We start from the raw sequence: 272,170 nt of genomic DNA, 5'->3' as shown, positions 1-272,170 counted from the left end.
AGAACTCATTCTCCTTCAGCTGAGGAAAACCTCTGTACTTCCACACCTCTATTCTCTTTGTACTCCTATAGATAATTACAAGGAGCTGGAGTTTAAATAGCATTTCAGAAGGTGTTTAATGACTTCCTACTTCAATATAATGTGTTTTGAAACAAGAAGCAATTAGTTATTGAAGTAGAAAATAGCATTGTCCCTAACATCTTTCTCTTGTTGCTATGCTGTTGACCTTTTGACTAAACATCCCAAACCTTTTCTTGGCTCCTGTACTGCTCTGGACTTAAAGGTCATAAAGCCACATACTCAACACAAGTCAAAGAAAACAGGTTTGTAAGTAAGTTTGCTTTCCTTTGTTGAATTAAATTGGATGGAAAGATGCCTATTAAATTTTCAGTGTTTCACATGAGAACTGGAGCTGACCTGAAAGAGCAGCTTACTCTTGAAGATGTCAGATGTTTTCATTCAACAACAAAAAAAATTAACCTGCCAAGCAGCTCCTTTAAAATGTCCTGGCTTTCTTGCAAGGTCATTTTCATTTCAAGTTGTTTTCCCTTCAATTTTAATTGTTTCGTTAAGCTTAAGTTGGCTGGTTTTATATTTTTCTCTTACTGCCATAATCACAGATTGTTTAAGAAGTATTCAGCAATGAGAATGCAGCTTTCCACTTCTTAATATGTTGCAGGAAAGCATGCAGTAAATATTCTCCAAAGTGGTAGACTCACTGTAATAGTCAAGGAATCCAACTGCATACTGCCTTTTGAATCTTGAGAATGAAGAAAGAGAGGGAGGCCATCAGATGCCATTTGAAATCATCAACTCTGTAAAGAAAACCCTGAATTGATCTTGATTGAGCAAAAGTAATGAACAAGAGTCATGAAGGCTAAGCTATACCTTGGAAGCTGAGTTTAAATATTCTGGTCTTATATTTGTATGTCCTAGAAGAAATAAAATTTGATAAGAGCTTGAAATTTCAGGTTTCAGTGAGCACTGAAACAATCCCTGGTGTCTGTTCCAGTTCCTGACTGCCTGAGCCAAGCCTGCATACTTGCCTTGCTAAGTGTTCTAGCAGAAGCTATTTTAAATTTGTTTTCCTATTGGTAGCAACTCCCCTGTGTAAGCTTCAGACCAGGCACTGGTCTGCCACAGTCGCTAACAAGTTGTGCACGTGGCTGCATGTTGGGAACGAGGCAGTGATGCTGTTACTAAAGACATATATTCTCTCCCTCTGATCTTCCTGGAAGCTGCTCATTTATTCAGACTTGGAACCAGTTTGATTTTACCTTTCTAGGCCCTGAGTATGTTTCACATAAATAAAAACTACTCTATGTTCCAGACAAAAAGAAATCACAAAGTCCTAACAGTCCTTTGTATGCTCTCATAAGTCAGTCCAAACAGTCCTTTTTGTGTTCTTATAAGTCTAAATATTTTATTTATTCTTTTTATTAAAATATCATTTCTGATTGAATATGCATTTGAAAAGAGGACGCTTTTCTTCCCTCACAGTGCCTGCTGGAAATGCCATCATGAAAAGTATTGAATCAGGATGGTGGAAAGATGGAAGGTGTCCGGACTTTACAGATTTGAATATGTTGGCTGTGCTTCTCTTCAGAATTCCCTCATAATCTCAGAATAGATTAATTTTTCCATTTATTTATTGGTAATTGACATAATCGTTTTAATGTAAATGCAGCATTTTGCAGTATCGTTTTATGAGGAGAATAAGAATCTCCCTTTGAATGTTTCAGACTCAAACCTTTATTTAGGGTGTCTTGTGAAATGAAAGCAATGGCTTCTATCACTGTCACCAGCTGGCCATGCAGGAGGGACAGGAGAAAGAGAATTAAAATTGTCTGAAATGAAATTACTGCTCTTTTCAAACATGAATCTACATGAGACTATTTCTACATTCAGCCTTCCTGCTCTGGTCCAAAAACACGCATTGTGGAACTCTGCAGTGCACGATGGCATCAAATAGCATGATCAATTTTTAGACAGTCATGAAGGTCCCGTGATTCTGTTGTAAGGATTATGAATATTCCTGCTTTCCCATAGGGTCAGGCTCATTTCTAGAAAAGTCCTTTCTCCTCTCTTAGACCAGAAAGCACTTTGCTAATTATAGAGAACCTTTCGTATAGAATGTGGTGGATGTCCTGTTGAGAGCAACTTTAATAACCTAAAATAACTAGGGTTATTTTTAACTGGTTGGCTGGATCCAATTCAACTTCTTATTTAACAGATATGTATTAGCACTTAAAAGTAAGCTGAGCAGCCACAACTGTAGGAGGACTACTCTGGGCCAACTCGAGCACCTGGTCAATGGAAAATTTTTGCCTCTGCTTAGCACCAAGTACTTGCTTAAATTCCATCAAATTCAATGAGATTGAAGTGGGTTTTCTTGGTTTTTTTTTTGCCAGCTCAAAACAGAATGCTTTTCTTTCCTGTGATCTCAGTAAATTCCATATGCAGTTTGCAAGTGGATAATGAACTTCTGCAGTCTAAATAAGACGTTTGGTAATCATTTGGTATACAAGAATATTTCTTCCCAAGCTGATATGCTTCACTGTGTTGTAATGTGACCCACTGAAGCTGAAAACCAGTGCTCTTCATTGCACTGGGGTAGGTAGACTGTTAGCTTTTGATGGTGGTGTTAGGAGTGGCTCTTTGCTCTACATGATGACAGCACTCTGATTCCAGTAGCAGGAGAGCTAATAATGATAAGTGTCCTTGCAAGCTCCTTGCCACAAACTTAGCTTCTTATAATTCCTTTCTCATCACCTGTAATAAGCAGCTACAAATACACTTACAACTTCTGCCATGGTTGCTTTGATGACTTACACGTTATTTCCCACAAATAGGGAAATCTGTCTTTATCGAAATTTTCTTTGGAAAAATATATATATATATATATGTGCTAATCAGAAATGCCTTTCCCATAACACAAAATGACCCTTTTTTGTCACCTCTATAGATAGATTCTCTGATCAACATCTTCCATACACACACACAAACTCAAGTGGGGCACAAATTACATCTGAATTTCAACTGAACTCTCTGCACAGGGATAGATGGCATTAATAGGAATAGCAATAGAATTAACACTCACCTACTACTACCTCACCGGCATAAGCAGGGAAACCAAGACAGCATCTTAACTGGGAGGTTTCAGATAAATACTGAGGTTGGATAGAGGTGAAATTAGGACATCTATCATTTATAGATGGTTCCTAGCATTCCAGTTGTTACTGTAGCTGAGTTCCTCAGAAAACAGCAAGGGACCCAGCTATTTCTCAAGTACTGAGTGATGCTCTCTAAAGAAACTGCAGGTGAACCTAACTCTGCCAGCTGCTGTTGATGTTTGTTAGCAGCCTGAGTTTTGTTTGCATTTTCTGTCCTGCCAGACTCTAATGGCTTAGACATCTGAGTGTGTCACAAAGGTGATACATTCATGGTGTCAGCTACTTCGAGGTGGAGATCTTTGTGAGTTCAAAGGCTTTGTGAGAAGAGGCTGTCTTTGGTGAAACACTTACTTAAAATGAGGTCTAAGCTTCAGTCTGTGTTGGTGGCACAGTGGTTGCAGACAGCACAGATGCATCAGCACACAGAGGTCTGTGCTGCACACAGATGGGGCTCATTGCCAGAGCAGAAGTGATGCAATCACCAAGACACTCTTGCTGAGCATGGAAGAAATCTCTCTTCTTTGCCAGATCCTGCACTGAGGTTGTTCTGCTCATATTTCTATGTTCATGTTACCACAGGAGAAACTACACTGGGTTTTTGGGTTTTTTTCTTTTTTTTCCCCTATCATACCAGAAACACTGTGCTGGTTTGATAGAAAGCAGGTGTGGTAAAGAGGGGGGAGTACTTCTTCCGGTACTTTATCACTTTGCAATAACTCCAAACTGGAAGCTTAGTGCTTCTCTTACACCGCCACCATCAAAGTTCACATTTCTGGACACTTCTGCCATACAAAGAACCAAAAATGAGTGTGGTGGATGAAAAGGATTGGAAAAAAACCTGCCTGCCATCTTGTCACCTGCACTGTGACATCACTATGAAGCTCAGTGTTCTGACCACGCTCCCCCAGGGTGAGTGGGGTGGCACTCTGGGCAGGCTGGGTGAGCGGCCTTTGAGTGACATCTCTTTGCTCAGTGCCTAGGCTGAGTCTGTGGCACTGTCTGCCTGAGGAGCATGTGAGCGATGTTGTAGCTGTCACCCAGCTCACACCTCCTTCTGCCACATCCTGCTCCTGTCCCCAAGGGCATCCTTCTGACTGCAAATGTCATTCACGTAACCAAGCATTATAGGATTGGCCGACGCAATTATTTTCCCTTCCCTCACCTCATTCTGCCCCTCTCATATTACCTGGACTCCTGTCAGCCCCAGCGCGTGGCTCTCCTCACACTCTGGGCTCGCTGCAGGCAGCAGGACCTCTCCCTTCAGCTGCAAGGTCAGTCCCACTAACAGCATTGCTTCTCTTGCAGTTGTTTCTGACACTGGGGCTGTTCCATTAGTTGGAGTCACTGTGGGATGCAGCATAGCATGACTGTAATTTATCAGTCCACAGAGCTCTTTGTTGCAGGAGGAAACGTGTCGGCCCAGTGTGAAGCTGCTTCAGAGGCTAAACCTTCAGTGACAGTTTTAAATCAGGGCAAGATCAGTTCCTCTGCTGTGTAACATCAGCACAAGGGACACGATAGCTCTAGGAGTGCTCTGTAGGCAGGATACAGCTCTGTGCGGTGGGGTTATGTTGTGCAGCAGCGTCTGACTGCTCAAAGGGCCCCAGCACATCGCTGGGCCCTGCTGGGGGTTTGCATCCAGTCCCACCAGGAGGGGCCCAAGGAGAGGCCTCCTGCAAACTGCAGTGTGTGCTGGGGCCAGCGAGCTGCCCGCTGAGTAGGGGACAAAGCTTTTCCCTACCTCATAGCTCATAGCAATTGATTTAAGCATGCTTTTTGTTTAATTTCACTCAGATGGTTAGATTTTTATACTCAGTCACTAAGGCCTGTGGACTTAGTGACTGAGTATAGGCTGAGCTGTAAGTTATTTTCTGTAGAGGTGCTGTGTGCTGTGATGAGGTGTTGTCAGAAAGATGCCTGCACTGCCGCTGTTTCTGCACTCTAGACATCCTAACTTAAGCCCTTCTTGGTCAGAAAGGCCAGGGGCAATGGGAAACTGGGGGAAAACACCTCTGATAACTGCTGATAAAGATTTAACGTTTGAATTTGTATCTCACACTCTGAGCATGTAGAGTGAGGCACAAAATGAAAAGCAACGTCAGCTGTTTTCTGGGCATCTAAAAATGGTGTCTTCCACATTTAGTCACTTGTGATATTAATTGCAGTAGTTTCTAAGGTGCCCACAACTTCCATAGAAGGGCAGAGCAAACTTTCCCCTGGCGTCTGCAGGCTTCAGCTGGGGGTGACTCAAAGGCATAACCTGTCAGAAATAAAAGACCACCTCCACCGATACCCATCTCCTCCACCATGTGAACTTTCTGCTCACCGCCGTGTCAGCGTGACCCAACAGCTTAGCAGTCTGATTGGCGCATACACGTTACCTGTGTGAACTTTGGCTCTGACTCTGCCATTCCTCTGAAATGTCGCTCGGGGTCACATGGTGTGGCAAGTAATACCACCCACGGCCCGTTCAAACATTTAATCTTGTTCTATTTCTGGAAATGTCACTGTGGCTGTAACCCTTGCACCTTCTTCTCTTCCTAGCTGCATGCGCACGTGCTACCTGCTGTGAAATAAGGGATAGCCAGTGCAGGAGTAAATGGAGCAGATGCTTCCCCTTTACAAGTTCAAGAAAGTGAAGGGTTAACAGCAAAAGCATTCCTTTGTCTATATTTAAAGGCCATAAGTTCCTTTAAGGTTAACGAGGTGGTTTGTGCATCTTCTGTAATTCTGAAGGGGATACCACAGCTTCACCTGTGCACAAGTCACAAGGCAGCCACGTGCAAGGAGACCTGCTGGGAGCTGGGCATAGTGAGGCTGTCCATCATCACAACATGAGGGATGCTCTGCAGCCTCTGGCCACAGCAACAACAGGAGCTGTAGCATGGCCAGCTTACACTCAAATGCCAGATATGATTAATATGTTTTAACTCTGGCTAGGGACCTGGACTGTGAAAGCCATATTTCTTTTAGGAAAGGACCTTCACCTTCAGCAGAGGCACTAGTCTAAGTGCATTATGACAAAGAATGGAAACTGGTTCAAGGACCTGAAGTAGGCATTCTCCAAATTTCCACACTCCAGCATTCACTCTTTTTGTCATCAATGCTCCCGGCTTCTGAAATGACACTTGCACTCCTCTGGGCTTCTTCCCCTTCAGCACCAGCACTGCAGCAGTGACTTCTGCTACATCTCACAGCCAACTCCTGTTCTGATTCTACATTGTGTGTGAATTCATTTACCCTCTGCGGTGCTGATGTGCCAGAAATGGGAACAGCACTGCTCAGCTGTGAAGAAAACTTGGGTTTGGAGACACAGAGTTGTATGTACTGCATGGTTCCTGCCTGTTACTCTGTGCCAACATTGCATTGTCACAATCACCACTTATGTTCTCAAGAAGGCTTGTAATAGATTAAAACTGTTTACCATAGGGATTAATGTGCTACATGGAAAATATGGAGAAAGAACATTTGAGCCAATTGCTCTGTGTTTCTTCTCTTCTGTAGAACAGTGTTTCTGCATTCTCCATGCAAGTCACAATGACCTTGGAAACAAAGCTTCAAAGGATCTGTGCAGATCTGTGCTGGGCCTCATCCTGTGTCAGCATCCATATCAGAATTTGTTCCTGTGCTCCTCTGAACCTGATCCACAACAGGGAGCACCAATCCCCAAGTGATTAATAAATACAAAAATAAGATAAAGCAGTGATGAGAGACATAAAAAGGGAGCTAGTCACCGTGTAGCTACACATAAAACTAATAATTAGGAGAAATCTCTACAAGAAACAAGTTAAGGGCTGTGTTTATTTGTGCATCAGGCTGATGAGCCCCCTCTGTTTTCTCCTCCTGTCTGGTGGACCTTCTCCTGACGCTGGTGCCTCCTTCTTGCACCACAGCAGCTTGGGACAGTGCTCAGTTCTACTAGGGCTCTACCAGACCTGCCAACTAAATTATTTAGAAATCATGCTATTTCTAAAGGAGAAACAAAAATGTGAGGAGTCTTTCTCACTGAGTACCCTAATTGTTTAAAAGCTTTGTGAGTTGGCTGCTGAAACTGCCCACCAGGTTCTTGAGTCAGTCAAGTTATTATTATTATTGCTATTATTGCTACAACAGTTACCTGTGGACTGCCCACGTTACACACAGCCTGGGTTTGGTTGGTGCTGCAGCATTATGTGCATTTATAACCAGAAAAACAGCTCTCCCTTATGGCAAATCCTATTAACTGAATTAGGAGTTTTGATACAAAAGACTGTAGACCTCTTTCCAGAGCACTCCAAATGGTATTGTTCTTCTCTCCCTCATAAAGTTCAGCTCTCTTGCTTTGCCAGTCCCTTCACATCCACCAGCCACCAACAGTGGTCTCTTCAACAGCAATGCCACACTGCAGCCTCCCAAGGGCTGAAATGGCCATGGCCCTTTCAGACAGAAAACAAACTGCTCACATCTCTTTACAGTCTAAGGAAGAAAACGTTATGAGGTGACACACTGAACTTAAGTTGTACCAGCAGGTTTGCAGACTGGCACTGTTCAAAATAAAAAAATCCTGCCTCACTCTGATCTCTTTTTTTTTTTTTTTTTTTTTTTTTTAGGTAGTTCTCCTACGCAGTCTGTGGCATCTCCAGTGTTGGAGGCTTTAGGAGCTCTTAGAGAAACATCTATAAGGTAAATCAGAGTCTGCCTTGGGAGGTGGGGGGAGTGTTTTCCATGATCCACCAAGGAAAGAGATTACACAAACATGTACATTGATAAAGCTGTGGCAAAACAACAGCAGCATGTCTTCTTGGATCTCTTCCATGTCCAAACTAGACTTGTCAGGGTTCCTTTTTAAGAAAATATTTCCTTCAGCAACACAAATTAGAATTTGTGTTATTGATTTAAACAGGACATACACCTTCTCAGCAACCCAGTCACTTGCAGAACTAGTATTGAACTAGAATATATATATAGATAGTACTAGAACTTGTATTCTGATAAAGAAAAAACCCTGCATTCTCTTCATCAGACTTCCAGAACATGCCAGTTTCTCTGCTAGTTTGAGATATCACTTGTACAGCAAACTTAATCCCAAACTCATGGCTGAGCTCTGAACACATTGCTGGGAATTAATTAATTGGGTACATGGATTCCTAAGAGGTTTTTAAACCTGCATAGTCTTACCGGTACTGTGGTCTGCCTTTGGATCATTGCAGATTCAAGTAACCATTCTTATTCTAGATCTTTGTGCAGGACACGTGGTATAAAGCTAAAAGAGGATCTCTCTTTGTCTTGTGTCTTGTCACATCCCATTACACATGGCCATACCTTACTGCACTTTACCGTACTCACTTGCTGGTCACTGAAAATGTCTCCAGATAATGTGTTGTTGCTGCGGAGCAAAGTAAAGGATTTAATTATAGCCCTAAGTCATGACAAATGAATTAAATAAATAAATACACTGGTTTGGAATTGTGTGCTCAATACAGAACTAAAAACCAACCAATTTCCAACTCTACTAAATGTACCTTTCCAACCTAGATAACTACAGAATTCAATAATGCTACATAGCTAGAGAAGCGCAGTAAACACTAACCATTTATCTGAACACATTTCAGTGCAAACCTACAATAAAAGCAGATTGCTTCTTTTACAGGGACACTGTTAAAATCGATGGTTTATTTGTCCTGCACACTGTGAGAGGGCTTTGAGATGATGCTGGGCTGCTTTCTCTTCCAGAGATCGTGTCCTCCAAGAGGGATGGCTGGCACCTTTGCTCGTCTCCTGGCTGGCCGTGCAACTGCTGCACTTTTTGCAGCAGCGGGCACAGGGGTGCTCACCACTGGGTACCTCCTCAGCCAGCAAAATGTGAAAGCTACTACGCATGAGAAGCGGAGGCTCTTCCCTCCCAGGTGGGCGCTATAGGCTAGGCATCACGTTGGGCTCCGTGGAGGAGGAAGATCCTCATCAGAGCAGCAGAGTCCTCATGCAGCAACCCCGTCTGTGCCTGAGGACTGACAACCTGACAAACAACACCCTTTGCTGGTCACCTCAGTTTTATACCAACAGTGACTCTCAAGACAAGAAAGCAGGGGTGTGTGATAGTACCGACACTCCAAAAAAAAAAACATTGCCAAACAGTGACAAGCCTACAAAATACTTCAAATTTCTGGCAAAACACTAAGTTAGCATTATTTTATCTCATCAGCTATGTAGCACTGATGGGACTGGCTGACTGTACAGATTCTACAATTAGGAACTGTGAACATACTTTCATCATTCAAGTAGCAAAAAATGTTTGCGTGTAACTACAGTACTTGAAATATTCCTAATTCTGCTGCAAACTGGTTGGTTGATGATTAGAAACTAACTACAGACAATGTACAGGTTGACTTTGCTGGCAATGGTAGTGAAAGACAACAGGGATTAGGCTCTGCCAGTCTCTTTTTCTCAAGTAGTTTCTCAAGTATTTCTCAATTAGTTCAAATAAATTCCAATGGAAATAATAGGGTAATGCATCAGACAAAATGCTACAAGGTAGGTGGGGTATGATTTGATCGCAAAAATGCCTTGATAAGCATAATATCTCTGTTTTGTGGAGAACACCAAGCTGAATGATACGGTCAATATGCTGGAAGATACCTTCCAGAAAGACACTGACAAGCTCGAGAGGTGAGCCTGTGCAAAGATGTGGTTGAACATGACCAAGTTAAAGGTGTTGCACCTGTGCTGGGGCAATCCCAAACATGAATATTCTGGGTGAAGAATGGATTGAGGGCAGCCCAGAGGAGAAGATCCTGTGGCTGCTGGAGGATGAAAAGCTCAATACAAACCAGCACTGTGTGCTTGCAACCCACAAAGAAAACCATATCCTGGGCTGCATCAAAAGAGGTGTGAACAGTGATTCTCTCCTTCTGCTCTACCCTTGTGAGATCCCACGTGGAGTATTGTATTCAGCTCTGGGGCACACAGTCTAAGAAGAATATGGACTTATTGGAATGAGTCTAGAGGAGAGCTGTGAGGATTATCAGAGGGCTGGAGCACTTCTCCTGTGAAGAGAGTCTGGGGAAGTTGAGGTTGTGCAGCTTGGAGAAGAAAAAGTTTTTGGGAGACCTCATTGTGGCCTACCAGTCTCCAAAAGGGGCCAAAGCTGGAAAGGAACTCTGTGTCAGGGAGTAACAGGACAAAGGGTAATGGCTTTAAACTGAAAGAGGAGAGGTCTGGGTTAGATGCTAGAAGGAAATTCTCCATAGTGAGAGTGATGAGGCCCTGGCAGAGCTGCCCAAAGAAGATGTGGGTGCCTCATCCCTGAAGGAGTTCAAGGCCAGGTTGGATGGAGCCCTAGACAGCCTTAGCTGATGACAAGTAACCAGCCCATGGCAGGGGTTGGGAGTGGGTGGACTTTAAGGTCCCTTCTAACCCAAACCATTCAAAGATTCTGTTATTCTATGATTTTTCCTGGCTAGGAATATGGTTCAGCTTTAAATAAACAGTAATAACACAGTACAAAAACAGCAGATATTGCAGATGAGTTAGCTTTCCCACTGACAGAGATGAGACAGATCCACTGATATCGACACAGCTGTGAGAGTTCCTTGTCTTAGAATTACAAACCCTTCCTACCTAGCAAAACAACGTTAGAACTCATTTATTTCTGACTAGGTGTGTCTCAGTAGAGACTTGATGGGGTTTAGTACATCAAGATCTATTTCATGGTTGCAGAAAACTGCAATTGTGTGTGGGATTACTCATCTGTGCAAAGTTTAGGGCATTCTGAGTGACCTGAGTGTTCCTCCCCTCCTAAAATTTGGTGCAATGTATAAACAAAGAACTAATTTTACTTTCAAATCATGCAGTATCCTTCATATGTCACGATCCCTTTAATAATTCTGTGAACTAGCAAAACTGTTCAAAGCTACAGTGTTAATTGCTTGGGATGTTTTTTCTCTTCAGTGCTGACTATCCAGATCTTCGCAAGCACAACAACTGCATGGCTGAGTGTCTGACCCCAGGCATTTATGCTAAGCTGAGGGACAAGCTGACTCCCAACGGCTACAGCCTGGACCAGTGCATTCAGACTGGGGTGGACAATCCTGGCCATCCTTTCATTAAAACTGTTGGCATGGTTGCAGGTGATGAAGAATCCTATGAGGTAAAATGCTTTCATAAAATTATTGTGTTTGTTGCTGTTTTTATGGTCATTAGTTGAACAGTGCTTTTTGGCAGGGTGTGTGCTCCTAAGATGAATAATATTCCAAAGAGTACATAAGAGGCAGGCTATGTTTATAAGGACAGTGTAATCCCTACCCTTCCACATTAGAAAATGCACAAACATGAGGCATTGCTACAGGTACCCTCTCTGCTGCAGTCAAAGCTAATAAAGTACGGCTGCTTTAGAGCAATATTCTACCTGCCTCCAGCAGCTGCCCTTCTTCCTACTACTAAACTTAGTTTATGGCAAAACTATGCAAACCTGAGATACACAAGATGGAGGTAATGTGGAAATTGCATTGTGGAACACCTAGGGCAGAAATGAAATGAAAATGTCTTCTGGGAACTGCTAGACACCTTTAAGCTACAGCTATTGGATCATGACAAAAGAAGGAAACAGACAGCATTAAGATGGACAGGTTTATTTAACACTGAAGTAGTAAGAAGAGTAGGAAAAAAGAAGAAAATTATTATTTTTCTTGACCTCTGCAGTCTGCTTCCATCAGCCCACTGCACAAAGGTATCCATTATTATACAGCCTCTTAACAGCATCCCAAATGCTGGGTCACGGAAGATGGATATGGACGTCTGACATTCTGGGTTATCAGCTCCTGAGGTTCAGTTTTCCCCTTTAGATGTGGTGGCTACCCTGAAAAACTGCTGTGGCTACTGACCCATGTCTGAATGAAGGGGTAGTTGTGGCCACAGCTGACACATGTGACTCCAACAAGTACCGTGGTATCGGTCCTGCATGACCTAAAAGCAGGAGGCAAGCTGCCAGGATACTCTGTGTATTCTGGTTGGTAATACATTCTGAAATCTACTCTGGTTGTCACCACATTCCATGCCTGTCTGTGATAGCCAAAGCAGTCTTGTAATCTGCAATTACACATTCATTTTGCTGTGAAGACCAGCAACTGCTACAGAGTGCTGTCTAGGTCAAAATGACCTACTTACCCCTGTCAGCGTATGCCAAGCTCCCTGTTTGTCTCTGCTGAGGTGTTTCTGCTGTGGCTGAGGCTCGTGCTTTTGATTGATTCTGTGGTGTAATAGACTCTATAGATTTTTCTGACTTCCGCAGGTGTTTGCTGAGATTTTTGACCCTGTCATTAAAGCAAGACATAATGGCTACGATCCGCGCACAATGAAGCATCACACTGACCTGGATGCATCCAAGGTAAGACTGAAATAAAATAAAAAGGGAGTAAAAGATCAGGGCTGATTCCTATAATTATGGTATTGCTGCTGTAGTCTTCTCTCCGTGGTGGGGCTTCCAACTGAAGGACCAGCTGGTTACTCTGCCACATCCTAGATCAAGATTCCCAAGCAGAAGGATGTCCCTCTTTTTGTGGGTTGGAATTTTTCTTTTAACAGTGGAGCATAACGCCATGCATGAACTATAAAATCCCACATTCTTCCTTCAGATCACCCACGGCCAGTTTGATGAGCGCTATGTCCTCTCATCACGTGTGCGCACTGGACGCAGCATCCGTGGCCTGAGCCTTCCTCCTGCCTGCACCAGGGCTGAGAGGAGGGAGGTGGAAAACGTCGTGGTCACTGCCCTCTCTGGGCTGAGAGGAGAACTTTCTGGAAAGTACTACAGCTTGACCAACATGTCTGAGAGGGATCAGCAGCAGCTTATTGATGTAAGTATAGCTCCAGAGCTGACACTGTCTACACTTACTCTTGCCTATTTTTATCTTCACCTTCCTGTAGGGTACATGCCTTCCTGTGTAGTTAAGGATGATTATCACAGTGTTAATCCAGTGGTTATTGGCACAGCAATATTTTTAACATAATGGCAAATTATCCAGGGTCTGTTGTTTTGGCTATACACAGATACTCCATGTGTAGGCACATGGAGTTACATTCTGGATATCAAGCTCTGTGTCAAATATGTGTGGCTGCTGCAGCCACCTCTTTGGACAAATAAGCAGTAAATTCAGGAGTTTTCCTTGATTATTTTCTTCATCTAAGATTGACATTTCCTATATTAATAACCATTCTAACTACTAATGTTATATATTAAAACATTACATACTATTTGTATTCCAGACTTTCAGGGTTGGGGCTTTTTTCTCTAATTTCTTTATATCAAAACTACATGAATTATAGTTTCCCCAGAATGGTAGTAGCCAACTGCACCCTGATGGCCTTTTCCCGGTCCTATAAACGTGCTTCTGAACTCGAAGGGTCAAAAGCAATTTTAATTGTCACATGCATGGAAACACAAAGATTTGTACCATGGATTTTGTCAGAGTATATCATTGTTCAGTTCTGAAGAGAAGTTTTGAGGTGGTCAGTTTCCAAGTGCTATAGCAATCATCTTGAAGACCCACAACATGGATTCACATTGAGATTTTTAAAATCATAGAAATCTGTGAGATTGCTTTAAAAAATGAAAACAAAATAACAACAAAGAAACACAAATGTTGTACTCGTACTTTAAACTTCCAAGGGAATGTCTGTACCCTGTTAGCTATATTTATGACACAGTCATTCATTACATCAACACAGAGGCAGCTGATGAAGTAGCATAACTATTTATAATACTACAATCAGGTGTCATGGTCTGGATTAACCAGGAGTTTTTATGTATTTATGTAACGTCAGAAATGTTTTTTATTTAATGTTCTTGGTGATATGTTTATTGATAAGAAGTTGGTTGCCTGTGCGGACTTTACTCCATTGCCCTTTTCAGCTGGAGAGAGCTCTTCAGAGAGCAGAGATCAAAACAGGGCCATGGGAAATCAAATTCCTTTGCAGTTTAAGTTAGCAGGGAGGTGGAATAGGTTCACCGATTCAGCATTTTGCCTTATTTTGCTAGCTTTTACAGTAGTGCAAATTTATAAAAATCAGGGCATTGAACACTGTAGCCCTAGGTTCTATCTTTTACTCATAACACTGCCTTCTTCCTTCAGTACCTTATGACCTCAAAACCCCGGTGCGTATCTTAGAGCTTGCTATCACTGTTTAGTAGGCACTATTTGATCTCTGTAAGACAAAATCAGTGCACTCAGCAAAGAAGACACTGAAAATTTGGGCCATATGCTTGTATGGGAAAGCAATAGCACTCAGCTGTTTACTTGCAAAAGGATGGCTTTTTCTTTCCAACAGAAGTGCAGAATATAGCAGGAAAGAAATGTCTTGTCCCTGTGGAACTCCATTTTCCCCTGCATGATTGGAATACAGTCTGCACTGTGCCTATCACAGAGCATTCAGAGATGAAAGCTGAAAATTCTCCACTAAGGGGGAAAAGAAAGTAAATTTTATTAGCTTGTCTACCATGTCATATTTATTCTGGATATCCTCAGTATTAATCTTAATTAAACTCCAGGGAGAAAAAAAGCCCAACCATATACAATATTTGACAAGGCAGTGTTTGAGGAATTGAGAGCTAATAATTTTTCAGCACACACAGTAAAATCTTGCCTGCTTTGGAACAAAAAGAGATCTCAGTTAAAAAATAATTGAAATATGACAAGTCTGTGGCACACTTGAGTGCTGAGTTTATTAGCGATGGAAACAGCATCACTGCTGAGGAGCTGCACAAGGCTGTGATGCCAGAGGTTGAGCCCAGCATAGTGCTAACTCTTTTGAAAACTAGCACTGGCTATTCTGCAGTGTGTGAGGGCTAATTGCCTTCCCCTGCAAGAAGTGTTTTGGGAAAACACTCTAACATTACTAATACCATCAAGAGCCTGAAAGATTCAGGAAAATTCACCTCAGTATTGTGCTTTAAGCTTCCAGAAGAAGGAACCAGATTCACAGGGTACACTATGTCATTTACCTGTACACTGATTGCCTTCATGTAAAATATATATTGAGACAACATTATACTGCTTCCCTGAATAAACATGAATTTTGTTTTCTTTTCTCTCTCCCTTTCTTTCTCTCTGGCCCCGTTTCCATGGTCAGGATCACTTTCTCTTTGACAAGCCAGTGTCTCCATTGCTGACATGTGCTGGGATGGCTCGTGACTGGCCAGATGCCAGAGGAATCTGGTATGTTTTGTGGCATCTGCTGTGTTTTAAAGATTGTATTACTATTCTCCTTGCTTGTCTTAGCCATGCAGCCATGCTGTCCTGATACTCACAGCACATTCAGTTGCTTTTAAAATATAATTTCTTGCTTAATTAATATGTATATGCATGCACTGTGAAACCTGACCACTTGTGAAAAGTAATGACCTGTTTGAAATCCATGAGGACTTTTGTTTCAGTGAGCTCCAGCCTGGTTCCCTGGTACCCATTTATATCTGAGAAAGAGGTTTGCTCCAACAAGATGCAGGATGTTTGCACCTGCACAGTTCTGTGTCAGCAAAGGGCTTCACAGTGGCAGACAAGCTGAAAATCATACATAGAGAACTAAACTTCCTTATTTCATATGTTTCAAACTTGGTCATATTCCAGTATTTGTACAAATGAACCTGATTCTGCCAGACATATTCTACATGCCACAAGAAAGACTGTGGATAAGACAGAGAAAGTGGAGGAAAGCCACTAAAAGTTGCCTTGGGTTTAACCTGGCACTTTACATTCTTATCTACAATGAACTGTTTAAAGTAGGAGTGGGTAATTTCAGGATTCACAGCTTAACTGATGATCCAGCAGCTCCACTATAGTGCCCACATATAGATGCTGTCCTCCATGTAACTTGATGGATGTGGCCATACAGTGCAACCAAGTGGTACAGCGAGCTCAGGGATTTAAGCAGAGAACACAGCTAAGTAAAGGCACAGAGCCTGGCTACCAGCAGTGTGTAAACATCAGTTTTCTTTCCTAGCACACAGCACACAGAGATTAATAAAAAAAACAAAACATACACACTGTCAGTGGATGCAGGTCTGGTATTCTGCCCTTGATGTCTGCCAGTTGTGCTTGTGCTGGAAGACAACATGTGCCTCTTGTCCTATTCCTCACCTGGCAGCGCAGTGTTACTTTGCTGCATTTATCTTCCACACAGTCCTGAAAGGCTGTGATAAAGGTGAGAGTTGCATTTGTTTCATGCATTTAAGTAACACTTCTCCTCTCAACCAGGCATAACCATGACAAGACATTTCTCATCTGGATTAATGAAGAGGACCATACCAGAGTGATCTCCATGGAGAAGGGTGGAAATATGAAACGGGTGTTTGAAAGATTTTGCCGTGGCTTAAAAGAGGTAGGAACTTGAGTTTGTTTTTCCTCCCTGGTTGCTATTGGGCTGTTGTCAGCACTGGTTACGTGGCTCATACTGAACTGGCATTTCCAGGGGCAACAAATTGAAGTAACATCAGTCCCAAAAGCAAAACACAATAGTGCTATTAAAGAAGGGAACAAAGGGAAATTGATAGCTGAGCTGCAGAGAAAATAAATGGTTAGCTACTCCTAAAGACAAAAACAGCCTTCATGTGTTGGTACACAGGCTAGAACAGCACTGTCCAGCCTATTTGGGAATGGCTACAAGCTGGCCATGTTAGTTAGCCCCATGTACTGCTCAGACAGAGAAAAATTTCTTCAACTGAGAAAAAGGATTATACTTAGTCCCACAGGCAATGTAGCAAAGAAGGTGCAGTGGGGCAGGTGGGGCATTAGACTCTTCTCTGTTACTCCTTTCCATCCTTCCTGCATGGTTTGCTAGAGTACAATCTAAAGGACATCATTGTCTCAAAAACTGTCACACCATTACATAGAACAACCATTTCTCCCAGTTGATGTCCCTGGCACACTTACATCATCTGAACTGCGAAGGAACATAATTAAATTGAGGTATAAGTAAGTGAAGTACCCTTCCCTGAAAGTCAGGAGTCACTCTGGAACTGATACAAAACTCATTTGTAGCTCCATTTTGTTTGTTTGTTTGTTTTGCCCCCCCATAGTGTTTGAGGCCTTGAGGCTTGTGAACTGCAATCTTTCCAAGGTTAGAAAGGCATTGCAAAAGCCATTAAGTCTGGGGTGAATATATGATGGTCATACAAAACTATCACGTCAGGAAGCTTTACAACAAAGTGACCAATAATCTGCAAGTTAATGGTAGTGAGAAAATAATGAAGAAATTCTTGTACTATTCAGTGGATACCTTGGCATCTGGTGTATGCAAAAGTTCCCATCAGGCATGGACCAGACTGAATTCAGGTGTGTATTTGTGCCTTAGTGTTAGTGGAGTTCACCATCAGCACATGCACATGATGAGAAGAATCTCAGGCATAAGGAAATATCTGAGAACATGGCATATACTCAACCCTTTCTTTTCAGCTTCTGTCTTTTTTTCTTCTCAGGTTGAAAGATTAATTAAAGAACGAGGCTGGGAATTCATGTGGAATGAACGCCTTGGCTACGTTCTGACCTGCCCATCCAACCTGGGAACTGGTTTACGTGCTGGTGTCCATGTCAAGTTGCCCAAGCTTAGCAAGGTACGTAAGCCACTTAAGAGGCTAGTGACATAGGTCTCTGACTTACTGAGGAACAAATGATTTAAAGAGAAACAAATGCAACGTGACAGCTTACAGAGACTCCATGTTAGTATGATATATAACAAGGTCCCAAGGATAATGCATCACTAATTAAGCAAACTTTTATTCTGCAAATTATTGTATTTGTTACGGAAATTAATGTACTCAGAAGACAGTGACAAGACAAGCTGTAATCCATGGGTGTCAAACCTTTTGGCTTGCCTGGGTTGCACTGAGTGAAAAATTGTCTTGGGCAGCATATATATGGGTTGCTCTGAAAGCAATGCCTCCTATTTATTTCCATGGAAACTACAACAGATAGAAAGAGCACAAGAGCACCTGTGCTCTTTGTTTGATAGAACCAATTCTCAGCTACAAAACACTCTTTTTCAACATAGTCTTTACCATTAGCTCTGCAATTTCACCAGCGATTAATGAGAACTTCAATGTCACTTCTATACAAATCTGCACCAGTGGAGTTGATGCACGGTTGCTGTTGCCACTGCTGAGAAGCACCTTCCACTGCCTCACTGTAGTCCCATCCATTGGTCTTCAGAAATGTTCAGCAAGCATCAATGAATGTTAGAGGGTGCCACTTTTCCTGCATGAAGGAATGCAATTACACACATTTGTTACATACGCACTCCCATGCTATACACCCATTTTACCAGGCTGCCTCTCTGCTGCCATCTGTCTCAAGGCAACAAAATGTAACAGAATACGCGTGGGAACGTTCAGGTCCTTCTGCCCCAACACCAACATTTGCTTCTGATGTTGTGGGCCAACATCGTAAAAGAGGAAGCATTTTCAGAGCGGCCCTTGCAAAATACAGTTAATATGTACGTAACAAAATATTTTGATCTTTTTTAATTATTGGAAAATTTGAAATAAAAGAAAGCAACAAAACCATAAAACTAGTGGGATACGTCACCCTGTTTTTGAGAACCTAATACATCACCCTGGTTTGATGGCAGTGGTGGCCATTCTTAGCGAGGTCTCAAGGTGTTCATCAGAGATTTCTGACAGAATTTTATTTTTCCTGTGCTTCACCCTTGAAAGCAGTTGTTCACAAACGTACATACTGCCCAAAAGCAATGACTTAATGTCATGGTTTAAACAAGGTACGTCTGTGAAGCAAGGGGTATTCTGATGAGGAGTGCTTACAGAAGTCCAGCAGTCATAATCAGACTGCTGAGTTTAATATTTGAATCCAACTCTATACATTACATTTGAGAATTTGCAGGTCATGCATTTATATCGACTGAAAATGGAGTCACAAACATAAACTGATGACTTTTTTTAGCAGACTTGAAGTCTGTTCTCAAATTCCTTTATCATAACAGAAAGCAGTGCTGCATATTTCTCACTGATCAGAGAACTGTGTTCAGCCAGTGTATCAGAATGCAAACATTTATGTGCTGTCACTGAGCCAGCACTGCACTGCACCCCATGCCCTGGTTTCAGCCCACATAGTGCTGATCACACACCACTGTGTGGCTGTTGTGAGTGATGGATGCACACCCCAGGGCCAGGCTAAGATGCTTGATGGGGCTGAGCTGCTGCCACGATGGGGTGGGACAAAGCTGCAGCAGGGGCATGGCTGGGCCATGTGCAACTGGCAGGCTACGGGTTGAATGTACCAGCTGTAATTCAAGGACTGAGAAAACTCTGCCTGTGTGTGTGAAGATGCTACACTTAAAGTCATGTGTAAGAGCATTGCAAGGATTCAGCATGATGAACAGGATAAAAGGCTGTAAACACAAATCTGTTTCTTCTGCTAGGATCCCAGATTTCCAAAAATCCTGGAGAATCTGCGGCTGCAAAAGCGTGGCACTGGCGGTGTGGATACTGCAGCTGTAGCAGATGTGTATGATATCTCCAACCTGGACCGCATGGGTCGATCAGAGGTAACCTGATATCTTTTCCTCTTTCCCCTCTTGCTCCTCACACAGACCTAAAATGATACAAGTCAGTTTCCTTTCAACTGGGTTCACTCTGGTTTTAGAGTCACCTCAGTGGAACTGTGGTGGTTTGCATTCCTAGATCCAATGAAGATGCTTACAGAACAAAAAATTATACGTACTCATCAAGTGTTTGCCAAATATTCTTGCTATGGTAATGAGAAAACAAAACAAAACAAACAAACAAACCAAACAAAAACCAACCAACTAAACAAAAAGCCATGAGAAGGCACCATAAATGTGACCTACTGCAAAACCTCAAGGAGAGAATTAAGGATTGTGCCCTAAGCTCCCCCAAGGGAATTTGGTACAGAAAGCTATACAGGATTAATGAGTTGTTTTCCTTTTAGTATTCACAGTCTTGCACTTTCTCCACACTGTGAGAACAGGACAAGGTCAGTCCTTTCACTCCAAAACAACAAAGAAGGAGAAATTGTTGGTATCTTCTCATGTCCTGTGTCAAATTGAGCAGAAGACACAAAAGAACTGGGCTTCAATCAGGGAAAATATGGGCTTGTCAGCTCTGATTTGTCCTCCTACTGTGCTGTAGACTATGATGAGTTCATCTCATGCATTTCTGAAGCTATTTCAGTTTGAATGTGTATCTGTGGAGCCAGGGAGTGAAAACAACCCTGCATCTTGGCAGGGAGGCTGATTTCCTGGAAAACTCGGGTTCCAAACCCTATTCCAGTTTCATATTTATAAAGCAGAACAGCTCCTATGAGCAAGGACAGCCAAGAAATGGCAGTGTCAGTGTTATAGCCTCCTTCCAGAAGCACGCCCAAAACTGTTACTCCAGGTCATAGGCTGTATGTTCTGTGACACAGCTACAGCTTCTCAGTTACGTTCACCCTTGGCCACATCTAGAACAACTGATAGAAAAATCAACCTGTCATGGCCCTGTAAGTCCAGCAATTTGACGGCTCCTCCAGCAGATAGGAAACACAGGCTCAAATCTTCTGTCAAATATATTTCATCTTCTGGATGAGTGTGGTCAAGGTGTGTTTTCCCAGAATACCACACCACTTGTCTTTGGCAGTCTTTAGCGGCTTAGATATAGACGCAATCTGTTGAAACCCAACACCTGAATTCAACCTGATGCTCAGTAGTTTCGTAACACAAATACAGCTGTGGGATAATGAACTTGGATTGCGCTTGGATCAGATTAGCTCACATTCAGTCAGCTGGTTTCCTTCCTTTCTTGCTTGACTTGCACTTTCTGCATCAGGGACAAAGCCAAGTCAAGTCTTCCTTACTTTCTTATTTATGTATGTCCTTAAACATCCTCACAAACAAGGGGTGTTTGGACAGAACACTGAAAATTATGTGGGTGTTTTTTTTTTTCAGTTTAATGTAAGCAGTTAAGTTCTTGTAGATCCAGACTGAAACATGCAAAAGTAAAAAGCTACTGAGCATTACTATATGTAGAAACAGTATGCAGCAGAGATATGAATTAATAACTGAAACATCACTGTGTGTGCTTTATAATAAATTAACACTAAAAAATATGGATTACACTACATAATTCATTAAGGGATTCTATTGCATATGCACTGTAAAATTTTTCCTATATATAAGGACATCCACTGAAGTCAGTGATGCCTCACAAATCAAGCATTCAGAGAACCAGAGATACGATACAATCCCTGCCTTGAAGACTCTGAAATCTAAATAAGACCAGACAAACTCAAGAAGATAAAAATGTCTTATTGTAAGATATATTTTTTTCCAGTTTTCAGTGAATAAATTCCATTATGTGGTAAATTTGCTTTCAGAACTGAATTATGTTCCCAAAGGTACAGGATAAAATTGTTTGTATTTTTGTTTTGTTTCAGTTACTGGTCAATGCAAACTTAATATGAAATTCCTGTTCTCCCGGAGGCTGCAAATTCACACCTCTGATTTCCCAACACAGCTGGTCTCTAACAGACAATAAAATAAACTGCTAAGCCACAGACATGCTTCATAGCAAAAACAAATCCCTCGAAAATCAGTGACTGTTGCAATCAAGAGACAGTGGGATTTAGTCTTTGCATTCAGTTTGAACAAACCAGTCATTAAAGGTTGTTAATGGACCATCTTGTGAAAATTAAGAAAAACTGGTACTATAGTTCGCTGGCTACAGTGACAGTAACAACGCCCCAGGGCCTGGAGAAAGTCTAATGGGGGCGAGGCTCTTTGTGTTCTGCAATTTGAAAAGATTACAAAGACATCGCTACAGTGCTATATAGAATTCCCAGTTTTGGTGCTGCTCTGGGCCTGAAGCTAATCCGTCTCTGCCAGCGTAAATCAAGAGCACCTCAGCAGAAAACAAAGGAGTGGTAGATGGTGTAGAGCCAGCATGAATTTAGGATGATGGCCTCTCCTTCAGAAATGTGGGCTCTGGGCTTGATGAACCATCTCTGCAAAGCCAGCATGCCTGCCAAGGTGGGTGGGTTTCCCTAAACGCAGGCAGCTGACAAGTTATTGTGACAGGACATGAGTTTACAGTGATCTGTAAGGGAATGCAGGGTCCTGATCCATGTCTGTGAAGATGTACGAGTCTCTGGTGTCACACAAGTTATGTGATCTCCTTGGGTCCAGCTATAACTGATGTTGCAGAACAAGACAGTTTTTTCCTTTCTGTATTAACAGCATTATCTAAAGCTCTCACTACCCTTTTTTTCCCTTTTTTTTCTATAGGTGGAACTAGTCCAGATTGTGATTGATGGGGTCAATTACCTAGTTGATTGTGAGAAGAGACTAGAAAGAGGTCAAGATATCAAGGTGCCATCACCACTGCCACAGTTTGGCAGGAAATGATCTTGCTGCTGCCGACTGGTAATCGGCTGCTCTTCTGACAGAAAGGCACCTCTGTATATCTCTGTACAAATAGCTTGTGTAATAAAGCACCGCCTGATACTTAATGTCTCTTTAAGTGTCTGGTTACACAGTCATTGTAGGATACACCCAATACAAGCATCTTGGTGGTACACTCCTCTGTGAGGCCTGCTTCCCTTTCTTTTCAGACTAGTGATAAGGAAATTTCTATCTGACTAATGCAAAAAGTACCAATCCTTAATTCCAGTCTGCATTTGCACTTACAAACATACTTCTGAAGTCTTGAATAAGCACCCAGTTTTCATTCACAGATGCACTTCTCTCCAGCTTCCTGCAAAGGGCTAGCAGTTCTTTCTTCTGACACAACAATTAGCTCAATAGTTAACCCAGTGGCTTAAGACTCAGAAGTCCATCACCAGGAGCTCACTGGTGTCTCTCAGTGAGAGCTGACACTTCTCCGTCTGGGACTGATCTGCAGATAAACTTCTTCACCATGTCATCCTAAACCCTCAACAAAGCAATCTGCTAACATTATGCATCCAGCACAACCGTGCCAGGGGACCAGGCTCCTGCTATTCATTATGTAAGATGGATAAGGATGTACTTAGGATATGCCTTAAAATGTACTATTTGTGTGGTGAGCGGCTGGGTGGAAAGAACAAACAGCAGACTGCAACTGCCCCATTGCTTCTTTGCACGTCAAAACATACTCAGTGTTTCACAGTAACCACATTAAAAACACCCTTTCTCAGAAAAGCAAACTACAAGCAAAACAAGCCCAGAACATGCAGTGATGACTGCAGTCTGTGTTGCTGTTGAGCTGACAGTACTACCAGCCAAAAAATGTTTCAGTTCTACATGATCAGGCAAAGGAGTATCCTGCAGGCAGGGTCAGCTCCTGAGAAGGCAGAGGGCCCATCTCTAAGGGGCAGCTTGTCAACACCTCTCAAGTATTTGGGGAACATTGCTCACATGCTCTGACTGCTTGGGCCAAATCCCTGGGTTTTAGAGTCACCCAGGTGAGGCTGCTGGTTAACTCATGCTGTGTACAATCTGAGAAAGTACTGTTGAGAAAATGTGTTAGTTGAGGCAAGCCAGTAGGACAGTCTGGGTTACATCTCTTTCCCTAGCACCTGTGAGAGTGGGCAGGGAGATCAGATATTGAGCACCGACTGGGGAATTAGCAGCTCTTGAAAATCAATAGCATGGGGCACTCCTGCTTCTTGCTCAGGACATCTGTTGCAGGAAACAAAGGCTGGAGATTCCACTTGATTGGTGTCTCTTCCTCATTTACACTACGTGGGTTACCTAATTATTTTCATCTTCCTGAACATTCATTAATAAGGTATTATTATAGATAGATAGACAGACAGACAGATAGATAGATAAAGCCTTGAAAGTTGTAAAGAAAGAGAGAGAGAGAGAGAATGATGCAGATTATGATTCAATAGGAAGATATTAAAGGCTTAAAAAGCTGTATTGCTGTTCTAGCCCTAGACATATGATGTTAGTTCTTCCTTCTCATCTTTAGTTCTCCCATGTCACCAATTCTGCATTGCTGAGATCCTTTTCTGCCAATAAAATTTCTTCCTGATAGATTCAGCCACTGATCCTCTATAAATCTTCAGAATTTACTTGATTAAATAGTCCAAGAAGAGCTATATGCCATGCCTCAAGTAGTTTTGCAGTCTTCTTGACAAACTCATTGGCAACTAGGGACCACCATAAACAAACTCCCAGGCCATGCCCCATGCCAGCCCAGCACTGGCTTATCAGGCCACTCATGCAAGGTGGGAGGGGGAGGCGGTGCCAAGGGGAAGAGATAAGGGGTACTTGCTTTCTGGGGACCCAAAGGGAAAGAAACGCACATAGATATATATATCTTCACCTTTAGGATATCTTCTGTACCAGAGGGTGGTGGGCATGGAACAGCTCCCTGGGGCTGTGGGCATGGCCCTGAGCCTATAGAGCTCAAGGAGTTTCTGGACATTCAGACATAACTTGAAATTTGGATGGTCTTGTGTTGAGCCAGAGTTTGGACTTGATCCTTTTGGGTTCTTTCCAACTCAGGATATTCTATGATTATTTGAAAAATGGAGTTCAAACATTCCTCTGCTCTCTACCTGGGCTCCTACAACACATGCAAATAAGTCATTTCCATATATTAACAGTCAGGTCCTGTGTGACAAGGTAAACTACTGAACGAATACTGGAGCTGTTCAGTTTTCTGGTGAATTATAAGGTTCTATCCACCACTGAAGTGCTGAATATGGGCTGTTAGTATAGAAAAACTGCACTGCAGTGATGGATATACAGCTACAGTATCTTTTTTTCTGATAAATAAAAACAAAACATGAGCATCAGAGTGGCTGAAAACTCACCTACTATGTGATCTTTGAGTTTGGGCTTTTTTCCATGCACCAGTGTTCACATAACTCACAGACTAAACCCCTAAAATTCAATCGTTGTTATGTGAGCATCCTGTACAGAAGATGCTGGTGGGTGGGTCTGCGTGTGCTGAACTGAATCATTTTCTGAACTGTGATTTAAGAGCTTAAAAGCCAGGTCTGTAGCTTTGACAGCTGTAATTGCTTTCACTCGTGATACTCTGATACTCGATACCTAAAATCACTGCCTGTACTAACAAAAGCTGACTTGACAGACCTTCAAAGTTCATGAAACTGTCACTCTTATGAGATTAATATGCACCTGAACTGACCTGATACATTTTTTCTCTGGAAACAGAAAAGGTGGCGGATGACACAGGGAATAAATTACAGTTAATATTTACATTACTTCACTAATATTATCTGTTGGAATGTAATTCAAGACCTGCCAAAATAATTAATGTTCGTCTTTCTACTCTAATGCCTTTACAGCTTATTTTCTGCTTAGGGCTTAATTAAAAGATTAAAGACTTTACACAAATATTTCTTTCCCTGCAAAGATGCTTGAAGACACAGTGTGCACTGAAGCACGTTGGGTGCGCTACAGAATCCCTGCAAAGTCAACTCTGTCCTCTGCTAGAAGGGCACAGCACTGCTGCTATTGACACTGCATTTTTAACTCACTTGGTGACATAAACTGTAGAAGACTGGGCTCCTAATGAGAAAGCAATGGCTACTCTACAATAATGAGATTACTGTAAAGAAGGGTCATGAACATATTTTGATCACCTGTTCATTTTTTTCTGGGGACTCACATGGATCCGTGAGCTTCCTCTGTAAAGGGAAAAATGTCCAGGAAAAAACTACGTGAGTTAACTTCAGTTTACTTTCTTGCATGCATTTTATTATAAAACCTAAAACACAGATAAAAGCATTGGATTAAAAGTATGTATTTTAAAATTTTATAAGATATAGATAGATAGATAGATAGATAGATAGATAGATAGATAGATATAGATATATAAATGTTTATTACATACATTAACTAATTTATACGTGGCCCAGAACAAGTCCCCTTCACTCCACAGCCCAGCCAGCCAAAAGACTGGACATCCATGCTTTAGGCTGTGCTGCCCCAGCTGTACTGTGGACAGGCAATCAAACATCTTCAGCATTTTGAATGCTGTATAGTATGAAAAAGAAGGGAAAGAAAGGAAGGAAGGTAATACATTTTTACCATGTTTGCTGTCTTGTCCATTTCTCACCTCATGCCCATGGGCAGCAGAGCTCCCAGGTGACTGAAATTAAGCTGAAATGAAAACCCAAGCCAGCAGAGGTGTGATCACTGCTAAAGACTGTGCAGGGAATGCTGCCTTCTTGGTATAAAAGGTATAAAGGTATAAAACAGCTTTTTGCAGCGCTTGTAAACCTGGCTGGACACCTTAAGGTTTATTAAGACACTTGTCTTCTACAGTCCTGATTTTATTTCCTGTTTTATTAACAGCAGCCTTTAAAAGGCATTCGTTATTTTTGAATGCAAAACGTGGAATTCTATTATTCTTAAATCCGTGCTGGCTCTTGCTGACGATGCAGCTTAACAGCGAAGACAGGCAACATCAACGCCGTCTTTGCGCACATCTACCTCCCTCTAGTGGAAGAAAAGCCTCGGAAAATCAGCAAAGCGCACCAAGCTCACAAATATTGCGATGATTAATAGAGAAGGAATGTTGTCCAGCTGTTCTATCCACTCAAGAATGGCAATGGAGATCTACTGAATGCTAAGACTGCCTTGAGGAATCAAGTTCTCACTGTATTTTGAACAGTTCTTTCATTGGTTGTGCCAGGGAAGGTCCAGGCTGGATATAAGGAAGAATTTCTTCTGCATGAGAGTGGACACTGAAACGAGCTGCCCTGGGAGGCAGTGGAGTCATTACAGTCCCTGAAGGCTCTCAATAAACGTGGTGAAGAACTTCACCATAAGGAAGAAGGCAACGCAGCCACCACAGGCCGACACGTCCATCACCACAGCAGCGCCGCCTCCCGCCGCCCCCATTAATGGCGGCACGGAGCCGAGCCGCAACCACCTTCCTGTGAGGGAGGAAATGACGCCGATGGAGTTTCGTTTCCGTTTGGAGTTGTGAGGGAGCCGAGTGGTGGGGCTGCAGCCATGACCAGGTGGGCCCGGAAAGTGTCCGCTGCGGGCGGCAGGGCGCTGAAATCCACCCCGTGGGAGGAGATGGCTGCGGGACCTGTGGAGAGCGGGGCGGGGAGGAGGAATAAAAGGAAAAAAGCCTACCAGAACGAGGACGTCAATGGGTTTGCGGCCTACCTGGAGCAAGCGGGGAAACACCGGGGGGACGAGGAGGAGGAGGCGGTGGCGCTGAAGAAGGATCGTCGGAGGGAGAGCAGGAGGCTGAGGAGGAGGGAGGCGAAGAAGAACGCCATGGTGAGCACGGGGCTGGGTGGTGAAGGTGCGAGCATCGCAGCCTTAAGCGGGGTTGAATCCCTCAGTGCTCAGTTCCTGGGACACCGGTCCTGCGTGTGCTGCTGGTAGAGGAAAAAATGCATGTAACTTATTTTTTTATTTTTAAAGGTGTGTTTCCACTGCAGGGAACCTGGCCATGGTGTTGCTGATTGTCCAGCTGTACTGGAAAGTCAAGATATGGGTACAGGAATCTGTTACCGGTGTGGATCCACAGAGCATGACATTGGCAAATGCAAGGCAAAGATAGACCCAGCTGCTGGTATGATTGAAAAAGTTGCATTTCATGGAGTGCTTTGGTCTGAGTTTTCTTACTACTGATGTATTGATTTATGTTTAGCAGTTTATCTGTTTTGAAGACAGAGATTGATATGTTTAAAGGAGAACAGTATTGTGACAGCAAACCTGATGTTGCAGCTTAGCTATCCTATAATTATCATACTGCTCTTACAGAGTTGTTGGTGATTATGCAATGTTCTTAACTTTTGCCCTAAATTATGGAATTTTGCAGGTGCATTTCCATATGCAAAATGTTTTATCTGTGGTGAGATGGGACATCTATCAAGGTCATGTCCTGACAATCCCAAAGGATTGTATGCTGAAGGTGAGTGCAGTGACCTACTGCAAATGAAACATATTTTTCCTACGTACGTGACACAGAGCTAAGTAACATTTTGAACTAAGGAAGATCTTACTGGAAGCAACTTCCAAATGTCTTTTATTCTTGCTGAAGGCAGATCACATCTGCAGAATTCATCATTAGTATTTACTGTCCGGTGATTCCTATTTCAGTTTTAAGCTTAACACTAAATAGGAGGTGAAGTGCAGAGTACGAATGTTTGCTCACACTTGCAGCTTCAAGAGGATTACAAAGAAACTGTAATCCCTACTTGTATGTGGCCATTGTGTGTTTAAATTTATATACAGCTATATAGGGCTGTGCTACTACAGATGGGTGTTATCTGTAAGATACAGAGAGCCCAAGGAAGGTGTGTTTCAACATCCATTTAACAGCAGAAGAGTGGGTTTGTATTGGTTTATTTTCCAGCTTTATCTTTTAACAGGTGGCTGCTGCAGACTTTGTGGCTCTGTGGAGCACTACAGAAAAGACTGTCCGGAAAACCAGAACTTAGGTGAGATGCAGGGGATGGCATAGAATGCAAGTAGAGAGCTTTCAAGTAACAAGACTCACTTTCCCTTTAAGGATGTGTGCTTTTATTAAGGAGTGTAGGCAGAGGAGACAGTGAGTTGCTAGGCAGAAGTTGGACTTTCAGTTAAATAAAATCTAGCTTGTATACTTCTGAAGGTTGAATGAGCAAATGTGTATTTATGTTGCTGTTCAGTGTTAGCAGCTGTAGTAGAAAAAGTGCAGAACTGGATTCTTTTTCAGGCAGTTTGCATGAAGAAGCTGAATGTCGTGTCAGTTGCAGTGTGGTGGCTCTGGCAGCAGATAAAAGCTCCATCTGCAGGCAGGCATTAAAGTCATTCGATGTCTCAAATGCTGTGAGAGGAGACTGAGTCCAGACCTGCTAGATTTGCCAGCTAATAATCTGGTTTCATTTACCTCTGCAGAAAGAAAAGTACATTATAATTCTGCTTGACTGATTGAATTTTAGTAGAATGTGTGATGTTTACCTGAGCCCTCCTTTGTGGTAAGGCCATTGATAGAAAGTATTTTGATTAAACAGCTTCCTTTGTTCACTGATAGTTCTTTTGCTTTTTTTTACCTCTTGGCAAATCAGTTTGTACTGAATTCATCAGTATGAGTTACATGTTAGAATGCATCTTTAATATATTCATTATGATAGGGGTATACAACTTGCACACCAGGATGTGATCTGAGGGAATTTGTTCTTCTTAAACCATTAGAAGAAATCTGTTTCTTTCTGTTCCATATGTATGAATGTGAGATACTTTTTGTATCTTATATTGAAAAAAACAAAACCAGAAAATGAAACAAAAATCCTAACCTAAGGGAGGCAAAAATGCCCAAGGCCTGGAGAATGACACCGTTAAACATTTGTTGGTTGTTCTACTTACCGAACGTTTGGGTTAATAATATGCCAAAAGTTTCTAAGGAGTTTATGTGGAAAACATTTATAGAGGCAGTAGAGTTTTGTAGTTCAGTGGCATTTTCTCTCTGATCATGCAGATACGATCTAATCTAGGTGTTGTTTGAGAGAGCACTTGTGCCGTTCTAGATGCATGCTGGTTTGCTAGTTTGGAACAAGTGAGATTGAGTCTTAACTGGTCTTAACTCGGAAGTTTCTGATGTGAAAACTAGCTTTTACTACTGGCCAAACTTACCAGCCGTAGCAGATTGGTTTGTGCAGTGCCTGCTCAGGTAACTGCTGCAAGTATGTGATGTCTCTGTTGGGTTTCTGCGCACTATGTTAACAGCAGACTATTTTTGGATACTTAATACCCTTTGTAAATTGAAAACCTGTACATATGCTATAGGAGAAAAGTAATATTTGTGGGAAACAGCTGAAAGTCAAGCCAGCTCTTTCCACCAGAGGCTCCCGAGCAGTGAGTAGTGCTGACCAGCAAAGATACGCTATGCAAGGAGGCTGAAAAGCAACCTGTAAGAGCTTGCTCCTTTACATGAGTGGTTGCAGTCATTAATCTGCTTGGTCCAGTCTGAGATAGTGGTGAACACGTACATATGACAGTTAATAGGTGCTGATCTGTAGAGCCACTGTAATTTAGTAGGCAGTGTTGAAATAAAAATCCCTGCAACTCTTTCTGTGAAGGATATATGAAAGAGAACTGCTCAAAACAGTATTTTAAATGGGGGAGGGTTGATCTGATGATAGTGTTTATCCTTTCCATAAACTCTTGTCTCTTCCTATGCAGATCAGGTTACAGTTGGGCGATGGGCTGCTGGAATGAGTGCTGATGATGAAGGAACTACAGAAACACCAACGCTGCAGAAACCCAAAGTGAAAGTGCTGAAAGTTATTAATTTTTGAAAGCCTCTTCTGGGTGCTGAATTGCAGTGGTTGTACACTGCTTCACTTCGGTGTAGTGACTGCAGAGAGTGGATTGCTGCTTCCTGAAAACCAAGCACACTGCTGCTGCTGGGTTGCATCCCTACTTTTATTCAGTTCGATTCAAAGACCCGTCCAGCGTGCTGAAAACCTGGGAACAACAGAAGTGCATCAAGGGGATATTTTATCTGTTTTTATGTTTTGTTTTGGGTTTTTTTTTTGTTTGTTTGTTTTTTTTTGTTGTTTTTTTTTTTTGCAGGAAAGCTTTCCATCTGCTAATTTTCTAAAGAGGGAAACTGGTTTCCTCTGCTGACATGCTACTGCAATGAAAGCAGAGAGTTATGTGCATTTTGTCACAAGGCTTTATGACCACTGGATTTTGGTGGTCAGTAGTGTTACATTAAGGTGTTGATGTACTGAAGATGAATACAGTTACGCTGATGTTAAGTCTTCCTGCATTTCTCTGAAAGGGATTGTGGGCATTTTCTAAATACTAATTGGATACTAGATTGGTTTTATTTCTTAGATTTTGTACTCTGTTGTGCACACTTGAGCTGTCTGATGGCTGAGTTATCAGGTAAGGCTGCAGCCTATGTGATTTTGTGCCTACTGTCTGAAGAGCTTGGGGGCACAATTCCTGCTATACGTGATGGATCTGTCAATGTGTATGTGCAATAATCTGGTAGGTTATGCATCTTTGATTACCTGAGTACTTCACTAATAAGCCAAATCATGATCTTCCTCTTATATGCGTTATGAAACTCACCTGGAAAATACAATATCCCAAGTTGGATGGGAGCCATCACAATCATCTGTTCAACCCCTGGCTCCAGACAGGACCTCCCAAAATCCAAGCCCCATTTCTGAGTGTGCTCTCCAAATGCTGCTTGAGCTTTGGCAGCCTGGGGCTGTGCCCCCTACTCTGGAGAGTAGCTGTAAAGTCTCTGCCAGTAGCTGGAGAGCAAGGGAGCTTGTGTAGTTTACTTTTTAAGCAGAGCACTCAAAAATCTTGATCTTCAGTATTTATGTTCCTTGGGGTATCGGAAATAAACTTTCCTTTCTGTTACTTACATGTGCCTTCTTTATGGTGGAATTTTTTAAATGGTGAAAGCAGCCTCCACTTGGAAATTCTGGTAGATGTTACAAAGTTTCCTCAAGCCAAGGAAGGACAGAGTTCCTGCAGTATGTCTCCATATATTCTCAAGTTTCCTATGCATCTGACAGTGACAGAATTTTACTTGCATCTACATTGAACAAATGAGCACAATATAAGTAGCGAAATACATTCCAAGCTGTGCTCACATGCTGCTTTCATTCTGAACTGGGGTCTGGGCACAGCATTGGCAAGTGCTCTTCTGCATCTCTGTGCTTTGCTTCCCCTGCACTGTATGGATGTGGGCTGGAGCCCCTGTACCATCAGCCTTCTCAGCGCTGTTCTGCAGGCAGTGCTCCAAAAGCCTTACATGTGCCTTCTAAAAATTGCAGCTTGCATTATTTATTAATAAGCAGCCGTCTTTGACAGAAAGCTAAACAGTAACAACAATGTTGCTTCTAAATAATTAGTTATCATTGAAGTTAGTTCATAGAGTCCTGCTGCGAACACAGAACTAACGCCAGACAACAAACCTGAGCTCAGAACTGGGTTTTTAGATACTTGAGGACAATGCACTGAGGCTGTGAAACTTCACATTTCTTACAGAATAAAAGCAAATTTGTCTTAAAACATTTGTGTAAACGTGTTCTTTTTTCCTTCATAAAATGCTGATAAAGAATACAATAGGTAGAGCTCTTATTTTTAGGTTTCCTGATTCTGCTTTAGATATTAAGGCAGGTAATATGCTATACAGATTCAGTTCATAATAATCAGAGCACACATCTAAGTGGGGAAGAGGAATGGATTTGGATGAAATCACTGAATTATTATGAAGTGCAAAACTGTCACTTCAGTACAGACAAACATTTTGTAACAGACATTTATTCCAGCTTAAAAGGTATTCCCCTAAGCTAGGTTCAGTGCGTGTCTCTAAAGGCAGGCCGCAAATTGTGCTGCACGAAAGGCAACTCAGCGCCCAGCACAGAGCTCAGGTTCTTTGGCCCTAAGTTTTGTGCGTGCACTCGCAGCTGAACGCTAGGTGTCCCTGTTCACTAAAGACCGGCACTGCAGAGACGTACACTCACTCACTATCAGTATACCGCCTTCTGGGCACAGCAAGCATAACCACGACTAAGCTTGTGTCCTGTGAAGCTCCTGCAGGCAACGATCCTACCGTCAGCAGCCAAAGCAGAGAGCAGCTGCTTGTCCTGTTTGGGCTGCAGTGGTTTCTGTGCTGTGAAAAGGGCTGTCCTGAGGCTCCTTGTATCACAGATTTAGGAGCTGGATCACCACAATAAAACCTCTGAAACCATTTTCTATTTTTCATCTGGGAGAGGTTTCAAGATTCTTCCTGTTATATGTTAATGAAAGGCCAGAAGAACAGTCTTACACAGAACCTGGTAGCTGGAGGTCACAGCACTTCTCCAAAAGACCAGCACCTCCATCAGCACTGAAATCCTTTCAGAAATACAGTCTAATAAAAACTACGATGGGTATGTAACCTGAAAAGCAATAATTTATTGAAAAACACAGGCAAACTACAAGCATTAACAGATTATCAAACACTACCTTGCTGTATGGTGTAATAGATCAAGATGTAATGCATATGCAGGGACCTGGACAAACTGAGCAGAGAACCGGACAAGCTACTTGGTAGTACCAGTCCTCTGCATATTAGACTGATCAGTATTTACTAATTTAGAACTGACTGGATGGCTCTAGGCCCAATCCAACAATGAAATACACATTTAAGAGCAGAATTTGTGTCTTAATCTTTTTTTTTTAAAAAAAAAAAATTGAAAAACTGAGTTTAGAGCATGAAGTCTAATCCTAATTTGACACAAAATCCAGCTCAAACCCAGTATCAGCTGCATGACTCAAAGTAACTTACAGAACAATTAACACATACGCAAAAACTCAAACCAATATTGCTTGTCAGTCTCTCACTCTTTTCACAGCTTTGTGTTAACTTCAGCGCTTGCTGCCCTTCAGCTCCAAGAACTTGACGCACTCCAAAGCTGCATCTTCAATGGAGTTTGATGAGCCAATAAGATTCGCAGCTAAGTAAGGCATAAGACCTGACGTCATCTGATTGAAGTAATGCACCTGTTTAAATAAAAACAACAGAAATTAAAAACCCTGGACTGCAATAGTTAGCCCTTTTATTTCAGAGCCCAGCTGAGAATCGAAGTCTCTGTGGGTGAGAACAGAAGCACAAATGCAGTAGAAGCACTGTGAAAATGAAGACAAGGCTCAGCAAAAAGACTTTTTATAGTCTTACAGTAATCAGAATGCCAAGTCCTCTAGCACATATATAAATATACATAGCAGTGCAGCAGGAAACACTGTCTAACCTGTTACATCTATCATAGAAATCACTGAATATCCCAGCTTAGAAGAGACACATGAGGATCATCCAGTTCACCTCCCACAGATGTGTTTTACAAACAATACCATTGCCAGTGAGAGATACTCAGTGTTTTCAGAAATACACTTTCTTAAATTAAAAAGTTAGAGCCTTTCCTTGGAAAACAACAGAGAGGAGAGGGACATTGTTGCTTGCCCAGGGATGAGGTTCAAATTGCATAATTTCAGACACAGAAACTAAGCATTAAATCGGCACCAGTTCCCTGGGCTTCCTCTGTACTCAGTGAAGGCAGACATGCACCAACAAACATCAGGAGAATGCACATCTTCTAGAAGCTTATTTTATGATTAATTGAACTACACAGGCTGGGCCCAGAATGGCTTGAGAGCAGCCCTGAGGAGAAGAAATGCTCAGGGAGTGTCAGTTGAAGAAAGGCTCTACATGAGCAGGCAGTGTGCACTTGCAGAAGACCAACCATATCCTGGGTTGCATCAAGAGAAGTGTGACCAGCAGGCTGGTGGAAGTGATTCTGCCCATCTACTCTGCTTTTGTGAGACCCCACCTGGAATACTGCATCCAGTTCTGGGGCCCCCAATGCAAGATGGACATGGAGCTGCTGGAGTGGGTCCAGAGGAGGGTACAAAGATTATCAGAGAGCTGGAAAACCTCCCCCACAGGGACAGGCTGAGAGAATTGAGGCTCTTCAGCCTGACGAAGAGAATACTCTGAAGGGACCTCATAGCAGCCTTCCAGTACCTGAGGGGGCCTACAGGAAAGCTGGAGAGGAACTCCTTTTAACAGCATGTAGTGACAGGACAAGGGGAAATGGTTTTAAACTGGAAGAGGTGAGATTTAGACTAGATATCAGGAAGAAATTCTTTACTGTGAAGGTGGTAAGACACTGGAACAGGCTGCCCAGTGGGGCTGTGGATGTCCCATCCCTGGAAGTATTCAAAGCCAGGCTGGATGGGACTGTTATCGACCTGGTCTGGTGAGAGATGTCCTTGTCTATAGCTGGGGGTTGGAACTACATGATCTTAAAGGTTCCCTCCAACCCAAACCATTCTATGATTCTATGATCCTCCAGAGCCACCAGTCTCTATTCAGTGCTTAGTTTGACTTCATTCCTAACTTTCATGTTGGCTGAATTTGGGCAAAAAACCAAGTTCCGCACAGTGGAATAAAGATAACCTAACAGATGTCTGGACAAACTGATGCCTTTATTGTTACTACTGTTCTAGACCATCAGCTCCAATGAGATTACATGCACATGCAGCACCACAGGAAAGGAGATACAGATGAGGCCTTCAGAGCAACTCACCCTACAGGAGCTGCTGCTGTCACTGTAGATCTGGAATCCAGCACACAGGATTTCACTTCTGCAGTGTTCAGAAGAAGGTGGCTTAGACGTCAGGGTTACTGACTTTACAGCTACTATGTAGGGTTCACTGCCATGCAAGCAGAAAAACATAATGTTTTTTTCCAGAAATATATTTTGAAAGATGCATGTAAAGGACCACAACTACAGTCTACAGATTTTTTAATGAGATGTTATTTTTATATTAAGGCAAATACACTCCTGTATGCTTAAAATATGTACAAAAGCTCATTCGTTTTGAAAATGTTTCACTACAGACTCCAATTGTGAGGACTTGTGTGAAAAATCAAAGAATGATCCCTACATACAACATTTCCTTTCTGTTTGGCTTTGTGTTTTGTTTTGGGGTTTTTTTAACCCATTTCCCCCAGCTCTCCACGATCCAAGCTTACAGCATCAGGGCCTCAGTTCTGTGGGGACATGGATATGGCCCCAGCAACAACAGACCTAATCCAGTTCCCAGATGTGGGCAAAAGAACCCATGCAAGGAACAAAATACTGTTTAGAAGTGATGTACCACTAACATTAAGAATTATACAATGTAAGAAATTATAGTGAAAATAAAGAATAACATACACAAAAGAGACTAAAAAGCCCCATTTATCCATGTTTCATTATGCAAGAACTAAAGGAAATCTAATGAAAAAGAAAAATCAATCTACATTAGATCAATCAGCAGTCTTCTTTAAACAACATTTAGCAGCAACATTTTCTGACACAATAAATGTATCACGTTGAGGAATTGGTGAAGTCCAGGCATTTCCCTAATTCCTCCAGAGTTACATTAAATATGACTATAAGATAATTTAAAAAAAACAAAAAACAAAAAACAAAAAACGCTCAATAGTGTATTTCTGCACATGGACATGCTTTGCCAAGGTGCTGTTTGGAACTCTGGCCTGTTTTCTCTCACGATACACCATTCCTGAAGAGTCACTATTAGAGAAGCAATGCCAGAATATGCTAGAAATCTGGGATGCTTTGAATTCACTGTGTGTCAACTTTGTAAAGCAGAACTGGTTGTGCAGTCCCAGGTATCAATGTATATTTTAAATCAGTCACTCATTCAATTTTTCTTAAGAAATCAGGTGTCTTTGCCATCGAACAACAGGCACTGGTGGAGGTCAGCAGTAATTCAAACTATGGGTCCAAAGCTCACAGCTCAACTTGAAGTTCTGTACTTACCTGGGCTCAAGGGGTTGCCTTCGAGACACTAGAATCACAAAGTCCCTGGGTTGAAGGCCAGTCATGGGTGGAGGGGGAGAGGTAACGTAATATATTATGTCATCTTCACTCACAGCCTGTAGGACTTCACAAGTTCTGCAAAAGCATTTAGAACATGCATGTGATACTTGTCGTATGTAATAGTATCTCTTATGAAAAGCAACTGAACAACATGTATTCCAGCCTAAAGTTCAACACATAGTTTTCCTGCTGACACAGCAAATGTGTGACAGGAATAGAGAAAACCTGAGTTTTAATGCAAAGCAACACCTGACACAACATTTCTGGTCCATGAAACAGGAAAAAGGACTGTAGAATGCTGGAGCAAGGTCTTAAAAGCCCAAATTTTGCATACTACTTATTCCTGTTTGGAATGAGATTAGCTTTTGTGCCATAATACTTGCTGACTGACCAAACACTGTCCATTTGACACATCACAGGAGTGATAATTGGGAAACATTAGCAGAATTTTATTCAAAGCTGTGTTCTGCTGTGTTAGAAAGGGCCACCCAGTAGGACATAGTCTTTCTTGGAAGTACTGATCAGTATCTGTCAGTTTCCAGTACAAAAAAAGAAACTCCAGAATTTTCCTTTCCTCTGGCAGTAACTGACTTCACTATTTTCGCTAGTAAATGAGGCTTCATGACAGCCTTAAGAAACCCAAAATTCTGTCTCTACATATGGAAAAGCAATGTCGGTTTTCTTCAGATTTCTTTTTCTTTCGTTTTTTTTTTTTTTTTTTCTCAAGCCATTAATGCGGCTGAAAACGCTAAATTTTAAATATTCTTCCACTTATTTTCACTCTGTAATAAAAGTCTTCCAAGGCAGAATAATTAACTGAAAAAGCTTCTACTTTAAGAAAACATTTACCTAATTAAATTAGTATCATATCAATTCAATTTTGTCTGGTCATATTTCAAAATAATATAAGGCAAATTAAGGAAACACCTTTTACAGATACTCTGAAACCCATTCAGACACACTGTGGAAGATGTTATTTTCCTTAAAATGGGCATTCTGAGGACAAATATGATGGAGCTTTCAGCTCTTACTTCTCACAGTGTCTACCATATACGAACATCCAGTTATATACAACCTTCTTGTTAACCTTTTTAATATACAACTATCTAGGCATGGAATTTTGTTCACTTTTGTGAAAAGTAACTTCTGTCCCAGCTTTTGTGATGGGCCAGGGCAAACTTATTTTTAAAAGAGGTTTTGGAGAAATTAAATTTTGTTTTCAAGGGAAAAAACCCAATCCATATTTTGACTAATGAATCTTTAATGACAACTTCCTACACCAATTTATTCTTAATTAGGTAGAAAAGTGTCAACATCTCAAAAAATATCTGCCTCAGAAAAGGTTAGTTGTCAGTGGATTTGAGCAGTTTTAAACAAAGGTAAGTTCTTACAAGAAATGTTTGTCCCATTGCTGGCGGTATGTGAAGTTGGACAAAAGGGAGAAAGCTACATGCGATGCTGTCTTTACTTGCATTTCTACTTTGAGTGACAAGACATCACCATCCTCATGGGTCCATATTTTTATCTGAAAAAGGTAACAACGTATTAAAAACACAACTAATTTTGACATACGATACAGCACAATGTAAAATCAAATACACTGATAGCACAGTGACATATATTCATATATTTTATACAATATATGAATTCCCTACTACCCTGAGACATCTCCCCAGCCTATGAAGTACAGCAGCTTGTCTTTAAAGGATAGGAAGATGTTGGAACAGGTGGGTAGTAGAACTCAACTACTGCAGCCCCCTTCATCCACACAAATCAGTCACACAGTGATGGTAAACTGAAACATTATTCAAAATGTGATTGTGCCTGCACTGATCTATGCACTGAACTGTTAGTATTAGATCTGTTAATTTGCTTCTCAAATCCTGGAAAGTTTTAACAGATTTTCATTCCTAAATGATACAAAATTCACAAGCTTCATCATCTCTGCTGTTCTTTTTGCCAAGTTAAAAATTAAAAGTCGATGGGTCTAGTGAGCATTCATGCAACATAGACTCTTTATGTTCATCTATTTTCATGTTTTGGAACAGGGAAAAAAAAAATCACAAGGTAAGGCAGTAAACAAGTCATGCACTCTTCAAGACTTCAGAATCACAAAATAAAGTAGGAGTAACAGCTGTTAAAACCCGTCTCTGTAAAGTGAATACTGGTATGGACAACATGTCATATGGGCCTACAAGTCTTGTGGTTGTGTGTTTAAGAGCTCACAGCACCTCCTTCTACTTTCAAAACCACTCAGCCAACTTGAAGTCACTCCAAGGAAAAATGAGAATACAGATGGACAGATAATGCCCAGTGTCTCAATCTGACTTTCTCCACCACAAGCACTGTCATCTGTGCGGTGTATGTGCTGATGACTTTTAAATACTGGAACAACATACTTACAGAACTAGCAGTTTTTGCCACCATTGAATTCCTTCCAATTTACATATACTCTAACACCAGCTGCATATTGACCAGATGTAAGAATCAGTGCTGAAGTTTCACAGACAGCGACATGCAGGATTTGAGACTAACAGACTGAAACAGTCTCTTCTTGTCCCAAAACACCTCAGAATCTGCATGATCTTTAAGTAATCTGCCACCCACTAAACATATTTCAGAAAACAAACTAGATTTTTCTCCAAAGTTTTCTTAATGTTTTTTCCAAACAGGATAATCTCAATTTACAACTGGCTTATATAAAACTTGTAAGGAATTCTGGCTTATGACACTAGTCCTAACAGTAAAAGTGATTTGCTGCACATTTTTGTACTTTTAATAGGAAAAATGTAGGAAAAAAGACACCTGAAAGGAAAAATACACAGAAAACGAGTCAAATGACCTCTCGAAAAGACAAAGATTGAAAAATATGGTAAATGTACCACTGCCACGTGCCAACTGGCAATAGCCAATTAAACCTACCTCAACATAATGTCTACTAGTTAGAAATACTTCCCAGGCTACTAAGCTGGTAAAGGCAGCATATTATAGACTGTCATGCATTCTGCTGATAATTCTCCTTCTAAGAATCCCAAAAGGTCATTAACAGCACTGCCTATACAAGGATATCCGAGCTTGGTGTTTTACTAAAATCAAAGACTGGCAAAACCATAGGAGTACTTCACCTGTGCCAAATAAAACCCTTCAGAGAGCGACGTGGTTTCAGTTGTGTTTTCACATTCTCCTCTTGCTCAACAAGCCCAACCATGACTTCTTGCAACCCTGCTCTGTAGAGATCTCAAGTTCTTTGTTCGCTAGCCACGCGTTCTATCAGACCACCATGCAACTCTCAGGCTGAACAGTGCTCTGGACAAACAGCTTTACAGCCTTTCAAGGGTAACTCTGGAAGTTTTGTTTTTCAGTCCTAGCCAAAGTAAAACCAAACACTGCCATTCCAATGTATTTGCTTACAAATGTTAATCCTTGCTTTCCTCCACCCATTTCTTACCTAGAAGGTCGTGTAGCTACATACTTATAACTACGTACTTACATTATTCAGTGTACTGGTGACTTCCCATCCTGGTTTTGCTGCCAGGTATGTCAGTGTAGCTATATTGCTGTAACTCATATATGCCTGAAATTTAAGATATATTTCTGAAAACAAATGGTAAAACCATAATAAACATTCCAGAATTTTTTTATTTTTTTTTAAATCATTGTCTACAAACTGCAAAAAGATGTACATCTTCCCATAAAGCCTCCCTTCCAGAATATACAGCCCAGCAGTTTCTGAATCGAATACCTTCAGTAACTAGATTATGTGCTCACATGGCTGATGGCAAAATAACCCTAATTGAACAACTACAAAATACCACTTTGGGTTTCTCCAATTACAGATCACTGCAGTGAAACTGTGACCACCCAAGAGTCAGTACAGGTAACCTCTGAGACTGTTAAATTAATGGTTTTGTCTATATTTCCCCTAAGTAATTAAAACCTACTAGAAAATTAACCTCCTCATTGCTATCAAGCTGTGGTCTACCATGGCAGTTGCTATACCAAGCAGGCTCAGAACAGAGAAAGAACAGACATATCTATTATTTATGCATGTCTACACTGGATAGAGCTCTCTTTTAAGCACTGTAAAAGTGCTTAAAAAGAGTCTTTAATGAAAGGTTTAAATTTAATACCAAATAAATCTAAGTATTTCGCTTTTAGCAATAAGTGCGTAGTTATATTTATTGTCTTGCAGAAAACAAATCTAGTTCAAGATTAAGACTCCATATACAGAGATTCCACTGTTAATAGCGAATCTCCTCCTGGATTATAATTCTTAATAATTTATTTACTTCGAAATGTAATAGAAAAAGATGTTGAAAATATTTCTGGAAGCCACTGAGAATTTAAATACAATGAAAATTTAACCACAGTTCCAACCTGAAACAACATTTCCAGTGCGCACAAATTCACCTGAACTCAGATTCACTGCTTTTTAGTTTATGGCACTGGCAGATTCTATGGCCTTGCATATCCAAGTCAAAAACGCATACCACCTTAGGCAGGAATTAACACATTTTCACCTTTATTTCCCACAGCAGCAAAGTTTACCTTACTTCATTGTTTACCTGTCTGTTCACATTGCCAGGCCCCTCCTCCAGCTTACTAGAAACAGTAAAACTCCATGAGTTCTGAGACCTTTTTAAAAAAGAGGCACATTGGGACATAAATCTTCAGGAGACCTGTCCTCATTACAGCTCTGCTACTTAAGGGACTATTAGGTACAAAGTTCTTTCTCAGAGACTCATTTTATATTCTGTACAAAACTTGCTCTTTCACTGATAGGTAAGGAACCTTTAAGAATACAAAAATGCTCTTTTTATCACACACTTATCCATTCTTCCATGAACAACACAATACTCCAGTACAGCAGGTACAGTGTGGAAACTGACAACTCTTTTACACACTCAAAAAGCGTACACCGTTTTACTCAGGTAGAAGGTAGGACACATTCCAAAGATCACCTCATTGCTTTTCTCCCATAGATCATAAGGTTTGTCTTCTTTAGCAGACAACATGTATTTCCTAAAACAAAGTTAAAAAAGAAAAAAAAGCAGAACGAAACAGTTATTTACACTTGTATTTTTATACATATGCCCAAATCAACCAGTTCTATAGGGTTAAGTGCCTTCCAAACACTTTACAAATATTTTACCAACTCCCCCTTGTACAACATGCTTGCAGTAACTCCTTTTTCCCCAAAGAACATGGGGGAGACAAAAATAACCTCAAGAAAAAAAATGCTTATGGGGTGAGCAGCCCCTAATAATTTTATACAACTAAAGTAAAACAGTCTGGATAGTTAAGCAGCATAACAGTTATGTTTGAGCAGATTTAGGAATTCTTAACAAATTATCACTTTTTAGTGAACATACTGAAAATAATGAGTTTTCAAAATAAAATTTTCTCTGTTGTTCAACTGTACCTGGCAAGTCGAATTCTCTTTCGGGCAATAGCTCCATGGTATCGCCTCACACCGTCCTTGACAAAGACAAGCAGATCATGACACATCTGATTACTTTAAGGGACACACAAGCACACAAAACAAATAAGCAAACAGGCTAACTAACAAATATAACAGATGGACAAATGTCATGAATTCATGATAATTATATGTACTCCATATAAAACTGTACTCCGTATAAAACTGTTTATGAGGGCGGAGCATTTTATGAGGGTGGACAGTGATAGGACGACGGGGAATGGTTGTAAACGGAAAAGGAGAAGTTTAGGTTAGATATTAGGAGGAAGTTTTTCACACAGAGGGTGGTGATGCACTGGAACAGGTTGCCCAAGGAAGCTGTGATGCCCCATCCCTGGAGGCATTCAAGGCCAGGTTGGATGTGGCTCTGGGCAGCCTGGTCTGGTGGTTGGTGGCCCTGCCCATGTCAGGGGGGTTGAAAGTGGATGATCGTTGTGGTCGTTTTCAACCCAGCAATTCTATGATTCCATGATACGTTGGACTTTCTCCAGATTAACCCAATTCAGTGGTTTACTTTGACTTGATTTATTCCTTTAAGTTACAAAATCAATCCAATAAAAAAAATCATATTGCAGCAGCATACTCCTAGAACTTTGGTCCTGATGCAGGGTCAGCCACACAGTGTACCATAATTACATTCTACTCCTTCTAAAATGTGGCACCTAGCAAAATAAACTATCATTCCAGCTCACCACTATCTAGTTTTCAAAGCATGCCAGACACATGGAAGAATTTCTATTTCAATGCATGTTCACCGAGGGCAAAAAGCAAGCACAGTGCAAACAGATATGCCTTGCCTTTCAAATCAGCAGGTCTTTCCCTTCCCTTACAACTGCTCTGCCAGGGAGCATTTATTTTCTGAAGCACAGAAGAGACCCAAGAGCAAAAACTGAACCAAACTGTGCTCAACAAGACTCGTTACTGTGAAGGATATGATACTTTGTGAAGAGCTTTTTGTTTCCTTTAAATAGCTGACATGCAGCTTTTCCTGGAATAAGCCAAATCTCCGGATTACTGCATCTCAGCCTTTCTTATATCTCCGACTAATAATTTCAGCTGCCACATTCAGTCTAATAACCACTGGAAGTTTAAATAACCTCGAGCATACTTTCCATTTTTCCTAGACTTGCTTGCTTGACTGTGTGGGAAAGGGTATAGATCCTCTTATCTTGACATTCAATTTGTGGATGCCCCTCTAAGACAAGTCTTTTAGGAAAGCACAGTTCTTCTGGCATAAGTTAAGATGCTGTAGGCTTTTTTCCCCTATTTTTTAAGAGTAGGAGTCAGTCTTTCCTCTGGAAACAGTCCAAGAGTGAAGCAGGAGTGAACCTTACGACTTCACCTAATACACTGGATACCTTGATGTTAAAGAAAAACTTCATTTCTTCCTATGCTGGTTTCTAAAAATCTCATTAATTGGGGCATTTAGCTAATGACAGGTGATAACAAAAAATTCAACAGTGCTTACACTGCTCTCATCGCCCAGTGAACTCCTTTCAAGGAAACACATGCTTCTGTTTCCATGCCAAAAGAAGTGGAAAGCCTGCCCATGTCATGAGATTTGATTCCCAAGGTTTTCTCACTAACTCTATTTCTTATCATCCTTAAGGATTTTCTAAAAATAAGAATTCATTTAGCATTTCTAGGTTTTGCCAGTTTTTTGCTGTCTGGGCATCTTCTACAGTTGCTGGAGACTAAACAAGAAAAGTGGAAAACATGCACAGAAGATTCTTCTTCTCTCTTCATTCCCTAAGTACAGAAGTTCTAATGATGACTAGTCTCCAATGCACTTGTCAGTTTTGGATGTCCAAAGCGATAACAATTAATTTTGTAATCAGAGTCAAACACTTCATTTACAGGCTTTGTATGTTGCAAGAAGAACCATGCAAGTGCCCTATTTAGCCCCTGCTTTCCCAGCAAGTCTACAGTGGCCACTCGTATGAACATGCAGTGTGCTGGGCAGGACTACATAATTCCATGCATACATTGTGGTGCTCAGGGATATGATTTAGCAGAGGGTTGTTAGAGTTAGGGTACTATGGTTAGGCTGCAGTTGGCCTTGATGATCTTCAAGGTCTTTTCCAGCCTGGGTAATTCTATGATTCAATGATTCATCCTCGTATAAGGACAATAACTGACCTTAGTAATAGGTTTGATTTTGGGGAAAGTGAGCAGCTCGCCTTTGTCATTCATAGCGTTAAAAATGAGAAATGCGCTGTTAATATGTCTTGCTTGGTTCCTGATCCATTCCTCACAGTTATAAGCCTCGACACGGACACCAACCTCCACACTGAAATAAGAGCTCAAATTAATCACTGAACTACCACCAGTGATGCAGAAGTAGCACAGATATGTACTAAGAAGGACTGCTGAGTGTTCATGAAGCCTTACACAAATACTTCTGCAGGACACAAAATAAATTATTCCGTATGGACAGATGCTTTTCAGAAATAAAAAATAAAATAAAATAAAATAAAATAAAATAAAATAAAATAAAATAAAATAAAATAAAATAAAATAAAATAAAATAAAATAAAATAAAATAAAACAAAACAAAATAAAATAAAATAAAATAAAATGTGACACTAAACAAGTAGAATGAGTAAAAAGAGAATAAACTGAACTAAATAGCAAAATATAAACACCAGTGAGAAAACAGATCTCACAGCAAAAGTGAGCAGGACAGCATTTATCTTACATTCAGCAGAAGTATAACATGAAGAGGCTACCTTCATGTGCATACAGACCAGGGGATGAGAGTAACCCTGAAAAAAGGAATCTGGGGCTCTGATGATTGCAAAGTGAATGTGGGCCAGGCACATATATAAGCACATATGTACAGACACATCTTTCAAAGTCCCAATTGCAAAATACTTTGTTCAGTAAAGCAGACTCAACTACTAACTAAAAACCTGAAGCATGCAGTTATGCAGGTGCTGGAGAATTCAAGGAATAAGTATATGAAAAGCCTTACCTATTCTGAAATGTATTGTTCACAATTGCATTGAAGACAAGGCGGTCACCCACAACCGATGGACCCCAGAACTTAAACATATTGACAGATTTCAAGATGGGATACGAACGACAAAGGCGGCTGAAAAAGAAACAAAAGAGGCAGAGAGCAAATCACCCAGTCACATTAAAGAACATTCTTTGATAAGTCTGCAGTCAGCAGTGATTAGAGCATACTCCATAGCTCACCAAAACACAGTTAAAGCGATCAGCTCCAACAGCATTTAATTCAAGCTTCAAACATAATGCTACTACTTACGATATGCTGTTTCACTTTCAATACACTTTACAAACACTAATTAATTCTCACTGTTTGTTATTACCTTCTTTTGGTGCCAGACCATGAATACCTTGTCTTCAAAGCAACCACCTACTTCACGAGTAGTTTCATTAACATCTGCATTACTGCATGGGGAGCAGGTTGATGCTCAATATGCAAAAATGCTAAATCATAAAGCCTTTAAGCAATTAAAGAAACCTGAACATAAAGCTTCAGCATGAGAAACAATGTTCAAAAAAGAAGAAATGATGACCTATTCTTGTTAGTGTTGACACATTTTTGCTTTTTTGTCAAATATTTTCTGCTCATGGTATACAAATAAAAATAAAAACTACTCATAAAACCAAATGCACATATAGTTTTAATTAGCACACACAGTGGGAGAGCAAGATGTTGAATCAATTCCTTACCAATTCAGAAACTCTGACCTGTTTAGTTAAATACTAATATTTAAAAAAGATACTCTTTTCTATGTCTAATTGTATAGAGCTCCTTTCTTGTGTCAGACTTGATACGTACTGCATTCAACTACATGCTGTCAGGTTCAGCTGTGTTGTTTTGTTCGGTCTTTTCAAGCTGCCTGTGTCATTTTGTGGTAGAATTTTTCTTGTCTAGTACTGAAGACTGTACTCTTTACATAAAGAGTGCATGAGCACAGCTGTTCCCTGGACAAGAGCACTGGAAGAACAGACACCTTATGAAAACCAAGCTACACTGCTAAAATAATAATTTTGCCACACTGTGTCATCCACACCAGGGAACTCCAACAACATAACTCTTCTCTATGCTCTATGATTCTACTGTGTTTAAGAGTTTGTGGAATTCCAGGGCAAGGGTAGGGGAAGGAGTGTCTAGTTTGCAAGCCCTCTACAGTGGGCAAAATTGTTGTTTCTTCAGCAGTTCTGAAGTGTAGTAAAGGCCCAGCACTTGGCAGACATTGTTTTATATCACATGAACACTCTATGTGAATGTCATTCATCTTCACACTCTGAAAAAATATGCTCAATTCCCATGTATGTGTGCAAAACTCCTCAATTAAGAACTGCATATGAGTATCTGAAACTAGATTTTCATTGCGCAGTTTTTATACTTGAAAATACAGTTTTGTAGAATTCTTAGCTTTTAACTCAATTCCACTCTGGAAGCTAAAACTGTGGAAGCTAATGTTCCAGTACTGTTAAATGCACACAATTATCTGTTGCTAATTAATTGACTGGTACATCTTTTTAATAGACTTAGACATTCAAATGACTTTGTAATTTCATTAAGAATAACTTGCTCTTCTGATTTAAAACATTCAGTGGTTATCTCATTTAGAAAGTTCAACATAAAGCTGCAAATACAGTATTACTGAAAATAAACAGAGTAATAGAGCAGAAATTTGGCCTAAATATTCTGTTTCTCCTGGAAAACTACGGCCTGAACACTTACGGAAGTTTAAGACATAAGAAGTGACTGATCTGGCACAAACGACTACTTACTATCATCTGTAAGAGTTTCATCTATCATACAGGCAAAAAAGAGGGAGGAGAAGGTGAGTAACCTTTCAGATGTCCCTACAAATTTACCTTTTCAAGTGTTAGCCCTCCTGCTCCATTTCTCTGTCAAAATCTGTGGCCACAGCAACTCCTAACTGGCACTTTCAAAGGTCACATCCAATTACAAGTGCCCTCAGAAAAGGTTTCTAGAAAGTTAGCTGCTTCTCAAGCAGAAATCACAGCATCGCTGTTTTCAATCACTCTTTGTCATCAGTTATTAATCTTGAAATGGTCAACATGACAAAGCATGTTTGACATTCATTATTCCAATGAAAACGTTTTCAGTACTTGCTTTGCTGATGGTTCCCTTCACTTTTTAAAAATAAAACAGAGTTCTCATTAGGTCAAAGTTACCAAATGAAAACAAGCAAACATTTTGGGTCAAATCATGGCATGAATCTGAAGCCTTTGAAGCCAATGAAATTACACAACAGTAAGGTCAGTGCATTCTCATGTTAATAAAACAAGCTGCTCTAACTAAGGAAAGCGTGTAGGTTGCTCCAAAAGTAATGCCTCCTGTTTAATTCTATGGAAGCTATAACAGATACAAACAGCACACCACCACTTCATAGAGCAAATTCTCAGCTATGAAATGCTATTTCTCAACATAGTCACCATGAATTTTCAACAGCGATGAACAAAAGCCTGCATGTAGCACCCATAACACAGGCATCTGGAACATGGTTTGCCCTTCACATTGCTGTCACCGCTGCTGAAAGGCACCACCCACTGCTCACTGTGCTCAAACCCACTGGTTGGTTTCTGTAAATGCCCAGCAAATGTCAATAAATGTCACTGGGTGCAATTTTTTCTGCACAGAATAATTCACTTACACACTTTTGCTTCATATGCACTTCCATGTCAGATGCTTCTCTGCTGCCATCTGTCGCACAGAAATAAAATCTAACAGTACTGGCAGGAAGATTCAGCCTCTACTGCCATACTACCAGCAACTGTCTTTAGTGACACGGGCCAGCATAATGAAATATGAGGCATTACTTTCAGAGTATCCTTCATAGATTCCTAATAGTACAACTACTGTCTCCAAGTCAGAAATACACGAAAAATGAATGGGAAAGTAATCTAATTATTGAAGTTAAAAAACGAAAGCAAATCTAATACCCCTGCAGTTAAATAGGTCACTTGGAATGCAAGAAGAATTCAAACTGAAATTCAAGTGTTGCTTACAAAGAAGCTTTGTATACCGTCCAAGAACAAGGAAGAAGAAAAACAACGGCTCAAATTCAGAGGAAGAAAAACTTAATAACAATATGCCCAGGCCATAATGACAAGCAATACAGTGACAATGACAAGCTATACAGTGTCACAGAAATATTTTGTATAAAATATCAGAACCCACAGGATTTGGGACATGAAGGGGCTTAAAGGCTAGGTGACTTGTGGAGGTTAAACATCCATTCAGTGTGTGCATCCGTAAAAAAGAACCTGGTTCTTCTGATTCTTCTTCCCTGATTTACTCTTTCCTCTGGTATAAGGATTTGCAGACCACCATTTAGAAGCCTCTCTATTTTTGGCTATCCACTGAAATAGGGCCAGTGTAAGTTTTACTCTGACTTAATGACTGCCTCTGTTTTTAAAACACTGCACCAACCACAAGGAGGCTGGGTTTCTATTCATTCCTATTCCTAATGCCGACTTTCTCCAGGGAGTTTCAGGCAAATAATAAAGCCTTTTTTGCCTTAGGGTCTGCATGTTTAGCAGAGTGAACAAAACATTACTCCCACAGTGGTGTGGCAAGCTGTGGTAAATGTACCACATAAACAGCTTGAAGACCTCCTACAATCTTCAGAAGAAAAGGCAAGAAGATTTGGATCTACTTTTTTCACGTAATAAATCCCACTGAAACCTTATCAAATTGGAGGAATACATCCACTTAGAAACATATACAAAGAATATGATGAAGAAAAGTACCTTGCTGAAATACTTGCCACTGTCTCCATCCAAGCCATGATCTGACCACCAAAAGTGTTTCCATGATGGTTTGCATGAGGAGGTTGGACAAGCTCAATACTCTGTACATGAGTAAGGTCAGTTGAAACTGCATTTTCCTCTTCAAAAGTATCTGAAATATAGCAGCAATGTACGATGAATTATTTCAGCTATTAACTCTGATAGCCAAAAGGAAAATACTCTCAGTTACTGAACGTGCCATTTGCCTCAAATACACTGAATAGGAAAAGTGATAAAGGGAAGACAGGGAAAGACCTCTGTTCTTTCTAAGGGCAGAAAGACAGTGATGATTTGTTCTGTTCTACCATGCTAGCTAGACGTGGTGGATGATGCAGCTTGACGTCTATGACCACGACAGCACAGAGGTCCTCCCTTCCCAGGCTATCTGCTTTGAAGATGCTTCATCAGAAGCAATAACTGCAAAGCCTGGTTAGTTGAGAACACATGCAGTCAACTGTCAGAGCCTGCACTTGTGTTATGCATTTTTGCTATGCGTGACCTCTAATAGATACTGTTAAAACTGCTGGTCATGTGTTCAACAGCCTTTCACAGACTTTGACCATTGTGTATGATAGGCATCTGCGCATATGTGTCAAATTGAGGTTGGAGTATGGCATGATTACTGCATAACCTGCTACTTACAGATTTTTCATTATTAGAAACACAACATAAGGCACAAAATAAGGAGAGAATACAGATGTGAATTAACCTTCTGCTACTCAAGCATTTCCAATTCCACTTTCAAGTGACTAGTCACTTTGCTGTTCCAGTTCTATTTTTAAAGAATGCTTTTAGGCATGAGATGATGTCAGTAATTTACAAAGCACACAACCATAATATTTGCTACTTGACCTGAATTGTACTTTTGAATTTTGCCCTAATTAACTAGCCTTATGATTATATAATTCTGTGGACACATTTGACTAACCTGAACTTTGGAACTGCTTAAGTTGTTGCATAACATCTATTCAGAAGACAAACTTCACTTTCTGAATATGCTATCTGGAAGCCTCTAATGCAGTACTTTCTTCTCTCTTCCTGCTATTTTGCTCATTCTGCCTCCTGAAGTAGGTGAATTTGTGTTTACCATGATAAGGTCCTTCCATGAAATATCTAGGCAAGGCAGTGAAATCAAAAACAGCATCTCTGATATGTCTTGCATGGGATTGAGCCACTTTCTATGAGGCAATTATCAGTGGACCAAATACTTCTTTTCTTGTAGTAGCCTCTACACAATCTTATTAAATCAAGACTATAATTCATTTTTAAAAGATGTTTCATCTTTCCTTAATAAAGATACATGCTGATCACAGCTTTTATTCAGCTACAGTTCAGAACTTCAAAATATGAGCGGATTTCTTAAAAATGTGTTAGTAATTTCCTTCATGTCACTATATATAGCAATTTTGGTGGTATACAACTGCCTTTAAGAAAAGAGATTTCTATCAGAAATAAAGATTAACTTGTTTCTCGACTAAATTTTTCTAGCTTGCTCCTGAGGAGTTCAAAAATTTTTTAACCTGTTTTAACAATTGCATAATGAAGAATACTCTACATGTTGGAAATATCTCACAGCAGGAACACAGTTCCCAGCACTTTATTGCACAGTCATATTCATGAATAGACTTCATCCTTCTTTCTACCTTATAACTAGTCTTACAGGACTTTATTACTGTATTGCAAAGTTCTGTATGATCTGTTGAACATTACACATAATCTATAAGAAGATCTGCATTTCACACCTACTCAAGATGTACTTAGCCTTCAATCCTGCTTTTAAATCTGGAATTTCTGAAAGACAAAGAAATATACTATTTTATTAGTGCAACTATCCAACACAGCATCACAGATCTGGCACACTCTTTTCAACATGACACCACCAACTCAAGAAGCTATACTCAGATGTTTGAACAGCTCTGTAAGTTATTTATTCCATGTTTTCTACTGACCATAGTGGTCACCTTCCTTATTACTCTCCTGCATTAGGTTCTGAAAGACCTCTTGATAGCCCAGTCGGATTCTTTTCCTTTCAGTAGCCAGGGCATGCTCCAGATAGTCTTCTGCAGACATAAGCTTTACAGGTTCTAATTCAATCTATACAAATAATAAAAAAAGGCTCTTAATTCCACAATCATACCATGCACTTTGAACTCAAAACAGCATCAGCATTTTCTATAATCTTTTGTTATCAACTGTCCAAGATTACACATCTGATTAATACAAACAAGCACAGAGCTAAAGTTCAAGGGATTCCATGTTATCTTTTCAGAGTCATTTGTTAAAACCCAGTGAAATTCCTTTAGCTTTTATACGTACTTATCCATAATGACACATGCAATTTAAACAAACAAACAAATAAATAAGAAAAAAAAAAGACCTTAATATATCACTTGTGTGATTTATTTACAAGATCAGGCTCCAGAAGCCTTAAAATAATGCACAGGCTCTGTAACACAGAAAAAAATCAATATTTTGTGTCATGTGGTACTGCTGCTACTATTTCTCAGTCTTAGAGTCCATACTCAAAATACTTTTTTAGTCTCCTTGTCTCATCTCTGATCTTACTCAAGAACTTTCTTCCCATTTTCCAAATGTCTCAGCTGAAAGATTAAGATGGTGAATGTACGCTGTTGCTCTCTGCACAGCTTTAGCATCAGGAAAAAAGGGCTTGAAAATAAATTGTCCTTTAGTTACCCAAACACCCTGATTTACAATGGAATTAGAACTGAAGTCTTAAATTCTCTCTTGGCAGTCCTGTCTTAAACCTAATCATAGTTAATGATCACCAATTTAATCCTGAAATAACCTCCCTGGAAATTTGGGCAAAGGGTAAATGGGTTAATGCCATGGCTATGATATCAAATGTTTAATAAACAATCCTTACCTCATAATATTTTAGTGCTCTCAGATTAACCAATTTAGCCATTAACCTTTCAGAGGTAAACAGAGCTTTATTTTTGGTTAAAGTGCTCTGAACTCTTTCTTCAGCAAGTTGTCATGTATTGTTGCAGAAAAGAAAAGAAACAGCTGGGGTTCTGGGCCATCAGGTGGGCAGAAAACATGCCAACGGCAGGGGGTTGGAACCGGGTGGGTTTTAAAGGCCCCTTCCAACCTAAGCCATCCTGTGATTCTGTGATTCTATGATTCTGTGACTACTCTGCCAATCTCCTGTCGATATTTTAAAAGGACAGATGCATTTTTGTAACACATTAAAAGAGTCAAGAAAGTCGGATATGAAATATGATTCTAGCAATTTGTATTACGAAGCAGACCACATACAAAGGCAGTTTATTAAGAAGATCTGAAGAATATAATGCCTCACTCACAGGAAAATATTAGAAGAACAGTGCCTGCTGGGCACAACAATGGGAAGGCCAAACAGTACCATGACTGATATCTGAACAACTCTGGGGGGCCAAAGAGTGAAGAGAATAAACAACAGTGGCATTAAAGCTATTTAACATGAATGCTTAAGAATTAATTTACACTGGAAGGCAGCTTAAAAATTTTCTTCTGTCTGAATAGTGGTGACTTTGAACAATCTCTTCAAAAAAGGTGAAGAATAAAAAAGAAAAAACAAATATATGAACGCCAAGACCCTTACATGTATGTAAAGGAGAGGGATGCTGCAGACTCATAGGGATATTTCTTCCAGAGCATACATCTGTCAAGACTGAGCCCTTACAATGGCACTAGTCCTACTACTAGTAAATGTGCAACACAAAGTGGAAAAAAATAAAAAAAGGTTAAGAATTTCAGAGTAGTTGTCGAAAAACCACTTTCCTTATTGTCAGCACTTTATACTGCTTTTCTACTACTGAACAGAATAGACTCTTATCTGTGTTTTCCCATGTTTCACAATATAAAATTTGCAATGTTTCAGAGAATCTTGGTCCCAACTTCAACCACAGAACAAAACAGAAAGAGTACCTTTTCAGCACCAACTGGCTTGACTACATATGTTGCATATGCCACGCTCACAATCTTCTCAACATTAGTCAAAACATCCTGCACTGTAACCTTGATGCCAACCTACAGGGAAGGAGGTAGTGAGACAAAGGGACAAAAAAAGTAATTACAGCATTGTCAGTTGAACTGAGATAAGTCAGTGCACTGCGTATCAAATTAATCGCATCCTGTCTCTTAAACCTAAAGAAAGAACAAAATCAAAAAGACTGATCTGCTATGACTGACAGAGCTCTGAACATTTAAGAATATCGATATTTAGTATATGGATGCTTCCTACCAGCTGCAGAGTAAAATAAAAAGTAAGGCAGACATTTTGTTTATGAATATCTAATCACTTGTGTATTGTTTGGAGTTCTCATCCAAATCTACCCCTGAAAAAGGCCTGATGTGCATCAAACCTTCTGATGTTTCATTTTTAAATTATGGAGTGCATCTTCTAGAATATTCATAATCCCCACTGATACTAAGAAAAGCTGGACTTGGGCAGAAGTCAGGAAAAAGTATCCTTAAGGCTCAGTTCTAATTTCAAGTTACAGGCCAATGCACTGTTACAATATGAAGAACATGCACTCCACTGAGAGAAATATTCTCATATCACAAGTTCCAAAAATCCTTAGAACTCCACATATTCAGTAGAGCCTGGCTTTGACCAGCCAAAGACTCCTTTGAGTCTTTGACCCAAAGACTCCTTTGAGGTAAATAGCTTTGTACTGGACTAACACCATCTATCCCATCCTGTCCATAATATCTACCAAATATTCTAAGTCTTCAGGGCCTAGTTTATACTTTGACATGGATTATTTAACAGGCAACATGGAATTATAACAGTCATTATGAAACTAGAGTTTCATTAGGTGGTGATGTTGTTTACAGATCAATAGAAAGTGCTTTCTGAAACCAGTAAGGCTGGGCCCTTGTTGCATTCCTCCTCCCACCTCTTCTGCATACTTCAAGCATCATTATAAATACAAGTGGTAATCTCTTACCTCCATGCTGGTTTTGAATGCTCTGTTCACCCTTGCTTTGATGGTAATAACTTGTCCAACTCTGTTAAGAAGAGTAAAATCTTCTTATGGTGTGTAATCATGCAGCTTAATAATGGTTTGCACCTCCCTCCCTCTCTAGGTATCCCTAATAATAGAGAAGGAAATCTCTGGATGAAACTGTCACTAGCTGTGATCAGTTTGTACCTTCCGTTGTGCACTGCAAATGCAGTGAAAAAGGTTAAGCGCAATTATTTGTAAGTCAGGCTTCAATCATACTCAGTATCATGCTCAATAATGATTTCAGTAAGTCAGAAAGCAGCGTAAGCTTATCATCCTTGGTACCTGTATGGCATCAGGTATGCCCAGCACCCAAGTCTTCCAGAAATTTTGGCTTAGATTCTGCTTTTGCTCAAAGGCATATCTTGCCACAAGTTACCCCAAGTTACTGAGTATATCTATCTGCAAAAGTGCACAGGATATACTCTATATACATTCCCTAGTACACACATACATAAACACTAGGAAATACTTCAAATCTGTGCTCTATTCCCAAATGCTCTTTTAAGTTTCTGAAGGATGTGGAAGGAGTTTGCTTTCTGTGATTCACTCGTGCAGCGTGTCCCCTCTGTCCCAGCAGCGTACTTCTGAACAACTACTTCTCTTTTTCACTGCATTTCATACATTCGCTGCGTGTGGGCTGGCAGTGTGAATGGGACACTGAACTGTCGGAGAGTGCCCAGGGCAAGGCTACAAACATGGAGAAGGGTCTGCTTAGGGAAAGGGTCTGAACCAGAGGGTCGTGGGCATGGCACAGCTCCCCAGGGTAGTGGGCATGGCCCACTCTTCTTCCTCTTTTTGAGAACATCACATTAACAGAGGCTGGAGAGGTAGGACTGGGTCTGTTGATGTTTGAGGAACTGCAGAACTTGAGGTAAGTATATAATAAAGTTGGATGTGATCTCACTCAACCTGAGGAGCTAGCCTTGCAACAAGACAGGTTCGGATTTCAGAGACACTGCCAGACTGACTTATATCTCCCCTGGTACTCAAGCCTGCCTACATGAACTCACATTTCATTGCAGAAATGTGTTCCCTGGGGTCCATGGCCATATCAGAAAATAAAGATGTCAGAATGGACACTGCAAGACAGTGTGATCAGGAAATGTCTTTCTATGTACTTTCGGAGCTGTTTCAAAATGGAATTTTTTACATTATATCATGTATTCTGCCTTTGGAAAAACCAATTTATCTAAGACAAGACAGCCGATTAGCTTGGACAGAAGTCATAGAACATCACGTTTTCTCTTGTAACTGGCAGGAAGAGTCTGAAATCTATCAGAATGATTCACAAGCAGAGTATTAGCGAAAGTGAACTGTCATTTACAGTCAGGTTTTTCTTACTGCCACTGAGCTGGTGCATTTTAAAAGACAAGGAAGAAGGATTTATTTGTTATCACGACATAAAGCTGAGTTTTGCAACATATAGATGTTCCATGAAAAGTTGTGTTTCCATTCCAATTGGAAAGATATAAGCACAGGAAAGTTAATCCCTACAGAACACCAGGTAATCTGAGTTAGGAAAACGAAACCTTACAGCCTGCAACTTAAAACTTAGAAAATACAAGAGCTCTCTTATTGTGCTGTATAATCTGGTGAAGTTTTGGAAACATTATGGCTGATCTGAGGCTGAAGAATAATTAATGAAATGACTTCACAGTTATTAGGCTTGTGCATAAATTAATGTTAATAATGAAAACCTGGCACTGTAAGTGGAAGCAGAACAAGAAAAACAGTTAGAAACAAATCAGCAAGGACAGTATCTTCTTTACAAGCTTGGGTCCGAAGCTACTGAAGTCTGAAATACTGTGCCAGAAAGAGAAACATTACCCTGACTTTATTTGCAGAACCCTGTGATTACAGTTTTCACGAACAGATTTTTTTTCCTAAGGAAAAGTTTAAAACCACAGAACAAATACAATGAAGACAAACATTTTAAAGCTTCTTGTACAACAGATGAAGAACACGCTGTGATTTCAGCATGACCGCATTCACCCACTGTACTACTGCTTCAGGTTCTCGCCTTTGAAGCCACTAGTCTAAAAATCTGTTGCTCAGTGTGAGTGAATGCTTATTTTACATTCATGTATTGTTTTCAGCTGCCATTGGCCGTACACTGGCAGGCAGTGTTTCTTGGCTTGCTCTCACAGTCACCCCTGCATGTACATAGGTAAGTTAGCAGTTCTCTCACAAATGTGCCATCACTTACGTACTCATAAATTTCTAGTTTTAAGGTGAAAATACACAAATAAGAAGTTAATAGGCCACTTTTCTTCTTTTGATTGTGTCTTGCTGTTGCACTAGCTCAGGTTCTGTAATGTGACAAACTTCCACACATGGTTTTGCCAATTTAATTGTTAGTAAACCATGGCTTTTACATAACTGGCTCATTACAGCATTAGCTACAAGTAATGGCTGTAAGTTCATGGCAAGATAAAGTTTGGGAAGCAAGGTGCTATTTGTTCCTACAGTATCTTTCCTTTTCCTTGGAAAACCATGAAAAATGTTTTTAAAAAACTGTTTGCCTTTTAAGCACCATACTGCTTTGTAGACTTAGTATTAAATAATTACAAATGCATAACATTTGTTTTGCTACAAGATAATTTTTTTAGTAAAAGCTGAAAGAAAGATGGTGAGAAAAAAGCATTTGTGATACAAACAATACAAAAAAATCATACAGTAACTTTAATAGGGTACTCCTTGTTTAGTGAGATTAGTAGTCGTGTAGCGTTCACATGAACTATAGCCAAAGATCACTAGGCCACTGTTTTCTCACATGGTATCAGTGTTGCCAGGTCAAATAAGTACAGGTTATTTTGGACTTCAGAAATTGATTTGTTTCTAGTAGTGTCAGACCGGAAAGAGCAATCTGGAGACTGAACCCTGTAACTCTGGAGAGTTCACTGGCCCATTTTACTGTGATTTTTACAATGCCTCAGTTTATCTCTGCCAAATAAGAAACTCTGGAGTGAAAACATTTGATGATTGCTAGCCGTTTTTGTACCTGGCAGCCTCTTCAAACTGTATGTCATCCATAGATGCTGTCACACAAGACACACCAGCATGTTTCTCAGCTTCAAAAGAGACACAGGACACAGAGTTACTACACTGCTCCAGCATCAAACCATTCACCCACACATTCCTATTTGTGCACGAGAGACAGAGATGAAATGCAGCAGATCCCAGTTTGTCTTGTGGTCACCCCAAAGAAAATATGCAGACCCTTCAGAAAAAAGGGAGATAAATAGGAGTAATACTTACCATGAAGTAAGGGTAGTATCAGGAGATGAGTTTGGATGATTATACTGATTCTCCTGAGTTTGAAAGCTCTATTTATGGTCTTCTGCTAAAAATGGACACTCCAATACAAGTTCCAGGACGAAAAGCATTAGTAGGTCTACAGCAATCCCAGCAATCACCTCAAAACTAGATGCTGTGAATCTTGGCTACGTTATATCTGCATAGAAGGTTTATGTTACATGAGAATTCCAAGACAAAGGAAAATTATTTACTGCCTTGGTAGCATGGTCACAGCCTGCACAATATTTTTAGTGAAATGTGCAAGAATAAGCTTGGAAAGGTAAGACAGAGGATGATGCACATGTTATCAGAGTACCTGAGAAATTCCCTTTTAAAATATGATGGTGAAGCACATGAAGGCACTCATGAGGAACACCACTGAGGTGAAGAGGTCCCTATCAACTAAGAGGCTGGAGTTGTAATAGAAGATGATGAGTATGATGGCGATAGCTCATAACCTCAGAAGCAGAGCAAGCAGCAAGTTGGGTTAAGCCTAAAGCAGCAGGACACAGAACACGGGAGGTGTGACGCAGGTGCTGGCAACTGCAGTAGGCACTAGCACTGGGAAAAGGTGCTAAAGCAAAAAAAATCCATGTCTGGCATGTTCAGCGCGCTGTGATACAGAACTCAAGCAGTAAAAAAAGTCTGTGTGCAATGGGATGAGTAGCACAACTGACTGCTACTGTTCTAAGACAAACCAAGGAAAAACAGGTAGAGAAGGTGGACTGAAAGCAAGTTCTGCAATCAGTCTGCAGCTGATAAAGATCACAGATTCACTTGCAGGCCAGGAAGCAAGCGCCAACCCTGCTGCAGAGCTGGGACACAGGGGCTTGCTGTGGTGAGGAACCTTTCAAAAAGAGCATTTTTAAGAGAGAAATAACCAAAAGGCCAAACACTGAGCAATTCCTTAGTGCTATATCACACCTCATAGCAATCCTGCAGTGGCCCTCAGAGGTGTGCCGGCCGCTGCTCCTGCATCCCACTGCTTTCTCCATCTGAAGGGTTATAGAATCATTGAGTCATCTGAGTGGGAATGGGCCTTTAAAGGTCACCTCATCCACCTCCCCTGCAAGGAACAGGGATACCTACAGCTACATCAGGTGCACAGAGCCTGGTCCAGCCTGTACATACAGCTGCAAGCCTCCAGCACAGCCAGCACACAGCCAGGCACAGCAATGCCACGAGAGCACGCACTCCCCACATCGCACTGCTCTCCACGAGGCTTCATGTGCTCAAGTGTACATGGCTGCCATAAGTCATCACAGAGATGTTAAATGTTCTTCAAGTGGCTGGCTTTTTTTACTCTTTAAGTTAGGGGCTCTCTTTCCCTCCCTCTAGTCCTTCTCATTGCTCCATCCCTGACTCTCCCTCCACTGCTCTCTTTTTGTTCTGCTCTCCTCACTCTCGCAGCTCCCTCTCAGACCCACCATCCCCCTCGAAGCCCAACCCCCCGGGTCTCTGGAGACTGAAAGCCGCCCACCCCATCCGAGCGCGGTGTGTGTGAGGGTCTCTAAGCGGCAAATGGCTGCGGGGACGCCTCTCCCGTTCGCCCCTTTACCTGCCAGGCAGGCGGTGGCGTCCATCCACTTGAGGAGCTGCCCGGCGCTCAGCTCCCCGCGGTGGTTGGCGTGAGCAGGCAGGACGCTCTGGCACATGGGCACCCACCCGCCCGCCGCCCCGCTCCGCTCCATGGCGCAGTGTCGGCCGAGGACGGCTCGCAGCGCCCTCCACTCCGTTCGCAGGGCTGGGCGGGCCCGTCCCGCCCCAACGCCCGTGTGTGAGGGGGAATCGCCCCCTCTTGGCGGGCCGGGCTGCGGGCAGGTGAGCGGTCCTTGTATCTGCCTCCCGCTGTGAGATGAGAGCTATAGGGCTGCTGGTTTGGTAAGGGGGAAATCGAAAACTGCAGTGTGGAGTGCGCCCTTGGGCGAGTGGTCAGCAGCCCCTGGTACTCCTTTAGCTTCTTGCACAGTCTCCATCAGAGTACCTTTTTCACAGCTGTCAGTGTATTTGGCCTCAAGAAAACACCTGTCAGATCAGTATCGTCCTTCACAGATGAAAGGATTCAGAAATGAAGTTACCAGCCCAAGCTCACAGAGATCTGTGGCAGACATTCATAGTTTCGCAGCTGAAAGTTGCTTTAAGAGGCACAGCAGCCATACCAGCACTACCTGAAGAAGCTTCAGGACTACCTACAAGGTGGAGGCAGCCTCTGGGAGGCATCTGTAAATGGGCCTATTTCTCTTGAAATCTTTATGGCTTGAGGCCTGAACTGAAACAGTAAAAACAACAGCAAAAATAAAAAAAAAAAAAAAAGGTGCAGAATTGTTTTAAATAGTTTTAAAAGGAAAAAAAAAACGCACCAATGGATATTAGATTCTTCCTTCCTAATAACATGTATTTGTAATGGAAGCAAGGCTTTGTGTGGTACAACAGCACATCTCAAGGGTGCTGTGTTGAACAGGACACAGCACAGTGCCTGTAAGGGAACTGTGCCAGGAGAGGTAAGGCATTTTATTAATAAAAGATGAGCTCAATATTAGATGTGAATAAATCTTCTGTAAAATAAAGCCATTAGAGCTAGCAGTAAGTATTACTCAATCATACAGTAGCACAGACAGTTCAACTAATGCAGCTGCTCTAGATCTGACCCTCAGCCAAGTGAGACTTTGTTCTGTGAAATGCTGTAGGACAAAGGAGGTCAAGTTTAGTACCTGAATTTCACGGAAGCCTACAATCTAGAACTGGTTTTTAGGTGCCTACCAAAATTCTGTCAATGTTTAAACAGATTTATGCAAGAACAGAGAGCTGCGGAGTTCTTTGGGAAACTACAGCCCCGTGTGGTAATGGTGACATCATCAGCACGTTCACAGATCTTTTCTTACCAATGGAATCAGGAGGGCTACAACACGCCTCCAGAATGACTGTTTTGGGCAATGTTTTAAATACAGACATCAATTACTGCAGTAAATTGACTGGAATATACAGCTGTGCATCTTTGTATGTTTTGTGCTTTCATTTTCTTGAAACAAACACTCTTCTGCCTGAAGTTATACAGGTTTTGGAGAGCCATATATTTCTCCCATTACCCTAGTTACTCCTGGAGAAAATAACTGGTGTTTCCTTGACACAGCTTTTGAAAATACAACTACTTCTTGTAAAATGAAACTTTATTCTAAAATGTATCCAAAATTGCAAGACACAAGCACCATTAAACAGATAAATAGACATATATTTATGTACAGAGAGCATCAAAACACAAAACAATTGTTAATATAATTCTTATACCATTTTAATGAGTATCCATCAATAAAACTTTACAATTTAAAGAAGACTTTTCAGTTGCAAAACAGTTGTAAAATCATATGTATAAATTATGTTTACTACAATTCCAATAACAGAGGCAAAGTAAAATACAAAAATAATAATCAATACTGCAAATTCAAATACAAAACCCAAAGTAATGCTGCACAGGTACATACGTACACTGGATGAATTCATGCAGCTAGGCAGTGCAACAAATTAACTGCTTAGTTTAACTTATCACAAAGTGGAACAACCATGTCGGCAAACAGAAGAAAATATATTTTTGTAATAAATCATAGTGCATTTTGAAGTTAGACTTTATAAAATGATTGTTGAGTGATATACTTCTAAAATCCCCCATGTGATCTGAGATTCCCCAACTCCTCTCCTGCAAAATAAAATACAAATGACAAAAGCTAAAAAACCCACTGTAGTACAGAGTCTGATGTACTGGTACCATCTTGATTTTTTTTTTATCCTTGGTATCAGACTTGTTTGCAAGAGTCCATGTCCCTCAGGACATACATTACTCCTTGCTATGTGAAAAGTAAATCTTAAAACGTTCAAATGCTATCCCCATTAAGTTGAATCTCACATGATGCGTAGACTGCGCTGGTTTAGAGAGACACAGCTGAGCCTTGAGAAAAAAAACTCTTAAATCCCTACAAATTACAGAGAGAGAATAAAACGGAGGACAGAGAGACCTCTTCATTACCGAGGTTCCTATCCCTAATTGCTTTGATTACACAAACACAGAATAACATAAAAGGCTTTTATGGCTTGGATGATATTTCTTCGAATTTGCTGGGCAAGCGTAAAGCCCATGTTTCTCCACAGAGCTTGCCTTTCACAGTGTAGAAGGCTATGGACTGTTTTGGTTGGTGAAAGGAAGCCTCAGGTAACTGGATGGAAAAATACTTCCACAGTGAAAATGCTTTAGAGATAAGGAAACAAAATCAGAACAGAACCTCGTGAAAACTCGTGATTTCTTGTGTAGCTGTGATACTAAAACATGGCTGTTCACCTTTCAGTTCTGCGTTGGTTGGTTGGTACGTCATGATCAAACATAGTTAAATGCGAGGCTCACGCCCCATCAAATGTTACTGGTTAGGTGTCTAAGTTAGATGAGATACAATTACACAGTCTGACGCTTTTTTCCTAAAGTCTTAAGTGATAAGCACGCTCAGTGTTTTCACTAGGAAGTCACTGCTAATGCTACATTTCTTTGCTGAGAAGACATTAATGCACAGCAGCCTGTAAAGTACTGAAGAGTTGCTCCCTGCATCCTTTGTGCATCCACAACTCCCTTTCAAGCCAATGATAACTTTCGTGTTAATAAGTTTCAAGCAAACAAGGGATGCAGGAAAACACCTGTATTGGGTAAACAAGGTAGCAATTTATACAGCAGCATTTCTAAATTTTCAACATGCAAGCACATGTAGAGAGAAGCTAAGAGACAGCATGCACTGCAGTGATATGTCATTGTGCTTATGTCTGGTGGAGAACACTATGGCGTTTTCACCTGGGAAAACATAAACATTAGACCCAGAAGACTCAAATAGCCAGTATTAATGAAGCCATCAGCTACTATGTAGTAAAGAATACCCCAAAGGTTTGTCCGCTCGTAGCTTATAGATACTGAAGCTGAAGAGAATTACAAAGGCACAATACAAGCCTATATTTCTTGTAAATTATATATATTCATATATTTTGCTCAAACCACCTCAAGATACTGAATGATAAAATATAACTGAAAATATAAACATTAATTGAAAGTTAAGCACTAAAAATAAATGCTTGCTGGAGAAGATAGCTCATTACTTGCTACATTTCAACACTTCCCGGGTGCTAATCTTGTCCACATCTCCTCCATGGCTGACAAAACCCATCGGGATGTTCGAGAATATGGTGTTCCACCGAGCAGAATGCAAGAATATTGGGCAACAGACAGAATGGTTGTATGCATCTGAAAAGCTGTCCACAAGTAAGTGGCTACCACAGTTACCTTTGCCACTGACACTGCTTTACTCTCGGCCCAGAATTCACTAAGGACCCAGAAGCAGGAACAGAAAAAATCATGGAGGGATGAGTCTAGGGTAATTCTCGAAGATAATATATTGATTCAATTCAGCACATAAAATATCAAACAGCAGAGCAGGGATTGTACTAGCATTAGCATTCCTCAGTTTTTCTATTCATAGCTACACAAGATGCTAATCATTTTCAACACCGAATGTCCCACAACTCTGAAAATATAGCAAACATAACAATACTGCTGCTATTAGACTCATTAAAATACAAAAAGCAAATTAAGCCTATGTTTGTGTGATGAAATTATATGGCAACTTTGGAGGCAGCGGCTCTTTGGAGGCTCAGCTGAGACAATGTGGACACTTCATGAAGGTGAAAAGGCGCAAGTTGCAACATTCATATTTTTAAACCTCAGCTGTTCCTCAGCTTGCAACAAGAAGTGGCATGGTTGTTTTGACTTGGTACCCACGGTGAATGAAGAAAGACAGATACCAAGCTGGGTGAGAATTAAGGTAGGTGTATGGTGCAAGCCTGAGGTGGAACCTAGATGGGCTTTGCTAACACAGACAGTAATGCTGTCTGCAAAAATCTGGTCTATCTGAAACTGGGTACCTTCCTTATCTCCAAACCAGCATATGAAATTATATACATTTACAGAAAGCGTACAAAAAATCCCCATATACTGCCATTACTACCTGAATTTTCACAATCCTAAATTAGGAGCTTCTAGATTCATTCCTGAAAGCTCTTAGGAAAGGAATCTAGTCATCCCTAGAAAGTATATACATTAATATCTTAGTTACAACCTCACAGCTGAATTTAAAAGCAGCATATGCTATTGCTGGTGTTGATTCATCTATGCAATGGTTTCTTCATATGTTGCTTTAAATGAATGAATCAGTGCAGACAAAGAATGAGAGAGCCCATTTAACAAATAAGGGAGGGCAGGGATAAACCTTCCAGAAATGTTTAACAAGTTAATTCAAGTTACCCCTACTTATATATACGCATATATATATATATATTAAAAAAAAAAAAAAAAGAAGTACAGAAGGAGACAATAGCAAACTACGAGGCAGAAATCACATTTGAGACTGAAGGATTCATAAACTTATCTGGAAGCCACATGGATTCAGATTCTCAGGAGCTGTGTTATTCTTTTCCATTTCAGCCCATTCCAGGGATGTGAAGCTAAGTATTAAACCCAACTGTATGCTCTGAAAAGCAATTGGGATTTATCACTGGGAGGGCGATGGATGCCATCATACAGTTATCCACAGGCACCTCTGCTTCTTCCCTTCCTGTGACATAAAAGCAGAAACTTAAGACTGGTAATTTTTAGGTGGCTAAGGTTAGGGTCAGTTGAATCAGACCAGTGTGGAACAAAACCAAGTCTGGTGTGGTGGTATGAAATTACCATCACCAAACACCAGTCTGCCAGAGCACTGTCTGAGGTTCCAACCCAGATATGCCTTTGTGATAAGGGACCATGCATTTTGCATATCCCCGATCTTGCCAGGAACTCTTTAAAAATAAAGCAATGAACCTAGACTCATGATCTCGTTTCCCATGTTTAATCCTTAGACAGGCTTCCTGGGACACCAGGGATTCCCAAAGATGTGCCAGCCTGGCTGCCAGTCACACCTCCTGTGGGGAGGCTCTCTGCGCACAGGCACAGGTTGTTGTCTCTTGGTACAACAGAACTAACTCCACCAAACCTCTCAGCAGCTTAACAGCTGTGGAAAACAGCTGGATATTTTGTTAAAAAACTACTTTTAAAGAAAGGAGGCCTTTAGGTGCATGTCTGTTTTCTGACACATTCAATAAACTTCAAATTAAGATGCATGTGTGGTATAACTGCTTCTAAAGGCTGCCACTGGACTAGTTATGATCCCCTAAAGCATGACCTTAAACCATTTGGAAAGGTACCACTGTCAAGCAGCTTGTTGGACCTCTCATTGGCGCAGCCTGCTGCCCTTTTGAAACGGTCCAAGAGACTGCCTTCAAAAATCACATGCAAGTCCTGGAGGAGTTTGCAGCTGGAGTTTTTACTTGCCCTAATGCAACATGCAGGCATCTGCATATTTATGATGCACAGGGAATTTTGTATTGCCATACTTCTGAACTCTTTTGGGATGCCAGGGATCAGCTCTTTTCTGTGACTGTCAATAATGAAAGTCAAGCAGTCACTGAGGAGAAATACAGCTGCACTGAAACATACAACATCTGTGAGACCCCAGACACAATCAGTATTAATGCTTAAGGTGAGAGGTGTGCCATCCTGTTCTGCATGCATTTTCTACATTAATATTTAGATTGACAAATTACTAATTCTGGATCACTTGGAAAATTTCTGAGGTTCTCTTTATTTCTACAGATTTGAGTTTGAGTGTTAGTTTCACTTGTGATATTAAAAGTCAATCTTTGTCAAAAACACATCTACCTAGTTGTTTATATGCGGCCAGCAAGCACTTCTCTTTAACTGGGATTATGCCCTGTTCTCTGTTTTTTGACCTTAAAATTTTTTTGAACTTAGAAATATAAGGACTTAATCTATAGATGGTCCTGGAGGTGTGAGGAACATTTTTTTTCAATACTAAGCAGTTTTATGTGAATGGGTGAAGGTGCAAATTCACAATGACTGTCTTTACTCAAAAGGTCAGCCTAGTCACTTAAACAAAAAATAAATGACTAGGAATCCCCTTCAACTTTCACAGGTTGCGTTGCCAGTGATAGCTGGTGACAAGAACACACAGCATGAATGAGAATGTACCCTGGCTGAAACTGACAGTTCTGGGTTTCTGTCCTGGCACCATCACAGATACACCAGGGGAGATCCTGGTGTGTGTTGCCCACAGGGTCTGATTCCCAGCAGCAGCTTGCACACACAGCCAGCTTGGCATTGCGAGATGCTGGTTGCCCAACCGTGCTTGGGCCCAGGCCCTCATCCAGGCTGCAAACTGGGCCAGACTCTCTTAGGTTGTGTTTGATTTAATATTCCTGCTAGCAGCTTATGTATCCTGCTGTCTGAAATAAGTCCTGAAACCACTAAGCGTGCTTAACAAAGGTTTACCTAGACGTGAACAGCAAGTTTTGATGACAGAACAGGTACTATTGTAGTACACAGTACACACGGCTGCACAATCAAAGCCACCTCTTGCTTCGGGGCAGGAATTTATAGTACTAAGCAATAGCGACAAGGTTTCTGGCACAGAACCTACAGGAGTTTACAGACCAAGGTTTGCTGAGGTAATAATGCCAGCAGTTGGCTACATACAATATGTGTGCAACGTGAACCAAGTTGACAACAGTTTACCGATGCTTTAAGTAATACCATAAATATGCAATTAAATCTTCCTCCTCTCCCCACCAGAAATAAGTGTTTTCCAGCTGCATGTATGGAAATAAGAATCTGGCATAAAAAGCTGTGTTCATGGCTTTTTGTTCGTTCATTTTAGGCAAACATGCACAAAATAGATGCACTACAACATTCTTGGAAGGGGATACTTGCCACAAAAAAAAAAAAAAAAAAAAAAAAAAAAAGGCTTCACAATTGGTCATTAAACATATAGGGCATGCTGGTACACACTTCTCAGACAGCCACTGCAGGGTGAAAAAGGTTCCTTGGATGCCTTCCCTTTGTCTCCTCGCCCTAGAAAAAGTTACTTGATTCTCAGTAGAAAGTTCCAGCCCACACTGTCCTCCTGCCTCTCCTCCCCTCCCCTGTCTTATTTCATTTAGGAACTTGTATTCTTTTCCTTAACTTTTAATGTCAATGTAAATGAAAGCTTATTGCCAGCTAATGTACTTTTCAAATTTTTCTAGAAATTACAGCTTTAGTAATCATCTCCGACTTCAATCACGTAGGCTCTGTTTGGATTTTATTTTTCCTCTATTCTGCACAGCAAATATCAACTTCTGTCTCAGGCTATTTTATGTCATTGCTGGAAGTCATCTTGTCTAATGCATAATAAGCCTGAGAGAAGCTAACTTTCCTAATGCTGAACACTTAACAACAGCTCTCGGGATCTTGCACAGCCACAGTGTCTGTAATGAAATAAATGTTCTATAGTGGGACTCTCGTTACGGATGTGAACAACTTTCTGTGTGTTTATTGGGCAAATTGTTCTTGTTTTTGTGTGAACATCTGGCAGAGTACATTTAATGGAAAAACCCAAATGAGAGGGAAGAAAGCATGACGATAAAACAACAGAAATAAAGCCTACGAATCTCCAGTTCATCTAGAGGATGAGCTGGTTCCTTGAGGTATGGAGCAAAGTTCTGTACTAACAACTGTTCACACAAAACTGTTTACTCCAAGGGGACATACATAGGTTTGGCCATGGGTGTTGTTATAACTCCCTCCAACCCTGAAGAGCTGTACGTATTTCTGAAACAAACCAGACTTCTAAACTGTATGATCTAGTTCCTAGCACACCCAAGGTACTGAGGGAATGTGCCTATCAAAAAGAAAACAAACAAAAACACCCCCCAAAAAAAACAAAACAAAACCTGCAAATAAAAAACCCAAACATGTTCTGTGCTGATCCCAAAAACTAGCACCAACATCCCATAACTTTATCTTAGAAAAAACAGGCCTCTTGCTCCAGCCCTGCAAGATCCCAAGGATCCCACAGGCCTAGCTGCCAGAAGCAGTGCAGCAGCTCCCTTGGAGAGGAGGTGAGGCTGGATATGAAGGCCATTTGCCCAGACCTCCACAGCCAGGCCCCACACAGGCCTCGTGAGCCACGTGCACCAGATGTGAGGCAATCTGCTCTCAGGGATACGGAAGGAGATTTAGGCACGAAGGCCTGTATTATTCACAGCAGCTAGGAAGTAAGTTTTGGTTTTGTCTGGCTTCCCCAAAACATGTATTTCAGTAAGTATTTACAATGCTGAATTCAAATAGAGAGAGAGAAAAAAAAAATGTCATTTGTTTTCTTGCATTCTTTTGCACATAGATATTAAATAGTGGCTAGAAAGTGACCATTTCAAATCATAACTGAAAATTGTCTCTTTATTAAATGTGAAAACATGTACCCGAGAAAACCCTTACACATTTTTATGGCAAGTTTTCCCATTACATGAGAGACTTTCTTACATATTTTAGGCTTAGATGAAGAACAGTGACCAAAGAGGAGTTCAGACTAAAACTGCAAAGCTGTTAGCTATGTTGAGGGAAACTATGGCTGCATGACTGAAAGCAAAATGAAAGGACAAGTTCACAAAAACGTGTAATATAGCAGTGGACAATGCTCTAAGAAATAAAATAAGAAACAGAAGAAAGCCGTATCTGTTCCACATATCAGTACTATTGGCACATGAACGTGTTCATGCACCAGTAAAATCGGTAATATGAGATAAAATGTTGGCTTGGGGAAGACTTCTAGACTGTCCACACTCAGCCTGGGTTTTGCATTTTAGCAGTCTCACTCTTCTGAAGGATATTATTTGTATTGTTAAATCTGCTTAAAATTAAGCCAGTGTAGGCTTTATTTCAAACAAATGTGCCTGTGTTTGCAGGATCAGAATTTCAATTGTTGAGTAGACAGTCCATTTATCTTCCCTAAATTTGTTACTGTAATTTGTTTCCAAGATGACAGTGCTGGCAAACAACTTGCATGCATGCACTCAAATCAGTAATTTAGCTAAGGATTTTTTTTTCCTCTGTTTTTCATGTTGAAACAACATTTTGGTAATTTCAGTAGACTCTTTGTATTTTTCTCCATATATAGATCTGCAAAATAATGTCACACCTCAGACAAATCCTCCATTTCACCAAGGTCAGGATGAAATCTTACAAGAAAAATGATGCTATCTGAGTGGTTTCATCAAAGTTCCAGCAGGACAACTGGCACAAACAGCAGCTTATAGGATGGAGCCAATAATGTCTGGGAAGCAGAGGGAACTGCACACACTAAAATCTAAATCTAAGTCATTTACATTTGAGTGTACTCAATTTTCATAGACGTTGTGTGTCATTACATCCTGAATTAGATCCTTAGTGTGATCAGTTTAAAGAAAAATGAGCTGTTCCCACTGAAACAGTTTTGGGGGGTTTAAATTTAACAGATGTGCTTTGCCAGGATTCCCTTCCTGAAGGCCTAACCAAACCCAAGAGCATTTGGGACAGAAGCTGTGGTTCTATCCTCACTTACTGTGAAATAAATCAGAAAAAAATTACCAGGTTTTCTTTGATTGTTTGTTTTGTTTTGTTTTCAATATCTTTCAACTCTCCTTTGTGTTCTGCAAATGCAAAAACATGTGGTCAAATTCTGGAGATTCAGTCCATTTTTGGATTTTGCCTCCACCAACAGTGGATCAGAGATGCCAAAGAACAGGAGAAAACACCTAAAAATAATTGATCTGAGAAGAAGAAATCACTGCAACATTTGTCAACTGAAAATTCACTTTAACTAGTAAAGTAAAATGTTCAACACTGAATACTGTAACAGCTGGTCTCTCATTATGCTGCCCATCTAATTCCGAATCCTCTTGAAATGAAGTTTTTCATTTGCTAGCCAGAGAACAGGGCAAAATTCAAAAGATTTTTGGCCAAGCCATGAAGCTGCCCAAACACAATGATGATTCTGAACTGCTCTCCAGAGGCAAGGCTCTACTCCCTTCTTCCTATTTTCAAATATTTAAGATAACTGATTAGCTCATGTCTCTCTCCTAGTGTTTTACAGGGAGAGCAAGGGCTGAATGCCTCCAGAGGACATGAGATGTGACATGCGGTACTGTGCTCTGCAGAATCAAGAGTGGAGTGAGCCAGTCATTCTAATGGTCAGTATTCTCCTTGAGACATGGGTAGGCTGGTTTCTGGAGACTCCTGGAGGACTTGCCTGTCATTCAGATGCCAGACATCCCAAGGCAAGCTAGAACATATTTGGGTAGCCTACAGAGTGTCAGAGACCTGTCTCACCGTTACTGCTGTCTTTTGCATGTACCAACTCCCAAAATATCAGGTGCAACTGCAGTTCTTCCTTGTGCTCAGGCAATTAAGAAAATAATGCAACCCATGCGTGCAAATACAAGGTACTTGTTTTCATCAGGCTACATGTTTTACTAGTGATTCATACAGCTTCTTCCTTCCCTTAAACCCCATTCTTGTCTAAGCAAGACTCTGATATGGAGATAAAACCTAGGCATGGATGCTCCTACTCATGGGTTTATGCAGAAGATAAAGTACCGATTTCACCATGAAATCCACAAATGAACCCTAACTACAGCTGAATTCCACAGTGGCAGAATTTTTGCCAGAGTTCTGATGGTATAAGACTCCATTTCTGCAGTTCTGATAAATTATTCCCATATTTCTATGCTTTTAAGATTTCATAACTTGCTCTTAAAAACCACACAATCACAGGATTGTAGGGGTTGGAAGGGACCTCTAGAGATCATCGAGTCCTACCCCACAAAAAGCCTTACTTTAACCTCACCTGAAAGATCCATCTGCTAAATCATTATTTGTTTTTATATGAAAGCAATAAATCTATCTAAAAACACAGCATGGAGAAACTACCTGGCATCAGTGAGAAAAGTATTTCTCCCAGAACTGGACAAGTTCTGACATAATCAACAACGCTGTTGCATAAGGACAGATAAAAACAGCAGTTACGTTACGCACTGATATTTTAGTGCATTAGAAACATAAGTGGGTGTATTCAGTCAGTGCTTGGAAATAATCTTTCTTTCCATATTAAAATTCCCTTATATTATGAAAATCATACAAGGATCATAAGCAAAAGAAAGAAAACAAATGACCAAGTAAAAATCTCCCCGCAAATTTTAAAAATAATGGGATGTTTGTAATTTATGAGTCGAGCATTTGGCATGTACTGTTGTGTTCTACAGGTTCAGTTCCAGAATGGTTGTGATCACCTGATTTTAGCAATGAGCAATGAGTTACTTACAACTTCACTCATGTATGTAAGCACAGAAGGCAAGCATTCCTTACAAAAAGCAAGATGATTAGGCTACTTTATATCTGATTAAAAATAAGATGTTCACTGATTATTCAGTCCAATGTCCCAAATCTACAATTCTGCAAGCTTACCTATCTTCTGTCCCACCAATCTGTGGGGCTGCACAGTTATGGAAAGTGCTGACATACCTAGTAACTTGAAGTATGAGGGCACAGAGTTACGCATTATGAGAAGCACAGCTCAGTTCTGTTCCTTTTGGAACCAGCAGTATACATGCTGACATTTGTGCTGCAGGATAGATGCAACAGTGTTTGATTGGAACGTCTTGGAAATGAAATGTAAAGGGGAAACAATGATTTGCTGGCACTAAGAAATCCTGCATAGAAGGGAGGTTCAAAAGAACTACAGAAGATACGTCAGAAAGGATGTTATGCTCATGTATATACATTAGGCCAACATATTTTGATAATAATATTCAATATGTGCAGGCAGTTCCATTTAAAGGGTACTGCTTTATGCATAGATTTAATTTAATGGTCAGACTTCTATCCTTAAAGGTGCCAATAAACCAGACTGTTGAAGATGATGCCAAATTCAGGAGGAGAAATTAAAAATGGAGTTTGGATTAATACAAAGCCACAGTTCTGTTTAATGATGTTAGAGCAAGAAGCTCTGGTGCCAACATTCACTGCCTTACAATCTCAGTGATGTTTTGCAGGGGCTCCCTCTGAGGCACCCAGCAGACCCCAGATGGACTCAGGTCAAAGGCTCACTCAAGAGCACACTTACCTGCTGTAAGAAAGGGCTTTGGCATGTGATGTTCAGATATATCCATCTACATTAGTCCAGCTGCAGTGATATCATGTACTTGAAACTGGGCAGAAAAGAGTCCTAGAATAGTTCTTGGAAGGCTACCAACAAGGATAATACAGACGACAAATACAAGCTGCAAGGATGCCTGCACTTTGCACTACTTCTGGGAGAAGCTGAGCTGTACTGTGGACATAACCAGGGAAACTTATTAGTGACAACCATGATGGATCTCAGAAAATTGATTTTTCTTTATGCTTTTTTTTTTTTTTTAATGCAAATTACAGGGGCTCCTGGCATCTCTTTAGACAGCAACAAAATATTTTCCAAAGAGAAGCAAGTTAATTCAACCTTCATAATCACTGGGAATAAAGTCCACAAAACTACATAATGACAATCTAATCCAAGATTATAGCTAATCAAAGTAGCTATTATCACTAAAAAATAATGCTACCAAAACTTTTGATATTTTAACATAATTTTAAGCCTCCAAGAGCTTCATCCTTAACAGCCCTAGGAAGAGAATAAAATATGTATATGTTCTTATTTTCACATATATATAACATATATAAAAATAAAAATGAGTTATGAGATTCTGTTACTCCTTATGTGCATCTACCATCACAACGAGCATACTACATACAATTCTTCAGCACAAATTTATGACAAAATATCCCCTTACAAGACTGCATGGACAGCGTCTGTCCAGAAGTGCTCCTCCTATTAAGCGGCTCTTCCATTTGCAAAGTCCGAAGTGGACTTTGTTTTTTGTCTGTGGCATAAATTTTAGTGCAGCCACTTTGTGTTCACACTGCTGATCATCAGTGTTTTGACCACTACTCAACTGAAAACTTTCACTTTCCTGGGAGATCTGGAGGCCACTAAGAACTAAATTTACTTCAGTCTTGGTTTTAGATCTCTGCCTAAAGAGACGTGGGATTGTTTCCAGAAACTCCTCCTGAAAGACCACACACCTTTTCTCCACTCTGTTCCCAGCTTTCACATCTAATATGTTGACCTTATAAAACTCCCCAGACCATTATTCCTCTCCTGTCCATGGCAACAGGTAAGACCCTCACAAGACACAGTAGTCATAAAAAGTTTACTCCCTCATTTTGTTTCACAAAAATGGCTGCTTACTGAAAGGTTTGGGGGGTGAATTCATGTACCAGAGTGACCTGATTTCTCATTGGGCTTGGGAGGTTGTGTCATCAAGACCATGGATTATTATGATTTGGTTGAGAATCACTGAAAAGGGGAAACATAAACATAAATTGTTACAACAGGTTTTGTTAATAAGGACTCTACTGTATTTCCACCAGCTACCACCCCTACAGAGGATCGTGCTAAATAGAGAATCCATTCCCAAAGGCAGAATAAGCCCTGACACTTTATTGCTAGATTCTATAGCAATTGGAGCTCACATACAGTAACCTTATAGTACTCTATATATACTGAGAAGCTTGTATCAAATTCAGGCTTCCATTTCAAAATAGATATTGCAGATATTAGGCTTCAATTAAAGAAGAAAAATAACCTTCAGTGCTTCTTTTTTTTTTTTCTTTTTTTTTTCTTTTTTTTTTTTTAAAGGCAAAGTATTAAAAAAATCACCAAACATGGTGAAAATTATTAAATTTCCTCCAAAAAATTAAGATGAGCTTTCTTCTATTTCTTGAGACAACACAGTTCGTGATTCACAGGGTATGTAACTGGTATCAAACACAAGTTAATGAAAGCTCTTATAAGCAATTTTATTCCTATCCATAATGGCAGACATTTACAAAATCAGAATTTATCAAATGAGTTCACCTTAAAAAATAACTTATAAAGCAATGATATATGCAACGTAAAACAGTTCAGGAGGGGAGAGGGCAAGCAAATTTTAATAATTAGAATGTAAACGTGGAAAAAAAAAAAAAGATGGAATATAAATCCCTACTTTTCATTCTACTTAAGATGTCATGTGATAATATTTTACAGTGTCCTGCAGGGCTATATATGTATGTGCGTATTTCTGTGCCACACACACATACATATACATTTACCCACGCACGTACATACACAGATAATTGCAGTTCCATCATGGGCAGTTCTGTTATGCCACTCAGTTGTCTCAATCATATTTGGGACCCACTTTCTTGAAAAAAACAGGGGAGATGGTAGGAAAAAAAATGGTGGGTCTGATTGTGTCTGAGATCCTTTTGTTAAGACTGTACACTGGGATGAATAATTTTCTTCTGTAGTAGCTCTCTGAAGAGGGCCAACTCACTGTGGTCTTCAGGACGAGACTTGTTAACGGATCACACACTCATTGTCATGCTAGGGGAGTACTGAAAAAAGAGGAATTCACATTTTAACAACCATTTTTTTACCCTGGTAACTTAAACCTCTTCAGGACCAATGAGTTAAAATGTCAACATGCTCTTTGAATTTTCTCCTACGTTTGTACTAAAGCCTGTGCAAAGGCTTGTAGTTCAATTTGCAGAGTCATAATTTCTATTGCCCTTCATTCATTATGTAAAAATACAGCTCTTACTGATTGAGTAAGATCAAGATCATTTCTGTGTTACCTGAGTGTTGTGATGAGCCAGTACTTCAGTGATGCTTTCCAGACCTTTTCCTGATTGATTTTGGCTACTGGGGATTTAGGTAGTCAAAGAGCTGGTCTCAAGTAGCGCAGCTCATTTGTGGTAAGCTGAACCATGTAAATATTTTGGAGAGCTTTTTATTACTTGATGGGAAGAAGGGCGTGCAGATAAGCCTGACTGGAACTCCGCTATGATTTTAGCCTTTATTATTCTAGTGCTATCGACTTCAGGAGACGAGCTTGAACCAGTGGCCACTCTCCTTTATGTGAACTGAAAGTTCAGTCACCACTTTAACTTATTATTTTAACACAAGACGAACTGCAGCCCTTACCGAAGTTACAGTTGCCCTTAAGTTAGCAGTACTTTATTACAAATAATCAATGGCACAGCACATTGCCTACAGGAACTGCACATCTATATACCTAATTTGTGATTTGCAGACTATAGAAACTCAACTGGCCTAAAATCTAACTAGAGGAAAATGTTCAAACACAAGAAATATGACTGTAATGAAAACTGATACAAGAATTGGAGAGATTTATTTGCCTTTGCAAAAACAAGGCAGGCAGTAAAATAACTGCCAGAGCTGGAGCTTCAAGTTGGCTGCTTCCAGGTGTCTATGAATACCCAGTATAGGTCTTTGTCATGTAGACTGCGCAGAATGGACTACTCAGGTAAAACATCCCTGATGTTTCTTCTACTTTGGGGCATACTCCTGCCCTGTGCTGAGTATTCTCACAGTGGGCCAGCATGCTTATGTAAGCCAACAAGGTAAAACAACTCAAATGTTTAAACTAGAGGCTTAGTTCAAATGAGTTTCTGTATTATAGTAAGTATAGTCAGTGTATCCCAGTAATCACTTTGAACAAGGGATCTAAAGACAAAATAGTGCTTATTTGTTATTTTTACTTTATTATAAGTCAGGAGCTTTTCCCCAATCCCAATAAAACCCTGGCGAATGGCAAAGAACTTCTGCCTTCAGTTCAGGCAAAGTAAGCCAAATTGAAAGTCAAAGATTATCATGACCTAAGATCACATCTAATTGAGGATTTGTGTCTAGAGCTTTTTAGCAGATTTTAAAACGTTGATTCAGGTGGTACAAACTGATTTCCTCCAGTACTCCAAACAATTTGACCCCATGCCCTCTTTCTGAAGATGCACATGAGTAACATGTAGAAACTGCTCTGTTTTGCATTTCACTTTCAAATAAGTAAATGATAACAACAACAAAACACTCCAAAATCTGATTTCCCGTTAAACTTGCCATGCAATTTTTCTGTCCTGTGCTCTGAGAGGAACTGTTTATTCACATCTACTAAGTCAAAATTCACCACTTGCACAGTTAACGAAGTTGCACTCACTTCTGGCAGCAGTGATTTCCAATAGCAATAGAAGTCACTCAGCACTTCTGAAAAATCAGGCCACTGCTATTTAGGAACCTAAATGTTGATTTAGAAATACTGCTTAAGGCACAGGAGCTGGAAAATACCTTGCAACATGTTGTACACCATGTTTTGCTGCCTTAAGCTGTCTCCATTTCAAAAAAAAAAACACCATTTGTCCAAGAATGAGCACTAGAGGGCACCTTTGCCTTTCTTGTCTGGAAGAGCACGCTACCTCCTTACAGCACGAAATCTGGTGCTCTTATTTATATACTTCAGTGTGAATTTGTCCTAGAAAGATGCTCCCGTAGTGCAAAACACATTGTTTTAGGAGTCAAAGTTTGAGCAACCACAAACTGAAACACTCAGATGTAAAGATCTGTTAACTCTGTATTCCAGCTGCTCAGATTGCACCTGATAAATGCCCACTGAACACTGAATGCCTTTTTTTGTTTTTCCTTTTAAACAAAATATCATATCAGGAACAAAAGTTCCCAAAGTAAAACAACTCCATTAAAAAATACTTACGCTCTCACTCTGAAAAGGGTTTAGGAAGTTTCCACCCATCTCACCGTCATCTCTGGGAGTGCCAGGCTGATTACTCATGCTCATATTACTGGGAGAGTTCTGTTAAACAAGATTTTAAAACACAGATTAAGTGTTGAGCACCAGTTAATTTCCAGGCTTCATGAAGTGTCACACACTCAATACTACACCACAGAGCAGCACACTATGCAATGCAATGGATTTACAAAGAGAGATAAGACTGCTGAGCTATGCAGGCTTATGTCATTAACTTCAGCCCATACAGACAGGTTTCTGGCCCTAAAGGAACAACTATTTACTTGTAATTCTTATTTTCAAGGTTATTGCCACCATCCTCTCCTACTAAAGTCAGAAAAACTATAAATGTCTTCAGCAGACCTAAGAGTAAGCTCTGGCGCCATGCTCATTCATATGGTCAAGTCCAGAGGTCTATGAGCATGTGTCTTGACATACATGACTTCTAAAGGCAGACCTAGTGGTCAACATGTGGACAGCAAACACAGACCTCATAAATCAAGGCCCATATCTGGGGTCTCTGTTCACAGTTTGCAGTTAATGGAAATAGTTTCACAAGTAGTTCAGGAATGTAGTCAGACATGGAGGTGCTAAAGCACTTCACTGTGAGCAGCTAATAAAGAGTTTATAGGCAGCTGAGTTAAAGAGAATTCAGACAAAATGCTCCAAATCCAGCCCCCAAATCAGACTTGCAAACACTTTCAGAAGCAGCTGTACTTTTGTGTGTTTGCTTCCACAGAGCCTACTGCAAGAGTGTCTTAATTTTCTTTTCCAGTGTCTAGTTGTAACTGAGATGCTAATTAATAGTAACAATACAAAGATATCTGAAACTAAATGTTTATTAAAAAAACAAAAACAAAAACAAAAGGTACTACACAATCAGATCTATGAGGTTTAGAAAATGATTTCAAGATTCAGATACTTACAGAAAGGATGAAACTAGTTAACTGTCACAGAAATTATTCAGTCAACAGCTAATACATGATTATGTCAGACACTACAATTCGTTAGGTGTTTTCACAAAGCTCATTTGTGGCAACCTGTCATGCCTGGAGTACAGATGCTTCTATTTCTATCACTGTTAAGACTCTTGTTAACACAGGTTTTGCGATGGGAAGGGAATAGTCATGGAAATATGAAACCAGTTTATAATGTCTGACATAGTTTTCCCCTCGTGTCTCTTGATCCAAAAAATTGAATGTTATTGCTGTTGAATTTTACCAGCACAGATCCAACTTTGATATGCCATTATGAACTTAACAAAAACCCAGTGCAGTCAATGTGTAAGCTGATAAATTACAATTGCAAGTACAGATTTTGTTCTGAGTGACTAAATAGCAACAGCTTGAAGAATCATGAGTGAAACCACCCTTTTTTTGTATGTTATTTCTCAATTAGAATAACAGACAGTATGCTAGCTTGCATAGTTTTATAAGGTTTCTTAAAAAGCCTTACCACATCAGCACAGCAGTAGGGACTGACCATTCTACATGCCATCTGCTTTGAAAGGCCTTTTGCAGGGCTAATGAAAAGCCACCATTCATTAAGTTTTTACCGCAATCCTGATCCCCACTTTCAGTCTGAATGGTTATGGGTTCAGCTTGGTGTATTTATTTGCAACTATACATTAATGATTAAATCCATATATAATCCACACGCAGGTATCATTGTTTTTATGAGCAACCTGAAATATTGCTGATAATAGTTTCGAGACCTTGGCCTTGTGTTTTCTTTACCATCTCATTCACTCTACTTCTAATGGTGATTCCCCAAGAATCACAGGACAGCAGCACCATCAAAAACAGCAGCAAGTTAACTGATTAATTTACACCAGACAATTACATTTGTTCTTCATTGAAGTTATTGGAGCAAATTTTTAGGGATCCATAGTTTGTAAAAGGTTGAAAACTATTGCCTCAACCACGCCTACCAGACCTGAAGCAGGAATTAATTCAGGGTAGTCCTGTTGCCTATGTTATGCAGGAGGTCATACTACACAATCATAACAGTCCCTTCTGGCCTTAAAATCTATGAATATAAAGTTTAAAACCCACTAAGGCCTTGTCACATTTATTTTATATGATGCTCCCGTACTTTTGATCATTCCTTGGGGATTTACCCCTATTTTATCTTGCTCTGTGTAGTACAAAGCTTTGAAATTCTGCAATTGCTACAGTATGCCAGCCCCAAAGGTTCAAATTCCTGACATAAATGCTTTTATAGCAACTCCCCTGGGTGGCTTTTATGGCCAGTATGGGGTTTCACATTGTAGCACTAGCTGAATTTTTCCAAAGCTACTATTTCTTTGATGACTGCACAAATTCCATGGGCACTGAAAGAAACACTGGTTATTAATGTTTATTTAATATGCATAATTTCAGTTCATTTACTTCCTCCATCTCAATCTACTTCATAAAAGCTTCATGTTTTGCCATTCAGCCAATTAAAGTAAAATCGTCTCTGTCTATGGAAAATGTAGCTCTGAATTCTGTGAGCCGTACTGACTCTACCAAGGCTGGATTAATTTCCTTTATCTCATGGGAAAAGATAATCAGCTCCCCTAATATGCATTTTAATCCACTGGAGTTCTACGGCTGTATCTGAGCATCCAGCAACACCCAAACAAACTCTGTGAGCTCCACTGAACAATTCCTGTCATATTAATTAGTAATCTGGAAATCTGCTTGTGAAAAAGCCAACCGCAGGGCTAGCTGGTGATGTGTAAAGGGAGGCTGTTGCTGTAACCAGAACAATCCTGGTAACTGTGTACAAAACTGGAAGGCAGGCATGTAACAATTCTGCATGCATCAGCTACATAAATACACAATTTCCTGCAAGCAGAACCTGCAATCAAATTTCAACAGTATTATGTAGTATTAACTGCATGAAATTGTCATTGCAATATACAAGGCTCTGCCCACACACTTCTGGTACCTGTGAAGGCTGCATGTTGGGCTGTGCTATTCAGAAAAAGGTATTTACAAGCGAGTATAGAGAATGGTGTAATGAGACAACTCTATTACTTCCTGAGTAAACACCCTTTTCATTTAGATATTTGAAGACGTGCCTCAAATCTGATTTGTGCGATGTTTCATGAAACAAATCACAGGACTTCCAGGTTAATGTCTGGATCCAGGTTTTCAGAATGCCTGATAATCGTATTAGTACATATACTGATACTTAATACCAGTGGGTTTAATATAGTCTTTTAAAAATGATCCAATGGCAAGCTAATAGATATAGCTTTTTTTGTTTTCCATTTCATTCTTAAAAATGCTGCAGTTCGCAAAACAAAACATCACTGAAGAACAGGAACATTGATTTTTAAAGTGATGTATGCTTGTTATCATTGAATCCACCTCTGCAGCTCTCAGCATAGTTCATCTAGGGCAATATGGTCATTTTAGACCTTTATTTTTCACTTTGCAGGGCCTGAACACAATGCAGACCTTAAAGGCTTACAAAAGCATAGCCCTGCTATATGTGCTACTCCATCTCAGGAGCAGCAGCCAGCTCTAAGACATACTGCTGAGGTACTTCTCTTTAGAAAAGGCCACAGAGGGATGCTGTAAGGCCATAACCACCTGTGCAATTATGAAATTATGCTGTTTGCCTGTGGTGAATTTCTTCTGATGCAAGATAATGTCATCTGCATTGGCAACGGCCTCATATCCATTATAAACAGCACAGCACACTATGATACATGCCTATGTATGCTTTACTAGCCGCACTTCTCCCACAGCCCTATCTGAGCACCACCTGGGGAACAGTTCAGGTTCCTCCTTCTCCACTTCAGATATACAAATAGGTTTAACTAACTACATGCGCCTTTTGGATAGCTGGGAGCGTATCCTCAGCCTACAAAGTCCTGTTTAAGCAGAAATTTAGGCGTCTATGTGTTTGCATTTCACAATAGCCCAGGGCCAGCCTAGGGGTGCATCAACAATGATGTCCTCCGTAGGACCACAGCATCCACAGACAAGTCCAAAGTCTGCACAGCGAGGGATCTCACTGCACTGCTGTGTTACTTAGTCCTGAGCCAGCCATGAGCAGTTCATACACTCACCACAGACTCGTGCTCCTTTCTGGGAAGAGTGTTAAAAATTTCTCAATAAAAGAATAAGCTACAGAACTGTAACTGCAACAAGCTATTCATCTTTTTTCTATATTTGTAGATCAAAAGCACAAAAGTGCAGTGGTTTACTGATACACTTATTAGTTTTAGTCAGTTACACCTGAAGACACTGAGTACAAAACAGCAGTTGGCAGGGACAGATTTATCCTGCTTTATCAATGCCAAATAAGTTCATTAATTCCTTATTTGAATAAGTTCTTAAATTAATAATGATCACATGCATAGTAGAGTTCTATTTTTATGGCAGAAGTGACACATTAAAGCATAATATTATTTTTGTAGATGCAAAACCCCTGCAGGTTAAGCTCACATTCGTTCTGGGTAAAATATTTAATGGTTATGAAATCAAAACAGTGACTCTTCTGCAAGTACTTTTAAATCTAGCTTTTAGAGACTTACAATAATGATTAAGATATTAACTGTGCCTTACAGAGGTGACAAAGACAATCATGTGCTGCACACAAGTAACATCATAAAGGCATTGCCCCCAACTTGCACCTAACAAGCTTTGATTATTAGAACTGTATTGTCATTGAATTGTTGAATGGGTTGGGTCTGAAGAGACCTCAGAGTTCACTCAGTCCCAATCCCCCTGCCATGGGCAGGTTGCCTACCCCATCTCAGGCTGCCCAGGGCCTCATCCAGCCTGGCCCCAAGCATCTCCAAAGATGGGGCAGCTGTGCCAGGGCCTCACTATCCTCATTGTGGAGAATTCCTTCCTTACATATGTATACATTTGTCTTAAAAGTATGTTAGACTGTAACATGGTAAATCAAAATATGCAATGGATATACATTAATCACATGCATTAGCACACATTACTATGCAGTATGAAGTGACTCTATTTATATTCTCTACTGATCACAGGCATTGCTTTAAAGTTTTCAGCTAATGTTTACTGTCTGCATAGACTCTGAATAGTTGATGAGCAGAAATTGTAGATACATAACAAAAAGCTTCAAAACAAAGACAAAGAAAATATGTTCACAGTGAAATGTTCAAAAAATATGTTACTAGGTACTCACTTTGGAAATACTGTCCATGTCTCCTGAGCCTTAAATTAAAATAAAATAATTATTAAATTAGTTTCGAGCTGACATTAACCAAAAACCTTTTTTCCCCATACTAAATATAAGGTATGACAGCAATATTATAAAGTTTAACAGTTCGTGATCTCCTTCCTTCCCACTATCTCGTTTTGTAAAAGTTTACAGTCAAAACAGTATTTCACGTACACAACTACTGTAAGAAGAGAGAAAAGAATGAAGGACACATTTCTCATCTGCACAGGCAATTTGAATCATGTCTGTTAGGAAGAGATGGCCTTGTACAAGTTAAACAAGAGTTTGTCCAACCTCCCTGAATTCTTAGTGAAGGCAGGGAATAGGTAATGCAATTAATTTGGGGTACATACATCTAGGGGAAATGTTGCTGCAGACCAAGGGAAAAAAAAAAAAAAGCAAAGCTATGGACAATTAGTAGAAGTTAATGTTCTTGGGGTGGGGAAAAAAAAGAAAAGACTATTGTTTTTACTGAACTTCAGTTATTCAGAGCTCCCTTTTAAGGAGTGAAGAGTCCATCTCTAGTGCGTCTAGGGGGAGCTCATCAGTGTCTTTGCTCCAAAAGCACTAACCTACACACAAACGGGCTGAGATGATACCCACTTATAATGTGTTACAAACACTGATGATGACATTATCTTTTAGAAGCAGATGATCCTGAGGGTTGGAATAACAGAAACCAATTAAACTGAAATACAGTGAATGAAAGACTACTAGCAGGATATTTTTTTGCATGCTCTCACTTCGGTAAAGTCAAGAATAAAGGAAATATTTTAGGAGGGATGTATCATAGAAAGCATTTTTAGCAGCAACAGACAGCAAACAATTCTGCTCACCTATTTAGAGGAAAGACATTCCAATTAGAAGAGTGTCAGAGAAAAACAATGAAGCAAAGGGGGCTGTGGGAGGTGACTGTAGTAGCTCACTAGACTTAGTCACAAAACATAAAGGTTGAGAAGGAGTAAGATGTTTCTCCACAAATGCATCAAATTCATGAATGTTATGAAGAGAAAGAGCTATTTTGTCACAGCCAAAAGAAAACGTGCTGGTGGAAATTAGCAAAAGCCTTCTAACCACCAGCTCTGAACAAATATCCAGTAGAACAGTTGTGGTTAAAGAAGATTGGTAAATGCAAGATGAAACTTGACCAATTAACACCTTTGATTGTGAGACACCGCTGCTTACTGCAGCACGGAAATGAAAGCAGATCTCCCCCCACCTTCCTCTGTGGAAACAACTCAATTTCATTTTCAATTCAAAGTTAACCTTATGAAGAAGTCATAGTTAATTTGACTAAGAATGTAATCATTTTCACTGCCAGAAGTACCTAAGTAAATGCTACATACATACCAAATCCTCCTACAACTGTTTCAATTTTATTCTTTAATTTATCCAACAAACATTTCTATGGCTATGGAGACTGACAGAAGAAGATGTAATTCCCTTTTATACTGTTTCTCATTTATTTGCACGTAATGCACATCATTACTAATTAAAGCAACAACACATTTTAGGATTGTAATCTGTAAAGTAAGGCTGTAAAATCACAAAGTGCCCTAATGTAAAGTAATCTAGGAATTGTAGGAACCTGTCCTCCCACCAAAACAAAAGACAATTCTCTTAGGAATTAGATGTGTACTGTTGAATTTCAGTAGTTTGGAATGTATCTCCTACATGAATTTTGATAGCACGGCTATTTCTCATCTTGTTATAAACTTTTTTTTTTTTTTTTTTAATTTTTTAAATTTTTTTTTATTTAATTTCTTCCTTTGTTTTGCCTTTTTATGCTTCTGTCTCAGCCTGCAACTCTGGTGTTAGGAATGACAGATATTTCTTTGCCATGAGTGTATATAATTAAATGTTATTAACTGCAGGATGAAGCTGAGGTTTACCCACACCCATGCTACGAAGATGACAGAGCTTTTTGCCAGGGACAAAAGCCAGAGGACAGTGGCAGCTTGGCTTCTAGCTGCTGGACATGTGTTTAGCTTGTTGGGGTTTTGCCCCACAAAAGAAAATGGCACTCAGGAAAAAGCTGCTGGTGCCTTGTGGGGGCAGCTCTCTGATGTAATAGAGAACCCTGCTGGTGAACAACAGAGATGGAAGTTGCTGCCTCTGTCACCAGAAGATAGAAGAGTAAGGCATATGAACTGTGTGCACTCTTACTGCCCTGCTGGGAGCAGAAATAAATCCCTTGTCTTTATTTCTTGCGGGTATGGAGAAGTAATGCAGTTTATTTAACTGTCCCTTGTTTCTTACATCCTTTTCATGTGTCTTCCAGCAAAGAGCAAAAGCAAGGAGCAAAGAGCTTGCTAGTCAACAGATAAAGCAATGAATGTTTTGTAGAGTTGTGCAGTGCTTCTCCCTTAGATTTGTGTCCTTCAAAAATTATAGTGTCAAAAGTCAAAACTGTATCCTGTTTTTCCTGTGTCTGTACCCTCTAACAAGATAGCATGCTCTGTCTTGCTGCATTAGAATTGGCACTTGTATGAAGCTGCTTGTGCGGATGGAGTAATAATACTAATTATTAACAGACGGATGGCTAATTATAGAACAAATGAAGATATCCAATTGCTGGGAAAAAAACAGTTTAACACATACATCAGTATATGTAATAACTTACTTCCGGGTAATTGATTAGAACCTGCACCAGCATGTCACAGTAACACCTCACATTTTTGAAAGATGAGGAGACGTAAGTAAAAATGGGTCTTAGGCCATCATTTCCACTTCACTGTCATATTACGTACACTTTTAGAGTGTTTTCGATCCATTGGGATAAAGCTACACTTTCTTTCATCAATAAAATACAGCATTTTTCTTCCAGAGCTACATTATGTATGCAAAGTCATAGGCATAAAAAGTATCCTAATACTTTTAACTGATGTATTTAGGCTATTTTTTACAATATTTTTATATACAGTCTTCCACATTACTCAATAAACACAGAAAATGGCATTGGTCATTGAAAATTCACAATGTTTGTAATATTGCTTTTATTACCTAATGATCCATTCATATGATGTGAATCCATTCCACCCAGTCCACTCATAGGTCCATCTGACCCTGGCCCCATTGGAAACTACAAAAGGATCAGACATTAAAAACTGGTATTACAGTACAGATTTTAGTATGCCATCTAATAAAAAGAAAATATTCCTCAGGAAAAAAATAGAAAAGTGCACAGTCCCAGCTTTGAATGTGAAAATCAAGTGAAAGCCATACGTAAAGACTGCAAAAGCATCACTGCTTTTGTTCACTTTTTATAACTGCTACCTTCATGATCATTTGAGAACTTTACCTCTGTAGGCTGGCATAAAATTCATCAATAATTCATTATTTACTTCAATGCCATGTGTATGATTTTCAGATCTGCACCTGGTAGTGCAGACCTACCTCTACTCCCATTGAACTTACGGGGAACTTTACTATTCTCTTCAACAAGTAATTGATTAATGAACAGCTTTCATACCCCACCCTATCTATACTGACAGTCAGACTACTCGATGCTATATTTGCAGTGTGAGAGTTTCTGTCCAATTATACTTATTAACCTTAATTCAGTTTTTCAAAAACTCAGAGGCATTAACACTACAGAATATTTCTTTACAATTCACTGAGTAATGAATTACAAATGTCTAAAAGTCTGATTTTTCAAGTTCTACTGGCCTTTCTTTTTCATTAAGTCCCATAAAATGGACTGTACTAAAGTGAAATATGATTGCAGTAAAGAAATACTACAAAACTGAAGGCATAGCGATCAGAGAAAAAAGAAGTTCTACCTAAGAATCCAGATATTCATCAGTTCTAAAACTTCTGAAGTTTGGGATAAAACAGAAGTTTGATTTTTTTCTCAGAAATACTAATCTTATCCCTTTATCAACATCCAGGCAACATAACACTGTGCCACTTTCAGTGTTTCTTTCTTGGAGGTAATATGGAAGTTTGAGCCCTTCAGAAACTAATACTTAGTGGCAGCTCTAAGGATTATGACATTTCACACAGAAGTCTATTTTACATTGCAGTCTAACAACTAAGTTATCACCAAGACCCACAATCAGAAGTTTCTAAGGTTTCATCCATGTAGAAAAAGTGCCCCAATCATTACTTAGTATGTATTGGCATGATTAATCAATCATTGAGAAACATTAAAAAGGACAGGGAAGCAACAAAAGTGTCATCCATAATAATGGGAAACTTATTACTAAAAATGTCTGATGTGAATGTAGCAGTTTGGATACAACAACCCTATATTATTCAAATAGTATGTAACTAGATTCATATTTACATTGGGTCTGTTGGGTCCAGGTGGTACTGCATTCATTAAAGTGTACATGTTGTCTCCAGAGTTGGTTGAATCTGTAATAAGAGATTATTTTAAGTGCTAATATGTATATTTCAATATATCTACTCACCCAAGACACTTCTTGTCATTTTGTTCATATTATTTCTGTGCCGGAATCACTGATAAACAGTAGCAATAAAAAGGAGAATTTTGTTCCTTTTCTATCTACTTCTACCATACAACAGAGCCATGAAAAGAAATAATTGCAGTGGTCCCTGAGTGACTATTTCTAGACTCTAGTTTTATGCATGACTGTTAAAAGGTTTACAAATCACCAAGTATCTAATTGTTTAATTCCATAAACCCTTCCTCCCGGACCTCTAAATAATTTCAGTCATCTTCAACATTCTCTGTAAAACAGGAGTCTCTTTCTTATCAATACTTTCTGTAATTTGTTTTCCATCTGTAATAAATGATAAATAGTAATAAATGATACAGACTTCAAGTTAGTATAGCAAATGGAATTTTTCATTCTTTCTCATCTGTGTCAGACCATTAGATTATGAACATATCTAGCTATTCAACAGGGCATTGCGCGAAATCCTTACTCTAAGAACAGCTTTAGCTGATCTGTCTTCACAGTGCAATGTGGTGTAATGCTTCAAAACTAATTTGTGTTCAAAACCAACAAAACCATTCTGGAGCAGCACAGTGACTCAGCTGTTAATTCGGACAAGGGTTTCACTAGGCCTGGCTGTTGACACAGATATAATGCTAGTTCTCCAATTAATGTGTGTGAACTTTCCTCTCTGGTGGAGCACTTCCAGCATGAAATGCAAGATGTAGCTAGCAAGACATACAGAAGTCTTCAGGTTGAAATGAAGAAACCAATGGCTGAGAATTACTATTACTACTCATTCTGATCTCAAACTCATCTGCTAATACATACAAAGTCTTAACACCTTTCATCAAAATATCAAAGAAAGGGAAATGAAAAAACTCAGCAGATGGTGGATAAACTAGCAAAAGTCTTTCCCAAGGAATCTGACAAGAGATAGGCCATGTGATGAAACATTTTACTGAGTGGTGAATGTTCTAAGTAAGGTTTAAACACATTTTGAAGGGGACAGTGTAACATAATAAACAAATGAACAAACAAACAAATAAATACTGGCAGGTCTGGAAAATCTGTAACCTCCACAGCATCTGTAAAAGGACCTCAAAAAGAACATTCAATCTCTTTGAACAAGAGTTATGAACTGCAGCACATGCAAAATTCAGTACTGAGCTGTAAATCCTTTTTTCCAAAACAAGGTGATGGATGTCTTCTAAGTCTGAAGTAGTGCAAGTAAGAAAGCCTAGATCTGATTGAAATGTGTTGGAACTGGGAATGTGGCCTGATCTTGTGTGAGAATATATTCATACACATGCAGTTAAAATCAAGATCTTTTCCTGTTTCCCAGTCTTTCTGATGCGGCATTTTAAGCTTCAATTAACCTTGGTAACTAAAGTATCACAATGATATCCAAATGTACTCATTGTTGAAAAGGAGAAATGCAAGCATGCAGCAAGCTATTTTAATGTTTGGTGAGGTACTCTTTTGAGACATACATCCCTGACTCTCTCCAGGCCTTAGGAAACTCAGAATGGATTTTCTCAAGTAAGTACCTTTGTAAAACTCTCAGACGGACAGTTCCTAAGCATCTGCATACTTTGGAAAACAGAGCGTTAAAAATTTTTTTAGTATCTTTAACTGAAAACAGGAAAATTTTCTCCACCGAAGCTTTATCTGACATGCACACAGACAGCCTAACATGTGCCGTAACTGCAGGGCTGTTTATTTTTAAAAGCGTAGGCTGTCTTCAAGTTTGTTTTATGATAAAATAAATTCTAACTTTTAAATGCCAGCTTGCACTATGTATCTTTTTTCCACAAGTGATATAATGAGGAAGCACTACTCAATATCTTGTGTTTTTAAAGCCTCAGAATTGCAATTAAAGAAAATATGATATTGGTGCAAGAAATCTTCATGGGAAATTAGGTAACTTCCCTGCCCTCTGACACTATAGAGGACAGCAAGAACAAGTTGGATTCAAAGACTGAGGATTCTGTTCCACCACTGAGGTGATCACGTCTGTCTTAGCTGGGTAAAGTGCATTACAAAGACACACGCTGCCCAAGAGGAGTCTGAGTAGCTACTAAATGTGTTATGTATTTAGTTTCATCTTAGACTTCTAATGTTGTCCATGGGGGGAGGATGGAATCTTCCACATGTTGCGATTTTTCCCTCCTTTGCAGAACAGTGATGTAGTATCTGTCTGACAAACTTGAAGCCTTGAAAAGATAACTAGCTGTCCTGAATCCTCTCATCCTCATCGGTCCTTCAAACCTTGGTAGTAGTATGGCCAGTCTTTCGTCACCAAGTGGTACAGACCACATTACTTGGGAAACAATGGGACACTGAAGATCTGGGAACAAATCACTGGTTTGTTTTCCTTTCTACTGCTGAAATCATGCAAGAAAGGTTGGTCTAGAAATGAACTGCTTTGAACTGTACAAATACAGTGACTTGTATGTCTGTAACATAGCAGGGATAGAAAGGGAGTTAGAAAGCAGGAAAAAAACATATATAGAGCATATAAAGCTAATAATTTCTCATTAAAATTGAATTTGATAACAATAATGTACTTCCTAAAATCCCTTATAATTTTATAGTTTCTGAGTACATTTCTGTACCTGCTGGGCTAGGCATGATGGGTGTTCCTGGTGGCCCTCCACCTCCTGGAGGACCCTAGAGACAGCAGAAAACATCAGTTAGCATCAAATGAAAAAATACCACAGAAAAAAGATACACCTTTTCCAATAAGCCAGCAGAACAGCTTCTAACAGACTACCACAACACAATTGCTCAGCAAGTTTTGGCATTAACTTAAATACAATGCATATTGACACAAGAATACCCTTTAGTCAGTAACTGTATCATGATGTGAGTCAGACAAAAGAAATACCTGAATCAGGGCCTGAAACTGTAATATTTAATTCCCACAACTGACTTTTGTTACCGCTGTTTTTTAATTGGCTTTTCCATTCTGTTGTGCTTTGTTTAAGAGTAGCCAGTGTCTGCTAATGGCAAAGTACAGGATGTCTCATGGGAAGTGAGGAAGGCAGCCACCTTAAGAAAGGCTCTCTCTGAGATAGTTGGTATCTCAATGCTCTTAATTCAGCCTGTATAATATCCTACATTTCTGAAAATAGCATCTGAATACACAGTTCCTTCTCAAATTAATGACAAATGGATATTTACGAGGCATAGAATTATAGCTTCTAGCCTGTGTTTGCAGATCCACTGATGTTTTTAAGCAACACGTAGAACTAGCAACTCAGTTTTATAAAAATGTCTAAGTCAGCAGAATGTCAACAAATATAAATTGGTCCTCTTCTGCATAATAAAAAACACTCTGGTTGATAACAACAGGTGATTATTTCCAGTGCCGTATGACTGTTATTATATGTTGTCTCTTTTATTGTATTTTAGAACAGCACACAGACTGCTCCAAACAGCAGCAGATTTTGTAAGTAACACCGACTATACAGGTTTGGCCGTTCCTATCTGCTGACAAGGACCGTTGCTGGGATTTCCTATAAATCACTGAGATATTTTGGAAAGAAGCAACGAAGTTTTGGATTTAAAACAATACGCTCTTTTTCTCAGCCATCAACTAAAATTAATCTTACAAAACACACAGCAATGATGTACTAGTGTTCAATGCTTTCATGCTATCAAAATCAGTAATGTAGCAGCTTTCTGACTGATACCATCCCTGCCTCTGCTCATTCAAGCAAAATACTTAATACATCGGAAGCGTGCTTCTCTATCTGCTAGTAAGTGATTAACTCACAGTTAATTGTAAATGAAACAGAAACCTTGAATACTAAGTGCACAAACTATGATTTTAGGTTTACATTATTTTTTTCAGCCTTGATATAAAGAGGTGTAGAAACCACTAACTGGTTATTTATTAGAAAAGTTACTCACGTTCCCTGTTAATATTTGCATCTAATGTAAGTTCGGTGTTTACCCTCAGTGTGTGTATATATGTGTCTTTTAAAAAAGCCTCCCAGAACTAATGATTTCCTCCCTCAGAATATATCTATTTTGAAATTATTTCTCAAAAAGCTACCTATACATTGAAATATGGCAATGTTTTTTTTTTTTCAGTCACTTATCCTGGCTGACCTTTGACTTAATACGCACACAACAGAGTCCTTCAGTACAATGTGTGTTTTACTTAAGTTTTACCTCTTTCAAATTAATTTCTATACCATTTCCTTTACTACTTTATCAGGACTTCAGATATTTAAAAAACTAGAATATGAAATCCATTTCCAAAACCTGCAACTGTAAGTTTGGGGCAAAAACAGCAAAAACAGCCTTCCCAACAGAGAGAACTGTCTGAAGTTGATAAAAAGAACTTGTTTGGACATCGGCAGATTTAGACTGTGTAAATCTGGCAAATGAGCCCTAGAGTTATGGATACTTATCAAAAACTTAATCTTTTCAGCAGCCAGTTGTTTAAATGAAGGACAAAATAAACTGTTTTTAACAAGCTCATCCTTGATCTCGTCTTTCAAGCATTATGTCTGAAGGATCATCTCTCTCATGAAGGAATAAAGAAAAACCTACACGTAGCAGAAACAGGTTAAAAAAACCCACTGGTATAATGTCCTGGTGGTGAAAGATTTAATATTTCCACGTTCTGAAACAGATTTATGTTTTTGTTGACTCATGCTAAAACACGGCAGTTATCTGACCTTCAGATGACAGAATATTAAAATCAAAAGAGAATCTGAACTGTCCAGAAAACTGGAATCCAACAGCTTGCCAACAAGAATGACAAATGGCAAATGGCTACGAAGAGGAGACAAAATTCGTCCCCCATTAGACAATTACTTCGATACTAAACGTGAGATAAATATATTAAACAATATGCCTTAGAAGAGTAAAAGGAAGTACAAATTACCCAAGTACAATAACAACAGCAATAAAATCTCTAAAAGAATAAACAAAGTTAATCTCTCGGGATACAAACAAATACAAGCAGCAGATATTCCAGCCAAGACCCTTGTTGATAAGTAAAATACACCGGTGAAGTTCCAGAGTGATGGTTAGCATTCTGTATTCCACATACAATGACAATGTTTTAACTATTTCATTCTGAAGTACAGACTAGGAAAAATAAAAAAAAAGCCACTGACTAATACATAATAAATGAAGACAAAGTCTGTGAAAGAAAGACATAATAGATTAGAGAAAAAAGATCTTCCAAGCCTCCAGGAGGTCATTATGAGTATAAAATTTTACATTAAAATGTTAGCTAGTATCACCCATTTATATATTTCTTTGGGGAGATAAAAGCTTGTACTCATTCTTCAAATGCTTTTTTTTCCCCCTCAAGAAGTAAAATTCATACACAATATTATGTTTCCAATATAGCCGGGGTTTTCTGCCTTATTATATTAGACTGTATTGGTTATTATAAACACATTAAAATAAAACACCATGCAGGCTCATTTTGACCAGCCTGATAATGTTTCTAATAATAAACATCATCATATGTACCATAGATGGCAGACGAAATACTGAGCGTGGATCAGATGTTCAGTACACAGCAAATACCTCAAGGTTCTTCTTAACATCTGGACTGTTATTCCTTTGCCTGAATAAAATGTAATACCTATTCCAATAAGTAAATACACAGAGTTGTACTTACTACATAATTCCCAGGAGATGCTGAAGAATAAGGTATCTGTAACATCAACAGAAACAAAACAGTAGGTTCTTCTGCAGTGACATGAAGTTCATGACAATGTTTATGAAGAGTTACAGGTTAATGCATTTCTATTTGTTTCCAACACATAGTGAAAAATGATGGAAACATACTTTTGACAACAACCATAAACACCTTTTCAACAACTTGTCATTTTATGCATGTTTAAGTCCAAACTTTCCAATACAGACATTTCATATCAAATACTTAAAAATACTTCCATTTAAGGTTACCGCATCCTTGTGGTCACCCTAATGAAAACAATACAAATAATTTATACATTTAAATGTATGCAAACTGGGATCTGGCGTCTGAAATGGACTGAATTTGTTCTTACATATACTTAAGCTTGATTAAAATCTGGACTGCAAAAGGGAAGAGACTCTTGTTTAGTTGACCCTGAGAGCTACTCATTTTGTTTCTCAGCATTATTCTTTCTTTTTTCTTTTTAAAGAACAGTGTCCTAATTTCATGTAAAATTCAACTATGGTATTCATTACAAAGGATATCTTCAGAAATCCAGTTGGCTACGAATAACCCAATTTTCTTCATAATGCAACACTCTTTTCAACGATTCACTCTTAAGGAACATGGAGCAATGCCATTATAGAAGGATGAGGTAAGAAGTAACTGAATTGACAAAAGGTACATTATTTGTAGAATAAGCATCTTACATGAGTGTAAATAACTTCTAATCCAACTCATTTTACATATATTATTACACATATTTATTACTGAACTTCTCTATTAATTTTGTAGAGTGAAAATATTTCAACCACCAGTTGAAAAATATTCTATTTTAGTTTGAGTCCATGCAAAAGAAAACTGAGGATGAGTTTCAGCTCTTTCTTTCTGCAATTGTCATCCAGTATAGTTAAAAATTCAAAACTGAGAACAGAAAGAATCAGTCCAGTCTGTTGAACAAGATTTTCCTTATCCCACTGCAAGTGCTGAAAAGGGATATATTTTATATTAATGATACACAACTGTTGAATGAAAATGAAAACTCTGCCTTTGTGTTTTCTGAGGAAATAGCAGACACTGTTGTTCACGTGGGATACCTTACTGACCTCCTCTTCCTTCAAGCTGCTATAAAACTACCTCATTTTGTAGTTTTTGCAACAAAATTCAATAGAGTGTACTCCTTGTTATAAAAAGTCTATCAAAAATGGTTGATTTCTGCTATTTCACATCCCCTAGTTAACAGCAAATGTGCTTTTGTTATGCGAAATATGTGAGCACACATTAAGCTCTATCTGCCCAAGCTGTAATTTCTACAGAGCCCGCAAGCCAGATTGTTTTGCCCAAACTCTTTCCACTTGCACTAAAGGAATTGAGGACATATTTTAAACATCCCCTGTGGTACCATTCATCTTCAGGTGGGTCTGTAACTGATATGGAGATGCAGAGCTACTGCACGATCATGAAAAGAGCTAGATATTTACAGGTCACTGAGTTCTCTGTTAAGATATACTCATCACTATACATAACCTGCAATAGAACTGGCAGAAAAAAACACAATATATGCACAGTGTTTTAAATGGTGAAAGAAGTAGATTCTGTCTTCCTGGAGTACTGATGAGAAATAATTCCCTGAATGTAAAATGATATTTAATATATTTAAATATTTACTTACGGAATTGGCATTGGTTGGATTTGGCCAAGGTCTACCACCCCCTGGGCCCCTGCAATAGAAAATGAAAGATGAGACATAGAACAATTCTCTTTCCTGGACCCATTTTGAGGAAGCTAATACTTCAAAGTAACTTATTACCAGAATAAGTTATGAGATGACTTTTTTCAAATGACATTGAAATGTGATTATCAACCATAACTGCGCCAAGTTGCATGGTTACAGCAAAGCTCGCGTTGTTGTGCAGCCTTCTTCACTTTATCAGTTTATGAGCTGATAAAAGATGGCTTATGACTACTGCCCTGTCATTTACAATTACGACAGCTTGTGTCCTGACTCATCCTGTGCACATGTGCTTTTCAGGACACTGCTGGTAACATGTCTTCTGCCTAGCACTTTTTAAAATGTTTTTATAATGTTTGTATAAAGTATCACATATACCACAATAATTTTGCAACAGTGCAGACCAAAGAAGAAAGATACTAATATATAAGTGTGATCTCATTCGTCAGAACTGTACTTTTGACAATGTAATGAAGTACCTCCCTGAAGAACCGTGGTTACAACTATGAATTGAGCACTGCTCAAGAATACTGCACGTATAACACAGTTTCATTAGCAGTAGTGCTCTCTTTAAAAAACGTTTCAGTAACAAATACATTTCACAAAAATAAGCCACAGAAAATTTTCTTCTCTAATATGTTTCTGAGAAGCATACGTAGTACTTATCTGTATTATAGTATAAAATATGTCATTTGTTAAAAAATGAAAGCATGCCATTTTAAACATACAATTTAAACACACCTAAATAAGCACCTACAAATATGTTGCTACTTTACTAAGGACAAATTACTTCCACAGAAGTATCAGAAACATAAAATTTGTCATAAACCAGGCAAAATGGAAATTTCAGACTTCTCAGACATTCTTGTGACACTTGGCTCAAGCAGAGGATTTATGATTAAGTAGCAGCTTCCTCGCAGGAGGGACAAGACTGCAACAGGCCAAAGAAGTCTTTGATAAAGCTCATTCAGACTAAACATCAGGCTGATGCTAACAACAGAGTGGAATGGAAAAAGGAAAAGGGAAAACTTTCAAGACAGAGCACCTTTCTTCTCACAGCTCTTGCTGTTCTTTTGACTTTCTTATTCTTAGCTGAGATCAGATAAATGCTTTGGTGTATAGACATCACTTTGCAGGCACTAAATGATAGTTGTGAGTATTCTTGAGGAAACTAAACCATACGGGAGGCTAAATCTCTATGCTTGTAGTCATAACATACAAAAAAAATAATAATAATAAAAAATAAAAAAATCACAATTATCCCTGGAAACATTAAGAATTACTAGTTATTTATAAATAAGACAAAATCACTATTTGAAGGCCCTGACAATTTGAAGGCAGAGCTGACGGCAAATCCTTCGTATTTTAAATGGCATTTTGGCCTCATTAGCTTTAGAAAAGGGACATTAGGCACCACAGCTTATGAGACTTGGGAGTTATTCAAATACAGAGAGAAAAGTAAATTTCATAAATGAGTTTGGGAAGTATTCTATTTTAAAGTTTTACAGAACTAAAAACTAGTAAATAGATATGTTGCCTGAGGGATTTAATATAAAATTTATTTTTTATTACATTGTTGGCAAGGCTATCAGAAAGAAATTACCTGAAACAACCAACTGAAATAAGTCAAGTGAAAATTAAAAGAATCATTCCATTTTGTGCTGTTGACATTTTCGGGTAGTTGGAAAGCAGAAATGTGTGTGAGGGTCTTCTTGCTGAAACAGACACCCCACCAAAGAGGAAGATATTTGCAGGGGTATTTTTCTGTGCCTTGGTGGTCCCTCCATGAAAGCACGTGTTTTGCTTAACTCAAGAACACCCTGTGAAAAACACCAAATGGAAGGTGGCCGTGATGATACTGCTTGGTTACTGTGAAGTACAGTGAGATGAAACAACTGTCTCAGGTACATGGTTGGGTTGGCCACAGCAACAGGGAAGTTCGTGTGGACTTTATGAAGAGACAGGCCCTCTCCATGTCACAGTACCTCTGGTGAGTGCACAAGTTTTAAGCTAAGCCCACATTAACACCTGTGCTATCCTGCAGGCTGCACTGCTGCTGCTTCCAGAGAGGAAACTCACCTTCCATCTACAAAGCTTTTGGAATTTGCAGATTTACTGGTAGTCACGGACAGCTCTGAGTATAGATTTAGAAAATGCTGCAGCAGATTCTGCTTGAAAGCCATATGGTTTATACGGAGCATAATGCTGTTAGCTTATAAACACATAAAAAGGCTACCTGGATATTTCCCCTCTCCCCCCCTCTCTTTTAAAAATGTTTACTTTGAAAGTATTAATAGTTAGGTAATTATGAATGTTCCACTCCCAAAATAAGAGTAATTTACAAAGTATCTGCTGCTATCACTAATTACAGCTGCAATCTGTTCTTAAGGTTAATCCTGTAACCTTGATCATAGCACTTGGAAAAATAAAGTCTTGTATTTCAGTTTCCCAACAGGAAAATATGTTCCATCAGGATTTAAACCTCTAGACACAAGTTTGGGAACTGCAGTTAAAAAATAAAATCAATTGGTTTTCTTCTTTTCAGGCATGCTTGAGATATTCTCAGCACTTGAACAGCACTACAGGTCACACAGGCCACTAAAAAGTGCCAGAAAAATGTAACAATTATCCCTGAAATTTACCATTTTGGTCCTAAAGAGTGCTGGTTTTCCACAAAGAAAGAAAAATATTACCAAAAATGGATCCACTGATTCTCAGCCTAAAACCTTAAAGTGAAAATAAAATTATTTTGAAAAAGACATAGGAATATGTATCAGCTGTTTCAAGTAATCTAATATGCGTTAGTTATGATGAAGCAAGGAATTATTTAGCAATGCTACATTTAAGGAGTATATGCTCATGGACTGAAATACTGTCTATGAGCTCTCAGGCTGCTTGCTGCTGCTTTTGACAATAAAGAACACTTTCTTATCCAGAAATGTAAAATTATATTTGGCAGATATTCTGCTCTTAGCCAGAGCAGCTTCCTTTGAAGCTCTCCCAGGAGAAATAGCTGGATTTTAAAATGGCATCTGCTTTTGTAGAATGCATGCTTTTATATTTTAACATTGCCAGAAATCAAAAAACATTGAATACAACAGTGCAGAATTTTAATGTACGATATGGCTATGTGAAGACACATGTAAGTTAACATAAGGCAATAGATTTATATATAGCTATCCCCTTCCCTAGAAATGCGAGTAGATGAGATGATTTACACCATTCTTCCTTAGTGCTGTGCCTTAGAGACGTGTAAGGAGTAAAACAGAATGAGCTCAACACATGTGCTGCTGCCTGCAGGTCACCTGTAGGTTCTCTGGTTCTGAACTAGACTGGACATGACAAGTCTTTACCGTGGCTGCAGGGTAATGGCAAACCTGACAGCAGCAACTTTACAGAAAGAAATGAACATGGTGTCTTGGAAATACCACTAAGGGAAGCCCAGGCCACAGCTGTGTGTCTGATCTTTATATCAGTGTATGTCAATTCAGTTGATGACCAAAAGGTGTATTTGGTTTGATGGTAAAAAAACAAACAAACATTTACGTAGTAAAACATGCATCAATGAAACTTCAGAGGTCTGTGATTCAGCACGTGATACAGTTCAATATATACTAGAGCATAACACTACTGTACGAGCACTCTGGATTCTCATGCCTTCAGCATTCAGCAAACGGACAGCAGGTTGCCTTATCCAAAACCAAAGAACTCTGTCCCACTTCCAGCTGAGATGGAGAAAAGAAGCTTGTAAGAACTGAAGAGGAATGTCATAAATGCATGACAAGACAGCAAGACAGTTATGGTTATGTACTTCATAACTTGTTCTACATTGCTCTTCTAAGAATACCAAGCAGAGTTCTCCAATTTGTAGTATCCAATTCAGTGGGACACACAAATACAAAAGTAAATGTATTTCTTGCATCTGTGCTTTAAAAGAACACGACCTATGTATGTTTACTGACTTGATGCAATAAGCTTGCCTATGAAATGCTGAGATATGTAAATGTCAGTATTTCAACCCAAAGCCGTCTTCTCCTAGAAATGGACGGACAAGGAGATCTTTCTGTCATCCAGAATCCTGTTCATTTTTTCTAGGTAGACTTTCATTTATGTGGATAAGGGTTATTAAAATGCCTTTTCTGTCCTCAATTTCACTTCTAGAACATTTAATTTTAGGAAGTTGCATTTTCTTTTCTTAAAAGTATCTCTCTCTGCAGCTTTTCCTCACACTGAATTTCATTGATTGCCTATCCTTGGGAAGGTTCCTATAAGTGCCTGGACTCTAATATATCATGTATGTGACAAAGTAATACCCAACTTCAGAATTTATTTGATTTGCCTCAAGATTTCTGGAGATGTGAAGAAATTAAGGGTGAGATGGATTAAATACTTGGTCTTAATGATACTATCTACTTCAATAACTCTTTTTCAGGTGCGGAACTTTTTACTTTTAACAAAAATTGCCACCTTTCTTTCATTTAAGTCTTCCCCCAGAGAAGTAGAAATAGGAATCTAAGATCTAACAAACATATGTATGACCTGACTGTCTTCTTAGTGTCCACCTGCTGGACATTTATTTTTGAAAGACAAAGACGTAAAAATTGTAACAAAATAAACTGCTTTCTGATTTGGCTTCTTAAGTCATTTTTGTGTCTTGATACACTGACTGCCATGCTGCCTTCTGTAACTACCATATGGACAGCAAAGCTTTGGTTATGTGAAAAGGTAGTATCTTAAGTAGCAGCAGGGCCAAGATACATGAATGATCATGAAGTTTCCTTTCTGTATTGTGCTAGTAGTAATTACAGTAGCCCCTTAAAAGTTTTGTATCTCCTAGGAAATAAAGCTAAATAAAACAAAGAGCATCTTACTTGTTTCAGGTTTACTGATCATTCAAACAACTCCATACAAGATTCATGTGAAGTGCAGAAGATCCCGCACTTTGAGTCACTTGTTCTGTTAAAAACCACAGTTTAAATCTAGTCCACTTAGGACACAGCAACTGCACATATTAAATTGTTCTACATGCTTGAGAAGGGGAGCAGTCTACAAGTATAAAACGAGTAATCCACTCCAATGACAAACTCCATGCCTACAATAATTCAGTATAGCTCAACAGAATTCAGCTGACATCAATTTTTACCAAATAGGAATCCAGCCTTAGAAGAACACAGAAATACTGGAAAACTTGCACTCATATCTGTAAATCTGTTCCATCTGTTAACAATGAAAATAAATGTAGTCATGGAAATAAAAACAGAAACATAAAACCATCCACACTTATTTCAGAAAGTTGTTTTGTTGTGCTTTAAAAAAAAATAAATAAATGTGAAGGATTTTCTGTTTGTTTGTTTGTTTTTAAATAAAATTATGCATTATTTTGCAGAAAAGAATCATACTTGTACCAATCTTCACCAAAATAAAAGTAAAAACATCAAAGATTATAATGCACACAAGGACATATTGATGGCTCTACTGACAAAATATTCTCAATATTTTCACTCATCATTTGTACAGACCTGAAGGGACAGCAAATGAGCCTGAAAAAGACACATGCAGAACAAGGAAGCTGCTGTGGGTTTACTTTTTGTAATTGCAGTTATTAGACATCAAAGCATGGTTCTTATCAAAGCATGTTCTCCCTTAACTTATGTAACCCTTATGTCACTTCTACAATGAAATAATGATTTTTCTAAACATTATAAGGTTTATCATTGTGCTTACATGTTCATTCCAGGCATCCCCGGGCCACCTAAAGCATTCAGTGGGGGTCTCATTGCACCTCCATAGTTCTGCAATGATAACCAAGGGTCAGACTACCACAAAACAAAAAAACAAAACCAAAGAGGAGGGGGAAAGAAAGGACAGCAGGTTAATGATATCCCTATGTAACTGCTGACTGGATAGGCCAATGTAATTCATTCTTTCAGGTGTTTCCATTGTTGACTTAAAAAAATAATATTGTTAACCCCAAGGAGAAAGAATTACACGCACTATTTGAATAGAAATATACTAAGAATAATTAAAATTGTTACAAAAGGAATTATTTACATATAGAGAAGTCAATTCAATGGCCAGAGGAACAACTTTTATAAATATTCAGCTTTCAAACCAAGGAAGCACATTCAAAATTAAAAACCTGTAGTTAGATCCTAAGATTTCTATGTTAGAGAATTTAAATCAAATTTCTTTAATGATATTTTGATAGGTTACCAATAAATTCTGATAAGAAATTGCATCGTATAATATCACTTCAATAACATACAGTATAACCATTGCATTTCTCTTCAAATCAGTCAATTTGAAATGTGAGTGAGAGTAAAATCATTTAATATGATAATGAATGTCACAACAATGCCAAAAAATGAACTGTCTAATGCCTATGAAATAAGAGCTATGCTGCAATAACATAACGAAAGCTTAACAACTGCACTGTTTCATATGAAAAACTGAATTGTACCTATTTTAATTCAGATGAATACAAGCAGAACAGCCTATCATCACAGTTCACATTTGTAACAGACTCTGTGATCTGTGTTTATTTTTCTTATATTTTTTAACCTTTTTTTAAATTTTTTTTTTTTTCAAAGGAATGGAAAATATATTCTCCAAAATGAGCAGTACTGACTTAAACATACTGGTTCTGCACTTCAGGAGGTAGAGAGACAAGCAAATAATTTATTTTAGAAAATCTAAGTTGTTGTCTATTTTTAATAATAAGATGAATATGCTTTAAGTGGTCTACAATATACTAAGTACAAAAATCTACATAACATAAGCTTATGGGTACTCTCCATGTCAGCCTAATTCACAAAGCATGTAAACATGATGTCACGAATACATGAGAAAAATCCAACAGTGATATTCAAAGTATTGGTCCAGTGCTGTTCACATGTTGAGTGATCTAGATACCTAGAATTGATAGAGAATTGAGAGAGGAGGTCCCATGCCCTAAACAGAAACCCTAAATGCACAATTTTCTTTACTGTTAGACACTCCTGAAGGTGTATGATACAGAGAGTTGCAAGAATATTTCCAAAGGTTGAAAACAGAGGTCATTTTCCAGATCTGTTCTATGATCCAACAGTGCCATCTGAAGATAGCATTAGCCATAGCTGCTGAACAGCAGTCACTATTCATTTCTTAAATTTGTGTGCAGCTGACAGATCAATTGGTGTGCATGCTCAGGCAAAAAGCAGCCAGATTAACTCAAACCTCTTGTTTAACTTAAGTTTCCACAGACAATTTTGCCTGAACCACTCCTCCATCAGAACTGTAGGGCAGGAACTGACGAATAGTCAAAGCAGATGGGTACAGTAACATCATCAGATGGTTCTAGCGGATGTGGAAGAGAATACAGACTAACTATAACAAAACAATGGTTCCATATCTATTTTATTTCATTTTTCTATCTTGACTGGGACGGCTGAGCCATTTGTCCTGTTTGGGCTATCTCTCTCTCTCTTTTAGTCTAGGAACCATTTGCGTAGGACAGGGTTAAAGACCATTATGGAATCCTGAGGACTGGAATACTTCTAATCAAATGTACTTCCAACTCTAATTACTGCTAATTCTAATCAAATGTACTCTTTCGTCCTAAAATAAGAGTGCTTTCATTAAGTCTACTAATACACATGTTCCTTCAGCTGCAGCTATGCTCTCTGTCCTAATTTGTTCCTTACAGGTTTTGACTTAAAGTCACCACCACCACTGTTTATCTGGTATTGGGTTGTTCAAAAAAGGGCTCCCTAACATCAGGTAGTCAAAATGAGACTTTTAAATATTTAAGATAATCTAATTATTTTTTACTTGAATGCATGAGAGATACATAGTAAGCTCACCAGCAACTCTGAGGGACTAGGAATAAGCAGTCTATCACAGCGTGCACTGTGTACATTGTCCAGCTGGCAGAACTAAGGCTTGAAAAGAACTTAACCTAATTCTTTGCAGCTTTCCACAGATTCAAGCATTCGTAACACTGCTTTTAGCTTCATGGTATTTAGATTGGAATGGTGTAGAATCATAAAACACAAAATGCTGAGATAAGCATTAATATATCAGCACATGAAGTGTTTCCCAGGTTTAACTGGCTATGCAGCAAGGTAGAACAGAGCCTTGCACTCTGGGCATACCAAGGCCAAATTTACAGCACTGTAGCAAGAGGACCATTAAAAACGGGTTTGAAAGACAAATTCAGTTTGGTTTTAGAACTGCATTCTGAGATGATACTAAAAGCAATACGCAAAGATGATCCATTTACAGAAGAAAATTATTTGCAAGTTTCAAGTTGTGTAGACAAACTACATTTTCCCCATTTTAAGGGGATGTTTAGCCAAAGAAAACAGACAGCAAAAATGGAAAAAAAAAAAAAAAAAGCCAGCCCAAAAACACACCCTTATAAAAACTGGCAAGAAATTTGCCTGCTGTGTGACTAATGGTGCTGCATAAAAGTATCAGCTCGATCTCATCTGGCAGCGCTGCAAAGCTCCTCTTTCTACCTCCAAAATACAAGTGGTAAATAAACTTCAATGCTACAGTAGAAACAACAAATTTATATAATAACAGTTTGTTGGACACACAGCAGATGTGTAGAACCACACAACTGGTTTCTTCCAATAGGACCCAAAAGTGTAAAAGCAGTTATGAACATATTTGAGGGCAAAGATATTTAATCATTTAAAATTCAGTTTCTATTCCAAGGAACAAATAAGCCACTAGAGAGATTATCTAAATTGAGAAGTAAAAATGCAAACTATGAGAACAAAATGCTGGCAACAGGGTATAAAACACAACTACCTAAACTGTCCCTCACCAAGAATGTTACAAAACACAAAGGAAACTTTAGGATTCATGTTTCAAGTATACATCATAATTGACCTATCTGCCTATCTTAGTTTATTATTAAAACCTAATGCCAACAAATATTGGTTTTGCACTTTTGAGAAAAGCATCAAAACGTAATTATGAGCAGATCAGCACCTTGGAGAAGATGAACTCTTGCAATCCAAGATTGCTTTCCTCCTTGGAATCAAAGCTGGAGAGATGTTTATGATTGATACAAGGCAGAAAAAAAGAAGCATGAACTCCTAATTTTACATTAAAATGTCTTCAAAACTAACAAAAAAATCTGTCTCAATAGTGGTTAAAGAAAATCTTATCACTTTTCTTTTTGGTACAGTTTGTCTGAATAGTAATGTGGTACTAAGTAGTACTATGAGATGAACTCTACCCTCCTTGATGACATAATATATTAGGTTGAGAGAATGAAGAAACACTTCCTTGATACTCAGACTCCTTTAGAAATCCTGTCTTTTAATTAAAGCATACAGTGGATGTAGGAAAAATGTAACTTTCCCGAAATAAGTGAGTTAAGGATTTCCTTCTGATTTCAAATCTTTAAATAGTGACTTTTGAATTTTAGATTTTACAAGGTTGTATATCAGAATTAATTCTTAGAATAGATAAAATTTATTTTTAAATGGTATTACAAGAACAACTCCTTGCACATTCTGTCTTCAAACAATGCAACACCAGAATCAAAGAAATTAAGTATAAATACAATAAAAATGGATATTTATTTGTGGAATGTACCTGTGGTCCTAAAGGAACCATTCCTCTTGGAGGAGTCATTCTCTGCATAGGTCCACCCATGTTTGGATGCCCTGGAAATAAAATTATGTAGTTTTTAAAGCTATGTGAAATACAGACACCTTCCAAATCAACTTTACTTAATCATTTTATTGGTAGATGTTCCTGCCTATAGCAGGGTGGTTGGAACTAGGTGATCTTAAAGGTCCTTTCCAACCCAATACATTCTGATTCCTTCTAAATTAACAACAACAACAACAACTAATAAACTACAGTAAGCTTTGAAACACTGAGCAAAGGATGCCAGTTTGAGAAGATATAAAGTTATAAGTTCCAAATATTTATTTCATTCACCTTGCTGCCGTGTTGGGTCCATCCCACTAGGCAATAATGGCTGACTTCCTGGGACACCTCCGAGTGCCTGCAGGCATAGAAATTATATCACAAGAACATAATACACTGAAATGTATAGTAACCATTTCCTCCAGTTCCTCTTTGCTTTAGCTCACTTATTCTTTAACCTCAAATCACTACCTATTTCTTGATAACATGGCAATTTATCATAAGTTTATGTTGTTACAGTTTTCCCTGTAGTAGTAGTTTTAGTAGTCATTTAAACATCTTCTCTTAACAGGTCCCAGTGTGTGCACCATGATATCTCCTAAGAGCGAGCTGTAACTATGCCAGTTGGTTTCAACACTCAAAGGGTAAGACAAAGCAGGGCTATAATGTGGGAGATGGGTATTCTACCTGCCGCCTCCTTGAGGAGCAATAGCTTATAACTTGTCTACAGCAGATAACAACAGCCACAACACTTGCTCCTATAGCTTGCCTTCGTGTCTGAAAAACATGGTGTTATTTCACCTCTGGTCCAAATCAAGTGTGTTTTTATTTTTATGTACATCTTATAGTAACTGATTCAAGAATTAGGCTAATTTCTACAATCTCTTAACTACAGCTTAGTCAGATAGGATATTTTCTTTTTAATGAAAGGATCTTTGCAGCTGATCTACAGTCTCATTTAAAATTCCAAAACACCAATACTTTTTCATGGAAATGTGTCTGGAATGAGGAATTCTTGTTCTAAGAAAATAATCTACTCAGGTAGCATATATAACTGCTTACTGAGGGGACGGATAAGCCTCTGCTAAACTGAAAATACCGTGGTGGTTTTGAGTACACACAAAAGGGAATTCATCTGTAAATATTTTATAGTTTATTTCCAAAAAAGGAAGGAAGTTCAAAAGCAAAATGCACATTATTACCTTAGTTTAGCACCAGGTTAAAAGGTATTCTACGGCATATTACAGAATAAACACATAATCTGTTAAATTCTGTACATCACTTAAAATTGAGTTCTGCATTTACTTCCATGGCTTGATTGTCCTAAGCACAGATGTACTGGTCATTTCTGCTCAAGATATCAGACAAATAAGGACGAGCTGCTGCAACACTCAACTGAAACTTGGCTCATGTGGTGATTACAATTTCTTGCCAATGCACCAGAGGACTCTTCAACAACACGGAGTGTGCCAGCACAGCATGGGCATTGCCAAGAGCAAATACATTTGCAGGACTGGATCTTGTAGGATATGATGGAGCCCAGGAAACATCCTGGGGGTACTCTGTGGCATGCAGTATTTACTAATGCTCCTCACCAGGTAGCCCAGATCGAGTTCATGTGCCCCAACAGTGGATTTGAAGTGATGGGAATACATGTTCCATGTCATACATGCCTGTACAAAATACAACCTCAAATGGACTGTGTTGAGGGATGGAGGTATAGGTATGGTGGAGGTTTACGATCAGAATAAATTCTAATAAACTTCACATAATCTATCTCCTTGTAACCCAAATGTTGCCTCAAGGTAGTTCATTATTTTCAGTGGTACCCCTTAAGGTTCCTTAAAAAAAGAGCAGTGCTAAGAGCAGTGATTCATGAATGCAGCATGATGTAAATTAATTGCAAGAGCTGCAATTCATGAACATTATCTTGCAATTCTACACTGAAACTGCACTGTGCAGACAAAAATGCTTCTGAAATAAAGCTGTGGTTTGGCAGCAGTTTCACAGCATTCACCACACCACTGTGCCACATTTGCACCGTTCAGAAACATAGAAATAAATGAATAATGGATATCCAACACTGCTGCACTCCTGGCTAGGAGACTACTGAAAGGTGGAAAAATCTGGAAGACATTTTGTACTGCATTAGCATATACTGTTGCTAACATTTAACAAAGTACTCTGGATGCATTTCATTGCACTTACACTGTACTTTGATGTCCACATCAGCAAAGTCAAGTCACACATTTCCCTTGTGAAAAAGCAGCTATGTTACAGATCACCAGGTGATCTTGCAAGCTAATGCCTCCAGTTCACTAAAATTTGATGTTCAATTGTGCCAATGGCCAAGACAAGTTTCTTGACATTGTAACGCAAAAATACAGAGAAGTTGAGCTCTGGTGATAACAAAATCAGTCCTGGAAGCCTAGGTTGCACAAAATGATATTCTAGATTGCCTATCAACCTTTCTAAATCTTGCAGATGACACAGTTTTTCTTAGAGCTCTGTCTCCTTCTTGCTTAACATTTCAATTGCTGACATTCACTTTCTCCTCTTCTAACTGCACTAAGAAAATAGAAATACTATCTCCTTCCAGAACCATCTTTTCACAGATCGGCCAATAAAGGCGTCTGCTGATGAACAACAGCTCATTACTTGTTCCGCTTACACTAGCACTCACATCCTCCAGTGGAGATGAGAAAAAAGTAGCAATCTGATGCTTTTATAAAGTCTTCAGAGTGCCAGTAAAAGGCATAGAACTCTTGATGAAAACTGCTTCTCACCAATCATCTCCTGTTTACTGTGAAGTAAATACATTTCATTGTTGCTGTAATACTTTTCATATCAAACAAAGAGGAAGGAGTGATGTATTGTATGTAGACTGAAGTAAAGGAACTCTAAGACCTACCTGCATATAATGTGTTTAGGAAAGCTCAGAGAACTAACGGTGATGGAGACACACGGCCTTTAACCTGGGCAGGCAGCACAGCCTGACTGAGGTTAGCAGATCTCTCTCTACAAGGCCACTGTGTTCTCCCTCTGCAGACAGACTGAGGACACGATAAATTTTTAGGTATACACAGTAATTAAGCAGAGGAAGGTGAGCCAGCAGTGGCATGATGTGTCTATTAATAGTCAGACTAAATAGATTGGAGAGGGACTGAGGCAGTTTTGTGTGCCAGAACTGCACCACGACCTGGATCACAGCTGTGCAGCGGTGATGAGTTCTTACCTGGTTGGGTATTCTTAAAGGTGGCCTTGGACCTCCAGGGTACCGAGGAGACATGAAAGGCTACAAAAAAAAAAAAGAAATACTGCTAAATACTTCAACTTTGATTGTAAATACCACATTGAGTCACTGAATGTGTGGCTTCTGCCATGCTCAGACTTCAGACATTCAGCTTAAATACTTCCACAAAGCATGCAGTAGATTATTCCACAACATTTAGCAGGGCTAAATAAATTTAGAGATTCTCACTGAATGTGTCTACCAACATACATTATTTAAAGTTTTTTTACAGCTATTGTGAATGTAGAATATAAACAATTTAATGCTTTAACTGTGAAGAATAAGCCAGTTAGCTCGTGTTATCACACATCTAATCTCTTCATTGCAGGAATGTGAGAGATAACCCTGGAACACAAAAGCAAAATGTTCTTGGAAGAGTCAAGAGCTAAGTACCAGCATAATTATTCACAAGTAATTTCCCCTCACTTTTTTCATAATAATGCAGCAAAATATCATACAAGACTTGACCTGTGAGGACACAGATGTGTTTATGCCACAGACTTCTACAACTTTACTGGTTTATATGCACCATACTAAACCAGTGTTTCAGCTCCTCTCATTCTCCCCCCACACAACTCCATACTCATTACAACTTTTCCTCTGTCAAAACCTCAAATACACTAATCCTGTGCTCTAAGCTTCTAGTGGCTTTTGGCTTCTTGCACACTACTTCACAGCCCAGAAATAAAGTCAGTCCCATAAACTAAGACCATAAATAAATGATAAACAAATGGCAGTACAAGCAAATACACTTAACATCTCCACTTATTCCATCTCAAAGTGTGACAGAATCTAGAAATCCAAAAGGCAGGGAGATTAGCAGAAAAAAGGCACAAACATCTGACTAAACAGATGATGAAGAGGATCATTTTGGCAAGCAGAAGTAACTACAACTCTAGAAGAAAACGAAGAGCTAAAAGTGTGTGCTTTGACTGTGAAGACAGGGACAAAAATGTCTGACTCCTTCAAGAGCTGGAGAAAATGTATTTACATAAGGTATCTTCTCAAATCTTCCAATAATACACTAGTTTATTCTCTCCTGTGACTAAATTGATAGGCACTTGGAAAGCATAAACACTGTGCCACTTTCTTTCACGAAACAAGAGCTTGTTTCTGTCCATGATCTTGCACAGGAGTCATCAGAGAGAAAAGAGAGAAGAAAGACAGAAGTTGCATGGCACAACCCAGTTCTTCTGACAAACAAGTTACTGAGCAAACTCAGTCCTAGGGTTCTCTTGGATGAGAAATGAATACACCTGAACAGAAATTATCTAGTCAGCTGTTGCTAAGGACCACATGCAGGTCACCCAAACCCTGTGTTCAACATCATTTCATGACTGAATGGCATGTTTGAGCTGTTGTCAGCTGTGTTGTGTTATAAAAATAACATATATAAAATGCCAGTGACCATCAGTATCAGTGATGCATGCAATAAAAGTAGCAAGCCTAACAGCATAGTTGTAGCTGTTACTAATAATTAGAAACGGTATTTTTCCTGTGACCTGTAGGAAAAAAGTCAAATGAATCTTTCACATTGAATCAGAAGAAAACTGTAATTACTTTCCACACAAATGTGCTAGAAATAGACACTAGAAAGTGATGTTAAATACAGACAGTTTACCAGCTGGAGAAGAAAGGTTAAGTTTTCACTAATAAAAGAGGCATTTGAAATGTGCTAAAGAAAAGGAAGGTTTCTTTGTGCCCTGTGTCTGTTGGTGAGATTCCACAATGGGAAAGAGAAAAAACAGCTCTGCTTGTAGTGAAAGGTCTAAACACAAGGATCCTTGAAAAACAGTAAATGTGTGATGAAATTATAATTTCAACAATTTCCTTACAGGTGAACCAACTGCATTCTATGGCATGAAGCAATTTGAGTGGCTGTGTCACATTTGGCTCACTATGTATTTTCAGAGAATAGATCACATTTATTGTTTATTAATATTTGAAAAATGGAAATCAGGAACACCTCGAGATCAATATTAGTGCATAAATACGTGTTTATTAGTCACAGAACAACAACTCTCTTCCAGATTTCTTTTAAGGCAGGAGGGACACCTGCTTGCCCCTTGTCTTACTAACAGGTTTACTTTCCTGTTCACTGTACACAAATATCTAAATATTTACTTTTTGTATAGAACCTCATTTTTATAACATGCTAAAACAGATATTAAGTCAAAACTTTACTTTGCACAATGTGACTCACACTGTCACTAATACATGACAATTAGAATCCTTATACTTTGGTTTGCTGCAGCCCTGAGGAAGCTGTTTCAGATACTGGAGTCAGTCTCATAGGTCTCAATTCTATTTAATCAAAATCACACAAATTATGCACAGGATTTTTCTCTGAAATAGTATAACAGATCACTTTTTTTTTTTTTAAAGGTGATTTTACATTGGCATAAAAGTATATTTTCACTTGAGAGCCAGTGCATTTGTTCATAAATGATTTGTTAGTCCATTGCATGAATATCCACAGGATCCTCTTTGATACAGTTGTCTTATAGGAAGTTTTATTTGCAGTAAATATTAATGTCCGTACACATTTCTCTTAAGTATGTTTGTGGAAATGTTTAAACCTTCTCCCATTCTTTAAGCATCTGAATCCCAGTAGAAGAGCAATTAAATTGCAAACCTCAGACAATTTTTATGGTCCTTGATTTTTCATGGATATGAAACACTGTATACAAAGAACATGATGTTCCTTGGGCAGGGAAATGTATAAACTGGTAAGTACAAATAGTATTCTGGTGAATGTAAGTGCCAATGAAGTGGCACTTGTGACAGTGACAAAAGAAAAAATAAACTCACTTTAGTATTAGTTGCTAATCTTTGTCCTCTCCATAATTAATGCTATGTTTGCCAACAAAGAGCTCTAACAAAACATATCAAGACATGAAAGTAATTCTGACTAATGTTTTATGAAAAATATATATATGTATAAATAGCTGTTCGCTACACTAGGAACAAGTTTTTTAAGTCTAACACACACTAGACATCACTAAAACATTCTGAAAGACAAGAAATGAAGCAGCAGGCATTTTTTGTCTTGTGTAGTGTTTTGCTACAGTTTTGGTAATTAGGAGAAACAGCTGACAAATAGTCTCTTATTTAGTTTTATTCTAGTGTTCGGACCTGCTGACCATAGTTTATGGAGAAACAACATTGGACTTCACTTCTCAAAGTTAGCAGCTCTCTTTTTCTTTGCTAGCTCCTTGATTCTCTTCTCTTAAAAATTCTGCAGCATATGTATCCACATCTACAGGTAATGAGCCCAATGTATGTGCACTAATTTGAAAACAGTGACCACAGATTTAAGTTGTTCAATGTGATGCTTCTCTTTTGAAGACAAACAGAACTTATTTGTGTGATGAAGACAGACAGGTATTTCTGCCCATTAACCCAGCCTTCTGTAAACTCAGAATTCAGCATCTTAGAAGCCTAAAACCTTCCATGTATCCCCAACAAGAAATCCACAGCAACACAGACTCCATATTCAACCAGAGTTCAGCAAAGCGGACTTGGTAGGCACCACATCAATGAATGAAATGCTTTCTTGCCTGTCCATGCTGGCAAGGAGGGATGGGGCTGTTTTCAGTGCGCAAGCTACAAGATTATTTCCTCCATATTTATGGCCAGAGAGAATTTACAGGGATAGGACTATACTGCAGTCATAGTAAAGTAGAAATAATTAAACCCAAAGAATAAGCCAAAAAGTAGGTAACATGGTTTGACTGTGTTGCACTAACTTTAGCTTCCTACCTAATGGTAGGAAGGGCCAAAAGGTATTACCTTCTAGAGCTCTCCCCTTGCAAAAGGATGCAGAAACATGAGGAATCTCACAGCAAGATCTTACGTAATAAGGAAAACCTTAAGCAGTGTATTAGAGCATATAACCTCTCAAGCTGGTCTACCCGGGGAGAAATGATACTACTAAAGCGGTTCAATTCAACAGTAATTTCCAGATTCTGGAATGGCTCTTGATTGTTTCCAGTAACTAGTGCAGCCTTCAAGTTACTTGAATCCACAACAGAGACATTACACTGAGTACAAGGAGGTACAAACAATGCCTTCACACATTACCCAAAGCTACAATTAACTTCTCAGAGTTCAGGAACTGGCACACAACTTCAGCAATGTACTAAGAAAAGCAACAGCAGCAATAACAACAACAGCCCAACCCAACCCAAAAGAATGTGAAGAAATTAAATACTAGGCAGGTATTTGTGATCTAAGCCACAACTGAGAAGACAGCCCTTGGTGGAGGTGCCACCAGCATCTGGAAACGTGTCACACAAGTTACAGCAAAACTAGAAGAGTAATGCCAATGTTTTTAGAAATCGGCTTACTGAACACATCTGCAGACACCAGTATATTGTAACTACTGCAATCACATAAAATGTATTAATTTGGCATCACAACATAATTTTGCAGGCTACTGTCAAGTAGCTGAGACCAAAGGCATGCAAATTCTACTAAATAGGGTGAAAAGAATATGTGATAGCAGAAACATGAGCAATGGTGGGGTTAAGTGCATCAGCTAACAGCAAAAATACCAAGGAGCAAAATGACAGCAAAGAAGACAAGCGCTGTTTCTTTGAGGAGAGTAAAATGGAATGAGCAGTGCTTGAACAGGAGAACTTTGTCTACATGGCATGAAAAAGAAAACCAGCACTTTTTAAGTAAGGGTAGATTAAAATAACAACACTTCTGTATATTCACATTAACATCTTCTTAGCCTGGTGTATCAAAATGTTTATTTCAGCATGAGAAGTACACAGATGTCTGGTCAAAGCAGGATAAAAGGTGTATTTTTAGCGTACATCACCCACTTGTTTTAAATAAATGCATTTAAGTGAATAAGAGAGAGAGAAGCAGCAGTTTAACCAGAGGAGGAGTAGTTAAAACAGTCTCAGCTATCCCAGTTACCTCTCTGAGGCCAACTTCATGATGGGGCTGCTTTTCCTGAGCACGATATATGACAGCCTAAGGAATGGGATGCGTTGGATGTACTCAGTGCTGAAGCCACTGAAGACATAACCTGGCCATGTTCTTCTCTCTCGTGATAGCATGATGTGGACAAGGTGAGTGATGAATTAGTATCCCTACAAAGACCTCATGAACAGGGAGGTTTCCATGATTCTTGGGTACTTCAGCACCGTGCCAGTCAAGCCTGACCAGCTCCCATGTGAGCAGTGTCTGCTTGGTTGGCTGGGCCTGCCAGAGGCTGTGGGCATCGGCCCTTCCTCTTACATCAGCCCTGGCAGGTTGCTAATGGATGGTGAGAAGGAGAGAACATGTTTCTAACCACGGCCACATTCAGATTTGGAAGAGGATGTCTGTGACCTTTCTTGCTGCACTTGATATGGCTTAGGAAAACAGAGGAATGGGTTCTGCTTGCACCAAGACCTGCAGGCAGAACTCTGCAAGGCTTGCAGAGGCCACCTTTTACATGCACACTTCCAAAAGCATACAAAAGCTTCTCATTATCATGGCATTTCTTTATTTGTGCCATCACATTTAGAAGAGTTTCCTTAGATTGTAAGTCTCAGCATCCCAAGATGCTGCTAATATTCCCAATCAGAGAGTGCCTTGTAATGAGATAAGAAGAGCACACTGCAAATTTTTTGCAAGGTGAAACAGTATTAGCACTTGGTATAAATGATTAGGAAGTAACATTTTAGAATCTTCTTAAGATTCCTATATAAAGAGTATATAGAGTAAGTTAGTTAGAGATACTTTACAACTTCCACTCATGTAATGGTTTCTATTATAAAACACATGGTTTTGTAATTAAAGAATACATTGATAAACTATGACATACATATGAATGGAATGTAACCAAGTTACTTTCCGATTTCTATCTTCTAATTTATTTAGTTTCCTCTGCACTTTTTGTGGACCTCCTCATTGGCAATCAGTCACCACAGCACATAAGACACTCATGATTAACACATTTTAATTCCAATTAGGACTATTACAAAATTAGCCCTTAAAATGACACTCTTGTGCTGGCACAGTCTGCTGATAAGCACAAACACACTAACTGATCCTCTAAGAAGCTCAGATGAGCTCCCATTCAATTCTTTGAATTCTTTGAAATTATTTTCCTATCAAAATCCATCTTGCTGTTAATTTTTTACAAACCCTCTTGTCCTTCTTTGCCCCCAAAAGAACGACACAGTGTTCGAGGTCTTTTTATTCTGCTAAAGTATTTTTGAGCTTAAATTTGGATTACACACTGCATATCTTGCATGCTACAAGTATAAATCAAAAGCTTTTTTTTTTTTTTTTCATCTACACTATCTCAGATAAAATTGTATAACCTCAGCAAAAGATGATGCTGGCATTTTCTGATGATGAAAATCATTTTCATGACCAAGTTCTTCTTTATACATCTGATAAAGATCCCCGTAAAAATTCTTCCTGTGTTTATGGTTTTTTAAGAGCAGTGTGACATATTCTGACTACCTATAAATGGCAACACTAAGACCTCTGTGTTTCCCCATTTAAGTTTATAAAAGCCATAACCAGAACAATACTTGCATTTCAAACAAAATGAATGCCTCATTCTCAGCCAAGTACAGAACTCATTCCACCATATGAAAGAATACTGCAATACTTTGAATATATAATTTGCATACTCTACATAGAAAAATGAAAAAAAGGAAAATTCCCTTTTTTCTTAGCTGAACATTTCTCTATGATCCGAGCAGCAGGACCTGCCTTCTAGCCAGGCTATTCCTCCAGAAATTATTGAGAAAATAAATAACACTAATTTTGGTGATAGATGGTCTTCAGGAAATGTACTGATAATACATCTTCCTCACTTTGTGAAGAATACCATTATTTTTTGCTCACAAAGACTGAACAAGTGAGAGAGAAAGAAGATAAATTATGCATACAATGTATAAAGGAATATTAGAAAGAAATGTATCTGTTAAGTTCATTATTAGCTATCTGCATTTTAAACCAGGTTAATAGTTTTGACTTCTTCAGTTTTTATTAAATGAAAATACTACAAAAAATAAAACATTTCGAATCTGATTTCAGCTGAAGCTGACAGGTCAAATACCACCTTTTAAAATAAATAAACTGTGCTTTTACAATTCAGACAACCACACAGCCCACTAAGCCTGAGATTTTGCTTAAGTTCAGTGAGCTTTCTATTCACCCTAACTATGAACTACAGTCTACTTTCTGGAGCAGTTTTGAAAATGACAACGAGATGGCTAGCAGTGGGTGTGAGCCTGCTTAAACTTTGCATGTGGATGGGGAGGTGGGAAAGTGTGGACCCAAAGTTCATTTAGCTACTCAAGATGAGCAATTTTAATTTGTTCTGGCAGTTACAAGCAGCAAAACCATTACCACAACTGCAGGATGGAATTATCAAAACCAGCAAAAAAAAAAAAAAGGAATACATATGTACTACCCTGAAACCCTCTAAGATGCTAATCCCCTCCCACATAGTTTAGGAGGTCAAATTAATTTTTAAAATATTTTAAGATGTAATGTGATACTGGCAAGGGCAAAAATGCACATACTCCAATTCCGCAATGAAGCAGGCATACACATAAATGTCATGCAGTGATGTGGATGGATGCATTTACAAACAACCCAGATTGCAGATATAAGAAATCTTTTCTCACTAACTTAATTTATATAGACTCATAGAAAAAAATCCCTTTAACATGTGCATTCCTATTTTCAAAGCTTTTCAGGGCCTACCAAGCCTGCTAGCCTTACTCACAAGCTATATTTGCAGTTCTGATGATGAGTCATTTGCTTGCAGTAATGTTTTGCAGTCCATGACACTTTCCATACTTCTTCACTCTTCTCAGGGACCAGTGTTTTAACTTATCACTTCTTCAACTGCAGCTGCCTCACTTGTTCCAATGGCAGTGAGGTGGGATATGATCATGCAGCAAACGAAGCTATGAAGTTCCTTTATAATGATGTTTTCATTTTCATTACAAAATGCTTCACAGCTTGAGAATCTTTTCTTAAGAATCTTTGCTTAAGAACAGCTTAAGAATCTGCAGTCTTAATAACAAATAGCTCCTTGCTTTTTTTTTTTTTTTTTTTTTAAATGAAAGGGTCTGCATGCCTCATGTATAGCTTCATTTATGCCATTTACCAGGAAGCTGAAGATCAGAATCAAGAACTATGGAAAAGCTGATTGGCTCAGTCTTTCACCAGCAGCAAATAGAGCTGCAGATTTGGCACTGAGGAGAACACAGATTCCGAACAACCATCCATAAGTTGTTTCCTAAGAACAAGCTTATAATTGCTCTCAGAAAGAGAAAGTAGAAAGGCAGTACCGCAAAAGTGGAGAAAACATGAGGACCAGCAGACCAGCAGTGAAAGAAAAGTGACTAAGCAGGATGTTAACTAAGTGAGGTTGTCTGAAGGAGAACTGTGGGGAAGGGGGGAGGATAAAAAAATATGGTCGTGCCCTGCAAAATCAGGAAACTATATGAGGACTAGGGAGAAGGCAATAACTGTGGGATTTAAAGAAAAACAGGACATTTTAAAGTCCAAGTAGATGCTCATAATGGACCTGATCAGTCCAAGAAGCGTCTGTATCTTTTAGCTCTCACCATGTAATTGAGCAGCAAGAATTTGCAGTCTTAGTTCCTTGCAAAAACAATGACCCATTGGTGAACAATTCATAGAAACAACAGAGACACTCCAACGTGGCTTTGAAGGCACACTGGAGAATTTCTCCTTCCTCATCTTCCTTGCTGCTGGATGCACACCCAAATTAGCAGTCTGGGATGATACTGTGCATGTTAAAGGGGCCCAACACAGAGCAAATAATAATGCAAGTCAGGAAGAGAAATGGTAAAGTTCTTTTGCTCGTGTGCCCTACTGAAACATTCTACCTGAAAGCATTAGGTCAGCTCTACCAAAGCACAACAAGGCTAAAAATAACATTTTAGCACATGTATTAAGCTAAAATGAGGATGAACTACTGCCACTAGATGGCATGACACCCCCACATTACTTCAGTGGGTTGGGTTTCTGGTGTTTTTTCTTTTTATATAAGAGCAATATGTAACATTTGTTTTTCAAACATGGTGTCGACACATTCTTCCCATGCCAATCCAAGTATATCTGGTGATCACAAAATTGGCAAATGAAGCAGAGTACATGACAATTCCTTCGGATGTATGTGCAGTGGTAATAAGCATTATGGATGCAAAGAAGTAATGCATTCCAAAAAAAAAAACTTACATAAAGAAGTCTTTGTCAGTTGTAAAATTTAACTTCTTTAAACCTATCAGATTTAAAAAGTGAGCTGTGAGTTATCAAACAGTCTATTTCCTACATTTCTCAGCTGGCATTTTAGGCACTGAGTCAGCCGTGTCTCTCAGGTGAGTGAAGTATGAACTCAGTGTTGCTTTATGTCTGAGTGCCATTAAAACAAAAGAAATGCTCTTTGTATGGATGCAGACATGGTGAACTGTGTGGAACCATCTCTTGTAAAAAAATGTGGACCCCAAGACAGGAAATGTAAATAAGACAGCATATTAAAACCGTACTGTCTTTGAACTCTATTACCTCATCCTTCTGGATCACAAGTGGATTAGTTTACTCATTTTAAGCAACAATTTGAGTAAAACTTGAGTTGCTGATGTTATACGCCTCCTCCAATGCCCAGATCTGAAGCTAAATAATCTTACTTCAGACCAGTAGTACTCCTACTAATTCAGTATCAGACAGGACTCTTAAAATAAAAGGTATGAAAACAGGGTCAGTTGATCTCTGTAGATGGCCACATGAAGAAACTCATAGAAGAGTAACTCCAGTGCTGGAAAATGGCACAGAAAATATCATTTTATCATTTTTTTTTGTTAAAAATCATTTTATTTTGTTAACATAGTAGCTCAATGCTCTGCTCATACCTTACCTCCAAATTTAGGATATGGTGCTGAGAGAGAAAATTGGTGAATTGATGACTTATTTCTGGAACTCAGACTGTAGCTTGAGAATTTCAGACATTTGTGTCTGAAATTTATTTAGCCTAAAACAGGTTTCTGTTACCTAAGCAATTCCTAATCTTTTAGAACAATTTTCCCTTAAGATATTCATTCTTATAGATGGAAACTCATGAAACATTGCTACCTAGGAAAATGAGGGTATCATAAGGGTAACCTGCACAGTTATTTTAACATCAAATCTACCACTGATTCCTCCTCAGAGGCACCACATTTAAGAAAGCAACTTACCAGAAGTACTGACCCCTCCTGACATCCCACCCACTGAACTCCACTTAATCTTAATTCTGTTTATTTCAGCCCGATTAAAGACAACTCCAAAATCTCTAGGATCTCTTAATTGGGATTTGAGTTTTACATCACAATTTGCTTTTCCTTCTATCCTACTGTAGTACCACATGTCCAGTTTTGCTGCTAATGATGCAGCAGGAAATTCAGTTACTGTAAAATCCGAATTTATTTCCAGAATATCACCTACTTTAAGCACTGAAAGAAGATGAGGACATCTGGATGAAAAAATACAAACCTATGACGTAAAAAGTTACATTAAAATACATGCCTACCAAAAGGTGAAATTGAATCACATCCTAGATCCACATAAATCTGCTTTCTTGACTTTCCAAGCTTATTTTTGATATTTTAAACCACATTTTAAAAAATGAAGTATTGTTGATGCTAATAGCAGTACACAACTGTACCATCTTCCTTCCACTGTATCACTGTAATGCTTTCAGCACTGCAGTGCTCAGCTGTCACCTGAACTGAAAATACAAAAATGCAAACACGGAGGTACAATGCAGATTCAGCTTCTTTCTTCAGAACTCCGCTCCATGGTCCAGGCATAAAATTACAGACTGCTGAGTAATGTCAGCAGCAGAGGCCTATACACACACAAAAACCTCACTTTTAGAGAGCAGAAAAGAGGTTTTAGTGGTTTTTCTGTCTGAAAATCGCTCTGTTCCCATATTGATCTACTTCCACAAGCCATCCCATTGTACTAGATTATTGTCTTCTATAAAAAGATACAGAACTAATATTAGTGGCCAGCAGTGAAACTGGAACTTGGGTAAGGTTTCCTGGCTCGCACCACCCCAAATGCCACGTTGCCCAACCTGTCATGGGAAGAACAGAAGCAAGAGTATCATTCTACTTAACACCCAGCCAGTATTCCATGCTGCACATGGAAATACAGATCCACTGCTGACAAGAAATGAATTGACTCAAAGATATCCAGCAAACCTGAGGTAGCCAAGCAGAGCTGGAAGGCAGTAGCTGTGGACAGCCTTAGCTTCGGAAAAATAAAATGTTTCCACAAAAGCAATGAAAGGCACTTTATCTGGATGGTCTTCCAGATAATTTAGAATGCAAGAAGTTGAGTTGTTAAAACATTTTTGCAGTGTAAACTCTTAGTGAACTCAATACTGACAGAAATACCATTCTTCTTCTGTTTCTATAATCTTCTGATATTAAAAAAAACTCCTAAATGTTCACTTTCATAGTCCAGGAGTGAGTTGCAGGTCTGGGTGCAAATTCCTTGACAGAAGACTGGTAGTTCATAGAAACAGGACTGCATTTTGACAGTACTCAAAGACAGATGAATGTTTTCTGAGATTCTGTTTATTCACATGATCTGTAAGGATAAGTGAAACTGCAGAAGCGCATATAGAAATTGATTTTCTGTTTAAAGATGTACTAGAAAGAAGACATCTATGAAGCAAGTACAAAATTTTGACCAGAGGTTTCTTTCACTTGTTTTTTCACCTGCTTTTTACAGCAACAGATGATGATATTCCTCCATTTTTTGAAGTTCACATACGCAGCTGTCTGCCAATATATTTTCTTGTCCTAATATAAATTGACATTGGTAACATTCAGCTCTCGGAGGAACTACAACTAGATACTGGCTGCTTCTAGACTACACTCCCTTCAAGCCCACAACACTTGTTATGGTCTGTCTGTACATATTTGCGTTATACACACCTTAGTGTTTCAGCACACCCTTATGTAACTGACCTCATTTTGGCTTAGCTCCCTTTGCTGGGACTGCTCCCATGTCAATGCTATTTCTTTATATACATCCATAAGCAGATGACTACAGTAAAAACTAGGAGTTTCTTGAAAAATGCTTTGTTTGTTAACTTGGCCATTCAACAAAGGCAAGTAGATCACTAAGATATTAAAGGACTAGTTTTTAGTATGGCATATTACACAGACACATAATGACAAGGATTTGGCAGTTCCAGAAAGAGGTGCACAGTGATACCAGGAGAACCCCAACCTGAACTGTGCAGATCAGCTCTTGGAACATCCCTTGCAGGAGCTCACCAGATGTCCTGCTGCGTTATTATAGCTCTGATTAATGTCACAAACTGTGTTACACTGCAAGTGGCTTTTCCTCTGCTTAATTTTAATCCCAGGCCTTGGTAAAAGGCTGCGAGCATCTCAAATAATCACAAAATCATGCAATCAGATAGATTGGAAAAGATTTTCAAGATCATTAAATCTAAATGCTGACCTGACTTACGGAGCCCTATCACTACAACATGTCCCTCAGTGCCATTTTGGACTGAGCATAGATACTGACATGGAAAAAAGTTTACCCATACTAATCTTCTGTCTTTCTTATACCTTTAAAGATCTACCATGGACAGATGTATTTCATGCTTTCCTAGTGCAAACCAAAATCCCATGCCCTTCTCCTGCAAAACTTTTAAAACTGTTATTCTCTCCTCTACTTTTAATATATTTGTCACATCTGTGCCTTTTTCCCTTCTTAATTATCTTCTAAGACAATAAAAGAAAAAAAGCATTAAGTGAAAAAGTAAGAAGCTTCAGTTCTTTTGACATTATGACAGCAATGGATGATTGAAATACAAAAAAGTGAAATACTCATATAAATATACAAACTAGGAAAAAATATATATATATATATGTTTAGAAAATTGTACCTCACCAGTTGTTTAATACAGAAAAATCTGAAATAAATCTATTAATCACTTAAGCCAGCTCCTGAGAATTTTGTCACTGGCAACAGTAAGATCTTTTGTACTTTACTTACACACCCCTTTCCACGCATGTATTGAAAATCACAGCTATTTTTTTTTAACACTGATCAAGGGAATAACATTTTCATGCCATGTTCAGGATCTCTTTAGGTAAATATCAACACTACATACAATGTTTTTCTTTTGTTCACTATGGAAAATGGAGCACCATACAAATAGTGTTGCAATTCATACTCAGGCCAAAAAAACAAAGTATAGACTGCTGATAAACCCCCAGTCTCTTCTATAGTCACGATGTGGACAAAATAGTAGGAAGCTGTTCAGTAAAACATCTTTTCTTTTAGTTCACCCAGATGAAAAATGTTTCTTTTGACTACCCATCTCTAGAGAGAAGGAATGAGACGCTTTTTTCTACCTGGACCTCAACGCCAGCTTCTAATGGAACATAACATTACTTTCATGATTTTCTCCCCACACCACCATGATGGAACTCTGGATTATTCCCTCCCACCATGAGATCAAGTTTGTGAGGTGGAAACCTCTGTTATTAACAAACTTTTTAAGTGGGAGAGCTGCATTTACTGCTACAGATGCCAAGTTAGAGAGAAGCAACTGAACTTTGTTGAGAAGAGGCGAGCTGCCCAACCTCAGACCACAGCTGTCAGGTCGGCCATGCACCAGAAGCTGTCCTTTTGCCCATCATCACATTCTATACAATTATTGCCACTGTGCTAAGTGGGTGTTTCAAAACATTTATGACAAAATTCACTATAGACAACATTCAGTATAAATCCCTGGCTTGTTTTTCAAGCTTTAATGTTGAGATTTGCAACGCAGAGGGATGTTCAGAGAGATATTCCTAATTGTCTGGGTCTAATTACCATTGAAAGTCGAACATCTTCAAAATCTGGTCTGTAGGTTTAGCACAGAGCTAAAAGTGGCCAAAAAAACCCTAATGCATTTGTAATACTTTATCATAAGAAATCGTCACAAAATCATATTCAAGCAATTTCATTCTTCACTCACACACACTGGTACCATTTCTTATCCTTGAAATTCTGAAATTAGACGTGCTTGTAGGATTTTAGTAATGGAATACTTGTCAGCCAAGGAGAGCCCTACCTTTCCACCTATTTACTTTTGTTAAAGAAAAACTCTCAAGTATTGCACAATATAGTGAGACACAGTTTAGAAACAGGACTTATCTGCAGACTTTTAAACAGTTATTATGGAGGATTTTCTATCCTAAAATTCCTGTAATTATAATTTTTCTGAATACCTGAAAAAAACCCGGTGGTACAGGACCTACTGGCATGCCATCTCCTGGGGGAATGTTTCCTAGCACTGGACTGGGAGCTGCTGCAGCACTCTGAAAAGAACAAAGGGAAAATAAACCTTTGTCATTGCATGGTAGGCAGTAAACCAAAAGAGAAAAAAAAAGAAAAAAAAGAAAAGAAGGAAAAGAACAAAACCTGCTGTGACCAAAATATAGAAAGTAATTCTCTAAGTATGTCACTGTCATTGTTTCATTCTGAAGGTAAATTAGAATTGCTTAGTGTCTAACCTTCTTTTATACGAGCATAATGAATTGCTAATAAGACAGGTTTAAGTTGAGAGGAAGGATCCTAGAGATTGCATAGATACACCTATAGGTATCAATTAGGTAGATCTCAATTAATTAAAAAAATGTAAATGTAACTTGCATACTTTGTCATTCTTTTATGTGCATAAACATCTTCACACATGCACAGACACACATGCAGCATAAAGAAACTATTTTATGCATCTTACACGCAATTTCCAAGCACTTTAGATATGATTTCATCTGACTTTAAATATCCTTTCGGAATTAAACCAAGCTTCAAAACAGGAATGTGTTACAAACAGTACAGGATGAATGCTAACAGTTCTGATAGTAGTGCTCTTGATTTTATGAACCCCCAAAATAAACACCATGACAAATTAAAAGAATTCAGGTAATATTTTTGGAAGGGAAAAGAAAAAAGGCATTTTTAAGAAGTGAACCAGAGGATGAAATTAGTTACCTTCGCAAATCCTTCAGCTGGAATAAGCAAGTAAAGAATATTGCTTCTGGCAATTTACAAGCAGGAGATCACCACAAAAAGGTAAGCCAAATTGTTATTGTTGTCGTATACTGGAGCCTCAATTACTTTTAATTTCTAGCACTCTTCCTTCCTTGTATTCCTACAATACATTTCTGCTAGGGTATAAGGCTGAATCACCTACAAAGGCTTACAACCTTTTGTGACAGTGTTCATGCACACACAAAGCAGTGACAGCCACTCGCAGTTTACTAACAATCTGCCGATATCTGTCCTACGGAATATGAATGACTTATGTTTATTATCTCATCACTCCACTGCATGCTCACACTTAATATCCAGAAGATGCAGATCTGGAAACTGCATTTCCAAATGTTTGGCACTCTGTCTAGGAAATTGGAGTATAATGGTCGAAAGACCTAAAAACTGGCACAAAGATGAGCTGACCTTTTTAAACCAAGCAGAAAGGAAATATTAAACTAATTGCCAGAGATTTTTCAATGACTTAAACTGTGCTTTAGAATCATCAGTACATTATTATCGTTAGTATACTTAGCATGCAAGCACTATGTTCTTTTCAAACAAAAGTCTATAATGTATCTTTAAAGTACCTACAGTAAAAGGTACCAGCATCAGAGCTGACTGACATCTAGTTTTATTCACCATAAAACTCTTTGATAGAGGCTCATATTTTTGGGAAGATCTGGACATGGGACTAGAGCACAATGCTGCCTGAACTCACAGAGATATCTCCTGAAGCAAAACAATGTCACCCTTCTTTGCTTTTGCACAGCTTCTGTGGACGTCCACTACTTACTTTTACCTACATTTCCAAAGGAAAGCAGAAGAGACATATGTTTGTAGTTGTTTATTGTTTTATGTACAAAATGACTTGTTTAACATACACATCAGATAATCATGTTGATTAAAATCCTGAATAGGCGCATAAATAGTTTGAGTGAAGTATAGTGGATCTTACTTCCTTATTTCTAGATGAAGAATAAAAGCAGCATTACTGAAGAAAATCAATGTTGTTAAAAGCCTGAGCATCTCAAACGTTCCAAAACAGCCTGCACTGCAGTCTCTGTATCCCATTAAAAGGGGACAAATAATGATGAGCCTTATTTCAATATTATCCCTTGTGTACAGATTCCTGACTGTTGCTGTGCAATTTTAGTTGTGTCTATCTTTAGTGGACACATTTGAAGCGCTGTAACAGGTCCATTGGAGCTGATGCTACAGAATAATGCATTTGAACAGATTATAATCACTGGACAAACACATCTCAACAGTACGAAGTCTGATACATGCAAAATCCTTTAAGTTGAATACTCTCAGAAAAATAGCTAAGCAGCACCTCCACTGACACATGAACAGTTTTCAGAAGCCTTCCGATCTAGAAGTCCTCCTGCTCTCATGATTTAAATGATACTATGCACAGAGAATTCCAGTGCACAATAGAGAATGTGTCTGAGATGTCCTTTCCTACTGAGGCCTCTGCTAGAAATCCCAGGTTGCAAAAAGATGTTCATAAGAGAAGGAGAGAATGACTTCTCACAGTGCTCCTACAGCGGGACACAGGAGTCCCCCCCCCACAGAGTTCACTCTGTTTAACATGCTTTAAAACTAATTTAAAACAAAACAAAACAAAACAAAAACAGTAAAAATTCTTCAATAGATAAAAAAAGAAAATGAAAAGGAAATATGATTATCCCTGAACTAGGGAATAATTAATGTCGTATCCATTAACATTTCTGTTAGCCACTAAATCTTCTAACAAGTCTTCATTTAAAAGATAACATACAGTGATTAGTTATCTTTAAATATATTCTTATTACTATTTTTAATCTGTCTAAGAAATGGAAGAATCCGGACTGATTCCCCAGTGTGCCTTGGGGAACAGCAGGCAGCTCTTCAGCAGTGGTGCAAGAAGTACAGAACAATTTCTTGTCTTGTTTGGAATGTTTCTCCCCAACACAAGTGACAAAACCAGAACGATGGTGCTTTGAGTGCTTTAGCTGTATCACACTTTCTATCTTACACCATAACATAAACATTTTAGAAACTGATACCAGATGGATCAAACCTGGTGAGATATTCTCATTTATCCTATTCTGATCAATTATTCAGTTCTTCTCCCACAGTCCCACAGTGAAATAATGTCTTTCCTTTGCATGCTTTAAAGGTTGCTCATCATTTACACTTCCATTACTTTGAAATTGTAAATATTTGTAATTTGCTTTTTCCACTTTCAAAAAAGATGAAATTGTAACAGTGAGCTGGTCCAATGTTTCTCCTTAAAAAACTGAAAATTTTATATGCTTTTGTACCTAATATTCTGATCTTTGTTATCTTTTCACAGTTATTAATAAAAATGGTGCATCTGAGTGACATTTATTGCAGACATTCACTGCTATATTCATTCCACCCTGGACAGTGTAAGAACAGACTGTAACATAAACACAGCTTAAACTGTGTCTGTCTGGTAAGTCGATTTCAACAGCCATGGTTTAGAGTAGTGCTTACTTATAAAGTAATCACAAAGTAAATTTAAAAAATGGGATTACCAAGAAGTGTATATTATTAATTATGTTAATTTAATAATATATATCACAAAATGTTTCCACACTGTCATGGAGAATACAAAACAATAAATTCCACTAAAATAACACCATTTCAGGCAAATTTTGTTAAGCTTACTTGACACTTAACACACAGGTAACTTACACAAGTGAACAACAAACAGAAACTCTGTTTCCAAAAAGTGCTGCAGTCTCTAAATGTGACCCATCACCTGTCTGACACTGTGAACACATAGCCCAGGCAGCTCCTTGCTCCTACATGGGCTGCATGCTCAGCACCCAACACCTCAGCTGCATCTCCTTGAGCTTTGTGCAAGTATCTCCACAGAGGCAGGCATGTGCAAGGACTGATGTAAACGATAACACAGGGAAGTGACAGCTGCTGGTGTATTAAGTTTAAAGCACAGTGATCGCAGCCTACCATGGGGAGGGAAAGCTGGAAATGCTTGGTTTTTGGTAGAAATCTCCTTGAAGTCGATGTTGAAAGCCCACACTGCCACTAAGCCTAAATAAGAATCTGCTAGGAAGCTGATAGCACTGAGATGCATAGAGAAAAAAGTTCACGTGAAAGTCAAATATTCTTTCCCAAATCAGCTCTGCTTATTAATTCACCACATCCAATGAGAAGAAAACTGTAAATAAACAGGGCCATGTAAATAAACACAATAGGACCACCAGGTTTACCTATGACCAGTCCCTGATGCACCAAAAAAGCAATATGAGCAGCAAAATAATCCCAAACCCAACTTTCTGTTTTTAACACTTTTTCATACCCTCTTTTCCCAGATATTTTTTTTCAAGTTAAGCACAGCATTCTGGCTGCTGTCTCACAAGAAGTGTGGATATGAATAACATACCCAAAATCTAACTACTTATTACCTATTTACTAGTTATTATCTTTAATTATGTTTAATTTAAGATAATAGGCTATTATTTTAAAATTCTAATTCACAGAATCTCATGCATTTTCCAGCTTTATGAAAGCAAACAGTTAAGTGAATAGAAACAGACAAGCAAAAAGTGCATATAATATTTTGGAGGCAAATATGTTGTCTTCATAAGAACACTTACGTTTTGTTTCACACTGAGGACAAAGGACAAGAAATATTTAGTACAACTTATCCAAGATCATAAATTTAGGGAACGGTGAAAATTGAGGACTTTTTTTCTTGACAGATAAATAATTAGTAGATGCAAGTCATTTGAACATCTGTACATCTGTATCTAAAATGTTTAATTTCAGGTAATAATATTAGACTAAGAAGTGTTGTTGTAAAGGATCATAATGCTACTCCTCACAACTTTTTTTTCAAATTGCAGCTCCTTACAAATCAGTTCAGACTTTGGAACTATTCCTGTTTGTTCCATCATACAAAGTATTATCAGTGAATGGATAATGTACTTTAGCAATAATTCCACTAATAGCCTATATTATTCTTCTTTCGTCAGAAGGGAAAAAAAAAAAAGGATTTAATCTTTTGGAAGAAAAATATTGGGTTTGCCTCAGTTTACATTGCCAGACCTTCACTAAGGTGGTGTCTCTGGAGAGTATCATCTTCCTAAAAAATAGTTCTCTCCCCTCAGGGTAACTTACCACCCAAATAACCTCTACGTGATCACGGCATCCCTGTATCTTAAGTAGGATTACAGTTTGTTTTTACTATACCTCAGTGTCAAATCCCAGATTTTCACGCTACTAAGCCGAGTTAGTGAAATTCTATTACAGAACTGAAAACTACATATTAGTTTGGAAGTATGCTAAGGATAATAGAAAGAATTTAAGGATATATTTGCTATCAGTGATAAAAGCATTTCAAACTCTAGTTCAAAGACAGCACAACAATCCTGTCTCTTAGCTACGTCTTCTAGGATTATGGATTATTTATAACAGTTTCAAGGCAATGACTCTCTGAAGTATAATTGTAAAGAAAATTTATTTTGAAATAAGAGTTTGCTATTTGCTGGAAATTACTTAAATCTTCTGACAGCAAATTTTCATTGACAGAAATTAACTGGAGTTTTTGAACACAACTTCCACTTTGGTAAAGTTACTGATATGCAGTACGAAAATTTTATTTTTTAGTTTTTTAGCCTGAATTTTGTGACAAAAATCAGTGGCATTTTTGTATATACAGGTGCTAAAAAACAAGTGCTTAATTCCATGATAAGCACAGTACTTTTAAAACAGTGAGAGAATGGAATTTAAAACAGAACAAAAGGCATGCAATATTATTACTCTTTGAAAGAGATGTCTCTCTTTGTCTTGAGTGAAGCAGCTTCCTAAACTTCGTGAAGTCAACTTCACAAACAGAAACATCAGCACAAGGTCAAGGTTTTAAAAAAAAAAAAAAAAAAGTGAAAATTAATGATATATGTTCAAATATCTCAATTTATTTATATGTAGAAGAAAATAAAGCTTTTACAAATACTTGCCTGCTGTGCAAGACTTAACAAACCTAGTGATGCTCCCTCTACAGCCTGCACAGACTCTAAGCTGCTCTGAGCTCCCCTCTGGAGATGTGTATCTTTTTTAGCTGGAATTCTTAATTTTTGAGTCTGAGAAAAAATCTTGTGAATGTGAAAAAAAGTCGTGATTAATACCAAAGTCATTAAAAGCTAGTCTGTAGAATATCCAATTTCCCTCATGTTATCTGAAAATCCACCTTTGGATAAATGTACATTTTTAAGCAGTAAGGGTGCCAACAAAGATTTAACATTTTTATGCAGGTAATTGCTTGCTATTAAGAAATTAATGTGGACAGTCTAACAGTCACAGAGAGTCTGACGTCATATATGCAAAAGGCAAGAATGGCACAGCATCACAAGCAACTGGTGTTCTCAGTATGTCCATCCCTGCAGCTGGTTTGCATCCCAGTGGCTCTTCTCATGCCCTAACAAAAAACACCAGGCAAAATTTCATTGTCCCTAATGTTAAACACAAATGGTTTGCTAGAGACAAACAGATAAAAACCTCTGCAAAAGAAGTAAGGTGCTAATGTTAGAAAATGAATTGTTATTGCTGGGCATGACCATGGGTATCCTCAAGATAAGCACGAACGAAGAGCTGCATGTGTGGGAGCCCTGCCTTCAGCCACATGTGAGCAACCCACTGTGGAGCACCTGGAACCTGAGCGGTCCCCTTGGGTTACTTCTCCTTGGAGAACCAATTATTTTACATCCTATGGTGATCAACAATCCACAGCTGGAATAATGAGAACTGGAGACTTTCAAAGTAACTAGCCACCAAAGCTTGGGAATATATATATATATTTGTTTAATCTTAATGTTTACATGGATTCTTAGATTACCCTAAAGATTAGTCATTATGTGGAATCTTAGAATTATGGAATCATGTAATTTGGAAGGACCCACAAGTTAATCAAGTCCAACCATTACCTAACTGCAAGTCCATCACTAAGCTATGTCTCCATGAATCATCTTCAGATGTCCCCTTCAGTACTTCAAACAATGGAGCTCCTCTCTTTTCCTAGTGCAGAAGTGGTGATTGCTTTATGTCTAGTTGGTTTACTCTTGCTTGGTTTATTTATGCTTTCAGCAACAACAACAACAAAAGTAATGAAACATAAGCACTGCTGTAGCTTTCTTCACACTGTCTCAATGGCCCAAAACAAAACAACAAACAAAACTCAGCCCGACACTCTCACAACAAAAAGAAGGAAAAAAAAAAAAAAAAAAAAAAAAGAACCACCACCACAAAACTGAAACTTGTTCCTCATCCTAAACTACAGCAGAGTTATTTTCCCTCACATTCTCCTGTCTACAGCATATCCTCCTATGATACCGCTTCTCCTCATTCTGATAGAGCAAGCCTAAAAGTATACCAGCTGGGCTGGTTAATTACAGAGAGCTAGCTGGTTCCAAAGCACTGAGCTACATGGGCATAACACAAGCCACAAATCGCTAAAGCAAACCAGCACTCTTGCTGTGCTCCCTACTATCAGGTAAATAGCCTGTATTATGCTGGAGAAGCTAGCAAGGGTGATACAGGCTTTTGATGGGAAATTATATAGCTCTCGCTATCTGCTGATAAAATTCATGTCAGTAAGGTATTGAAGAACTGACATTCTTCTCCTGTGAATCTTAAACTGGGGAAGCCTGACAAAATAAGACCCACTTGCAGAAGACAGCAGCTGAGGGGCCAGATACCAGGTTCACATCCAAGTGGTATTTTATTAACAGAATGAGGGAAATGCAACATTCATTGGGATTTCCTGAGCGACAGCCAAGACTTGGAACTTTTCAGCTCATCTATCCTATCACTTCTTCTCCTTTGCTTCCACTCCTAAGATTTTAAATCCCTGGAAACTACTCCAGGCTTCCTGCTGCCCTGGAAGCTTGGCTCCTGGCTCACAAACCTGCAGGTGTCTATAGGCAGAGGGGCTCCCTTGGTACTGCTCAGCTCCCAGTGGAAGGACAGTCATGTACCAAAGCTGACAAAACCCAGCAGTGTCAGTCAATGGGGGATGATTAAGTTTCATGGAAGAAGAACTTTATTTTACTGCTTAATAAATTCTACTAGCCCCATCTTTACACAGCAAGAGTTGGTGAAAGGAAAAGGATGGAGATTTCTGGGACTGTTAAAACAGTTTTTTCACAAATTACTTTGGCAAAGATAAAACTGCTAACCTGCATGCCTCAAGGCCTTTATCCCCTATAGCTCATGAACTACTGTGTTTTAAAATTCCCTATGAGTAGCCTTCCATGGTGACACACAGCACCGATGTATGTTTCTTCCATGACATTATCTAGTGCACTCAAACTGTGAACTGCTGTGTCTGCAGTGGGACTCCACAGACTTTTCAGTCTGTTTCTTCATTCCCTGTGATTACTATTCCCATATTTAGCTAATCGAAATTATATGCAGTAAAGGCTTTTCTCCTTATTTCCGAATCACTCAAAGCACCACTTATTTTAAAATGGTCAACAAAAACACTACCTTCAGTCTCAAAACTGCCCATATTGCACAGAACAGGAGGAAAAGGCAGCACCTTTTTTTCTCATCTCCATCAAGCTGTGAAGTTTTATGCCTTCTCTTGGTGGGCTCATCTTGGTGCTGGTCCTGTGCTGACCTGTTTTAGTGGCATACAGCATGCTAGTGCTCCATTTACTTAACATAGCAAAATTTAAGTATTTCAAGTCAGTGAATGTCTAGCCATAGACTGAGTGAAACAACTCAAAGTTCCTGAGTAAAAAGAAGCTCAGAACACAGTAGTAACTATAAAAAGATGACAAGATCAGGGGTTTTTTTTGTATACAAGATTAATCTTGCACAAAATGCTTCCCATCTCAGCCTGAGATACCACTGTCGGAAGTAGGATTGTCCACATTTTCACATCTAACTCATGCCATAGCACAGCCTGAGTAAAACACATGCCAGCAGGAAGATGGGCACACATTGGAAGACTTCAAGCACAGCCCTGCTCCCCAGGTGCAGCCTAACACCTGCTGCAAGATGCCAGTGGCCCAGCACAGGGCAGAGGAGCTGCACTGTCCACCCACAGCCGCGGCACTGCACCTGGGGATGTCCAGAAGGAGGTTCATGTGCGGTGACTGGATGCCACTGCAGGTCAGCCAAGGGGAAGGAAAGATGGCATAACTTTCTATGTCTAATGGACAGGAAGGGGAGGGCAGACGGTCTGCTCAGTACAGCTCTGGTTTACCTTCATCCTCCTAATAAAAAGAGAGTAAGTTGCAATACGGAACATCAAGTTCAAAATCCCTCTTAACTACTGTGCTCAAAAGATGCTTTCAAACTGGTTGTTTGCCTCAAAAATTTCCTGTAAGCAACATCTTGCTCCAGACAAGAAAACGTTTTCTGCAGGCAACCCTTCCCCCCTACTTCTACATTGTTAGTTTTGGCTGAGGCCACTGTTACAACAGGAAATAAAAATTATAGTGCTCAGGAAGGAAGCTAATGAGTTTCCCCTCCCCCAAATGCCATTAGACACTTCCTGAATAAAGGAGAAGCACATTAATATAAAGAACGACAATACACAGTAAGTAACCAGGAGCAGAGCCTGCTGCATGATTAAAACTATGCATGGTTTCTGGAAGGAGAAGGAGCACTGGGTCAGCCACTCTAATGCAGCACAATTACACCACCTGATAATGCATTCCTCACCGCCACATGCGTTCTGCTCACAAATAGCTCAGAAGCAACGATGCTCACATCACTTCCTCTGGGAGAATATTCCAAGCCATGAAACAATGTCTTGTAAGGAGCATTCTCCACATGCTCACTTGCAACTTACCCTGTTCGTTTGTTTTATTATCTTGAATTTAGGCTTGCCTAATAAAGCCCGGTATCCGGGTTTTTATTTGGTTTATTCTGTACACTTTGGAAGTTATTTAAAATGAGGGATTTCTCAATCAGGGAAATACCAGAAGTCTGACAAACAAAATACCTTTGGTGCTAAATGTATGGAGGCTCAGTGACGGTCCCTGCCCTGTCACGACCAGCCAGCATTATTCAGCTTCAAAAAATGCAGCAACCCTTTTAATGTGCAAAATGAAAATATTTGTTTATGTTGAAGAGACTGCACTGAGGCTTAACTCAAAATTACCAAGTGTTTCATGCAGTTTAACTGTGCGGCATATTTTGGATGGTGGTTACTTCAAAACAGTTCTATTTCATTCTTTTTATCAAATTACCGTAAGCAATTCAAGTTGTGCTTCTGCATAACTATAAGCAAATATGTTCTAAGGTAAAATTCACTGGGGGATGTTTTCCACATGTTTAAAAACCTCAGAAGATCAGGCCTAAAACCTTCTCTGTAGAAGAGCAGATTTTCATTAAAAGTTGGATCAAAGACACATAAAATACATGAGTTTTTAGCTGCTTACACAGATGAATTTTGGACTGATTCAGAAAAACTACTTATGCAGATGATGAGTGTCATTCCCCATGATAAGGGCTCCTTGCCCTTTAGCACATCATATCATGCAGAATTACATCTTCAATGGAGTTAGTTGTACTACTGAACCTTGTTTTTATCCTTCCTCCCTCACCCCTCTCCAATTTTTTAAAACAGCACCTGCAAAATCAACTTTTTTCTGCTTTTGATTAATTTAGTTTTAATCCTTTTTCCTTTCTCTTCAATAAATGGCTTGTTTTCCTGCCTTCTTCAAGTTCCTCTCTTTCCCTTTGTCCACGACTTCCTTTCTCACCTTCAGCTTTAGTTTAGTTTCTGAGATTTAATAAGGTACTAAGTAAAAATTAATACAAAATTTTTATTCACCTTTTATTGGGAATAAGAATGGTGAAGGAAAGTGTCCTTAGTGGCATATTGTCTGGGTCATACCCACAGCAGCACTCAGTTCTTACATGTAAAAAAGAGAAAACGAATAAAGAGACAGCATCTACTTGTGCCATGGCTTCTCCTAGTACTTGTATTTTATTACTTCTTCCCTATCTAAACACCAATTTGGAATTACTTTACCTGTCATTTAGTTCATTTTAATTTCAAACAGAATCTATAATCTAGAAAACAAAATAATTAATTGTCTAGCTTACATAATTCTAATTTTCCATGTTCTTTATATAGTGTTACAATGCATGCATTATTTTATTGTACTTATGTTACAAAACTGGGCCATATCATAATCACACAAAGGCATTCTGGAGTGTGCCTCATGCTGGGATCTCTTAACATTTCACCAGTATCTAAGACACTTAGCTTTTAGTCTTCTGAGGAAATTAAGATACGGCAATATGCCAACATGTCACAGTGCCTGTTGAGCCTGAAGGTTTAATTACAGGATCTTATTTTTAAAAAAGACATCACACAAGTCCTCGCACCACATTTAAAACAACAAAAATATGTCATTTAATCTGTATTGCTTAAATCCTTTTGCTACACATTCCAGACAAACATTGTATTTGTGATGCTAATGTGAAACACTCAAAAGGGAAAATAAATAAAATCTTTACTCCCATATTTGTTTACACTCCCAAATAGTAATGCTGTTATTTCGAACCAGAATTATAAGCTTTTGACTACAGCAATTCTGAACATACTTAAACAGTGTTTTGAACAATGAAGCAAGTTTATAATACTGGGTAGAATCTCCACACTGAGCACAGAGAAAAGATGGCTTGAGGCCAACACAGCCGGTCAGTCTGGAGCAGATTTTGTTCACAGTGATCCTGAACTAGAGCCTTTCAGACTAGATCACCTTCAGATGCTGCAGTGTGAATGGAAAAGATCACTAAATGACTCCTATGAAAGTAAAGCATGCCTATATAGAGCCTTTAGTGATTTGTACTCTTAACAAATTAAATGTAAGTGAACTGTTACAATTCAGCACCTGTTAATTGAGCAAGAAACAGCCTACAACCTCAAGTAATTAATGTTAAATTTACATTTTTTCCCAAACTGCTAATTTTCTGTTCACTGAAATCAAATATTATACGCACTAGCCTTGTGCATATAATACTAAATACAGTGAGTGTATCTAGTCAAGCATGTTTTCTCACACTCTTCAAATAGCTTGTCATTTATCATTTGCCACAAACCTAACAGTTTAGAAGTTTTTACATAGCAGTCTCTACATCTGTGATTTATGATATCATAGCATATTCCCTTTACATCAGCCCAAACTATAAATACACAGAATATTTTTCCATAATTTGTATTAGTTGAGTTGGAAGAAAACAAAATCTAAATGTCACACAAAACTCCAAATTCTTACCCCACCAGCTCACTAACATTTTTAGTTCATAAAAAAGCCAAGAGACATTTCATTAAAACACCAAGTTAAGAAAACATTTAGTTTGTTTATATTAGTGTGTTGTGAACATAGCAAAAAGAACTAAACGTCATCCCAAGTTAGGAGAAGTTATTAATTAACATGGGCATTTTTAAACTACAGCCTTCATCAGACACCTCTCCATTTTCTGCAGGCAGGCTGGGTCCTCTCAGCCTGGTAACCCCAGCTTATGCCAAAGGAGCAGTGTCTCCTCTGTCAAAGGCTGTCTGTGAGCAAGCGCATATTCAGGAAAACGGAACAATTCAGAATTGCAAGGATTTTCTTCCAGTTTAAGTGGCTGCTGGCAAAGAAGAGGTAGCCAAGGGAAACTGCTGAGAAAGCAACAGCGGTATAGTGGAGGCAGAAGTCCAGTAAGCCCATCATTGGTACCCATGCAAAGGGCAGCAGGACTTCTGGATTGAGGGACAGTGATACATACAACAGGTCCAACCAAAAACTAAAGAAATGACACTAACTTGTCAGGCTGTTTTATTTATTTAACCGCTTATTTTTGGGGGGCTTTTCTCAGAGGACAACAAACTCAAACTAAAAACTAGAAGAGCTATGTTAGCTTTCTCTGTGAGTATGACATAAAAATGGTATGAATGACATGCCATCAGAAAATGGTCGTAGTAGACATCTGGAAAGGAGTCAGACTCAGCTGATATTTTACATGGTGCACCTCTTTTCCAAAATACTGTACCCATACTACATTTCTGGAGCTCTGAAAGACAGCTCAGACATAACTTCTAGGGGTTCTTGGTGCAGAGAAATTGTTAAGTACTTAAAAGATGAGGACTAAAGAGAGTGAGAAAATTTCATTCTGAAAATACTGTGTTGTTATTTTTCCCACTTGATATAAAGGACCTTATAATAACAAAGTAATGAGCTAGTAATTACTCTCACATCCTTATATTACCATACACTTTGCATGTCCTATGCCAATTGAGAAAATTGTTCCAGTATGCTAAAAAAAAATCACAACTACTTCAAAATCCATTTGAATTCAGTAATATTTTTTTCTTTTTTGACCTATTTTACTGACACTACCACTTAATATCCATATGAAGAACAACCTTCTTTTCACCTAGAGATCTCAAAAGTGCTGGGCATAGAAATCTGTTTATCTTTAAGGTATTCAAAATCTTTGAAATTAAAATGCAAATATTCAAAGAATGCCTCCCACATCAAGACTAAAGATAGTAATGTTTCATTCCCATTGTATATTTTGAACTCTGGAGTTGGCAGTTTTGGATTTCTGAATCTCTGAATGCACTGTTTAATTTCAGAAGATGGAAAAGACTGAACAATGATTTCATCAAAGCTCAGAAAATATTTTTAACCCTTATTTAAAATGATTTTCAGGTTACCCTCGCGCTTCCTGTGCAATCGCAGGGGGCAAACCCACATCTTTTGAAGATCTTTAATAGCTTTAAAAAGCATAAACAGAGCTTTAAAACACCATTTCTGATTTATGTGATTCAGCAAAATCTTTTGAACTGAGTTTCTAAACCTAAGAGATCTAACACTCCTTCAAAATTGAGTCAAATTGAGCTTAAAAACCTCACTCAAGACTTTCATTAACATTACTGAGACAGAAAATCCTAACACCTAAAACTAATTTTACTATGTTGGTCCATGGCAGAGACTTTCTTGAGATGTAATTTCAAAAAAAAAAAAAAAAAGAAAAAAAAAAGAAATCAGGCTTGCCTGAGAAATCTCCCTGTAGTTATGTACATCTAACAGCTACATTATTACCCATATATCATATACCATATATCATTTATTCAAATTAATAACTTTCCTTGGTGTGGTAAAAACATTGAGAAGTATCTTAATATAAATCAAGAGTCCACACTTGCAAAAAAGCCAGACCAAGCAGGATATGACTTCTCTGGGGACAGAGGAGACCTTGTGTATAAACTGTCAGCTCCTTCCTCTTCCTCTAGCAGCAGGAAAGGAAGCATTCAGGGTGGGACATCCCTTAAATGCCCTGCACAAAAATGTTAGGGATCACAGATATGACAGTGAACTATCTATGCCACACACAGAAATACATCCTTTCTATTCAGTAGAGAGAAAAATAAACTGCAATTATTGTACTGCTAAGTGACATTTTAGGAGAGAGGTTAAGTGAAAGCACACATCATATAAACATATATGCATAATCCAAACTTTTTGTATTTTTTGTGGTTAATTAAGAAAAGGAAAAAAATCCAGCCTTCCAACAAATTTCCTCCCAGCATGTGAGTTACAAGAGTGCACTTACAGCCACACACAGAACTCACATCTTTGCTAGTTAAATTTCACCTAATACTATTTAAAACAGTTTTATTAAGAATTCAATTATATTGGAAAAGGATTGATGATTTGAATGTCACTTAGTTACTATGTTACTGAGGTCCCAGGTACTAGACAGACACACCAGAAAACATAGGAGAACTGAACCCCTGTCAGCCTAAGTTACAGTATTTTCACTGGTCAGCAAACAATTCTAGAGTATAACAGTTAATTTTAGAGCAGTTTAGTGTTGCCTTTGAGAAACATTTTTTGTTCGGTAAGTTTGTAGCTGAGTTTAAATGTTCTCCTGGTTCTTATAAATGCTAATCTGTCTATGGCAGACCTTCACAGGTCTCTAAGCAGTGGTTCTTGCCTGTGGTGGTTTGAAAACAAGTTCAGAGAAATTTCCAATCATAACAAGCTCCTGAGTTTCAAGGCAGCTTAGAAGTTCATATCTTTTTCAGACATTTGCTTGCAACCTTTGCTCATGGAAAGAATGATATCATTGTACCATTCATCTTTACTCCACTTCAGTTGGACAGAATGACATCTGTGGCCATTCCTTGCCCCAAGAGCCATTACCTCTTAAGGGTTCTCTGTGAGATCAATGAGATCATGAAGATCCTCATGAAGTACTAAAAGACACTGCACAACCTACAGAGATTTTTTGACCAAGATGCCTTGAGCAGCCTCACTTGAGAGGTTTATGGGGTAAACTTCAAGAATCATCATAAAAGACAGAAAGGTAAATAGCTGGTCACTGCAAACAGATAGGCTTTCTCATCTTCTGGCAGAATTAACCAATTCTAGGTAACCTACAATTCAGTTGAGACTCAAGGAAGAATAAATGAATGTATTGTTAGTTGGTCTACTTTTCTGGAAGCAGAAAGTGCTTAAGACATGCTTAACTTTTACTAACTGTCATAACAGGATGAAAAATGCACAGAAGCAGACAATGAGCAGCACAAGACAACGCAAGTTGCTATCTCAAAATGAGAGCAAAACAAAACAGCTGAGACAAGATTACAGCCAATGAATTGAGTCAAACCTCTACAAAACTCTTAAAACATAAGTTTCTTGTTAGGTCTAATTCATCCCATTTCTCACAACAAAACTGACTACAGCAGGATCGTATCCAGACAGAATCCCAGTAATTCAAAGTGTGGTGATGGTGATATCTCTGTAGTTCCTGTTCCCATTTTTTACTACAGCTATCAGAAAAGAGCTTCTTCGATAGTTTAAATGAAATTTCTTTTGTTTCAATTTATATCCATGAGTATTAATTCATCTCAACTAGGATGATCTTCTATCAATTTGTGCTCAACGTTCAAGTTCAAATAATTGTGCATGAAAATGAACTAAGTACTCTACAATGAGTCCTACTCAGACCATAAGATATCTCAAATCCATTATGTGATGTCAATAAAAAATTCAGTCAAGCTACTATATACTATGTGAATGCCTGTCTTCTCACACAGAAATGAAGTAATGTGGGTCAATACTGGTGAAAAAAAAAAAAAAAAAAAAAAAAAAGGAGAGATACTTAAAAGGTTTTCTTTCAGTAATAGGTAAAATGGAAGTAGAGTTTTGAAAAGAGTTTTCATGAGATTTTGAACAAAAATATCTGAAGTAGATCAACAAATAAAAAATATACTTGCTAGCATCAAAATAATTGAAGAAGCAAGGCTGTTCGATGAGATTATTTTTATTACTCCCTACAAAGTCTTTTATTTTTTAATTTCTTTTTCCAAAGGAAATTCAATGAAGCTCCACTCACTTCAAAGTATGGAGACTACCAAGGTAAACGGGATGAAGAAAATAAAAAACTGGATATTTTGCTGAACAGGAAGGACTTTTTTAACAGATAAACCACATAAGTCACTTCTTTTTCCGGTACATTTTTTGCTTAAAACAGATGAAGGAGACAGCACAGAATGTGTTTCAAGTAGCCTGCCATTTTAGAAGTCATTCATATGTCAACACTCAGCACAGAAGAATGATAAGAATATGACTGTAAATCTATGTGGTAAAAGAGAAACAAATTGAGTAAGCGTCTGCAATAAATACCCATACTTCACAAGCACACAGTCTAATTTTTTTAATGTCTTTAGATATTCTTTACTAGATTATCTCAATGCTATTCACACTGACATAATAATGAAATGACTAGGACTAATTAGATAAAATTAATCTAAGTCTACCAGTCAATTCTGACACTGTAACCAGGAGAATATTCGATGCAACCCTGAACCTTCATATCCACTGCTAAAATGTGCCTGCTGCTACTGAAGCGAGTTATTAGCTAAATTACACTGTCTTCACATTACTTCCAGAAAAAAGTACAAAAAAAGTCCACTGAAAGAAGAATAATAGCTTGGGTCAAACAAACAAACAAACAAATAAATAAATAAATGGCATCCATTTATAATGAGAACCGTACTGAGTGAAGTCCCACTTCAAAAACAAAGTGCTATGAGGATGTAAACACAAAAGAAAGAAGCCCACTAGTGAATAAAAACATTTCTCAGAGAAGTATTGTGAAGGTACAGCGTTTACGTAGGAAGGTAAGATGAAACAGAAAATTCTCAACCAATTCCAAAGAGAGGATGTCAGGAAAAACTCCCTAGAGGTATAAGTCAAAAAACGCAAACCTGCCCGAGATTATTACACCATTCCAAGTATCTTTCTTCAGAATTAAGCTTAATTTAATAGTTTAATTAGAAGACACGATTAAGTCCATAATTGATTAGGGATGCATACAATGGCATGCAAAGGAATTACTAAAAATAGAATTAGAAAAGATTATATTCTTTCAGAGTATTTAAAAAATGAGCTATTATCACTTATTATCTTGATTTCTCAAAGCCTACAGAAGAATGTAAAAGCATGACTCCCAGATAAATAACTAAAATGAAGGCCTTACCTGACTCTAGAATGTTAGCTATAAAAAACATCATACAGCCTAGGTGCTCTGCTAATGGCTGCATAGGAACAAGTATAAAAACCAATGATAGAATCTGTTAAATATGAAAGGCACTTTCTTCACTCAAACAAGCATTTTTAAAACCATGTCTACAATGCCCATCTTCCATAATCAAATTAAAAAAGGAAACTGAAATCATATGACCTATAACTATAGCTCTCTAAGTTATAGCTCTCTATGACTTCCTGATGGGAGGTTGTAGTGAGCTGGGGGTTGGCCTCTTCTCTCGTGTAATCAGTGATAGAACTAGAGGGAATGGTTTTAAGCTGCGCCAGGGGAGATTCAGGCTGGACATTAAGAAGTATTACTTCTCGGAAAGGGTAGTCAGGCATTGGAATGCACTGCCCAGGGAGGTGGTGAAGTCACCGACCATGGGAGTGTTCAAGAAACGTTTGGATGTTGTGTTGGTGAATATGATTTAGCTGAGAAGTATCGGTAATGGTTGGACTAGATGATCTTCTAGGTCTTTTCCAACCTTGATAATTCTGTGATTCTGTGATAACAAAAACTAAAGAGAGCTCATGATACCGAAGAACACCCAAGAAAAGATTGCTTTCTATGTGAAGGAATCTTGTACAGTGGCTCTGCAGAGTCACTCATATATGCAATATGTAGCTTCCACAGTGTGGGAATCAAAAATCTGCAACAAAAACCAAACTAGATGGAAGTTTTTTCTCTGATATATGGCAAAGAGGATCTCTACCATTGGACCATCATCATACACCTATTATATGAGATCACTTAAACCCACTGTACGGACATACATGAAAATTCTTAATAATCTTTCTTCCTCAACTTATAAAGAAATCCTATTAGCAATGGCAATTTCACATTCATATGGAAAAATATATCAGTTAAGTAAGAACTTGGGAGAATTTCCTTAGTTAGTTATTTTTTGCAGTATCTGTAGTATGCTGCATATGAAAGGATGTGGAAACAATTCATAGATCTCAATAAACAATCCAAGTTTAAAAAAGAAACATGGGTCATTAGGATTTTTGAAATTAAAAGTACATTATGCCTTAACTGGCATACCTGAAAATGCTTGACTGCTTGGATCAAAACGATGGTTTAAACGATCAAAGAATTGGAAAGCTGAAGATCATTAGCTTGTTTCCAAGCTAAATGGTACTCAGTGCAAAAAAAGTACCAATAGTTTATCAGTTCCCCATGGGAAAACAGTTCTAAGTTTTACACTTTTCACACTTTTCATGTAGAATTAATTTTAAGTGCTCCCCTCCCCCCCCACCCCCCCTTAAGGAGATAGCTAGTAGGTTATTCTTAAAATTTGGTCATTAGTAAAAGTTTAAGAATTGCACTCCTTTTTTCACAACTCATTTACTGTTCAAACTAAATAGCAGGAAACTAGTCCTAGACCTTTTACAGAGGTATTTACACACAATGTCAGCAGAAGAGTATGCAAATGAGCAGATGCACAGAAGAAAAAAAAAAAAAGAAAAAAAGAAAAAAAGGAAAAGAAAAAGAAAAAGAAAAAGAAAAAGAAAAAGAAAAAGAAAAAGAAAAAGAAAAAGAAAAAGAAAAAGAAAAAGAAAAAGAAAAGAAAAAGAAAAAGAAAAAGAAAAAGAAAAAGAAAAAGAAAAAGAAAAGGAAAAAGAAAAAGAAAAGAAAAAGAAAAAGAAAAAGAAAAAGAAAAAGAAAAAGAAAAAGAAAAAGAAAAAGAAAAAGAAAAAGAAAAAGAAAAAGAAAAAGAAAAAGAAAAAGAAAAAGAAAAAGAATGAACACTCTCAACCTCCTTAGTCTAGCACATAAAATACATCTTGAGCTGTATTTGCGAAGTCCTTTGTACCTTCAACATTGTTTTCCTTCTTAGATTTTAAAAAGAGTCTCCTAAAAGAAATGGCCTCCCACTCACCAGTCAGCTCCTGGTTTTCAATTTTCAGCCTCAGTGATGATGCAAGGATTTAGCCTCTTGACACAAAATAAGCATTTCCCTTGGATTGGCTATATATACGGCTAAAAACAAAGGCTAATATGGCAGTGATTCCAATTAACAGAACTTCTTACAGAAGACACTATGTTTGTAATCAGTTTACATCCTGCAGGGTAACTTACCAAGACTAAAACCTGTAGCTCTCCAGCACAGTTAGTGCTCTTAAAAGATCCTGAAATAAGTGCAGCTCTTCCTCCATGTGCACAGAAGCAAGTCTCCATGGCTATTCAGTGAACCACACATTATAATACAACTTAGAAAAAAATTGATCATTCTAATACATCAGCATCTATGATATATGAGCATAACCTTATACATGATTTTTAAAATGTTCTTCATTCAGACATCTGAATGACGGTTTTTCCAATAATGCCATAGATTTAAGGATGCAAGATGAGTGCAGACAGAGAGGGTTAACATCTATTTTGCCACCGACATGTTTGTATTCTTTTCTGCATCAAAACCAATGACTGACCTAATCACTGCAGAATAAAACAGCTTCTGCCCATTACTACTAGCCTCAAAAACACATAAGAAAATGTTGTCATGGAAACCAGTCTATCCCTGCGTTTTGCTAGATCCAAGTTATACTAGTATCCATGCTTCCTTTAATAGTAGAGACAACTTGAATTCTTTGGCACATCATACACTGCACTGTGTGCAGCTGCAATTCAATACATCTGAAAACAGCTCAGTGTTTTTAAAACAAATTACTAAGTGATGTTAAGAAATATTATATTTCAATTACAAGATTTGCTAATGTGTTAAGTTGTAAAATATTGAAACAAATTTGAAGATGAATGGCAACTAGTGGAAGAAGACACAAAACATTATAACATGCTTTTTGAAAAGAATCAGTGTTTGTGCTAGCCCCTGGCTCACTTCCCAGCATTTTCAAACTGATAGATAATTCCAATCCATTTCTGGACCTAAAATGCGGTAGATTTACCACACCGTATTGTGTGTTTACTGCAGTATGGAGCTCAAAATGTTTAGACACAGAAAAATAGAACACTGAAAAGTTTTGGTAGTGACTGCGCTTCTACAGAGAAAGTTCCCCATGAGATGCTTACTCTAAACCTATGTTAGAGCATACTATGCTTACCAGCTACATTTTATTAAGACCTCAAGGAACAGCCATGGGACGGACATCATAGAAGGGTCCAGGTCCCTAACAGCTGGATGCTTACATGTGTTCATTTGTTCAAACACAGAAACAGATTAAAGTAAAACTGGTTTTCATAGAGATGTCCTGGGGACTAAGGAGTTTGAATTGTAAAAGATTCCTCACACCTAAAGACTGGATTTGTTTCAGTTGTACCTGTAGACAAAGTGAAGTGTGAGGGAATTTAGTTGCTTTTCCTTCAGAAGAAGGGAAAGTTATGAACCTAGTTTAGAAGCAAAAAGAATTTGCTTCTCTGGTCATTAAACAAAGTACCTTCTTGATCCTACAGTCACAAAAATATATAGACCTTCTAATCCTGTTTCTGTAAAGCCTGACATGGACTATCTGCTCACACAACAGTATCTACACTGCAAATATCTCTTACAGTGTCCTTGGGTTCCTTCAAACACCGCTGTAGATGAATGGATTCAAAACTCCATGGTTCAAGCAAATTTTGCAATTTTGGGTCAAAAATAAAGTTTCTCTTAGCATTTCTTCAAGAAGGACTATGCAATGAGTGATGCTTACAGTGAGGGTACTGATCAAATAAACCTAGAGTTAATACAATCAACCCTCTGCAAGTGCAGTCTCAGTAGGAGGGTACTACCTGCCAACCAAAATAAACCAGCTATGCTCAGTTTCTCATTCTTACTATTTTTCTCTGTTAAATGAAAACATGCCTCTTGGGCAGCACACAATGTACTACTTCAGTTATCCTCGCTCTGATATTTGGCAATAAAAGCACTGCTGCAAAACAGAAAGGAAAAAGTCAGAAAGCACTCCGAGTTCAGGTAAATCACAGTGAAGCAGAAAAACAAGCTCTTGAAAAGTATTTCAGACCTGATTATTGAATAGATAAAAAGAAGCTTCTAAAAGATTTTAATTACAGACATTCTAAAGAATATTCAGTGCACCAATGTGTTCATAGAGAACTTGGTGAAAACAGAAAGTGATTGCTTTTTTGAATCCCAACTCGTGTAGACACAACCTGAAATAATACTCCTCCAGAGGACCAGCTCTTTCAGCCTCCACAAAGGAGGAGAAGAGCTATAAAAAACTGCTGCTAAACAGCTAAGAAGGCAAAATAGGAACAGAGGCATATGAAGGCTCTGAGGTGCAATAAAAAAAAAAAAAAAAAAAAATCAGCATAGAACATAAAGCAAAGAATATCTGCTGTTCTGTGAAAAAGAAATTAACAAATACTGCTCTGTACTACACCAGCTCCAGGCTGAAAAATGCAGACAAGGGAAACAGTCATACAGTATCAGTTCTTTCTGACCTGCCAATGACCACATGAGCTAATAACACCAGAGGGTACAAGTACACCTGGCCTTAGAGAAATGTCACATAGCATGACCACATGTAAAAACCTTACATAGAAGCAGTCAAAATCCAAGACAGAACTTTTGGAGGCATTGTAGGACTGGTGGTGGGATCAGGCATTGCAGAAGCTGAGTAAAACATAAGACTTTGCAGAGGAGTGTACATTCTGCTTGCCTCAGCCTCCTCCAGGGAAAGACAGCTGCCTGGTTCTGAAATGCCTATTAATCACAGTGAAATGTATGAAAGGGCAACTGGGGAAATTCAGATATTTTCATTTTATAGATGTTAGTATATTTTAATGTAATTTATTTTGGTGATCTGTGCTGCAACTGAATCCACAGTGGTTCAAGCAACTCTTCTTCAAATAATATATGTGACAAAATCAACCTGATGTTTGCAGTAGATGAGATTTCACAGTCAGAGGGAATTTTACCTGTTTTAGATAAGTAATTGTGAAGAACAGCTGTGAAGAAACCCAAGCTCAGGCTTAGGCCATGAATATTTCCCTGGGCCACTCCAGGACAGTGTAAGCAATTAGTGCAGAAAGTAACACATTGGATTCGTTGTCATCTATTTACCCAGAAACAAATTATCATAAGATGGTAATGAATCTAGGGATTCATTTCAACCCTCATTTCAAAGTTTTAAGTGCCTTATCAGGCTAGCAGCTCAAGCTTGTAATTATTTTATCTCTTTCAAAATGATTTTTAAGTGGCCCAATGGCATCGAGCTGATTTTATAGTGCTGACAGGCCACTCTTTCTTAGGTTCTGGTACTGGTACTCAGTCTCAAGGTCTGCAAGAGCTAGCAATGTGCTGGAAGTGGTGGCTTCCACTACATGCAGTCCAGCCAGAGGAACTGCACTATGCTGATGGATGAGGAGAGCACACCATCCTAACCACCAGGCTTATAGGTGCTCCAAAAATTCCTTTTGTCTCGTATGCTTTTTTCAGTATCTTGCTTTTGATTCCATCTTTGTTTGCAGGGTTCTACCCAGCTTGTTTGTGTTACACGATTTTTTTTCAAGGCCACACTACATCTGCATATTATCCCATGAATAGTAAACTTGAACAATACAGAAAGTCTTTTCACTATTTTGCAGTAAATGGAATGGGGGATTTTCAAGTGTAGCTGATTAATGCCAAATGCCTACATAAAAATATCAGGTCATATTTCCTCAAGTTCCTGACAGAATTTTACATTGTAAACATTAGTTACAAAAACTAATGCATGGACAATACAGTGCCAACTAAAGTAAGGCAGAGTTAAAGTTGTTCAGAGATTCACAGAACTGAAATTTGCAGAGACATCTGGAAATAAGCTATTGGGCTCACAGCAGAATCACATAAAGGATCACATCTATGTTCAGATAGTCTTGGGGTATACTCGTGGATGGACTCTACACCATCTTTGGAAGGCCTTTTCCCCTGTATCACTGATAAAGTTAGATCCAGTGTATGTTTAGAAATGGTTTCCAGAAATACAAGGTTTCCCAGAAATTTAAGGCTGACTGGCCTGCAGTTTCATGGATCCCCTTTAATATTCTGAAAAATTGAAGAAACATCGTTTTTCCTAGAATTTTCCTAAGAGACTGCTTTGAACACTATGTTCAAAGATAATCAAGAATGGCTTGCAGAGACACTGGCCAGGTTGCTTTGTACTTTTGGGTACATCCCTTCAAGTATCTAGTCTCTCTAAACATTCCCTTCCTGATCGTGCTTCACCTAAGACAAGACTTTCTTGCTCCAAACCATTCCATGGGTTCCAGTGTCTCGAGATTCTAAAAGGCAAGTTGCACTGGTAGGATCAAAGTGTAGAAGACATTGAGTACCTTGGCCATTTCAGTCACTGCTGTGATCAGAGCCCCTACCCAATTCAGCAGTGGGCCAGTATTTTCCATTACATTATGCTGCTGCTCTAGAAACCTCAGCTGTTGCCCTTCATTCCTCAGCTTTCATTTCAGCATTCTAGGTGAAGAATTTACTTTGGAAATGGTCATGTAACATCTGCTGCTTTACAGTTTGAAAGTAACTAAAAAGCAACAGAAATGCTACTTCCACCTTAACTTTGTAGGCATTTCTGGTGACAACAAAAGTAATCTCAAAAGTTCAAGGGGAAACATTTTTACCAGTGTAGCACAATCCTACATACTTCTCAGCTTGAAACTTCATCAAGGTTGAATTACAACTCAAATTGTCCAAATGTTAAAAGCAGCTTACTTTAAAAATGTGAAAGAGACAAGAGTACTGAACAGGAGACTGAAATATGGGTGGGAGACATAAACAAGCATCAGTGTTAATCACGCTTAAGGTCTTAATCACCTTCCTAGCCAATTGCTACTGACATTATCCAGAAGAGGTTTGAACAATCTAAGGTGGCGTATATCGGTGTTGCAGACTTGTATAGCAAGCTTCTTCTGCCTCTAAGAAAAGTAAAGCTTCTTGTTCTACAAGAAGAGAACTGGACTTTGCAAAACAGCAATGAAAGAAGGCAAGTTAAAATAGGTGGGGCTTAGGAAGCATGGGTGAGAACTGTATGTATTATAAAACAGAGCAAGTTCAAAAGGCCAAACAGCGATACCAGAAAACATGTTTCCTAGGAGTAAGTTGCAAAGCATTTTCCTTTGTATTGGTCTAATTGCAGATGGAATTTATAAACTAACCCAACAATATGGCCAAAATTTAAAAAGCCAATAAATTAAAGTTTATTATTACTATAGTAATGGCTGTGTAGCATGTTTAAATATCGCTTAGGGTTCAGGTCTTCTGTAGCAGAGATCAGTAACCCCTGTGTTGTCTAGAAATCGTTTATTCCAAAGTTACAACACCTAATGAGGCTCAACAAGAGTTGTGAACTTAATATAATCTGTAAAGTTCAGATTTTTAAAAGAAGGACATATCGAGAGAGAAAATAATGTAGAGGATCACAAAAAACAATAGAATATGGAACTGCAAGTGACTTTTCTTCTCTGCACAGTGTTCCAGCAAATATCTTTAAAACTGCTGTTTTCAATGGATTAGGCTTATTTCTCTAATAAATGATTACTTGGAAGACATATAATCATGTTTCAAAATAAGTAGTAACAACTACAAGACTGCATCAGAAAGTTAGTCCTTGCTGATATTTTTAACCACTTAGGGCTTGATGTTCTGCTATCCACGATAATGTTGTATCTAAATCAACATGTCAGTTCAGCACAGCGACATGTTGTATCTGGCATTCTTTTCATAATGCTTCAAAATTATATTAGCCAGGATTAAGGAAAACCGGAAACTCACAGAAAATACCTTTTTTAAAAAAAACAAAACAAAACAAAACCATGACCTCATAGTGAACCCAGTCAGACTTTGATTGGGGAATCGAGCAGGATCTCTAAAAACAGAAGTATTAAGGAGGCCTGAAGAGTATAAGCAGATGACAGCAGATAGGAACACAAATACTTAAGGCACTCTTAATTTGGATTTGTCACTCACAACAAATAAGAATTTATGAACCGTGTGCACATATTTTAGCTTAATCTGAGTATGATTTATGATGTATATACTTATGCTAATTCATCTGATAATTTCTCAGAGATTCGCAAAATCATAGGGCTTGGAAGGAACCTCTGGAGATCAAGTCCAATCCCCCCACTATGAAGCAGGTTCCCTGCAGTAGGTTACACAGGAAAGCATCCAAGTGGGTTTTGAGTATCTCCAGAGAAGCAGACTCCACAGCCTCTCTAAGCAGCCTGTGCCAGTGCTTTGCCACACTCACCGTAACCAAGTTATTTCTCACACACATATGGAATGTCCTGTCCTTCAGTGTGTGCCTGCTTCCCATTTTTCTGTCAGTGGGCACCACCAAAAGGAGCCTGGTCCCATCTTCTTGACACCCATCCTTCAGATATTCATACGCATTGTTAAGATCCTCCCCCCTAATCTTCTCCAGGCTGGAGCGTCCCAGGTCTCTCAGCATTTCCATGTACAAGAGGTGCTCCAGGCTCCCATACACCTTTGTGGCTGCACACTGGACTCTCTCTAAGAGATTCCTATCTTTCTTGAACTGGGTAGCCCAGAACTAGAACAGTACTGCATGGTCTCACCAGGGCAGAGTATAGGGGAAGGGCCTCCTCCCTCAACCTGCTGGCCTTAGTCTTTTTAAGACCCAGGCACATTGCGGGCTCATGGCCAACCTGTTGTCCACCAGGATACCCAGGTCCTCCTCTGCAGAGCTCCTCTCCAGCAGGTCAGCCCCCAGACTGCACTCCCAATATGTAGGACTCTGCACTTGTCCTTGTTCAACCTCATCTGGTTAGCCTCTGCCAAACTCTTCAATGCGTCCAAGTCTTGCTGAATGAAAGATTTGGCCCATGTGTTTATTGACGTCTTGTTTTAGAGAACTGTAATAATAACGTTTGGCGATTACAAGAAGCTGAAAGGTCTCTAAAGTAAAGGTTCAGATATAACATGTAAAGAAACAGATGGAAAAGATATTTTTAAATTTAATAAGTTTAATACAGGATGTAGTTATAAAAAATCAAAAGTTCCTGTTACTCACCTAGAAAAAGAGAAACATAAAATTAATGATGAAAGTAACGTGAATCTAGAATTGTAAGTAATTTTGGCAAGCACAATAAAATACTAATACTAACAAAATACTAAGCCAAAAAGCACTGGTTAAATCTCACATAAGCACTCTGAAAACTCTGATGATTCCATCTAAAGAACATTAATTCAAGCTGAAACAGAATCAGAGATACACTAGTTTCACAAAGCAAGAGTGGGAAGAGATCCATTAAGAGATGTTGCAAATCTAGTCATACTTATATACATATTTATTAACCATGTCCCTTCTCGTGATGTGAATTAGTAATATTGGAGGAACTTATTTTAAGATGTAGTATCTCCAGATGGTGTACCTTCTAAAATATTTACACTAACATTGACATCTTCTAAAGTTACATAACAAATCACCTGCATACAATTAAAACAACAACAACAACAAAATATTACTTCCTCTCTGTAATCAAAATGTTTAAAAAAAAAAAAAAAGCAACTTAGATGAGAAGAAATATAATGATACTGAATTGTTTCTGTTCCCACATTTTTCAGTTTAAGTGAGAAATTCTTACTCCTTTATACACATCATATACCTGAAAAGATGGGAAAAATGCTTAAGGTGCTCACGCCTGTGCTTCCATTTTCATAACGCTCTTGTGCAACCCATTCATAGATTCACATGCCCAAAATAACTCAAAATAAATTCCAGCAAACATAACTGTAAATATTGTTGTACTTCTTTTGCCTTTGATCAAGCCACGTGGAGTTACCATAGCTGAAAAGCTGCCCCAAAACATCAGTGTCAAACCGGGTTCCAGTAGTGCACAACAGGCAGAAAAAGAGAGAGTAAGAAAGAGACAGAGAAAGAGAGAAAAAGAGAGAGGAAGAAAGGAAGAGAGGAAGAGAGGAAGAGAGGAAGAGAGGAAGAGAGGAAGAGAGACTTTTTTCTTTCAAGGGAGTAGTTGGATTGTTTCCTCATGTATGGTCTTTAATATTTAAAACTGAAGTATTGTTAGAGGTGGTCATTTTCACATCCCTCATTTACAGGAGAACAAAAAAAATACCAAATACTTAGGAAAGAAAGTCCACAGCAATAGTACTACAAGAAGCAGATACGGGACCATAGGACTGCCAACCTGACAACAAGTTCTTTTCACCACATTAGCTCCTCCTGAAACTGTATGCAGGTATTTTGTCTTGAGAACTGCAAGATATGAATCAACTGGTTCTTTGTTTAAACAAGCATTGGCACAGCTTTGCATTTGTGTGACACACACACACCTTTTCCTACCTAACTCTGAACATTCATGATCTGCATTATAGGCACATACCGAGCTCCGTAACACAGCCCCCTGAACATTTGTTTGCAAGGACCCACAGAAGTAAAACAGACTTGAACAAAACCAGAGAAAAGGGTAATCTTGATCAGCAAAAGACAAGCACCTACCTTGATGTCACATTTCACCTACTGTACAATGAGATGAAATCCAGTCTTTAGAACAAAATTTTTTCTAGGCATTAACTGTGTACATAAAAGAGGAAAATTCACTTTCAGATGAAGGGGATAGCTTCAAGACAGTCAGGTTCAAAAAATCCAGAGGCTGTCCCTGTATTTCAGTACAACTTTACAACATGATTTTCCAAAATATGAAGACTGCCCTGAAAGTAATGCCTACAATTTCATTAACACAACATTAGAGGCAGAGGTTGGCAGTATGGCAGTAGAGGTTGAATCCTCCTACCAGTATTCCATTACATGTTGTCACCATGCAACAGACAGCAGCAGAGGAACAGTCAGACATAATGGTGTCTGACATGGAGCTGCAGAATAAGTAAAGAAAAAAAGCCTTTTTCCATCTGGAAAAATGTCTCCCACTGACATTCACTGATGTTTGCTGACCATTTATGGAGACCAAAACAGTGCTGGTGGTGGGTGTTGCATTTCAGCAGTGGCAGTAGTGACATGAATAACATGCCATGTTCTGGACAACCATGCACAGCTCACACGCGACAAAATGAAGAGAGTCTCCATCAACTCATCCACGCAAACTGTCTGACCATGATGGCTACGCCCAAAATGAGTGTTTTATAGCTGAGAATTTTCCCTATCAAATTATGTTATTGTGCTCTCTGTTGTAGTTTCCATGGAAATAAATAGGAGGCATTACTTTCAGAATGACCTGCATAACTAAGGCTAAAACTAGGCTTGGTAATACATTAATTCTGTTTTTTGAAAGAGTATTTTACTGTATATATAGGTATACATAATGAGAAGAAACAGCAAAAATCCCTGCAATGAAATCATGATGAACTAACATACCTGAGCTTGAACTAAAATCTTGCACAAATTGTCCAAACTACTGTAATTAAGCATGTTTACTTCCTTTATCTCACTTACATCACCGCACCTCTTCTCTGGGAGGTATTTCCTCTGGAAGGCAATATTTACATTGTAATCGTCTGAAAGGTCTGAGCATGAATATTGTCATACAGAACACAAAAGAAGTTTCCACTGACTAGAAATCTAACTATTTATTTTCCATACTCTGACAGCAAATTTAAGACTGATGCACACTTTTGAAGGAGTAAGTATGACAAGGAATGATTTATAAAATATTATCATATTATATTTTTACAAATGACTATAAGAGAACAACTGAAGGCATATACAACTCATCAGCAAAGGGGTTAAATTAAAAATTTTGCCTCACTAAAGTAGAAAATTACGTTTATCTCCAGTGGTCATTAAAAATGAATCTTATACTAAAATTAGATAACCGTACACTGGTAAAAGAAGCTGTCCACATCTCTTTGTAGTTTAGGTTCTCCATGGAAGAACATCCACTAGTGTGTACAGCAGCAGACTTGAGCTCTGAGCCTATTCAAGCCCTCTAACCGTTAATTATTTAGTAAGTTAAGCCACCACCAGCACCACCAAGCACTGCATATAAAGTTTCTGGAAAGTCAACCTCTTCCTTCACTATTCATAATCCAGTCAGACAACAAATATCTAAATTCCTCTTTTTTTTTATTTTTTATTTTATTTATTTATTTTTTGTAATCCCCTACTATCATCTAATACTACAAAATCCAGTTCATTGCATTACTTCACATGTGAACTCTGCTTCCAGAACGTACCTTCTGGAAAATGAAAAAAACAAAGAGAATTAGTTCATGTATTAAATATTAATGACTCAAAAAATATTTCATGTTTTCAATAAGGATACGTCCAAGAAAGCTGGAAGGTAGAAAAATTTTATCAGCCATGTCAGTAACCTTGGATTTGAAAAAGAGAACTCCAGAAAGCACATATTGCAGCTGTTGAGTAAGACTTCATAGGAAACTTTTGTCCCTCAGAACAAAATATCAAAATAAATAACAATGTGTATCTTGAAATTGAAAGAGGCATATTCTTCCACCAAAGGTTTTTTGGCTTTTACTTTTTTTAATTAAGTATTTTCCCATCTTTAATACCTATTTTCAAACCAAAACTAATGTAAATTGACAGCACTCTTGGGGTACAATGACATCTTATTAAACAATGTTTTCCTTCTGCTTCGATTAAGCTGCAGCAATAATTATCATAAAAAGAAACAGTATTTTACTTTTAAATAGTGGCCCTCACTTTAAGATGCCAACAACAGAATTATTCTCAAACAATCCAAACACATTATTTGAACTTTACGTTACTCAATTACTTTACTGGCTTTTAGCAAATATAGTTTTAATGTCATCTCATTGTACTATTAAAAATTTGCAGTAATTCAAATGTACAGTTAGAAGTGTTTGAAAACAGTAGTTTTTCACAAATACTAACGAATTTGAATAATCACAACCTACCAAACTGAACTGTTATAAAACAAGTGTAAAAGCGAATCCTTCATGCCTCCACAGTACACAAATCCACTGCACACATTTAGATAACATTATCAGAATGCCTGTTGACCAGATTCAGTTCTTCAGAAAGATTTTAATACTGGACGTACCAACCACATGTGCTCCCCAGTGCATCAGTTAATTTTAAGCATTGTGCTCTTTAAGACCTTTAAGAACCCTCCCTATGACTCAAAAAATTAACAATGCTGTAAAGTATTTAGAACACTGTCTTAGATGTGTGGTAAAAAGACTTCAGCTAAACAAAGATCTTGTGGAGTACTGGATGTCTGGTACACATCCAAGCAATACAGATAGAAGACATAGGACTAAGAGTGAGGAGAGGGACAGCTGAGTGAAAACATGATGGAGAAATGACAGAAAGTGTGGCCAAGACAGAGGTCTGGTGGCAACCAGGGAGAACAAGGAGAAACAAGACTTCACAGAAAGAGAGAGGATGAGGAGAGAAGGAGAACGTTGTTTTCTTAGAATGACATTTCATCTATCACAACTGAGAAGTGCTATTTTGAAAAGAGCTGGACTAAGACACAGAATCTCAATGTATACATGCTGCATGACAAAAAAAATACTTTGCTGTGATTGTGAAAAAAAACCAGCATATAACCAAACATTAGCCTTTTCTGCCTACCAATACTGCAGGGGAAAAATGAGTTCCTGACATTGGATGAACCACTGAGCCCCCTGGGACTGCAGCCTACCTCCACAAGAGGACAAGAGTATTCAAATTGAAGCACTGAACGTCATCCTGGCTTCCTAGTGCTAGATGTTTGCTTAATCTCTAAAATATCAGATTTAATCATATTATCTAGGTGTTTGATACCTATCATTCTGGATGTTGCTTTAACCCACAGAAATGTATCTCTTCTGACATCTTGCACATAAATTCCCTATGTCAGGGAGATCTTCATCTCTTCAGCCTGAACATGACACAATGAGACTTTTCCTCATCCAGTTCCGTCTTAACAACTTTTTGAACCCAAAGAACTGATTCCCACCATTAACGACTGAACAGCTGAAGCACTGGCAACCGAGAATAAATCCTCACCTGTTCAAAAGTTTAATTTCCATTATAAAACAAACAGTGCTGTTTTATGTAATTGTTCCTCTACAGCAAAACACAGGAATAGGACAGTTTTGGAGAAAGCATTAGGAACTGTGCTACTTTTGTGATTAGTTGTGCATTAATTATGCATTAATAGTATTAGCACGAGTTTATCTATATATTATGAAGGATTACATGTTTTACTGATAAAACTGTGGCATGCCCACCATTAGAGAGCAACACTCAGTACTGGAATTTCCCAGGGATCATAATAAAAGTAAGTTGGCCACTGAACCACACACATTATAAAGCAAATGTTTATGGTACTAAAAATCCACCTGATAACAGAGAGCATTTAAACTGATCCTGCTTGTGGATACAGGCACAGAGAAATCTTTGATCACACCGGATTTACCAGACTTACTGACAAGTTCATAACAAGGTCCAATTGCTTGAAGTTAAAATTACATTGTTAACACTGAAAAGCATTCAACATTAAATGCTGATTTCCAGCCAGCAACCCTGAGCTGCTCTGCTTCTTTCTTCCTTTCACTCAGCCCTGGGTGTCACAGAATTGCATGCACTGCCCTGAACACACCTGGAACACCTCAAACCCCATGTTATGGCACCAATCACAGTCAAGCGTCCTCTCTAAAATGGGTTTCTTTTTCAGAAACCTTTCTGAGCCCATGAGCAAGTAATAATGCTTATGTACTTTGTGCTTTCCATTCAAGCAAGCTAGACTGGTGCGTGACATGGTTCTGAGGAACAGTGCTCCCAGAAAGGCATGGACACCTTTCAGAGGAGTGCTGGTGCATCCTGTTTATATCTTCAAGATGCACAACTGCACATTAAGGGCCAGAAAGAACATGACAGATGGTACAGATGAAGGGAATCTGTCATCATCTTCAGCAGCTCACAACAGGGTTTGTCTGCTGAAGCACTCTGAGAATGTCTTACCTAGCCACTGCCCTCCAGCTCTGGAAGTATCATGCTCTCCTCTATGGCCCGTATTTTTATGCAGTCTAGACAGATTTTTGGAGCTTGGGTGAAACTTCACAGTCTGACACAGACAGAAAGCCAAAGTAATCCAGGCAATTTTTCTCTTCTGCTTTTAATTTTATCTTAATCTGTTTCATGGACCACGGTTATATGTGAAAATGCTACATAGAAGTCTCCACCAAACTAGCTGCAATGGTCCAGAACCTATTTTCCTTTGCTGTAGTTTGCTATGGCAGCTAAGAACTTTCAGGATTAATTCTGATTTTTAAGCAATAAGCAACCAAATATTCCATAATTTGGCTTTTCTAACCCTCACAATTCATTTGTGTACTTTCTACTTTCATCACGTTACAAATTGTTTTAGTTTCCCACTTTAACCCACATAAAACTGAAAATTTATTTTCACCCTTCTAATTAAGTACGACTTAGTGAAATTTGTGTTCCTTTCTCTTTTTTTCCAGTTCTTTCCAAATTTCCATGTTTGTTCGTTTGCTGTCTCAAGAGCCCTCCCTACACAGGCTAATCACCTTGGCTTATCTCTCCTTTCTGTTCAATGGCACACTGACTTCCAAGGAACTGTTGGTCTTCTCTCAACTAATACATGTTTCTAATAGTAATACTAATACATGTTTCTAGGTTTTCTTTTCCTTTTTTGGCTTTTTATTTTTCTTTCTTCTTTTCTAACTTCTAACCTCAGGGCCTCTCTGACTAACCATCTCATTTTATTGAAATCACTTCCTCTAAAGTTTAGTCTCTTTCTTTGCTGCTTCTTGGTTCTGTATCTCCCCCTAGGATATGGAATTTAATTATATTGCAATTATTATTAACTTGGCAGCTCAGCTACACTGTCTTAAATTAACTTTAGTTTGCTATTTAATATTAAATTGAGAATGTGAGCTCTTGAGCTACCTGTTCTGAAAAAAAGTTCTATAAAGTGTTAAAAAGCTGAAAAATATTGTGCTATCCAAACACTGCAGTTATGACTAACTGAAGTCCCACATCATTATAATTTAGACAGATTTTACCGACTCTTCTTTGTTATAAACTCAGCATCCTTTTCGTGAGTGACATTCAATTATGCAGCATAGTTAGCCTCTTGCAGCAGGGGAAGAAAACCCAAAAACTGGCTTTAAATCCTCTAACTAACAGTATCACTCTAAAGTAATCAGTGAAATTTAAAAATAAGCTCTGTTAGAGCTGACCTACTGACTGTCACACCTCACTTTTCATTTCTGCACATCAGAACTTTAGAAATCATAGAATCCTAGAATCATATGAGTTGGAAGGGACCCTTAAAGACCATCTAGTCCAATTCCCCTCCAAACAGGGATACCTACAGCTCCATCAGGTGCTCAGAGACACATCCAGCCAGGTTTTGAATGTCTCCAAGGATGGGACATCCATCACCTCTGGGCAACCTGTGCTACTGCCTCACCACACTTAACATAAAAAAAAAAAAAAAATCAACACGTTTTCTTGTATCCAACCTAAATCTCCCCTCTTTTAGTTTGAAACCATTTATCTTGTCCTATCACCACCTACACTGTAAAGAGTCTGTCCTTTTCTCTCTTGTAGCTCCTCTTCAGATACTGAGAATGGCTAAAAACCTGTATACTCTGGCAGTTTCTGCCTCCAAAGTATTCTAAGTATCAGCCTGCCTTAAGGCTTTTCTTAATTTGCAGTGAGATCCCATACCTATTACTACTTATCACTTGCACTTTGATAAAAAATATTCAGTAAATACTCCGATTATGGTAGACATTATATATTTAAAAAAAAAAAACAAAAAACACTCTTACCATAAATAATTCAGAATTTAAATAGAAGAGATCTAAGAAAAAGACAATTTTATGACTAGTTAACGATGAAGAGCTAAGGTAGAAAACTTTAATGATCCTCACCCATTAAGACTGCCTCAAAGTTGGCCACTTTCCTCAGTCCTACCTAGTTTACACCTACACAAGTATTTACACATTCAACTACAAAGCTGTCCTTCCTTTCTGGATGTAATGGGAAGTAATGTAAAGAAAATTTAAAGTCCTCCCTCGAATCATGTCCTGTATGCACAGAGTGGTTTAATGTTCAATGATAACCTCTCACGAAACAGGAACCAAACTGGATTTCCTACATGTACAAAGTCAGGCATGTTTATACCCTCTGTTAAATGAACAGTAATTGTTTGTGGTGTTTTTACTACACTTCACTAATATGCTGCACCTGCTATACCGAACAAACAAAATGCAAAACATTATACAGTCCACAGAAAGCACACAGGAGTGCATGTGGTACCTTAATATAAGTCATTATCTGTCTTTCAGCAGCAGTTTAGAGTGATGGGAAGGGAGCTTGCTAACGAAGTCAGCACTGAAAACAATGCATAGCTTCCCTTATGGCTTCCAGCACTTTTTCACCACTGGAAAAAATTAATGAAATTCTGACACTCACACCATTTAAAAAGACCAGTGACAATATTCACTTCCTCTGTTTATTGTCTGGACTTGCTTACATCCTTTGATTCAATGCTTGTTAGATATGCAGTAATACCTTACTACTCTTTATGATATAAAGTACACTGACATTGATACCTCCAACTGTGATCATTGGTTGCAAAGAGGTCATCAGTAACACAAAGGCACACAACAAAAACACTGATTTTGAAAACTGGAAATTGTTCTATCACTTGCCAGTAATACATTCACAGAGGACTTTATTATAAATTTCTGTGCAATCCAGGTATCCCAGAAGGGATGTGAATCAGCAGTTATGCAACGTAAGTGTACATCCACAGGAAGCAACTGTTGTAAAATGAATGACAGGGTAACTTTGCTCATATTTTCAGGTATCAGAGTTCTACTTAACACTGCAAGACTGGTAGTATTAAAGGCTGCATTTAATTTACACTTGTATATGTATAGCTTATCTATTTGATGCCCTCATTTCTTTGCTGTAAAAACTTTCATAAATATCAGCTTTTACAGGTATATAAATACAGTAATGTACAGAGACTTCAAACCTCATCCAACAGTCACATTAACTGCTTTTTCATTGAACTGAAAAGCCCCACCAATGTAACTGAAATGCTGTTTTGTTTGTTTGTTTGTTTTATGTTGCAGAGCAGTAACTAGAGGAGTAAAGAAGTTTGTTTCCTTCTTCAGTACAGCAAACAGAAAAGTAGTTTTTGTAGTACTCATATACATCTTACCTTTGGAAAAAGGAAAGAGGCATATTATAAAAGGCTGTAGTAGTTAACAAAATCTGAAGAATGTCTTATTTGAAATACACTGATAATATGCAATTATCTCAGTTCTATGAACAAGATTACTTAATAAACAGTAAAACATCACTGCTTTGTATATTTAACTTAGACTGCTGGTACCATTTCACTTGACTACTTAGTTCTCAGAAACTGCAATTCTTAAGATGTGCCCACTTCTAAAGAAGAATGGAAAGCACAAAATCTGTTGTTTATTTTTCCTTTATTCATTAGCAGCAGAAGTTATTTCTCTACTCCCACACAGCTTTAGAAAAACAAACCAGTAAAAACCCCAAAGCTCAATTTGCATCTAGTATTCACTTCTTAGCTCCCCAACCAAGTATTTAGAAACTGCACGCAGCAGTTCTGCTTGGGACTCACACGACAGACTTGGCATTACTTACAACAGCATCATTGTCTAAATACTGCGGTTCCTTTTGCCTCCAGGACACAGAATGGATGACACGTGTAAAGTGACTAAGAGAACAGTCAATACAAGAACACAAATACACGTCCAGTTCTCCTTCCCTTAAGACTCTTTTCCTCTAGCTCTTCTGGTGAGTGTAAAATTGCCATTGAGAGTGGATATGGAAATTGTTGCTTCCATTTAGTGCTTTTGTTTTAGGCACAACTTTCTGCTAGCTCAATCTCTGGGAGAGAATTTACATTCAGATTGTACTACTGTTAACTGAAGAGGTTAAAGCTATATTAAAACACTCTTTTTGATTAAATACAAGTTTGGAGTTGTCTGTTACTACTGTGTTCTTATTCTACTCAGACAGAGTCTTCTAAATCTGCATAGAAAGAGATGAAAGTTTTTTTGTTGTTGTTTATTTACTTATATTTTTTTTTTAATGCTGCTGAGTGGAAAATATTTTCTTGTTTGTTTAGTCTTTTTTTTTTTTTTTCCTGTACAGTACATGAGGATGAATATCCAGGGCATTAAAATAACTCAATCATTGTTTTAAAAAACAAACATGTACACCCTAGGGGAATAATCCTTCCTGAATTTCTTCCTCAGATCTATCTAGGCCCAGTTCTGTGAACTCTTCTTCTCCTGCAGAAGAGGGAAGGAGAGATGCCCATGCTCCTGTTTATTTATGCTTAGGGATTTCACTTTTATTTTCCCTTGATCTTTAGGCATGATCAAGGGGGAGCATCAGATACAAATTTTAAACCATACTATGTTGCATCCTCTCTATATGCCACAGGGATTAGTCCCATTATCAATATGCCACTTGGAAAATGAGGCCAAGTTATGCTAATGTTACATTGTGTGGTACCTCATCTTACTGTGACGCAGCAAAGTGCTGGAAACTGAAGTTTGGTTTTTGGTTTTAAAGGAGATGATGCAAGCTGATTGGGGAGGAGGTAAAGGGGTCGGTGCACTTCCTCTGCATCACTGGTATAAGAGGACAAAATGCCTTCCTCTGGAGTAATACTGCTGAACTGCTTTCTAATCAAGACACTGAAAATAAACGGAAAGAAGATTGCCACATCTAAATGTTATGAATTTCAGAAAGGCAGCAAATGTATTGACTACTAATCTTTCTATTCTAGAATGTCAGTGTTTGTGATAACCAACACGGTTAAGCCATCAATAGAAATTAATCTAAAATTAAAATAGTTTTGCTACAATAGCTGAACCACATACCATTCAGCAATAAATAACTAAGCAGATCTTAACATAAGACAGCAAACTGAGTAACAGCTAAAACTGCTCAAACTCAAAGGTGCCAAGCATGGCAATACTCAAAGTCATCTTCACTTGGGCTTCTATCATTCTTGCAGACTTTTCCTCACATCTGCCTCAATCCTCACCATTCTTACTTCTGTTTGATATGTACCTCATTTTCAAAAACATTAATCACACATTAAGACATTCCTGATCACACATCTACCTCTGCACATTTATTATCTGAGAATCCACTATTTTTTCAGACAGCACAGTAATATAACAGGGTACCTCTGATGAAAACAATTTATTTAAAATCATCTTACTGGCACAGTGAGCTATGCTTCCATTTGCCATCTTTAGTCATATGGCTTTATTTATTCTACAGCCTAAGAAGATGTAACATTAAACTCTAAAAAACTCTCTTAGGATTACCAGCTACTTTTTTTTTTTTCAACTACTATCTTTTACAGGTCCTGAATATGTGCTAGTAACACTGCTACAGGTATCTGGAAAAATACCTGCCTTCTTTCCTAAATGGATAATGGTATGTACTGTTCTGGTTTAAATACAAAGAGTGATTTTGTTATCTATAATTACCACCAAAAGTTTTGGCCTTACCATTACTGTCTGATCATACTGCAACAATCATCATACTTCACTTAATCAGATTGTCTGTTGTTTACATAACTCTGTTACCCAACTCTGAAATATTCTAATATTTAGGGAAAGAGTTTGGGGAAAGCAAGGAGCTCAGATGTGAAAAATAAATAACTAAAATAGAATTTTGCCAACACATAACTACAGAACAGCCTCAAGGCTGCTGTAACATTTCTGGCAAATAAGTCTGACCTCGATAGCCCTGCAATCAGTAAATACCAAGATACCATAAATGTCTGCACAGGTCAGAGTGTATCTAATAACAAACGCTGAAATTGGTTCTGGTATTACATTTCTCGAATTTCATCTTGTGAAGAAAAGAAGAAAATTATATTTAATAAATTAAACCAGATAGACTTTGAAAAAAGAACAAAAATTTCTTTGCCAACTTATAGGTATGAAGGAAGGAGAGCAAAAGGAACATTTTTTGTACATCTTTCTACTACCCCAAGTCGAGTCAATGAGAATGGTGAAATGAGTATTTTGCTATTTACTCCACTGTGGGACACCATGTAAGCCTAAGACTCTGAATTCAAACTCTGTCACTCTCCATAGCATCTTAAAGTCCGTGTGGGTGAATGCAGGTTTCTCTGTGAGGCAAACCTTATGGGCCAGCATCGCATCACCTCAGATCGTGTAGCAAAGAAAGCAATCAGCAATTTCAAAAAGAGATCTTTACAGAAGTATTCTGGATGAATACTGGTACAGTAAAACCAAGTTTTTCACAGCCAGAAGAAAGCACAATTCAGCAGCTGGAATATTGATTAAGCACAGAGATAGAAATTTTAACTGTATATAAAAATCAGAACGGGCATACACACAGTATCTACAAGACTCAGTTCTAAGAACAAAGCTGGTTATGGTTAGATGAGTTAGAAAATAAGACCACCTAATTCACAAAGCCAATGGCTGATAGCATATCAATTCAACCAGTCTAATAAGAGGGCAGAAAGAAAAAGAAGATACTCTAAATCCCTTTTCTAAACAAAATGTTCTTGAAAAAGTGCAAGAGAAAACCTAGCATTTTGATTTCTGTTTAAAAACAAAAACAATACACAAACAAACAAAAAAAAGAAATATAGGAAGCTGCTTTTGTATTTAGAAATTAAGTAAGGGTGAATATACAGAGAAAGGGCAAAGGGCAATAGGTTGGTGGGAAGGGGAACAAGGCAGCCAAAAGATGAGAAAATTGCCATAGCACACATGGAAATAATATCTGAAGGGAGAAGAAAGATGTGAGCGTATAGCCAAGGGAATTAATGGAACTTAAGAATTCAATCAAGAGTGAATTCAATCAAGAGTGAGCCCAGAGTTGCAGTTCATTGTAACATGGCAAGCTGCGTCTGGATCAGGGCAGGTCTCTCAGACCCTAGGAGGAGGGGTGTTACTAATGTGGGAACAGCACATTAAGTCAGACAGTAGGAAAAAGCTGGTGAAACAGTATGTGGTTCAAGAAAAATGGACCCAAGAGAGTTTGTCTTCTTAAGGATCAGGGGAACTGAAAATACTAATACTAACACTAATACTAATACTAATACTAATAATACTAATAATAATAATAATAATAATAATAATAAAGTTTGATATCAGATGGGAATGGCAATTAAGAGAAACAAGAGAAATGAAGAGACTATATATGCAAGAAAAGAGGACCGAAGAACAGGAGCAAGTAAAAGGATTAGAGAAGGAGAACTAGGACTCCTTCCTGAATACTTAATAATAGAATAACGAGTAAGGAAAAGATGGAAAGAAAGACAGAGATGGAAAGAAAGGCAAACCAAATAAGGGTATTTACAGTATGCATTATGTCATGGTTATTTTCATCTTTTTCAGAAGTCGGATAAATTCAGCTTCAAAGAGGGATTCCAAGCAAGGAAAGAAGAACCAACTGAGGTGGTGAGCAAGGGAGACCTGGTTATGTCTGAGGATAAAGCTGACCAACTACAAAGATGGCAGAGATTAAAAAAGAGAGAGAGAGAGAGACAGAGAGAGAGAGAAATCTGTAGCAAAAGGAAGTCAGGCTGGTCACAGGATTTCCTCTGGAGATACTGTATGTGCTACATGAGAGCAGGACTGTAGGAAGCGGATGCTGGGAGACCGCCAGGGCCAGCAGTTGGTAGGGAAAACAGAAGACAGGGCAGTTTACCTAAAAGCTCTGTTCAAATATATGATTAGAGCAAGACAAACTCAGAAGTCAGAACAAACAGAGGTCAGAACCTGCAGTGTTTGCTCCTGTAGAACAGAATTTGCAGTGACTGTACAAAAGCCTCAGAGGTGCTATTTGACAGGTTTGGTCCTGTTTGCAGGCTAAGGAAAATGGAAATGATTGGTAGGCACACAGAAAACTGAAACATTATTAGTTAAAGTATTAATTATCTCCAGGAGAACTCCTTTTGATTTGAGGAATCCCCAACTTCCCAATGGCACAGGGCACGTATGCATAAAACTGCAGGTTTCTGAGTTGTTACTGCATGCCTAAATTACTGGTTCCTTAGCATAGAAGTGGTTTGACCCAGTAGTCACTGCAACAAGTTCTCAATGCAACCAGTGATTTCTGAATTTTCAGTTTTTCACCCCAGTATGTCAGTGTTCAAGAGGTTCCTGCTCATATAAACCATGGTTGCAGACTTTAATAGATGCCTCCTCCTTCACTGAATGCTAGGAGTGGTAGTGTAATACAAGCTCTGCAACCTGTAATTGTTTTTTAACACAAGTACTGGGGCTCAAAAATGCATGTATAACATTGCTTCACAAATTAAGCATAGAAATCATAGAGTTACATTTTGAGATACAGTTTATAATCCTTCCATTCATCAAATGTATTTACAGGTTTACACATTCTTACAGAATGACAGAATTGTAGGGGTTGGAAGGGACCTCTAGAGATCATTGAGTCCAACCCTCCTTTCAAAGCAGATTCCCTACACCACGTCTCGCAGGTAGGCATCCAGGTTGGTCTTGAATATCTCCACACATTCTACACCTCTTGTATATGTAATGACAACCTAGAAGTCAGTTTTAAAAATAATAATAATAGAGTCACAGAATGGCTTGGGTTGAAAAGGACCACAATGATCCTCTAGTTTCAACCCCCTGCTGTGTGCAGGGTCACCAACCACAAGACCAGGCTGCCCAGAGCCACATCCAGCCTGGCCTTGAATGCCTCCAGGGATGGGGCATCCACAGTCTCCTTGGCCAGCATGTTCCAGTGTGCCACCACCCTCTGAGTGAAAAACCTCCTCCTATTATCCAACCTAAAGCTCCCCTGTCTCAGTTTAAAACCATTCCCCCTTGTCCTACCACTGTCCACCCTTGCAAGCAGCGATTACCCCTCCTGTTTATACGTCCCTTTCAAGTACTGGAAGGCCACACTGAGGTCTCCCCAGAGCCTTCTCTTCTAACTGGGCTAAACGAGCCTGGTTCCTTCAAGCTTTAATCATAGAAGAGGAGCTCCAGCCCTCTGATCATCTTAGTGGCCCTCCTCAGGACTCATTCCAAGAGCTCCATGTCTTTCTTGTGCTGGGGATTCCAGGCTGGGACGCAGTACTGCAGGTGGGGCCTCACAAGAGCTGAGTAGAGGGGGACAATCACCTCCCTCTCCCTGTTGGTCACCCCTTTTTAATGCATCCCAGAACACAGTTGGCCTTCTGGGCTGCAAGCGCACACTGCTGGTTCATGTCCAGCTTCTTGTCCAGCAGGACCCCCAAGTCCTTCTCCACAGGGCTGCTCTCAAGGGGTTCTTTGTGCAGCCCGTATAAACACCTGGGATTGCCCCAGCCCAAGTGCAGCACCTTTCACATGGGCCCACTTCTTCAGCCTGTCCATATCCCTCTGGATGGCTTCCCTTCCCTCCAAGGTATCAACTGCACCCCTCACCTGGTGTCATCTGCAAAATTGCTGAGGGTGCACTCAGTGCCACTGTCTGTGTCACTGATGAAGATGCTGAAGAGCACCAACCCCTGAGGGACACAGCTTGTGACTGGTTTCTGCCCTTACAAAGAACCACTGATCACAACCCTTTGGCTGCAACCAGACCCAATCAATTTCTACTCCATTGAACACTCCATTCTCCAAATCCATACTTCTCCAATCCAGAGAGAAGGATGTGGTGAGGGACCATGTCAAAGGCTTAGTAGAAGTCCAGATAGATGATATCCAACACCCTTCCCCTGTCCACTGACACCATCACTCCATCACAGACGGCCAGCAGATTGGTCAGGCACAATCTGCCCTTGGTGAAGCCACACTGGCTATTTCAAATCACCTCTTATCTCTTACGTGCCTTAACAGAGCTTCTAGGAGGATCTGCTCCATGATCTTCCCAGGCACAGAGATGAGACTCACTGGTTCCCCAGGTCATTCTTTCTCCCTTTCTTAGAAATGGGAGCTATGTTTCCCTTTTTCCAGTCACTGGGAACTTCATCAGACAGCCAGGATTTTTCAGATTTAATGGAGAGTGGCTCAGCAACCACATCAGTCATCTATCTCAGAACCCAAGGATAAATATCATATCATATATCATGAGGAGGTCTCGGACTTGCTGCACTGTTACACTGGGATGGAATCTGCCAGAACAAGGGTTGCAGTGGAAAAGGAGAAAAGACTAGACAGAAGATTTCCTTGTTTCATCAAGGCTGATACTCAGTTCTGAGAAGGACATTTGAGAATACTTACAAGAACACTATTTTGGTCTCAATTTGCCATTACTATACACTTGAACATTAAGTTTAAAGAGAATGTTACAAACAGAATGAAATGGCTCTCAAGATTTACTCTGCTGTACATAGCCCAAGAAGCATAGATGAGACAGTGGAAATGCTAATTGCACTGGCTAGCTGGTATTATTTGATACTAGTGACTAGTTCTAGACAGCAAATGAAAAAATGGTTGGTTGTATCACCAACATCTTGTCTATACACATCAAAGCTGATACATTGATTTTACCTTAAAAAGCATTTCAGAGAGGTCAAGAGCAATCCCAAGATTACCCTGAGTAAAGATAAGTAAAAGCAGAGATCTCACAGCACTAAATACATGAGGAAGATTCAGAGCTTCAAATGGTGTTTTATATACAAGCACACAAAGAACATTCAAAGAAGCCACTTGGTTTTCATATCCCAAAGCATTACTTATAGTGACTTCTTAACTGGATTAATACTCAGAACAAATCATTATTTTTCAGTATTTCACTAGTTTCTTAGGGGAAATAAATAAATAAATAAATACTCATAGAAGTTGTGCTAATTAGCTGAATTACATAAACTAGCTTAATTCCTGAGCTTTGCAGAACACTTCTTGTATAAACACTAGCAGTAAGGATAATAATAATAGTCACCATAACAATAATATTGAGCAAGTGTAGGTTTGGTTTTGCCTCACTTTCTTTGTGTTTTTAGAATTGAAAACATGTAAAAGGAATAATAGTGAGTGGTTTTTTATTATTATGGATCCTACTTTGTCTTCCTTCACTATATATTTGAAAGGACATTTGAGTGAAAATCAGTCAAGGAAGACAGCCCTTACATAGGACTTCTAAAGCAAAGGCTTTGAAGAGGTTATGTACTAAAATTCTTGGAAACTTGTGCACAGACAATCACACTCAACATCTTCTAATACGAAAATGTGTTTGTAAACTCATGTTTATACAATTTCTCTTACAATTATTTTTTGTAACACGTGGGGAAAAAACAAAGATAAAATCGTATTTTGTCCTGTGGGGCACAATAATTTCCACTTGCACACTACAACCACAGAAATCAAACATCAGCACTGGGGTCTCAGAAGCCTTAACAGACAATAAAACCAGGGTCAGAAATCTGAGGATGAAATGAACTGAAACTCAACAGTGCAAGAAACCTGACAGAGAACCAGAGCTAAGTCCTCAAAGCAAAGCCCTTCAGCTTGAGAATGGGAAGAGATGAAGTACTTACAGCAAACGTCCATCGCTCAGGAGATGAACTGAAAACCAGAAAACAAAGCTGTGCTCCCAACAGTGGAAACAAAAAAGGCAATCCAGATCAGGCCTCACAGATTCAAAGAAGCAGTACAAGAAAACAGTCCTTCAGCCAAGGAAGGAGTTAGAGCTCACCCAATAAATAAATAAATAAGTAAATAAATAAATGAAAATTAAGCATTAACAGCTTTAGTGGCATTAGTAATAGAATTAAAAGTCAGTTCGAAGAATTACACAGCAGTTGTAGAACTGCATGATGTTTTAAAAAGTTCAAACAAGCTATGCTACCCACAATATAAAAATGAATGAATTTTGCAGTTTTGCAGCTTCAGTAGCAGTACAGTTTGCTTGTTCAGCAAAAATGTAACAGAAATGACTATAAAATGTAGTTTTCATTGACATAATTCTTCTTCCAGGAGAACATGTAGTATACATTCTTAGGTTATGATTCTGCATAATTGCTTACAATATGCACAGAAATAATAATTCAATTTCTGCTATCATCTCAACAACTGCAACATTTGTCAGGCTCCATTAAATAATGTTACAATGCATTTCCTAACACCAATTCTAGTCAGTAGTAAATAAGAAATCCAATATGCAAATGTTTTATGATCTTTTTACTAAAATACTTTCTTTGACTTCAATGTGAAATTGTGAAAATGTGAAATGGTCTAAACCAGCAGTTCCTGACAGAATCAGGTACACAAAGCCTGCTGGGTAACCAGTTTATGGAACCCCTTCTATTCATCCATTGTTTTTCCTGCATCAAAAAATTCTCATTTTTACAAAACAAAGATATTGCTACATAAACAGGAATGAACTGGGCTATAGCAGGATACCATAAACTTCATGATTTACAAGGATAGATATCCCAGTGCCTATACACACACTCAGCCTCCTTAACAGGAGCCCTGATTTATGATAGAGAACCTCTGAAATTTATCTGACTTCAGACAAACTTACTGCATACTCAAGAGAATTTGAAGTGAAAGAACAACCAAACAACAACAAAACAGGCTACCAATGTTAACAAGACCTCTGTAGCTGAAATTAATTCGTAGTGACAAAATCATCAGAGCAGATTATCAGTCCTTTCTGCTCCTGCTACTTTCAGATGTATTTCTAAAGCACATAACACAAAGGTTTCAACAATCGTTCAAGTCTAGGCTTAATGATAATAACCTTAATAACGTTAACTGGGCCATTTCCAGTTAACATTATTAACAAGTTATCCTCTGCTCTTTCTACCAGTCCCATTTTTGAACCAACTCCTAGAGAAGAGGAATCTCATTAATACCACTCCCCTGCTAGTTCACAAGAGCAGAATAGTTAGGATAGTCATATTGTCATTCTATTCTGTTTTACTTTTTTTTTTTTTTTTAAATTACTTTACATCTTAGGAAGCTGACAAACTAAGAATTGATAGCATTAAGAATAGCAAAACAAACTCATCAACTCATCTAGATGATTATTTCTTACTCTTCCATTTATTTCGAAGTTTTTAATTCATTTGCTTGTCAACAGTCGCTACACACCAGTTAGGGTTGTCTAATGTAAGGAAATGTACCTGGTCTGTCACTGAAGAATCGTTTAATGATGACTGTAGAGTACAAGGAGTCTTGGGGAAGAGGTATTTTCAAGTTGGGCATAGTATTTGAAAAGTACAGAGCTATTTAACAAAAACAAATCCAGAAAAAAAAAAACACAAATCCAGAGAAATCCATCTCTGCTACCACACAACTTTACAAGTGTCCAACTGCCATCACAGTCTATTTCTATGAGATCAAGCTGCTACTTATTTAACTTCTCTTCTTTCCAAGAGCATTACTCTGCACTTTCTACCACTTCAGCTCCCAAAATCAGGCACCCAGAGTACAACTTAATCAGACAAACATTTGCATTCCAGACTGAGCTCTGTGGAAAGTGCAGTGATGTGGTACATTTACTAATTATAAAGGCCCAACAACTAATGCTGCAGGATGAGATTACACTTAATATCAGTCTTAAAAGCCACAGCAGAGCCTCCTTCTCAAATCAGCCCTTTGGATACTCCTTTCATACAGTTTTCTTATTGTAATTCAGGTTCCAGGAAACAGAATATAAGCAAAGTCAGCCTCTTTTTTTGAAACCTGATCACATTCCATCTTTCTCTCAGGTCATATTTCCTAAACAATCAAGCAGGCTGAGAAAGGTATATAGAAAAATAAGGAAAGCTTAATTCCTTACACATGATGCAAGGAATTGATGCTTCAACAAAAGCCTCCCCCCATACTATAGTGCAGCAAAAAGAAGTTACAGTGCCACTTTTCTTGCAGGAATATTCTGCATATTATCAGTAAAGGAAGCAAGGATGTAGAAAAAGACAAAAAGGAATCAGCAATTTTCCCTTTGTCTCACTGTTGAAAAGACTTGGGAGTGGATCTCAGACTTGAGGAAGGAAGAAGCAGCTTTCTTCCAAAGTTTGGCCTGAGTATTCACAGCAGCACAGAGGATGCAGTTTTAACTATCCAAGAACTAAGAGCATTCAACTAGCTGCCAGAAAGAGCCAAACTCTGAGAGAACAGCACAACCAAGCAGCAAGAAAGGCGACTGCTAAAAGTAACACAGAAATTCAAGATGCTGATGGACCAGCGACTTCCTTCTTTGCACTCATGGAAAGCTTTCCAGAAGACAGTGAAAGGAAGGTTTCCCTCTTTCCAGCATCAAGGAGAAGATTCCACTGACCCTCAAGGGATGTCCATCATGCAGTGAGACAAAGAGCAGTTGGTGAGAGGCAGCTTATTTCTAATTTTATTTCCCTTTCAATGGAGGGGGGCAGTTACTGGAAATGCAGAAAGTGAGTGGTTCTAAATGAGTAAAAGCCAAGTCAGCAGCTGTGTGTGACTGAGGAGCGGTCATCCATCAGTTTCCAGCCCTTCATATGTCTTCCATGTAACAACAGAGAAAAAGCAGATGAAGCAAGAAAAGTGAAGCAAGTGGCAATGGAAGACAGAGAAAGTAATTCTTCACAAAATGAAGTTAATGTTAAAACCATACAGATAGTGGGAAAATAAACACAATATTATAACCAAACTGTTATGACTGAGTAAAATGTTATCTGTTGGTACATGAGCTGCACAGAAGATTCCTCTTCAACAGTTATGAATGTTTAAATAGAAATTCAAGTTTCTTCTTTGCAAAGGAGAAAATCTGAGAAGTGCCTCTTTACACACAAATATTAAGGAAACAAAAAAAAAAAAAAAAAAAGACTACAATGAAAGGATGGTTTCTATACTCAGAAATAAATAGAACCAGACAGCGAACCAGAATGGCTGATTTTGTTCCTACTGTTTCCTACAATCCCAATACTGCAAAACATGTACTTGAGTTTAATGAAAGCATTCACACATACAGTGCTACTCAACCATGAAATTGTTTGCCAGATTAGGGCCAGAGTCCCTGATCCTTCCATCAGATCTGTGCAGGCAGATCACAAAATCCCTGTAGATCTGTGATAAAGTCAATGAGGTCATGCTCCACAGGGATTCAAGCATCTATCTTTACAAATCTCACTACAAATCTTATTCCTGTAAAATTGATTTATTAACTGTAACATCATATTCCACTATGGGCACATATGATACCTGTATACTTTTCCCTCTCTTAGAAAAAATACTAAAACAAACCTCATGGCTTATATCCCTTTAACTATTTTCTTATTAGGTAACAACTTTGTGTATTTCATAAGCTGAAATTTCAGTTTCACATTACATAGTCTAAATACTGACACAGTATTTATCATACACCTTACAATAAGCTTTGTGTTCCTCTTCCCATGCTAGAGTAACTATGACAGGCCATGCACTTATTTTGGTGTGAATTATAGAGAGTACTGCTTTCTTGGCAGAGCATATTAGCCTCTGAGGAGATACAGGCTGCTACATCTGTGTTTTGTTACAGGTCTTCTTGCTAACTGACACAAACGTAGTTTCTGCACATTAGTGTGACAGCACTATGGAGATGCCCGTTTAAGTTAAGGAGAGGACACATTTAAACACCCTATAATGAGAAAGTGCAAACTTTCATCTTTAAGCCGAACTTAATTTTGATTCCCCTTGCTTATGCCAGTCTGCATTTTTCTGAGTCTGTATATTATTTTCCACAATACCATACATGGGAATGAAAGGCTCTGTTTGTATACCTTGAAATTTTACATATTTCCAGCAGCTAAGGTAACACTGGCACTGTTTGGAATGGTATTAATGTGAAGACTAAAAAAACCATAGTATCAAAACCTCTTTTGTTAAACAGATACCTGAATATAGAGATTTGCACTTTATTTCCCTAAAACATTCAGCACATGCTCAAAAGCCCACACTACCACAACTGCCTGTAACAGTAAGGCATTAATTTGGTAGAAAATTCAAGTAGACTATGATCTGTTTGCTGTGGCTTGTGTTATATAATGTGCATTTCATATTTAGTGTAAGGTTTAGATGTGACAGTTCTAGTCAGCCATGGATATCCACATTCCCTCAAGAGGCTTCCTCCTCATTACTTCATTTTTCACCACCTCTCACAAGACATTTGTTGTTCAGCTGTTCTTATTAAGAGCTGCATGTCTCCCACAATTTGTGATCTTCAGGACTCATCTTTCATCATATCAGAGAGCAGATGGAAGTTATAATTCTTTGGTTTTTCCAGGCATGTGTTAAGCAAGTCTGAAATGAGTCACTTAGAGATATTAGCAGAGCAGTCAAGCTTATTACAAAATCTCTGTTTGGCATATTGTGCAGAAGTAAGGCTCTTGCTTTTACAATTTACGAGGCTAAAGAAGAACATACTCAGGCAAAGTGACTCAAATATAGATAAATACTGATATCAGAAAAATAGAAATACTTTAGATCAGCACATTATTGGATTGTACTGTGTTATTCTGGTAGATACATATGTACAGATCTGTAGATGCATGTACCTTTGTTCTCAAAACACCTCCTCATAATTACCTCCAAGAGAAATTTCCCCAGCTGAACTGGAACCTCTAAATGCAAAAAATTATTAGAAGACTGCCTGAAATCTCTACCCTCCTTTACCATAACAAACAAATGAAATGAAAAAAGAATACTAAGAGGGGACAGGGAGCATACACAGGAAGCTGGAAAGCTGTAGTCCAACATTTGCTCTCTATTGATCAAATGTTTGTTCAATACTTTACTGATGTAAAGCATTATGTACAATCAGTGTTAAAAATTAATGCCAGAAGATCTTTAAATTCGGAGCATTTGTTAGTCAATTTAGTATTCCCAGCATTACTAAGCTACAACTTAACCTTCCTTAATAACTTTCTAGTGCGCTGTAGACACATGCGGTTTACACTGCACAATGAATACGAATGATCTGTATGTCAACAGCAGTGAAGATAAAAGTTTTTAAATATAAGAATGTATAAATGTTTGAAACAGGACTCTTCTCAATGCATGCTACATAAGACAACATCACTCTAAGAAATGGTTGAAGTTAACACCTGTACATCAAGACAACCAAGCAGAGAAAAAATTGCAGCATCCTGAATTGCAGCATTTCCATTGAACTGGTCAAAAATGTTCAACAAAGCCTCCATCCAAGCGACAGTATAGGTCACAATTTCAGAAATAGTTCAGATTTACAGTAATTATAAAGTAAATGCCAGTATTAGGAGGATGGAAATGTAAGCCCATGCAGGAATCTATTATGGACTGAAAACACACAGTAATTTCACAGTTTGTCTATCAGCTTTTAAAAGATCATCTCACAAACAACTTTTACCTACACACTATAAAGATTACATTATTCTGGAAGACTGCAAAGTAACCTGAGCATTCCAGCCACCACCTTTCATTTTGACCTTCACCTTCTCCTGTATGCTCCATACTACCTCTTAAACCACCCACTTCTTTCTGAACCTGTTGAATCCCTATTCCCTCTTACCTCCAAGCAAAAGAAAACAAAACAGTTTGATAATTTTGACATTGTTTTAAATACAGTGTATACAGGTTCTTTTTAGTATTCTATTATGATTTTTTTTTTTTCTCCAACAGATCATTCCCTCTCAGTTTTGCCTCATTAGGAAGGCTGTTATTTCTTATCTTCACAATGAAAGTGAAGCCTAAAACATTCTTATGAGAAGAGGCACTCAGTTCAATAAGTCCACTGCCTAGCTCTGGGAACAATGAAAGAGGAGCTAAATTGCCTTCAAGGGAGACCACAGTTCTTTATACTGTCAGAAGCTTCCAGTTAAACTAATTAACCATTTTACTTCTAAACTCTCCATTCAAAGAGTAAAAGTTGAAATTTTGGGAAGGATACACTGCTTTTCTATTTGAAACAAGTGGTTCAGTGCCCATATTAAAAGTGAAACACACCATATATTTACCTACGAAATTACAAATAGGAAAAAAAAAAACACCTGTGTGCACTGTAAGAAAACACATTTCTGTATCAAAAATAAGAGTTTATTTCTATGACTTGATGTAGTTCAAATCTGAGTAACTGTGTTATACATGAATATATGGGAAGCAATGAAGCTGGAGGGCAAGGACAGAATGGGCGCATCATTCTCCATGAAAGCATGAGGAGAATTCTGTCTGGGGTTTTAACATGAACTAAGCATGAACTAAAATGAAAGAAAAAAAAACCCCTACTTTCCTGGAAAAAGTACCCATGTAATCCAGTGAAAACACCAATTTCTCAAGTTGGCCAGTTTCTGAAGAACAAAGGAAAACAGTTTAATAATCTTGGAGACAACACATAATTCTACTTTTGGCTACCTGAGATACACCTTTAATTATGTGGACCAGATCCTGACAGGTTAATGCAGTTTTCTTGCAAACAGTGATGCCTACCTGGCTGGGTATGAAGCCTCCTTTTCATTATTCCTTTCTGAACAATCACATTAAAGAACATCTACTAAGCAACAAAATTGAGCAGTCAAAAGGCTGGAAAAGTGAAGCCTGCACAAGTCCACCAACACCACTGTAAGAGTCTCAGATCATGAATAGAAACCACTCTCCAAAGCAATAAATACTATCTTACAGAAAGAAATTCATCCTATTTTATATTCATGCCCCTTCACAATTGCTAACTAAAATATAAGAATTTTTCAGACTCTTCAATTTTCAGATTTACTGAACTTTGGCTACACATAGAAGAAAGCAAGAACACACCACCTTGTAAGGTACTTTAACAGAGAACCTTATACTGAACATGATTTTTAAAGTATTTTATTTTTCTAATAAACACAGTGATCTGGTTTATTAATCCACTGTGTTTAGACAAGGGATTTCAGAGTAAATGTCAGAAACCTCCTTCGACTCCTTCCAGCTTTCACATCTAACAGTATTTTACTCTATCTAAACACTGGGAAGCGAGGCATATGTTTGCAGAAGTGAAGAGCAGTAAACAACAGCACTTCATTCATACTTGAACAGCACTTACACAAAAAACAAAATGCATTGTTCTAACAATGACTTCATGGAAAAGAGATTCTCTTTGTTCTGAAAAGCACTCTCTGACCACTTAAAAGAAGGTTTTTATAGTTTTAACAAGTAATTTGCGCTCCAGGTGGACAAGGGTAGTTACCTACACAGTAAGGAGAATTGTATGTCTGAAGAAGATACTCTTGTCTCTAGGGGTAAAATTACAGATGCAGTGATGAATAGTAAACATGTAATGAGCCTTCCATGAGTTTGCAGAATTGCTGTAAGGAGTTACCAAGTAACTCCATCCAGAACCACTGCTTCAGTAGAACAATCCTTAAACATTACCAGGCAAAGCAGGCCAAGCAGAAACTGTGGTGCAGCACACATAATTCTTATCAAGGGAAATCACACCTGACCACAAAACTGTGCTTGGGAATCTCTGCTGTTAATGACAACAGCTCATAGACACATAGAGAACCTTAGAGACAAAGAGAATAAGGCAATGGAGAGTTCACAGGAAGGCCATAAATTGCTTAGAGATCTAAAATCCGTCAACTTCCTCTCATTTATAGGTCTCATGACCTTGAGGGAATACAATTTGGCATTTGTCCCATGAAGTACACCAAATTCAGCATTTTGTAGATCCTGCCTGCCGCTCCCTCTCTCTGCTTGTATTTGTCAAGCTCTCCACAGCTTAGAAGGATAGAAAAGCGCCACTTTTGTGAAAGATCACAAAATGATCTTTCAAACAGCCATAGAGAAGACACTAATAAAACTTAGATAGAAAATAATCAAGACTGCTCTGAGGAATCACATTTGCACACTAAGTTTTTGGCTTATAAACAGATGGAAAGAAAGTCAGATCTATATGCACATGGGAACCCACTCCTCTCAACAGAAGATCTCAGCTCTAACCAAGATAGACAAGAATTTAAAGAGAGATAAAGAAGTCTACTTAGGACACTGTTAAGAAAGAAAAATTCTACAGTGAAGTCTGAATTTTGGCTCAGGGCTACCACAGAAATGATTTTTCACAGCGTACATGTATTCCTCCAGAAAAAGCCACAGATGCCTAGAAAATGTATACATATGTGTGTGTATATGCATAGACTTTTATATATACATATAACCATTTCTTTATGTCTGAAATGCTATATTCCTGCTGAAATGCCTGCAATATTAATAGACTAGGCAAGCATCAGTTTTCTTTCCAGAGTTATCTGTAATGGAAACAAGTTATTTCTAATTCTAAGATATTTTCATTAAACTTCAAGGTGTGTTCTGTATCTCCCTGATCCAGTACTTACATGTCCTACAGCTGTCTTTTCAAATCCAAAATGTGAAACTAATGAATTCAGAGCTTTGTTCACATATGGGGGAAAATAAAAATTCCAACTGCAAATCTCAATAGAAAATAAAAATAGATTTCTTTTTTATCATATGGAGGAGTTAACACAGTTAAACTGTGTTTAACCTCAGTATAAGGAAACAAAACCTTCAATTTCAGAGCTAGAATAGCCTTTTATAGACTTTTACTTTTCTATTTATATTATTTTTACTAAGCACTGTCAGTATTGCAAGCAGCTACAGACTCATACACTACAGAGTCATATCACATTCCCTCTCCTTTCATTAGCTTGATAAAAATCCAAGCTGTGGTAGTTGGTATTAATACAATTAAATTTTTTCTGGATCCATGGAAATAGATCTTCTGCAACTGTTCCCTGCAGAATATGGATGCTACTGTATAGAGTAACATGCACGGATACGTCAGAAAATGTAAAAAACAGTTATCTAAAGCAATTTGTTTTTCTTGTTGTTTTACACAAATAGTCAGGAACAGAGAGGCACAAACTGATGGACAAACAGGGGCTAAGACTCACTTTGCTTGAATACAGAGCACTGATATTAAGAACAAAATTCACATGTACTCTTCCTCAGGCCGGTGCTGCAGATGGGTTCTGCAGAAGGGCACTGCTAGCGCTTTCCTCAAGAGTGTTGCAGAGGTACAAAGTCCATCTGCAGATATTCAACTGCATTAAAACATGAGCAAAAGCAGGTTCTAAAATATTATGGCAAACTAAACAGTAAAGTTCAAAAAATTTTGTCCAATTATTAGGGGTACAGGACAATTAATTTTTTGGGTTTTTTTTAAGTTCTAGTTGAAATACTGTGAAACTTGAAGAAAAGTAACAAAACTTATCCGTGCATATTTGCTGTATGAGTTAATCTGTGCTGCAGACTGATTATCAGCTGTGTTGTTTAAGGCAGCAATATTTCACAAATTAGTAAAGCATTCCCAAACACTTTCCTCCTTCATCAAAAATTCTTAAACCTTTCTTCCTTCACAAAAGCAAAGACAGAAACATATTGGGTCAGCTCATTCAGCCCAATTAGTTTTAAACAGGATACATCTAGTGTAAAAAGACCACACCTTCAGCAAGAACAACATTCCCAGGTCAAGTAGAACAACATATACCTAATAAAACATTCTAGATTGCTGATATGAAACACTAAGCAACTCTTCTACACTTTCTTGTAGTTGGCAATTAGTTTTCAAATACGACAACACAGCTATGAATACTCCTTTCCTTGACCTGCAGTTTCACTGGAGGACTGGTATAACAGCCTGCCTCGCTGACTGTCTGCACTGGAAGTGGAATTTTGATTCCTCTGGAGTCAGCACTCCAGGGGTCAACACATGGGTCAATGATTTTTTCAAGATCATTAATAAATGTAAATACTTAATGGTATTTTATAACTGTTTGTTAAGTCTGTTAATATGAACATACATTGTGGTTGTGAAAAACTAAACATATGCAGGATTTCAACAGCATGTACCTAATACAATGCAGACTGCTTTACAAATAACGCATGACACTAAGAAACATTTAGGAGTACTTCTAGGTATTAGAAAAGTTTATGTTAACAGTGAGAAAGTAATGCAACAGCTTGTTTTTCATATCACAAAGGATTAAGAAAGTTATCAGAAATGCCTGGCGCAGTAATTGATAACAAAAACTCATTTTTTTTTCTGACATAAACACTCATCTTCCTTTATGCAGACCAATACATGCAACAAAGAACAGCATTCTATTTTCCCTTCGTCAGACATGACTTTATACAGTAACTAAAACATCACACGGTTCTATTTCACATGCACACTCATTTGACTGTTTTCTCAGTATTTTAACATCCACCATAATGCAGATGAATTGAACAATATAATGATGTAAATCCAAAATCCATAGAAATTTGCATTACTAGGAAGCTGGCGTCACGATAAATTTTTTTATTTGACATAATTTTGATTTGGCTACTCAAATTCTTGGCGTATAAACTTAGATAAATAGTGAATTTACTGATTAGTAGAATTCTCATGAGTTTAAAGAAGTTTGGACTCCACTCTGTTTCGGATTCCAAGTGCTTTTTAATTTAAACTTTCACTGCTAATAATTTCAGAATTATTTTACAACAGGTTTCAAGTTTTTTGCTTTTGTTACACATATTGCACTGTAAGTGTGCAGCGCCTCCACTGAAGTCAACTGTTACACTGTGGGTTCTAATCTCCACGGACTAATTCGCTAATGTCATTCCCTGCAGTCATAATCTATTCTTATGAAACTATTTCTCCTTCAGCGAGGAATTAAACCTTGCTTTAATAACAAGGATTCAAAACAACAACAAAGCTGTTGAAATGCTGTATTCTTCCAGTGACTGCGTACTGAAAACAGAATAAGTAAAGAACATCGTGGAAGTTCTGCTTCCAACAGTTAGATTGTTCTTAATTTGAAGAACATGCTTTGCCAAGCTGGTTGCCTTTAACACCTTTGAGAGTGGAAACTTATAATTTTCTTCCCTTCTCCAACACTGCTTTTAACTCATTGATTATTACAATAAGTGATCCATGTAGCATGGAAAAAACAGTGAGACATTATCCAAGCTCTTTTACCAGTCAGACTCACAATCTGACCTTTAAGGAGAGGGTTTTAAAGAGTTATTGGTTTGTAAGTAAAATATATTTAACCGTTCTAACTGTGCTGTTGATGCATTAATAGCAGCCACAGTCAATTACATATAAGGCAAGTTCATTAATCATTTGCATGCTAAAGGACACCAAGCCATATTCAGATTATGATAATAGTAACAGAAAATGGTTAAATAGCCAATTTATTTAATTTCTTTCCAAAATTATGTTTGTAAGACCTTGGGTTATTGCAATCTAGTTTTAATTTTGTACTTTTTTTTTTTTTTTTTTTTGCAGGGACTAGACAGTATTTCCAAGACAGACTGTGAAAACTCTGACGAGCTTTTATAACAGTGCCATGAGGGTCCCATATGCCCCACTCCCTACCCCTCAAACCATATGAATGACCCAAAGAAACAACAGCTCAGACAGTTTTCTGGGGATTTCCTTCATGAAAATGAGACCAACAGATGGAAAAGAGCTTGCAGGAGACAGAACCCAAATTCCATCCTAAATCTGTAACACGGTCCCACAGTTCCAGATTTCTAGATTGCTCCACGTACATAATGATAATGGAGAAAAAGGAATGTAACTGTTCCAGCGTTAGTTCCTAGTTTCTGGAAATATTATTTTTGGGGGTGGGGGTCTTCACAGGCAAAACACCACCAAACTCTCTACTGTGTTTTGAACAATGTCCCAAACGTACCAAAACTGTCATAATACTTTACATCCCATGATTCCTCCTGTTCTCTTGGACAGGAAAATTTATGTCTAATTTCCTCTGTGGTATTAAGAATGAGAACAATCACACTTGAAGTCAGCACAGTCCTGACAGAAGCCAGGGAGTCAACTGACAGAGTATGAATATGTGAACAGTACTTATCTGTGCTTCCATTTGGCCTGTGCCCTTTTGATTGGCTTGATGTTTCCATGTGGAAGAGATAGAATTATCAGTTCCTTCTGAATTAATACACAGGACAGCTCTTTGATCTCTGAGATGGGTTACAGATTTTTCCAGGTGTTACTAAGTAATCACACAAATAGAACATTCTAATTCTGAGGCATCCCCATGAATGTTCCTTATATGTGACAAACCTGAATTTGAGATGCTGTCATGCAGAAATACTTCTGTATCACATTTACACATACAGTTAATGAAAGCATGGTAAAGACAGACAAAACTTACATAGTCATGAAAGGCTTTTGCTTCACTTGAATGTTCACATGTTTCTCGTCTTTCTGGAGCTGCACAGTAGAGATCCCAAAATACACTACAAGCGAAGAAGTTACAGATACAGTGAGAAAATCATTACTCCAGTAGATTTTATAGTGCACATCACACACGCACATTTATGTGTAGTAACAGATACATCACTTCCTTGCCAACAACTGAAAGCACTTACCTCTGTGAAAGAATAGGTAAAACACCTCTAAGGAATCAAGCCCTGTTATCTGATTCTCTGAGGTAAAAGTGTTGTATCCATTTAAAACTATGGAAAGTATGAACCAAGAAGCTAATCTAATATACAAGGTCAAAGGGTATAAAGCTCTGCATTTAACCTTGAACTCTTGGTGACTGTTGATATTTACCTCCGCAAAGCACTGGAAGGAACAGATACATATAGTAATAACATAAAAATACATGAAACTGAAGAGAAAACTGGAGAGTTCTAATGTTCAAAACTATGCCCTAAACAAAAGTTTCTAGAGAAACACATGTATGGAGAAGAGTACGAAATGGATGGGTATCCTCTCTGAGAGCTTTTGATTTATAAAGAATGAGAAGAAGGAGTGATGGCTATAATCACTTTTTGTCCTATCACTCCCATTCAAACAGAGTTACAAATGAATTCAGCCTTACTCAAAGTTTCTATAATGAAAATATGTGTATACTAGAACAATCATAAGAATACAAAAAACTCAGTGTAATAATTAGGCTTTCATCACATAGGTAATAAAAACAGAAAGGTCAACAAAGAGTATGCCACATTTTACAAAGGTGCATAAAAAACTTGGGTTTTTGCGTTCAAATGGAACTACTTTAAAACATACAGATTGTTGTACTCCTGGCAGCTGGACATATTCTCCATAATTTTGTATTCTTGTAAACACAGACACATTGGATATATTCAAACAATGCAACAATTAATAAATACCATGGCCTAATAGCATTGATTATGAGCACTCTTTTCTCCCTGCAAAATTTACACTTATAAATGTGTCTCTGCACAATGAATTTTTACATAAGCAGATAGTGATAGGACAAGGGGGAATGGTTTGACACTACCACAAGATAGATTTAGACTAGATATTAGGAAGATGTTTTTCACCCAGAAGGTGGTGAGGTCCTGGCACAGCTGCCCACAGAAGCTGTAGGTGCCCCAACCCTGGAGGTGCTCAGGATCAGGTTGGATGGCACCATGGAAAGCCCCGTCTGCTGGGTGGCAACCTGCCCATAGCAGAGATGTTGGGACTTGGGTTTGGTTTAAGATTTCCTCCATCCCAAACCATTCTGTGATTCTATAATTGCATTATTCTGTGGTAACATGCATTGAAAACTGTAAATTATTTGTCTAACCATATGCTGAGCTGACAGAAACTGTGCAAATGCAGATACTGCAACACCAAGCCCCTGCTAACACACACTAAGTTTCAGTAAGGCCGTTGGTTTGGGTTGACATAATTACTTTCATATGCTGTACCCATTAATAGGGTGTAGGCAAAAAAAGTAAAGAAGCCCACATCTATATGCACAGTCACTGTATGTATGTCCATACGTGTTAGGTAATATATATTTCTTCCCCGAAGTGCAATTATTTGGGATTTGTACTAGGATCCTTTGAATTCAGGTTACTGAAAGATGGTGAACAAAGAAGTGCAGGCACATTCTTTCAAAGATGCTGCCTTATCAATTCACTGTGCAGTACCTGTTTTCCTGTACCTAATATCTGTGCTTTTTTCCTCAATCTTATTTTCTATTCTTTCATTCCTTTATAAGAAAAAGACCGCCTCCACATTCTTTTAACAATGGTCACTTGAATTTCTTGCCTTCAACAGCTGCAACTTGCAATTCCTATATACTAAAAATCAGAGGAAAAAAAATTTCACTTACCACCACCAGGAGTGCAAGAATCCTGGGGGCTCCCCCAGAGTGATGTTTTTTTCCCATCTTATCTGAAACAAAGCCATAAAAACACACATGTACACTTTTGTGATTATTGTGACTAAAAATTCTTACTTAATAATAAAAAGGAATAATAAAACATTCTGTAGTTGCGAAAGGCTTCAGCATCATCAATCTAGACGGACGTACTATGTATATGATTACTTATACTATTTTAGCTGATGACTTTTATTTTGGGAAAAGCTTTCATTGTGAAAATAATTTTATTAAGGACATATTTTGATCACCACTGAAACATACTTTCCTAAAACATTTTCCAGTTTGCACTAGGAAAAACTTAAGACACAGAACTGATGTTACTGATTCAGCAGGTGGCAGTCTTCTCTCCACATTCAAAGCTAGCCAACACTTCAGTATCCTCAAGGAGTGCTGCTACTGTTAGAGGTAGTGAGACAAATACACCCCAGCTACAACCTGTTCTCCCACCACCCAGTGAAAGTGTAAAACTAGTTTGGCTTACTTTGTCTGCACTGGCAAACGTTTTTGAATAGACACACACTGTCTATGAGTTTTTTCCCACTTATGACGTCTTGTTTATTCAAAACTGTTTCCAAAGGAAACACAATTTAGGAATGTTTACACCCTTAACTTCACACTTTTATTGTTAGCAGCTAGCTCAGTAGACTACACGCCATGAGAGCATCCTGTCTCTCTGCAACACGTTACAAATGCTCTACCTTAAATATTACCAGTCATTTTATTAATGCTACACAGTTTGTCCTAAACTACAACAGTAAATAGTTTGAATACAGCAAGCCCAGTATAATATTTCTAAGAGCTCTGTTGCAAATAGATTCTACAATCTCTACATAACACTGTACATAAAAGACTGTACAAAAGACAGCATCATGTTAAAATAGAGTGGAAACCAGAGCATTACAAACACTTCAAATTCCTCCAGTTACAACTCCACATAGCACTATTTTAAAAAAATAAATAAATTAAAACTCTATTGTTCAAATACAATCCATATTCCATTTTACAGACATAAGTAGTGGCTAACAAAATAATAATAATAATAATAATAATAATAATAATAATAATAATAATAATAATAATAATAATAATAATAATAATAATAATAATAAATTTAATGCAATACCTATACAGTCTTACATGAAAGGTATTTTAAGTTTTACATGAAAGCAAACATGAGCTTACTATAAAAGGTGGACGTAGTGTTCATACTGCAATAAACACTGAGATTTTTCTAAACAGAAATAAACTTTGGTTCTCAACTCTAACTTGATTACCTCTCTGAACTGTTAAGAAATTTAAGGAGTAAATATATACTTCATGCATCTAAAACTGTTATTTGCACACACAAGAATATAATTTCAATATGTTACTTCAATAGGTTGCTCTGAAAGTATTATCATAGAGACTTCAAGAGATACAAAGAGCACAATAACACCACTTGATATAATAAATTCTTAGCTATGCAGCACTATTTTTCAACATGGTCAACACCATTAGCTATGCATCTTTGCCAGCAATTAACAAGAGTCGGCATGCCACACTCATAAAAATCTGCAACAGCGGAGGTGGCCCGCTGTTTCACAGCTGCTATGACAGCATTGCCAGCATGGCTTCACCAAGGGCAGATCACGCTGTCCATCTGTGATGGAGTGATGGCAGTGGTGGACAAAGAAAGGGCAGCTGAAGTTGTCTACCTTGACTTGCATAAGGCCTTTGCAATGGCGCTGCACCACACCCCTATGTCTAAACTGGAGGAATATGGATTTGAAGTCTGGATTATTAGTTGATAAAGAATTGGTTGGATGGCTGTAGCCACAGGGCTGTGGTCAATGGCTCTACATCCAGGTGAAGGCCTATCTCAAGTGGGTCTGTCTTGAGACTAATGCTCTTCAACATTGTTATCAGTGACACGGACAGTGAGACTGAGTATACACTTGGGAAGTCTGAGGCTAGCACCAAGCTGAGTGGTGCAGTTGACAAAAGAGAAGGAGGATATGTCATGCAAAAGGACCTGGGGAGCTCAGAAAGTGAGCAGGAGGTTTAACAGGGCCAAATGGAAGGTGTTGTACTTGGGTCAAGGCAATCCCAGATATGATTGTGATTGTCCCACTTTGCTCTTGTAAGGTTCCATCTGGAGTACTGTGTCCAGGCCTGGGGTCCTAAATACAGCAAGGATGCAGAGCAGCTGGAGTGAGCCCAGATGAGCTCATGAAGATGGTTAAAGGGCTGGAGCACCTCATCTATGAAATAAGGTTGAAGGAATTGGCCTTGTTTATCCTGAAGAAAGCTTACAAGCAGGAGGAGGACAAACTGTTTACACATTCTGATAACCATAGGACAAGCTGGAATAGCTTTAAACTAAAAGAAGAGAAGATTTACATTAGATGCTAGGAAGAAATTTTTTACTCAAAAGAGTGTTTAACAGGAACAGGTGGAACAGATTATCCTTGGAGGCTGTAGACATTGCATCCATGGAGGCATTCAAGACCAGGCTGGATAGGATTCTGGGTACACATGGTTTTAGTGGCCAGCATTCTGCCACGGCAGGTGGATTGGAACTGGATGATCTTTAGGGTCCCCTCCAACCTACACCATGCTATGACTTTATGAAAATGTTGCCCATGCAGTTCAGTCAAGATTGGCCAAGTGCTCCGTGGTCTTCAAAGTGGTATTGGGCCTGGAACTATCATGTTGCAAGAGAAAAGTTGCCTCTGCCTCTCGCCAGGTTCTGGAAGTTCAAGCCTTCAGCTTAGTCAGCCTCATGATGTACTACTGAGTTGACAGTCCCATGAAATCCAGAAGGATCACCCCTTCTGCACATCTCTGTACTCTCTGAGGGCTCACATGTTGCCACTCCATGGACCACTGTTTTGACTTCAGCTCACAGTGGTGATGCCAGACCTCATCATCAGTAATGCTGAGATCCAGGAAACTGTCACCTTCAGCATCATACTGTCAGGATCTCAATAGGTCCTGACAAACTTGCTTATGTTGCCCTTCCTGCTCCTGTATGAACATTCTTAGCACTCACCTATGAGATAGTCCAATGCTGGCATCATTGCTTTCAACACACTGAAGCTTACATTCAGCTCCATACACAGTTTACTGGTCTTAATCCAGTGATGAGCTGATAGAGGTGCTCCTCATTCTGTGGTGACAGCTGTGCATGACTGTGTAGAACATGACTTGTCTTTCATGTCACTGTTGCCATTGCTGAAATGCACCACCCACCAACTCACTGTGCTCACATCCACTGGTTGGTCTCCATAAACATTCAGCAAGCATCAGTGAATGTCAGTGGGTGCCATTTTTTCCACACGGTGGAATTCAGTGACAACATTTTCTTCATACCCGCATCCATGTCAAACACCATTCTGTCTGACTGTTCCTCTGCTGCCATCTGTTACATGGCAACAAAATGTAACAGGATACTGTTGGAAGACTCAGTCTCTGCTGCCATACCATTAACATCCACCTCTAATGATGTGAAGCAACATAAGGAACAATAGGAAGTATTACTTTTGGAGTAGCTGTTGTACACAAATACTCAGAACTACTCAAAATCATTTTGCTGTTTAACAAATATTATACAAAAGTAAACTGCAGGCATTGTAACTTCTATTGATAAAACTGACGGAATAAACCAGTTGCATGGCTCTTCACCCCACCACTACCACACCACTTAACAGCACTTAGGATAGAAGAAGTACTTTCGAAACTATGGAAATCCTGCTTAAACTGTGCCAGAAAAAAAAATGTTAGTAAAATGGAAGACATAAACAAAGCCAAAGCCACTAACTAAATTTTATAAACAATTAAAATTAGTTCCTCTGGGGTATAGCCGTTTCCCACATGCATTCGGCATGACTTAGAACTTGCCAGGAAGTTTCAGAAGCAACAAAATGGAGAGGTGTAACATAAAGTCAAGACCAATTTCTTTTTCCTGAAGTTCCAAAGCTCAATGAATTATAAATAAAGTTTGTGTATGCATAGAAAGGCCTCACTACATCTAAGAAGTATTCATTCTTTTCAAAGCAAGGCTCAGTGAAAATATACAATCACAGGGATTGGAAGGGACCTCCAGAAATCATCGAGTCCAACCCCCCTGCCAAAGCAGGTTCCCTACACCAGGTCGCACAGGTAGGCGTCCAGGCAGGTCTTGAATATCTCCAGAGAAGGAGACTCCACAACCCCCCTGGGCAGCCTGTTCCAGTGCTCCGTCACCCTCACTGTAAAAGTTCTTGTGCACATTCGTGCAGAACTTCCAGTGCTCCAGTTTCTGGACATTTCCCCTTGTCCTGTCTCCACACACTGCTGAAAAGAGCCTGGCATCACCACTTTGCCCCCACACCTCAGATATTTGTAGACCTGTACCAGGTCCAGGACCAGCTCAGTCTTCTTTTCTCAAGGCTAAACAGACCCAGTTCACTTAGTCTTCCTTCATAGGAGAGATGCTCCAGGCCCTTCACCATCTTAGTGGCCCTCCACTGGACTCTTTCCAAGAGATCCCTGTCTTTCTTGTACTGGGGAGCCCAGAACTGGACACAGTATTCCAGATGAGGCCTCACCAGGGCAGAGTAGAGGGGAGGATCACCTCCCTCGACCTGCTGGTCACGCTCTTTTTAATGCACCCCACAATACCATTGGCCTTTTTGGCTACAAGGGCACACTGCTGGCTCATGGCCAACCTGTTGTCCACCAGGATACCCGGGTCCTTCTCTGCAGAGCTCCTCTCCAGCAGGTCTTTCCCCATGCAATTGTTCCTCCCTAGGTGCAGGACTCTACACTTGCTTTTGTTAAATGTCATCTGGTTTCTTACCACCCAGCTCTCCAGCCTGTCCAGATCTCGCTGAATGGCAGCACAGACTTCAGGCATGTCAGCCAATCCTCCCAACTTTGTATTGTCAGCAAACCTGCTGAGGGTGGCCACTATCCCTTCGTCAAGGTCATTGATGAAGGTGTCGAACAAGATCGGACTCAGCACCCACCACTGGGGAACACTGCTAGTTACAGGTTTCCAACTGGACTCTGCACCACCAAAGAAGACCCTCTGCACTCTACCAGTCAGCCAGTTCTCAACCCACCACACCGTCCACTCATCTATCCCACACTTCCTCAGCTTTGTTACAAGGATGTCATGGAAGACAGTATCAAATGCCTTGCTGAAATCAAGGTAGACTACATCCACCACCCTCCCCCTTTTCACCCAGCCAGTGACAACGTCACAGAAGGCTAACAGGTTGGTCAAGCATGACCTCCCCTTGGTGAACCCATTCTGACTACTCCTGATAACCTCCTTTTCTTCCAGTTGTCTGGAGATGGCATCCAGCACAAGATGTTCCATCACCTTTCCAGGGGCAGAGGTGAGGCTGACTGGAATACCTCATTCATAGGTCTCATATTTGTCCTTTTTAACAGAACACAAATAACTCATAAATGCATTCAAAGAAGGAACCTGATGGGAAGGTGGAAGTTTTGTTTTATTTTCAAAAAACACACATCTCACACGGCAGGTCTGTCTGAACAAACACAAAAAAATATGAAAAATGATAAAATTAAAACAAAAAATCTCTTATTGTCATCTGTATCAATAAACAGCTTGTATCATCTGGGAAACACCTGTCTTACTAGTCTGGCCAAGAAAATGGAATTATTCCTCCAGCACTAGCACCTACCTTCAAGGACAGAAAATGCAATTGGTAAGAACATCCTCTTCAAGAAAACACAGCAGTTGCCACACCAAAGAAAAGATTGGGGAGCAGAGCCATTTATTTTGTTTCAAATATTAGTGTAATTCATCTGAATAGCTCTATTCAACCCTCAGGAGCAAATGGCGTGGTTTAGCTAGTAGTACAAGTGCCTTGCCATTTTGCCAGTTGTATAACAATTACACATTTGGGGATGAAATAGCTACTGAGTTACTTCCATCTATTACTTCATGACATGTCTCCTGAAAGGAAGTTAATGTGCAGAGCAAGAGACGGGAATTACAGGTGCTTCCAGCGTTCAAAGGCACAGGAAAAGGCCAGTTGAACTGGCGGTCCTACATGCTGGAGACTAAAGCAACAAAGTTTTGAACAGTGTACTTAACAGGGACCACAACAAAACTGAAAGCACCATTTGCCCTGTAAATGAGAATGGTTAGCGTGATTAGATCTTACTGACCTGTGAACTAGCTCTACAAAATTTATACCAGATACAAAGCATTACAAAAATGAAGTCATGCTTAAGACAACTATCTCTAAGTCATACAAGTGATTTTATGAAATCCCATTTAAATTTTCTTCTCTCTTTTTTTTTCCCATTAATCTTACACCACTTGCTAGATCTTGAAAAAAGGAACATTAATCTTCACCATTTATACTCTTTAATTATCACTGACAGCTGTGCTACTCAGATAATCCACATGTGTTTATTGCTGTTTTGTACAAATACCCTGGGTTAGAGCAACTATGAACTGAATGAGTTTTAAAGAAATCCATCCAAGTTATTCTGGCAGATGAAGGCTGCCAGAGTAGAGAAAGCAGTGAGCCCAAACAGCCATACTTTTTAAGAAGTGATTAAGCCAATACAAATTTCATCCTAGGCAACCTGGACATGTACACCTGCAGTACTCTCCCAGTTACCTCAAATCACAACAGGGTAGATGCTTCTCATCAGCCCTGAGTGAAAAAAAAAAACAAAGACACATGGAAGACTGCACGTTTCACATCACTATAAAGTTGTAAGAAGACATGGTTTGCACTGCTCATCTGCTGTTCTGTTATTTTCATCCTGTCTTGTAATTTTCCTTCTCTAACAAGAACAGAGACTCACATGGGGCACAGAACTGGGCTACAGCTTTTATATTGTGGTTTCCACCTGAGGACAAAATGGGCATCACAAAGCAAGGTTCTATTTAATCCACACTTTGTGTATAAGGTTACTTTCTCCCAGTCATGTTTGTGTACAGTTTTCTCTGTCTGAATATCACTGTATCATTTTAATCTCAAATATTGTATTTTCCAGGCTTCCCCGTAACAATGGTAACTGCACTTGGTTCCAACATGTAGCAATTTACAAATATTATTAGCACTGTCTTTGTCCTTACCAATTCAGTACATTACTAATATAGGTCTCTCTACATTGCAACACACTATATTTTGTCTCTTGCTGTTTTTTAGACAAATTTCAGCATCACACAGAATTTGGAAAATTTTCTATATTCTCAAATTAGATTTGCTCAGACCTGAGAGTTCCTCTATAATCTGAGACTGAAATAGGTTTTAAACACTAAATTTCAAGATACTGTATTGACTGTTTTCCTGAAATCCAAATGTCAACCAGTTGCACTCCTGCCAGCTGCTCATTTTGCACATAAATGATAAAAACAAAATGAGCAAAATGAATCTCGCACAGTGCATTATTTACAAATGACAGCTGTTTCCAGAAAGTCGAGACATTTCTTATTTTTCCACTGCTTTACTAAAGAGAAAAAAAATACCAATTGTGAGAAACAATTTTTTTAAACATAAATTGATACTTCAACAGTCCTACCCTTTTTGCTTCTCCCTGTTTCATGAATTGTCTAAAACACCGGGAACAACCCTCCTGTACTCACTCTCCCATCTTCTATCTCCAAAACGTCATCACTAGCATTGATTGTAATTCTATTAGCTTTGAAGGAGGATCAGTTGAAGCAGCAAATTTTCCCAATAAAACATACTGCCTGGTTTTCTCACTTTTATTCACTATTCAACTACTACCACTGTTTTGTATGTTCTCATCAAAGACATATTGAAAAACAATAATACACCCCAAGACCTCAATATATTTGGTATATATTTGGGTACTCTTGCACCCCAGAATAAATGTAGAATATTGAAGAAAATACAGTTGTATTTACATCTTCAAAATATGTATATAACTCTTTAAAAAACGGTAACTACTTAAAAATTGCAAAAATTACGTCAGAAGGCAAGGGTGCATAAGGAACAGGACCTATATGGTTATAGACATAATGGCTTCACCAGACGAAAAGAAGCTAGGTAGTTAGAAGCACTAGTAGGAATATGCAGTGAGATCAGTGTAAAATATCTGCTTGCCATGAAAGGATACATCATTCAGATTGGAGATTTCAACAGTATCACGAAGGAGTACAATGGATGTGCTCTACACCATCCACATGTATTACAGAAAATGGATAAATCTCTTTTCAATGTAGCACCAAATCAGACAGCATGGCTAACAAATCACAGCAAAAGTAATTACGCAAAGCCATGCAAAATGACATGGTACGCTCATGTTTTGCAAAATCAGAAGTCTATGCTCAGTGTAAACAGATATGCAAAATTGTCACTGTTGTTTATTTTAAGTCAACATAGATTTAATTTCACTTGCGCACACACTGAAAAGTTGTGCAAGGAAAAAGAAAAAAAAGAAGCAATGAAAACATACCTCCGATAAAAACGTCTGGGCTGATTTCTGTGCTCCTACATGGAGCAGATATTCATATACGTACAGTGCTAACCTGAAAAACAAACAAACAAAAAGACAGTATTTAGAGTCATGTGCATGTTGGCTTCTCTTTTTATGAAGATAGGATTTCATAGATTTGAGTCTCATGCTATTTCCTTTCAGAAACTACTATGTACCAAACATGTCAAATCTATTGCCTATACCAGAACTTTTAAACTAGACATACAGGTCAATCTGAGCTGAGTTGTTTAAATAGAGGTTAATTAAATATTATTAAAACCCTAAATTACTTAGAGTCAACATTTTTAATGATGTTTGGACAGGTGCCCAGTTAGCTAACTATTGACCTACTGCTGCTCTGTATTTGCCCACAATACACCACGCTCACTGTAAATACAGTGTAGTCGTACAGCACCACTATTTCTCCAGGACAATTGGAACATGTCAGACTGTTAACAGGCTTGAACAACACCTCACATTTATTGGAAGAATGCGCAAACTTCAGGCTGCAGAAAGAAAAGCAATCCTTGAATCCACAACCTTATTGTAGTAAACCACACATCTACTGTAAGAGAACCACATCTCTCAAGAAAACAATTTTTTTAGTTTATTCAAACCTGGGCGTCTTTGAGCTCTGATGACAACAGCTGTGTAAAAAAGACCCCATGGCTAAAGAAGGGCTCAGGTCCCACTGGACCTTGGGCTGAGAAGGCCCCTTCAAAAACCCAAGAAAAAGGAAAGCCAAAAGTAGTAAGGTTGCTGTTAATAAGAGGCTAGATGTGAATCAGAAAAGTGAAAAAAGTAACACTTCCTATTCTTCAGCTGACTCTCTAGAGAGCCCCCCACCTGCTTGTATGCTTAAAGCCTTTCAAAATGAAATCCCATTTGAATATTTGATTTAATAATGATGCTTAAAGATTGTCTATACAACATTTCAATCCAAGAGAAGAAAAGGAAGTCAGACTGCATTTCCTTCAAAGTTGCTAGCTGAACTGTTGTAGAGAAGCACAATCTGTGTGCACCTACTTTGCGATACACCGCCATTCCTATCTGGAACATTTTACTATTCATATCCTGAAATATGTAGTTTAACTAAACAAAGCAGAGAGGCAGAGAAAATCTACTTTCCTGTTACTGTTCAAAACATTATGCAATATGAGATAACTGTCATCACGGCACTGACAGAGCAGTAATTATTTCAGTAAACTCCAACAAGTGAAATTTTAAAGCCTGTGAGCGGATGTTTTTGTTAGTGATTTATGCCTCACACACACAGTACTACTACTTTACTCTCCCAGCGTCAAGGTGGACATGGATGCACCCTTCAGAGTTCAGCAAAGAGGATCCCTCATAGTCCAGCCCCCCACCCCAAAAGAATAACCACATCTGGCAAAAGCCACTTCTCCCTGGCTTGATTCTTTCCAGTTCAGCTATCACTCAATTCTTATACATTAAATGGCTGTAGACAAAACCTAAGATCTAAGAAAGATGAAGCACTCTTTCTACAACAGCCAGGATGACTAGAATCCCTACTAACACTTTAAAGCACCTCATTTGTCTTCTGTGATTCCTCTTTTTGTTCTTATCAAAACATGAAGCCTGTAGTCCAGATAAAAGGATTTGTGTGATCCCAACCTTTCTACACCACAAAGGCAAGCCAGAAAGCAGAAAACCCAGGAGTTTATTGCAGAGACAGCACCTTCCTCAGCCTTCCATCTCTGGAAAGCTTTAGCCAGCACTGCACTGGGACAGACAAAACTGATTAATGCTACAGGTCTTAGGTTTCCAAACTTGTGCTAAGCATGGCAGTGACAGGACAGCCAGGTTCAGGGCCTACCACAGACACACATCAACCTGGTGGGTGTATGTCCGATATAAATGGATCCTTGTCCATCTCCAGCTATTATGCTGTCAGGAAGTCTTCACAGAAGTTAACAGCATTACAGCTTCGTTCAGAAATAAATGCTTTTACCACAGAGATCAAGAGAAAGATACTAATGTTTTACTGCATTAGTTGCAGTAGAAGAATCAATGGAAACTGACTCTCTGAGGAAAGGCAACGAAGAAATCAAAAAAGACTTATCAGAAGGACTAGCGGGGACAGTGACTGTGACCACTCCATAGAAAACACAAGGGGAATATAAAAACAGCCACGGACCAAGTGTGCAAAATTAATGAATTAGTACTACACTCCTCAGCAGAAGACTAAGAAAATAGTAGTGAGGTGGTCCTCTACACCAAAGGATTTGTGTTCGAAGTGGAATTTGAAAAGGCAGTCTTCACCCATTAAGGTGATGTGAGGAACAGTGTAAAGACAGCAAGCAGGCATATGTTAAATTTTCACAATCGCATCCTTGTTGACATGCTATGAGTAAGGTGGGGAGAAAATATTTCTAATCAGTTCATGACAATGCTGAAATAATTCTTCTTAAAGACACGCCGCATGCCAGAGCTCCCCTCCCTGCCAAGACAGCTAGATCACACACTCATCTATGGCCTGATGATACATTAATTACATTTAAAAAAGTTATGTCATGTTCATATTACTGCAGTGCTGCATTTTGGTGAGCTGTTGTGTTTTTCGTGAAGTTGATGCTCTAATTTCAGAAGTTATTCATGCATTTTACAGGAAAAATATCGACAGCATTCTGAAGTGTAGAACCACCTAAGGGGTCCAAGTCAACTAATTTTTGCAAGAAAATCTCCAAGACATAAACAATAACAGCTCTAAGTGTGCTGTGGAAATGACTTGCTACATATCAGGGTGGAAATATACAATTCACTTAGGGAAGACTTACATACATACATACTTTACAGCTGTATGGCCACTGATTAAAATCAGGAAGAAAAGTACCCCTGATTTGAGATCCAAAGATTATAACACACAGCTTCCCATAAAAGGCAGTGAAAACCACAAGCATCACGAAGATGTTCACCTGGTCTATCTTTGGCACTTGGGTGCTCTGAGTCACATTCCCTCCACCGCCCCAGCAAGCCTCCCTGACGCTATGTGGGCTACTCATCTGGCTCTTTGGATGAACACATGTTGGCTGCCTACAGAAAATACTGCAAGCAGCAAGTATGTTCTACCTGCACACCCATGTTTCTTGTTTCCATCTGGTAAACACCTGAACTATTTGGAAAAAAAAAAAAAAAAAAAAAGAGAAATCTGAGTCTTCAGTGAAATGTTAATCACAACATCTAGTCAGATCCACTGGTGTGGAGGGTGTACCAAAGGTCCGAAGCTATTATCAAAAAGTCTTTCAGGAAAGAACACAGGTGAAACACTGTGATCTTGGTTTAACTCTACAAGAAGATGGGTATCAATGCAGTTTCTGTCCCTCAGTCTAAGACTGAAGTTCAAGCACTTAGTTTGGCATACTGCTATTTCTAAGGAGACAAAGAATAAAAGCATGAGGGCCACGTTTTTCTGACACATTTAAAAGCTGAGCTTAGAAGAGCAAGGAACTGCAGTAATTAAGCTTCTACTTTCTCTTGTAAGATGCCCAATAAACCTGCCAGAAATATGCAACTATTGCACACAGCTTCATGCAGTTGAGAAAAAGTATAGTTACCTTCACTGTTCTATTCACCACACGTCATAACTAAAATATATGCATTTTAACTGAGAGTACAGTTGTGTGTAACCATTATTCATAAAGTTATAAAATCAGTGTGATAGAGCAAAACCTCCAGATCCCCAGATTTGGCAGTATGTCAAGGCATGGTTCAAGTACTGTGCCTCCTGTAACTCCCATGGTAAGCCTACTGCTGCATTAAGCAACTGGTGCTCCTTTTTCACTGTGTCTGCAGTGGTGAACTACTGCACACTGCAGAGATGTCCTTCTGCCAGCAGCAGCCATTATGCTGACAATATCTGATGCTGGATGTAAACAGCAAAGTAGAACTATCAATAGTTGAAATGTTCTAGATCTGAGTACCACAAAACAAATCTTGCATTACTTTTAAACTTGTTACATGTGAAAAGTTCTATCGTAACACCCTAAAAACTTTTAAAAAGAAAAATGTTCTATAATTAAAACCAGTGAAATTTAGTAAATCAATACCCACAATTTTTAGTTTGTGTGAAGAAGGGTGAGGCAACTGAGTAACATTTAAAAGCATTTACATAGAGTAGATCCTAAAAGCTTCTGTTTGCTTCATGAGACTCGCAAAATTCCAGAACTGCTGCTCTGACCTGTAGGGGGAAGCAGCTTTTCCCCTTCCTTTTTTTTTCATAAAGGTATGCAGAAACTGTTTCAAACCCAAAGCGCCCTTGGAATCTGACTAACGTAATAGATGAAATACAGATTTCAGTCCCTGAAATAATAGGCAGCAGCACCGAATCTGTATTTTAAACATAACACCTAAAAACGTCTCTAATTTAAGGCTTCTTGAACAAACTCACTTGAATCCATCACTTCAGTAGCTTTAAAGCTCTTTCTGGGAAGCTGCTTTTGGTCAGTTTCAACTAACAGCAAACGTCCTTTGTTAAGAAGTATCAAATATTTGAGCAGATTTGCACACTATGGCCAAACAACTCCTTTTCCACCGTTTAATTGCACAGATGATACACACACACACACACATATTCTTCTAACACATTTACATATCATAATATAATCTATTTACCATTTTTACACATTTTCCTGCAGCACCAAGCCAGATCTATGTCCAAGAATACACGTGCTTTTCCATTTGCTTGGGCAGGTAGGTCAATTAAAGCGTCAGTGCTGCAGAGGTACCTCGGTGCACACCTTTGTGCATCAGCCCTGCTGGGCGTGCCGTTCCACCTACGCGTGATTTACATTCTTTGTCTCGCTTGAGGCTCACAAGCTGCTCTTTCAAGAGTCTCTAACCATGCCAGTCCATAGTTTCTTTCCAGCTCAGAATCTACATTGGTGCCAGTGCTGCCTATCCTATCTACAACATGATCAGTTTTCTTAGAAGCACACACATATTAAGCAAAACACAAACACCGATCTGAGGAAACAGCATTTCCCAAAGGTGATATCAAATGTTTAAGTATGTGCCCCCCTTTTTCTGGGAGTTGCTACAACAGCCCTGCAAACACGCAGCAAAGAAGTGCGAATACTTGACAGTATTCATATCCACTCATATCTCCTTCTGTCTGTATACAGCAGGAAGAGTTCTCCTAGTACATATCCACTTGGGGCTTACACTCGGCACCCTACCAAACAGGAGCCTCATGCTTTCCATCAGGTTGGTGTCACTTTTGCAATGTGATGCTTCCCTGTTTATTCTGGTTTTACATAAGGAAAGACTTCTGTCACGGCTCTGGGAAAGATGCTCTCAATTCTAGTCACCCTTCTACCTGCCACTTGAAGATACTCTGAAAACATGCTCATTAATGCCAGGCACACCCTCCTTGATTTATGTACTGCTTCAAGTGTTAAAAACAGTTGTAGCTTACTAAGTGCCCTTTTATTCAAGAGGTATTAGAAACAACGCTGTTGTGGGTTTTTTCCTAGCTTACTCATGCACTCAGAACTCACAGATTTTGTGGGATAAATTCATGTCTTACCAGTGAATCTCCTGTAGGTATCAAGAGCTAGCATTAACTGCTTCCAGCAATATGTTAACTAATGTGCCACTATACAACTCAATATTGAATTGATAACAGGTATCTTTCAATTTCCTTTTTTTCTTTTTTAACAGCTTACACTCTGTGGTGGCATCTGCAGTCTCCCCCAAAAGCATGCATTGCATGGTTTCACATATTCTCATCTGCTAAGGATCTCTTGGTTTGTGCCAAAATGTCACATTGCATAGTGCTCTGCATGTTACTCTCGTTTGACTCTGGCTGAGTTTGGAATCCACTTCTGTCTCAGGTCTCAGCTTGCAGAGATTATTACAGATTCAAAACATAACAAATAAAACATATAAATAAGTAAATAAAATGCATAAGCCCAGAAAAGTTGGGGATGCCCCAACCCTGCAGGCAGGTTTGATGTGTTCCTGAGCAGTCTCATCGAGTGGACGGCAACCCTGCCCACAGCATAGGGGGTGGAACAAGAGGATCTTTGAGATCCCTTCCAATGCAAGCTATTCTATGATTCTATGATACTGCAGCCTTCTGCAGATTTCATGTGGAATGTGATCATTTCCATTTCCATTGATTCACAGATTCCCAATGCTTCATAAGAATGTAGATTTTCTTGGTGATCTGTAATGTTTCATATCAAAAGCTTTGGGTTTATTTCCACTTTATTTTGCACTCACACACCTCAAAAACTTTTCTGTTGAATTTAGTTTTCCATAAGCAAGGCACCTGAAACGGTCAACTTTTTTCCAGCTTGGCTGGTGTAACAAAATAATATGCTTCTCCTTCTAGCCCACTGTTCCTGGTATTTTAGATATACAGCATTATTCCCACAGTACAGCTATGTGAAAATCATTACACATCTTCTAATGCATCAACAGCTGCAATCATCACAAATAAGCTTTTACTTTCATTTCCAAACAGCAGATGCAAATGAAGAGTGAAACATGCTGAAATTGACTGCATTTTCAGTTTCTTACGCAGACTCCCAGTGTTCCATTCTTTCAGTCTGTTCAGATGATATTATCTTTTTTTTTTTTTTCTTAAACAAATTATATGCTTCTGCAGCCTCTTCTACCACCTTCTTGCCTCCTCAACCTGATGTCACTGATCTAGAAAGCTCCAGCACTCAGACACGTCATTTCTGAGGCCACATTACAAAGGGCCTTCGCTCTTGTGCGGGTTGAAGGATCTGTACCCTCTCCCTTCACTCTCATGGGTCAGCCATTCTTCCTTTACCCACATTCCAGTTAAGTCATTCCAACTGCTCAGCTTAAAATATGGGAAATGACAGCTAAAAATGTTAAGCTACAAAACACATTTTAAAATGTGACCTGTGAGAATTCAACACCGTCATAAATACACGAGGTTCCCCACTTCCCAGTAATAAAGGTGCTAACCCTGGCCTTCCCTGCTGCTTTAAGATGGTATAGTAACAGGTTTCTACATGCCATTTTTTCCCCGTGGTATATAATTTACTATAGTTAAAGAGTTTATAGCAACGCATCCTGCCCTGGCAGTAAGCAGAGCCAACAGCACGGAAATGTCCTAAAGAGAGTCACTGACAGAGAGTAAAGCACCAGCACAGTCCTTAAAAATCTAGAGTTTAAAGCTATACATTTGCCACAGGATTATCAGTAGGTGGTACCTGGCCTTGAACCACTTGTTAGGTATGACAAAAGGTTGCTTTAAAAGGCTGGTACTCGTATCCATCTATGCTGCTGCTGATCATGGTAGCACAAAAACTGGGCTTCACTGCTCACCTGCTGCAATGGAAAGAAAAATTAATGAGCAGAATGTGCCTTACATATTTTAACATCATGCATGAAGAAAAGTTAAGTTTGTGTTTATATACCAACAGAAAAACAGCAACTGGCTTCTCATTAATCCATCAGTGCTGTGCATTAATCCATCAGGCTGCTGAGAACATCACTGCTGAAGTAATGCTTGCCAAAGGCAAGAACATGGGTTTTTACTAGTTTCTTTCCTAGCTTTTCTTAGGAAATAGAGGGCTGATATCAGTATTAAATATGTTGAGCAGGTCCTCGACATCATATTACTAAGCGCCCTCCTGGAAGCTGGAGCTGAGACAGCAGAAAGCTTTATCTCAAGTGAAGTGAAGAAGGGAAAGATGAGGACTCTAGGCAGTAAGACATCTATAGGACTCAGTTTTATCTTCTTTTCAAGGATGATTGCAAATGCTGGGCAAAAAATAGTGGGGGGTGTCTTTCTGTTAGATCATATCATGGCTGAACCCACATAAGTCACTAGCAAGCAGTGCACTTCTTAAATAGCATGTGAAGTCTCTATTAATTAGTTAAACAAAGGTTACATTGTTCTTTTGCAAATAAACCTATATGGCAGATTATTTCAATGGCAAGCTAAAGTAATGGACATTAGCATCAGAGAATGAAACAGTTGACTTCAAGGAACCACAGGCAAACATGAAACAAAGGAAGAGGTAGGGTGAAAAAGATGAAGGGACTAGCATGAAAGAGTCACCTCATGAATCTTAAAGGAATCAGCTGGGATGGAAAAACTGAGGATAAATTTCCCCCAGTATCTATCTAAAAAGTAACAGCAAAGAGTAGTAAGTATGAATGACTGCAACATGACAGCATCTTGAGAAAGGAGGTCTGAAAGCATCAGAGTACAGCTAGCAGACCTCAGAAGCCAAGCAGATTCAAAGAACTGGTGGAAAGAGTGTCCTCAAAAACAGATAACACAAAGGGAAAGTACAGTACAAATGTAAGGCGATTCAGGCTTTATTTATTAAGAAAAATATATCCATGGCAAACAGCACAGGAAGGAAGACAGGAATTAATATAAAGTAACTCAGACTTCATCAACAATTCCTCAGTGATCCAAGAAAAAGGAGAAAAAACACAAAAGAAAGCAAAGGCAGGCATTAAGGAACAATACAAACATGTAGAGACGAAAGTAGAAAGGCAGAAGTGCAAAATGAGTTTCAGTTACCAAGGACGTTATGATGGCAACAAGAAAAAACCTCACAACACCAGCAAATGGATTTTTACTACTAAATGCAAAACAAAAAGCCCAAAGAAAAGAGAACTAGAGAAGTTTTAGGTCTCTTTGACTGATTCTTTTCCACTTCTACAAAGCAACAAAAGAAAGCTGAACTACTTGAGAATAAGACAACAGAAAGGCACATAAAAGACTAAATAAGAAGCAAAAGAACACCTTAGTAAGATAGCTGAGTTACAGTCAAGAGGGCTGGAAAATTCCCTCACCCATCCTCAGACAGGAAACTAAACAGGTTCTCAACACAGAAGAGCTAGGAGGAGATCCTGTCTAAAGGAAGGGAGGCAATCAGTGGCAGCACAGGCTGCATAACCAGGGTGCCTAGGACAAAGCAGCTCCAAGGTCTCCTCAGTGCTACATCACTTCTGGTAGTCTTAGTATTGTCAGGAGCTGCCAGTGAGCTGCAAAAAGTAGTACCTGTACTTCTGAGCAAGAAGTAAGATGAACAATCTGACTGAACCATAAAGTTTCCTTTTCAGAACGATGAGCTACTATGCTGACCAGTGGGACTGGATCCTCAGCTTTCATGTCTGCTCCCCGTGCTAGGCAAGAAGTCCTGCACTGGAAGAACCTAAGGCACTTCTCTAAAAGAGAAAAGCAGAACAATACCCAATCACAACAAAAGCATACAAACAGAAGCTCTAAGGATGGATACAATGATCCTCCAAAGCCTCATGCACAGTATTTCTCCTTGAATCACTGCCATACCCATCCGTGGCTCAATTACACACAGTAAGGTACTGCCAGACGCACTAACCCTCTGTTGCAGGGCTGCCAGCCCTGCTACACCTGTCTGCTGAGTTCTCACACATCTGGATAACCTGCTACAAGGTTTCCAGCATTTACCCATAGTTTCTTCTGTTGGCTGAGGTAAACATGCTGAATAGGCATCTGGAGGTGTTCTCCTGCTGCTTCCCAAACTGGACTGCAGCCAAGAAGGATTATACAAGACCCCCAGCTTACTCAACATTTCCACTCAGCCACTACAGCAGATAAGCTCAAGCACCCAGCTGCAGGCTAGGGCTCACGCATGACAGGTTTGCTGAGCATCAACTCCTCTCTCAACATGCTCAGGGAAATTACTAACCAAAACATACGTATTTTGAAACTTGCAGATAATCCACATGGACTCTAAAGGGCAACTTACTGGAAATACTTTATTTTGAAATGAAGGTGATTAAAAACACTAATTTCAATTTCTTACCAAAAATTTTTATAGGAAGATGCTTTCCAAACAGAAAGAATTTGGTCCACATAAAGAAGGTACTTGAAAACCAGGCTATGTTGCACCAAAGAAAACCAAAACAAAACAGCAACAACAAAATCCTGCAGTTGTAAAGTTACCCTAAAATTGTTTGACCAGCAGTTGAGAAAATTTTAATGCCGAGTCTCCAAATTGCTGATGCTTGTTGGTCTTCAAAGGGAAGAAACCAAATGCCAGACAGCAGTAGTGGAAGTACTCATGGCTTCCACACTCATGGCTGACATCAGGTTAAAAAAAAATGGTAAGGAATTTAAAGAAAATAAGTAAATTACTTCTCAGACAACTTCTGTCTGACCACTTCTTGTTTCTAAACTCAAATTTAAAGGATGAAGGCATCAAAAAACAACAGTCCTACCTACACAGGACACACTGATTTATTTTATTCTCACAAATTATGGATACATTTCTGTACAAAATAGTCAGTTCGGAAAGTTATCTTACATTCCACTCTTCCATGTGCCCAAATTATATTCTCACAGTTTTGTATGTTGGCATTACCAGAACTACAAGAATTGCAGTCGTCTTTTGATGGCATAAACCAATTCAGTCCTCAAGTTCACATTGCTGACTTCTAACAAATAGGAATCTCAGGAAAGAGAACATGTAAACCAACTTTGCCAATATTACTGCTAAGATGCAATGTGGCAGCACGTACCCAAAGCAGCGGCATAGTGAGCAGTCAAATGATAGATTTCAACAGGCGAAGGTGGCAGGGCATGGCATTGGCTCCAGAAAAAGGAAACAAACCAAAAAGGAAGAGAAACATTAAAACCAGATGGGTTCTTGGAAATGAAACAATTCACGTTTCCAGAATTCATAACTGAGGCTTATGCTTCATAGGCTGATGCACTTCAATGCTGCATACCTAATTGGTAAAGCTGGATGGATGCAGGGGCAAATCTTGAAGTCACTAGTGCTCATGGGGATTACAACTCATGCCGTTTACAGCATAGCAAAGGAGTATTTACTACTGTTTTCTTACTAGAAGGAAAAAATTGCAAAGATATCCTAGTGAATCCAAGGTTTACAACTAAGAAATGCTCACTGAATATTTTGCAAAAACTTTGGGCTTGCAAGATTTTCAGAATACATTTACCAAAATACGATCAGTGGCACTTTACCTAAACATCCTCTGTAGTAATAGCACAAAATAAATTTGACAAGCAAAATGCACTTAGAAATGCTTTGCTGAATATAAATACTACTTTGCCTCGCTCAAGTTCAGACTACTAAGGAGTATTTTTCATTTCTTCTCAGTGACATTTTAAAGAATTCTGATCAAACTACCTGTGAGCATAGGAAAGATGATTAAAAAGACTTAAACAACTTTAATGTTTTTCATTTGATAGTTAAATACAAATATTGACATTCAGCAAATATTTGCGTTTAATAGGCTGTTTACACACTATTTGAAATACACTTGAGCTATTTATATGGCATTAAATACATCTGATGTCAAACCACGAAGCTACATGAACACACTGCAATGGTAATGCTGCTACGCCATGCTTCATTCATTACCCTCATAATTTCTTCATTTTATCCATTCATTACCAGGAAAAAAAAAATGAAACAAAAACACAAATAATCTTGACTTACTCTGGAAACTCTTAAGAGCACTTTCCAACATAAGCAGTTGTCTGCTCAGCATGTGAGAACTACAGATATCAGAGAGCAAGAACTCTGCTTTGCTCGGTTTTATCCTAAACAAGACTCATACCTGCCAAGCCAAGGAAAAAGGAGCATTTTTTATGACTGTCTTTCCCAGGCTACTAATGTCATCACAAACAAACAAACAAACCAAAGAAGCAAACAAAAAAGGAGAAGGAGAAGGAGAAGGAGAAAGAGAAGGAGAAGGAGAAGGAGAAGGAGAAGGAGAAGGAGAAGGAGAAGGAGAAGGAGAAGGAGAAGGAGAAGGAGAAGGAGAAGGAGAAGGAGAAGGAGAAGGAGAAGGAGAAGGAGAAGGAGAAGGAGAAGGAGAAGGAGAAGGAGAAGGAGAAGGAGAAGAACAAAAAAGAAAAAAAGAAAAAGAAAAAGAAAAAGAAAAAGAAAAAGAAAAAGAAAAAGAAAAAGAAAAAGAAAAAGAAAAAGAAAAAGAAAAAGAAAAAGAAAAAGGAAAAAGGAAAAAGGAAAAAGGAAAAAGGAAAAAGGAAAAAGGAAAAGGAAAAGGAAAAGGAAAAGGAAAAGGAAAAGAAAAAGAAAAAGAAAAAGAAAAAGAAAAAGAAAAAAGAAAAAGAAAAAGAAAAAGAAAAAGAAAAAGAAAAAGAAAAAGAAAAAGAAAAAGAAAAAGAAAGAAAAAAGATGTGGGGAAGAAAGGTTTCGAGATTCATCCAGAGATACTTTTGCCCACTGCTTCAAGTATCAGCTGGTTAAAAAAGAGAAGACTGTTCTTACAATTAAACTACGTACTTCTCTTTACTAGTTTACATACATAAATTGAAAGACTATGCTTTTGTGTTTCCTGCACAGAATTATCCCAGAAAGGCTGAATACAGAATTCCTCAAACACAACTGCTTTAGTTTAACAAAGCATCACAATGAAATGATCACAAAATGATATGTTTTTGTTATATAAAAAATTTAAATGATAAATTGAGATTATTGAGTCTTTCTTTTTTCCAAAATTAACGTTAACGGAAGTTTCTAAATTACTGCAAAGCTATGACGAGAAAATCATATTAAACTTCTAATTAATATCATTAAAATGAAAAGAAAGATAACCCTTGTGTTTCACTGGCAAATTCTTTTCTCTCTGTATTAGACGTTCCCTTGAAACAAAATGAGAGACAAAATATCTTTCAGTCCTCACTAAAATCACTTTAAATCGGTAGGTTTGCAAATCCTGTGGGGTTTGGGGTGTTTTGTTTTTTTCTTTCCTTGTGATAGTGACAGTCAAATCACTGCTACCAAGCAGGCTGTCTGTGAAAGCAGCCAACCTGTCACAACTCCCAGACCAACACTCACTTCATTCTTACTATGGCATCAAAGCTTCACTTTCACTGAGCCGACAAACAGAAGGGTTGCTAACAGAAGAGAAACTAAGTATGTAGAAGTTTCTCTACAGAGCTACCCCAGCGGCAAGTGAAAGGAGGTCCATGCAGCAGGGGAGACAACAGTGGGATAACATCAGATAATGGTATCTCCTCCTCTGTTCAACAGTAGTGGCGTTTCCTTCCCCAAAAAAATACATTGATAAAGGCCTTCCCAAAAGGCTGAAGTTTCCTAATCTGCGTCAGGGTTAGAAGAGACAGGACAGCAGATGAACTCTGCTTGAAATGAATGACAGCTAGCAGGTACCATTAAAGAAAACACGATGGGGCCACCTCCCCCATGACCAAGACAAAAAACTTCTTGATCTCCACATTCTCACTGAGTGTGATGTGAAGCACATCTCCAGAAGTTTCCCTCCTCAAGAGGGCAAAATTAAAACCATGTTCAAAAGACAAGAGTGCAAAAACACACGCAACTCTGCTGCATTAAAAACCATGAATAGGAAAAAGGAAAAAAAAAAAAAAAAAAAAAAAAAGCACAAAACTTCCTGTTTAAATACAAATTAATTCCTGTTAGTAATACTTTGTTATTTTCATTCTCTAAATGAGATTTGACTAAATATTGCACTTAAGTTACAAAACACTGCTTTATCATCAAAATTACTGATGCTCAACTTGATCCTGCAGGTATTTAGAAAGCAAAACAATCCGTTTTCCAAATTTCCTGTTATTAGCATGTTACAAAGAGACAGCTTGTCAGCACAGCACCAGGCTTTCACAGCCCTGGATTTCGCTGTCACCTTGAAAACCTTCCGCTGCCTCATTCCCTTCCCAGCAGGGTTTCACCAGAGGGCTACATCCAAGGGATGATATTATACATTAAGGTATTTATGAACGCGCATGGCGTATTACATTTTTAATGCATATTTTAACAAATGGTCATTTCTTACAGACTTGAGTGCAACAGTTAGACAAAATGCTGCCTCAAACACCATCAGCTGGTGAGCTTACTGCCATACATAATACACGCTATTCATGCCTGTAACCTATTTAATAACGGACATTAATTATTTATTTGCCCTCTATAAACAATTTATAAATGTACCCTAACCATTAAGCGTGACTAGTATGGCTTTACAGAGATGCTTATTTCCACAACAAAACATTCTGCAGTACTTTAACTGTTGCATTTAAGAAGTAAGCCCTGCTTACAAAAAACTTAATACCCTAAAGAATGTAACAGTAATACGCATTTTGTGATATAAAACCTTAATGAAATAGCACAGCAATTCCTTTATCTCCAAGTTCAGCAGCATGCAATGGAGTTTACAAAAATGTATGGGAGTTTGATAAGATTCCACTGTAAACGAAACTAGAATCCTGCTCAGGTACAATAAAACGTTATCCCTCTGTCTGGCAGCTATCAGATAAATTCAGTTTTCCACTTAGGACATCTAAATACTCAATTCTGAGAGCAAACGAGCTGCTGCAGAGGCAGGCAGACACACCAATGAACTGAAGGTGAATTTTAACACCACTTTCTCAGCAGCAGCTAGTTCTTGCTAAGTTCATGCTAAGTTCTTTTGAAAATCCCACTCTCCACTTGCACGACCTGCAGACACTACCCCAAGTACACAGCTAAGAGGACAAGCTGCTGCCCACATGTTATTTGTAGAACTCACGTGCATCTTCTTCACATCCACACTGAGCTAACTACACCAGTGCTTCTTGCCCCTGTACTTAAGAGCTCCTCAACAACACCCCAGGCAATGGCCCTGCACACTCAGAATCACCATTCTTCCCTCAGGTGTGGGTTGAGGGTGTCTCACAACTACGATCCCAGCCAAAGCTCCCCAAAATTTCCTTGACTGACGGCATGAAAATCTTAAGAATAACATGTGTTTCATTACTCCTGTATTTGGGAACTAAATTAAATGAATTAGATGTAGATGCTGAAATTGGTACTGTATGTTATCACTGCTGCAGGGTAGTTAACACTCGGTATATTCTACCATCAGTAATTCATTTACTATTTTCAGGGCACTCTGTTGATTCCTGGTGCAGCACTGGCCAGCCTTTACTACAAACATTTTTCCCCTCACATAGGAACTACATGAAATTTAAAGCAAATACATACTGTATAGCAAACAAACAAACAAACAAACAAACAAACAAAACAAAAAAAAAAACACATAACAACTGTAAGACGAATTCCTTAACAACAAAACACAAGCAGCAATACTTTTGGAAAGTCCTCAAATCTGCAGTCTGCACCCTTCTTCCCTGGGATTCTTCTCCAGCTCAGTGAGTGAGTAATCAACCACAGCTTTGCAACAGTGCCTAAACTTGTGGGTTTGGCCTCTTTGTTTTGTTAAACTCAGAATTTTCCTTACAACAAAAAAAGTCCCTTTTGAGTCACATTAGGACATCTAATGTGAGGTAACCTACTGTTAAAACGTTAACATTTAACACGGGTATCACTGGTGAGTAGATTTGCAGTGCACTTTGCCTATCTCCGATAGCATGATCTGCCAGAGAACACAGCAACAAACTACAAGCAAATGCCAAAAATTCCCCACCGCTACCCTGATATCAGGAAGAACGCTGCACAGCCTCTTAACTCCTTGTTCCCAGCAGTCTGGATTCATTCAGGAAAAAGACATAGCACCAGGGGAAAATAAAATACAAAACAAAGGCCCAGAGCACAAAATTAATTCATGGAGCTCAAAATTACTCATCTATTTTAAGTCAATTAGAAACTATAAATCACATCCAAGGCTGCTCTTTGTGCATGTGAAAAATGCCTGTCTTAAATAATAAAATGTCCTTTTCAGATCTAAATTACATCTTCTATGCCATCTCACAACACAAAAGCAGGGAACAGTGAGGGCAAAAAAGAGATCTTGTGCATGTGAAGTTTGCATGAAAGCTGACAAAGAAGCAACTACATAACCTGAACAAAGGAGAAAACAAGTCTAAATTTCACAAGGAAGACAGACTACCACCCTGAAGGTGTTTTTCTGGGGTTCTCTTTACGTGTGGGTTTTTTTTCATTGTTGTTTGTTTTTTAAAGCACTGTTTTGTTAGATATGTGGAAAAGCAAGCAAACACAGAAGGCAATACACACGTGGCTTCAGGTAAAAGATAGGAAAGCACAAAAGGCAGAGGAGAAACAACCAGAGAGTGACACGTAATATTACACAGCATCGTATTTTGGCCAAGAGATTTTGGTCAGGCATGGACAAAGGTACCAGATGAGGGTTCAGAGAGGAACACAGCACAAATGTTCTGACAGCACTGGGTGGAATCAGGAGCTGGGCCACAAGCAGACGGCTGCACATTTGCAGGAGCTGTGCGCAGTTCCCCAGCCATCTCCACCACATTGCATGAACTGGATGCTGCTAAGAGGAAACCAAAATGGAAGTTCTGCCACCCTCAGCAATGAAAGTGCACTTCCACCTTGTGTGGAACATCAAGGTTTAAACCTTGTGCAGCTTTGAACCTTGCACACAGTGAAGAACATACATATCATGGGACCAGACAAGTCCAGCCCAAAGCATAAACCCAGAACCTCCAAAACACAAGATCCTCAACATTCACTGATGACATCTTCTGGTCTGCCACTACCATAGCACATTAGAAGCTAATTCAGTAGCCACTCCACACAGAGCATATAGCCTATCTTATCTATAGACATAATCTTATATTTCTGTTGCTTGGGCAATAAGACAATTCAGAGCAGTGTCTGGACCTGCTTGAAATGCCCATGGTACAGTACCAGGGTGAAGATCAGTCCCCGAAGATGCAGAGCACTGAGTAGCTCTGATGGCATCCTTAGGCTGTAAAATGACACATGGGGGGAAAAGATGCATGTATTGGAATAACAACTAAACAAGCACAACTGAGATAAAGATCTGTCAGGTCCAGCGTGAGACAGACAATCTGTGCAAGATCAGCATGGTTAAGGGCTGCTCATTGTTTTATAATGTGTTCTCTCTGCTGTGCCTCTGACCTAAATAAGAATGTCCTTGCTTTTTAGAAGACCGTTACTCAGTGGTTCCTTGCTGCTCTGTCTTGAGGAGAACTCAAGCCTTGCTGTGATAATCACAGTAAAATGTGAAGGGGTTACAACCTAAATCCCACAAATTCAGCCATCTTCTACCACAAAGAAACCAACAAAGAAACCAAAAGAAACCGAGTCCAAGACCAAAATTAAATGCCCTTGAAAAAAAATGGAAGGTGCAACGAAAGGTACCTAAGCCTATAATTGCATCAATCAAGAATTTGCAACAGACAGAGAGATGCAGTTGGAAACAGAATTGATCTTTACAGTGTTCGCTGTTACACTATGCAGTCTCTCATCATCACAAGAAATGAGGGGAGAGGGGAGGGAAAGAGTAGTTGGAGAAAAGTCAGTAAAGTAAGCCCTGCTAGAATGAAAGTAAAAGAAGTCTGTGGCCCCAGGAAGCCTACACTTATAAAACATTTCTAATGAGAACCATGCAATTTCAATAACCCTCCCTGCAGATACAACAACCACAGAACAGGAAGATAATCCTTAATAAAATCGTTCTTTCCAAAGCAGTCTGTTATGGGCATCAGTCATTAGAACTGGATTTAAGTGCCATGTGATGACTGGGACTTGGCGGTGAGCAGTCTGACCAGGCCCTTGCACCTTCTGAGCAACTGCCTTCCACTAGATCTCTCAATACTCTCTAGGGAATCACAAACACGGTTTAAGTATCCATTTCTGTTGTGGCCAGCAAGGGGAAAAAAGGAACTCCTTGCAACCATACAGCGCACATCCCATCTGTATACAGCCCTGTTGGTGCTAAGGAAGGCAATCCTGGCTCTCAAGCTTCTTGTATGGTGTTTTGGAGGAGAGACAACACCCAGCCATCATTTTTTGCTCTGCAAGACAGATTCTTCCACCAGTTCACAGACAACAGGACAAGCTTCCCCACCAGGGCTTACAGAACAGGGCAAACCCTAAGGCCAGAGCCCTTTTTTTTTTTTTTTTGGCACAAGGAGGATTTTGTGGCCCATATTCTTATGCACCTCAGTGATGATATCTACAAAGGTCATGAGACCTGCCCATAGGGCTGTCTCCTGCTGGTGCTGTAGGTGGCTTGCTCGCCACACTCCTGCCCCATTACAGCTTTTAGACAAGCAGGACATTTCCTTACAACTACTTGGGAATGCTGCTGCGGTCTGCAAACAGTCTTCAGCAAACTGAACTTTAGTTTAATTTACTTTTCAACACTTTAAAATTGTATGCAAAAAACAAACAACTTCACCTGCACTTCTTAGCTTCAATTGGAGGACCAATTGTAAAATAGTAAAACAGAGAGGCGCAAGGAAAAAGTTCTCTCTGCTTTAGTAATCTTAACTATTGACTTAACAAAGAAAAAAAAAGAAAAAAGGTTATTGCTTGATCATAAAAATCTCACATCACATTCAACAGTCAGGCAACATTTGCTTCTCTTTTATGAGTTTGGCCGTGCCTGTACAGTGACAATTTCAATAATCCACTGAAATATGAGAGCACTTTGAAATTTTCTGGAATCAAAATACAAGAGGTCACAATGATTTGTTTTTATATCCCTCCGTATAGCTATTTCAATAATGTTGTCTAAGGGAATGCAAAAGTAAAGGTTGTCTAGAGACTGAAATTTCTCATGATTCATCTCAGGCCAGAATGACCTTTCCTGCTGTTTCAAAACTGTTCTTTTTTCACTCAAAAGACCAGAAAACAACTTTTTCTATACACAGTGAAGAAATAAAAAGAGTATGTTACCATTTATAATGTCAAAATATGCAGGTCTTACCCTCTAAACGTTGGACAGAGTTTTACAAAATTATTGCTTTGGGAAGTTATCAGTGTCTCAAGATTTGATGTGTTTGCATTCTTCAAAACGTTTTGGGTGTGCCTAATACACTCGTCAAATGCCTACACGATCTATAGTTTTGTATGGTTCTGAACACGGTACGAATGACACCATGCTGAAGCAATGCCACAATCCTCAAATGAAACTAAAGCAAGTAAGAGGAACTGTCCTTGAGCTTTGTGATTACTTTTTATTATTTCAGTCCCAAACTTAAGCATTCGGTACACTGCCCTAAAGTGAGTAACAGGTTCCCTTAATGCTCCTATCGCAAGTATTCATGTGTTATTTCTAAAAACAACTTTTCAGAGCCAACTGGCAGCTCTTTAGGTTGTTGCTTTTCTCTTTCACAAGCATTCTAGCACATTTGCAGATAAGAAAGGAAGATTAGCCTCCCTAAAGGGCTTTTTACATTTCATTCAAGGTGAACAAAGCATAGAAATTTTCTTATGTACACGCGTTAACTTTACAACAGCAGGACTATATTCAAGCCTGTAAACTGAAACTGAAGATTAACAGGGGATATTTAGTAACAAAAGCTTTACCAAGCACCCTGATTGTCCTGAGCTCAGCTCAGTGCGACCTAACCAGTACCGGACGGATAATTATCGCCTATTTACCCCACAAAGGCTAATGGGTCACAGTAATGTTGGTATGTGACTGTGTATCTAATACGCGCAAACCCACGTGTGTGCGCGCACACAAACACACACATACGAAATCTCTGCCATTTTTTCCCAGTGGCCGAGTTGCTACAGTGCCCTGTTGTGCTGCGCAAGAAAGCACAGCTTCATTCCTGCTCTAGTTATTTCGCTCCCCAGGGCTTCTATGAATACAACAAATGAAATCACATGGACCGTGATATTGTCAGATCTCATAAGCAAAGCAAGATTTGGCCTGGTCATTACTAGAGCAGCAGATTTCAAATATACGCTTGAAGCAACTTACATACTTTTTGTACACCAAGTTGCAGTCACTCACTGCAGCTTCTAACATCTTCCTTTCCTCCAAATATCTGCCCGAACTGCTTCTCAGACTGAAGAAGGACTGATGAAAAAAACAGTAGTACAAATGGCAGAGATAAGAAGACAGCTGATCGGTTTAAAACAAATTGCACAGGAAGCTTGGTCACCACTATGAAATAAAGTTATTTAGGATAAGATATGCAAATAAGCCAAGGAACTGTCCAGTATGATGCTAACAGTGCAATCATATTAACCTGTTACAAAATAATTAAGAGTAATGAAATTTTGACTGCTCTTACTGTAAGCGTTAAGCTGCTCAAAATCTGTGTTTAGTTCATCTGGTGTCCCCGCTGAGAAACCCCCAGCACAGACAGACAGCATCCTTAAGGGCTGCAGCCTGCCTGCCCTACAGCCTCTCTGCACCATCAGCCACCTTGGTGCACATGACTGGTGATACAAAACAACAGCTTCCTAAAATTACTTTTAGAAGATGGAATGGAGACTCCTCTCTCTACAAACAAGCACAAAAAAAGCAGCTAATACCTAACAGCAAAACACGGTAACTCTATCTTTAAGAGGCCTCATGGCTTACAGCAGTAGAATGGCAAGTTTCCAAGAAGGTTACAATTATCAACAAAAATTCTCCCTGGTGCTTAAGAAGTACACACAGAAACAATTTTCTCAGTGCTTTGAGAAAACTGGGGCACACGTATTAAACTGGATCCTGGAAGCTAAACAGACACGTCTACATGGGGAGCGGTGACTACCCAACCTCAGGAAGCAGCTAAGAAGGAAGTATTAAACAAATTTAAAAACAAATTAGAAAAATAAATAAAGATTAAAAAAAAAATACAGAACACCCCTACTCTTTTTGATGGCATATTTAAGAATTCAGCTTTGCAAATGCTACTGGAAGGTTCAAGCTCCCAAAAGGAATAGTTGGGTGATGAAGAGCTACTGCATTCTGCCAATACATACTTGTATCCAGCTGGTTCCAATTAATAGGATACATCCTGGTGGTTGTTGGCAGCCTTCAGGCAGCTCTGACTTATGCCACAGCCCAGACTGGCAAACAGAGGACAAAGATGCTGCATAGATGGCACAAAGTCATTTCCCTCACTCTGCAGAACTGCATCAGATAGCTAAGTGGATATGAGTAGAGCAACACGATAATACCACCCTGCATAAATAAAACATCTCTGAGGTGACAATGGGAAGGTTTATGCACAAAAACTAATTATACTTATTTAAAACAGTGTCGTTTCTACCGAACCCCTGCAGTCCTACAGAGACATTGCACCAGCTCTTAGTGAAACGTACTGATTCCACTATGGCAAATACATGATACATGTATAACCAATAAGCTACACAATGACACTCTCAAGAGCAGTTTCTGAAGACGCAATTGTATAAAAACATCCAGATTCAGCCACATAAATAGCTAACATCCAAACAGATCATTGTTTTCAATGCAGAAAATCAGCTCTATTAAAGTTTTTCACCTTTCATCTGAAAATTTGTTAGGACAAGATAAAATAATTGATTACAGTAAGATCTGTAGTGTCATGGTTAAACAAGTTAAAGCGCTTCTTAAATGCAGAAGATCAATATTAAAACATTTTTAGAACTTTCTTTCAAAGTAACGTTCATACAAATTTCATGGAAGGGTAAGTTTATCCAGAAACTTGGAAATGCTGTGTGTACAAGATGTGCCAGCAGGTTCAATATTTGGAATATTAAAGGACTAGATCAGACCATAAGCCAATCAATACAGCACTAGCATGAGCAGTAAGACAGAGGATTCTGCTGCTCAAAAGGACCTTGGGAAAAAAAGGAACAAGGAGAACATCACAGAGTCAAGATGTGAGTTGCCACTTCATAATTTTTATGCTCTTTTTAGTCTATTCTCAGGGAATTTAAAAGGAATATTAATTACATATATATATATACTATATACATATATTTAATACTAAAGACAATCACTATAAATAAGGAGTAACATTCCATGAGAACATAGTTACAGCAACATCAGTCAGGGAATGGAGTAATGCAGCTGATTCAAATACTTTAGAGCTAGGCTCAGACTTCCCCCAAAATTCTGAAGCATTCAGATTCCTAAGAGTAAGAACAGTCGATTTGGCAAGCATGCTCATTAATATATTAACTAACAAGAGCCATTTTTTCTCCCCAGCTAATATATATCAAGGAGAAAACATGTAAAAGAGGCTCAAATAGCTAAATATCTCAGGCTAAAAATACCAAGAACTCTCTCAGCTGGAAGTTGTTAGCAGAGCCCTGATAAAAATAAGGAACCAGGACAGCATAAATTCTTTCCCCTCCCTGAAGAAAATGAGCTACATTTTGGAGGAAAGTATTCAAAACATAATAAAAGAGGTGACTCACTCCTATCAGTGTACTGTACACACTGGAACAGAGGGTGGGGTGGAGAAACAGGGATGCAAACTCAAGCACGGCCTCCTGGTGGGAGGAAAGAAGCAGCTCCTGGCTCCCTGCATCACCGAACCATGCTATTGCTGCCCATGGCATAGACCTGGAACAATTACTACAGTCTTGCAACACTCACAGTCTTCCCACCCTGCAGCACTTGAAAGGCAAATGGCACAGCTGAGTTTAGTCACTGCTCCTAGAGCCTGCTGCTGCTCAGATGGGATGCTCCCCCCGAGGAGCTGGAGGACCTTCCATTGGTGCTGATCCAAAACCAACTCCTTACACAATAAGATTTTAGGCTATGTCCTTTGTCCCTTACCTGTTTTCCAAGTTTATGGCGATGCTGTTAAATGAGTAAACCCAAAGTCAGATTAGTCAGCTGTGTTTTGGTTTGCAGGGCGCATATTCTGTTGTTTTTTTGTGGGTTTTTTTTGGTCTTTGCGAGCAGTCAGGGTATTGAACAGAATGAAATCCACCTCTGTTCAGCAGCTTTCTACACTCAGAGTTGATTCACATCAACTGTAAGATGGACACAGCAGCCGTGATATTTTAGGACAATTAACCCACACCTGAAATAAGAGATTCAGTCATATGTGTTTTGGATGAAAAAGGCTTAAAATACTAGAGAAACAGCATACAGAGAAATCATCTTGATAAATCCTATCACATACTGCATTAATATTTCACAATCACGTAACAGTAGATCACATTGAGTCCTACCACAGCTGAGACACTTGAACAAGTATATTTTTCAGAACCATCTCATGTATCTCCTCCCACACACCATCCAACAGAAATACAGGATGCTTTCAGCTGTGTAAGTCCTTAGTAGGTCCTCAGTGACACGAAGCATCTCAGTTTAGAAAATAAAGCAAATACCAATACAAGCCTGCCACCCTCTAGCAGATTCCATAGCCAAACATTACCTATTCTAGTAATAAAAAAAAAAAAAAACCACAGCTGAAGTTTACCTAATTTTACAAACTGCACAACATTATAAAACAAGATAGCAGTAAATCTGCCTCTAAAAAATAATTCTATTTCACTATTTCACAACTTCAGTCAGCGGCATTGTTGGACCTTAAGTAATAAATACAGAATAAATTGAGGCAAATTATTTGTGGGTTGGAAAATGGCAGTTCTTGAGTTTTGAAACTTTGGTGTAAGAAAAAATAAAAGACTACAACGTAATGACACCTCATTATATCTAGACTAAGGGATCCCATAAGAGCAACTTCTGGGTTAAATCACCACAACTACAAGAATCCTTTCTATCATTGCACAGAAGCCATGTCTGGCTCATATGTGCTGGACAGAAAAACAGGTAAACCTGCTAAAAAAACTGCTACACTGCAGGTGGAAGGAAAAAGAAATGGGATGCCCAAGGAACACATGAGCAGCCAGACACATCTCCAGATAATTCAGAAATCCACCATTATTTTATCTCCAGTCCTATGGTACAAAGAGACCATTATTTTATCTCCAGTCCTATGGTACAAAGTTCACAAAGAGGGCTCAGAGATCACTACGACATTTAGGGCAGTGTATGCATTATTTCAGAATGCTGAACATCTGGCCTGTACTCATCAAATACTTATGTTTAACTAAAGTAGCTGCTGTTCCCTTATGGGCACTGGTTCCACTTCATTCACAAAACTCCACATTAACCTCCTCTCTACCTGACAAAATCATACGCAGCCTCATGATATCCTTCACAGCCTGGCAAGGTGAACTGTTGAAACATCAACATACTGCTTCCACAACCCATGTACCCACACACAGATTAGGAAATGATAACAGGCAAGGAAACAAACCCAGCACCTAACACTACAGCAACTGGTTTGTGTTCCTTTCAGAATTACTCTGGACCAAGGACTTGGGCTGTGAAGATCCCTGATGAGCAGAAGGTGCTGCCCTTGATCACAGTCACTAAAATGTTATAGGTTTAAGGGTGCAAGGGATGCCATCCAGGGGGACCTGGACAGGCTTGAGAGGAGGGCCCATGCCAACCTCATGAAGTTCAACAAGGCCAAGTGTCAGGTACTGCACCACAGTTGGGGCAACCTCAAGCACAAATACAGGCTGGGCACAGAATGGTTTGAGAGCAGCAATGAAGAGAAGGATTTGAGGGTGTCAGTTGCTGAAAAGACTCACCATGAGCCAGCAGTGTGCACCTGCAGCCCCAAAGACCAACAGAATCCAGGGTTGCATCAAAAGAAGTGTGACTAGCAGGTGAAGGAAGGTGATTCTGCTCCTCTACTCCGCTCTCATGGGGCCCTGTCTGGAGTACTGCATCCAGTTCTGTAGCCCCAGTACAAGAAGGACATGGAGCTGATGGAGAGGGTCCAGAGGAGGGCTGTGAAGATGATCAGAAGGCTGGAGCACCTCTCCCACAGGGACAGGTTGAGAGAACTGGGGATCTTCAGCCTGGAGAAGAGAAGGCTCAGGGGTGAGGAGATCTTATAGTGACCTTACAGTACCCAAAGGGGGGTTACAGAAAAGCTGGAGAGGAACTTTTGTAAGGGCATGTAGCAACAGGAATAAGAGAAATGGCTTTAAAGGGGAAGATTTAAAGGTAGGTTTAGACTAGATATTAGGAAGATATTCTTTACAGTGAGGCTGGTGGGACACTGGAACTGGTTGCCCAGTGAGGCTGTGGATGCTCTCTGGAAGCATTCAGTGCCAGGCTGGATGGGGCTTTGAGCAACCTGGTCTAGAGGGAGGTGTCCCTGCCTATAGCAGCGGGGTTGGAACTACATGATCTTAAATGTGTCTTCCAACACAAACCATTCTACAATTCTATGACACTGTAAGGCTGTACCGTATCTCTATATAGCATCACTCGCTAAACCAAACTGACATAGCAGGAGGGTGGGGGGAAACCAAGCAAACAAAAGAGGAGAAACCTTTAGGGCACAAATGCTTCTTCAGGTCACCTGGGCTGCCGGAAGGGAAGAAAAAACTCTTATCTTTTTGGATAAGCTTGTGTCAATTGCCAGGGGCTATCCAGGGAAACACACCGAGAAAAGCTTTTCGGAGGAATCAGATGAAGCTTGTTTTACTGGATAAGCATCAGGGGAGTTGTACATTCCTAGTCAGAAAAAATTACATATACAGACAGCTTTTGTTATCTTCAGATGCTTTCTTTCAAATTGCTTTAGGTCTGAACAAATGCTTTGCTTTAAAAAGTTTGGTTGTTGGCTGCTCCAGTCATGGCTCCCTAAGAGAATGGTATCACAGGAGCTGAACATAAAATCAGCCTTGGTGTGGCAATTGCAGTTATTACATAACAGACCATACCCAGGCCGTAGGTAGGAATGGGGAATTTAAGGATTCCATTCAAAGAGGCAGGACAAGAGAATGAGGATACAACTAAATAAGCTAAGAAGTGGATGAAGAGTGCAGTCAGCCTACGAACTCTGACAATGCCTCTTCTAATTTTATTCCATACTTAAATAAGATAAAATTGATTCAAATCAACTTTTTCCTATGTTTCAATGAAAGCAGATTTCGTACAGTTAACTGTTCTGAGGACAAAGATCCGAACTTTGCCTTCCAAGCTTGAGCATAAACGCATGCACCAAAATGGAAAGATAGTACACTCGACTTTCAACTGTAAAAATGCAATTGTCATCTTTCTTTATTTATGTTAATTCCTCAAATATGCCATTGTGCTGCTAAAACAGAATTCAAGGTGAGTTGTGGCCAGAGTCACAGGAATGGTTTTAAGCTCATCTGGCACCAATAGGGAATCACAGAAGCAAAATGAATGCGACATTTCTATTTGATACACAGGAACTACTTAGCCAAATTATATCACTGGTCTCTCCGATTCAGCTTCTTGTTTTCATTTCCAGCCCTTCTGGAATGCTTCAAATAAAGTATTAGAGACCTGAAGCATGTATGACACTGTTACAGGTTAGGTTTCCTTTTACTTCACTTGTATTTCCACTTGTCTCTGGAACTGCTGAGAATTTCCATGTTTTCTCCCAGAGAGACAACTATGCTCACCTAACTAAGTACAAAACCGTTCTCAGAATCTAAGTTCTTCTCCATAACAATATGCTATGCCAGAGAGCTCTTAACTTCAAATAGTCATTGTGTATTGATTGTATACGTTTTGCAAAACTGAAATTAAACAAACACCAAAATAAGTTTTCGGCATTTCCTCTGTGTATTAACTCTTGTATTCACAAAGTTCACTTTGCAACACCTTCTCTTTTGCTTTGCACACACGAGCTTTTAATCACTGTGTGAGTGAGTCCAGGCCGCAGTGGTGTATCACATAGCTAATAAAAATAACATGATAGACAGAGGTAACACTGCAAGATGAGAAAATGAGTACAATTTCAGCATGTGCATAAACAAACCCAATTTGTTTCAGAACATGTGGCTATAGCAGAAGACATCCAATTACTGGAGCTGAGCATTTCGTGTGCTTTAGAAGTGAAAATAAAGGTTCCTATAGGTGTACTTTCTTCACTGCCAGTTAACTGAGATCCAAAACAATGTATGCAGCAGCTTGGATGTTTCAACAAAGAAAGAAAAATTAATTTTTAGCTTTGCATGAGGTGTATTTCAACTGACTGGGTTCCTAAGGGTCAGGATGATGTACAAGACTAACCAACACATTGCCATGACTCTCCTATAGTCACAGAATCGTTGAAGCTGCAAAAAGCATCAAAGAGCAACACATCTAACCTGTCAAGTTCCCATCTTTAAACTATGCCCTTAAGGATTATGAACCTCATGACTACCTCCAGGGCTGGGGACTTCACCATTCTCTAGGGAACCTGTTGCAATGTCTGACCGCTCACCCTGAGATATAATTCTTCCTAACATCCAATCCAAACTTCTGCACAAACTGAGTTGTTGATACCGTCTGCAGTTTTCAGCATGTGTTTGTGAAAGAGACTAAAACAGAGAAAAGGCATCCTGAAAATCTGCTGTGTGCATGGTTGCAAGCTTTCAAATGCATTTGTTTAGCTGACAGTCTGAATATTAAAACATCGGTGTCTTTTTTCAACTTTCTAAAGTATTTTACAAGAGATACTAAATAGCGGTATGAGTGAAACTCTGATAAATAGAGATCTATGGCACTGCCAGGTAACAGTAAGTACAGCTTTATGAAAACAAGACATATTTCATTATTCTATTTTTATTTATTTTTTGTTTTTTGTTTTTTTAATAGACAGATAATAACACACAGAATTGGATACTAACACAAGGCAGCTGCAAAGTGTTTTATTTTTCCAAATTTTGAATAATTAACTACAGACTTTCAGAGCTGTTTGGAGAATATTGGGAAAGATTTAAAAGCAGCTTTCAAAATGACTAGAATGTGAAAATACACACCTCCAGTATTCCAGTCTGATTTTGTATTAATTATCTATTAAAAATCTTCTGTGAAAACATGATGTGCTTTTCATTCACTTTTTATAGCTTCCCCAACCATAACTCAACTAATCGTTTGAGCTGCATCTTCAAAGAGAGTTTTCTTCAGGTTCTGCTGCACTGTATTATTTCTAAAAAGATTTTAAAATACACAAAACTAGGTTTTATAGTTACACAGCTCAACAGATATTAGTCTCATAAGAGTAAACATCTCTTTTACAAAGACTTAGATGTACAGATAGCAAAATTAAAAGTGACAGTGAATTTCAGTAACTGCAACAGAAGTCAAAAACACCAATGTGTACCTTTCAGATGTGCTTGTCAAGCATTACTGTTACTAGAGGCATATTTTCGCATTTCTCGAGTGTTTGGGTTTGTTGTTTTGTTTTTTTTTTATCTTCTGATGTGAAGCTTTCCTTTATCTTTCTGAGCCTTGTATTTTCTTACATACTGTCCTGTGCACAAGCACTGCGTGTTTATTTGTTGATCACGTACTTTTCCTGCTTCAACTCAGAAAACCAACTTCCATTTGTATTATTTCACAACATACACTCAACAGACAGGAAAAACAAACTTAATTCCCCAGGACAGGAAATACGCCTTTAAGTTTGTAAAACATCCTCTCCACATACAGCACTCTATAAATATTTCATCAATACTGCTATCGCCCCAGAAGTTTTCTGATCTACAGGATGGGGCTGAGAAAAGCAGAGACTATGAATGCAGGAGCTGCTGAGCTGCAGGTTAACCAGTTTTAGGAAGCACTCCCTGAAGGTGCAATAAATTCAGACAGTTTTTCACTATACTACTCAAAGGCCTTGACTTGCAATTCACATTTCAAGGCAGATTAAACAATATACATTGATTCAGGAGAGTTTTAATAATAAACAATTAAAGGAGACAAAGAGTTCAAGAGGCTGTCGATGGGAGCCATAACCTTCACTTCTCAGGCAGTTTCAGATTCAGCAGGGTGCTTCATTATTCCTGACACACCTGATGAAATTTCATTAACGCACCCACACTCCCTACCTAACAAATAGCTTTTATCAACACCCCACTACCACCTTGCTCCAAAGGATGACACAAACAGAAAGAAGTAGAGCCATCCACAGCAAACCTCTCCTCTTTAGCAGTTGTTGGAGAGGAATGGCAAATGAAGTGCTAAAAAAGAGGAAAGCAAAGGACTTTTTTTAAATCAAATCTCAATGTTGCAATTACCACTATTTGACAAAGCACTACAACTTCTGTAGCATGAGCAACAGATAGAATCCTTACTTTCAGTCTCATAAATCAGTGAATATTTATGACACAATCATACAGCCTGTCAGCCAAATGATCCATTTTGTCCTGAGACTGTCAAGAACAACATATTTATTAAGGAATTATAGTTCAGTTCCTCTACTCAAATATTTTCCTTTGGAAAGCACAAACTTTCCCAATGAAAGCCTGCAATATGCCAACATGACAGCATAGGCTAGTTCAAGTTGCCACTGATTTTACTCTAATTTAACCAACAAAACAGTCTCCAAGACTAGCTGCCAGTTTTTATGAACATTAAGGTGGTTATCACGGAAAACAAACAGTACAGATGATATCTATTTTCTTCAAACTACCAACAGACACACTTAATCCCAACAATGGAACATTATTAATTTTCCAGGCTTGTTAGATGGATTTAAAAAGCACATCTCCTAACAGCAGGACATTTTCAGTATCAACATAAAATTATAAGTATATACATATATATGAAATCTTATAGAGATATCTATAGAATCGCAATTGTTTGTATTGCAGGTATTGGAAGTGAATATAAAGCATGGGATGCCCAAAATTACAATGTGACTGTAACTTGCTACATTAATTGCTTAAAATTCTCTCCCTGACAGAAATTTCCTCTGCCTTACAAAGACGACCCTTTCCTTCGGGATTGCAGAAAGTAAAGAAACAAAATAACATTCACTTCAAGGAGTGTCCAACTTAAAAAAAGGAGAAACTGCAGCACTGCTAGGCTCCTCTGGCTGCAGGGACAGGCCCAGGATTCAGGACTGCCTGATAACAAATCGAACTATGTGTACCACTTCAATTAGGTGAAGCCTGCCTAAACCTTTTCTTTTTTTATGTCACCAGCTGGTACCTGTTGTTCTGGGTTCACCACAGCTTGTTTTCCTGCCTGAACCACAGGGAACCCAGAGTTTGAGAACAACATGCCCTGAACTCCCTGAATGGCCTCACCTAGCACAGAGGCCTCAAGCATTGACACAGTGCCTCTGTGGAGCAAGTCCCAAACCTGGATGCCTTAAATTGCCACCAGTAAAATGCCAGTGAGACTTTAACCACAGAGCTGCAAAAGCCGAAAAACAAGATCTGAGCTTATTTACCCCTACAGATTAAACTCAAATTCACACCCCCACCACTATACAGAAAAGTAAGTGTGATGAAGGTAACCAGAAATGAGCTGCCCAGCTTCTCTGTCCTGCTGTCAGAGTGCTCATATGATGAGCAGAAGTCATAATTTTGGCCTGTTTGCACATATTATATTCTCTTATGTGTGTGGTGGTAGGGGGGGAGGGGTGGGGGAGGAAAGAAGGAAACAGAAGCCTTAAAATGCCACAGCATGTATTAAAAAACACACACACAAAATATATATATTAGGAAATTTAATACAGACATCGCTCTTGCTACCATAGAAGACAATTCCTGAAACAAATTCAAGAACAACTTCCAAATACAAAGATAAGAGCAAGCCAACATAAGTCAGTCCAGGGAAAGAACCAGACAGCTCAATTTTGTTTATTTAGAAAGGTGGATGAACACAGGATAAAAAGGAACTGTTATTAAGCTACCCCCTTGTTAGGATGCAAGAGTTTTGACTCTTGGCCTATCACGACATTGACACAAGCAAAGGAAACCACCATAAAATTTAAAAATGGCATACAGCTGCTTGGAAAAAGAAATAATAATTGAAGAGCCATTATCAGTGTGTTTCTAAAAATGAGAGGACATTTCAAGAAAGCTCTTGCTGTCCTAAACAAATTCCATTAAAAGATCTTCATTAATGAGTTGTATGTAGGATCTACGCTGCTGTATTTCTAAGCTGGGAAAGATTATGAGCCCTTACAGGGCAACAAAATGGGTAAGGAAAGTTAATAAGAGAAAATTCAATACACACAAATGTAAAGTACTGTGCTCAGGAATAAGAAATCAAATGCACAAATATGAAATGGAGAATAATTGGCAAGGCAGCAGTATTATAAAAAGAACCTGGAGGGCATGTGGACTGCAAAATGGATTATTTAAAAAAGAAAGAAAAAAACAGGCAAGCATTCTAGGCAGTATTAGTGACAATGTTTATATATAAAACCAAGCAGTATGTATTATATTAAAGAAGAGGTTATTATTTTATTCTGCTCAGTTCTATCCTTTGGTCTGAACATTATACTTCTAAGATGCAGAAAAGCCAGAAAGAGTTCCCTGGCAATAACTGAAGGTTTGGAGTAAATGAAGGCTCACCACAAAAAAAAAAAAAAAAAAAAAATCTCATTTTTTTTCCACCAAAACAAAGACTCAATGGAAATAAGCAAGAAAAATGATAGGATGTCATTCTCTTATTGCTGCCACCTTTCTACTTAGAGTACGAGTTCTCACCAGTTACCTACCTGTAACTGCGAGAGAAATACCCCAAGGCTTACAGAGATCAGGATTTCTGAATGAACTTGCCTGCTGTTAATCTGAGGAACACCTCTCTTAGTAGATAAAATAACAGCTACTATCTGACCATTATTTACCTTTAGCAACTTGAACACAAGACGTCTGTGCCTCAACCAGGCAGACACCAGAGAAGAAACTCCAGCTCCAATGCAACCTCCTTTCTGTTCTTTTGCACATCCAGGGAACAGCGGCCAAGCGGCCCTAACCACGAGCACTACTGCTGAAAAACCCTCAGGCTGCAGCTACGGGACTGTTCATGGAGAAGACCTACCCACCTCAATATGTTCCTCAGGATTGTGCCCTCTTCTACACCTGCTATGTGTGTGCATGGAAGGATCACCATTAAGTGTCTCTCCCCAAATGCAATGCTATTGTGAATCATACGATCATATATTTTTAGCCTCAAACAGACAGCAGGCTCCAGGATGTGGTATAATGTCAGGCTGCTGCAGGAGGACAGTCTGTGAGTCTGCAACTGCATCCTCCTGCAGTAACCTCACAGCATAATCCATCACTGACACTATTCTCCTGTGGGTGGGCCAGAGGATTGCTCTGTATCACAGGAAAGCCATTCGAAACAAACTTCACACAATGAGGTGAATAATTTTCAGTTCCTCATCTTCTGGATTCTCAGCATCATAAAATGGCATGTTTCAGGCTTACATTTAGTCATAATAGAGACTGTGGAAGCTATATATATGTGTTAGTAGCTTATGTAGTGCTCTGAAATAAAAATTAAAACAATAATAATGGTAACATGAGGCTACACATCCCAAATTGAGCAGCCAATAATCAGTGAGTATTTCTGCCTTTCACCTTTCTTAGTCCTACTGCCATTGCTAAAACCAGGTTGACACATACCTTCTTGGGTTTGTGGGACTTAAATCCCATGGCAATGGGCAAAGAAGCTCCATATTCCTCCTCCACTAGTACAGTGAAATGGCAAGTAAAACTACGAGACATTTACTGAAGGAAAATGAAGCAGCAAATAATTAAATGGTGACTCATTACAAAAACAATATTCTGCACAACAAAAATGTAAAGCTCTTTCTGACAAAAAATAGTAAATCAATGGACATGCAAATGAGGATAAAGTGAGAACTGTGGTTACCATGCAGCCATACTTTCCAATTTATAAGAAAGCCACTGGGAAGGCAAGATGAACATTCAAAACTTAGATAAGTAGACATGCCATTTTCTGCTTTTGGAAGACAAGTTCAGTCTTTCCGTGCCAGTGTTCTCTCACATGGCAACCTGTACAAACCTCAAGTTTCAATACCCTCACACCTTTGCCACTTCAGCTAACTCAGTATTTCACAGCTGTTTGTAGGTTGCATCTCCAATTTAGGCATTTCACCACCATCTTCCCAGCCAGTTGCTGGCAGCAGAGGAATGGCAATCCTTCAGCACCCAAACTCAACAAAACCCTTCCACTTCCTGACCTTCTTCAAGGCACCCTCTGTCCCTTGATCCACCTATGACTCCAGTTCTAGCCTCGATAGCCTCACAGACCTCCTTAACCCTTCTCTGCCTGCCCACCCTCACACTCCATCTTCTCAGCATGCCCCATCTCCAGCACACACCCAACCTTTCACACCAATGCTGCTTTTCCACATCCCTGGCCAATGCACCTTGTCCCAGCTCTGAGCAGAAGCCTGCTCCTCGTCTCAAGGTGATTGCAGACCCCGGTGGGCACGGGCACTCTTGCACACTGAAACCCATTCACAGGTCATGTCCCGAAGCACTCCCGGCACAGATAAAATATGCAGAGATTAGGACCGCAAGCCCTAGGCACATGCAAATCGCTTTCAGAAAGGCTGCATCCTGGCTAAACTCAGGTGCTTTGTCATGCAAACAGGAAAAGGCACATCCCTGGAATAAAATCCGACGTCCATTCTCAACCAAATCTGTCAATCAAAGAGGAGAGGTGCTACTGCTCGTCCACCATAAAAGTTGTGAGAGCTTTGGAACGCTGGAAAATACATCTTTTCTTTGTCTGATTTTGAAAACGTGCCAGAGCATTTCAGCTGAAACTTTAAGAACACCGAAATCAAACAAAGCAGCACGAGGCTTATATGTGCTGCAGTACATTTTCCACAGGTAAAGCCTGGTGAAGTCATAAAAATCTTGTTTGGCTACTTCAGTACTTGCAAAGCTATCGTATGTATGCCTATAATTCCAGCACAATGAATTATTAATATATACTGGTTTCCGTTAATTACTGTCTCCTCCAGGAAGACTTAATTATCTCTTAACCAAGCCCAAACCATGCTCGCTGTAGCCCAGGGTGCATCTGCGGCACCCAGCGGGGCTGAGCGGCCTCCAGCAGTCCCTGCTCTTCAGCAGCATTAGTTTGTGTGGTGGCAGAGCCCAATAAAGTGCAACTGCACGCTTCAGTGTTAAAAAAGTTAAGGAAAAGCACAGGAAAAAAAATAACACAAAAACTGTAGGAAGACCAAACAAGCAGAGGAATCACTGTTGAAACTGAACTTTTAACCCTTGGTACAGGAGTAGTAAAGTGCTTTTATACACAAACAAGAAGTTGGGAGCGTATTTCACAGTTACGCAGATGTACATTTCTATGGGCAACTCCAGCTACTGCTCTGTCAGTATCTGTTAAATCTACAGTGCAAAGCCAATTATTCTTAAAGGGCCTGAAGTGCAGCATACACATCTTTTGGAATGCCTTCATACGCTCTCCAAGTAACCTGTATGCAGTACAAAAGAACATCCAAAACACAGTGATCAACAGCAAGTACTGAGAAACCTTTACTCCATCCAGAACCTTCTCCTCTGCGCCTTTCCCAACAAACAAGCATGTTCTTCTGAAGCAGACTGCCAGCCCTGCAAACTTCATGATGTCCAATGCAGTTGTGAAACACTTCCCAAGAATTAAACATGATGGATGAAATCAGTGAACAAGCATCAAACGTGAATTTTGTAATGGAGTGCAGGCTAAAGTACCAATTTTGCTTTCCAATGGAAGAAAAAAGAGAAAGAGAGAGAGAGAGAGATCACTGTGTCCTCCACCACCTAAAACCTGAAAAACTAGCTCACCATTTCTCAGGGAGGAGCAGAAAATTTATCAGGGCTGACAATTAATTTCATTCCATATCTTACTTCTAATGTAGCTTGTGAGCATTGTAGTGGAGATGGATAACCTCGCTAATTTATTACTGTAAAATCATGCAATGGTATCTCTACAAATTTGAAGAAAAAGGAAAAAGAAAAATCAAAAGAAATATATCCAAAAACCTACATGTCTTTGAAAGCCCCAGGAAATCTGTTTTTCTAAGCAGTGGTAGAATGAAATGAGAGAATCATTGGTCAGTTGTCCCCTGTTTATGGAGAACCCCATTGGCACCAAAAGAAACCTGACATAATTTGTGTAAATTTTGCGCCGCTTTCCTGCTGGGGAAGAGATATAAATCCAGGCAGGCAACCACACTATTCATAAACGAGCCATTCAGGCACACCAACCAACACAAACCTGAGGGAAACAAGAAGCAGCAAGCATGATGGAAATGAGAAAAACGCCCATCTCCCCTCACACAACCAACTGGTGAGATCAAACTGGGAAGATGTTTGCATCAGCAAAGCTGCTGTGACAGCAGCAACCAAGTGGTCCCACTTTCTGGAGGTCACCTGCCTTGCCAAAATGAAGAGCAATCAACCACTGACCCCAATGGTTGCTGTCGTGTTATTACTTTGATCATGCATCTTTTGGTATCTAAAGGAAATCACAGCTGATAGTCACCTGGTAATTAGGGAACAAAATCTGCATGACTGCTGAGCACCAACAAAGCAAAGGCATCTTGGGGGGGAAAAAAAGAAAAGAAAAAAAAAAGATGGAAGACCACTGAAAGATCAGAGCAACCCAATTCTTTCAGAATTACCATTTGCTTATGGCGTATGCGTGGTTTTTTTGTTGTTGTTTATTTGTTTCTGGTAGTTTTCTACTTGTATTTGCTAACTTTAAGCATTATTTATAGGTGAATAGCTCTATTTCCAGATCCCCATGAAAGTGCTGTTGGAAAGGACGCATGACAAGACACACAAAGTAGTGTGGTCCTACCCTTCTTCCTCCGAGACTAGAAGTTTAGAAAGTTCAGCTATTCAGTTAAATGACAGGGAGTTCAAATTCCTTAACCCAAATTAATCAGATTTTATGGAATATAGAAAGTGTATTTGCCACAAAGAGACAACAAAGGATGCTATAAAGAAATTTAGCCTTTTTCCTCCCACAGCATACATGGAGTCTTGTCTGTCCCTGTCCAAGTCTGGACAGTGGAAGAGGCGCTGCTGGAACACAATTGTCCTGCCCACCATGAGGTAGGGACAGCCCAAACCCAAAGCAAAGCATAGATGCTCCAGAATAGGAGAAATGGGAGAAACAGCACCTTTTTTCTCTGCTCTTTGCAGGCATGGTGCCTTCATTGTAGCACTTTTCAAGCAGCGCCATTCTGTACATCTCAGGTACAGAACCCAGTATTATTCCTTGTTAAGCTATATAGTACAGGCAATTCACCCCAAAAGTAGGGTGGGAGGGGCAAAGAGAAAGACTGTGGAATGAACGTTGCTTTGGAACTGATAATTTGCCAGCGGGTACTGTAAATGACTTGCAAAACTTGTTCACTTTATTTAATAGAGATGACATAACCTCAAACGACATAAATATTAAAGGCGGCACACAGTGAGATACCACATTAGAAACATATTTGGGACTGAACTGGTCTGTAAAATACAAGATATATTGCATCTCAGGCTCTGAAAGAAAATGCAAGCAGCACACACAGCTTCCACACAGGTAAAATGCTCCTCAGGAACCTCCTCGCACGCTCACATGTCCGTGCCAAGAACACGTGTGTTCTGCACAGCGAGGCACCCAGACCACATTGCGCTTACTCAGTCATTGCAAGTGCATTCAGATCTGCCACTGGCTGCTCCATTTGGCTATATCAGCCTCAAAGAGACATGACAAAGTTGCACGTTTGGCTCTAAAAACTTTGAAAATTTACATTAAACACGGTTATAATCCTGTTCTTCTTGACTAAGTGACTGCCTAATATATCAGACATATATGTTTTCTCCGTGGTTTCCAAATGGACCAAATCTAATGCAGAAGTCAGGGCTGTGTTTTCAGAGAGCTTTAATCCGATGGTGACTTTTTGGAGCAGAGCAAGAACTCGTGCATCACCTCGGGAGCAGCACTGTACAACTGTGCAACAGCATCACAGGGAAAATCATGCAACCCCCCAAGAAAAGTACGAGCACCGCGCAACGATGGAATCCGCTCTGCTAGGGGATAAGTTGAAAGGATGGGATAGAAGGAATAAATCTGGAGGGTACGCTGTGTAACGGTTTTCATCAGACACCAGGGGAAAAAACCATCCTTAAAAGACGGCTGAGGAGCACTGGGAGATGGAGGGATACTGCTGAGAGATGAAGGGGTCCTTCTGAGCTCCTGGCTAAGCACGTCGCTACCCGGTGCTCCCCGCCCGTGCCCTGGCACAGCCCATCCCGGCTCCGCAGCGCGGAACCCGTCGGCGCGCAGCCCGCTGTCCGCGCCGCGAGTGGGAGCCGGCGTCCGCAAATCGAACAGCACCATCTAGCAGGGCCCCGCAACTTTGCCGAGCAGGGCAGATACTTCTCAGCAATACGGCGGCTCGGCAGCCCTGCCTGCAAAAGTAGTGCGCCTTCTCGCACCGCACACGCCGTTACGATGGCTGGAAGACGGAAGACGAACCGGCCGCAGGGCGAGCACAGGGGCTGCAGGCGCTGCGAACGTCCCGCTCCGGGCTCGGAGCGGAGCATCGCGGCTGTGCCCCACGGCGCGGGGTGCGCTGCCCCGACCCGCAACTCCCCGGCGGAGCGCGGCCGCCCCGCACCGCAGTCTCCCGCAGCGTGTCGGAGCGCTCCGCCCTTACACCGCCCGCAGACACCAGTTGCTCGGCCCCGCGGCTCCGGAGGCGGGCGCCGGCCGGACGAGGCGGCCGCTAAAGCGCAAACTTTCGGAGGCGGCTGGGCACGCCGCTCCCCGGGGCTCGGCGTCGCGGCGCTCCCGGCCCGGCGCAGCGCGGTCCCGGCCCGAAGTTGTGAGCCGGTCCCCGCCGTCGCTCCTCGCCCCGCAGCCGCCGCTTTGTTCCCCACTCGTCCCCGCTCCGCCCGCTCCCGGCCCCGCCGAGCGCAGCCCGGGGCGCCGCACCCCCAGCGAGGGGCAGCGCGGGGCAGCGCGGGTCCCGCTCCGACCGCTCCCCGGCTCCGACCGCTCCCCGCGGCCCGAGCGCGGCCGCCCCCGTCGGAAAGTTGTTGTGCGCGGGGCCGGGGGCGGCGTCGTAGCCGTACTCACTTCTCCCGGGCCTGGCTGTCGGACGGGACGCTGCTGTTGCTCTTGCCTTTGCCGTACATGCCTGCGGAGAGCTCCGACTGTCACGCACCTGTCAACCCATCACAGCCTCCCCGGGAACAGCCCCGTCGCCATGGCGACGCCGCCACACACACAGCCCATTGGCCGGCCCGGGACGAGGCCCCGCCCCCCCGCGCCGTGACGGGCAGGCGGGAGCCGGGCGGGCTGCAACCTCCTCCCCCCCGCCTCCCTCCCCCCCCCGGCCCCTTCTCCTCCCTCCTCCTCCTCCCCCCTCCCCGCTCGCGCTCTCCCTTCCCCGGCGCAAGGGGGAATTAGAAACGGTTCTAGAAGGATTTTAAACAACTGGCTGTTCCGAGCGACCGACACCCGCCCGCCGCCGCTGCCGCCGAGGGGGGAGCGCGGCGGCGAGAGGCAAAACGCGGAGCGGATTCAGCCGGCGGCACGGCCGCTCCCTGCACAGAGACACCACAGAGCCAGCACACAGCCTGCATACAGCCTGCATACAGCCCGCATACAGCCTACACACAGCCGGGCCGCCCTCAGCCACGACGCCCCGCCGCCCTCAGGGGCTCGAGCGCTGCCCCCCGCCCGGCCCGGCCGCCCCTCACCATGCCGGGTTGCCGAGGCCCGTTGTGCAGCCTCACAGCGCGGCTGTAGGTGTGGGGGGCAGTGGGGCAGCAGGGAGCGCTCCCCAAGGTGTCCTCGGGGAAACGGGGATGCACTGTGGTGTGAGGGACATCAAGGGAAATGAAGGCTGTGCCACGGAGACACTGGGAGAGAGCCGGGGTCAAGCATTGCTCTGCTCTCCTCATGTGTCCTGAAGTACAGCCCCACATCTGCCATCTTTTGGTACCCAGTCACCTTTAAAAACACCCAGCTGACCCAAACCCACACACACGTGCGGCCCGAAGGCTCTGGCTGTGCTGTGCCCAGCGCTCACACCGCTGTCCAGCCAGGCCCCACTGTGCCCAACCACCAGACAACACCTGGGGCGGGAAGTTGTGCCGGCATCTGTTTATCATTGTGAGAGCCGCAGCAAAGCGTCCTCTGGATCCTGAGCTGCAGCAGCAAAGGAAACGGTTGGGGAGGTGAAATTGGTTTGGGGGGGGGTTTAGGACAGCATTAATGAGCGACTGGAACAAATTAGTGATGGAGCGGTAGAGACAACAGGAAGGAGCGGAACGCCAAGGAGTCCTGCGCGCCTGTGGCTGCGTGCAGACCATTCCCCACCGTCGGCTCCAGTGTGGTGGGATTTGTGCTTCAGCAACTCACTGCAGTAAATCACCAGATTAAAGCGAGCTGCAACAAAGACCACACTGTATGCCAAAGTTGTCTTCCTGCCCCGGGCTTTTGCCCCACAATGTTTGCCATATGGGTCAGAGGGATGGAGAGGTGGAGGTGGGTCTGGTGGATGGCGCCAGCATCAGCCCAAGCCTCCTGCTCACATCCAGGACACACCACCTGCAATGGGGGAAGAGCTGTCCACAGAGCTCTGGTGGGAATAGGAAGGAAGTGGGCAACAGGAGGGAATGAGCATTAAGGGAGAGGTGGGAAGGGCAAGAGAGGCGGACACAGGAAGAGAAGGAGGTGTAAATGGCCATGGGGGAGAGGAGAAAAAGGAAGCAAAGCACAAGAACAATGCACAGTGAATGTGGGTGATAAAAAAGGGAAAGGACTGTGGAGAGAGAATCTGAGAATGGCATGTAAATGATGAGCCAACCAAAGGGATGCGTTTTGCCCGCATTCATACCGGATAATACTTACATGTCTTGTAGCATGGAGTTCACATGAAGGCTAGCCATGTGACTGATTGTATTCAGCGTGAATACAGGGAGCGGAAAATGGCACAAAGAAAGAAAGGCAGAGAAAGAATCAGGGCAGAGAACAAAGAAGGACCTGGGTTGTGGGTAAAATACAAAAAAATAACAGTAGTCTAAGGGAAGAAAATTGTGAACATGGGCACGCTCAGGCAAATGCATGTAAGATAGGTGACACTTATTTTGGTTCAGATGGCCACAGTCCTGAGTATAATTGTCATCTAACCATTTGCTTACCCATGTGGAACAGCCGTTGTTGTCCCCTTGGAGACGTTGGCTATCTCCTGCCCAAGGCTTCGTGCTGCCACCCATCAGCCCTGCTATCAGCACAGCTTTCACACCAAGCTGGTAACAACAGTGAAGTGGTTCATGGCTGTTCCCTGCGTCATCCTCTTTTCCCTCTTTATTCGCTTTCTGCAAAATCTCCTCTCTGGTTTGCCTCAATAGTTTTGATTGATTTGTTTGTGGTTTTTAGGGCGGGGGGCTATTTTGAGAAGATGGCTGTGTCAGTGGTGTGTCACTCTAGCAGGGGGAAAAGTTTTTTATGTGGAAAAGAACTACACCGAGCTGTTTCCTAAAAATAAGGTGAGATTGCTCCGGTGTCCTTTGGATATGCATTCCATCCATGACAAGATTTTCACAGCTGAAAATGCTTTGTTCCCATTTTTCATTTGCATTCTTATGATTTATTTGGTTCTGGAGGACTGCAGATGCTTTGGATATTCCTAGATCAAGTGATGGTTTGGTGGGCAGAGTGGAGCAGGGTGAACTGTTAGAGGGCAGCAATGGATGGAGCAGGGTGAGTCTGCTCCCAGGGGCAGCGTTCGAGCTCCTCTGCACAGTTGTGGCCCCCGGCCTGCCATTAACATTCAGGTGATGACTTTGTAATTTTGCTTAGAGATCCTTCAGTGTGAGATACAGACATAATGCCAGTATTTATTCATTTATCATGAGCATGAAAAAACAGAGGGCACGCAGGAGTAAGGTAATCATAGGACTCTGCTGTAGATCTGCCAAGCTAACATTACATCTGCCTCTGCAGGAATGCTATCAGGGTGCAGTATCCTTTGGAACCACGCAAACAAAGCGCTATCGCGTGGATACAAGAGTTTGCCAAGCGAACAGGTATAGCAACACAAAAACATCCTACGGTCTTGTGAAGTTTTAGGTATCGTTAGTCCTGTTTTAAAGTCTTTCTGCGCATGTAGTATCTGTATCTGTGCCCATGCTCAAATCATTTCGAGCACAAACACTGCACTTAATGGCAGCAATTGTATCTCATGAGGCCAATATTGTAATTAATGAGATTTGAGGCTCATATACTGAGACAAATTTAAGTTTCTAATATCAGAAGGGAAGATCCAGTGTTTGTTTAAAAGGGAGATGAAGGGGTGGCTGTACTTTAAAGCTTCTCAGTCCAACACTGGAAAGGAATTCACAATGTATTTTTAGAGTGTTATAAAAATCTCTTACATAATGCTGATTAATTCTTAGGTTTTAGGGAAGAGCACTGGGCTTTGTGTATAAGAGTGTTGACCAGCTAAGCCACTGAAAAGGGCTGGTTTGGGCTGGATTTTTCTTGGACTCCTTAGGTACAGAATGCTGCAATTATTCAATTATTACAAGATTTTGCTTTTGTTTGGGCGTGTATGAATATTTCTCTGGGAACTGCATCTTATTCTTGGAAGTCTTTATCATTTTAAAACATATGCTATGTTATATCACCCTGTCGGAGTTATGGGATAGCTACAAACTGTTGGTGTGGGTTTTTGTTCGTCTCTCTTGCTGCAGCTAGTTACATTATGGATTAACATTAAGAATGTCTGCAGTGAAACATTACTCCTATGGCTGTATGAGACTTACTTAAACAATGTAACTCGTATTACAGAATCATGATTTTTCTCATATGCTTGCAGTAATATATGCAATTAATATACAGTTCTGCCCATTCTGTTGATTTTCAAAATCATCAATCTAACTGGCAGCTTTCAGACAGCTTTTAACAAAGGCCTATTCAGGAAATTAAGCCAGTAAATGCTACTCCCGTCTTTTAATTGTAGTTATATATAGTTATTGCTGTGTGTAGCTGGAAAGATTTTTTGGACAAGATATCATGGGAAAGAGAAGCTTTTGTTTGGTCTTTTTCAACAGATATGTGACCGAGGCAGCTTTGAAGCTGTTCCCGAGAATCCTTCTTCCTTCTGTGGGATGTCTTATCTGTCTGTGGAGTTTCTGACTATGAACCTCGTTATGCAGTCTTTCATTCTTGTGCCATACAGTTGGCTAAGAATTGTTTAGGTGAGCGAGGTGAGTCCTAGATCTTTATTAGAGAACGAAGATAGTTGGAATGCATGGTTCAGAAGTGTTAAACAAAAGCTTTGTTTTCCCCATCTTCCAATTGGGAGGGAATAGAAGGAAATAAAAGTAATTATAGCTCAGCAGCAGGGAGAACAATATAAAGAGAATTCTCATGAAAGGCTCTTTAATAACCTGTTTGTCACCCAGGTCTCCTGCCAGCAAGGGCTCTCTCTGTATCCATGATGCCATTTACAGGTGTCTCAGCCCTTCCCCTAGAAGGAGTCTCCACTGCTACAGACAGTCAGTCCTGCTCTGCGGTGTTTAGTTGCTGGAATTCTTTCATGTTAAAGGACACTTGTCCTGGGAGACACAGAGCAGCTCACTGAAGGAAGCTGGGGGCATCTTGCAGCACAGAGACACAGGATGGGGTGAGGCACTGCTGTACACTGAAAGCAGCTGGAAGAATTTGCTGGCTTGCTACAATTACTGCTGTAACACAGGCTGTAGCTGCTTGCTCACTCTCATTCTCCCATGAAACCTAAGTTATGGTCCTGCCTCCTCATTGCTCTTTTTTTTTTTTTTTTTTTTTTTTCCTCCCAGAGAGCTGCAGTTTCTTTCTGTTTCTGGAGAGGAATCAAGAATTCCTTGCAGCCTCCTGCTACACCCATGAAAGGGCCAGGTACAATCTGAGTGCATTTAACTCAGAAATAAAACACGGCAAAAATAAAGCTGTCATTAGTTTATTGCTCTCAGTGACAGTGATATGGTTGCTCACAGGTGTAAATAAGTACATTACTTTCCAGTTTGTGTGCAAGTGCAATTCAGAGTATCAGAAATGACCTGTAAAGGGCTCTCTGACATGCAATCTGAGTTCATACAGTAGAAGAAGGCGTGTTTTTTATGTATTGTTTCCCTCCATACTAGCTCTCTCTCTTGAGTTCTCTGGTGTCTTATGTGGTTTCAGATCTCCCTGATGTTATTTCCACAGGAGGGGCTTTCCCAACATCTCCTGTTTGCTCTCACATGCAGGTGCATCTTGTTGTCTGATGTTGGTGAAGGCTTGAACTCTCAATGCCTGTCATGTAGAGCGGCTCAGATAAGGTCTTTCTTTTCTTCTTGGCAGCATATCTTTGCTTAAAAAACAGAATTTCTATTTTTTTGGCTGCTGAATTTGATTGTTACTTAGTAATGTCTTTAAATGCTGACTGTCTTATACGTAAGCACACACAGTATGTGGGACTGCCTTCATTTCGTTCAGTGGCGTGGCTGAAACTGGTTGTTTTAATCTATCAGACTGAAGCTGCATATTATCAAACAAACCAGGCTGTTTACACACAGTTACTAATCGTTTGAAGGACTGCTGAAAGACAGCATTGATGGTTCAGTAATGTGTCACATCAAGAATATGAGTTTATGTGTTGCCTGGGTCCAAAATTAGAAGAAAACAACATGAAATCAGGGGAATTGATTGGGTAAATTGGGTAAATGTAAGGCTAATTTGGAGCTGGACCCTACACGGAGCTCCACATGGGCAGACCTATTTCTGTGTCATGTGGGTGCTAGGATTTGTAAGGACTTTACTGCTATGGTGCCTTGGCTCCCTCTTCTAGGACTTAGTGCAATACTTTATTATTATTATTATTATTATTATTATTTTTAAACCAACAAACAACAGCCATAACAACAAAAAAAAAAAGCCAGAAATGGCTCTAGAAGAATCAAAACTGCTCTTAGCAGAACCAAAATTTCATTTATTTTGAGGGTCACAACACTCAGTAGAACATTACAGAAAATGATGAACCCGGAATGGAATTGCTGAAAAATCTGGAGTTGGTTTGACATATGCAGACTGCTGTTGGCTTCAACAGGCTTATTTAATGTGTTTCTTACTTTGGGCTTCAGGACAAGTCAAAATGCAATATTGTTAGCCCATATCAATGAGGCTGCATATTGTAGGCTGTAAGCTGGGAATTGCACGAGTGTATCAGCAGAAAAGAGTTTGGCTTTAGCTGGCAATCATGAACAGGACAAGTAACTTCTCTAGAACTCTTTGGTTTTTGTATTTATTTATCACAGTTCATTAATATATATATATATATATATGTATATTCCAGAGTAAGCAGTAGCACAGTAAGGATCTGGAGAAATAAACAGCCCAAACTGTCACACTGTGACAGCTTTGGCAAACCTTTACTCAGTATCTCTTTTCATTAAATGCTCGTTCTTGAATGAAATGGTTCATTCTATTTTCCCGTGTATTAATGAGCACCTAGTGGTGCACCATATCAGCCATGCACGTCAATGCATTCAACTTTTATGGAATGTTTATGGTTTGGGGTTTTTTGTTTGTTTGTTTGTTTGAATGCTTATAGCCCAAAAAAGACAGATATCACTTCATTGATTCAGAAATGAGCAACAGCATTTGGGGAATATGACCCACAGGACATACCCCAGAATCCAACAAAATCATGAGAGGAATTGATCAGAAATGCTCACTACTGTATCGAATCAAGAAAGCGATGCTGTTTAACTCTCATGTACTCATTAAACCAAAAGTGCGTGGAACTTTTCTGTTTGCCAGTTTCAGGTAAATGCACTGCAAAGCTCATTTTGTTGATATTTTTGACTTTTCACAAGTGATTGAGAGATGTGAAGAATAATGACAAACTGATACTCTGCCACAACTATGCTTTACAAGCACAATTACCCCAGAGGAACCAAATTACAACCTATTCATTCTGGTCTCTAGGTACAGAACGGTAAAGAAGGGTTATTATGGGGTTTGGACAATGTCAGAGCACTGAGGATGCACTAGCTTGGAAGGGGAAAGCATTTAACTCTAAATATCTTCTGTGATAAAAGTACAGGGGGATTGTGAGGATAATGTGCACTTTAGGTTCATCTTCAATGGAATATTTTGAATAGAAAAACAGGTAAAAGGCAACTATGCTCCGTAGTGTTAACACATGAAAATCGTTTTAGAGGTTTGTTCTGGTTTTGTGCAGCAGATTGTTTTGTGAGACAGAGCCTTTTATAGAAACCAGACTATTCTTATATTCTTTGGCATTTCCATTTATAAAAGCTACTCATGTTTACACACACAGACACACAGACACATACACACACAATATTGTTCATTATATATTGTTCATCTGGTAAGGAAGAAATAAAACAAGAAGTTGATACCAGTCTGCATATGCGTTCAAAAGCATAGTGAATTCTTCGAGGTCTGCTGTGGATCACATTTCATTAAACTGCAATGAAAAAAATCCTTTTTTTACCTTGTCTCTGTGTGTTCTGAGGTGGGTATGTAAGGTTTGAATTAGTAGGTAATCACCAAGAAGTCTCCTTTCATGAGGCTGCAGCTGGGAAACGGACAGTTTAATATTCATGGAAAGAACAAACTTTCCATCTCCTTTCTCTTCTCTTTCCTCTCTGTGCTCCTGCTTCATCATTTTCTTCTCCATGGCCCCTGTCCTAAAGTCATCTCTGTAGAAATCCAGGAAATATAGAGCAGGAGTAGAGCCTACCTTCTCAAAATCCCTTTTGTTGACTTCAGTGAGAACAGTAACTTACGAATGAACATTCAGGATGGAAAGATCCTATTCATCGATGTATCTACAATTACTTATTCAGCTATGAAATATTAAATGAGTCTGCAGGCTGATGAGATGTTGTGCCATCACCATGCCAAGGGGCGGCATGGAAATCATCACTTTGGCCTCTCAGTGAGGAAAAACAGTAAATGCTTAAAAAAACAATTAAGCAAAAGTGATTGAACTTTGTTAAGATGTAAATAGCAGCTTAGTTTTGAAGATGTGTTGCATGTCTGCACCTATACTGTCTGTACAGCAAGAATATCTTTAAAGCTGATGCTAACTCCCATCATTTAATGACATGTCTTGGACACACCTCCCACTGCTGTTCATCTCTAGATCCATTCTGGTTTCATTTTCAAGCAAGTTCAGCAGGGATATGAAGCTAATTGACAAAGTTTAACTTGGTACATTTCTGTAGACTGAAGGAAATTTATTCATACACTTCATCATTTCAGCCATTTGCTGGAAATCCAACTTGATGAATGAGAGAGGAGAGGCCCAAACCAGGGTCACCACTTGAGTTAACCTTTACATGTCTGTATTTAGGATGCCGGACTGAAGGAACTCCGCTGACTCTTGTGAGATTTGTTCATGTGGGCAGATAGGTTCTTGTGTATGAATCCCCAAGTGTCTCTGTCCAATGAAGGACGGCACTGTGGGTCTGAGGAGAATCGAGTCCTGTCTGAGCAGCTGGTGCTGGGAAGGTCACAAGTGAAGTCCTGAACAAGGGAACTGAGATGCCCTGGGGAATTCATTAGAAGCCGTGACTCCTCCAATCTGTTTCACCTGTTGAGCTCTGCACATTTGATGGTCTGGCTGACAGAACAGTATTGGCTTCCTGGGATACATGGCTAAAAAGCCTGAAATTCAAAGTGAATTGTGTTATTTTAAATACCTTTTTTGGTTGCTATTTTTTTATACCCAAGGTCAAAATTTACAGCTCATCTTCATGATGTTTACCTGACTTGTGAGAGCAAGTGTCCTCTATGGATTCAAAAGCAGGCTTGAGAAGCAGAGGTGGTTTAATTTCTTCAGTTTCCCCATTATTATTATTTTTTATTATTTTACTTTTTTTTTTTTTAATTCTCTCTCTCTCTCTCTCAAAATAAAAGAAGAAAACTATATATATATATATTTATATATATATACACACACACACAAATACAACAAAACAACCATTTTCTTCCAATAGCACTGGACACTGCTCCCTCCAGAGCTTACACTGCCCTGAAATTCAGACAGGATCAGCATCTGCCTACAGTATCCCATGCTGTAGGTTTTAGTAAGAGATAAAGAGGTGCATTTTTTATAAGACTGTGAATAATATAGAAGAGTGTGGGGTAGGAAAAGAGCTCCTGAGGAGATCCTTCCTGGCCTGTAAGGGCATCATGTCTGATTAAGACAACTTGGTTAATTCCAGACGTTGGTAACAAACCAAGGTGTGGAGGGGCATGTATATGAAAGAGGAGGACTTTTTAATCTCACAAGCTGGCCTCAGGGGTTTTGGTTCAGAAACAGACAGAAGTTATATAGAATTCCCAGAATACAGCTGGTGCACCCATAACAGCATTGGCTATAATAGGATTTTTTACTGTGCTAGGAATGAAATATCGGGCTCTCATTGTTATCTTCCCTTGTGCAGCTGTAAAGAATTTATTTGTGAGTTTTACAATATCCAGAGGTGGTTCCTTTGTACCCTTTTTCAATAAAGTTGAAATGCCAAAAGTTTTTTAGTTTCTTATTACTCTCTTTGCCCGGTAGAAAACCCTCGGAGCAGTCCTGAGGCTGGCATGTCTGCCCTACCCAGAATCATTTCTGAAAGAGAGTGTTTTAATTTCCTTGCATTCTCCTAAAGCCATTTTTGGTTACCCCGATACCGAGTCTTTTCCGTCTTGTTGATTTCTACAAGCTCATGCCAGGTGGGTGAGACATTTATTGATGGTTCATAAGTGAGTCTTTATTTTATCTATCCTTGAGAAGACTCAGATTTTACAAATTCTCTGTGTGATGTACTGAAATTTCTTGCAACCCTGAGTGTCTCCACCTTACAGTAGAAACAAATCTCATATGTGTAAGGGGAGGAACATGTTTCACTAGAACAAATGTATGTGATTATCCTGAATACCCAGGAACCAGGGAGCCTTTTCATTCCCATGTGCAGGTTTTCTCCCAGTTCATACCTATGTGAGACTGCAGTTCCTTGTAAAGTTTGGCCCTGTATTCTCACTGCCTGCAGTTGAAGCAGGAATAGGCACTTGATCGTATTTCCCAAATACTCCATTTTCCATCATCATTTGGTGGCTGCTCACGCCAATTGTTCTGGATTTGACAGTGCTGTTTGAATGTATTCAATACTGACAGAAATATTCCTTCTTTAAAAAGCTGTCAGTATGAAAGATAACTTCAATGTTAATAGCAATGAAAAATTAATCTGGCTAAGAAATACACAACCAGAAGGAGAGCCCTTTTTTAGATCATATTTACTTTCCTCCCTGCATACTGATTTTTAAAATCAATTCTAAGAAATATATTTTTTTCCACTTTCTTCCAATATTTTTTTACGAATCCCTTCCCACCTCCACAAGTGCTTGCAATGGCCAGGGAAAACACGCATTTTAAATCCAGATGTAGCATCTCTGTTATGCTGTCATGGAACCAGAAAGGACCATGGTGTAGAACAAGGCACTACTGCTAAGAATTGAGGAGATAACAAACTAAGTTTTGGAAAGATGTGAGGGAAACTTTGAAGAGAACCTTTCCTTTAACCCTTTCAGTGAATCTGCCACACATCTCTCTCCAGCAGCTACTACCCAGCAAATGCTTTCTGATTCAATAAGTAGTCATACAGATGGAAGTCAAAACAGTAGTGGACTAGTAAACTATTTCAATTTGTAAGTACAAGAATCCAGTAGGAGCATTGCCACTGATTTCCATGATTATGGCAGTATCTGGCTCCTAATACAAATACAAATGTCGTAATTTGTTTTCCATCCTCTCTGATGTCAATGTAAACAGTGTCTTGGAAGAATTTGGATATTCCTCTGCAGGAGGATGAAGCCTAACTCAACAGCATTGTGTTAGTTTATGAGAAGTGAGCTTAGTGGCATTGTCCAAGCTATCTGAAATGCAGAAGGTATCTTAGATAATGAAAAGCTTAAGTTTAAGTGCCTTTTGTCTGGAATATTTCAGGAGCTCAGTTTGCAGAAGCAGGCATATAAAATACAGTTGGTGTTGCATGTACTCATTACCTGCTTCTGTCTTGTTGTTGGCCGTGGTGTGGGCATTCAGGGGCAAGCCTGTCTCCTGACAAAGGATGCTCCAGCGCGCTGTGGGCCATGCAGCATTTCTGTTCTTGTCTATAGGCCTGCCTGTTAATTTTGAAGTCCAGTCACTGTGTCCACAGCTAACAGCATTGTTTACCACAAAAGATTCAGCAAAAAGCTGCTGCTGCAAAAAAATTGCTCAGTGGTCAGTCATGTTTCTTGAAATTAATTTTCAGACTGAGTAGCTGCCTGCTGTGGGGACGCTTATGGTAGACTGTCTCTGCTGACTGCCAGAAGTTGCCTTGGACCTTTTCGTACACAAGCAACACGTTTTAAAATATGCACTTGCTTAGGCACATTATTATTCTAAACGTCTTGAAGTTATGTTCTCGCTCTTTGTCACCATAGAAATGATTATACAATTACTTCCCAGTTTTTCCAAAGAAGGACTGTCTACGTGTCTGGGTGCAGATAGAAAGGCTCTCCAAGGCATTGAGGAACTGATCACAAATAAGAGACCATCTCATCACACACAGCACTGGGTGAGGAAGGAGTGGTCATAAAACACAGTGGATCAGACACAGCGCTTTGCCCCTTGGACAGACTTAGTGGCAAGCTGAGGTGCCAAGCAGCTGTGCAGAATTGTGATATAGCCAGGGTTTAAAGAAGAAATACTTTACAATTTGATCAGTGAGGCTGGTTTTCTTCATTGTTCTTTTTCCCTGTAGAAGTGCACCCGATTCGTTTTCAAGGTAACCCCTATCATACATGGTGTATTCATTTCCTTTATTCCTCTTTCTGGTTCAGTTTAGGTTTCTGTCCCACATTCAGTAGTATTCATCAGTGTTTTGTCTATAGAAATAATGTTTCTCGTATCCTGGCTTTAGTGTCCAAGTTTACTGAAATCTCATGAATCTCCTCCTTTGAGCAGCACAGGCACTAGACATAAGAAAGAGAGCCCAGTCAAAATAAACTGGAATATGTATGTATGTATAGAACAACAACAGCAACAAAACCTGTAAGGAAAATTGAAACAAAGGTGAAAGGCAAGTAAAAGGATACGGTTTCTCAAAGCTGTTGTCTAGGAAAATGAAATGATAAATCTTCAGAAAAGATCTGAAGTGTTTTTTTGCTGAAGTGTGAAGAATTACACTGAACGTGGTCTCAAAGTTCATTCAGTGCTGTGCTTCTATCCTACCCAAACCAGGCACTGTTTTTGTTCGGCTGAGCTTTTGTATTCTGGAAAGTTCAGCCAGAGGAATGGAGACAGGTAGTTAAGAGTAAAGGTAGACCTAACCTACTACCTGGCAACTCTTTTCACCTTCCAGAACCCTCCTTTTCAGTCCAAAGTAGTTGGTCTACTTTAAACAAATACATATTCTGTGTTTTCTCCTATTTTCAAGCAATGAAGCAGTACTAAAATGCAGTGCCAAAGCCTTTTCTTCCGGTATTTCCATCCCATTAGAAACCACAAAGTGAAGCGAATACTGAGAGCAAGCTCCTTCCTGCAAAACTTCCAGATCAATCTGTTGAATACAGAGGTTTGGATGAGTTTGATTAAGCTTGCAAAGGTTGACTCAGTCCTTCATCCTTCACTGGCAGGTAAATTGAATCATGGGGTTTATAAAGAATAAGCCTCGCCAGACAAACCTGATTGCATTTTTGATGGAATTACAGAATTAGCAGATGATGGGAGAGCAGTAGATGTAATATATTTGAATTTCAGGGAAGCACTTGATACAGCCTCATGAAGTCTTATTGAAAAATGATTCCAGATCAGCTGCGACTACAGCAGCATCACGTGGGATGAGGTACAAACAAGGACAGCACCGCAGGGCAGAAGAAGCCCGGCTGCATTGTGCGCAGTCTGGGCCAGGCCTGGAGCTGGCTTTGGCCTGTGGGTGTGAGCAGGCCAGGAGAGCCTGACTGCGTGTCAGGACACCAAAACGCCCCTATGCTGACATAAACAGCTCATCCATCAAGACTCTTACATGTAGTTTGGAGAAAAGCTGGTTGTGTTTTTTTCCATGCAGATTCCCCTGGCCTCAGCCAATTCCTTGAAAGCTCACCGGAGTCTCAGTGGGCCTTGGTTACACCTCAGCAGAAGACGAGCCCTCATCCACCCAGTAGAATAATATTTCCTCTGGCTCTCTGCCACGTAGAAACCAGATCTTAGTGCTCTCCTCGGTTCTTTTCTTTACATCCCTGTCTCCCCATTTGTTCTGCATGCCGTTTCTCTCATTGCTGAGAGGTCCAGCTCTGCAGGTGCAGAAGGGCAAGCATAAACCTTTTCCCTGCAGCATCCATCCAGATCCATTGGTTCACTGTGTGGTAAGTGCTGCTAGAAGTGTTCCTGCACTGGGACATCCTGTACATTTTGCCTGTGGAAGAGAGGTTGAGTTTGTCACCTGGCTGGGGCAGATTTGCTTATGTAAGCTACCAATTTGTTCATCTCTGTTCAACTGCTAGTATTTTGTAAGCACCGAGGGCCTAAATCTAACAAACCACTGCTTTCCTAAGACCTACTAAGTCAACTTTCAGAAACACAGCTTTATTGCTAGGTTATATTCCCCTTTGCAGAAGGAAAAGCTTTAAGCCTGAATATTAGAAAGAAAGAAAAGAAAAAGTCTTTAAAGTTCCTTTCTGGATTGTGAATCTATTACAAAAGCAGGATGGAAACTAGTTTGCAGTCTGCCTCTTACACAGAGCACCCATACTGCCAGAGTCCAGGATGAAGTCACTCTTTTGGATGAGGTGCAGACCACAGAAGGCTTGGAAATGCCACTTGTAATTAAAAACATTGGGCCTGGATCCTTCTGTCTTTATCGAGGTTAAATGGCCACTGAAAGCAATACAAGTTGAGACTGAAGAACAACAGCAAGCCTCATGTCCTCTGTTTTCTCATATATTTCACTGTTTATAGATGTTAGGAAAGCTTTGTGCATTTTGTGCGTTCCAACAGTAAAATGGATGCAATTTCCTCTAACTTTGATAGTGACTGTAATAACAGTTAGTGCTCTGGGAGGCCAAGCAGAGCCACCTTCCCTTGTCCCCTTCATGCCATAGAGATCGACTCTCGGTTTTCCTGTGTAGACAAATCTGTTGTTGCAGCTTTTTCTGCCTTTTTTTTTTTTTTTTTCCAGCTTTTACCTGTTGTATTTCCACTGAAGCCTCATCAGCTTAATGGTTCGGAGACTTTCATTGCCTGGAAAGAGCTCAGCACAAAGAAGCCTTGGTCCTTCCCAAGCTATTACAGCACCAATACTAATTGCACAAGATTTTAATACTTCAGGATCCGACAGAACCTGTGAGTAAGACTCAGGAGGGGACGCATGAGGAGAGGGGCCTGGCTGGAGCTAGATACAAAGCAAAATGCACTGACCTGAGACTGGTGGTGACCACAAACTCACCAGCTCAACATCTTGGCTGTCATCTCCTGCCTGAAGCTCCACAGTGCTGCTGCAGAAGCCTCACATTTTTCTGTTTGGGTTCTCCCTGCTGCCCCAGTAAATGCTCTCAGCATGTATATTGCATAGGATCTGACCCTTCCAGTAATACAGCTCCAGATGCTTTCTCTCTACACACTGTGGGGAAGGCAGACCCACCATCTCCTTGGTCTGTGTAACTGTTTTCCACATTCAAGGACAAAAAGCCCAGCCTAGAGGAGCACAACCCCACTGATCAGGGCTTCACCTTATGGTGGGTGGGTGGCTCAGTGTGCTGAGAAGACAACCAGGAGAACTGGGGGGGAGGGGAGGGGAACCTCTGAGTAGGGAGATCAGAGCCTCCAGATTTCTGGATTCCAGCTGCCTGTCCACCCAGTTCCAGCCTCCCTGTGGGATGGAGATGGAAAGCTGTGGGGAATTTTTGTTCTTTCTTCCTGGCAGGAATTGTCACAGTAACAGTGAATTCTTTGAAACCACATCTTTTCAGAGGGATGCCCTTTTTGCCATCAGCCTTCTGTGCCCAAGTCGAGATTATTTCTGATAAGGACTCCCAAATGCACTGAATTTGGCATGAAGGTATTCTGTGCACTTAGCAGACCGCAAGGCAGAGGAGATAAGCCAACAGCTCATTAACACTTGTATCCCTCTTCTTTTAACAATATTCAGTATATAATTTACCAACACAGTAGAAGTACTGCAGACAACTTGAGGGTCAAGTGCAGCAGGTAGGCATCCAGACCGAGAGCTGCTCAAGTACATGGTGATAGGAAACCATCCATCAGGGTGCAGCTGTTCCTGCACAGGACTAATCTGAAATGCATCTCAGTTGAACGGCAGTGTTTTATTTTCATTTTTGTTCTTCATTCCATCCACAAATGTGATGTCACATTCATATTTTAAGGTACTCAAGCACTGCATTTTAAGCTGGGTTACAGAATTCCAACCTGCAAACAAGAGTAAAAACGTGGGTTAAAATTTACTGGTGATTTCTGATGTAGAGAGCCCAAGAGATCTGCAGGTGATGCTCCCAGGGGTGCTGCGTGTTGTGAGGGCACCGCTGGATCCCTGCTTACAGCAAACTCAGTATTTCCTGTGGGAGTGAATCAACAACAGGAGGCAGACGGGGCAGGGCGTGTGCTGGTGTCACATCAGCTGGCTGAGCACAACAAAACCAACAACTGGTTCCACTAAACAATGCAGCAAGGCAGCTACTTCTTATTTTTGTTCTGTTTGCATGGAGACAGAATGTGTGACTCAGCCAGGAGCACTGGGTTTGGGGCTCCCCTTTGTGGGTGCAGGGACACAGGGATGCAGACAAGGAGTGTGGCTGGGACCCTATGGTGTGCACATTGCCAGGGACAAGCTGACAGAGGAAACCTGTATGTTATTAAGCAGCTCAGTTAATAAAATCTGAGTATACTTGACACATTTAGAGGTTTAAATATCTCTTAAAATATTTTATTGGCAGAATTTTAAGGCCAGAGGTATGTCTGTGCTGAGCCGTGGGGCTGTGAGAATGTCTCGTGATGTTTTGTGCATTGAAAATGTCAAGAAGGGCAAAAAGGGCAACTTTAGGTACAGGAAACAATGGGGAAAAAAATCCAATATATTCTGATATTTCTAAACATCTACATTTAGAAACACGCCCATATACTCTTTGTGCAGAGTGGTTTTGTGCTGGAGAAGCTCAGGATGAAAGTAGGAGCAGAACAGACTCTGCAAGCAGCAGCTCTAAGAGGACACTAAGAGGGAAACAATGGAAGTCAGGGACACTGTGAAGCAGAGGTAGAGATGCTGCAGTGGGTGCTTGAGAGAAGGACAATGAGATGCTTAGATGGGGGAGGCAGAAAGGTAAGGAACTTGGAGACGTGTGCCCAGCTGTAGTGCTGTGTCCCCACACTGTTTCCCCCTGGGGCAGACACCAAAGGTGTCACCTGCAGCTGGCCGGGGTGGTACAGGGATAAGACTATCAGATTCCACTTAACACAACTTACTGTAGGTCACTGTGATCCAAGCAGTGCGCCTTCTGTTACTGCAGGATGGAAGGTTGTTTGGCCTTACTGGTGTCACTACCACCAAGCAGGAAGCCCAGTGAAACTGTGCAGTGAAGCACCGCTTTGGGTAAAGAACAGAGAATCACTGATAAATTACAGCCCATATCTTACAAAAAGCGCTGCCTGCACATCTTGAAATGCACAATAGGAAACTGTCCTAAATGATCACTGACCTTCAAATGGAAGGGGGAAGAAAGCCAGACCAGACTTGACAATATCTTCTCTGAAGCAAAAAAAAAACCCTAAATTTAACTGAATTCTCATGGAAGATCACGTGTGCCACAGGAGGATAAATTTGGAGCATTCTCAGTTTCAGAGTGAATATTTTATATAAACACACTAAACAGTATTGGAAAAATACAGTGCTCTGCACACCAGCAGTGCTCAGTGAGCAAGGAAACCAGGCTGGGCCAGATCTCAGCTGTAATTCCCAGTGCAACTTGTTCTTGAGTATCAGGTCTCCTGAGAGATACCTTACATAACAGGAAATTGTGGATAATCGCAGAAAATACATCAAAGACATCTCAGATATTTCTAATGCAACAGAAACACATGAAGCTAATAGTGGGGGGGGGAGGGAAGGAAAAAGAAGCGTGAATTAAGGTTTAGTTTTTTATCTTCATGGGCTGGGAGCTGTGAGCAGGAGCAGGGCTGTCTGACCGGGCTGCCACCAGCCTGCAGCACGGAGCGCAGAGCGTGTGATCCCAACAGGAGAGCGCGGAGCGGGAGCAGACGTAGCGGATCAGAAGCAGTCAGGGAACATTAACTGCATACATGCATAATTATTACTACAGTGACCTGATGGAAATTCTGCCAGGGTTTCAAAGCGATGCTGCCTACCAGAAACACGAAGAATCAGACCTTCCCTTTGTGTTTCCCTGCACATGTTAACAAATAGAAATGACCAATAATATTACGAAGAAATATCAGACCCTCACAGCCTCTTGGATTTCAGCGGGGATTCGCGACAGAGAGTAGCTGGGGCTTCACAATGGTGAAAGACTGCAGTAATGCACTGGATCACACTGGCTGTTGTGTCACTGTAGCCTGTGCTGGAACAGCTATAAAAATCACAAAACACCAGAGCGAGGGAATGGCACTGCCACCGCCGTGCTGAGTGCTCTGCGTCCATCTGTCTGTCTCCGTGCGTCTGTCTGTGCTACCAAAGGACGGTGATAACTCAAAGGAGAAATTCAAATGCATTGTACTTTTCCTTTCAGCGCTGTGTAATGGTGCTGGATGCTCCACCACAGCAGAGTCGGGGGCTGCAGAGTTTTATAACACAGTGAAATTAATGCAAGGCGATCCACCGATCCATGGTTTTGTACCAGCCCGACTCAGTCTAAGGTCAAATCAGAAAAGTTTTCTGATGAGAGCTATAGGACTGCTCTCTGCTTTGCTGCTGACTTAGCCCGTTACCTTTGCAAGTGTAGCATAACCAGGAAAATAATCCAAAAGAAAGAAAATAAATCTTCAAATTTAGGTTAAAAACAAAAGTTATGGTAACATAAGTGTCTTTAAGTTTTGCAATAATCCTCCAGTACTTTTGCATCCCAAAAGGATCCAGATGTGACCAGCCACTGCAAAATGGCAAGTTGTTTATCAGCATTCTGTGCTGTAAACTGGCACCTGTAATTTCACTCTCCCTTTGCATCAGCAGAAGGAAGATAACCAGAAAAACCCCACAAAGATGGGTTTCTGCGAGTTGATGTGCATGTGTTCATAGCAAAATGTCCCGTCTGCCAGGCTCAAGGTGAGGTGTGCAGCATCAGATCCTTCCCCTCTAGCTGCAAGCATGCAGCGTGATCCGAGTGTTTCTCCCTGCTGGGTGCTGAGGGTAGCTGCATCAAGCGAAAAAGAGAAAACGCATATAAGCCAGTGACTGATAGCACTGCTATCAAACACTTCTTTCCTGCTCTTCTTGCAAACTGCCCTTCTCAGCCGGGCAAACCGTGTTCCTTTGGGGTGCCTTAAAGACCGCTTGGCACTGCCAGCCGGACCCAGCAAGTGCCCCAAACAAGTACCAGGTGGTGGTGGGATGGCTGAGGAGGAGCTTGTCCAGGGTAGGGCTTGTGACCACAGTCCTGGTGAGCTTCTCTTCCTGCTCTGCCCTGACCACTGCTTAACCTTGTTTTGGGGATGAATGCTTCCTTTTGCTGACTTCTGTCTTCCTTCTACATTGTTACAGTTGTTGAATCCTGCTGGTGATAAAAGCCATGAAACTAACCGTGCTTGGCTCAAGGGGCAAATGTATTTTCAGAAAGTCACCTCCGGATTTGTGAGAAACACCTGCCAATTAGTGGGCTTAAAAATATCACCGGAGTTATGTAAGATCTTTTAAAATTCTTCTGCTTCTTGTCTCCGCAGCACTTCACCTCTCACTACAAGTAATCAACCTTCAATGTACTTTCAAATAAACTCAAGACCAAACAGCCCCAAGGTAACAGGAGGAAGAAATCCCTGGCTGCTCCCTTCTGCGTACAAGTGGATGTGGCGCTCAGGGGCATGGTTTAGCCATAGATGTGGTAGTGTCAGCCTAATGATTGGAGCTGGTGATCATAAGGCTCTTTTCCAGCCTCAGCGATCCCATGGTTCTGAGGCTCTACACAAAGCTGTCCATGCGGCATGCAGCCTGATCCTGCGCTAGTGAACCTGGTGGGGTGGTGGTCCCTGGCCAAGCGCATCTATGACTGTCCCCACCATCCTTCTCTGCTAATGTTATACAACATATGTGACACTGTTCAGAGTTTATTGGCATGAGGACGGCAGCAGTTGAATGAATTCCAGGCATTCTGCTCTTCTAAAATGTTGATGGGAAGACTGTATGAAGATGGCTCTTCTGGAGCAAGTTCTGGCAGCCATCCTCCTCTGCAGCAGCTGCAGTTCTGAGGGTCAGAGAAAAATTATTTCAGGTAATGTGGGTCCTGTTAGGAGTTACACATACATACAAGCTACAAAGAGCATAAGGGTCATGCGAACGTGTTGCTTATTGTGCTTGTGCTATAACATGCATTTTAATACAAGGAGGCTCAAGAAATATAAATATCAAGTCCTTCACAGTTACTGTTTAATATGTGGTGTGTTGGAAGCAGTAGAGTCTTCTGGCTTAAATTTAGAGAAGAGACTGAATGTAGTACATGGTATTTTCTTTTTCAGGAAGAAATTCAGGGCACTGAAGTTAATAAGTATTTTTTTTTCTCCTGACTTCTGTGAGATTGGGATCTGTCTTAAGGTGAGAGTTTCCACATTAACAGAGAACTGAGATGTCCGTTTGTCATTCTTCACCCTCCTACCTGGAGGTCTTTGGGACCTGCAGTGCAGCAGGACCTATGGCTGTGCTGCAGGTATTCCAGGGAAGAACCAGTGGCTGGCAACTGCTTGTTCTTCCTGAAGCCTTGCTACTGAAGTATAGGCGAATATATTTAGGCTGATTACTTCATTCTCTCATCAGAAAGATATGTGAGTAAGAATTGTTTTATATCTTGTAAAAACAGCACTACGCTTGTACATGCATGCGTAGAACTGTTAGAGATTTTACAAGATACATGGGAACGTGCTCCTGCTTATCAGAGGAGAGGAGCGAGCCCGACATTAAAAAAAAAACACCCTCTAGCTGAGACCTTGCCTGCCAAGTTTCAGCTGCGTATGCTCTGAAGCACACACTCCCACGTCCCGCACTGAGAGGTGAATGCACTCTTTAATTTAGAGTGAAGATTTAGGATCAAATCCTGCTTTCATTTACATCATTAAAATCCTAATGAGGCTGTAAATCAGGGTAAGAATATGGTTGAGGTCGACGGGGTTGGATGGATTTAAATGACTGTAGAATTTGTCCATTTTAGGTGGAAATATAAACCATGGACTAGCCAAAAAAAAGAGCACTGGAAGGAAGATAGATGCTGAAAGAAAAAAAAAACCATAATTCATATTCAAAATAATTCAAAATATATAATTCAATAATTAACATAATTCACATCCATGTTAAAATCTGAACTTCATAAGGAGTACGTTATGTTTAAAAAAGTCTGGAACACAAATTTGAGTTAAAATGTCCTCGATAAGGTAATTAAAAATGCACTTTTATACTGAGGCTGACAATTTTCTTTAATAAAACTGCCACTGTATTTCCCAACTTACTGCATATCCCAAAATATACCAGCCCAACTGCAATTTATATGATTTCCTTGCAGTTAGCAGGCTTTGGTGTTTCAGGTACTAACGCAGCATGGGGCGCCATGGCTGCAATATAACACGCACGTTATATTCACTGAGAGCTTTGGTTTTGCACAAACAGAAAATTTCTTCTTGAACTAGAAATGGGAGTATTTTTACTTTTGCCAAGGCGCAGTCTGAACCGACTGCCTGACATCCTCCTAGGTAGTGCATTCCTAGGGTGGTGCTGTGCACCAAAGCAGCTGCCATTTCCTGAGCTGATGTTGACATGGCAGGTCACCCGTGGGGTTGACTGTATTCCGCCTTTTTTTTTTCCAGTCTTTCTCTTTTTTCCTGGCTCTCCTTTATATCATGATTAACAGATTTCCATTATATTTTAAGTCTCAATTAATGCTGCTTTATGGTGTTTCAGCGCAGGAGAGTAGAGATGGGAGGCTGGAAGCTTACCCCGTCCTGTATGTCCTGTCCAGGTCACTGGTTTCAGTGGCAGCCTCCACTAAGCACAGCTCAAGGAGTCAGCTTCTGAGCTGAGCTGTAGCCAACTTATTTTTGTATTCCTTAAAAAGGCATGCAGTACTTGCCAGGAAACACAAGAAAATAAAATGAGTCACTAAAACAGTAGTTGTTTTTATTGGAAATTATTAAAACAAATAGTAATGTTATCATACGTAAACTTCATTATTAACATTTCTAGAGCAAAATGATTTCTGATAATGAGTAGAGGCACAACGTCAAGAGCCATTTTGTCTTACAAATAATATTAATATGAGCTGATGCAAGTAGTGAGATTGCCTAATATAATTTTGCTGACACAAGACATGTAATGAGAATCTATGGAATATGGCATATAAACCCATTGTTTAGTGTGCAAAACTCACGTCTTCAAACTGCACAACAGCAAATCTATGATTTAATTGTGAAGCTCTTCCCTTACAGGCAGCATTAATTCCATGTGCCACTGATGTTAATTATGTTTATATTAGAGAGACATACAAACACGATTATTCTTTCTTTCCTAAAAGGTGAAGGGAGAGATTTTAAAAAGCAAGACAAAATTCTTGGTAAGATTTCAAACCCACGAGGGTATTTATAGGCAAAGAATTGCATCTAAACAGACTTGAAAACTGAAATTATTATATATATATATATATATATATTTTCTCCCTGTTAGAAACATTGTGATCACAGTCCAGGATTCTCCTTATTGTTGTTTCTTTAGACAGCAGTATCTCTTTTCCCACATGTTTTGATCCATCTAACAAAATCACACCACATCCTAACGCTGAAACACAGACTTTAAGATTGGCTTATGCAAAGGGCAGTATCTAAAGGAATGAAAATGTCAACGGATTTAAATTATATTGTTGAAATTACTTAGTACCTGGAATTCTTGAGCTTCACACGGGTGATCTTCAACGCCCTTTCTATTGTTGCTATTTAACCCAGCAGGTCGTAGTTAGTAAGTGTAAAACTATGTGTGCCCAGGCATATTTTCTAATTTGATGATTGCATAAAAAAGCATACATTACAGTAAATCTTATAATTAGATTCCTAGTGAAAACATTTCCATTTCAGGGTCTAGAATATATTTTCCGTGACATTTCTGAAATATTTGCTTGAAATGTGCTGTTTCTACAAACAATCCCAACAGCAAACCTATTAGTTAAAATATTCACAAAAAGTAAACAAAAGGCGCGTGAACAGAGCCAAACCAAATTCAGCTTTCTGTCTTGGTAAACACTCGGGGAGAACGTTTTTAAAAGCTTGTTTCTCGCTCTAACTTGGAGTCCCGCTGTGATCGGCATCAAATCTTTCTAAATCATCTAAATACATTATTTACAGAATTACAAAACAGAGAAATGTACGTTTGCTTCCAAAGAACAACAGAAGAACTGTTGTAAATATGAAATTATTAAGGTGGCAAAGTCAAGCACTCAGTGGGTAGGAAGAGATGATGCAACTCTTGCCCGGGGACCTCGGCTGCTCCCCGCACACATGTTGATGCAGTCTTGCAGAACATGTAGTTATGCTACCCTTTTGAAAGAATACCTGCAAATTTAGTTCACAGAGCAGATTTAAAAGCTATGGAGTATTTATTCAGCCTCAGTTTTTGGTATGGCCACAGCCTAAGAATACTTAGGGCCCTGTTGTGAAAAAAAGAAATGCTAACTTTCTCATTGGTTTTCCTGTGACTTTCATGTTATTGTAACACCTGGAGGCACAGTTATTAATCGTGTTGATCAGTGTATTTCCAAAAGAAGTATGAAAGCAAGAAAGATGCAAACTAAGACAAAAATAAATTTAAAAGAATGTGTTTTGATGCAACATTTGAGAATGTCTGTGTAATTCTTACTGTCATTTGAGTTATTCTTTGTTTCCGTTACCATTAAGAGCTCTCCAGAGCTGTCCAACTGGTACCTGAATCCATACTATACATTTTCAGTGCTAACCCAGTTTTAGATGCTTTCTACACTGGAGGCGCACACTACAGAGGTCCATGAAGTTTACATGTTAAAGTTATTTCAGCTGATCTGGGAATATCTGGGAATGCACCCATCATATTAACACTGACAACTGGGCTTTGGCCCTGCCAAGACCTATAGTCTAAGTATTCCTCCACTTAACCACATCTGTAAGTTTGGCATGCTGGCAGATCTCACATCTGGACAAACCTGTGGTCAGAATCACAGCAAGCTTTCATCACCAACGTACAATAACCCGAAATGTATGGAAGACAGTAAGGAGATGGTATTGATGCAGACTAGAATCTGACATGAAAGAAATTGCTAAAACTTCTCATGAGCATCGTCATTTGGTGCTAAAAGACCTCAATATTCAGGGACTTTCATGTCTGAGGGATGACACCTCTAATAGCAGATTGCCTCCTAGTGCCATGCTAAGGTAATGACTGAGGAGGCAAAATACCAAATCACCTCCACCCACTCAGGTGTTCCCTCACAAGTCCCCCGTTTAACTTAAGAGTAAATTTCATATCAATAAATTCAATGTCCACTTTTATGAGTGGGTCAACATTTTCAAATAAAGAGGAAAAATTATGTTGGATCTGAAAAATTATGTGTGTATATATATATATATATATATACACACACACACATATATGCATATATGTACATATATATATATTATTCACCACAAAAAAAAAAAGGGGGTTGCTAATTATTTCTGTCATGACTTATAGATACCTTTTGTTACAAGAAGTTTGTACCAGGTGCATCTTTACCACTTAAAAGTTTACTTTAGCTCATTCAACCATTTAATTTATCTTACAGTGTAATGAACCCTTAATCTCTCTTCCTCTTTACTATGATACGTATGATGAGAAAAGAAAGAAAAGAAAATATTTGTCCTAGGTCCTTTCATTTTCTTTGAGCCTAAGGATGCCTTTTGGAAGCACAGCTCCTCCATCTTCTTTCCAGAAATGACATACATAATCTATACTTCTCTGGGCTTGCTTGGCAGGAGTAAAACAATTTTTTTATCTCCCACCCTTCAGATCCTTCACTAAGAACAGTCAAGTGAATTTCACACCTCACACAATTGCAAAGAAATTACAGGCACATTGAGAACACTTCACTCAATTTGCTTCCAGGATAATGTATTTTTGGTTGAGAAGTAAAATTTACAGTATATAAACCCTCTCTTTGCAAATGAAATGTAGCAGCATAAGGGAACGTTATATACATAAGAGAATATGATGTGAGTACTATTTTTATCTGATATTATATGGGTTGCTCCAAAAGTAGTGCCTTCCATCTCATGATGTCAGCCTACAGCATCAGAGGCAGATGTTGGAGGAATGGTAGTAGAGGGTGAACCTTCCCATTACATTTTGTTGCCATGTGACAGATTGCAGCAGAGGGACAGTCTGGCAAAACGGTCTCTAACATGGAAGTGCATTTGAAGCAAAGGTCTGTCACTGAATTTCTCCGTGAGGAAATCTCCTCTGTAGTTTCCATGGGAATAAATAGGAGGTATTACTTTTGGAGCAACCCACATACAAGAGGGAACTCACTGTTGGTGCCTTGCTACTTCTTGCACAAGCAGCTGTGAAAAAGCCATGGGGTGAATGCCGCAAATAAAGAGCAGATTTCAGTGTGAGAAAACATTCTCTCTGATCAGATCCCCAACAGATTAGCTCCCTTTGCCTCAGAACCACGAACAGTGCAACAAGAAATGGGAACCATGAGTATCCAAGGGAATTAATGTTTATCTTCAGAAGGTCAAAACCAATCACAGTTTCAGTTTTCAGCTAAATATGAGTGAAGAGTTCCCAAAGTTCAGCTCTTTAAAAAGTCTATAATAAAACTGTCTAGAAAAAGAAGTTTGACTTGCTCCCACAGGATTCATTATTTCCCAAATAAATGTAACACATTTTTCTATGTTTGTATTGTAACTTCACCAGTTTCAACTGTATATCTGAAATACAGTAATATTTAATAACAGTTCGTGACAGGGTTCTTTTTAAAACGTACAATAGCTATAGCACTCAGACGTATTACAGACTTCATTTGAATAAGAAATATTGTTCAAGTTTATGATTCACTTGCATTACTGAAATTGTATTTTACTGTCATTATCAAAATTATATTATTTAAGTACTGCACAATTCTAATGCCAAATTATCTTTTCACTGAAAAATTCTGTGTGGTCAATTACAGCGTATTAAGATCCCAAACACCATTTTCATATTACATTACAAACATTTTTGTGCATTGTTTTTAGCCATAGCTTTTCTGTTTAATCAGATAAACCTCACAGTTGAGATTTACAAAACTCGTCTGAATTGGGAAGAATATGTACGAAATAATGATACTGGGATCCGTTATGCTAAATATACATGCTCACCATTTGTGTTCTGTTATCCCTGTTTTTATATATGTATTTTTGATATTTTTTTCAGGACTGGGATATTGCAGGGATTTTGGTATTCACGGATTAGGTCATGCTATTAGAGTGACAGTGGTTGCATCTAAACAGAAATGCAGTAAAAAGCTGCTGTCTGTAGAGTTGTATTTTCCAGCAGACATGTTGCTGCTTACTCTGTGAGGGCTCAATACAGCAAAAAGTGCTGGGCCTAGAAAAGGGGATTGCTTTATTTGCTTGAATTCATGGGTGGCTCTTAGTGCTCTGGGTCAGTTATTAATGAGGGAAAGAAGGTTAATGGAAATGAGAGATGTTGACAGTCCAACATCCATCTTTGTGTGAAACCCATATGATACCAGATAAAAATAGTACTCACATCATGCTGATTAAAAAACCAGATGCTTTTCAATCACGTCTGAAATTAACAGGACATTTTTTCATATATGACACAGAAGAGCGTAGCTACAAAAATAAACAAAACAAAAAAACAAACAAAAAAAATCCACAAAAACAAAATTATGCGCAAATTATAGATTAATGTGACAAATTTCACTTGTTATAAATAAATGCTAATCTAATCGAAGCTGATTTTGTTTCTAAACAACCCTGAGTTGCCATTCTCATAACGGATATCCAGGCTGCAGAGGTGAGCTTCATCCCTGTTCCCTTGCCAGGCAGTTGTGCATGCAGTCTAACACAGCGCTTGGACTTCCAGGAAGAGTTTTTCTCTTCATCTTTGAACTTTGTGTCTAATGCACGTTACTGAAAGAACTGCACCATGTTGCCAGGGAAGGACCAGGTTAAATGCCAGGAAACTGGGTGGGAGAAACATTGGTAGAAAGTACACTACAAGACTTGTCTCTTTGCAGCCAAGGATGCTTCTGCATTAGTGCACTGCAGGGAAGGATGCACAGAGCAACTATGTTTGTTGTGTTGCTGATGATCCAATGTCCACATGATATTTTGGGGGGATTTCACATAAGACTAACTCAAGTCTGATCCCACAAGCTTTACTGGTCTATTGAAACAAGTTGGGCATTATCCTAGTTTATGTCTTTTCACAAAATTACGGAATCACTAAGTTTGGAGAAGACCTCTAAGATCATCTAAGTCCAACTGTCAGCTCATACCCACCTTGCCCACTAGATCATGTCCCTCAGTGCCTCGTCTACCTTGTTCTTGAAACCCCTCAGGGACAGTGACTCTACCACCAGGCTGCACAGCCTGTTCCAATGTCTGACCACTTCATTTCTGAGAAGAAAATTTTTCCTGAGATCCAACCTGGGTTAACTTAGTCTGAAAGGAGTCCAATCTGCATGCCTCATAATACAAACAAAAGAACGGTAACTTAGGATAATTAGTAGATGCACTTCAAGAGCAAACCAACTTGAACTAAAACAGATAATGAAGATACATCACTCTTCAAGCCATTCTTTAGCACTATTTTACCTCTTATTTTTCTGCGCTACCTCATGTCTGAAAAAGAGAGATGGGTTGGAATGAAGAAGTGACATTCTTCAGTTGATGAGTAAATGCCTCCTGAAAATATTCATTCTGAAGAGAACATTCCTGGAGAAATGCATAACTGCAAAAGCAATGGACTGTTTTCTTTTATCCTGATAAAGAAATAGGTCTGAACAATTACCTGAGAGCTGAGCCACCATTTGCCATACACCTGCATCACAGTGGAGTGGGGAGAGCAAATAGGGACAGTAATGATGGACAAAGAGCATGCAATAGTTTCACATTTTTCATCTTGATAAATGCGATTTCTGGGTATTTGCTGAGAAATGAATATAACTAATAGCCAAGGAAATACACATTTAAATCTACAAAGAATAATTACTAGTATGCAGTAGAAAACCTGCAAAATCCAGGATTTAGATAAAGAAAAGTTATTTGCAAGGGTTACTTGCGTGTACTTAAAGCTCTCACTGGCAGAACTGTGTCGTCACAAGGGAGTCCCACATATCTATGTGAGAAGAATTAATTCTGTTTCTTCAGAACAGAGTAGGGAAGCACTCTGTAGCAGGATTGGGAACATATTTGTGATGTACTATGTAGTGCCCATACACTCTTTTCATTAGTATTCCTATTTTATTTATTATCAGTGTGATTGTTAGCATGACTGTATTATTATAAAATCCCTATCTCAGAGTGCCCATTTCTGTAGGAAGGCAGAAAAAAAGAGGGCTCTTGTTCCAAAAACTTTGCAAACTGGCAATGGTACAACAGCCAGTGAGATAGCGGGCTCAGTGCTGCTGTGTATTGATGCACTCAGGTTTTAGCCCTTTAGCCCTAAGTACCAGTACCTAAGTACTAATCAGCTTGTCCTGGGAGTGTCCCATCATAGTGCTCTTTTAATTAGAGACTGGATAGGGGTGAAGGGGCTTTTCTACACTTCTCTCTGGAGCATCAGAAAGTAAATCCCTGAGCTTAACTTTTTAAGCGAGCAGAATAAGTGTGACAAAAGTTGTGTGAAGATCACTAGAGATATATGATGTCTTAATTCTAAACAAAATGCAATCTCTTAATACAAGTTTAGAGAAAACTATGTAGAAAATAACCCATTTTTAATATACATTAGAAGTATTTAACTTCTGGTAATTTAGGACACAGTGCAGTCCAACCATCCAAAAAGCTCAAATTATACATAATAAATGATTATTGCGAAAGAAGTATCATGTTATCCTTCTTGTGCAGAGAAAATTATAAAGCTATTCTAAACCACAGATGTTGAGTTCTTCATCAAAGAAATTACTTACAATAATTTTAATACAAATTTTTATATAGCTGTGAGGATGTGCGCCTGATAGATGATAAAATATTTTTATAAGATCAAATGTTATTTAAAAATTCATACTACTGTATGTCTTGAAATTATACTGACAAATCTTTTCATTTTTCTCTGTTCTTCAGTATGGCCATAGGCTTAATACTGCAGTCTTTACAAGCAAAAATACCACGCGTGGATAGCCTATATGATGACATAATGGGGGGCTGCAACAGCAGCCTCCAAACAGCAAAGATCACAGTGAGCTCTTGCTTCCTTAATTGAAGCCAGTGTGAGTTTTGCTTGACTAAGAGGGTTAGGGCTGGGTCCCTGAGAAAAAAAAAAAAAAAAGATAATGAGATATAACTAGGAGTAATGGGGTGATATGAAGACATGGAAAATGTAGGTTGAATATCATTAAAATCTTCCTGACAGTGAGCTCTATTATCCCAGTGAATAATCTCATTGACTTCAATGGGAGAATTGCCAGGGTAAGATCTGAGTAAAGGCTGGAGAAGCCTTGGTCCTGATCCAAAGCCCACTGACATCACCAGAGATACTTCCACCAACTTCAGCCAGCTTTGGATCGGGCCCAAGGTGAACAGTGCAGGTATATTTGCCTGAACCCGCATAACTCCCTACACCTTATAATTGTGGCAAACAGCTCTGAGGCACACCCAAATATGGGCAACACACAACATTATTGGTTCATTTAAACATAGCTTAATGGTCATCTTCAATGAAGTGTAAGTGTAAAGAAGCTGCTAAAGTCCATTGCACAACCAGGCGATCCACACAATAGATGCCACTGTGAAGAACACGGGTACACAGTAAGGCTGTACTGCATTGCCAATGGGAGCTTATATGCTTAAAGCGAAGCAGGCAGTGGAGGCTGGGGTGAATCAGAAATCTCTCGTCTTTGCTTTTCTGTCTACAAATGCAGTGGGTAAAGAAGGAGGGAAGCTAAGCACAGGGAAGGACCCCAGGGTGCAGTGCCAGGGATACTCGCAGAGCAGTGCACAGGAAAAGTCAAGAAACAATCTTTTTTCTTTTTCCATCTGTCTTGTGTACACACTTGGTAAATAAACGGGATTAGGTTGGAGTTGCCAGCTCCCACATCCGTTTCCCTCCTCACAGGCAAATCTTGCAGGATTACAAACTTTAGCCACTACCTGATTCGAGAAGGGCAGTAGACTAAATATTTGTGGCTTATGGCTCTACACATATAATTTGTCTGTGGACACCACAGAAAAAAAAAAAAAAAACAAAACCCAAAAACAAAAAAACGTTTTAATAATGACTCTCACTGAACATCAGTAAAGTGTCACAAATACTGAAAATTAAAAATTAAATTTTGCAACAGCAAAGTGCTTTTGTCCTTCCATGAATTCCCTGCACCTGGGTATTCTTCCCAGCGCCTCATAGTGCTCTCCAGCCTATCCGTATGTTTCTACCCTCTGCAGCAGACTGGCAATTACTTACTTGAAGGTTTCTGTTTCTCAGTAATGTTTCTATTAGCTCATTGCTTGAGTCATTGATGGGAGAGGGGAAAGGAAGCAAGGAAGAAGGCCTAAAGCTCATCAATTTTTTATTCATTAATACATATACCACAGTCAATGAGAAGGAGCTGTAGAGATCTGCAGCACTCATATGAGACTAATATAACCAGATTAAATAAAACCGCTGCATTTGCTCAGGTAAATTTATTAAAACCTCAGAATCAGTATGGGAAAAAATGAACATATAACTTCTTAAATTTTAACTTGCATCACTCAGTGGGCTGTAACGGATTTGGAAACACTTTGCAGTAGCTCCCGTATGTTGCTCTGGTTACTCTAACATTTTATGATTATATTAGTTTAACCCAAAGGAAAATCACTAGAGAAAAAAACCAAACCAAACCAAAACAAAATGAAACAGGCATCTGAAGACAAATTGTCCTGCCTACCCTCATCTCTCCCACAGCACCTTAATGTAGTTCAGTTCCACAGGTCATAGGAAATACATGGGCTATCTGCCTTTGAAGCAATACCTCTGCGAACATTCATTTCCAGGTGTAGCATCTTGTATTTCTGGTCTGTCCAATTTCATCCTGGAAAAGTCCAGTGGTGAAGATGTGATCATGGAATCATAGAAACATAGAATGGCCTTGGTTGAAAAGGATCACAGTGATCATCCAGTTTCAACCCCCTGCTGTGTGCAGGGTCACCAGCCACCAGACCAGGCTGCCCAGAGCCACATCCAGCCTGGCCTTGAATGCCTCCAGGGATGGGGCATCCACAGCCTCCGTGGGCAACCTGTTCCAGTGCGTCACCACCCTCTGTGTGAAAAACTTCCTCCTAATACCAAACCTAAACCTTCCATCTCAGTTGAAGACCATTCCCCCTTGTCCTTTCACTCTCCACCCTTGTAAACAGTCTTTCTCCTTTTTAATCTGATAGACAATGAAAGGAATGGATTACCATTCTTGAGGCTACTTTTGAGGCATATGAAGTCTCTAACTGCATTTTTTTCTATCTTCTTCTGTGCAGAGTACACAGCCCCATTTCCTCTACCCTTTCTTCACCGATGGTATTTCCTAGACCTCATTCTCACTACTCTTTTCTTTATTCCTTCTACATAGTCATCAAATGGTGGAGCACTGGATAAAGCACTCTGCACATCTCAAAGAAGGCCCTTCCAGACACACATCCATTAACGATGCCTGCCTCTTTCTGAATCAGTCTGAGGATTTTGAGCCTCCTGAACTTCATTTTATTACAACTTTATTTCTTCCTGCAGTACAACATCTGTCCTTACCCTGTGTAACTGTGTTACTTCCTGTAAGTGAAATTTTTGCAGCTATCCTTGTTTTTCAGACCTTTTTTTTTCTCAAAATTTTTAAACAAAATTTAGAATTATAACTTTGTCCTTGAACACAACTGCAGCTGCCCTACATTTGCTGTTCTCTTTAGATTCAAAAACATTTTCTATTCTGTCATCTGAGTAATCACTGAGACTGTTACGTAGCATTAGACCAGAAAAGGCCCTTGTGAAAACCCATACAATTGGCATCCCTGATTTGATAAAGAACCTCTGATACCTCTTCTCTCAAAATACAGTTTTGTAAGCTGTTTACCAAATAACAGCAGTTTCATGTAGCCATGTTTACATTTGGGAATTATATGACACAGTGACAAAAACTCACCAAAATACCATGGTATCTATTGCTTCTTCCTACTTTTGATGCCATTTCTTGGACATGGAAGAAAATTAGATTGGTTTGACATGATTTGTTCTTGACAAATTCATGTTGTTTGTTACTTTTCTCTTTGTTATCTTTCAGAGTCCCATAAGCAGTTGACTGAATCCAAAGCTTCCAAGACTGAAGTTATGATGGCCGAACTTTGGGGACTCTTGCCTCACTCACTGGTCTCCCCCTTACCAGTGGTTCAGAACCTTAGCCATCCATCATGGGCTCTCAGGAGTAACTAGAAGTAATGCTGCTACTTTCCATGGCTAGATCTCCATGTAATACTTAGCCTGAATTGCATGAGACGCAGATCATTTGGGTGCACATCATGATGTTAAGGTCTCTATGATTTTCTCCTCTACCAACTGTAGTCTCAGTTCTTAACTCCATATTTGGTATTAATTACTTGTGTTGTATAATCATGGGCTTTGCTGTTGTCTTTCAGCTAGAAATAAAAAAAGCATTGGCCTTTTTAGTATCAATATCTTCTCTCCTTTGACAAGCAGACTGATTTTCTCCTTGATTTTCTTCCCTCCCACTAAAATACTTTTAGAATAGATTCCTGCTACACTTTGTGTTCTTCATTAGCTGCCTTATTTGTTTGATTGTTTGTTTGGTTTCTTTGCTCCTTTTAATTCACTTCCATGTCTTTATATTTTTGTATGTTTATATACACGCACACATATATACCTGTAAATGTCCCTGTTCATTGCAGGGGAGTTGGATTAGATGATTTTTAAAGGTCCCTTCCAACTCAAATGATTTTATGATTATACAAAGTCATGATTTAGCTACACTTGTTTTTGATCTACTTCTGCAATGGAAGAGTCTATGGTTCTGCCTTTTGAATATTTTTTAAAACGAACTGCCAGACTTGTAGGATATCTCAGACTTATTTCTTATAAAGTCTTCCCAATTCAGTGAATTTATTAAACAAATTGTTCTTTAAATCTGTTAGTTTGTGTCTTTTTTCCTGGCTAGAAGACATTTAATGGTCAGTCTCACCCAACGTGCCTCACACCTTCATGTTCTCAACCAGTTCCAGCTGTCTGGCTTGAAAAAAATCCACAACTGTTTAACAGCTTCTTCCCTTTCCTTTCTTTCCTCTGAGCTGTATAAAATTATTTACAATACATTACATTTCTAGAATTTGCTTGTCTCCTACTTTTCTGGTTTCCTACTGCATGTCCAGAGGAGTTAAATTTCTGCATTTCACCAAGCCTGATGCCTTCAAAGAATTTCATCAGCTTTCAAAAACTTCACTCACTTAATCTTCATGGTTCAGTGGCATACAAAGGCCTTCATTGTGACAATGCCCTCATTTTTTTCCTGCTACTTTTACCCACAGACTTATAACCCATCTCTCTTCTTTCTCACCCTGGGCCTTAGAACAAGAGTTGTATGATCCAGAAGTGCAATAAAACACTACCTCTCTTTTGCCCTCCTTACCCTTACTGAGCAAGTTATACTCTTGCATATTAATATTCTAGTCATGTAAATTACTTGAACAAGTGCCTGCTATGCCAATTAACTTGCAGTTTTGAGCACGCACTGAGACTTCCAGAGCTTCCTGTTAATCCCTGCACTTTTTGCTGTACCGAATTCTAAGATATTGAGTAGAGGGCTGCATCCTCCTTCTCGAGTCTCCTATGAATCCATCAGGAATATCCATACCATTTCTACTTCCACACCTTTTAGCTGAATGTTTCTTTTTTCTAACACATGGACTCCTGTTACAAATTCTCATGATTTCTGATATAATGTCCACATAATTGAGGTTGCAAGCCTATGCTATTGCAGTTAACAAATTGTGACATTTTTAAAAGAATTTTCCTCCTCTCCTGCTAATCTGCAGGTGGTTTAAAGCAGGAAAGGAAAGGGCTGACCAATGCATATCTAGCAAACTTGGTATGTATCTTGGAAAGGAGCCTTTGCATGGAAGAACTTGGTCAAGGGGACCAGACTGAGATACAGATGAACATCTGGATCACAATCAGGAAGGACAGAGGCCTGGATAAGATAAATAGGCCCTTCTTATCCACTACTAATTAAGTACCTTTTTGGTCAACTGCTGCATACTGCAGTGGCAAAGGGGATGTCTGAAGCACCCATTTGGCTGAGGTCATAGGGATATCTTGTTGAAATAATGCAATTCTACCAAGTGTCATCAAGAACTCTATTGAAAAATAAATGTAAATTGTTGGGGAACCTCTGGGTGTTTCTTGGAATGTTTGTCAAAATAAGGCCCATTTCTGAGTAAATCATTTTAAACGTGAACATTTCTGCTATTTAGTAGTATTAAAATTCCCTGGGTTACTGAAGCTCCAGTGATCCTTAGGGAAGCTATTATGAAAAATTTGGTGGGATTTAGGAGAGTCTTTCAGCATCTTGTGAAAGCACATTTTCCACCAGATGTTTGTAAAGAAAGAAAAAAGAAAGAAAAAGCATATTTTGATTCTATTGAATCATCAGCTGCATGAAAATCTTTGTCTTCTGAAAGCCCTTTAAGTGCTTTCTCTGGATAAAATATTAAGAGGAACTTTTATTAATTATTATTATTTTTTTTTCCTATAGATGACAGGGTCTAGATTTGGAAGCTTTTGAAGGAAATTTTCTAAAAATCTGGGAGAAAGGCTCCTATTCTCTGAGATTTCTGCAGAACACGACTAGATGGAGAATGGTGGCGTTTTTAAGATCAGCAGAAGATGCTGTTTGTAATGCAGAAGTCTCACTGTCACGGAATTCTGTGAAAAATATCAAAATAATATATTTTAATGCCACTGATAATTGCCATCACTTAGCAAAAGCAAATCATATTTATGTGGAAGAATTTGCTTTCTCTCTACTCAGGCTTTATTGAAGCGTGATTTTCAAACTCTCTGTGATGATCACATGCATAATTGCTTCTGTTGCTGTTTTTCAGCACTTCCAGTTTATGTTACATTTCTAATGAAAACTGATACATTGCAGTCGCCAGGAGTAAGCCAACGTTTACCATCAATTTCCATACAATGCCATCTGAAATACCACAGCTATCACCTACCCGACATTCAGGATAATGTGGGGTGGCTCAGATAGGGCCTGAACGTGGGAGGTCTTCCCCCTGAAGCACCTTGCAGGGATCCTGGGCCAGGGCTGCACTCACAGTGGCAGAGCTGCAGGAGCAGCCATCGCAGCCCTCCAGCTGCTTCGTCCCACCCCTGTGCCTCCCAGGGCCAGGCAAACAGCTGTGCCAGCGCAATGTGGCAGGAGGTGCAGAATGAAGGATGGGGATGAGGAGGGATGCTTAAACCATGAGGGAAATACATGTGGTGGCAGTACAAAGCACTTAAACTCCTTGAGGTGCTTTCTCCAGGCAGTCATACAGCACAAGCACTGTGTTGCACATGAGTATACATTTTGCCATCTTCTCTTGAGGGGATAGCCCCAGGAGAATGAAAGAACACGCCATCTGGCCAGCTGTGCCTTCTGTGCTGTACCAGTTGATGCTGGGGACTGATTTCAGCCCAAAAGAACAGACAGAATTTCAACTTCTGGATCCAGCTACAGAACCAAAGCCAGCAGGAGACAAATCTCCTACGGACACAAGAGCGACTTGGTGTTGGTGGAATGATATGGGAGCACTAAGCATGCAGCAGTAGTTTAGTGGTGAGAGGTGGGTTTAAAATGTGCTGCCTCCTCCATGGTAACTGCTTGTGTGTGCATGAGGATAAAGCAAGGTAACTCAAGGCAGCCTAGCCCTCCTTGTATGCATGCACACTGTTTTGTAAATTCACATGGTAGCTTACCCTGCAGCAGCTTGACCATTTGTTGTGTCCTAGGGGAAACAGGCTGAACAGTGCCACAGTGGGAGTGAGAACGTCACTTTCCCAAAACAGAGGTGAATGACTTCTTAGCCACAAAAATGAAGGCTTTGTAAAACAAGATCCTGCTGTGAAAATAAATGTTTTGGTGGATGTAAAGTGGGTGAATTCCAGTCCCTCGGTTTGAGAAACACAAGTCATGAGTACAAACGAATGCAACTGCAAGAGTATGTCTTCCTGGTCAGTATTTTCCAACAGATGAAAGTAACTACGCAGTTTGGAACAGCTCATTAATTTGCAGTTTCTTCTTAGCTCAAAACAGGTGTATTTTTTAAGGATTAGGTCTCCTCCTCTCTTCAGATCTTCTGTATCAGTAGCTGCCAGAATCAGATACTTCCAATATACGTTCAAGGAATTCTCAGAAAATATCCACAGTAATCAGCCTGGTATCTGTCTTTATCTCAGTTGTTCTCTCAGATTTAATAGCGATCTGGAACACGAGGTTTTCCATCTCCTTCTGTACTTGTTTATTTGACTATTATGGTTTCAAATATTCTTGCTACTCATGAAAAACACTGTTTTTCTGTGTAATGTGGGAACTACTTGATCTCAGTTTTCTATTGTGGCAATGTGTTCTCTCATCTAAAATAATCTGGTTTGATAAAACATCTTCCTTCATTGGCAGTGAGTGTGTAAGCTTTCCTTTTCAGTGGCTGTTTCACCATTCTTACGTATCAAATGAGGGAATGGGAGCTCTCAATCTTTTTTCTGCAGCAAGCCATGAAATCAGCATTGGCATAGCAAGTAGGGATAGAGCAAGTTTAGTTCTGACAAAAGGGCCCAAAACACTGGTTCCCACCAGTGCATCAACAACATCATACATCTTTCGGAAACACTGTCTTAAGGTAGTTAGACAGCCTACATGCAGTCCACCAGTTCTTCACAAATATACCATTCTGACTCCGCAAATGGAGCTGCCCTGCTGTAGACAGCTCTTCAGGCTTCAGTAGGACAAAGGCTTTCCAACCTTGCTAAAAAGCCACTGCAAACAGCTCCTCCAAATGCAGAATTAAAGCTATGCATGTCATAGCTTGTCTCTCCACAAACTGTGTCCAAAAACCACTCTTTCTTTGCAGCTCCTATTTGACCTAGAAGCAAATCCCCGATTATTATTATTTTAATATGCCAGGGCATCACATCGTGAGACTAAGCACTTTGAAGATGTTTCTTCTCATGACCTTGTGGATCCTTGGAGATGATAGTTTAGAGCTTCTTTGAGTTTGTGGACCAACCATTTCTTTTTCTGAACTCCAGGTACTGCCCCTAGCCCCATGTTATTAATCCTTGATAAAGATTTGAACAGACAGCAGCTAACGTTTGAAAAATACTCACCTGGAAAAAGAAGGTGGCTGAAAAACTCAGGGTGCTAATTCTCATGAACTGCAACTTGAATGCTTGAAATAAGTCTCTAAAAAAGGAAAACGATGCATACTAATTCTTCTGAGGTTGTAGAAAAGGTGGAAAGAAAAAAAAAGAAAGAGACGTAACACAGCTTTGTATAGGTTGCAACAGTGAAGATTTGGCTCAGAAAAAGTTAATGGTTAGTATAACAAAACATGTCCAAAATTCATCAGAATTACAGGATTAAATAGGGAAGTTGAATTATGGTAAATGGAAATTACTGTTTGATGGGTAAGCGTTAGAGGCACATAGATTGCTCTCAGTGCCACATGTGAAACCATCTCACTATAGTCAATGGGAATTTTTCAACATTTGGATTTCATGCCAGTTAGTCTTCAGAAAGAGGAGAGTTAATGTTGGTATATGTGTGTGTGTCTAATCAAAGTGTTATCTTTTTTAGACAGCAAAAAAATCAGGCATTAATTAGCAGCAAGCAGTGCACTTGGGCAAGGAACTGTGTGGAGAATACAGCTGAAAGAGCAAAGCGGACCAGCCTAGAAAAAGCAGCAGTCAGAGCAGAGCTCACAGAAGACTATAAAGCAGTAGGCTGGAATAGTGCACCATCCTGGACCGGGAATTAAGGAAGAAATGAAATAGGCCAGCTTGCCAGGAGGCACTGCAGCTTACTGGACAGCTCTGCTTTTAATGAGCCTCCAGCAAGCCATGTTTACAGGATGTCAATAGTACTCACGCTTGTGTTTATTTTATTTATGAAAAGGCATCTCCGTGGCAATGGCAAATGTGGAAATATTCTAAAGATACATAAGAGTCAATGCAACCTCTTTGCATGATAAGGCTGTGTCATAACTCAGTAAGACACAGCAGTAAGGGGTGGTGATGCCGTGATGAAGTGTTGGGGTGTAACCCTGCAGACAGCAGGATGGATAGGGCAGGCACAAGATGTGTGTGGGTAGCCTGGTCCTTAGGGGGCAAACCATAGCAATGCAGTGCTGCTACTCCCCAACACTGCCCAACTTCTCCAGAAGGATGCCCAGATGTAGATCTCTTATGTCCCCAGTGTGTGGCCAAAAGGCCCCAAGCAGCTGAGTGAGCGGGAACTGACAGATATCACCCATTTACCAAATTCTGGACGTGAGCCTCAAGATAACATCCACATCTGACACCCAGCCGCTCCTCCCTCGTTGACATCCTGCACAGCTGCCCCCCTCAGAGCCCCCTCGGGCCCACCGCGCTCTGACAAACTTCACCCCCCTGCCCGGGAAGGCCCGCGCCCAGCACCGGCTGCGGGACCTGGGCCACGGGGAGCCGTGAGGGCTGAGGGGCGGTGAGCGGCCCACGTTCCGCTTCCGATCGGCCGTGCCCTCTCCTGCCGGCTCGGGCTGTGCCCCGGCCGCGGGCGGGCGGCGTGTGGCGGGCAGGCGCCCCGGAGCCCGGTCGGGCAGGAGCCGCGCTCAGGCTCCCACTTCGTCTTGGCAGGGCACCGCCATCAGACGGAGTGGGAGGAAGAAACATTAACTCCAGCAGCTGTTTCTTGACCCCGGCTGTCAGCCTGCCCAAGAATACGGGCTTTTTTTTTTTTTCTTTTTTTTTTTTTTCAGTGTGTGCATGTTTTATTTTTTATTTTCTATTTCTCGTGTGTGTGTGTGTGTGTGTGTGTTTTTCTTACACACCGTCCGAGCCCCTCGTGGGGGGGCCGAGTTGCGGCGGGGCCGGAGCAAAGTTGTGTGCCCCCCGCCGCCCCCTCCCTTGGAGCGGCCCCTCCGTTCCGCCCGACGCGTGTGAGCCGGGCACACACACACACACACACACACACACACAGACACGCGAGCGCGCACGCACACACAGCCAGCGCCAGCGCTCAGAGCCGTAGCTAGACTACAGTAATTCCCCAGCATGGGCGGCTTGAAACTGCTCGGGCTGAATAGCATTTGCTGTTCCGTCCCCGCGGCCGCCTCCCGCCGGCCCCGCGCGGCGCTCGCCTCGCTCTCCTCCGCCCGCGAGTTGTGCTGACACAGGCGGGCTGCGCCCTGCAACGCTGCCAATGGCCGCCGCTCCTCCCGCCGGCGGGAACACCTCAGCGGGATGGGGTACCCCGGCCCCGGAGCCCGGCTGTGCTGCTCGGGGTGCTGTCTGTGCTAACGTGAGGGGAGAGCCGATGGGATGCCTGCTGCATGGGGTGTCCCTCGGTGGGGTGGTGGGGAGATGTTCCATTGCCGTGCCCGCTGTCAAACAAAGAGGGGTGATGATGTCCACCTTCGCCTTGTGGTCTGGGGAGCGAGGAGCTGTGTGAAGTTCCTGCCCGTTGATATGCGTGGAGTTCTTATGTGTAAGCACATACTGACACATGGGTGTTTTGACACCTTATCGCCAGGCAGACTGCAAACTTCAGACAGAGCCTTCGCCATACATTGGGCCAAGGTGGCCTGAAGTTGCTGCTGCACGATCCTGCAGGCTGGGAGTTTCTGGGGGTGGTTAGCTGCTGGCTTCCTGCCCTCTGAAGGCTTCTTGGGAGGAAGATCAACTCTTTGTTTGGCTCAGAATGTGCATTTCCTTAGCGGTGCTGTCCTCTTAAAGACAGCGGGCCTGTTTGGCAGAGCTGTGCATGGACATACGTAAGGGTCATGACTTAGGGAGGAAGGAGAGCAGACTGTACAGAAGCAATTGAAACTACTGACAACAGCTCTTTTTCTTCCTCTCGTTCACTTCAGATTTTATGTTTTACAGCATCAGTTCATCTGTGACCAGCAAGCATGCAAGCCTACCTGCAGCAGTGTTCTCATCTGCACCAAGAAACCCTTAGAAATTGAGAGGTTGTTCTGCAAAGTGCTGGTCATTTGTGTAGCTCCTATGCAGGAGGTGCTCAGGGGACACGTTTCCCTTTTACTGAGTAGTCCCTGTAATGTTGGCAGGGCATAGTCCCACAAGACAAGAATTACTGCCTGCTACACGGTGATCCTGCTGCTCTCCATGCCCCAAACAAGCTGCATATTTTCAGCCTAAACTGAGAGTCTGTCTTGTGGTGTCTAATAAGGACACAGCAGTGGTTCAGTCCTCCCTGGCATCCCTAACATGGGAAATGGAATCAGGAGGAGAAGAGGAATATTGAAATGAAATTGCCTGTTGGTGCACTGGGGAGAAGGTGGAGATGTTCAAGGCTCATCTGGATGCCCTTCTAGGGAACCTGCTTTTGCACAGGGATTGGTCTCAGTAATCTCTGGAGGTCCCTTCCAACTCACACAACTCCAGCTGTGTGAGAAGTATTACAGGGCTGTTTGAGGGTAACCAACATGATGGAGATGCTGCGCTTGCTGTGCTTTTGGCAGTAGACCACCCATCCTGATCAACTTTTTGAACAAAATAGTGTCTGTTATATATCCCACACTAATCAGTAAAAAAATAAATAAAAATTAAAACAAAAATAAAATCATCCTGAACACATACATCAAATATTGACAGGGGGCTGTTTGTCTTATGATAGCAAAGAATATTCTTCTCATTCAGTAGAATGGGCTGACTTCTCCATGACACCTCAGTTCCATTGAAAGCTTCCTTATTTTGAGGCAATAGAGAGGATACACTTTAAGTGTTTCTAAACTTAATTTGATTAGAACTGATAAATGGCTGTGGCCATTTATTCTTGCTGCTGTTTTAACTGCTGATGTTTTTGGGATGTCTGAAGCTTCCTGAACAGAAATCCATGAACGTGGTTGCTGCTCTTTAACAAAGATCTGACTACCTTCTCTTCTCATGAAGTTTCTGGAAACTGCCATGGTAGTGCCTGAGATGATCATGCTGACCTATTTTTGTCTTTTCTTTTTTTTTTTTTTTTTTTTAATCTTTCTGCTTAGTATGACTGTTCTGGAGAAATGGAGTTGGAGTTCTGTAGCATATGCTTGCAGACCTGCCAGCTGTGGTATGCAGATGAAACGTCAATGCAGACATGTCACTTTCACCACAATTCACTTATTTCTACCCATAATAAACTGATACCATGGAGGAATACTGTGCCTAATTTTTGATGGCTTCAAAACTTGTTGACTGACTCATGAAAGTAATGAGTAAGGGTATGGCTGTATACATTTGAAATGTGCACAGTTTAATTCTTTCTGTAATACTTCTACCTTGTTACTCACATTTTCCTACAACATTAATGTATGGTGTTAACATGAAAGGTACTACAGTGTGTAAGAACTCTGAATACTATATTCATGTGGATCCAGTTACTCATAAGCGAAACAACACATTAATGTGCAGATGTTGGTACCAGATGCCCTACTCGGTGTATGGCCAAACTGGAACATCCAAGTTCTGAAGGCATGTGGGGCTGTGTGCAGAGTATGTTAAGGATCCATTCTTAATTAAATGTTTTCCTGGAAATTTTTGCTGTGTATCAAAGTCATGTGTTAGTTGCAGGTAGTAATTACATGATTTTTTGTTGATTTTTTTAGTTTAAAAAAGGTTTTAGTTTAAATCTTTCTTTTAACTTCTTATGGATACGAACCCTGGCTGTCTGAACTGGTAGGGAATTCTTTTGGCTTTAGGATCTTAGTGAGCATTTTCCCGTTGTATCTATGTGGTACATACTCACACGAGCCATTAAGTAAGGGATCATTCAGCATGGTCATGCTTGATATTGTGTTACTCTCACTGAACTGCCTGTCTGCTTAAATATGAGACCTTGTAAACTGCTCAGGTGTTTGGCAGAGTGATGTTTTCATTTCTTTTGGCTCCAGCTAGAGCCCGTGGCACTCTCGGTGCATGAGGTGGTTGGCACCTTGATGGATTGGGCCCTGGGCTCTCCTAAGTCTGTTGTCTCGACTGACTGCAGTAGGTCTGCTATTAAGAAATCTGTGGATAAAATAATGCTTTAGCATTGCAATAAATAATGACTTTTGTGTGTTTGACTTTTTAAATCTTCTTGGAGAGGCACAAATTATTCAATCAAACTGTTTACCAAATCTGTTTCTGAATGAGGTCTCAAGGCACACATTCATCATTGTGAGAAATTTCTGAGACTTTTAAGGAGTTCCTTCTACAGTCTATATCTACAGAAACATTTTTGTAATCGGAAATGTTTTCATATTATCTTATATAGTACATGCTGTCAGCAGTTGCTAAGATGACCCATGCATTTGTTTAAATACGCTGAGGCATATGAGAGGCTGCCCTTAACATTTCTTTGAAAAGGACAAATGGATGCCTGCTCTCTAACTCCACCCATGCACCACCATTTTGTTTGCAGGGTACAGAAATATGAGTGCAGTATACGCTCTTCATTCACACAAGTAGGCACTGGTTGTGCAGGCACAGAGGAGAAGAATGAGCAAAGATTCTAACATCATTTAGTCAGACAGATCCCATTTAAAATAACACAAACACCCAGAATGTATTTATTTGTATTTATACACATACTACCCATCCTGCAGGGTTTGCTTTATGCACGTTTAATAATAAGGCAGGTGTAAGGAACACTGTGCATGGGACTGAACGCACAAGTGTGGTGCTGCATTGCTCTGCATGAAAGAAATGTGGTGGGGCAGAACATACAACTAAGACAAGTGGAAAATAAATGTGCACTATATTCATAGCCCACAGACAGTTGGTATACAGATTTTATGCATAGATGAGATGGAAGTATCTGGAACAAAATGGCTCAATCACTTTAAAGTTAGAATCCAAAATCTGTATATTCAGCTAAGGCCAAATCTAAGATCTTTCTTTGATTGCAGATATGGAATTGACGGCTCTGTAAAATTGAGATGAATGCTTTGAAAGAGTCCTCAAAACAGTAGGTGTAGCGTTCTTACATTGCATGCTGCCTAGTGATAACCAGGAAGTGTCCAAAACTTCTGAAATTACTTAACTGATTACTCTGAATCTAATCTGAGTGATCACAAGTTTCACACAAAATTACTTGATTTTCGACTGCTTTGTATCTACAATTATGCTTGCAAATATTTTTAATCAAAGAAAGGCAGTACGTGCAGTTAATGAGAAGGACAATGCAAAAATCTGGCAGAACAGTCACAAGCAAATCTATAAACACAGGGCACCTTTGCAGGGTCTATGGCTGTTTTCACTCCTGGTAACAAAACTCCCAGAGATCTCACAGCTGCAGGATCAATTTTCTGGAAATATTACAGTAACGCCAATAAACAGAAAACATAGTAACAGGAGAAAGGAGCAGACTACTTAACAAACACAAACTATTCCATTACCCATGAAACTAAAGTTCATGTTTTTCTAAAGTTTTCATGCGTTTTGTTCTTTTTCACTGCAGCTGATAACCTTGTGTAAGAAGGTGTGTAATTTTACATCACTGCTGCTGCTGGTTTTAACCTCCAAATGCTTTACCTGGCGTTGGAATCTGTGGCTGCTTTGTGAAACGTGTCATGTCCTTACATGCACAGCAGTAGTGCTAATGTGAGTTTGATATGTGTGTGCTCAATATGTGCTTCTCTAGAATGCATGTAATTCTTGGGTAACAAGTTGATAATGGATTAAATTATTATAAAGGCTCAAAGTATTATTTTGCTGGTGAACACATTGCCTTGTGTTGTGTATTAGAGAAAGTTCTCAGCCTAGAAAGAGCAAATGATGGAGGAAATGAAATAGGCAACTTCTGATTAGTATCCTTGGTAGTATCTTAATTCGGGCAGCAGTTTATTTGTTAGTATAGAGGGTACCAATTTTCTAGCCATGAATCACGGTGGAGGTGGATTTAATATTTCAGTGGCTCTCTAAAGTGTGAATAGAGTCAGAAAAGGAACTTAGTAAAAATTGAAATCTGTGTTTATATCCCTTCCTCCAATTATACAGGTCCGACCTACAGCAGAAAAGAAGCCGACAGTGACTGCACAATCCCCCATCTGGATGACATTACACAAGATAAACCTTCTTGCTCTCAGCTTCATTAATTATCGTTGTCTGGTCAGAGGCTTTCTCCAATGCACATGGTGATGGATAAAGGTAACAAAGATCCAGCCTATGCTATTCTTCCCTCATACACTTTGTCTGCTTACATTTTATTTAGCTCCAAAGCTGAAAGTTACTTAAACTTTATTTTCATTTACAACAAACTTCTCAAAAACCAGAAAAGAGGTGAATAACGGAAATATCAAGAGACGGTTCCTGTTAAGTAAGTTTTCTGAGTGCTCAAATCATTTTTGTACATACATCCAAAATTTTTACTCCAAGTTTAGTCTTGTCTTGCTGCAGACTTGGGGTTGCACTTAGGGTGTGCTTGGTTCCTCTGATCGTTCACTGAGGCCGCATCTGGTACCATGAGCCCCGTGATTTCAAGTTCTCCCTCTGTGCTCAGACACATTATATCTGACAACTGCCAGACTGGTCCTGAGAGGTCCTATTCTGCCAAAAGGAAATGGTCATGTGTAACAATTAGCTGGTCAGGAGAAGGAGTATGTGTTAGGCAGGGGTGTGATTTGGATTACCTCTGTGATGACTTCAGGTGGTGCAGATTTGCCCTTAGCAGGAGGAAAGGATCAGCATGATGCAATATGAGCAAGGACAGTCTAGCCAAGAACATTCTGCAGTAATACTAGCTCATGCTAGAAGCTAGCATGCCATCTGGGTAGCATAATAGGAACTGGTCTTTAGCTAAGAGGAGCAAATATACCTCTGCTGTGGAGCGGTATGGGAAAAGATAATTTCAGAATAGTGCAAAATGACTGTTCATGTACCTGTGCTGGCTAATGCAACTCCTTCAGAATTTAGCTGGAATCATTTTATAACTGCATTGTAATAAATGCCATTTGCAAAACAGCCTCCATTTTTTTGCCCCTAGATTTTTTGAAGGGGTGCTGTGATGCTCTCAGGTTGTGTATTAACTATGGATGTCACCAAATCAAAATCACTTTTTCTGCTGCCCGAGACCTGAGTTGACAGTGCGAAGACAGACAGCAAAAGTAGCGTGAAGTTTTTGTTACAAAAACGTACCAACAATTTACAATGTTGTCACAGTGATTACAAAAATCTCATGAGAGCTCACCTATTACCATGGCTCTGCAGGTGTTTATCCTCAGCTGCTGCCCTGCTCAACTTCAACTGTAACTTTCTGCTCTGTGGTAGTAAAAAGACCTTTCCTAGATCCTTGTTATTTTGTATGCCTATAGGTAAATGCAACAATGTTTTGCATCAGATTTAGACTGATTGATCTACTTGGTACCAGGAGATGTTTGACTGTATAGTTAAGTAGCTATTGCAGACCACTGTGCTTGTGTTTTCACCTATAGTATGACCACTCTGTATTACTATTCTGATTTGCACTGTCTGTGTCCTGCCTGTGTCTTTCAGATTTTCTTTTTCTGATGAAAGAAATGATTACTATTATTGCCATTCTGGCATGTCTAGATACTAGATTTTTTTTGGCCAGAGAGAAGAAATGGCTGTAACATCGTCAGACTTCCATATATCTATGCAAGTATTCTAAAAATGTACATGTTGCAAGCTGGGTGGAAAAAATGTGAGCATGAAAGACTACACAGCCAGTGTTCAGCAAGCAGATTGCTCAGTTGTACAGTGTAGGTTGTATTCCCTTTAAAAAAATTAACTGAGTGGGGTGCAGTGATCACAGACTCTTTTTCTGAGGATCAAGGAGGAAGAAGTGAAACTGCAGCAGAGCAAATACTGCTTGTTTTTTGTTTTGTTTTGTTTTTCTTTTTTTTCTTTTTACTTCTTTAAATAGGGTGTGTGAGGTATTTGGAGAACGAATGTTTGGGCAACTTTTTATTTTATTTGAGAAAGAGGGAAAAAAAAGAGTAAATCAATTCCTCTATCTATGTACCTGTGTACCTAGCTATGTTCTTACCTACCTACCTATCTATATGATTTTTGTTTGTTTGCTTGCTTGTTTGTTTGCTTTGAGGGAATAGTTATAAGGGCTGTACTTTTTCCCAGAAAGACAGATTCTCTTAGGAAGTTGTTCTGAAGACTTTAAGGAGGGCAGCAATGACAGAGAGATTCCCAGTGGACCCAGGATCATCCACACTGATGCTGTGGGTTTGTGAAAGAGTGACAAAAGTGCCAGGAGAGCAATTCCTTATTTTAGATCCTCCTTATCAAGTCCTTATGCATTTTTGTGTTAAAGGTTACATTTGTTAGAAAGCCATGAGAAGATAGACAACAGTTGGTGAGGCTGGGGGTGACAAACCATCTGCCAAAGGGACAGTGGGACTGCCCCTCTGCATCTGGGGTTCAGGTTCCCCACCTGCTGAGGTCCTACCACCACTCTTCTGATCTCATTGCGTCACTTTGGTTATAGGAGAGCCAAGGAGCTGCTACAGTTCAGTCACAGGACGGTTCTCTAACTTACCTAACATCTCTGTGTCTGTGGAGAAGGTTCCAAGCTGACCCGTTATTTTGATTACCTGTGAAAAATGGCTGCTTTCTCCACTAGGTTCCTACAGCTCTTCTTTGTGGTACACACCTCTTCAACTCTGTCCTGTCTAAGCTCTGTATATTGATGTATACAAATACTCTTGTATTTCCTCTAGTCCAGGCGTAATGCCCTCTGTTTATATATTCTGGTGATTGTAATCCTGAAGTGAGTATTAGGTTATTTGTTTCATCAGTGTTTGTAAACTACAAGATTACTGTGAGTGGTATGGTTCGTAACTTTCTGTTACTGAAACACAATCTCTGCTAGCAAGTGTTGAACTGGTGATAACTTCTAGAGTCTCCTGGCTGAAATTTCCCAGGCCAGTTGTTCAGGTGCAACTTAGACTTATAAATGCACTCTTGTATTGGAGTTACATGATCATACAGTGATTTTTCACAGGCACTCTCCCCTTGTAAATGCCTTGGGGGAACCTGCTTGTGGATGATTCATGGCTTGTAAGAGGGGTGAATGTTTTCTGTGAAACCTCTTACTTGATCTGGAAGTTAAAAAGTATTTGGCTGGTGAGTCAAGATGTGGCTGACAAAGAAATGATGTTTTAATGATTAGAACAGTTGCTTTGGTGAGTTGGGTCTTGTCTCTGATGCAAGGAAGCACATAGTTTAACCAAATTTACCGCAGACAATCATTATCTGTGTTCTCTTTTTGTAGGTTTTTGATTGAAGACTCCGGTGTTTAATTTGTGGAAGATCCAAGTGCTCACACTTACAAAGAAAATCAGTGGGAACTGTCTGTGGCACACGTGAGTCCACTGGAAAAATAAAAACAACATAAAAAACCAAATGTCCTAGGCATTCCAAATTATCAGATATCTCTGATTTCCCCCTGCGCACTGCAGTTCTCATCTATAGTCGTAACAAGAACTGCCTCAGCTCACGAAAGAATCACGGATATTCCTCTGATGAAGCTCCATGCTTTCTTTATGAAATGCTCAGGACAGTAATTAGTAATTCAGTCTTCCAAATGGTGTTCAAATTAAGTACTGAAAATAAGGCCTGCAACACCATATGCCAGAATAAGAGTAAAAATGTATTGTTGCTCATTCAAGGAACACCATCCATTTTGTGCCCCCAAAAGGCAGGCAAGTACTCTACAATTCAGTCACTAATAACTCCGCTAGAGCACTGATGTGTAAGGGTGACAAGTTGAAGCTTAATTCTGTATTTTGTGACTTTTGAGTACTTGACTTTGCAAATGTAATAATGTTATTTTAACATATTCTTTTGTGTGCAATATGTGTAAATGCTGATAGTATTCCTAATTTAAATGTTGCTCTTTAGAGGGCCACTTCACTAGTGGGAGGGTCGCTTAAAGTCCTGGATGAATCCCCCTCTTATAATACCAAAGAAATAATAAACATAAAAATTCATGAAGAAATAACTGTGTATATATATTTTAATCCCTCAGAAGTCTTTCTAATATACTAAGGGCATTTCTCCTTAATGAGGCCAACACAACAAAAATTAAAGCAAAGATTCTAGAGTTCAGACTAAATGAAACAGTACAAAACAAAACAAACAAACAAACAAAAGAGAATTTT

At 39.6% G+C, this 272,170-nt stretch overlaps 4 protein-coding genes across 16 annotated transcripts; 2 read left to right on the top strand and 2 right to left on the bottom strand.

Annotated features, from left to right (window-relative positions):
• The first annotated feature begins 4,334 nt into the window (after positions 1-4,334).
• Positions 4,335-22,657, top strand: CKMT2 (creatine kinase, mitochondrial 2). Its single transcript, XM_015849799.2, has 11 exons — positions 4,335-4,444; positions 7,763-7,835; positions 8,886-9,058; positions 11,100-11,298; positions 12,439-12,534; positions 12,782-13,003; positions 15,276-15,361; positions 16,397-16,520; positions 17,617-17,751; positions 19,572-19,697; positions 22,434-22,657. Exons 3-11 carry the CDS (start codon positions 8,907-8,909, stop codon positions 22,551-22,553), a joined length of 1,260 nt encoding a protein of 419 aa, XP_015705285.2. The 5' UTR covers positions 4,335-4,444; positions 7,763-7,835; positions 8,886-8,906; the 3' UTR covers positions 22,554-22,657.
• A 4,432-nt stretch (positions 22,658-27,089) lies between these two features.
• On the top strand, positions 27,090-32,153 carry ZCCHC9 (zinc finger CCHC-type containing 9). The gene is made up of 5 exons (XM_015849775.3): positions 27,090-27,404; positions 27,552-27,702; positions 27,952-28,044; positions 28,505-28,573; positions 30,297-32,153. Exons 1-5 carry the CDS (start codon positions 27,126-27,128, stop codon positions 30,410-30,412), a joined length of 708 nt encoding a protein of 235 aa, XP_015705261.2. The 5' UTR covers positions 27,090-27,125; the 3' UTR covers positions 30,413-32,153.
• An 868-nt stretch (positions 32,154-33,021) lies between these two features.
• Positions 33,022-58,862, bottom strand: ACOT12 (acyl-CoA thioesterase 12). 7 transcript variants are annotated; one of them, XR_014939698.1, is made up of 15 exons: positions 58,665-58,857; positions 56,811-56,880; positions 53,750-53,810; positions 52,725-52,826; positions 50,744-50,888; positions 48,756-48,906; positions 44,968-45,087; positions 44,133-44,283; positions 41,937-41,992; positions 41,432-41,536; positions 40,005-40,088; positions 37,906-38,039; positions 36,455-36,589; positions 35,213-35,339; positions 33,022-33,629 (listed from the first exon to the last, which is right to left on the bottom strand). XR_014939698.1 is itself a non-coding variant. In XM_015849767.3 (15 exons), exons 1-15 carry the CDS (start codon positions 58,795-58,797, stop codon positions 33,495-33,497), a joined length of 1,665 nt encoding a protein of 554 aa, XP_015705253.2. In that variant the 5' UTR covers positions 58,798-58,862; the 3' UTR covers positions 33,022-33,494. The 7 variants fall into 7 exon arrangements, 5 of the variants coding, with proteins under 5 accessions (XP_015705253.2, XP_015705255.2, XP_015705254.2 ...); XR_014939699.1 differs by having other exon boundaries at positions 53,750-53,894; positions 58,665-58,846; XM_015849767.3 differs by having other exon boundaries at positions 41,476-41,536; positions 58,665-58,862.
• An 8,577-nt stretch (positions 58,863-67,439) lies between these two features.
• Positions 67,440-224,508, bottom strand: SSBP2 (single stranded DNA binding protein 2). Of its 7 annotated transcripts, none has more exons than XM_015849770.3 (17): positions 224,434-224,508; positions 186,805-186,877; positions 178,318-178,379; positions 176,392-176,476; positions 119,943-120,032; positions 105,601-105,660; positions 102,657-102,723; positions 102,306-102,376; positions 98,439-98,530; positions 92,655-92,703; positions 90,962-90,997; positions 87,927-87,981; positions 85,194-85,264; positions 83,909-83,987; positions 80,870-80,898; positions 75,677-75,775; positions 67,440-73,508 (listed from the first exon to the last, which is right to left on the bottom strand). In XM_015849770.3, the coding sequence occupies exons 1-17, from the start codon at positions 224,490-224,492 to the stop codon at positions 73,479-73,481; spliced, it is 1,107 nt and encodes a 368-aa protein (XP_015705256.1). In that variant the 5' UTR covers positions 224,493-224,508; the 3' UTR covers positions 67,440-73,478. The 7 variants fall into 7 exon arrangements, with proteins under 7 accessions (XP_015705256.1, XP_015705257.1, XP_015705258.1 ...); XM_015849771.3 differs by having other exon boundaries at positions 98,439-98,506; XM_015849772.3 differs by lacking the exon at positions 119,943-120,032.
• Positions 224,509-272,170: the final 47,662 nt, after the last annotated feature.

Source organism: Coturnix japonica, chromosome Z, assembly GCF_054131305.1.
Source record: "Coturnix japonica strain WE chromosome Z, WE-NBRP24, whole genome shotgun sequence".
Taxonomy (NCBI): Eukaryota; Metazoa; Chordata; class Aves; order Galliformes; family Phasianidae; genus Coturnix; species Coturnix japonica.
Note: the sequence above shows the minus strand (reverse complement) of the source record. Positions and strands in the feature narration are given on the sequence as shown.

Coding starts and splice junctions, on each gene's coding strand:
- CKMT2 (XM_015849799.2), top strand. CDS start 8,907: ATGGCTGGCACCTTTGCTCGTCTCCTGGCTGGCCGTGCAACTGCTGCA. Junction 9,059..11,099: donor CGGAGGCTCTTCCCTCCCAG/GTGGGCGCTATA, acceptor TTTTCTCTTCAG/TGCTGACTATCCAGATCTTC. Junction 12,535..12,781: donor CTGACCTGGATGCATCCAAG/GTAAGACTGAAA, acceptor TTCTTCCTTCAG/ATCACCCACGGCCAGTTTGA.
- ZCCHC9 (XM_015849775.3), top strand. CDS start 27,126: ATGACCAGGTGGGCCCGGAAAGTGTCCGCTGCGGGCGGCAGGGCGCTG. Junction 27,405..27,551: donor AGGCGAAGAAGAACGCCATG/GTGAGCACGGGG, acceptor TTATTTTTAAAG/GTGTGTTTCCACTGCAGGGA. Junction 27,703..27,951: donor AAAGATAGACCCAGCTGCTG/GTATGATTGAAA, acceptor GGAATTTTGCAG/GTGCATTTCCATATGCAAAA.
- ACOT12 (XM_015849767.3), bottom strand. CDS start 58,797: ATGGAGCGGAGCGGGGCGGCGGGCGGGTGGGTGCCCATGTGCCAGAGC. Junction 44,284..44,967: donor AACAATACATTTCAGAATAG/GTAAGGCTTTTC, acceptor CTCTTATTTCAG/TGTGGAGGTTGGTGTCCGTG. Junction 38,040..40,004: donor TCACCAGTACACTGAATAAT/GTAAGTACGTAG, acceptor TACCTTTTTCAG/ATAAAAATATGGACCCATGA.
- SSBP2 (XM_015849770.3), bottom strand. CDS start 224,492: ATGTACGGCAAAGGCAAGAGCAACAGCAGCGTCCCGTCCGACAGCCAG. Junction 80,899..83,908: donor TCATATGAATGGATCATTAG/GTAATAAAAGCA, acceptor TTTTAATTTAAG/GCTCAGGAGACATGGACAGT. Junction 73,509..75,676: donor ACCCTTTTCAGAGTGAGAGC/GTAAGTATTTTT, acceptor CTCTTTTTTCAG/TACTCCCCTAGCATGACAAT.